Source organism: Erithacus rubecula (assembly GCF_903797595.1).
Source record: "Erithacus rubecula genome assembly, chromosome: 24".
In the NCBI taxonomy this organism is placed as follows: Eukaryota; Metazoa; Chordata; class Aves; order Passeriformes; family Muscicapidae; genus Erithacus; species Erithacus rubecula.
Window position 1 is genome coordinate 14837 of NC_136676.1, and position 285360 is coordinate 300196.

The following is a 285360-nucleotide window of genomic DNA, read 5'->3' on the forward strand; positions in this document are numbered from 1 at the left end:
GATCACACTCTCATAATTTCTGAGCTTGTTGCTGACAGAACCCACTGTCTCTGGGTTGTTATCAGCATTAATTGTCACAATAAAGGTGTATTTGGGTGGCCCCAGGTTTGCCAGATTCCACAATATCTGCCCTGTGCACCTGACCTTGTCAGAGTCATTGTCCTGCTGTCCACCCCTCCCAAAGAGTCCCTCCAGTACTGCCACTTCTCTCAGCTGCTGGATTCCTTTCTCAAAGCTCTTCCAGCACATTCTATGGTGGTGCTCCTGCATTCTCTCTCTGTGGACGAACCTCTCTCTCACACTCATTAAAAGCTGCTCCCAGAGGGAAAGGAGGCCCTGCTCCCTTACACCATGATGCACACCTCAGTCCTGGCCTCAGAACCACCCAGTTGCACACCTGTACCCATAAGCTCCCAAACCTGAAGGAACCAGGTTGTATAAGCCTCACACCCCCATGGTACAATGTCTTTTTGCAGATTTCAGCCTTTTATAAGATGAGGTCTCGGTGATGATCTCAACCTCTGGCTCCCCTATGGGTTGTGAGGCCCCTCCTTTCTTATCTTTATTGACTGGTGCTCTGATTTCATCTTAGATTTTTGTATTTACAGGTGAATTATCAAAATATGAGTATTGGTCTAATACTGATACTCAACTGTGACGGACAAAAGACTCTCTAAAAATTTAATGTTAGAAAGTGTATGTTTATTTAGTGCTGGGCAGCAGTGTGACGTAATCCTGTAATACACACTGCAAAATTACAGGTGATCACAAAGTCTATTTATTAGCAAAGGAATCAAACAAATATATATTCATAATAACAGCCTCTCCCATCCCCTGCTTCCTATGAAAATTAGCTTGAATAGCTATTAAGCATGCGAGATTGACTTCTTAAGTATGGGGACATTTTCATGGGGAGGGGTATTAAAAGGAGGAAGTAAGGCGAGTCTTCCTCACCCTAAACTCATGACCTTTTTTATCACTGACAATACAAATGATTTCTGGGGATAGTCCAATTTTCCAAAGAATGGGTTTCTAGTTTATTGTCTGTGTTCCTGTGCTTCTGCTCTCTAGTTTCGTCTTTTCCCATTGTAAGCGCAGCTGAGCAAACATGAAATGACAGACAATTAATTATTTCAGTTTCAGATAACTACTCCCTTCTAATTTTTTAATTGTTTTCAGCAAGGTCACTAAAATCCTAATTTTCTAAGATTAGTGTTTCACTCAGAGTGGTTCAGAAGAGAGGCATCTGTAATTTTTCCCCCACAGACCAGGGCACTTCATTTAAAAAAAGTAATGAAAACAAGCCTTTTAAAATTGTATAAAAGAAAGGTAAATATGGATGTAGAAATAATACACATAATGAAATTAATATGTGAAAGACATTATATATAACACTAAAAAAACCCATTGAAAATATGAAAATCAAGACCCTATATGGGTGTCATGATCTGCTCAACCCCAGTGGGAGTCAGGATGGTTCACTAGACCGCAGAGTGCAAAAGACAAACAGCAAGGGACTCAAGTTTTATTCAGCAGCAAAGCCAATGCACTTTATTGTGTGCCAATAGCTCAGTTTTGAGATAGAGGGGAGAGAAAGATAAAGGAAACAAAGTAAAAGGGGAGAGAGAGAGAAGGATGGGGAATAGCTACCAACAGATGGGACGATGTCCTGGTGGTCTTCAGCCAATAGATGCCTTCCATCCATGGAGAGAAAGAGATCTCAAAAGTCTCTTCAGGAAAGTCACTTTTTTATAGTTGTTTTCCAAAGTGAGTGGCCTCTGGCCAAAGGGTGGGGAGATTTATAGATTATTGTGTGTGGAGACTGTTGCTCCAACAAAGAGGTGCAGGAACAGGACACTACAGCCAGTACCCTGCTCGAGAGCAGCGTACCATGGAAGCAGCAAGCACTAGCAAACACACCTACAATTAGTCCCTTGGTAAGCACCCACCTTGGCCAGCCAGAAACTCCTGTCTGGAGTGAGCAGTGTGGTCCCGGGGTCTCAACCTCTGATCTTTGATGTCATGAGGCAGATCAGGGAAACCTTGGACCAACCCTTACACCACCCCATGGCTCATGATCATCATCAAGAGCACTCCTTTGTAGTGTTGTTGCAAAGTCTTCAGGACTCATCTGAGTTCATAGCATATCCTGGAAAACAGAGACAGAAAGTTGGACAGAATAGAAAAGTAGGACAGAGATAAGGGAAAGGAAAAGGGAAAAAGAAAACAAAACAAATAATCATAGCCATTTCAATTCAAAATACGGCACAATTAAAAGAAGCAATTTTATTCAATATTTAAAAATGCAACACAACTGGAGTAAACAATTTTAATCAATATTCAAAATGTAACACAACTAAAATAAGACATTTTAATCAATATCACGTTTTATCTTATTTCAAATAAAATAGCTTGCCTTGTGTCAATAACCTTAGGAATGTCAACAGTGACTGATTTGTGTATATCTAATACAGATGTCAGTAGTGTTAACCATTTCATCATTCTTCATTCTCCAATTCATGATGTAAAAGATTGCTGATAAAACAAAACCAATCAAAACCAAAAATCAAGAGAACAATGATGGGATGATACAATTTGTTCAGGACAACTGTAGCAGTAGGTGACCAACCAAAAAGAGTATCCTACCACCTGTGTTCGGCATCTCTCTTTACTCTTTCCAGAGCACAGTGTATTTCTTTTATATTTTGATGAACCATAATTAAGGTTTTTTTGTCCGTTTTCTTAATAATTTCCAAAATTTCAATTAAATCTTGGTGAAGCAACAATTGCTTTATCAGAGTGAGGTTCATCCCAATGGGAGTAGGCAATAGATGGTGGATCAGTGTGTAATTGGACTGTAGAAGGTGATGAGAGGGGCTACAAAAGAAAAATCACATCCTGCAATTTTAGCAAAGTTACAGACAAAAATTTGAATGATTTTTAGTACTCATTACCAAATCTTCTATGAAAGCACTATCACAAGCAGTTCTTAAGCAGGCACACCCATTGCCCATATACACCAGTACTGTTTCAGGAATCTCGTTTAGATGAATTTCAAAGTTACAAACATTTTGTTCTGTGTCTAAGCAAATAGCTTGAGCTCTGATTGCATCACTTTCACAGATAAACCCTTATTATTCCTGCACAATACAAGTTTCCAGATAACAGTTTGCCACTTCTCACCAATTTGACGGGCCCATTCTGTATTCTCGAAAGGACAGAGAATAGCTGCATCATGATTCAGCCCTGATGCAATGATAGGGAATGTTGAATGCACTGAAGCATTACATATCCTCAGTACAAAGGCTGTGGCTGTCTTTGTGCTGTGGTCATAGGTAAAATTTATCAAGTTCCACTAAGATTGGAATTATCTTTCAAAATCAGTGGCACTATCCCAAGATTATTCTTCGAACTTCAGTAGGAAAAGTGTCTACTTCGCCTCTCTTATAATTGAGGCAGCAACTGACAGCATCCACAATTGAGCCTGGATACCGCTGAGGGCTAAAGAGATGTTATTTTGTGTAGTACCGAGTGCATCAATTGTCAATTTGTGGTCATTCACATTTACTTTTCCCAATTTGGTAATATGTTTGATAACAACCACTGTGGGGTTGCTAAGGCTGTTAAGGATGACTGCAGTGGTTGTTGTAATTTGGTTAGATCTCCAGTTGTGGTAGCCAATTTATTCATTAGTACTTCTGAATCAATACTATTCAAAGTTCCCAATCTTATTCCCACAATACCGGTTATGTCTCTTGTCGTACATTTCTTAGAAGGATCCTGCTTCTGCAACCAGGTTGTCCAGCCCTCAAAAGAGGTTTGCAGAAAAAGCCAACAAGCCGGCTGAACTTCTGAGACATTGCTTTGCATCAACAATTTAATTTGTTTAAGACACCATGCCAGGTTAAACAATGTTTGTTGTTGGCCAGTTTTCCTAATTACGTATGGTCCAATTTAAAAAATTTTCGGGCTCAGCATAACTGGTGGCTGGGTGGTAGGTGTTACAACATTAACACTGAGTTCTCCCCAGTATTTTGTATTGTTTATACCACACATGATTTTATGGGAAAATTGTACAGAAGTTTAACCAACAATTCTGATTTTGGATTTTGCAAAATAGAGCATGGCTGTGAGGTTCTGTGCCATGACTGTATACAGGTTCCATGAGGGATCCAGCAATTAATCTATACGTTATTGTGACATCATCACCTCGTGTTACTGTGAAGGAAGGGAAAACATGTTTCTCATTCAACACTAGGAGGGGCTTACACCATGGTATATAGTAACCGCAGTCAGTGTGGGTTTTGCCACAGCAAAATGGGTAAGTTAGACCTTTCAGGCCTGACTTATCTGCTGGATCATTTTGCCAATTACATGTTACATAAATTGATTTGGTTAAAGTAAAGTTATACCAGCAGTCAGTAGGTTCGTCTCTGCAAAGCTTTGTAATCTCAACATTGTTGGTACTGAGGTCCAAGGTATAATTACCAATATTTTTCTGGCGACAACACAATATAAGGGGGGTTTGTTTGCTACACTGTGGTAGGGCAGAGTTTTGCCATGATGTTGGAGTGCAAATTGCTTGTCACATCTGTTTCTAGCAAATTTACAGTGATCGCAATGATGGAAGCTTTCTCATAAAGACTATCCTGCATCCTACCTTAATTTATTTGCCAATTGTTCTAGTTAATACTCTAGCCCAGTCACTCTTGTCCTAACCAACCAGTCACTTGCACGGTACACCTCTGAGACATGTAGTACCACGGTCACTAAGTCACTAGGTCGCTATGATCTCTGGGGTAGGGTCCTAGAGCACTGGTATACCTGACAGTTGCTTCAGACCACAGCCACTCAGCTGAGATTTGGCCATGGTGTTGTGGTAGGATGCAGAGAAGTACCAGTAGTGTTATCATGGCTTATCTGGTTGTCATGTCCCTCAGCATTCTTTCTATGAAAGTAAACACAACAGAGTCTGCTACCAATAGGCAGAAGATTAAAATTATCCAATTATCCACTATCCAACATGTGCTTATCTGAAATTCCTTTCCCAGAGCACTGGTGGCTACCCATGCATATTTATTCAAGGGTGTTTTCAGCACTAGTGGTACTTCCCTTACAGCAGGGAGGTCCACTAGAACAGGTTGCCCAGGGTAGTGTGCTGGATTCTTGGGACCATTTGGTCTCCACAGTGCAGGAATTATGCATGGGGCTTTTGGACAAAAGGCAGTTATTTTGGGATACCCGTTTACTCCCCATGTTTCATTTATACCTTTTATAGCTTTCCATAACTGCAGATCCCAGCCAGCCTCCTGTGATTTAAGGAGTCGTTTAAGGAGACCATTGGTCCTTTCTACAATTCCATTGGCTTGGGGATAGTAAGGGGTATGAAAAGTCCATTTTATTCCTTCATCCTTTGCCCAATCCTATACTACCTTAGCAGTGAAGTGGGACCCATTATCAAATTGAATTTCCTGTGGTTTTGGGAAAGTCCCAAACCACTCATGCAATGCTTTAACAGTATTATCTCCTGTAGCTCTTTTAAAAGCTTCATCTTGGACTAACCCAGATATAATCTACACTCCCAGCAGCACAAAATGTTTCCCACCTGGCTTTCTAAAGGGACCGATATAATCTATCTGCCACGAATCCCATAAGCCTTTACCCTTTCTTAAATGCAGAGGATCATCTTCCAAAGGATGCCTTTCTAGCCGTTTGCAACACTGGTCACAGGCTGATATGCATGTTTTACACATTTCCCTAGTGACAAGCCAACCACAAGCGAGGGCTTCTTTGTACAAATCTTTTATACCTGTGTGGTGTCTTTTTACATGCAGCCATTCTAATAGGTGCTCCCAGTCCTCTGTAACTTATTCCTTCTTAAGGGGACTTAGTCTAGCTAATTCATCAACTGCATTATTCCACTCTGCAGCAGGATTGCCATCTGTCTGGTGAGAAGCTACCCACCCCACAGTAACATTACCTCAACTTGCAATATTAGTATTTTCTGCCAGTTTTCCTTTTGTCATACTGAAATTCTGTTAACCTCCCAATAATTTTGTTGCCAAAAAGGAAGCCACTGTGTACATCCCTTAAACACAACATAGGAGTCAGTGTAAATGCAAACAAGAGAGGTATTCTGCATCTCACGTTGGAAAACAGTCCAAACAGCTATTAGCTCACCAACTTGAGCACTGCCTTTTCCCTCAGAAATAATTTGTTCACTGGAGGAAGTGTGGAGGACTACTGCCCTGTATTTCCACAACTTACCCTCTCTCCTGGCAGAAGCATCAGTGAACCAAGAATTTGTTGATTGTTTGGGGGAGAAAGGAGGAGCAACTTTAATTACTGAGGCTGATTTGTCTTGGTTGCTAGCCAAGTTCTCAGTTTCTTTTATTGCCAAATATTTTACAGCTGCTTCTGTTATTGAGAAGATGTTACAGTAATGTTCAATCTGGGCATACCACTTCCTAACTGTGGCTCACTGAGCCACCCCATCAGGAGGGGGTGTTCCAGTAGTGACAATCTTAATAATTTTGAAAGGGCCTCTCAACACAATAGGTTGTTTTTGTGCAATTTTTTCAACTTCTATGAGAGCTAAGTTAACCACAAACAGCCCCTTTTCTCAGGTAGTGTATCTTTTTTCATCATCTTTAAAGCCACAGGAATAAAAACCAACAGGCCTTGTAGGGCCTTCTAGGCCCCATAGCCATATGTGTACTGACAACCCTGAGATGGCAAACTCCCATTCTACCTGGAAAGGATCTGTGGGGTGAATAGGGCCCTGAGCCTGATGAGCTCTAGCTTCAACAGGCAATTCAATCAGCAATTGCAGTGCTTCCTCCTGTGAAGAAGTCCAATCCCATTTTACCCCTTTTCTCAGCAAATCATAAAGAGGTCTAGCAATTATTTAAAAAATCTGGAATGTGTTTTCTCCCGAACACTAATAATTCAAGAACTTGTTGGAGATCTTTCCTGGATTCAGGCATTTTAATCTGATCTAAAGAAGCTAGTGTATCAGGTGGAACACACGTCATACCTCCTTTCTACCAAATTCCCAAAAACTTCACTTCCTGAGAGGGTTTCTGAATTTTCTCTGAGGGGATTTATAAATCAAGGCTTTGTAAATAGGAGATTATTTTCTGTTGGGTGTGTCCCACTACTTCAATTTAATTTCCTCCCACAAGAATATTATCAATGTACTGATAAACAGCTACGTTGTCAGGTGTGGGTATCTTTCCTAGTTCTTGAGCTAAAGCATGATGGGCCAAAGTGGGGGTGTGTTCATAACCTTGGGGAAGCCTAGTGAAAGTGTATTGCTGACCTTCCCAAATGAAAGCAAAACGGTCCCTATCTTCTACCTGTATTGTTATCTTGAAAAACATATCTTTAACATCAATAGTTGCCATAATTGAGTGAGCCTTTTATTGAATTGATGTTATTAATTCAGCTAAATTTGGGACTGCTGCTGTAAAAGGGTCTGTGTTGGCATTAAGCCTGCAAAAATCTACAGTTAGCCTCCATTTCCCACTGGGTTTCTGTGGTTTCAGGCCATACTGGAGAGTTGAAAGGAGAGTAAGTGTTAATTACTACTCCTTGGGCTCGCAAGTTCTGTATAACTGGTTCAATCCCTTCTTTGGCACCAGAGGGAAGATGGTATTGTTTTACATTAGTGACTCTGCAGTCCTTGGCTGTGACAGCTTCCCCCAGCTCATGTGTGCATCTGAGTGATGGTAAAGTTTAATGGTAACTGGTGCTGTCTCTTTCTTAATCACTGCAGGCAATCTTTGGCAGTGATGGTTGGGTGCATTGCTGAGCTTCTCCTTTTGTGATTCTTTGCTCCTTCAAACTACAGTAAATGACACTGATTCCTGGACTTCGAGTCTTGTCTCTGCTGCTGACCCTACCCACTGGTAAAACAAAGTTGGTGTAGTCTGGCCAGATAACCACAAAATGTTGCTTTTTAAATGTAAATGTAAGGAATCAGTCCTGCGTGAAATTCCCAGATATAGTGAAGACCTTCCCTAGAATTTTCTGGCTCTGGAGTGGGCTGACGTTGAAGTACCATAGGAGCAATGGGGAAGTCAGCTGACAGAAGCAGTATTAAGATGCATCCAAAAATTGCACATGGAAAAGGAAAAGAACTTGTGGGTGTGAGAAGAGTAGTATGAATTTTGTAAATAGCATCCCAGACACAGCACCAAGAGAAGGATCATTTGTTGTTTGGAACTCTCCCATATGGAGGAACAGAAAAGGTTTTTAATCTTGAGCTTGGATTTGTTTGTGCAAGAGAAATAATAATAATATAATAAATAATTATACACATATATATAAAATAATAAATTATATATATATATATTTATATGTATATAATAACATTGTAGAATAATGGTCCAAATACTAATTAGTCAGCTTTGGCTGCTCAGGGATGTAACACTAAAGACCATATAGAAAGTGACTGGCCAGGACCTGAACATCACTGACAAACTCTGTGAGATTGTATACAATGAATGAAAGAGGAGAGGATGAAATTGGCTGTTTTTATGACACAAGGATGTGAAATGCTTTGTCTGCTCTTGTGAAAAAGAAAGTGAGTAAGACTTCTGATTTTTTCATATACTAGACTACCCACAAGCATCAGCATTGATTGAACAGATGAAGAGGTTGTTAGAAGAGCAGTTGAAAAAGTGAGGAGATGGGAACCTGTCAGAATGAAAAACCCATCCCACAGAAGTGCTCCATACCCCTAACAACTGCCCCACTGGAGGAATGGAAACCTCCTGGATGTGCATGGTTGCACCCAATTTGCAAATACAACCATGGAGAGTGACATTTGGACTTCCTGCAAAATTATTCTGGGGGTGATTGCCCCAGATAGGGCCACCCCAGAGGCTGAAGGGCTGGACCTTTACGCATTAGAATTAATTGTGATAAATCAGAAGCAAATGAGAGTTATCAATACCGGAATAGGAATTCAGATTCTCCAGGACACTTTGGTTTGATGACTGCTTATTAAAGCTTGGCCTTGAAAAGTGTCCATGTAATAGGAGGAGTAATTGGTGCAGATTATCAAAGAGCAATTAAAGTAATTTTGTTAAACAGTAGTGAACAACTGGATTAGTCAATCCCATATTCAATTGTGGAAGGGTAGCACAATTAAAGATATTGAGGTTTTTAAAACAACTGTGAAAAATGGACATCCATCTCAAATCATTGCTGTTCGTGGAGATAAAGGGTTTGGGTCCACCAGACCTATAATAACAGAGCCAGAGTGTGGGTCCAGTGGCCAAATGGCCCTCCTGAGCCAGCTGAAGGAACAGCTCTGGGGAAAGACAACACTGTTTGAGTCCTGAAACCTGGGCAGGAATGATGGGAATATGTCCCTGCAGCCAAGTGTTCTGTGCCCGAACAAGTGGATGTTACAGGATATTGTTTTACAGATTCTGCCTGACCAAATCTCCCTGTTTGCCCCAGCAGCCCCTTTGGAAAATGCTCTGAATCCATGGAATGCTCCATGTGAAAGATGATGTGACACTGAGGGATTTCCACACAAATTCCAACCAGGAACCTGGGTGCCCTCAAGGACTGAGAGCTGGCACCTCTCCAGCTGGAGGGGAAAGGACCCCAAGGAAGGGACCAAGCCTTGTCACCCACAGACAGTGCGGTAAAGCTGAACAGCAAAGGACCTTGGAGGCATTATTCTGGAATTAAAAAGGTGCCAGATCCATGGACAACAGAATTATTGCTCCTAACCAAATGAGATTGAGGATAAAGAATGAATTATCTTCTAGCTAAAGTACTGCTTATGTCTGTAAATTGTATCTTGAGAGTCAGCCAGAATCTTTGTTTGCCAGAAATACCTCTAGAGTTTCACCAGGGATTAGTCATGAAATGCATATGGAAATTTAAAGGTCAAAGCAACCAAAACACTCAATGTAACTAATGTATATGTTCTCAACCGATGTTGGGAGGAATGGGGTTTCGTTGGAGAGCCCACCCTGTGGGGTGGTCAGAACTCTGTCAATGGGCTCTCGCTCGTAACGGCTTTGCTGCTGGAGCTGCCCCAGCCCAAACTGTTCCTGTAGCCCTGGGCTCCCTCCCTGCCAGAACTTCCAGAGCCCAGCCCAGCCCCTGGGCCAGCTCTGCCCTGCAGCTGCTCAGGGTTGCAGGGATTAAAGAGCAGCTGCCCCAGGCCTGGGCACCATGGAAAGGTGATGCTGGATGGATCTGGAAGCTGCGGAGGTGGAGACATTTGCTGAGCGTCCCAGGAAAACTCAGTGGGGTGGTTTAAGAGCCTCAGCCCCTGCTCTACCCTCCACAGCTGAGTTTCCTTTGCCACCAAGCTGAGCCAGGGAAAAGTGGGAGCACAAATTCAGGAAACAGAGATCCAAGCAGAAAACCACTGCCCTGAATGAGCTCATGAAAAGTCCCCTCGGAAATGACCTGGGCATGAGCTGAGCAGCCTTGGCCCGCACAGCACCCTCTGCACAGCAGCAGGACCTGTCCTGGCAGAAATCACTCCTTGCACTCATAGCTCCCCTCCATTGTCCATAGGAAGCTCTCAGGTAGGGTGAGAGCTGCCCCTGGCAGGTGGCACATCCCCTGGGCTGGCCAAGAGCCCTTAGGGCTGCAGGAGCTGCTCTTCAGGACAGCCCTGGCCAGCCCCGACTGCAGCCCCAGCTTCACCCCCTGCAGCCGTCCCTGACAGCAGGAGCTGTCCTGCCCTGTCATGTCAGTCCTGTCATGCGTCAGTTTTAGAAGATCCCTGCAGCCAAAGACTTACAGTGTCAGAAGCTGTGAATATTTCTCCATGAATGAGTTCAGAGTTGTCCTTCCAGCTGCTTTAACAACCTCTCTGCTTCACTCCTCCCAAGTACCTGCAGGAAGTGCGCTCAGCCCTACTGGGCTGTGCAGAGGATCTCCTCCTGGGCAGAGCTGCCTCTTTGAAGCTGTTGTTTGTTGCCAAGAGCTTGAGAGTTCCCTCTGTGTCAAGAGCCCAGCCCAGCTCAGCAGCACAGCCACAGCCACAGCCACAGCCACAGCCACAGCCACAGCCACAGCCATAGCTACAAGGACTTTAATGACCCTCTCGGGGCTTTGGTGCAGCTTGCATCAGACTCAGTCACTCAGAGCATGCTCAAAAAACTTCTCAAGAACTCAAAGCCAGATTCAAAGCCCAAAGTTTCTTTAACTTTTAAAGGGTCCCACTGAGGGACACAACTCATGTGAAAGTGTCCCAAGGTTCCAGTTACAGCAGAACACTGGTAACAGTGTGTGTTGGATTGATGTGGCCAGAAATGTGTGTTCTACCATCATCTGTTGAAGCTGGTGGGGTAGTGATTCCTTATCTCCGTGGCACATATTATCTGCTAATGGACCATCTTTAAGACTAGGTGGGGCAATCATCTTTATCTTTTCCACAGCCCATCCTCCCTCCAGGAAGAGATCATCTGCTGCTGGCCCATTCAGTCCCACTGTATGACTGATAAAATTACATCATCCCACTGGGAGATGCTCCAGCCAGGGGGAGGAGCCAAGCCTTTCCTACCTAGATAAAAACTGAGATTTTCGACAGCAAGATACCATCTTTCCACTGGATTCTAGAGGAAAACTGGACCTTTTCCACATCATCTCTGGACCTTCAGAAGAAAACTGCACCCTTCTACAGGAGCACTGCTTCAGCTGAACAACATATGCCACTGCAGGAGTACTGCAGGTACCAATTAATGGGACTGCTACCAACATCCTGACTGACTGATGGGGTATCAGGTTGTATTCTGACTCTGTCAGGGTTGGGATTGTTCTTTGTAATACTGCATTTCTATTTTAATTTTCCTAGTAAAAAACTGTTATTCCTAATTCCCATATCTTTGCCTGAGAGCCCCTTAATTTTAAAATGATAATAATAATTTGGAGGAAGGGGGTTTACATTCTCTGTTTCAAAGAGAAGCTTCTGCCTTTATTGGCAGACACCTATCCCTCAAACCAGGGCACAGTGATGATAGGAGGGGACAAACAAGAGAAAGGTGTCTCTGATGTTGAGCAAACCTGAATGTTTCAGGAATGCAAAGGGCCAAGGCCTGAGCCCAAACCCCTGGCAAGGCAGATCCTGTCCCTCCCTCATTGCTCAGGGCTCTTCCCGGGGCACTGGGCTCTGGGGATGTTCAATGCCAAGGGCAGGACCATGGGGCAACCCCTGCCAGGCTGCTGAGCAGGGACAAGGAGGCAATGAGGCCCCAGCAAAGCAAGGCTCACTTTTCCCCTGCTGGCCTCATTCCCAGGGCCAGCAGCCATGGCCCAAGTGCTGCAGCAGTTGGCTCTGGCAGGGCCTTTCAGCTGCTGCCCATCCCTGTGCCCTCTGCAGCCCAGGCTGTTCTATGGTGTCTATGCCCTGTGCCTCTGTCCCTGCAGGCTGTCATCATCCCCCGGCTGCCCCACCTTGCTGGCCCTTCCTTTCCTGACAGCTCTGCCTCCTGCCTGCCTCTGCCTGGCCACACAAAGCCTTGAGCTGCTCCAGACTCCTTCTGGGGGACAGGTTGCACCACAGCACTGTCCTGGGTGGAAATTTCTTTATCTTTCTTCCTAGTCTGGATGTCCCCAGTTGCCCTTGGCATGAATCCTTTCTTTCTCGGGCTGTTTTCTACTATGTCAAAAGGATCCACCATCTCTGAAACCAGCCTTCAATCCCTCCCAGGGTTCTCCTCTGCTGTGTTCAGTCTCCACTCCACTGAGCACAGAGCTCCTTTGTCCCTAGATAGTGGTCAAGTGCTTGAGGCCAAGAGCCCTTGGACAAGAGGGATGATTCTTTTCCATAGGAAGGAAACTACAGAACCCCAAGGTTTTGAAGGGAGATGAGAAGCAGTCAGCAGAGGCCAAGGCAAGCCAGACCTGTCTGTCCTTGAAGCTTTTGTCTGAAAGCAACATTTGGATATATGGGGAGCTTTGGAGGTGGAATTCCATTTCAGCCATAGATTCATGGACTGGAAAGACAGTTGTCCATAGTGTGGAAGGAGGCGAAACCTTGACAGGGTCTTCCTGGAAAATCATCCCTTAGATAAAAAATTGCTTCCTTAGAATGACTAATACTAGAAATATTTCACTCCCTTTGCAGACCCCCCACTTTATATATTTGTGATTTTATTGGTCCATTTCTGATTCCTTAGGTGATAGGTCACTTTTTACCTAAAATCCGTAATAGTTAGTCAGTTTCACAATCCCTTAGACTATTGGTCCATTTCTAAGGCACCATGACCCTACAAAAGCCCCCTTAGTACCTTATATGTTTGGACTGCTGCCTGGACCCCTTTGTGGAAGAAATAAAGTGTCTGCAGAACCTTCATGCAGCTTTCTCAATCTCTTTTTCTCTGCTGGACAAGAAGGTACTTTGCAAGCTGAGCAAAAATCACAATAAGAGGTAGTGGCCTAAAATTTAGGCTTATTTGCATTCAAGTACCTTGTGGCTGAAATCTGCCTGAGACACCAGGAGAAGCTGTTCCTTATGGGCCATCTTATCCAGGCTTGTTGTGGTATCTCGGGGCAAACCCCAAGGTCTAGCAGTTACAGGTAGGAAGGAAAGGGTAGAGTCACAGTGTTTCAAAGCCTGATTAGAGGCAGCCCTAAGGAGGTCAAGGCCAGCCAGATCTACTGTAAGGGAGGAATCCTTGGACAGACAGAATTTGGAAGGCCAAGTCCCACTTTTGTCCATGGGCATCTGGATGAGAAGGACAGTTCTCTTCAATAGGAAAGAACGTTGGGAGCCCCAGTGTTTCAAAGGCAAATGAGAGCAGGCTCTTAGGAAGCCAAGGGAACCTAGACAGTCCTGGCAACTTTTGCCTGAGAGCTATCCTTGGATGTAAGGAATTTTGGAGGCAGATTCCCAATTTTGGCCATGGATGTCTGGACTTGAAACACGTTTTTTCCACAGGAAGAAAAGCACAGGAGGCCCCCAGTGTTTTGAAGGCAGATGAGAGGTGGTCCCCAAGAGGCCAAAGCTAGCCAGAACTGTCTGTCCTGGCAGGTTTCATATGGGAATAATCCTTCGATATAATCAAATTTGGAGGAGGAATCCCAATTTTTGCCATGAACCCCTGGAGAAGGACAGTTCTTTCCCACAGGAAAAAACACTGAACTCCAGTGTTTCAGGGGCTGATGAGAAATAGCCCCCAACATGGCAAGTCAGCTGGACCAGTCAGGCAGTCCCTAGGAGGCCCAGCCAACCAGGCCTGTTCCACGTTCTTGTATCCTTGGGGTCCTGCAGCATCACAGTTACCCCTTGGTGTCTCATTCTGCCGCAGCAAGGGGCGCTACAACTCCCCTGGGGCCTGGAGTCTCAGACTTCAGGCAACCACTAATGACCAACAGGAAAAGACGACAACAGGGCGGGTCTTGGTTTAGCAAAACCTGGGATCCTTTACTGAGCCAGGAACCAAGACAAGAATGAGTGTAGAGTCATGGGTTTTATATGCCAGGATAGGGGTGGACTTTAGGGTCAGGGTTCAATAGTGAGAGGAGCAGAGGATTGCAAAGGGGTGGGTTGAGGAGGACAACTAATGGGAAGAATTAAGGCAGGAACACTGCAGTAGAATTTAAACCAATGAGGGTACAGGAAAAGAAGATCATTCCGGGGCCATTCCTTATCTGACAAAATGAGTGGAGTGTCTTTTCCCAGGCTTGCAGGAGCGTGGCCCACAGGGTGGAGGGGTGGAATTTTCTTTTTAAATCATGGCCCGCACCGATGCTGTCTGTCTAGGTAGAATCCCCACCTCCTGGGACGGGGGCACATCTTGGTTCCATGTGGCCCTGTAGTATCAGAAGAGATCTTTGTTTCCATGAGGCCCAGCAATATAACAATAGTCTCCTTAGCTCCACAGTAGCACAATGGCCCCTGATTCCATGAGGCCTTGCCGTGTCAAAATGGTTTCCTTCTTTCCATGGGACTGCACAATGCCACAATGGTCCCTTGATTCCGTGAGGTCGCACAGTCTCAAAATGAGCCCTTGGTTCTATTGGGTTCCCTAGGATGACAATGGCCCTTTGCTTCCACCAAGCCTGGATGTGTTACACTGGCCCCTTGCTTCCACGAGGCCTTGCAGTGTCACAATGGTTGCCTTGGTTCTATGATGAAGCCCTGAAGTACAGAATGGCCCCTTGATTGCATTGGGCCCCTCTATGTTAACCTGAGTTCTCAGTTCCACAGAGCCCTGTAGTTCCACAGTGGTCTCCTTGGTTCCATGGTGCCACACAGTGTCACAATGGCCCCTCAGTTCTACAAGGCCCCATGGTGTCACCATGGCCACTTGCTCCCATGAGGCCCTGTGATGTCACAATGGTCTCATTGGTTGCACAAGGCCCTACAGTTCCATAATGGCTCTTGAAGTGTCATAATAGTCTCAGCGAGTTCCCCCACTGTTTCAAAATGGCCTCCTTGGTTCTATGATGGCCTGTAGTGTAACAATGGTATCCTTGGTTCCACAAAATCAGAATGACCCCGTGGTCCCATGGAGCCCCACAGCACCTTATAGAGCCCTACGGCCCCTTATGGAGCCCCACAATGTCACTATGATCCCCTTGATTCCATGAGGCCCTGCCGTGCAACAACAACCACTTGGTTACACAAGGCCCTGCAATGTCACAATGTTCCCATAGTTCCAGTGGATCCTGAAGTGTCATAGTGGTCTCCACGGTTCCATGAGGCCCCACAATGTCACAATGATGTTTGGTTCCACAAGCTTTCATTCTGTCAACAGCAATCTCCTTGGTCCCGCAGTGTCACAATTGAGCCTTTGTTCCATGAGGTTCAGTAGCATAACATTGATGCCTTGATTTGATGAGGTTGGGTAGCACCACAATGATCTCCATGGTTCTTCAGCCCTGCTGTGGCTACCATGAAAAAATGGACCTATGGTACCATGAGGTTCCATAGTGTCACCAGGGTCTCTTTGGCTCCGCAAAGCCTTGCTGTGCCACAATTGCCTCTCATGGTTCCGTGAGTTTCCATACTGTTGATAATGATCTCCATGGTTCTACAGTATCACAATGGACCCCTGGTTCCATGAGCTGCCTGGCCTCCCAAAGCCTCTCACAGACCCTAATGGGCCCTCATTGCCCCTCACAGGTCCCCATGGCCCCCCATTGCCCCTCATGGCACCTCACAGCCCCAGGCATGGTGCTCCGTCAAAAGTAGGAGTCAGGCCCTCTTTGTTCCCCTTTTATTTCAGACCCTTCACAGCAAGGAGTAAAGAAAGGCTGAAATAGAGTCTTTCTCCAGCGTCTCCCTTGGGGTTAATTGCGATCTGAAGCTCTGTGTTGGCACTGCCCCAGCGTGAACATCCCTGCAGCCCCAAGGCCTTTGCTGTCCCCCGTGTCCATTCCCTGTCCCCAGTCCTGCCCAAGGCCGTTGCTGTCCCCCATGTCCATTCCCTGTCCCTAGTCAGAAAGAAAACTGTCAGGAAATGTGCACAAGGTATAAAGTTAGGTTAGCACGGAAAAATGAGAAAAGAGAAAGGAGAGAGAGGAGCAGATAGGGGAGACAATGGAGTCATGTGATAGAGTGCCGGTGGGGGAGGAACACGTTTGGACACTGCAGTAGGACAGGGACCAGCTCTGGGACATGGGTTGTGATAAGGAGAGTGAGCACAGGGAGGAAAAAACATCTGGAAAAGCAGATTGTATGTTAAAAAAATGGGATTTTCTTTTAAAGATTTTGTTTGGTTCAGTGGAAAAATGAATGGCTGTGAGCTGTGGGAAAATGAATACCCTCAGGCAGTTGTGAGGGGAACTAGAAGTACAGAGGATAATGCAGACGGATTGTTAGGGGCGTCAGGGGCTCCTATTATACCAGTGAGTCAGCACACTGGAGCCCTTGTTAAATTTTAAGATGGATCCAGATTGAGAACAGATGTGTTTCCTGATAGATACAGGTGCCTCTCAATCCACGCTGAATTTAATCCCTAATGGGGGGAAATCATGAAAAATATCATTGATTACTCAAAGGGTGAGTGGAAAGCATGAGTAAGTGCATTTTATTCAATCACTGTTAGTAGATGTGGGGGTTAGGGTCCTGGCCAAGAGCTGTATGATGGTCTGAGGGGTCCAGGAGTGGCTGTGGGGCTGTCAGGGGATTTTCAGTGGTCATGACTCCCATAGATCCAAAAAGCTGCCAACAGACTCCCGCCTCAAAGATGCTGCTGGGGTTTGGGGGCTCCATGTTGGGGTTCATCCTCCTGGAGCTGCAGGAGAAGGTGGGGGGTCCCCAGGGTCTATGTGTTTCTCCCCCCACAGCGTGTGTGACCCTCCCCCCCCAATCCTGGTGTCACCCTCTTTTCCCTCCCCAAAGGGCTCCTGGGAGGGTGCAGAGGGGTTGCACAGAGGGGATGACTGCACCCCAGCCCCTTTGTTCAGCACCAAGCTGGGCTTGGGGCTGCAGGAGGAAGAGGCCAAGGGGAAGCAGACCCTGCAGGTGGGACAGTGCTTGGGCTAAGGGCAAGCACACCTGGACAGGGCAAGCAGGTGTGACTCTGCCCCAGGAAGGGAGCAGGACATTCCCATCCCCATGGATCAGGGCTGGGAGCAGCACTTGGAGCAGGGATATGGAAATACTGGGAGTGACTGGGACCACATTGAGGGCTACTGAGAGCATCTGGGAGCAACTGGGAATGATGGGTGCACGCTGAAGGTAACTGGGATATATTGGGAATGAGTGAGATCATCCTGAGGGCAACCAGAACCATAGTGAGAATTCTGGGGTGACTGGAAGCAGGCTGAGGGCAGTTTGGACCATGTTGGGGCAATTGGGATATACTGGGAGCAACTGGAACCGCACTGAGACTGACTGGAATCATAGCTGACTGGGCAACTGGAATCATGCTGGAAGCAATTGGGAGGAAGTGGGAGTGACTGGGAGCATGCTGGGGGCAATCCGGATATACTGAGAGAGACTGGGAGGCACTGGGATCATACTGAGTGTGACTGGAACCATGGCAATGGACTGGGCTGGGTTATGTGGGGCCTCAGGATGCACAGGGAGCACTGTGACCCTATGGGGCCTGATGGAAACAAGGGAACATTGTGACACTCTGGCCCCTGCCCTGTCTATGGGGTGTTTCAGGAAGCCCTGAGGTGCCTGGTACAGCAGAGCAGATCCCCTGGCTCAGAATGCAGCAGCTCCCCAGGACACCCTGGGCAGGCAGGCAGCAGGGAGAAGAGGAAGCCCAAGGCCCAGCACCCCAAGGGTGGTACCAGCTGATAGACAGGGCAGGAGGGAGACCCTACTGCTGGGATGGCACCGGGGCTCCCCAGCACTGTGCCAAAGATGTGTGACATCATAAGCAACAGTGTTACAACACAGAAGGCTGTGTGACATCACAGAGAGGCTATGTGATGTAACAGGGAGGCTGTGTGACCTCAAAGGGGCTGTGTGAGGTCACTGGGGAGGTCACTGCACCCCAGACCCCCCTCACAATTCCCCCCAGAGAAGTCCAACACTACTCGTGCACAGCAGGGTCCCCTGTCCCCACGGGTCCCTCCGCCCCTGTGCCACAGCCTACCCCAGAGGATGTTCCAAAGGGGGACAGGAATCCCCTGGCAGTATCCCCATGTCCCCCAGGGCCAGAGTCTGGGCCAGGGTTCCTTCACCCTGTAACGAACAAGGGATTGAGAGTGCTTAAAAAATACCTGTCAAGGGATCAGCAGAAACCAGATTTAATATTAAGAGACAGCATGACAAAGTTCCTTGGCAGGACTCACTCTACTCCTGATTGGACACTTCAGGCACACCAAGGAAATAAAGCAACAACAAAAACAAACAAAAAATCAAACCAGAAATGAACCGAGAGCTGTCTCTCTGTGTGCTTGTCTGGGTGTGTGTGACAAAAGGACAGTGAGGGCAAGGATAAAAGGAATATGGCCTAAAAGCTTAAGAGAGCTCAAAATTAACAGGACTTAACTTATACCTTAACTAATACCTTCAACTTCACAGTTTTGCAAAAGAACAGCACTTAGCAGTATTTAACTTAATTTATAACCTATGGTGTAGCTATTTAATAGAGGAATAACACTTAACAGTATTTAACTAAGCTTGCAACTTATATTAAACTTCACAACTTAGCAAAATAACAACTCCTTGCAGCATTTAACTTAGCTTACACCTTGTGACTTAACCTTACTTGCAGACCTCACTGACTCAGATATCCAAGGCCCTCAAATACCTCAGAGAGCAGCATTTCAGCCACATTTGTCAGAGCACAGGTGTGCACACACAGATAGAGTCAGTGCAAGAGACCTGTGAGAAATTCCTCTGGAGGGCAAGAAAATGCTCACTCTGAATGCTTGGGCATCTCCCCAGCAGGTGAAGGGTTGAGCCTCAAGGAGTGGGAGATCGGCCCAGGCTCAGTTGTTGTTCGGGGATGTCCCCAGTGCAGCACACGGGAGAGTTCCTGGCTCAGAGAGGCACCACTCGGAGGGAGGTGCTGGCCCAGGAGAGCTCCAAGGGGCTCCTTGTGGAGCACTGTTTGTAGGGCCCCAAGAGAGGGGATTCAGTCACAGCACCACTGAAGGCCCAGGCAAGGTTTGCTAGGCCTTTTTCAGGCTCTGAGCTCTTTTTCTCTTTTCTCAGGCTGGGAAACTTTTTCCCAGGCTGAGACAGTTTCTAAGCTCTGGCCTGAGCCTTTCCCAGGATGATAACTTTCTGGTAAACAGAAAGGAATTAATAAACAGAGGTTAGTACCTGGTGTTGACTGAGAAACAGTTCTCGTGCTACGTGACAAGAGATGCTTTCTCCTATTGTCCAATGGACTGCTGTCCTGTTCCAAACTTGCAAATCACAGTATAAATATGGTTTGGTTTTCCAATAAAATGCTTCTTTAGCCTCATACGCTCAAGAAGTCCTTGTCATTATTATACGCGACTCTCAGCGTACAGCAACACAGCAATGTCTCATCCTGGCCGCACTTGACATCCACAGCTTTCTTTGGAAGGGGGAAAACAGGGATGTTGTGCCACTGAGGGAACAAAAACAGTCCCAGGACTGCTCTTAAAGGAACCAGGAGCTCATTGGGCAGTAGCAGTGTCTGGGAGCAGACAGTGTTTGTGCTGAGCTCCAGAGGAGCTGAGCCCAGGGGCTGTGGGCCAAGGGTGAGGCCCAGTGAGCATTTCTCAGCTCAGAGGGTGGCCTGAGAAGGGAAGGAGGGAATGCACCAGCACAGGGCCCATGGAACCAAGGGAACATTTTGACACTGTGGGGCCTCATGGTGTCATGGAAACCACTGTGACATTGCTGAGCCTCATGTAACCAAGGGGAATGTACTGACACTCTGTGGCTCCGTGGAATGTACGAGTCATTGCTACACTGTGGGGCCCTATCAAACCAAGGGTCCATTGTAACACTGAAGGCCTCATGGGAGCCCTGCAGACCATTTTGAGACTTTGGGGTGTCATGGAACCAAGGGCCCATTGTGACACTGTGAGATTCCATGGAGCCAAAGGTCAATTGTGACATTGCAAGGCCTCATGGAACCACGAAGAGACCATTCAGACACTTCACAGCCTCCTGGAACCAAGGAGACCATTGTGACACTGAAGGGACTAATAGAATCATGGAGACCATTGTGACACTATGAGGCCACATGAAATAAGCAAAGCACTGTGACACTGTGAGGCCTTATGGAACCAGTGAGACTATTGTGACCCTGTGAGTCCCCATAGAACTAAGAGAATCATTTTGAGGCTGTGGGGCCTTTGTGAAATTGAGGCCTTTGTGACACTGCAGGGCTGCATGGAACCAAAGGTCTGTTGTGACATTGCAGGGCCTCATGTCATCAATGGTCCGTTGGGACACTGTGGAGCCAGAGATCATTGTGACACCGCAAAGCCCCATCTCCAAAGGTCCATGGTAACATTGCGAGCCTCATGGAACAGAGTTACTTGACATTCTGGGGCCTGTGGAACCACGAAGACCATTGTGACACTGCAAGGCCTCATGGAATCATTGGGACCGTAGTGACACTACAGGTCCCAGTGAAACCGAAGTAACACAGAATAGGTCTGGCTGGGTTGGCGTCCCAGGGACCACCTGACTGGTCCAGTTGGCCTTGGCACGTTCAGGGGCTCTTCTCATCTGCTCCTGAAACACTATGGTGTAGCTGCCGGGTGGTTCCAGCCTCAGGCTGCTACGGGAGACCGGATCGCTCTGAGAGCTCCTGAGGCAGAGTGCCAGCCACAAGAATAGCAAGAGACAGAGACTCCGGGACTTGCCGTAGAGATTCTGAAAGCAGCTTTATTTCTTTGAAGGGTTCTACCAGCAAAATCAGGTTATATAGCACAGCAAGGGGTCTTTATAGGTTTCAAAGGGATTGAAATTCTAACCAGTAAAATTATGAGTTGAAAAACTATCCGATTACATTAAGATTCTAGGTGAGAAAAAAAAATTCATCTAGTAAAGTTAAAAAACAATAGAAATCCTAAATGATAACAGGGGTTTTGGCAGGGAGGGGGGGCATCTCTCATGAAAGGTTTCATTATCTCAGGGCACAAAATCCCAAGGGCCTTTTTCAGGCACCTTTGTATCATCCACACTATGGCTCTGTGCTTTCCTTCCTATGGAAAAGAACTGTCCTCCACCTCCAGGCACCCATGGCTAGAACTGAGATTTCACTGCCAAATATCCTTATATTCAGGGATTGTTCCCATAGGAATATTGCTGGGACAAATCTGGCTGGCAATGATTTCAGGAGGGTCACCTCTCATCTGTCCCAAAACACTGGGGAAGGCGCCATGCTTTCTTTCCTATGGAAGGAACTGTCCTGTTTCTCCAGGCACCCATGGCCTAGATGGGGATTCCACCTCCAAAATTCCCTATATGCAAAGACTGATCCTAGACAAAATCTGCCATTACTGACATGTCTGGCTGGCCTTGCTCTAGAGAGCTCTCATCTGCCTTCCAAACACTGGGGCTCTGTGCTTTCCTTCTGTGTTTGTTTTACATGCTTGTGGGGAGGGTTGGCTTCCTCTCAGGGAAAGCTTCACATGGACCGGGAATGGAGGGGCTGTCCCGTCTGTCTCCCGGGGCTTCTCCTGTGAGCTGCTGGCACCAATCAGAGAGCTGATTTGGTGATGGACAGCTCAGGAAACTAATGAAAAAGTTATTTTGCTTTTACAAATTACAATGGATGAAGTTCTGGTTGTGTCTTTCGGCTTCCAGTCTCCGGAGGAGCAGAGGTCCCTGGCTGGGGGCCTGGCCCTGGCTCTGCAGGGGACTCAGCTCGGCCCCCCCGCCCGGCACCAGTTCTGCAGGGAGCCCTTAGTCCGGCCCTGGCTTGGCTTGGCGGGGCCACATGGACCTCCTGGCACCAGCCGCATGGACCCCTCGGCACTGGCTGCATGCTTTCTTCTTAACAATCTAGATACTATTTTAACTTCTTAATGCCTAAATAAAATTCTAAATCTCCTGAACCCCCTTAATAAGAAGGAATAAAGCATGAAGTCCACAAAAGTCGGCAGAATAAAAATGAAATTCCTGATGGAAAGAAATTCAAAAAATGCAACTAATAAGTAGCTAAAAACCTTTTTTTTTTTTTTTTGTGGGGCTATGAGGGGATTGTGACTTCACTAAAATTCCTTTAAACTGTAAAATATACTTGGAAAGGATGGGTGCTTGAGTTAAAAACTTTCCTTGCCTCGGAAAATTGAGCTTTCTGTTTTGGAACTGGAATATGAACAGAGACATTTGATAGAAAAGATGATGAAGAGAATTTTGTTTTTCAGCAGCCTGCCTTTAAAAGTAGTACCCCATGAATGCATTGTAACCCATAACACAGCTCTGAAAAGACTGTGTAAATGGGAGGGGTTTTTTTTTCAGCCAGGTGCCCATGGCCAGAACTGGGATTCCACCTCCAATATTGCCCGTTGTGAGAGACTGGAGGAGATTGTTGGCTCAAAGCATTTTGTGTGTGGGGGAGGAAGGGTCTAGCCTTGCCCTGCCCTGTAAACCCAATCATCGCAGAACTTGTATCCCAGCCCAGCAGTGTCTGCCACACACCCTGGTGCCTCTGGAACCCCAGTCCAGCTCCTGAGCGACCAAATGACTCTAAGTCCCACCTGGGGGAAGGGCCCAAGAAGACCAAGGGGTATTTAAGGCTGAACAGGAGGCAAGCACACATCTTGACCCTACCTCCTCTTGGAATTTCTGTCTGAACACTGCTGGAGTCCAGGCGTTGGTAGCTGTGTGTGTGTGCTTCTCTATATTTTTTTGTCTTTCTTCTATTTCTGTCCTCTTGCAAATTTTGAGTAACTTAGAACTGAACGGACTTAAAGTTTGTGAAGTAGAATGGGCCAAGTTAATGCTTTGAGAAGTGTTTGGTTTTTATTTAATTTAATGTCATATTAAACATTTTTCCAAAGTTTCTCTGATTTTCTAAAGTTGCTAGTAAAGTCTGTTTTGTAGTTTTGAGCTCCTGAGAATCTCTTGTTGGAATTTCTCCAGTGCTTCAAATTCAGAGTACAAAAATAATTGCAATTCCTTTTAAATGTCTCCTTGAAAGACTTGTTTGGGGGATGGAAATCAGGGCTTGTCTGTCCTGCTTGGCACACCCCAGGCAGGGCTTGCACAGCCACATTCCACAGTCCATTTCCCACCTGGACCTTCTGATGTCTCTGAGTTCTGCTTCCCTACCCCCAGGGGCGCTCTCCTTGTCTGCCCATTCTCCCATGGACTCTGGGCAGGGATGGCCTCAGTGGGGCGTGCTGACATCCTGCAACTGCTCCAAGGGTGGTTTCAGAGAATCACGGAATCAGCAAGGTTGGAAAAGACCTTGGAGATCATCAAGTCCAACCTGTGCCCTGACACCACCTTGTCTCCCCTGAGCCTCCTCTTCTCTAGGATAAACATCCCCAGCTCCCTTCAGTTACTCCTCACAGGACTTGTGTTCCAGACCCCTCACCAGCCTTGTTGCCCTACTTTGACATGCTCCAGTTCCTCCACGTCCTTCATAAATGGAGGGGCCCAGAATTGGAGACGGCACACAAAATGCTGCCCAACCAGCACTACACACAGGGGAAGAATCACTGCCCTGGTCCTGCTGGCCACACTATTCCTGATTCAGGCCAGGTGTCATTGAAATTCTTGGCCGCCTGGGCACACTGCTGTTTCATTTCCAGCCTGCTGTCCATCAGTCCCTGCAGGTCCCTTTCTGCCTGACTGCAGTCCAGCTACTCTGTCCCCAGCATGCAGCACTGCAGGGATTGTTGTGGCCAAAGTGGGGCCTCCTCTTCAGAAGGTCCAGGTCCCTCAGCTTCTCTGCATTGCCCCCAAAGCCCATCCTGTCAGTCCTGCAGAGCTCTCCAGCCCCTCCTCACTGCCCAGAACAGGGAGCCCCACACCCAGACACAGCAGCCCAGATGTGCCCCCCTGGCCTGTGGTGCCTCTGGCAAGGGAGCAGCATGAGACACTGCAGCACCCTGCAGACAATTCCTGCAGCACTTGTAGGATCCTGCACCCCAAGGGAGGTTCCAATGGTGCCAGCTCATGAACTGAAATGGGGAGTTGGGCCAGAGAGGAAAGGGCAAACAGAGGTGGGCTGTTTGTAGTGGAGGGAACAGGGGTGGACAACAGAAAGAAATGTGAACCAGGAAGGGGAAAGCAAGCAAAGTTAAAGCAAAGGAAATGCTATGGGCAGTTTGGGACTGGCTGCCAGTCAGCCCTGATTCTTGAGCAACAACACCTGCAGTGGGACACGAAACTCACAGCTTATGGGAACAAACTTTCTGGCTAACTGCAGAGGCCACTACAAACCTGAGTGGTTTCCCTCCTGTTCCCCAACTCTTCCTGGTGGCATTTGTGCTCACTCAGCTCCATCTCCCCACAGCAGCACCATGGGGGTGCTGACGCCTGCTCTGTGCAATGCAAACAGGGGTTCCTGAGCCAGTCCTGCCATGTCTGTGCCTGCAAGGATGTGGCACCTGTGTGAGCTGGGGGAGAGGCCAGAGCTGCAGAGGGGGGATGTTGCTAGCAGGTGCATGAGGACGCTCTGGGACGCTGCCCTGGGCTGTCCAGCGCAGTGGAGATGGATCGGCCCCTGCTCTGCTGCTCCTTGCCAGGGTCTCCCCCTTGCAAGGACCTTGCAGAGCACCAGCCATGCTGTTTGCCCTCAGCCTGCCCACAGCCAGCCTGGGGCTGCTCACAGGGATCTTCTCTGCTCAGCATGAGCCTGGCCAAGTGTTCTGGAGAGAGCCTGGGCAAGGAGCCTGGAGCCCCCAGGCCCTGCCCTGAGGCATCAGCGCTGCCCCAGCAGTGCCCATGGCCTGTCCCTGCTGCAGCCCCGGCACTGCCACACCCAGGGCTATGCCCGGCCCAAGAGCACTCAGGCCTTAAGCAACACGAGGTTCTGTACTGTCGACAACAATCTCCTTGGTTCCACAGTATCACAATGGACCCCTGGTTCTATGAGCTGCCTGGCCTCCCAAAGCCTCTCACAGACCCTAATGGGCCCTCATTGCCCCTCACAGGTCCCCATGGCCCCCCATTGCCCCTCATGGCACCTCACAGCCCCAGGCATGGTGCTCCGTCAAAAGTAGAAGTCAGGCCCTCTTTGTTCCCCTTTTATTTCAGACCCTTCATAGCAAGGAGTAAAGAAAGGCTGAAATAGAGCCTTTCCCCAGCATTTCCCTTGGGGTTAATTGCGATCTGAAGCTCTGTGCTGGCACTGCCCCAGCGTGAACATCCCTGCAGCCCCAAGGCCTTTGCTGTCCCCTGTGTCCATTCCCTGTCCCCCGTGTCCATTTCCTGCCCCCAGTCCCACCCTTGCTAAGAAAGCCAAAAGCCAAGGGAATGGATTAGTAATTATTAGAAAAAATTACCCTTCTTCCAGGCAAGGTTAACCAAGTCATCCTCTGCATTTCTCCTTTTCAGATTCTTTTAGTTGGCTACTCTGAGAGGTCCAGCTTGTTCTGGTGCTTTTCATGAATGGATTGTACTCTTGATTTATGCACCAATGCACCACAAGTGGAATCATCTACACTGAACTCAGATACAAACTTTCTCTGTCAGACTGTTTTCACATTCCAGATCATTTTCAAGATGTCCGCTGAGAGGCTGGAATGATTATCACACAACTCTCCACTTCTGGATGCAGGCCCTGGAGATTCTTTCTTTCAATTCAGCCATGTTTGTATTCCCTAACTAGTCCTGCCTGGTACCACCTCCTGTTTTCTTAGGTTGGAACAGCAGCAAGGAGAACCTTACGCACAGCACAACTCCCCAGCCCACCAGCAAAAGGAAGAACAAGCTGTCAAGTTCTCAAAACTTTTGTCCTGCTTTGCTGCAATGCACAGTGTGGAAAGCCAAGAGAAGCTGCAGTTGGTGGCATGTCTTGTGACAGGAGCCCGTTGTCCAGTAACGTTATTGAAAAGAACAAACATCACTGTGGAGAAAATTCTTGGAAAAGCAGAACAGCTTTCCAGAAGTGAAATGAAAATGGAAAGAAACAACCCAAGATGCTCACATATATTATTAATTCCTTTCCTTATACATTCCCTTTTTCTGTGTTGCACTGGTTCTACATCACAGTCATTCCTAACTGACCTTATCTCAAAGACCTAAGACTCGGCAAGCTTTACGCACTCTACGGTATCGTTAGCTACCCACAGTTTGCCTTCTTGCTGTTTTGCTTTGAAAGCAATGCTGGAGACACCAGAAACCTGCAAATGCAAGATTTTGGAGCACAACACTTTGGTTGGCTATGGATTCTAGAGACAGGGCATGTGGTGCAGTTTTCTTCTGAAGGTCCAGAGATGATGTGGAAAGGTCCGATTTTCCTCTGGAATCCAGTGGAGAGAAAGTAACTTGATGTCCAAAGTCTCAAGTTCTTATCTAGGTAGGAAAGGCTTGGCTCCTTCCCCTGGCTGGAGCATATCCCAGTGGGATGATGTAATTTTATCAGTCATACGGTGGGACTCAGTAGGCCAGCAGCAGATGATATCTTCCTGGAGAGAGGATGGGTTGTGAAAAAGATAAAGATGCTTGCTCCACTTACTCTTAAAGATGGCCCATTAGCATATAATATGTGCCACAGAGGTAAGGAATCACTACCCCAGCCGGCTTCAACAGATGGTGATAGAATACACATTTCTGGCCACATCCTATATTGCAACCCAAGATAATTACCCAAACTGTATTTGTTATACCATCCTTGGAGTTTCTGTTTCTGCAGTTGTCACTGCCGAGTAGTGTCGAACTAGACAAAACAGCTTTCTTCCCAGAAGACTCACCCTTGTTTTTCCAGGACTGGTCTGTAATGGTTTAAGCACAGTCATCTGCTTTCAGGTACAATGTAAATAAAGCATACCATGAAGCCATAAATAAAATCTCTCACATTTTAATGGGGAAACAGAGAATTATGCAGTTGTAATTTTAAAGAAGAAGGTGCAAAAAGTAATCTGTGTCTGAAATGGCTGAATTGTGTTCTCTGTCACACTCATTAACTTAATCTGTAAGTTTGCCTCCAGTTTGGGGCTATTTTTCTAGTGAATCAGGGTGAGTTTGTTTTTATTACCATACTGATGAGTGGGGTGAGAGAAAATGAACTGCAAAGCAATGTTTCCTCTTTTCCCCCCCACCCTTCCCCTTTGTGTGAAAGTGGCCTGATTCTTTTCCCACCTGTATAGCCAGCAAAGTTGATGTATTTGGGCTACAGTTGGGAAGGTTTTATCACAACTGCTTTGGGCACATCCTTCATGCAGGACTGTGTGGTAAAGAGCTGGAGTCTGCTCTGAAACAAGACACATTCCTAGGCAAGCAGAGGCAGCTTTTGCTGATTTGTGACACAAGTCAGTATATCTGCATAAGATATTTTTAACACATTAGCTCATGTCTGTGCCAGCTTGGGTGCGTGTGTACTACAGTCTGGAGATACCCTGTTCTACTTTGAAGGGACTTTTCTTGTATTAGGAAGAAACATTCTCTTTCTTTTTTTTTCTTCAGGCAACAAGAGCTTCTCTGACTCAACATCGTCTGGGGGAGTGACTGGGCAAGGAAAATGTTATTGCCCTGATTATTGATGGCCACACGCTTAAGTATGCCCTTTCATTTGAAGTCAGGCAGAGCTTTCTGGACTTGGCACTCTCCTGTAAAGCAGTCATTTGTTGCAGGTAAGGAATTCTGTGACTTTTTTTGGTAACAAAATGGGTATGAAGCCTGTGAAATTCCTAGTATGCACACTGCCACACTTAAGTATGCTGAAGAACATCCTGCTTAGTAGTGGTTTTCTTCCTCCTATGGAGGAGGAAGCATGTCTTTTATTAAAATTGTTTCATCAAATAGTACAATTCCCTCTGCCAGTGTCAGTCCCAGGTGAGCCCAATCTCTTGTATAAAGTGATGAAAGATCGTGAGAAAACATTGTGCCTGATTGTCCAATTTGGTGGGGTAGAGAAATGATAATCTGTCCCTGATCCTCACCTTTTCCCCAACTGAGTGCCCTGTCCAGCCCTTCCTTGGACACCTCTTAGGGATGGGAACTCCACCACATCCCTGGACAGCCCCTTCCAACGCTTTTCATGAAGAAATTCCTCCTGATATCCAACCTGAACCTTCCCTGGCACAGATCGAGCCTCTTACCAGGACATTTTGCCTTTGAGCACCTGAGCTGCTGTGCTGGAGCTGCAACAGCCCCAGTCGGCCCCCACTGCTCACTGAACCATGGGGTTAATTTGTGCATTCTATCCAAAATGAAGAAGTATTCAATAATTTATTGTTCCAACAGAACTCTGAATGTTTTGCAAAGAAAATCATAGCAGTATTTCTGCTGCAAGTCAGGCTGGAAGAAATGCTCCTGAGGAGAAGTCACTGGGAACAATGTGTCTTCATGTGGTATAAATTGCTTCCCGTAAAAAAGAAGAAATTAATTAGGCTTGATGGATTGTTTGTTCTCCTTACTTGTTACAATTGTCTGGTGCTGAAGCTGAGCCATATGGAGCAGAGCTGTTGGTGTCAGAGTTTAGATGCCAGCTGCCTAAATTCTTCTAGCAACAACATCTGGATTTTCAGTGTTCTGGATTCAGAATTAAAAGCAAAAATGCTAATTTCCAAACAGAAAACACTTCCCTCCCCCAACCCCCCCCCACCCAAAAAAAAAAAAAAAAGAAAAATAATAAAACATGCTGCAGTGGAGGCAAAAGGATTGCATACAGTTGGCTGAGCTGCCTGCTGAGCTGCCCTCCATACAGGAAACATTTGTAATTCTGTCTCTTGGCCAGGCCATACAGCCAAATACTCTCTTGTTGGACCCATAGTTCAGTTCCCCCACCTCACCTGTGATGTCACAGCAGACAGGTAATGTGGGCCCAGACGCGGTTCTCTCACCAACACTTCTCAGTTCCAGGGGCTCATTGATGCTGCCAGCTAGGCTGGTTTTTCTCCTCTCAAGGGAGTATCAATTATCAACGATTGAGAGAGGGACTGATTCATTATCAGAATTCAGATTTTACTGTGAGTTACATATGCTTATATACCATATACAGGAAGGCAGATAATTTTATACAGCAACCATTTAGTTAAACATTACACAGACAAACTTTACATTTCTATTTAGTAAAATCTTCTTTCCCATCAGCCAATCTTCTTGTAATCTTCAGAGTTTTTGCTCTGTTTGCTCTTGCCAAGGCATCTTGGTTATCAAACTACATACGCTAATTTAATCTACAGCACTATCAGTCTGACTTACAATAGTAATAAATCCATCAGCCAGACAGTTTATTAGTTTTCTAAAGGTCTGCAACCTTCAAAGAAACAGGATGTTTTTCCTGTACTGAGATGGTGTGTAATCTAAGTTTTTCCATGCTTCCCAAGAATTTTCCGCAGTGCCAAGCTTTATGATTTGCTCACACCCCACATGGTTTCACCCTCACTTTGGTTCCAGTCACTCTCAGCCTCTCTCAGTCCCAGCCAGCATATTCCCAGTCACACCCAGTTCCTTCCAGTATGATCTTATTTGCTCACAACCATTCCCAGTGAGCCTCAGTGTAGTCCATGCACTGCTAGTATGATTCCAGTCACCTCTAGCATGATCTCACTTCATCCCAGTATAAGCACAGTGGCTTCTAATCACTCCCAGCATTCACCCAATCAATCCTAGTTTTTCCCAGTTGCTCCTACCATGATTCCAGTTGTTAACAGCTGATCCTGGACACCCTTAGAATGACCCCAATCACTCCCAGTATATCCCACTTGCACCCAAGAAGGTTTCAATTGCCCCTCCAGGCTCCTGCTCACTCCCAGTATGATCCCAGTATGATCCCCGACTCCTTCAGTGTGACTGCAGCCTCCCCCACCATAGGCCCAGCTGCTCCCAGTTTAACGTCAGTACAATCCCAGTAGAATCCCCAGTCACTGCCAGTATGATCTCAGTACAATCCCAGTCCAGCCCAGTCACTCCCAGTGATGCCACTCCCTGTCTCTGCCTTCCCCCTCCCGGATCTCCAGGCTCCGGCCAAGGGCTGGAAGTGCCCACGCAGGGTGCCCAGCAAGCCCCAGTTTGGATGTGCAGCCCCCAGTTGTCCCAGTTTCCCTCTCCTTTTCCTGGGGCCGGGTTCACAGCGGGTGGCAGCAGCCTAGAGCTCCGCGCTGCCCATCCCAACCTGTCCCGGCTTCATACCCGCTCCTGCCGAAGGCTGCGAGGGCTCGGGAACGGGCAGGAGGAGGAAGGAGTGAGAACGGGGCCGTGGGATCCGGAAGGGCGTCAGGAGCAGGAAGAGGAGTAAGGAAGAGGCGGAGCGGCAGCAGAAGCCGGAGGAGAGAAGCAGCAGCGCGGCTCCAGCGCTCCCTGAACTCCCAGCCCCGCGGGACCATCGCCCCCCACCCAGCAGGTGCAGGGGAGGGGGAGCTCGCCCCAAATATCCCGGGAGTTTAGGGCTTTTGGAGCGGGGAGATGTTTGCGGCTTGCATGGCCCCAGAGCCGAGCCGCAGATGGCCCTTGGGGGGACATCGGGGAGGTATTTTTGGGGGTCCCGGTGGGTGCAGCAGAGCCCCGCGGGGGGCGGGGGGATGCGGGTCTCCCCGCGGTGGTTGTTGGGCTTCCCGGGCCGGGCCCTGCGAGCTCTGCCGGGGCCCCGTGGGGACCGCGCGGGGCCGGCGGCATCGGCGGGGGGACACCGGTTTGGGGGAGCCCCGGGAGAGCCACGGCTTCCCTGAGCAGGACCCCAGAGGGAGGAGAGCCCCAGAACCCCAAGGCGAGGACCCCGGGAGGGGGGGGAGGGACCCCTGGGATTGCCGGGACCCCGGCGGGGGTGCTGGGGCTGGAGGGGCGGCACGGCCGGGAAAGGGGTTCGGGGCTCCCGGTGCCACCAGTGGCTGCTCCTAGTACGAGCCCAGTCTATCCCAGTATGATCCTTGTCACTTCTCCTCACCCCCTGGCTGATCCCTGTAGCTCCCAGTATGAGCCCAGTCGCTCCCAGTCATTCCCTATTACGATGCAATTTGCCCCCAGCAGAGTTCCAGTTGCTCCCAGTCGCTCTCACTTTCATCCAGTATGGTCTCAGTTTTCTCGGTTGTCCCTAATATAATCCCAGTAACTCCCACTATGATGCCAGCCTCCGTCAGCAGGGACCCAGTCACTCACACTTGTCCCCAGTGTGGTCTCAGTTGCCCCCAGGAGATTCCCAGTGTGGTCCCAGTCCCCACCCGCATGGTCTCAGACACTCCCAGTATATCCCAGTTGCCCTGAACATTCTCATAGTCTTTCTCAGGCACTTCCAGTTACCTCAGTGTCGTTCAGGTGCCCCCAGTTTTATCCTAGTCACTCCCAGTACATTCCAGTTGTCCCTGGCATGCATCCTGTCATTCCCAGTTGCTCCCCATTCCTCCCAGTGAGTGTGCAGTTGTCTCCTGGCATGGGCCTTGGAGCTCCCAGTAACACCCAGTCAGGGTCCAGTCACACTCACTGGAATCTCAGTATGATTTTAGCCAGTCCCAATATTATCCCAGTCACTTGACATTCTTATTCCAGTAACTCCCAGTCACTCCCAGTATATCCCAGTCACCCCCAGCATGCTCCCAGTCACTCCCACTTCTTCCCAGTTGCTTTCAGCATGATTCCAGTTGCTCACAGTCCATCCCAGTATGATTCCAGTCACCCTCAGTGTGATCCCTGTCTCACCCAGCATGGACCCAGCTGCTCCCACTGTGATCCCAATATGATCCCAGTTTCAGCCAGAATAGTTCCAGTTGTTCCCAGTTCCTTCCAGTATGATCCCACTTGTCCCTAGAATAGTCCCAGTCCCTCTCAACATGGTCCCAGTCACTCCCAGTTGATCCCAGCTGTTCCCAATGTAGTTCCAGTCACCCCAGTATAGTCCCAGTTGGTCCCAGTGTGATCTGAGTTGCTCCAGTTGTTGTCTCAGTCCCCTCAGCATGGTTCCAGTACTTTCCAGTTGCTCCCAGTTGCTCCCAATAAATCCCTATTTTCCTCCCAACATGGGCCCAGTAGCTCCTAGTAATCCCCAGTCAGGATCCATTCACACCCACTACAATCTCAGTAGCTCTCAGGACGATCCCAATAGGACTCATAGTCACTCCCAGTATGGTTCCACTCACATCCAGGATAATCCCAGTCATCCCAGATGTGATTCCAGGTGCTCACAGACACACTGTCAGTGAAGTCCCAGTTGCTGCCAGTGTGATACAGTATGATGCCAGTCTCCAGTATGGGCCCAGTTCATCCCAATATAAACCCTATTGCTTTCCATCACCCCCAGCATGCAAGGAGACCCTCCCTGTTCCTCCCAGTTGCTTGTAGCATGATCCCAGTTGCTCACAACTGCTTGTGGTCACCCTCAGCATGACCCCAGTCACTCTCAGTATATCCCATTTGCCCACAACATGGTCTCAATTGCCCCCACAAGTTCCTACTCATTCCCAGTATGATCCCAGTCTCTCTCAGTGTGATTGTAGTGTCCTGAAGCATGGTCCAAGCTGTTCCCAGTATGATCCCAGTATAATTCAATCACTCCAAGTGATGCCACTGATGGGATCCCCCCGTGGATCTCCAGGCTCCTGAGAGGAGCCCCAAGGACTGGAAGTCCCCACGCAGGGTGCCCAACAAGCCTCAGTTTGGATGTGCAGCCCCCCAGTTTTCCCAGTTTGCCTCTTCTTTTCCCTGGGCCGGGTACCCCCCAGCCCCAGCAGGTGAGAGCAGCCCAGAGCCCCACACTGCACATTCCAACCTGTCCCAGCTCCATCCCTGCTCCAGCCACAGGCTGTGAGGGCTTGAGCAATGGGGCACTGAGGGTGTCACTGCTCCTGGGGAGGAGGAGGAGAAGGGGTGGAAGAGGAGGGATGAAGGAGGAGAGTGAGAAGGGATGGAAGTAGGAGAAAGAGGTGGGATTAGGATGGAGGAGGGATGGAGAAGGAGAGCCAGAAAGGATGAAAGTAGGAGGAGGTGGGGTTAGGGAGGAGGGATGGAAGAGGAGGAGGAGGAAGGGGAGGGACAAAGGAAGATCAATAAATGGAGAAGTAAGGAAGAGGTCGAGCTGAGTTCACAGCCCCTTACCTGAGGGAGCATCACCCATCCCCCCATCCCAAAAGGGACTGGGGAGGGGGAGCTCGGCCCAGGTATCCTGGCAGGTCCCTGGGTTGGGTTTTTTTGGGTGGGAAGTTTTCACCTTGAAGAACTCCAAAACTGAGCAGAAGATGCCTCTTGGTGGGACATTGGGGTGTCCCAGTGGTGGCTGCTAGCAGAGGCAGCGTGGAGGAGCAGAGCCCTGTGTCCCCCAGGACCCCAAAGTGGGGAGCCCAGAGAGGGGGAGCACTGCCATTCACGGGATCCTCAACAGCGTGGAGAGGGGCAGGGGGGAATTCCTTGGACCACCTGCACCCCAAAGCAGAGAATAAAGGGAGAAAGGACTGTGGGGCCCCCATAGCCCCTGGTGTCCCTAAGTGGGGAGACTGAAGAGGGGGGAGCTTTTCAGATTCCTGGGACTCTGTCTTGGTTTAATTTAGGTTTGCCAATTTCACTATACTCAATTTTCTCTTTGAGATAGGATTTAGGAGCAAAAATAAGGCAGGCCTAAAACTTTAAAGGGTATAGAGAATAAAGTTATTAATAACACAGAGAAAATAAGAAATTCAGAATAAGATTTCAAGATCACTTCCCCCCCTTCCATATTTCTTAACAACATACAGACACACTTCAGTGAGTCTTTCACTTAAATAATCATTTCAGTTCACTCTAGAGAGAGAAGTTCCTTCTTGTTTTGGCCATAGGGTTCTGTTCCAAGAGAAGAATAAAGTTCTCTTGTGTCCACACTCTCACAATTTGCATCCACCTGGGAAAATCTGCAAATCACGAAACTTCTCCCATCTTTACAGTCTTTCCAGAGCTGTGTTACGGGTTTTGTCAAAGACTTGGGGTATTAATTTTTAGGACAAGCTGTTCAAAAATAAAAGTTCTCTTTCATCTCTTTTTTTCATCAAATGTCTCTGTTCATCTTTCCAGTCTCCAGAACAGAGACTCGGGGCAAAGGATCCTTTTCTCAAACATTTCAACTCCCCCCCAATGTATTTTCTCCACAATTTATAGGAATTCTCAGTGTAGTCCAGTTCACCCCATAGCTTACAAAAAGGTTCTTTTCAGCCAATCTTTTCACGGCATCTCCTCAATCTCTTCCCATCTGGAAACTTGGCTCTGACTTCACTGACTTTAGTATACACTCTGCTTTATTCCTCTCATTCAAGTGAGGTCAGGACGTCTGCAGTCTTATCTGAGCATTGAAAGGGTTAAATTGCACACAGAAGGTGAAGGGAGCCGGGCAAGTCCATCTTGGAGCCCCATGGGACTGCAGGAAGCGAGTGCGTGGTAGGGCTCAGCTGGAACAGAGCCCGGCTGCATTTCCCCCAAGCTGGGTGGGCAGCTGGGGGCTTCACCTCCCCACGGCTGCTTCCAAGATGGCAGCAGGGCCCTGGCTGAGCTGTGGCCACATTGGGGGAAGAAACTAGGATCTTACCAAAGGTTTCTCTTTCCCCTGGCCATCAGGGCCTCTAACTGAAAATGGGGGGGTCTTGGTGGCTCCTCCACCCCTGCCCTGCCAGGCAGCATGGGGAGGGGGGCCGAGCCAGGCTGGCTGGCCTTACCTCTTTGGAAGCTGGAAGACAAAAGAAAGTTTCACTTTTACCAATGTGATTCATGGAGGCGAAGTAAACTTTTATTTGGTTTCCCAGGCTGTCAGTTATTAAATCAGCTTTCCAATTGGTCCCAGAAACTCACAAAGGAAGTTCTCATAGAGAAAAAAAAAACCCTCTGTGTGTGTCTGTGCTCCTCCTCCCTCCTCTTAGGTGACTTCCGTGCAAAACCAGCACAGACTCCCAGCATTCTGGACAGGGAGAAATCCCAGAACCCCAGAATGGATACACTAGAGATGGGAAACTCCTGGGAGGGATTTTCAGAGTAGATTTTTATGGACACACAATGCTGACTCCTAGACATTGACATAGGCAGGGGAGCCTTCAAACCCAAGGTTCTCATATCTGGTTTCCTCCCCAAACCAGAATTTCCCATTCCCAACCCTTGGCCAGATGGAGGAGGAGGCTGCAAGAAAGAAGAGACCCCAGAACATCCAGGCAGGTGAGGAGGAAGTCCCTGCCCCTTTCCTGCTCTGTCCTGCTCCATCTCCCAGCCCAGCATGGCCCGGCTGCAGGACACCCCGCTGCCAACACTGTCCTGCCGGGGATGGACTGGGGGGATCTCCTTCCCTTCCCTCTGGCACGGAGGCAAATCCCATCCTCTCCTTGTCCTTCCTCCCCCAGACAAGGAGCTGAGGATGGGGACCAGAGAGGTCAAATCCCCACAGCAGAACCTTGTGGAAGAGGCTGTTTGGAGTGGCTCCACAGCGCAGGAATCCAGTGCAGAGGAAAAGCTGCGGCGATCCCATACGAGGAGAGGCTCCAAGTCCAGCCCAGGATGCTCTGAAGAGAAAAAAGCCAGCCTGGGCCAGGAAGATGGACAGAGCTTCAGCCAGAGCTCGGAGGTGGTGGTCCATGAGCAGCTTATCGATGACAAGAAGCCCCACAAGTGCTTGGAGTGTGGGAAGAGCTTCAGCTGGAGGTCCCGCCTGATCCGCCACCAGATGATCCACACTGGAGAGAAGCCCTATGAGTGTCCTGAGTGTGGGAAGGGCTTCAGAGACAGCCCTGGACTGATCATCCACCATCGCATCCACACTGGGGAACGACCCTTCGAGTGTGGGGAATGTGGCCTGAGCTTCAGCCGGAGCTCTCACCTCACCTCCCACCTGAAGATCCACACTGGGGAGCGGCCCTATGAGTGTCCCAAATGTGGGAAGGGTTTTCAGACCAGCTCCCTTCTCCTCATACATGAGCGGATTCACACAGATGAGAGGCCCTTCCGCTGCCCCGACTGCAAGAAGGGCTTCAGGTACAGCTCCCACCTCATCAGGCACCAACGCATCCACACTGGGGAGAAGCCCTACCAGTGTCCTGAGTGTGGGAAGTGCTTCAGGACCAGCTCAGTTTTGAATCAACACCAGTGGAGACACCGGTAATGAAGCTCTGCAAGTGCCCCATCCAGGAAGAATTTCATCCTCTGCTCAAACTCCATCCCCTATCAGAGGACCCATGCTGGAGAGACATCTGGTGTCCCACATTCCCAGTGATCCATGTTGGGAAGACATCTGGCTGTGACGCCTAGAGGAGCTGGAACAGAGTCCAGACAAAGTTAAGACGAATAATGTGGGTACTTATAAAGGGGCCTTCAAAGGCAGCACCCTGGCAGTACCAGTGCCACAGTTGTGGCCCTGCCCAGATGACCAAGATGGAAGCAAAAGAGGGCTTGGTCACCAGATCTCCCATTTTTATAAGTTTAGTGCATTTGCATACAGAATTCAGCTGTCCAATTAATAGCGTCAAAATATGAAGTTGCATCCTCCTTGCTTACTTTCTTGCTCGCCGTCTTCTTTCCATATTCTTTATGCTTAGGGCCTGAAGTTTGAAGGGATTGTCCTTGAGTCTCTAGCTGGAATAGGACTGTTTTGTCTTCACCACCCTGTGAAAAGACCCTGGTAACCATTAATACAAAACTAAAAGCTACCAAAGTAGAACAGAAAAACTTAAGACTTAAGGCATCAATTTCCTCCCTTTGGAGGTTCGACAAGGCCTCTACCTTGTCGAATCTCTATTCTAAATATTGACTGGCAGTAAGTATTTAATGATAGATAAGTGTGTAACGATAACTAATCTCTAACACTAGAAAAATATATAATAGTAAATGCATACTTAATAATAAATGTCCTGGTTTGAAGAACGAGTGTCTGCCAATAAAGGCAAAAGCTCCTCTCTGAAACAGAGAATGTAAGCCCCCTTCCTCCCAAGCATTATAATTATTGAATCAGGAACTCTCAGGCAGAGATAAGGGGGTAGGAATAACAGCTCTTTATTAATATATCTAACCGGACAAACAGAAAACAGCAGCTATGAAAATTAACGACCAAACAATACACATAACTCAGTTCCAGTCCTTTATCCAGCCGCACTGCCTGCACTCAGTCCCAGTGGTGAAGGTGGGGTAGGGCCTGCACAGCTGTGGAGGTGGCAGATGGGAGCAGGGAGGCAAGGGAGGCGGTAGCAGCCGCACTGTGTCTCAGGTGGGAGCAGGGTGGAGGAACAGCTCCCCACTCACTGTTTGAGTCCTGGTGGTCAGTTGTGGTCTTACAGGTAGGAGGCTGGAACGGAGCAGATGCAGATCAGTGTTCCACAGCAGAGTACCTGGTTTCCCGGCGTTCTGACCCCGTGGGCTGGAGACGGCAGTACTCCTGCTCAGAGCTCGCTGGTGAGAGAGCAGCCCCCTGGAAGCCAGCCCCCACCTACCCCTTTCTCTAGAGTTCTGAAAAGAGCCTGGGTGTAACCCGGCAGGCTCCCTTAGCATAATAATGGGAAAAATTCTTTAAGCTGGGACAGTAAGAGAACAAACCTCAACCCTCAGCATTATCCACCCCAAATTTTTCCCATGCCAACGTACTACATCAAATTAAAGCTTTAAAATCATATACATACATGCAGTTACAGAAACCGGCACAGTATCATAGTTCACCCTAGAACAAGGTCTCCTTGGGGTATGCATCGGGTCTCTCCATCATTTTGCATCACTCACCAAGTGCAGACTGAGTCTTGAGCGAAAACCATCCCATTAACAGGATTGTCTTTGCTGGAGGCAGAGTTCACCGAAACAGTTTTTCCTAACATGCCTCTCAGGTGTACCACTGGAACCTTATCTCCATCTGGTGTTCCCAGGGGATCAGATTGGGCAGGGCCTGCTCGGTTAGTGGAACCTTGTCTATTGACTAACCATGTGGCCTTTGGTAGATTGATCTCCCAGTTGAAAGTCCCCTCACCAAGTGCCTTTAAGGTGGTTTTAAGCAGACCATTGCACCGTTCGGCTTTCCCAGCCACTCGTGCATGGTAGGGAATGGTACACCCACTCAATGCCATGTTCTCTAGCCAGGTGCTTATAAGGCTATTTTTTAAATTTATTTTTTGAGTCCTGTTGTCTGACTCAATCCTCTCAGGGGTACCATGCCTCCAGAGCACTTGCTTTTCCAGGCCCAGGATGGTGTTCCGAGCAGTGGCGTGGGGCACAGCGTAGGTCTCCAAACATCCAGTGGTGGCTTCTACCATGGTCAGCACGTAGCGCTTGCCTTGGCGGGTCTGAGGCAGTGTGATGTAGTCAATCTGCCAGGCCTCTCCATACTTATATTTGGACCATCGCCCCCCATACTAGAGGGGCTTCACCTGCTTGGTTTGCTTGATGGCAGCACACATCTCACAATCATGGATAACCTGAGAGATGCTGTCCATGGTTAGATCCACCCCTTGGTCTCATGCCCACTTGTGGATGGCGTCTCTGCCCTGAAGACCTGAGGCATCGTGGGCCCATCGAGCCAGGAACAGTTCTCCCTGGTGTTGCCAATCTAAGTCTGTCTTTGAGACCTCTATCTGAGCAGCCTGATCTACCTGCTCGTTGTGCCTATGTTTTTCATTAGCCCGACTCTTGGGAACATGGGCATCCACATGACGGACTTTCACGGGGAGCTTCTCTACCCGAGTGGCAATGTTTTTCCACTCATCAGCAGCCCAGATTGGTTTTCCTCTATGTTGCCAGTCAGCCTTTTTCCACCTTTCCAGCCACCCCCACAGAGCATTGGCTACCATCCACGAATCAGTGTAAAGGTAGAGCTTTGGCCATTTCTCTCTCTCAGCAATGTCCAAGGCCAGCTGAACAGCTTTGAGTTCAGCAAGTTGACTCGATCCACCTTCTTCGGTAGCTTGTGCAGCCTGTCGTGTGGGGCTCCATACGGCAGCTTTCCACTTGCGGTTCATCCCCACAATCCTGCAGGAACCATCGATGAAAAGGGCATAGCATGTTTCGTCTGCTGGCAGCTGGTTGTACAGTGGAGCTTCTTCAGCCCGGGTCACTTCTTTCTGCTCCTTTTCATCAGCAAGACCAAAATCTTCACCTTCTGGCCAGTTAGTAATTATCTCCAAAATCCCAGGGCGATTTGGGTTGCCAATACGGGCGCGCTGCGTGATGAGGGCAATCCACTTGCTCCATGTGGCATCGGTGGCATGGTGGGTAGAGGGAACCTTTCCTTTGAACATCCACCCCAGCACTGGCAGTCGGGGTGCCAGGAGAAGCTGTGTTTCTGTGCCAATCACCTCTGAGGCAGCTTGAACTCCCTCACAGGCAGCCAGGATTTCCTTCTGTGTGGGAGTGTAATTGGCTTCAGACCCTTTGTAGCTTCTGCTCCAGAATCCCAGGGGTTGGCCTCGGGTCTCACCAGACACCTTCTGCCAAAGGCTCCAGGACAGACCATGGTTCCCGGCTGCAGAGTAGAGCACATTCTTTACCTCTGGTCCTGTCCTGACTGGGCCAAGGACTACTGCATGAGCGATTTCCTGTTTGATCTGGGCAAAGGCTTGCTGTTGTTCAGGGCCCCAGTGGAAATCATTCTTCTTACAGGTGACCAGGGAGAGGGCTCACAATCTGACTGTACTCGGGGATGTACATTCTCCAAAAGCCTATGGCACCTCGTAAAGCTTGTGCTTCCTTCTTGCTTGTTGGTGCAGATATTGCAGTGATTTTATTGATAACCTCAGAGGGGACCTGGTGCCATCCATCCTGCCACTTTACACCCACGAACTGGATCTCTCGGGCAGGTCCTCTGACTTTGCTCTTTTTAATGGCAAAACCGGCTCCAAGCAAAATCTAGATGATTTTCTCTCCTTTCTCAAATACCTCCATTGCTGTGTTCCCCCACACAATGATGTCATCGATGTACTGCAAATGTTCTGGAGCCTCACCCTTCTCCAGTGGAGCCTGGATCAGTCCATGGCAGATAGTGGGGCTGTACTTCCACCCCTGGGGCAGTCGTTTCCAGGTGTACTGCACGCCTCTCCAGGTGAAAGCAAACTGAGTCCTGCACTCTGCTGCCACAGGAATGGAGAAGAATGCATTTGCAATGTCATTGGTGGCATACCACCTTGCTGCCTTGGACTCCAGCTCCTACTGGAGTTCCAGCATATTCAGCACGGCAGCGCTCAGAGGTGGAGTCACTTCATTCAAGGCACGATAGTCCACAGTCAGTCTCCATTCTCCATCAGATTTCTGCACAGGCCAGATGGGACTGCTGAAGGATGAGTGGCTCTTGCTGACCACCCCTTGGCTCTCCAGCTCATGGATCATCTTGTGGATGGGGATCACAGCATCTCGATTTGTCCGGTACTGCCGGCAGTGCACTGTCAAGGTGACAATTGGCACCTGTTGCTCTGTAATTTTCAGGAGTCCTACTGCAGAGGGGTTTGCTGATAGTCCAGGCAAGGTGTTCAACTGTTTAATGCTCTCTGTTGCTACAGTAGCTATTCCAAAAGCCCACCTGAACCCCTTTGGGTCTTTGTAGTAGCCGTTCCTGAGGAAGTCTATGCCTAGAATGCACGGTGCCCCTGGGCCAGTTACAATTGGATGTTTCTGCCACCATTTCCCTTTCATGCTCACCTCATCTCCCAGCAAAGTCAATTCTTGTGATCTCCCTGTCACCACAAACAATGGAAACAGGTTCTTTCCCCACATGTTCCGGTGGTATTAGGGTGTATTGTGAACCAGTATCAACTAGCACTTTATGTTTCTGTAGCTTTGATGTGCCAGGCCATCGCACCCACACTATCCAATAGATCCTGTCATCCCATGCCTCTCCCTGGCTAGAGGCAGGGCCCCTCTAGCCCTGGTTATTGTTCCTTTCCTGGGCAGACATAGTGAAGGTTCCCTCCTGGGGATCTCACAAATCAGATTTCTGAAAAGAGCCTGAGTGAAACCCAGCAGGTTCCCTTAGCATAATAATGGGAAAAACTCTTTAAACTGAGACAGTAAGAGAACAAGCCCCAACCCTCAACAATAAACATAATAACAATAAACATCTTAAAAGAATAGTATCTTACACAACCAAGTATCATATAAAGACTAATAATTAGACACAGAAGGGAAACAGTTAAAATAGATTATCATTTGCATCAGTCTTTGTTGTGTGGTTATTTCAGGAGCAGAAGTATTGATGCTTGGTTAGCAAGCAACGGACATAGCTCAGCTGAGGGCCTTATTAGCAGGCCGTGAAAATGGCTTGTCTGAGGATTCAGGGCAAGAATCTAGCTGCTAAACTGCATGTATTAGCAAGGTCAGGCTATAGCAGCCTATTCATAAAATTGATACTACTGCAGCTAGAGGATATGAGAGAAGGAAGAGATGGCTAGTTTGTTGCTATATAGAGGGTAGGTGCAGTAGGCTTGCTGCTAAAAAGCACATATACAGACTTAGCTAAAAAAAGTAGAAGGGGTGGTCTCACGCTTGCAAGAGCCAATAGTAGGAGAGGTGTATGTACCTAAAACTAATGAAATAATGGCAAATATGCTTAAGTCATTATATTTTGGATTATAAATGTAGATGGTGCCTTCAATAAATAGAACTATGCTTTATCAATCATACTGATTGGTTGCATATTTCCCTCACCGAAATTCCTCTGCAAGTGGCGGCCAGAACAGGGACCCTGCAGCTCTGCACCTCTGCACCGACCCACCACCAGAGGTAAGCGAGCGAGCAAGCACCAAGTAGCAGCTCTTGGAGGGCAAGGATCTCTGTATGCTGGCATACTAACAGATCCCGTGCCTGAGCCACTCCCGATAAAGGAAGCTCGCCGTCCCGGTTACGCCGCCGATCAAAGGCTGCCATGCACGCACGTTAACAGGCAATCGGCTTAAATTGCTGGATTGCCCCTTTCGTACTTTCGAAAAAAAGGGAGGGATATGGATAAGCAAGCAGCATATGATTTATTTAAATGCTTTTTAGAAAAGCAAAAGGTAGAGCTTGATCTTAAATAGGATTTACCTAAGCTGTTAGACTATGGTAAAGAAAAGTGCTTTTTTACCAACCGAGATGATTTTTCAAAATTGAGGAGTAGCAAAATCTAGGGGATTGTTTGTATAGAGCAGTTATAGATAAGGATAAGGTAGGGAAAAAGTTGTCTCAGCCCTGGCGGGTCATAATCAATTGCTTAGAGGCATATAAGGCAGAGAAAAATATTGCTGCTGTTGCCTCTATGCATTTGGATGGCAAACCGCCCACTATGCTATCCACCACAGGACAAGATAAACCCCCTGCTACACAGCCAGGGATGCATGTTTTTGGAGGAGAAAATCTTACTCAAGCACCAACTACACAGCGAGATTTATTAGCTCCTTAATCTGTCTCTGAAGCAGTGCCCTCTTCCCCCCTGCTGTTAACACAGCAGGAAGAGCTGCCTTCAAAGAAGACAGCTGAGTTAGAAAAAGCAGTGGCACATTCCAGTGATACTAAGGTGCCAAAAAGCAGAGGGAAAATCAAGGGTAGAGTGGAATGGGAAGAGATTATGAAGGAAGCAATAGCGATGGGAGAAAAGGATTATGTGGCAAAATTACAGGAGCCGAGTGCAAGACAGCAAGCATTTCCAGTTACATTTACCCCAGCTGGGGAAAATAGAATGGAAGCAACAATAACTCCTTTAGATTGGAAATTGTTAATGCAGCTTCATAGTACAGTTAATGAAGCTGGCATGCATGGGGAACCAACAAAGCAAGTGCTTAATTATATTTGGGGATCAGGGTTATTGACGCAAGAGGATGTAAAAAATGTTTTCAAACTAATTATGACAAGCTCACAATTTATGCTATGGCAGGCTCACTTCCAGGGTCTTTGTCAGGATGCTGCACTTATTCAGAGAGCACAGAATGATCCACTTCATGGGATCACATTAGAACAGTTTATGGTGATTGGTAGATTTGCCACACCCGAGAATCAAGCTTTATTGGGGCCAGATGTCATAAAAGAGGCAATGTGATTAGCTCGGGTTGCATATTATAAGGTTAGACCAGAACGAGGGGAATTACCATCTTATATGAACATTAGACAAGACACACAGGAGCCTTTTTCTAGTTTTGTTGACAAACTTACTGCAGCATTAGAAAGATCAGGGTTACCGCTGTTTATGCAGGGGGCTCAGCTTAAAGAGTGTATTACTCAGAATAGCAATCCCCAGGTAAAATCAGTGATAGCTACTTTACCAGGCAATTGGGAAGTAGTAGAGCTTTTAGAACGTATGAGTAAAATCCCTCAGGGAACTCAGGCTGTGTTAGTTGAGGCAGTAAATAATTTGACATCAACCTTAAAAGAGGGGCAGTCTCAGAGTCAAGCCTTTGCTGCTGTGCTGGAGTCTCAGAACCAAGCTGCTGCACTGGCACCACTAAAACCTCCTGACTCCCAGAGTGCTGGCAAGCCTCGTTCAACTCGTAACTGCTTCCGATGTGGTCAGTCCGGCCACCTACACCGGTAGTGTCAGATTACAAATGTGTGGTGTCGTATCTGTCAGCTCGACTCTCATTCAAATGAAGCCTACAGATGGAAGACAAAAAACTCCCAGGCAAGCGCAAAGGAACCCTGCGCCAAGACACAAGTTGCAGCCCACACCTCCCAGGCATTCCAGGAGGCCCCTCCCTACTCCCAGCCAGCGAGCTCTGGCCAGCCACAAGAGGCAGCCTCGGCTTGGACTTGGCAGCTGCAATAGACATTGTTTTAAAGGATACAAAGCCGGTAAAAATCCCTACTGGAGTGTGTGGACCTTTAATGTTAAATGGACAATCTTATGGGGCTTTGTTGTTGGGTAGGCCCTCAACCACCTTACAGGGTTTGACTGTGGAACCTGGAGTTATCGATGCGAACTATACAGGGGAAATTATGGTCATGGCTCATCCATGTTTTCCTCCTATCAGTATTCCTCCAGGAAGCCGTATAGCTCAGCTGGTCCAATAGCAGCAACTGATAAAGGAGGCACAAGGACCTGTGCGAGGAGCTGGTGGATTTGGATCTACAGGGGGCTTGGTACTACTGACCCTCACAATGGAACAACATTCGGTAGTTGAAGTTATCTTATGGCATGGCTCTCAAGAAAAATGGCTTCAAGCCTTATTGGACACTGGTGCGGACATTACAATTATTGCCCGGTGTCACTGGCCATCTACTTGGCCTCTGCAAAACTGCTTGGAGGCAGTTGAGGGGGGTCGGTGGAGCAGGACGGGTCCAGAAAAGTTGTGAACCAGTATCCATTACTATTGAACAAAATACAGTATCAACTGTAGTGACAGTAATGGACCTCCCTACTGGAGTGCAAGCATTAATCAGGCGAGATGTGCTTGCTCAAATGGGACTGGTGCTACGCATGGACAATGGCCCTTTTTGATGGCGGCCACTACTTGGACTTCCCAATAGGGCAGTGGCCGCTAAAAAGGAAAAGTCTTGAGCAAGCCCACCTTTTAGTACAAAACCAACTACAGCAAGTGACTGATGACAACACCACGAAAACCCCGGCTGAAGATAGCTCCACTCCCAACACATCAAGAGAGAGAACGCCTGAGGGACTATCTAGCAGTACAGCCGCTGGTGCTCCAACTCCAGAGCCTTCTAAGGAAGAGGACTGAGTGGAAAACCTTTCTTGATTTAGAGACACTTGCTCATCAGGAACCCTTAAGGAGGTTTGTGACCGTATTGGACTTGGGAGAAGGTGGTGTTTAAGCTGTGTTAAGGGGTGTGGGAGTGGTGCTTGGGTGTTAATCTGTTGTGGGGGGTGTAAACAAAAACTTTGAGTACATCAATCACGGTTGTGGCAACCTGTATGCAGGCCATGTTTGTGGGTCCTCAATAGTAGTAGCTGGCAGCGAGACGCTCAAAACGAAACTGAGAATCGTTCACGAGGAGCTGTTTTTGATAATCGTGAAAACAGATATCAATTGTTAGTATGTTGGTGTCTTCTGCACACTATCAAACAGATCAAGTGCTACCTTGCTACCGTAGCACTCAGGGTCATCTGTTCTAGAGATATAGGCATTTCATGACACCATATTATAAGAGAGGAGGAGTGGGATGCTGTTGTTAGGAGGCACCGATGACCTAATCTTGTGAGTAATAATTCTTAGCATCCTCCCAATACAGGCATGGGTACTAGTACAGGCCCCAACACAACCTAAAACTAATATCTGGGTTACTTTGGCAAACAAAACTGGACAAGATGCCATCTGCCTATCCTTAGCATCACCAGGAAATCCTTTTTCCACCTGTTTAGTTGGTACCTCTTGACACTTGGCCATGCCCCAGGAACATTCCAACCTGCAACACTACGGGTCCAAAAAATAATGTTGATTCTTGGGATCAATGGATGCCTTACTTGGGGCATGCAGCATTAGAACCCCAAGAGTTGGAATTACTTGGATCAGTTTGAGCCAATGCCTGTGTGATCTTTAATTACTCTGGTAGGTCCTTAACGACGACCAGGATTTAATTACACGGTGTTGGTAAATACAACCCTTCCAGTATATCAAAATGCCTCACAATGGTGTAATTACACATCTGCCAACATTTCAGTGTCTGCAAATACACCTATTGTCTTACCTCCAGGAATATTTTTGATTTGTGGAGATAGAGCTTGGCCAGTGTCCTGGTTTGAAAGGACAGGTGTCTGCCAGTAGGGGCAGAAGTTTCCCTTTTTGGAATAGAGACTTTGGTTCCACTCCCCTCCCCCAAGTATTACAATTGTTTGAATCAAGGACTCTGAGGCAGAGATAAGGGGGGGTGGGAATAACAGCTCTTTTACTAATATATCTAACTATACAAACAGAAAACAATAACAGTTAAAATTGCTAGCAGAACGAAATAGATAACTCGGTGTCAGTCCCTTTAGATGCAAGCATGCTGTCTCTGTGCTTAGTCCAGAGCCCGGATTTGCCAGAGGGCAGACGGGAACGAAGGCAGGAGGGAGGGGGGAGGGGCAGCAGCGGCCACACCGGTCTCGGGCAGGAACGGGCTCACCCTCACCGAGGGCGGCGGCTCCTCGCTCACCGTGTGTGTCCGGGGGATCAGCTGTGTCCGCAGAGGCAGGAGGCTGGAAACGGGGCAGATGCAGGGCAGGTGATCGCAGAGGGTCTGGCTCTCCTGTGCTCGGTCACGTGGCTGAACAATCCCGCGCGTCCTCCTCCCAGCTCGCCGGAAATGCGAGTGCCCTCCTGGAAGCCTCAGAGGCCCCTCCGGGGGCCGTCCCCACCCACCCCCTTTTGTCTGGACCCATCAGGGACCCTGGGTGTAACCCGGCCAGCTCCATTGGCATGATAATGGGAAAAATTCTTAAAATTGACACAGTAACAGAAAAACACTCAACCCTGAACATTATCCACCCCAAATTTTTCCATGCCATCATGCTACATCATATTGAAACCTTTAAATTATATACATACATGTAGTTACGGGCACAGTATCATATATAGTTCACCCTAGAACAAAGTCCCCTTGGGGTATGCATCGGGTCTCTCCATCCTTTTGCATCACCCACCAAGTGCAACCTGGTCCTTGAGCGAAAACCACCCCATGAACAGGATTGTCTTTGCTGGAAGCAGAGTTCACCCAGACAGTTTTCCCTAACATGCCTCTCAAGTGTACCACTGGAACCTTATCTCCATCTGCTGCTCCCAAGGGCTCTGACTGGTCAGGGCCTGCTCGGTTAGTGGAACCTCAGGTATTCACTAACCATGTGGCCTTTGGTAGATTGATCTCCCAGTTCTTGAAAGTCCCCCCACCCAGTGCCTTTAAGGTGGTTTTAAGCAGACCATTGCACCGTTCGACTTTCCCAGCTGCTGGTGCATGGTAGGGAATATGGTACACCCACTCGATGCCATGTTCTTTAGCCCAGGTGTTTATAAGGCTATTTTTGAAATGAGTCCCATTGTCTGAATCAATTCTTTCAGGGGTACCATGCCTCCAGAGGACTTGTTTTTCCAGGCCCAGGATGGTGTTCCGAGCAGTGGCGTGGGGCACAGTGTAGGTCTCCAACCATCCGGTGGTGGCTTCTACCATGGTCAGCACGTAGCGCTTGCCCTGGCGGGTCTGAGGCAGTGTGATATAGTCAATCTGCCAGGCCTCTCCGTACTTATATTTGGACCATCGCCCCCCATACCAGAGGGGCTTCACCCGCTTGGCCTGTTTGATGGCAGCGCACGTGTCACAGTCATGAATAACCTGAGAGATGCTGTCCATGGTTAGATCCACCCCTCGGTCTCGTGCCCACTTATAGGTGGCGTCTCTGCCCTGAAGACCTGAGGCATCGTGGGCCCATCGAGCCAGGAACAGTTCTCCCTTGTGTTCCCAATCTAAGTCTATCTTTGAGACCTCTATCTGTGCAGCCTGATCTACCTGCTTGTTGTGCCTATGTTCTTCATTAGCCCGACTCTTGGGAACATGGGCATCCACATGACGGACTTTCACGGGGAGCTTCTCTACCCGAGTGGCAATGTTTTTCCACTCATCAGCAGCCCAGATTGGTTTTCCTCTACGTTGCCAGTCAGCCTTTTTCCACCTTTCCAGCCACCCCCACAGAGCATTGGCTACCATCCACGAATCAGTGTAAAGGTAGAGCTTTGGCCATTTCTCTCTCTCAGCAATGTCCAAGGCCAGCTGAACAGCTTTGAGTTCAGCAAGTTGACTCGATCCACCTTCTCCTTCGGTAGCTTGTGCAACCTGTCGTGTGGGGCTCCATACGGCAGCTTTCCACTTGCGGTTCATCCCCACAATGCGGCAGGAACCGTCGGTGAAAAGGGCGTAGCGTGTTTCATCTGCTGGCAGCTGGTTGTACGGTGGAGCTTCTTCAGCCCGGGTCACTTGCTTCTGCTCCTCTTCATCAGCGAGACCAAAATCTTCACCTTCTGGCCAGTTCGTAATTATCTCCAAAATCCCAGGGCGATTTGGGTTACCAATACGGGCACGCTGCGTGATGAGGGTAATCCACTTGCTCCATGTGGCGTCGGTGGCGTGGTGAGTAGAGGGAACCTTTCCTTTGAACATCCACCCCAGCACTGGCAGTTGGGGTGCCAGGAGAAGTTGTGCTTCTGTGCCAATCACCTCTGAGGCAGCTTGAACTCCCTCATAGGCAGCCAAGATTTCCTTCTGTGTGGGAGTGTAGTTGGCTTCAGATCCTTTGTAGCTTCTGCTCCAGAATCCCAGGGGTTGGCCTCGGGTCTCACCAGGCACCTTCTGCCAAAGGCTCCAGGACAGACCATGGTTCCCAGCTGCAGAGTAGAGCATATTCTTTACCTCTGGTCCTGTCCTGACTGGGCCAAGGGCCACTGCATGAGCGATTTCCTGTTTGATCTGGGCAAAAGCTTGCTGTTGTTCAGGGCCCCAATGGAAATTGTTCTTCTTGCGAGTGACCTGGTAGAGAGGGCTCACAATCTGGCTGTACTCAGGGACGTGCATTCTCCAAAAGCCGATAGCACCTAGAAAAGCTTGTGTCTCCTTCTTGCTTGTTGGAGGGGACATTGCAGTGATCTTATTGATGACTTCAGTGGGGATCTGGCGCCGTCCATCCTGCCACTTCACTCCCAGGAACTGGATCTCTCGGGCAGGTCCTTTGACTTTGCTCTTTTTAATGGCGAAACCGGCTCCCAGCAAAATCTGGATGATCTTCTCTCCTTTCTCAAATACCTCCATTGCTGTGTTCCCCCACACAATGATGTCATCGATGTACTGCAAATGTTCTGGAGCCTCACCCTTCTCCAGTGCAGCCTGGATCAGTCCATGGCAGATGGTGGGGCTGTGCTTCCACCCCTGGGGCAGTCGGTTCCAGGTGTACTGCACGCCCCTCCAGGTGAAAGCAAACTGAGGCCTGCACTCTGCTGCCAAAGGAATGGAGAAGAATGCATTTGCAATGTCAATGGTGGCATACCACCTTGCTGCCTTGGACTCCAGCTCCTACTGGAGTTCCAGCATGTCCGGCACGGCAGCGGTCAGCGGTGGAGTCACTTCATTCAATGCCCGATAGTCCACAGTCAGTCTCCATTCTCCATCAGATTTCTGCACAGGCCAGATAGGACTGTTGAAGGGTGAGTGGCTCTTGCTGACCACCCCTTGGCTCTCTAGATCACGGATCATTTTGTGGATGGGGATCACAGCATCTCGATTTGTCCGGTACTGCCGGCGGTGCACAGTCATGGTGGCAATTGGCACCTGTTGTTCAGTCACTTTCAGGAGTCCTACTGCAGAGGGGTTTTCTGACAGTCCAGGCAAGGTGTTCAACTGCTTAATGCTCTCTGTCTCTCCAGCAGCTATTCCAAAAGCCCACTTGAACCCCTTTGGGTCTTTGTAGTAGCCGTTCCTGAGGAAGTCTATGCCTAGAATGCACGGTGCCCCTGGGCCAGTTACAATTGGATGTTTCTGCCACCCCTTCCCTGTCAGGCTAATCTCAGCTTCCAGCAAAGTGAATTCCTGTGATCCCCCCGTCACCCCAACAATGGAAACAGGTACCTTCCCCACATGTTCTGATGGTATCAGGGTGCATTGTGAACCAGTATCAACTAGCACTTTATGTTTCTGTAGCTTTGATGTGCCAGGCCATCGCACCCACACTATCCAATAGATCCTGTCATCCCATGCCTCTCCCTGGCTAGAGGCAGGGCCCCTCTAGCCCTGGTTATTATTTCTTTCCTGGGCATACATAGTGGAGGTTCCTTCCAGGTGATCTGACAGAACATCCTCCTTGCTGTAATACCCTGCACCTTGCTTGTGGGAGGTTGAGGCTACCTTCATTTTAGTGCGGCTCCCTCGGTTAGCATTTCCCTCCCTGAGCTGACGCACCCGTGCTGCCAGGACAGAAGTGGGTTTCCCATCCCATTTTCCCATGTCTTCCCCATGGTCTCACAGGAAAAACCACAGGTCAGCTCGTGAGGTGTACCCTCTCTCCCTAGCTGGGGGACGTGAAGCTCTGACTTGGGGGCCTGTGACTCGTACTGGTGCTACGCTGATCTTCCTCACCTCCTCAATTCTCTCTATCATCTCCTCCCTCATATCCCTCATCCTATCTTCGACTTGTTGGAGGTCCCTGGCCACAGCAGAGACATTAGCCTGCATTGGGCCATTCATCATGCTCTCGAAATTTCTGAGTTTGTTGGCAACAGAACACACTGTCTCTGGACTGTTACTGGCATTAATCATTGCTATGTAGGTGGTATATTGAGATGGACCCAAGGTTGCCAGATTCCATAACATCTGCCCTGTGCACTTGACCTTGTCAGGGTCATTGTCATGCTGTCCATCCCTCCCAAAGAGTACCTCTAATACTGCTGTCTCTCTCAGCTGCTGGATCCCTTCCTCAAGGGTTTTCCAGTGCATCCTACGGTGGTGCTCCTGCATTCTCTCTCTGTGTAAAAACTTCTCTCTCACACTCATTAAAAGCCGGTCCCAGAGGGAAAGGAGGCCTTGCTCCCTTACGAATATCTGGTCCACACCTGAATCCTGGGCCAAGGATCCCAAATTCCTGGCCTCAGTTCCATCCAGTTGAACACCTGTTCCCGTAAGGTCCCAGACTCGGAGTAACCAAGTTGTAAAAGGCTCACGGCCCCGCCGAGCAATGTCTTTACGCAGGTTATGGAGACTATCGTATGAGAGGGACTCGGTGACAATCTCAACCTCTGGCTCCCTTGCTGGTTGTGAGGACCCTCCTTGCTGATCCTCATTATCTAAGTGCCTCGTTTTAATCTTAGATTTCCTAGTTTCCACAGGAGCAACTGCTGCTGGCTGTGGCTGCTCCTGTGATCCAGCTGGAACCTGGACAGATACGACATCTATGGGTTCCACTGCAGCACCATCTGACTCTCCCTCTTTAGGGCAGAGGGAGGGTTTCTCACCAGCTGGAGAAAAATACTCCTTCATCATCTGGCTATGCTCTTTCAGCATTTGGCCTATATCCTTCACTAGAGCCCCCACCCACTCTGGATGGCTCATTTCTGCAGTGGGCTGTGGGGCATCATCCCTAGTCCCTGGGGCAGGTATCAGAGTTGTTGTCCAAGCCAATATTCCCTTGTTTCTGAATGCTAAGTAAAACAGGCCAATCAGCAACACCAGCCACTGTATAATAACACTGGCAATTAAAACAGATCTGAAATCCTTGAGAACCAGTGGGGTAGCCTCAAAAAACTGGGTGATGGGTTGGGAAAAAATTTCCCTTGCACTCGTTATCTCACAGTAAGTACCATTACTGAAATAGCCCCAGAAACACGCAGTTAGAGTACGATAGCTCCGGATCCATGCAACCGCTTCCCAGAAAAAATTAAAAACCTATGAATTCCTGACATAATCAATCCACCAAACCAATCGGACAATAGCCACAGCAACCTTGGTGAGGGGGCCCAAATTCAAAAAAGGGCTTACAAATGGGAGGGAGATGGCTGTGGCCACATGGAACACAAACCAGATTAAACCAGACAACATATTGCCAGTTAAGAGAGCTGTTATTCCTGTGTTAACTCTCAAATCAGTGTCCTCTGCCCCACGTCTGGGCGCCAAAATCTGTCCTGGTTTGAAAGGACATGTGTCTGCCAGTAGGGGCAGAAGTTTCCCTTTTTGGAATAGAGACTTTGGTTCCACTCCCCTCCCCCAAGTATTACAATTGTTTGAATCAAGGACTCTGAGGCAGAGATAAGGGGGGTGGGAATAACAGCTCTTTTACTAATATATCTAACTATACAAACAGAAAACAATAACAGTTAAAATTGCTAGCAGAACGAAATAGATAACTCGGTGTCAGTCCCTTTAGATGCAAGCACGCTGTCTCTGTGCTTAGTCCAGAGCCCGGATTTGCCAGAGGGCAGACGGGAATGAAGGCAGGAGGGAGGGGGGAGGGGCAGCAGCGGCCACGCCGGTCTCGGGCGGGAACGGGCTCACCCTCACCGAGGGCGGCGGCTCCTCGCTCACCGTGTGTGTCCGGGGGATCAGCTGTGTCCGCAGAGGCAGGAGGCTGGAAACGGGGCAGATGCAGGGCAGGTGATCGCAGAGGGTCTGGCTCTCCTGTGCTCGGCCGCGTGGCTGAACAATCCCGCGCGTCCTCCTCCCAGCTCGCCAGAAACGCGAGTGCCCTCCCAGAAGCCTCAGAGGCCCCTCCGGGGGCCGTCCCCACCCACCCCCTTTGTCTGGACCCATCAGGGACCCTGGGTGTAACCCGGCCAGCTCCATTGGCATGATAATGGGAAAAATTCTTAAAATTGACACAGTAACAGAAAAACACTCAACCCCGAACAGCCAGGTATACCATCCATATTGAGACGGGGTCCATGTACATTAGGAAGGCTTACTTTGCTTACACCCAATACATCAATGATCTTATAGGCCCATCGGAAACACCTTTGCACTAAAATATTAGATCATACATTTAAGCCTGATACACCCAATACATCAATGATCTTACAGGCCCATCGGAAACACCTTTGCACTAAAAGATTAGCTCATGCATTTAAGCCTGATTGTCAGGATAATGTACAATTCTGGTCCACAGGACAAATTGTTACAGCATCTCTTTTTACTCCAGGCATAGCTAGTGCAGGAGCTTTAGGCCAGCTTAATAAGCTTGGCTGCTGGCTGGCAAAAGAGACTAATGCAACCTCTATAGCTGTTTCACAGCTATTAACTGATGTTGATTCTGTTAGACATGCTGCCTTACTGTTCTGGGTTGATGTTGTGACTAGCTCCTCTCCCTGCCTCCGCCATGGAGCTGCCGGCCGCCATAGCAGCCCTTCCCCCAGGCTGCTTTAGCTAGGCTGCTTTTGCTTGTCCCCAGCTGCTTCTTGCTGCCCCCGGTTTGCTACCCTGCTAGCTACCCTGGCTGCCCCTCTCCCTCTCTCCCTTCTTCTCATCCTGAAGATTTGCACCGGCTCCAGAGGAGACAGATCTGAACCTCAGAGACTGCCTCTGGCAGTCTACCAAAGAAGCTCTGCTGCCCTTCCCAGTGAAGAACAACCAAGTTTGTCCCTCTCTCTCTCGGTGAAATATTTTGGTCATCTGGGTCTGTGCTGGGAAGTGTTTCTCTTGTGTTTTTGTTAATAAATAAGTTTTTTCCACTTTCCCCTGAAGAAAATTCTTTCCGAGCCTGGTGAAGGAAGGAATTGTAGGGGTGGGGGTGGCTCCTTTGGAGGTCTTTCCCCAAATTTGTCCTAAACTTGGACACTTACAAAACCGAGCAGCAATAGATTTCTTACTTTTAGCACAGGGCCATGGATGTGAGGACTTTGAAGGGATGAACCTTTCTGACCATTCTATCTCTATTCATGCACAGCTGAGCAGGCTGCAAGAGCTTACCAATCATTTGCAGAAAAACACTGGGTTAGGATTGACTGATTGGTTGAAGTCTTTACATTTGGGGCCATGGTTAACTTCATTGCTTCAGCCACTTATTATAGTGGCAGTAATTTTGGTGGTAGCCCTTTTGTTTATTCCTTGCATTTTACAATGTTTGCGGCGTAGTATGGAATGCATAGCAGAATCAGTGATGAACCGAGCTTTTATCACACAAAATGAAAAAGCTGGAATTGTTGATGATTGGTTAGCAAGCAACGGACATAGCTCAGCTGAGGGCCTTATTAGCAGGCCGTGAAAATGGCTTTTCTGAGGATTCAGGGCAAGAATCTAGCTGCTAAACTGCATGTATTAGCAAGGTCAGGCTATAGCAGCCTATTCATAAAATTGATACTACTGCAGCTAGAGGATATGAGAGAAGGAAGAGATGGTTAGTTTGTTGCTATATAGAGGATAGATGCAGTAGGTTTGCTGCTAAAAAGCGCGTATGTGGGAGCCCAGGGTGTACCCCTGGCCTCCTTGGGGGTCTCAAAACCCCCCTGGCAAGGGTCTCAAGGGCTTCTGAGTGAGACCCTGGTGTCACAGGTGCTGAAGTCTAACCCCTGGGGGAAGTTGTCAGCACAAGGAGAATGGAAACAAGCTGCCAAAATTAGTGAAGTGTAAATTAGATTGTTAGAATGTAGATAAATAGGTTTATTTGAATGTTTATGTTAAGGGACACGTGGCCAAGATGGAGAATTTGGGGGGTGGACACCTTTTCCTCCTTCTTCTCCATGTCATCCATGTTGGGTGACACGTTGGCACTCTTGGATTGGATGGGGCCAGGGCTGGACCATTTAATAAAATTGTATTGTATTGGTAAAATTTTGTAAACATGTAATACGTAGTACTAACTATATAAGATAAGCCCTGCCTTGACCAGGCAGATTCCACCATGGATGCCAGGCTGAGCAGACCGCTGCTGGCCAGGCAAAAGATCCCAGAGATAAGAAATAATAAACAGTCCTTGGAAAAAGAGAAAACCGTCTCCGGCAGTCTCTCTTCGGCGGCTTCAGGAGAAAACCAGGGTTTGAACCACCTTCGTGTCCCTCTGGGGTGATCTCGGGGCAGAGGAGGAACCCCAGACTGGGACACACGTATACAGACTTAGCTAAAAAAGTAGAAGGGGTGGTCTTCTCATGCTTGCAAGAGCCAATAGTAGGAGAGGCGTATGTACCTAAAACCAATGAAATTATGGCAAATATGCTTAAATCATTATATTTTGGATTATAAATGTAGATGGTGCCTTCAATAAATAAAACTATGCTTTATCAATCACACTGATTGGTTGCATATTTCCCTCGCCAAAGTTCCTGTACACAGAAGCTTTCTTAATTCTGGAGTAGTGAATCCAGGGTCCTCTGCCAGCAATTTTGACTGCAGTGAGAGTAGTCAGCAGGACTTTAAATGGTTCTTTCCATTTGGCTTGCAGAGGATCACTGTCCAACCACTTAACACAGACCCAGTCTCCAGGCTGGAAGGGATGTGCAGGTGTGTCCAGTCCTATGGGTCTGGATAGCACGATGTAACTCTGGAGCTACTGCAAAGTGGAACTTAAAGCCATTAAATAACTCTGCAAATCACATTTCCCCTTCATGTGAATTTCACCTGGCATATGTGGGATTTTATATGGTCTGCCATACACTGTTTCATAGGGACTGATACTATCCCTCTGTCTGGGTTGTATGCAGATTCTCAGTAAAGCTTTAGGCAAGGCCTGAACCCATGTCATGATGCTTCCTGACAAATTTTACTAACTTGTGTTTTAAGAGTCCCATTCATACATGATTGAATTTTTTCATGAAGCTGCTCCATCTGTAAAAAGCTCTCAATCTGGATTCTCCATGGGCACATATTTCAGATATGGTCAGCTGGAACAGACCTCTTCAATTGTCTGCATGCAGTCATGCTCTGGCTCATTATCAGTTAAGATGGAGGACAGAAACATGGCAGGGTTAACAACAGGAGTTATTTTCAAGGTAACATCATCCCGCTCCAATAACAGTGATTGGTATTTCAGCATCCGGTTGCCGGACAGCCAATGTCCCTGATTTTGTTAGAATACAGCTGCCGTGGCATGGGGTGCATACACTACAATGTGTCACCCAGGGGTGAGATTTTGGGCCTCCTGGATCAAGATAACAGTGGCTGCCATGGCCTTTAGGCACCCTGGCCAACCTCGGGCAACACTGTCTAGCTGTTTGGAAAAGGAGGCCACAGCTCTCCCCTGGTTCCTGAGATGCTGTGCTAGCATCCCCAAAGCCATATTCAATCTCATATGTACAAAGTTCACAAGGTTTAGTTAGGTCTGGTAGTCCCAGTGCTGGAGTTGACATCAGTGAGTGTTTCAGCTGTTTAAAAGGTGCTCTAGCGTGTTCAGTCCATGTGATAATCCCTCTCTCAGCTGCTTGTAATGCCCCATATAGGGGTTTTACTGGAAGTTCATAATTCACTATCCACAAATGACACCAACCTGCCATTCCCAGGAAAGCTTGCATCTCTCGCAGTATGGGGCTGCTCTGGGAGTCAACAGAAGGCTTCTTTTCGTTCTTTGCTGATCTGTGTCCAAGGAAGATTTCAAGCCCCAAATAGACTACTGCTTCTTTAGTGATCTGTGCTTTGTCCTTAGAAACACTGTACCCACTAAGTCCCAAGAAGTTTAATAAACATACAGTGAATTGTATGCAGTCATCTGTGGTCCTGGCAGCAATCAAGATGTCATCTACATGTTGAAGAACAACTCCTTCTTGCTCCTGTCTTTTCCAGTCTTCCAATTCCTTTGCTAGCTGGTTTCCAAATATGGTAGGGCTGTTTTTGAAACCTTGGGGTAAAACTCTCCAGGTAAGTTGACATTTCCACCCTGTCTTGGGATCTTCCCACTCAATAGGAAAAAGCTCTTGGCTGTTTTTGTGTATAGGAATGCAGAAAAAGGCATCCTTCAGATCTACACCAGTAAATCACCCTAATTAATCCATTAATTTGGTCAAAATAATGTAGGGATTGGATACTATTGGATGTATATCCTCTGTAATTTTGTTGATAGCTCTTAAATCTTGTACTAATCAGTAACTCTTCCTATCTACATCCTTAACAGCTAAAATGGTGGTGTTGAATTTGGACTCACATTGCACTGACAGAACATGTTGTAGGAATTGTTCAATTATAGATACCACTCCCTTACCATTCTCTGATTTTAAAGACAGAGGAGTCATGTTTTTGCCTTTATTGGGTTTTTTTTTATCCTTTCCTCTCTGCGGAATTTTTTCCCATTAACATGCTGAGAAGTATTGACGGCGAGGCCTAGCACTGATGGCTAGTGACAGGGGGAGAGGGAAACTCAGTTTCTTTTTTTTTTTTTTTTGGAGTTTCTCTTGTGGTGGCAGGGGGAGGGAAAGGGGGGTAACACCATGAGATTAGAAGCAGGTAAAGAAGGGGGGAGGCACTGGCTCACGGGCTCACTCTTGGAATAGGAGGAGGACTGCTGCTGCTGCTACCCCCACCCTCACCATCCCAGTGCTGGGGAGCTGTCCCTTCTGTTGTTGGACACCTCACCCCTGCCCTGCTAGGATGCTCTCCTTTTTCAGCCTGCCGTCTCCAAGCATCCTGTTGGAGCAGCAGGACTGACACTCCAAGGATCCATGGGCAGAGTCTCTCCTCCACCTTTCTTGTGTGGGACACAGCTGCTCTCACCCCCAGCACCCCTGCAGCCATGCAGGATTGCTACATCTGCCCCTGTCCACTGGGAGCTGGCTGGCATTCGCTGCCAACTGGGACAGTAACTGCACCACAGGGGAAAGGTGTCCAGAACCAAAAGAACTGTTTCTGGGTTCCTGTTCTGTTTGTTGTTAATTTCACAGTTGTTGTTTTGTTTGCATTGTTATATATACACTAGTAAAAAACTATTATTACTATCCCCATATCTTTGCCTGAGAGCCCCTTAATTCCAAAATTATACTAATTCAGAGGGAGGGATTTATTTTCTTCATTTAGAGGGAAGGCCTTGCTCTTCCCTAGAACATATCTGTCTTTTCAAACCAGGACAGCCTTATCAGTGTGGCTCCTGGTTTGAGTGCAATACTCACTGCTTCTGCCCATTTAGATCTTCTTGGGATATCACTGGCCCATGCTATTGGCTTTATCACATTTTCCACTTCAGCGGGGATTTCACTGCATTTTTTTCTGTATAAAAAGAGCAGCAACTTAGACAAATTTAGATTCAGGAACACCCTTGTACACCTTTTCCCTTTTTGAATTTATTCTCTGCTTCCAAGTCCCTCCCCAGCAAGTGTTTAGGGGAGTTAAGCATGTAGAGGAATTGATGGGTTACCAATACTTCCCCAGTTTAAATTTTAAAGGTTGGAAGAAAGGCCATGTTTTGCTTACCCCAGTCGCCCAAATAACATGTACAGTGTTGTGACTCAATTTCCCTTCTAAGGTATTTAACACACAATATGCTGCTCCAAAAACTCAATGTCATCTTTCCCCAGCTTAGTTATAACCAAGGGCTCTGCTGGGGAAATAACCCTCAATTGCCATCAATCAGAGCCTGAACCACTTGAGGTTTGTACTACTGGGAGTTGGGGAACTAAGGATTTTTCTTTTAATGCTGGACAGTCCTTTTTCCAATGTCCCCACTTTTTACGTATGCACACTGGTCCTTCTCTGTAGGGGAAGCTTTGTTGAGTGACTTTTCCTGAGTTGCCTTCTTACTAGGTTGGGATTTAACTCTTTCAGTTGGGCCCCTATCTCGAAGAACCTTCCAGGCAATCTCTAGCAGTTTTTCTGTATCTCTGACTGCCTCTGTCTTTTGCAGCTTCCTTCTTGTATCATGTGAAGCCTGACCCATAAACAACAAAACCAGATGTGCTTTACCACCCGCTGATTCAGGGTCTAAATCTGTATATTTGATAGCAGTTTCTCTTAACCTGTTTAAAAATCAGTGGGTGTTTCATCATAATTTTGTCTCACTTCGTAAAGATTTGACCAATTTATAGCTTTAGGTACACCATGTTTTAACCCATATTCCATGAGACTTTGATACCATTTTAGCCTCACCATATGTTCTGGTATATTTGGGTCCTACCTAGGATTCTCAAGGGCGAATATCTGAGTGACAGTGCCTTGAAGCAGTCCACTGGCTATGCTCGCCTCTACTCGCCTCTACATTGTGATGGCTTTATTGATCATTTGTCTCTCAATGGGATCAAGTTATGTATCTAAAATAGAGTTCAAATCCATCCAGTCAGGGGTCTGTGAGTTAATAGCCTGTTCTCCTAATTTTGCCACTTTATCTGGGTTCACTTTATATTTCCCCACAGTAGTTTTCCACTGCCCTAACTCTATAAGCGACAATGTAACTTTCACATATATTGGCCCCTGCTTAGCAACTGCTTGTCTAAGGGGGCTTGCAAAATTGGTTCTCTTCCTCTCTCCCTTTTTGATCTAGTATGGTGGGCAATTGGGCTACATTTTCTGAGGGCTTATCTTGCTGTCTTTTCCGTCCTCTGCCTGTTTAGGGCAGCAATAATCTCATCAATTTCCTCATCCGTTTCTTCCTACTCAGAGCATTTTGAGCAAGAGCTGTGTGACTCTCTTAGCAAACAGTCTACCTCAGTTAGTGCCCATCCTAGAAAGCACCATGCAAGACCTATTACGACATCGCTCCCAGGCTCTGGGTTTGCCATCTTTGATGATGCTTCTGAGGCAGCTTGTTGGGACCAGATAGTCATGGTTTGAAGGACAGGTATCTGCCAATAAAGGCAGAAACTTCTCTTTGAAATGGAGAATGTAAACCCCCTCCCTTGAAATTATTATAATTTTGAAATTAAGGGGTTCTCAGGCAAAGATATGGGAATTAGGAATAACAGTTCTTTACTGGGAAAATTAAAATAGAAATACAGTATTACAAAGAACAATCCCAACCCTAACAGAGTCAGAATACAACCTGACACCCTGTCAGTCAGGGTGTTGGTAGCAGTCCAATTAAATGGTGGCTGCATCCTCCTGCAGTGGCAGATGTGGTTCAGCTGAAGCAGTGCTCCTGTAGAAGGTACAGTTTTCCTCTGAAGGTCCAGAGATGATGTGGAAAGGTCTGGTTTTCCTCTGGAATCCAGTGGAAAGATGGTATCTCGCTGTCAAAAAACTCAGTTTTTATCTAGGTAGGAAAGGCTTGGCTCCTCCCCCTGGCTGGAGCATTTCCCAGTGGGATGATGTACTTTTATCAGTCATACAGAGGGACTTAATGGGCCAGCAGCAGATTATATCTTCCTGGAGGGAGGATAGGTTGTGGAAAAGATAAGTGTTAAAGACTTTAGTCTTAAAGATGGCCTATTAGCATATAATATGTGCCACAGAGATAAGGAATTACTACACCAGCTGCCTGCAACAGATGGTGATAGAATACACATTTCTGGACACATCAACCCAGCACAAGGGTTTTGACAGCAAGGTCTCACAGATATGTATATTTAGCAAAAAAATCTTTGAATGTAGAATCTGAAGAAGGAATAGAAATGAAAGCAAATTTTGATATAGAAGCAAAGAATTGCTGAGCCAGTCTTACTGGATAACTAAGAAGGCAAAGGGTATGTTAGTTGGAAGGGGTTTTTATGGCTCAAAGGATAAACCCACGTCAAACAGAAGATATTTTTACCAAGCAAAATGATTCTACAGGCAAAAAAGACTGCCAATGTTGTAAGTAGAAAAAAGGTCTCCGAATTTTCCACTGCCAGAAAACGGAAAACTTCTGGCTTAAACTGTAAAATACTAACTTTTTGTGATTGAAAAATAGTAACGAATATGGTAATGTTAGTAATTATGATAGGCTATAGGTAATAGTAAAAGTATTGATTAGTTGTCATGTATTATGATGTTCATCAAAGTAAAATGCATTGTAACCAGAACTAGAGTTGGCTTCAGACAAGCATGCAGCTGTGGCTGACAGCTTTAGATTACGCTCTTGTCACTCACGACCTGTGAATTGCTGCATCATCTGGATACAATAAACAGCATCTTAATGAGCTACCTGGAGTCCCCATCCCTCGTTTCAGCTCTTGCAGCAGCTCCCCAGCCTTCGGGGTTGCTATGGTATCTTCCATGCCTGAGAACAGAGGAGGTGCCACTCCTCCTATGGGAGGTTCCCTCTCTGCCTTCTTGGTAAAAGGTGCTGTCCCCAGGCCCCTCCTCTTGGTGGACGGCCCTACCCCGCATACCTCCCTCTCGGGCGGTGCCGTGGGCTGCACACACTGGCTGTCTCCTCCTCGCTTCCCCACCCATCGGGGTGGTGTCAGAGACAGCAGTGAGGGCACTATCCATTGCTGCCAAGGCCTGCCTTTCTCCTCCTTCACTGACCAAGGCCCCGCTTGAGCCGTGCCCCCCTTGCCCCCCTTTGCGGGGCTGCGGGAGGAGGGGCCGCGCCCTCATCCAAGCCCATGCCCTGCCCTGAACCCATGCCCTGCCCTGAGCCCTTGCCCTGCCCTGAGCCCATGCTCTGGCCCAAGCCCATGCCCTGCCTTGAGCCCATGCCCTGACCCAAGCCCATGTCCTGAGCCCATGCCCTGCCCTGAGCCCATGCCCTGGCCCAAGCCCATGCCCTAGCCCAAGCCCAAGCCCTGACCCAAGGCCATGCCCTGGCCCAAGCCCAAGCCCTGGCCCAAGCCCATTCCTAGTGCAGCCAGGACTGATCCAATTCTCATGACAGATGCAATCAGGTCCATGTCTGCCTCCTCTGGATTTTTATATGTGCTACTGAAAGTTGGCTCTTTCTTTTTACCTTTTAAGACTAATATACGTTCTTTCTTCTTATCTCAGTCCTGCTCACATGCTAATACCATAAAAAGCCGGGCATACTCTAAATTTCAAAAAAACTGTCTTTGCATATTTGGGATATTAAACTTGATATTAGTTTTCAGTCTAAACTTCCAAATTTAGGCCATGTTTCTCCATTATCTAGTTCATACACTGGACACATTTTCTCTGAGAGTCTAACAAGTTTAAATTTTAAAAGCATGGACTCCCCAATTAAATTTGCCCAGTTTTTCAATATTAACCCCAAAGGGCTATCTCTTGGAATACGGTCATTATCACATTCAGAAGAGGATACACACCCCATTCTGATACACAAAAAGCATGAACAAAGAGTTGGGATTAGACCTCACAATCCTCAGAGCTGCAGCACAAAAACTAATCAACTGCACCACCCTTTGGCTTCAGGCAAACAGCTCTACAATTTAAACATACTCTTTAAGAAGGTGTCCCTTCTTACCCACAGATACAGAGCAAAACAATTCTGCTTAGAACCCTAAGGTTCCCCAAAGCAAATTTACAATTTACAAAATTGCAATTTATAAACCCTCTTAGCACCTTACCCAGATGCTAAACAAACAGAATACCATTTTATTTGGTCACTCACGTGCCCCCATTCCCAGGGTTCTTGTCTCTGATACATCTGAACCTCTGCTGGGCCTTTCCAGGGCTGCCAGCAGGGCTTCAGTCCAGGGGTTTTCCAGATGCCTCACCTGCCCCACCAGAGGTGCCAGTTCGGATGCCTAGAGGAGCTGGAACAGAGGCTACACAGAGTTATGGGGATTAAAATGAGTATTTATTGAGAGGCCTTCAAAGACTACCCTGGCAGTACCAGTTCCACAGTCGTGACCCTGGCCTGGATGGCTCCTAGGCAAAAGCAAAAGAGGGCTTGGTCACATGATCTCACATCTTTTTAGATTTTACTCCATTTGCATACAGGCGTCAACCGTCCAATTAATAGTCTCAATTTGTAAAGTTTCAGCCTCCTTGCTTGCTTGCTGGCCCACCCTCCTCTTTTCATGATTTTTATGCTTGTTGCTCTGTTACTTTCAGGAGCCCTACTGCAGAGTAGTTTTCTGACAGTCCAGGCAAGGTGTTCAACTGCTTAATGCTCTCTGCTGCTACAGCAGCTATTCCAAAAGCCCACCTGAGTCTCCTTGGGTCTTTGTAAGTGCGGTTTTGGAGGAAGTCTGTGCCTAGAGTGCGAGGTGCCCCTGGGCCAGTTATAATTGGATGTTTTCTGCCACCCCTTGCCTTTCATGCTCACCTCAGCTTCCAGTAAAGTCAATTCTTGTGATTCCCCTGTCACTCCAACAATGGAAACAGGTTCTTCCCCCACATGTTCTGATGATATTATGGTACACTGTGAACCAGTATCAACTAATGCTCTATGTTTCTGTGGATCTGATGTGCCAGGCCATCAGATCCACAATGTCCAATAGATCCTGTCATCACCAGCCTCTCCCTGGATTGAGGCAGGACCCCCCTAGCCTTGATTATTATTTCCTTAATGGGCATATAGAGCAGAGGTTTCTTCAAGTGGGTCTGACAGATTATCTTCCCTTCTGTACTACCCTGCACCTTGGTTACAGGAGGTCGAGGCTACCTTCACATTGGTAGAACTCCCTTGGTTAGTGCTCCCCTCCTTGAGTTGACACACCCCTGCTGGCAGGACAGAAGTGGGTTTTCCATTCCATTTTCCCATGTCGTCCCCATGGTCTCGCAGGAAGAACCACAGGTCAGCTCATGGGTTGTACCCTCTCTCCCTAGCTGGGGGGTGTTGGGCTCTAAATTTGGGGCCTGTGACTTGCACTGGTGCCGCACTGATCTTCCTCATCTCCTCCCTCACCTCCCTCATCTCTTCTTGGAGGCTCTTGACCACCACAGTTGGGACTGGAATATCCTCCCCCGCAGTCCCTGAGGCCCCCTTTAATCCCAGCCATGCACTGAGCAATAAATGCAGGCCCCTAAACCCTCTCTGGCCATGCCACAGTGAATGTATTTCCCCTCCCATTTGCACTGCTGGCAAGAAATTACTGGCCATGGGATAAGTAAAGGCAGCTTAGCAGGCAGCTCAGCCAGCTATGCGAAATCCTTTTGCCTCCACGGTAGCATCTTGACTCTTTGTTTTTGTTTTTGTTATTTTTTGTTTGGTTTTTTTGGGGGGGAGAAGTGTTGGGTTTTTTTCTTTTAATTCTGAATCCAGAGCACTGAGAAATGCAGGTGCTGTTGCTAGAAGAATTTAGGCAGCTGGCATCTAAGCTCTGACACCAATAGCTCTGCTCCATATGGCTCAGCTTCAGCACCAGACAATTGTAACAAGTAAGGAGAACAAACAATCCATCAAGCCTAATTAATTTCTTCTTTTTTACGGGAAGCAATTTATACCACATGAAGACACATTGTTCCCAGTGACTTCTCCTCAGGAGCATTTCTTCCAGCCTGACTTGCAGCAGAAATACTGCTATGATTTTCTTTGCAAAACATTCAGAGTTCTGTTGGAACAATAAATTATTGAATACTTCTTCATTTTGGATAGAATGCACAAATTAACCCCATGGTTCAGTGAGCAGTGGGGGCCGACTGGGGCTGTTGCAGCTCCAGCACAGCAGCTCAGGTGCTCAAAGGCAAAATGTCCTGGTAAGAGGCTCGATCTGTGCCAGGGAAGGTTCAGGTTGGATATCAGGAGGAATTTCTTCATGAAAAGCGTTGGAAGGGGCTGTCCAGGGATGTGGTGGAGTTCCCATCCCTAGAGGTATCCAAGGAAGGGCTGGACGGGGCACTCAGTGCTCTGGGATGGGGACAAGGTGAGGATCAGGGACAGATTATCATTTCTCTACCCCACCAAAATAAAAAATCTCAGTGTGAAGTGGAACACTTGATAAAGCTGTTAAGAGTCTGGAATTTGCCACAGGTAAAACACGACAAGTTATTTTTCTTCCCTGCCCCAACATATGGACATTAAAAACAAACAAAACCATAAAATAACCAACCAACAACCACAAAAAAGCATCAATAAAATCAAAAAATCTCACAACTAATCTTGTGAAAATCCTTGGCTTTTTGAACCTTCATTAAGCCAAAAGCTCTAATTCTTTACAAAGTTGAGATTAATTATTAAATCTTAAAGTCCTGTCATGATTCATATGTGGGAGCTATCATTGCTTGACTGATCTCTCTTCTAACTGGATTTTGAAAGACAAGGGTGTTGTTCTGGGAATTTCCTTTATCTTTCTAAAACTCTGCTTGAACATTATCTTAACTACTAAGACTCTACAATGCAAATTTGTGCTAAATCGACAGATGGAAAACAGGGTTTGAAGTTCCCAAATTAATCAGCATCCCTTCAACAGCAATACAACAAAGAAAGTGCTATTGTATGAGAGAATCTATGTTCTGCAATTTACAATAACTAAGTAATGATGTGGTAAGGATGCAATTAGACCTCATTTGCTTATGTAAGTGATCTGAATAAAAAAGTTCAATACAGTCTACATTTAGTGTGAAAAGCAATTAGTTTAATTGACAAAAAACATTCAGCTTCAGCTAATTACATAAAAATGACCTAATACTCATGCAAATTAAGATTAATTACATAAATCCTTTTACCTGTGGTGTGTTATTTTCTCTGTAAAATTAAGGATTTTAATTTTAGGAGAATTACACTTATTCTTGTTTTCAAAAATTTCTACATTGCTTCTAAATTAGAAATTAAGCCATTTCTCTCACACTGAAGTGCTATGGAAACAATAGAGCATCACAATTTGCTGCTCTGACCATCCAGCTAATAATTAATCCAGAAACAAAGAGGGCAAACAAAGCTGATGTCCTGAGATGCTTGATGTGGATGACATGGATAATTTCCTGTTATTGCCAGAACCACAGTGATGGGAAGGGCGACAGGGCTCCTTCATAGAAAATTCAGAGCACAAAAATTAGATTTCTCTTCTGTATTATCTCTGAAGGAAACTCTTCAGTCAATGAGAGGAGACACCTTAATTTGTGGTTTTTATCTATAATGAGACTGTTCTGGCCTCTTCATAGCATGATAGCGTGTCAGGATGGGGCTTTAAGTTATTTTATAATTTAAAGATAACTGCCACACATTGCCTGGCCACGCTTGGAGTCGAGGACACGGATGTACATCCTTGCACCTCCTTGTGACAGGAGGATAAGAATGGAGCTTTAGCCTGCCAGAGCAGTAGGGAACACACTCCTGGCCCAGCCAGGTGTTGTATGGAATACAGAAATGCATCTCTCATCCAGAGCTGCTTCTATGGAACATGCTGAGCTGCTGGAGCAGCCACTGCTGGCCAAGGCCTCCTCTATCTGCTGATGGCCACTTTTCTAGTGCAAGGAAGGACTCCTCATGGAGTTTTTTTGGTTGGGAGGGACCTTCAGGATCATCCATTTCCATTCAGTGCTGTGGGGGTTATTTTGTTGGTTGGATGGTCACTGGACAGACTCAGGAGCTCTCTATTTTCTGTTCTTCAGGTTTGTAGTTTATTGTAAGGGCATGCGTGTAAGAGAGAGTGCAGAGTAAGAGCAAGGGGGTGAGAAAGCAAGGGGTAAGAGCAAAGAGGGTAAGAGCAAGAGCAAGAGAGCGATTTCCCGTTCACAGTGCAATAAGTATTCTTCTATTATGAATATTCTAATTTCCATTAACCAATATAATACAATATACTAATTTCCTAGTATTTGCATACAACCTATAGGAACTACTAAATTACCATGTTTTATGGCTTTCTTGTCAGTAATCCTTATCTTCAGACCTTTCCTGCCCGGCTTGGGACAGGATGTATATCCGTTTTTTGGAATTTGTGGCATTTGGCATCATCTAAACAAAGGAAGAGGCCTTAAACCTTCACATAGGTGTTTTCAGCCTCTCTATCAAAATATGCTAAAATATTTCTTCTATCATCTCAGAACTACTTGCTAGGCACTCGTAAGATTTTTCTATTTCCTTCCCAACACTGTGCCACCTTCCCCTATCCCAGGCTGCTCCAAGCCCCAGTGTCCAGCCTGTCCTTAGACACTTCCAGGGATCCAGGGGCAGCCACAGCTGCTCTGGGCACCCTATGCCAGTTCTTCCAGCTTCTGGCCATGAGGAATAGATATTTGGGCCCCATCACCATCTGAGAAATGAATTAATTGATGATGGCACTCATGCAGTACTATGAGTGAAGGTCTGGGCAAATCTGAGGCAGTGTAGGACTGTTCCATCCCTGTTCCATTCTCACTTCTGAGCATAAGGGGTAAGGAGAGAGCACCAGGCTCAAGTCAGAGGGAATTAGAGGTGGTTGGACTTTGGGGAATGTCCCTTTGCCTTAGGGGAACAGCTGTTGCTGCTCCCTGAGTGCTCAGTGCTCAGGGCACAGCTTGGAATGGGAAATGTTGTGGCTCTGAGAGGCAGCAAAAGTGAAGATTTAACTTTTTATAGGTTAAATTCATCAGTCCAGTGAGAATTAGAAAAAGGAGTTGCTGCTCTAAACCCTTCCCAATCCCTGCTAAATGTCACTGGTGTGAGCAGTGGATGCAGAGTTTGGGAGGGGATTGATTAAATCTCTGTGCAGGATCAGGGCTCTGGATGACCCTTGGAGCTGAGACCTTGCTTGGGATATAAAAGGGTTTGGAGTAAGTCCCAGTCTCTAATTCCCACCTTATCATCCTCTTTCATGGGCATAAAATATACATTTCAGGAAGTGATGGTAGTATGGAACAGTGCAATATTTCTGATCATTGTACAGATCTACACACATTTCCAGGGGTGCTCAGACATTTGCACCAAGAAATACAGAAAACCAGGAATATATCTGAGGTTTTATTACACTTTTCCATCCCCTTCACAGCCCAGTTCCTGAGTACAGGTCACCTATCCCTGGAATAGGGGACTTCATAAAACCCCTTTAACCTTCCAAATCCACCCTCATTCGTTGATTCATACTCTGCAAGTCCACACAGAGTTCAGCTCTCCCAGTCCTGCAATCCACCGGTGTATTTTTTTAATCATCTATATACAGGTCTGAATGCAGTTAATAGATTTTTTTACCCCACAGAGAACAAAATCCTCTGCAGAACAGGTGGTAATTTTCTGGCTTTCAGCACTGTCTGGTAAAGTAAATATCAGAACATCATAAGGTGATATTTATGAAATCGTATTTTCCTGCTTTAAGGAAATAAAGGTTTCTTAAAAGTAAATGAAATTTGTCTTTTCTATTGCAAGCTTTCTCAGCCAGTGACTCTATTTTTGTGTATTTGCAGACATTATTTAGTGTTGTCTGAATGCAAATGGTATTTATTGGAATAATAAAAGCAATTTCCTAGTTATCCTCTCATAAAAGCTTCACTACAGTCTTCACTGCCTACAGCATTCCAGCTTCCCAGAAGGACGAAAGAAGCAGCTTTGGATGCAATGTGCTTCTCACAAAATCATCATAGAATCACAGAGTGGTTTGGGCTGGAAGAACCTTAAATCCCACCGAGTACCACACTCCCCGCCATGGCAGGGACACTTTTCACTATCCTAGGGTGCTCCAAGCCCTGTCCTAGGCCTCACCACCCTCACAGGGAAGGATTTCTTCTTCATATCTATGTGCCTAATAACTCAGCATTAAACATATATATATATTTAATAGCTCAATATGCCAGATCAGTTAACTCACTCTTCTGAGCCAGGTAGTTAAGTTCTCCTGTCTTGCAGTGGATTGAGTGTAGTTTACAGCATCTTCATCTTTTATTTAAGGCCAGCAGCATTAAAGCTTAATATCTCCACCAAAAGAAAGACAAAAATGGTAAATTTCTTCCAATATTTGTTTGTCATATTAGATTAGGCCAAGAAATACAGGTAAAAAGGTTAGGTGGAATGTAAAAGGTAAGGAAAAGGTATGTCCAGTCTTTAAGCCCTATTTCTTGTCTTGTATATGCTGGGAATATTGCCCACCATTGTCATTATCATATAAATGAGAAAATCTTGAAATCAGAGCCATTCCTGCAGAGTTTCATGGGGTCTATATTGGTGAAGAAACTGCTGCTACCATTCACCAACATTTTTATGATCACAGACAGGTGAAAGGATCTTTCCTCATATTTCAGGTCCTCATTTTTCCTCTTGATCATCCAAAAATATTTTGCTCAATGCCATCCATCTCTTCTGAATGTAGCACATCCTTGCTACGCAGGGCAGATCAGGAGAATGTTCCCACAAATTACAGGAAGGCAGCAAGCATGAATCCTCACAATGCCCAAATGCCTTCCTAGCAGCTCCAGAGCCAACATGAGCTGTGTCAGGTTCTTGTTCTGGAGGGCTGTCCCTGGGAGAGGGGTGAGGAATGGATGGGCTGTCAAAAAGCCTGGATGTGTTCCTAGCCAGAAATGTCCTACTTGGAAAAATTGAGTGAGGAGTTTGCTGCAAATGGCCTGACCTTGGACTGGGATAAAGGGGTGCCAGGGAGGAGTAACTTGATGGTTAAACCCTTGAGCTCTGTAGTGATGTCTTTTGGGTCTATCTAAAAACAGAGGCCAGACAGAATTAAGAGAGTAAAAAGTAGTTATATTTTTTGAAGGCCCTTCAGGTACATTTAGGGCAGATGAAGCCCCCTAGAGGCTACACCCAGAAATGGGCCCCAGGTCATAGGTTTTCACACTAAGTTTGGTCCATTTGCACATTGGGGGTTAATCTTCCAATTACAATTCCAGGTAATGAAGTCATTTACCCCAAGTTTGCTCCCCACAACTCACTTATATTTCCATCTCTGGGGGCCTGAGGCAGTGAGGTGTCCTTGATTCCCAGGCCTGGAGAGGAATTGTTGTGTCTGACCAAAATGGGAGAGCAGAAGCTCACACTGAATATGGAGTCTGGAGTTATACACTAAAGAACTGCAGGATTACAAATATATGAAAAATATAAAAGCTGAAATCCTAAGGCATCAGTAGCACCTAAAGGAGATGAGCAAAGCAATGCCACAGAGGAGAGGTGTCTCACCAGTATTAAACAATTTCTCTCCAGCTCACCAAGCAGCAGTACCATTCAGGGCAGGCTGTTTAATTCCTCCTCCAGTTTATGGTAAATATTTTTCCCATACCTGCCAGCCTCACAGACGTTTGCATACTTTAAAGTACATTGGAGTCATCCCTTTGTCAGTCACATGGAGCTGTGACCAGATGCACTCCCACGCAGGGCTGTCTTGGGAGGGGGTTGCATTTGTCTGATGAATCCAAGCACTCCTTCAGCTGCTCTGCAGGCTCCAGGCTCTGAAAATTACCAGCTTCTCTTCTCACTGGGATTATAAAATTCTTTCCTTTCTCTTGATGTGGAGCCATGCAGGGGTTTGGGGTTAAAGTGGCACACAGAGTTAAACCCCTGCCAAATTAATAGGGCAGACACCATGTTCTGCCTTTCCCAACATGTGGAACATTGATAATACCAGTGATACCTTCTCTGTCACCATCACTAATTGTGTTTGCTTTGATTTTTCAATGTCTCCATCTCTAAAACACTTTTAACTGCCCAACCATGGGTTCTTTGTGTCGCTGGTGGAAAAAAAGTCACAAGTATGTGACTATTGACAGGAGGCTGGAGTGAGGGGCAGTCAGTGTCTTCTCCCAAGTAACAGGGAGAAAACTGAGTCAAGTTGTGCCAAGGAAGGTTCAGATTGGATACTAGGAAAAAAACTCTTCATGGAAAGTGTTGTCAAGCTCTGAAACGGGCTGCCCAGGTAAGTGGTGGAGTGCCCACCCCTGGAAGTGCTCAAACAATGTCTGATTATGCCACTTGAGGACAAGGTTTAGTGGTGAACATCCTGGTGGTGCTGGGTTGACAGTTGGACGCTATAATCTTCGAGGTCTTTTCCAGCCTTGAGGATTTTTGGTCATCCTGTTTCACGTTTTCCTCCCTCATGCCCCCATGTAGGGTTCTGCTGCGTCAGAGATGGGCAGCAGGGGATTGTGGCTGTTCCTTGGAGCTGTGCCTTGAAGCAGAGCAGTCATTGATCACTGCTGATCATTAGAAATCCCATAAAGATCTTCACAAGCAATGACTCATCCAAATTCTGAGCCAGGTATATCCTGATTATCTCCCAAGCGTGAAAATAAATCCCCTGTTGAAAAAGACAAAGTATTCACGTATTTCATACTGAGAGGGAGTTTCTGGCACTTGGCATTTGGATTCAAGGCTGGAGATGAACCTGTGCAAATGCTCTGGCAGTGAAATCTGCTTTGCTCTTCTGTGAGCATTTTCAACTTGCACCAAGCTGTAATATAACTGGAGAAGCCATTAATGTGTGGTTTGAACCCTCTCAATTAATTATGTACACAAAAAAGCTCCCACTTGAAAATGCAAACCAGCAAACCAGATGGAATTAAAATATATAAACAACATCTTTACTTATTGACGTGAAAATATCAATTCAAATATATAAACAATATCTTTACTTATTGAGGTGAAAATATCAGCAAGAAGGTTTTAGCCAAGGTATTTCTCCATGCTGAGTTGAAAGTTTTTTAAACAATGAGAAGGGGAGAGTTTGTTTGAATGGGGAGGGAGTGGCCTCTAAAACACTTCTAGAACCTGGAAAGAGTAAATCAGAATTTATGACTCTGCTTGTTGATGAGGAGCTGCATCTTTTTATGTCTGTAAATAAGAACAGATGTGTTGTTGCTTGGAACAGTTTTGATGAGGATTTCCCAAACAAAATCTATGTTTATGGGTATGTTGGTCTTGAGAAAACAGTATTTTCTCTCAAATCAAGAATAGTCAGATTTGTGTGCTGCCTTGGTCATCATTAGCATGTAAACCCAGATTTCATGTGCATTTAAAAAAAAAACTAAATTACTAATAAAATGCATTAGTCATTAAAAAAAAAAAAAAAGAGCAAGTCAGAGTAACACTTAATTGATTTTATTCATTAAAAAGATGTTTAGTCAATGGAAATGTTTGAATGAACTATCTCCTTATCTTCCAGAGCTACTATTCTTTCTTTATGTTTAATTCATCACGGCTCTATTCTGACAAATAACTGTTCTCTGTAGAGAAATACCCAAAACACAGACTTGCTTACTGAAAACTTTAAAATTGTGGCCAAATTCCCAGCCAGCATGAAGTATGAGCTGCTGTGCACCTGATTTTTCTGACTTAACCTCTGAAGTCACATTTGGACCTTTGGGATTTGTGGAAACTTTGGAGAATAGCTGCTTGGTAATCATATATTAATATATTGAGAATTAGTGAGATTAGTAATAATGGATATTAATAAAAAACACCTCCAAACTTCCTTTTTCATGCTGAAAGTTTGACCTGGAAAAGGGAAATTTTAAGACAGAAGTGGGAACTGCAGGATGCTGTTCCCATGTTCCTGAGTCCATCCTAATGGTCTTTGCAGCTCATGTGTGCCGCTTCTCCCTCCCTTGCTCCTTAAAGGTTCTTGAAATGCTCTTCCCTCTCTTCCCACGAAGGTTTGGGCTGAATTTCAGAGCTGCAGCCTGCAGTTAGCTCTCCCTATGTGGATCAGCATGCAGATCACATCAGCCTTTCCACATGGAGGTGCAGGAAGGCAGCCCTTAATGAGAATTATCATAATAAGGAAAGAGAATGTTGTTGTGAGCAAATTCCAGGGCGAGCTGATTAGGAAGATCTCTGCTACCTCTGATGTTCATGCAGGCTCAGAAGTGCTCAATACAAGCTTGGGAACTCCCTGCACAGATTATTGGTTTATAGTCAGCCTTTTTTTTCTGGCAATAAATTGGACAAACTGTGGATTTGGATTGTTCTACCTCCCCAAGCTGGGTGTTGGGAAGATGTGTGGATGTGGATTTGGGGATGTGGTTTAATGGGGGGCTTGGCAGTGGTTCGATTAGATGATCTTAAAGGTCTTTTCCACCCTAAATGGTTCTATGATTCCATGAGCATATTCAGGCTGGGAATTGACACATCTTGGAGGGGATGGTGAGGGATTTTTACCTGGACTGATCCCTCTTTGAGACCATTTCCCATTCCCACTGCTCCTGGGAAGGCACCTGAGCTCGAGCTGTGTCACAGAAAAAAATTGGGAGTGTTGCAGTAAGATGAAAACTCAGGTTTGTTGGATCACAAGGAGGTCAGTGCAAACCTCTCCATAAAAACCCCTTAGGTTTTTATGGCCTGTGTACTGTGTTTGTCTCTGGTCTGGTGGAAACTGGAAAAGTGCACAGGCTGAAATCCAATAAATCCAATCTATGGAGATGTTGTCACAATCCGCTCAACCCGAGCGGGAGTCGTGACTGGTTCTTTTTTGGATCTCAGAGTGCAAAAGACACAGCAGGGGACAAAACCAGTTTACTTTTACAGAAATGCACTTTATTTAGTGCCAACCAAAATGCGATAGTGGGACAGAGACAGAGAGAGACAGACAGAGAGAGAGAGAGAAAGGGGGATCAGGATTATAGCTACCAACACGGGCAGACGAATCCTCGTGAAGCCAGCCAATAGATGTCTGTTGCCATCTGGAGAGATCTCAGGGGTCTCCTCTAAGAAAGTCACTTTTATAGTCCTTTCCCAAAGCGAGTGGCTTCTGGCCAAAAGGTGGGAAGATTTATGGACTCTTGTATGTGGAGATTGTTACCCTGAGGAACAGGTGGAAACAGGATGTTTCAAGGCACACCAAATCTTCTTTGTTGTTATGAACACATGCAGGGCATCCCATACTGACCAGTCCATTGTTCTTCCATCTGTGGGAGCTTTGTTGAGTCAGTGCCCCATGACTAGTTGTCATGAGAAACCAGTCCTGGTAGGCATCACCTGCGGAACAGTCATTTGGTGTTCCTCCCATCCCTGGCCAGCGCAGGCCTCAGACGAGGGTCATTGGGCAGAAACAGACAAGAGGATCAGACGGACTCTAACAGATGTGCATTCCTTAATGATGGTTAGATTTAGATGGGATGTTAGAAAGAAATTCTTTCCTGTGAGGGTGGTGAGGGCCTGGAAGTCTTTCCATTCCCTTTCATAATAATCACCCTGTAAATACCAAGGAAACATTTCCTAATCCTTTTAAAAGACAAACAAAAACAGAAACAAAAACAAAAACAAAAACAAATAAACAAAAACAAAGCACTAAAAAAAAAAAAAAACAAACAAAAAAAGGTTTATTTTAGGAATATCTCTTTAGTAGAAATAACAAAAAAATTCGTAAGATTCACATTTTGGATTTTCATCAGAATCTTTCTATTCTGTGTTTTTTGTTAAAGATTATGATGATAATCCTTTACCAAAACCCCCCAGATGTTTTCTTTTCAATTTGTTTTATATGCAAATTGGTCAAGCTCGGTGGAAATGGTTGTTGTAGGACAAAAAGCTTTTGGCAGCAGTCACAAATAAAAGGCTTAAATTTATTTAAAATGGATACCTTTCAATGAAAACAGATCTGTTCTTTTTAAATCTCCTGGATGATGTGGCATGTGAACGTACAATAACAATTTCCCTTTATCCAGAGGGAATTCTGCTCATCCATTACAGTGTATTTCCACAAGATTTATGGGGATTTCTTAATTTTTATTAGTGAATTGATCTGCATGAGAACAGGGCCTTTGTTCTGTGGGGATTCATTGGATCTGTATGTTTGTTATGATTTCACTTGTGACATTGCACTGGGTTGTGGCAAAGCAGTGCTGACTACAAAGTGTGATGATTTTGAAAAGCAAAACCAGTGAGAGACTCCAAGTCAGAAAGACAATTTAATAGGGAAAAAAAAAAAAAAAAGAAAGAAAAATAAAATAAATGCAATAGTACAAAAGAAAAATCACTGACAGAGTCATAATACAACCTGATACCCCACTAGTTATCATGGTGGTAGCAGTCCAGATGAAGTGGTCTTCTTGAAGCATTGACCCTGTAGAGATCCTGGCAGTGATCCTGGTAGCTCTGGAAACCAAGTGTAAGGCAGCTTTGGTGTTCCAAATCTCAGTTTTTGTCTAGTTAGGAAATGTTTGGCTCCTCCCCCTCTGTGGAGCATCTCACAATGGGATCATGTCATTTTATCAGTCATGCAGCGGGACTCAATGGCCCATTAACAGAAGATATCTTCCTGGAGGAAGGTGAGTGTTGGGAAAGATTGCCCTATCTGAAAGAATATTGTCCTATCTGATTTTTAACAGTTGGCCCATTAGCAGAGGATATCGCACACAGAGATAAGAATCACTGCCCCACCTGGTTTCACCCGATGGTGATAGAATACATACTTTTGGGCATATCTTTACATTGTGACCTAAGACAGAAAGTTACGACACCAAGCTAAAACAGGAATTTGCTGAATTGAAGTGACTGTTAAAGATGTAGGTAACAATTAAAAGCCTTCTGCATTATTTCTATGCAATTCTATTGTTAAAAAGTCTAGTGGCTGTGCTTCTGGTCCTAAATGACCTTTGGAAATGGCATGATGAACAAAATCTGTTATCATTAGTGACTGGGGAGTTAACAACTCCATTTAAGCGTTTGCTGGTACTGAGATGGGATGGTCTCCAATGAGATGATATAGTTGTTGGCCTGATGGTCTCCAATGCTCTGTATAGTGGGTGACAGGGATTCTTGTGCCATCATGTGCTCTTCCTGATCTCTCCTGACTGGCAGCAGCAATGAGCCTGTATTTCATGGTATTAGTTAGCATTTTGTCTATTTTTACCACACTCACATTGTTTTTTGGAAATTTCCCTTTTTTGGCTTATTACATTTCCTTGCCCAATGCCCCTTTTGTCTACAATTATAACAATGCCCAATTTTTTGTGTTCTGCTCTTTTTGAGAGTTTTTCTGAAAGTTATTTAAAGCATTGGGCAATATTTGTGCCTGGACGACAGCAATATGTTGTCGGGGGGCCAGTTTATTGCATGCTTCCACTATTTGAGGGATGGTGGGTTCTGGCTCTGAATGGCAAGACATGCAAGATTTTTTTACATTCCGGCTTAGCATTAATCACAGCCAATTGTTTCAATAACCTTTCTCGCACCTGGTCCTCAGTGACTTGTTTATTAATGGTCAATTTAAGTTGGTCCAAAAAAGTCATGTAAGGCTCAGTGGGGCCTTGTCTGATGTCCACAAAATCTAGTTGCCTCTCGTTTGCTTCTGGAATTTGCATTAGGGCTTTCCTGGCTGCATCCTCTCCCATTTTAAAGGATTGGCCATGATCCAATTTATTTGCCATTTCCCAACCACCCTCCTTTATTGCTGTTCTTTTTATTTTTTTCCAGGTGTTTCTTCTACATTCCTGCCGGATATCTTCCTCTGATGAGAAGGAAGAGGACAGTGAATCCGACATGGAAGAATAACCCTTAGCTAGGAACACTCTTATATTTCTGATTCCTCTCCATACCAGATTCCAAGGTAGGCTGTGGTGACCCAAGTGCCACCATTTTGGAGGCCAACCTTTCTGGAACTACAGCAGACAGTTCCTGCCTCCTCCAAGGAGGTGTGGTATTTGGAGTTAGTTATGGCACGAACTGGAAATGGAGGCTCTTCTAGGCAGTGGGCATGCTGTGAGAAGGTGTAGGCAGGGTCATGGGCAGGGCTGAAGGTGGAGACTCCTGACAGACCAGGGCAGCAACTGGAGGTGTTAGTGTGCTATTCAAAATGGCTGACATTATTAAAATGATGGTCGGTACTGTAATGGCCATTGAAGATTGTTCTGAAGTTGGACTGCTTGGTGTTAGTTAGTTGGAGGGATGAGGAGAATGTGAGGGAACTGGAGGGATGGAGCGGTCCAAAATGGCCTGCACACTGCCATTGTGGATCTCAGGTGGAAGGTCTGGTGATGACGGACACAGGGCAGCTAAACCACATTTCTTCCTGGGCCAGCCACAAGCATAGGCATTTGCCATCTTGGCCCTGTGTCTGTCCTCTGGGATGATCAGTGGATAGACTTTGAAAAAAAAGGCGGGGTTCACATTCCTGAACTTGTCCAAATAATTTGATTTTTTCTCCTCTCCAAATAATTTTGATTTCATGCTTTTCTCCAAATTTTATCACATCATAAACCTTTTGAAATACTGGAATTAATTTCTCTGTGGAGCAGTTCTGATTGGCAGCTGAATGACTGTTTTTTCCCTACCAAATCCCAACAGTCAACTGAAGAAAAGTTTGGCTCAGTGATAGTTGGGGTGTCCTTAAAGACCCACTGGATCAAATCTTGGAGCTTCTTTTCCTCAAATTTCTTTTCCCGATTTGCCAGTTTTACTTTAAAGGTCTTATAGGTGTGTCTCTCAACTACAGACATCCGTGCTCCCATTTTAAAGCAAATTTTCGAATGCCAACTGAAAGGAAAATAATAAATGAGGTGGATGTCACCCTTCTCCTACCTTCTCCTGAAGGTTGTTGCTAGGGTAGCCTCCTTCTGACTCCTTAACAGTCAAAGAATCCTCCTTTCTTCGACCCACTGCTGCCACTCCAATGAGAAGGGCTGTGCCTATCCTCAGCTCTTGAAGGACAGAGTTGAGTCCCATCAGGTGCCCTTGATACCAGGGGTCCCTGTTCAGGTGCCAGATGAGACCCCTCCGTCTGAGACTGGACAGTCTGACCAGTGGTTTCCCTGGGAAATTGCTCTGCTGGCTTTGTGGAAAGGGAAAGCTTTGATCTGATTCTTCAGAAAAAGAACTTTAATAAGGTGAAAATAACAAACAGGAAGGTGTGCACTGTACTAGGAATGAACTGGGAAAAAACAGGGTCCAGGATACAGAAAGGATATTTACGCACTCTGGTGCAGGGAGGGGTTAAGGTGGGGTTTTAAGGAGAGATTCAATGGGAAAGAGTGACTAAGAATATTATAATTTCTGCAGCAAAAAGCCACAGGTGACAGAAGGAATTGAGAGCTTTCCAGTAACAATCTACATAACTGAACAGGGGGATCTTGGGAGTGAGCCTTTTGCTCTCCATGACTACAAAGGGTTTTCCTGTGGCCTTAGGCCGAGGTTTTCTACTCCTGCTGAGCCAACCTTGACACTTGGATACCCCCCAAAATGAGTTGCATACACCTGGGTACCCCTAAAATATTCTGGATCACCCCAAAAGTCACCTGGATACACCTGGGTACCACTTGGACACCTGGATCTGCCAAAACTCCTGTGGGCACCAAAACTGTTGTCCCTAAATTCTAATTGCTTTGATGAGGCAGACCTGGTGTACCTAAATTCTATTTGACTTCAACAGGGTAGGCCAGGTGTCTTATTTATCCCCAATTATTGTCACTAATCCCTCCCCATGGTCCCAGTTATGCCCCAGAGCTCCCAGGAATCCTAGTGGCACCCGTTAGATGCTCCCAGTTTGACTGGGAGCTTTGCCCACCCTGTTCTCCCAGTGCTCCCAGTTTGCCCAGTTTCCCCCTTTGCCTCCCCCAGTGTTCCCCCTTAGCCCTTCCCACTGCTCCCAGTTTAACCAGTAACCCTTCCTGATCTAGCCCTATTATTTGGTAGACCTGGTATCCCTGAATCCCCAATTGACTTCAATGGGGTAGACCTAAAGTCCCAAATTTCTATTCCTAAAAATGACTTTTTTGCATTCAGAATTTCACATTCTGGGCTGAAAATGGAGATTTTTGGGCTTGCTTAGAGGCACAGCTCCAACATGGGCCACAGGTGTGGAACCAGGGACTCAGGATTAGCTTCCAGGTATTTATTCAGGACTTCCAGAACATCAGCATTGCATTCATGAAGCAGAAATTCCCAGTATTCAGCCCAAAAATTCCCCAAATTTCCTTAATTTATGCCCAAATTTCCACAAAATCCCCATTGACTTTAATGGGGTAGGCTTGGTGTGACTAAATCTCCATTGATTTCAATAGAGCAAATGTGATGTCTTTAAATCTCTATTGACTTTAATGGGTAGACCTGGTTTCCTTGAAACACCTGTGATATCAATAGGCAAACTTAATGTCCAAAAAATCCCTATCAGATGATTCATGTTCCAAGAGAGGACAACTGAAAGACATTGTAAAACATGCATTTATTGCTTTATTACATCAATCTCGTAGAAGGGTGAGACATTAAAGGTGTTGCATCCAACGCCATCATATCAGAAGCCACCTTAGTTGGAACAAGAAGGCAGACACGTGAGCCATGACAGTGGGGAGTGCCAACCTTCCGGACACTTTTGCACAGGTGAAACTCTCCCACTCCTTTTACCACCAAAATGTACCTGCCATCATGAGGATGTTCAAGTTTTCAAAGGATCAGGCAAGGGTGATCGTGGCCACCTGCCCAAATTTCCAGCCTATCAACTTCCATCAATAGGCTCTTAAGTCCCAGACCCTTCGTAGCTGATCGCAAAAACAGCTTGTGACCTGACCAGACCACACAAACCACAGGGCAGACATACATCTAGCCACTGCTGCTGCAAACAACAAGTTATTCTCCAGTTACTCCCAAATTCCCCCTCAAACCCCACCCACCTGCATATTTACCTGTCTCATTTCCTTCTTCCTCTTTACAGTCTCCATCCTTGTCTCTTTGCCCCCCTTTTTCTTTTAGGACCATCTCTTTCAGGGCTACCTGTTTTGCCTCCTGATCTGCAGCATTGTTTCCCCTGCTTTTTAAATCTATTTCTTGTTGGCGTCCCTTTAAATGAACTACTGCTAACTTCTTCGGCTCTCTCAGTGCTTTCAATATTTCAGCTATTAGTTTCTGGTGTATCAAATCCTTCCCCTGTGAGTTAATAAGACCCCTTTCTTCCCATAACTTTCCAAATGTATGGACTACCCCAAACCCCTATGTAGAATCAGTATATATTGTCCCCTCTTCCCCTTCAAGAAGTTTCAAGGCTCTTAATATTGCGTATAATTCACATGCCTGGGCAGACCATGATCTGTCTAATGTGCCCGATTCTACCACCTGTAAGTTCGGACCCTGCACTATTGCATACCCTGATCTTTTCTTTCCTTCTATTACCCTGGACAATGCATCCACAAAAAGTTTTTCGCCACTTTCCAACTCTTCTTCTTTTAAATCCAGTCTAATCTTAGTCTGTTCCTCTATTGTAGCTATACAGTCATGGGCTAAAGATTCATGCTCCGGTTTCCCGTATAAGCGGCCGGGTTCTGTAGTGTAGTAGTTTCTAATGTCAAATTGGGTGCCTCTATCAGAATTCCCTCATACTTTAAAAGCCTAGCATCTGATATCCATTTTTGTGCTTTTTGCTGTAATACGCTCCGGATATTATGAGGGGACATTACTTTAAGATTGCCATTAAAAGTAATTTTTCTAGCTTCTTCCACCAGTAAGGCACATCAGGTCACTATTTGTAAACAAGTTGGCCAGCCCCTACTCACAGGATCTAAGATTTTTGACAAGTAAGTAACGGGCTTCTTTTTCCCTGCCCAATCCTGGGTAAGTATCCCAAATGCAATACCCTCTTCTACATTCACAAACAAGAAAAAAGGTCTTCTTAAATCTGGGAGGCTTAAAACTGGGGCATGGACTAGACTTTTTTTTAATTCTTGAAGTTTCTCCATGTCCTCCTGCCTCCATTTTATTATTCCTTCCTGTGTTAATTTTTGGTAAAGAAATCTAGCTTTACTGCTATAATTCTCAATCCACTGTCTACAGTACCCAGTAAGTCCTAAAATTTGACGAACTTGTCTCTTGTTCTTTGGAATAGGTAGTGACATAATTGCTTGGATCCTTTTAGGGTTTATTTTCTTCTCCCCCTTCTTCAAATAGTGTCCCAAGTATTTTACCTCCTCTTCTACAAACTGAAGTTTAGTCTTAGAAACTTTCAACTCCTTAAGTCCCAAAAAATTCAATAACTTTATACTTTCTTTTCTTACATCCTCCTCATGTTCCCCTGCCAGCAGCAAGTCATCTACATATTGAATCAGATTTGCTCCCGGTCCTGTTTGGTAATCCTGTAAAATTTGTTCCAATGCTTGTCCAAACAAATTTGGAGATTCTGTGAATCCCTGGGGTAACACTGTCCACCTCAACTGTTGCCTCCTCTCTGTATTGGGATCTTCCCATTTAAATGCGAAGTAATCCCGGCTTTCCTCGTTGAGAGGACAGGCTCAAAAGGCATCCTTTAAATCTATGACACTATACCATAAATTGTTAGGCCCCAATTTACTTAAGAGTGTATATGGATTTGCCACCACGGGGAATCGAGCCACTGTGCATTTATTAATTTCTCTTAAATCATGTACTAACCGATAAATGCCATCTGATTTGCACACAGGGAGTATTGGTGTGTTAAAGGGTGACATACATGGTTCTAGCAGCCCTTTGCTTAATAATCTATCTACCTCAGGTTTCAAGTCCCATCGACCCTCAGGGGATATGTGATATTGCTTTATTTTTACCAGGACCTCCGGATTTCTAATAATTACAAAAAATGGGGTTATTTTTAGCTGTCCCACATTTCCTGGGTTATACCATACTTCGGGGTTTATCTTCTCTTCATCTTCCACTCTAAGAGAGCAGAGTTTAATTTATAGTTCCTTCTCTATTACTCCTATCCTAATTCCTAGTTCTATAATCATATCCCTTCCCAATAAATTATATTTAGATTCTGATACTAACAAAAAGTCTCCTAATCTAATTCTTGATTCTGATTCAACTGTCACCCTTTTAATAACCCCCATCTCAAAGGGTCTCCCTTTGCTCCTACCACCATGGCAGTCTCTTTAGATAAACTACGTCCTTTTGGCAAAAACTGTATAGTCGGTCTCTCAGCCCCTGTGTCAACCAGAAAAACTATTTCCTGGCCATGGGGACCCACCTTTAGTTTTATTAAGGGCTCCTTATGATGTTTCCAGGTCCCCAAGAGATAGAGCCCCTGACCCCTCTAGTCTGTCTCAAACTCCTTCTCATCCCGAATCCTGACCCTACACTCTCTCTTGAAATGTCCCTTTTTCCCGCAATAAAAACACACTTTGATGTCCCGTCTCTTTTTCGGATCCCTAGGCTCTTTAGGCTCTCTTACTGGCTGCTTCTGTGTCTCCCTCTGATCTTGTTTCCTACTTTCTCGTACCACAGCAACTATCATTTTAACCTGTCGTTTGTGGCTCTCCTCTTCCCTCCGAACATACACTTTTTGGGCCTCTCTCAACAGCTCATCTAAGCCTCTATCCTGCCAATCTTCTAGCTTTTGTATCTTCTTCCTTATATCTTCCCAGGATTTAGACACAAAATGTACCTTTAACACAGCCTGTCACATTTGGCCGTCTGGATCCATTCCTGAGTAAAGCTGGAAATTCTTTCTCAACCTTTCTAACCACTCTGTGGGGATTTTGTCTTTTTTCTGTCTCTCATTAAACACTTTATTGATGTTCTGGCCTCTCCGGACTGCTTCCATAATTCCCTGAGCTATGATTGTCCTTAAGTTCTGCATGTGTGCTCAATGTGCAGGATTCTGATGATCCCACTGAGTATTTTGAAGGGGTCATTTGATATTGGCTGCAGGACCCTGAGCATGTTGGGCATCCCAGATATGCATCCCCTCCCTCCTAATCATATTTTTCTCTTCAGCGGTGAACAAGATGTTCAGAATGGACTGTAATTTCTCCCAGGTGTACATATTGGGACCCAAAAATTGGTCCACTCTTTCAGCAACTCCCAGTGGGTTCTCTAATAAATGTCCCATTTCCTTCTTAAATTCCCTAACATCCCCTGAACTAAGGGGCACAGATATGAATTCTATTCCAGCCTGAAGTCCCCCCATGGGCATTTCTCTCAGTGGGAACAGGTTTTCCTGATTTTCCTGTTCTCTCCTTGTTCTACTTCTTGTGACTGGCCCCTGATAACTAGGCGAGTCTGAGTACAAGTCCTCTGCTTGGGGTGCTGCACTCGGAACCGGTGGTGGGAGCACATACGGTGGTGGGACAATCAAGCTTTCCTCCTTTTTATTTCCCTTTTTCCTTTCCCTTCTGTCCTCTGGTTTTTCAGTTAGTTTATAAATAAAAACTTCAGGATGGGTCACCCAAATTCTTGCATATTCACTCTCCTCTGTATGAAGGGGCTTTTTTGTGTTGACCCAAAAATTTAATTTTTGTTTTACCCAATCTTCTGTTGATCCAAAAATCGGCCAGAACACATTTTTGGAAATTTCCTTCCCACCCCAAACCTCTACACAGTAATGTATCATCCTGGCCTTATCTTTACTCTCTGTCCCAGGGAAATGATCCCAATTTTCTAATATAAACCCCAGGGGACTGTCTCTGGGTATGGGTGGGAGCTTAACTTCTGCAGGGGGTTTGCTCTTCCCCTGTCCCATTCCTCCGGAGTACCTTCACTCACACCACAAATCACTTTTGCCTCCCCTGTTTTGTGGCCCACGCCCTCGCGGGTCAGTGGGAACCGCACTACTAAGGGTCTGCACTCGCTTGGGGAGTCTGGCTGCCAGCCCCCCTCTCATACACACACCACTCGTTGTACTCCAGGATCCCGACCACGCCTGAATGGATCCCTTTATACTCACGCGTCCTGCGTCTTCGTCCGGACTTTGTGCACAAAATTTAAGGGGTCAACCGTGCCCTCTTACCTTTGCTTTTGCTTTCTTGATTTTGGGTTCATCGGTCGAGGTTGAGATAGGGCCCCCGTCCCTGGGGCCACTGAAATGGTGGGGCGCGCCTTCCCGCAAGCGGAGAACCCCTCCAAAATCCCGATCCGAGTCACGGCACCAAATTGTTATAAATGAGCGCAATGGTCCATAACAGATCGAATCAAAAATTAAGAATTTATTGGTTACAGAAGGCAAAAGCAAAGGTCCGCAGTGCTGGGCGACAGGGGAGTCTTTGCTCTGACAAAACTGCCACCCCCCCGCTTCTTTGTTTGTCCCTTTTAAGTTGTTCAGTTTCTGGGGTTCCATGCCCCTCCTCTAGTAGTTCTACGCATGCTCCTCGGGTTACATGCTCCTCCTCTAGTAGTTCTGCGCACGCTCCTCCAGTTGCTAGGGGGTCTTCTGCCTTCTGGTGGTCAAGGGATGAAGGTGAGTAGTCTTCCTCACCCTTGTCTTACTGACCCTTACTAGAACTTAAAGCGATATGTGATTAACGCAAGCAAAGTGAAAATAACTAACAGCATCTTGGCAAGCAAAGCAAAATAATTAAAGACATCTTGGCTCACTCTCAAGGTCTTCCAGACAAGCAAAGCAAAATAATTAACAGCATCCTTGCAAGTAAAGCAAAACAGCAAAACGATATCCCAGCCTCCAAGTCCTTGCAATATCCTCTCAAGGTCTATCAGGCGAACAAAAGGTTCCTTATTCATTACAGGTGGGTGGTGATGATGATGATGGGTGGGACAGGTGATGAATTTCGGGGTGACAAGGATGGCTGGGGGGTGATGGGGATGGTTTGGGGTCATGGTTTGGGGAAGTGATGACTTTTAGGGTGATGATGATGATGGTTGGGAGGTGATGAATTTTGAGGCATGGGGTGGGAGGTGCTGGCCTGGCACAGCCACTTGGAGTGCCTTGTCCCCCCCTCGTCACTCCCATGTCTCCACATGTCCCCGTGCCAGGGGACAGTGGCACTGGGCCAGGTCCTGTGTCTCCGGCACCAGGACCCGGCCAAACTGACTTGGCACTTGTGGGGCCACCCATGGGGTGGGCATGGAGCCACCCTAGCCTAGCCCCACACCTGGCCTGTCACTATCACACTGCCACACCTGCCAGCATTTGCAACCCATGGACACATGTCCCCTGGCCCTGCCATGCTCGTGGTGGCACCTCCATGAGCATCACGACACCTGTGGTACCACCTCCATGGCCACCTTGGTGTCATCATACCCATGGTGGCTGCTCCATAGCCACATGTGCCCTTGTGTCATCACAGTCATGGTAGCACCTCTTTGGCCATGTGTCCTCTCGTGGTTGGACCTCCATGGATGCCTGTCCCTTGGTGTCACCACATCCTTTGTGGCACCTCCATGGCCACCTGTCCCCCATCCTAGCACCCCTGGTGGCACGGCCAGGCTACATGTCCTCTGTCACTGCCACACCCCTCGTGGGTGGCAGGCACACAGGAGGCACCCACACCCTGTTCTGCCCCCTCCCATTGCCAGGGCACACCATGGCCCCTGCCAAGCAGCCCTGTAAATGGCCTCTGTTACAAGCAGCCAGTAAGGAAGGGCAGGGAATTGTTACCGTGACACTTAAATGCAGTTTATTTCTTTTGTTCATCCAAAGAAGTTGAGGGATATTGTAGGTGCTGTACTTAGGAGGAGTGGAATGACTGAGTTCACCAGGCTGGAACAGCTTTATTCTTGAGTGAAAGCTGAGTGCTGGATGTTGAAGTAATTTCAGAGAAGCTCAGAATCTGCTGAGTTGGAAGGACTCCATCAGGGTCATTGAGTCCAACTCCTGTTCCTGCACAGAACACCACGATTCCACCGTGAGCCTGAGAGCACTGTCCAAATGCTTCTTGTCCCAAGACAGACTTGGAGCTGGGACTGACCGCTTCCCTGGGGACCCTGTTCAATTGCTCAAGCTCCCTCTAGGTGAAAAACTTTTCCCTGATATCCAACCTAAGCCTCCCTGACTCAGCTCCAGCCATTTCCTTGAGTCCTGTCCCTGCTCATGAGAGTGAAGAGATTGGTGCTGGTCCCTGCACTGCCCCTTGGGAAGATGTTGAAGAGCTCAGTGAGGTCTGACCTGAGTCTCCTCCTCTCTAGCTGAACAAACCAAGTGTCCTCAGCTGTTCCTCACAGAGCCCCTGCAGACCCTTCCCTATCCTTGTGACCTCCTCTGGACACTGTGCAATGGCTTTATGTCTTTTCTATGTTGTGTTGTCACTCAAGGTGAGGCCACCCCAGTGAAGAGTATAGTGTGACAATCCCCTCCCTGGCCCAGCTGCTGATGCTGGGCCTGCTGCCCCAGGACACAGTGGCACTTTGAACTGCCAGGGCACTGCTGACTCATGTTCAACTTGCCCTTGGCCAGAACCCCCAGGTGCCTTCCTGCAGCTGCTCTCCAGCCTCTCCTTCCCAATCTATACACCAAGGCAGGGGTGCCCCATCCTGGGGGCAGAATCTGATACTGTCCTTGTTGAACTCCACACAGTTGGTGATTGCCCATCTCTAGTTGTGAGGTCTCTCTGCACAGCTTCTCTGCCCTCCAGGCAGGTGACAGCTCCTCCCAATTTAGTGCCATCAGTTAATTTACTGACTATCCCTTCAAGTCCCATGTTCAGGTCCTTAATGAAGATGTCAAAGAACTGGGTCTGACAATGGAGTCCTGCAGAACCCACTGGTGACCACTGCCAGTGTGGTGCTACCCTCAGCGCCTGACCCCTGAGCCAGTTGCTCACGCCATAAACACAGTGTTTATCCTGCTGTGTGCTGGACACTTTGTCCAGAAGCATTCTGGGAGACACAGGAACAAAACCTCTGCTGAAATCCAGAAAGATGCCATCTGCTGGTTTTCCTGCACCAACCGAGTGGGTTTTACCCTGTCGTAGAAAGAAATCAGACTTCAGAAGCAGAACCTTCCCCTCATGAAGCCATGCTGACTCTGACTGATGCCTGTATTGTCCTCCAAGTGTTTTTCAATACTACCCAGAAGAAACTTTTCCATGATTTTATCAGGTATCGAAGTGAGACTGACTGGCCTGGAGTATCTGTTGTCCTTCTTGTCCTCCTTGACAATCAGGAGAGCATTTGCCAGCTTTCAAGCAACTGGGACCCCTCAAATCCCATATGTGAGCTCTGTGTTTGCTCTGATTTCTCCAGGGAAAGCAGACTGCTCACACTCGCATGTCTGAGCTTCTCTCCTCCTCAGGCAAACCCACTCTGAGGACAGCAATAGTTAAAAGAATAATTAAAAATACTTCCTGATTACAGGCACAAAGTCATTGCAGTTAAAGCAATCTCTTCAAAAGCTCTTTAAGGTGGGATTCACAGGGCACAAGTGAACTGCCATGAAAGTCAGGTTCGGAAAAAAAAGTCTTAATCATGTCTGCATTTAGTACAAAATACCAGCTTCAGGGGAAGTTGAGGAATGTGTTATTCTAGAAAGAATTGTCTTAAGTGGACACACTGTACTTGTTGCTCTTTGCAAAGCAAAGATAAGGAGTCTGTCACATTCTGCTGTTTAAATTAAATTATCTGGTTACATTTCAGGGATTTTTGGTGGCTTGGAAACAGTTTCGTGACATTTTGTGAGCATTTTCTTCCTTGTGCATTTCAGCTCTATGTTTGAGGAGCCGTCTCCTGTGATTTCCTATAGAAAGCAGGAGTTCTTTACTTGGCTGGATGTGTGGGGCATAACTTCACCAAGCTCACACACTGATAATAGAAAATGCATCTGTTTCTATACTCCATTTTATATACATATTCACTGATTTTCCTGGAATAAACATACATATGATAATTATTTCTCCCAAAATCATTAGTGTATTTTGTCTTCCCTTTCTGCATGCGTTCTTCTGTCCTGGGGGTCTCTGGTGGTCCCTGGTGGTTGGCAACCCCTAAGTCACACCTGAGCTGGTAAAAGTTGCACAACTGGGCTGGTTGCTTTCCATTTCTTCCTATGGAAAGGGCATCATGCGGTTCCATAGGCCAGTGAGTTTTTAAAAATAAGCATTGTATTAACCTAATGTCTTTTCTGACACTACCTAAATACAGAGGCCAGACAAAATTAAGGGAACAAAAAGCAGTTGTTATTTATTGAAGAGCCTTCAGGTACATCTTGGGCAGACAAGCTGTAGATTTGATGGCAGATAAAGTTAGCACCTAGAGATAAAAGAAACAGTGGGAGGGATTATATTGATTGACGAATGGGAAAAGACATTTGCCTTTACAAGCAAACTGGAGGTTTGCTGGTAAATGAAATTGGATATCGGAAGATGAAAGAAGCAACGGGGAAAAACTATTAATTGTATAAGAAAAATTAAAAGGAAGGGTTACACATTAGAGGGGAATGTCAGGTATCAGGCATTCCGGGAAGTCTGTTCCTCTCAACTACCTCAGCCAATGGGGAAAGAGAGAGGGAAAAGCGGCCGGGAAATTGGGATAAAAGGAGGCTGCGTCCTCCAAAAATTGGACAGATCCCAGGGGAATGCCCCATGGCCTCTCCCTTTACTCGAATAAAGCAAAAAGGACTCCTCTGTCTCCTTTTTTGGACATAAACCTCCGGTGTTTGTGGATTAATTTTCCTTACAAACTTACAGGAACTCCTCCCGGTTATTATAATTTTTTAATCAGGGACTCTCAGGCAGAGATATGGGAGTAGGAATAAGAGCTCTTTATTAATATATCTAGCCAGACAAACAGAAACAACAGCAGCTATGAAAATTAACAACAAAACAGAACAAATAACTCAGTTCCAGTCCTTTTTCAGCCGCAGACACACTCTGCCTGTGTTTGATCCCGGTGGTGGAAAGTGGGGCAGGGCACACACGGAGCTGCGGAGGTTGCAGGTGGGACCGGGGGGGGCAAAGCTCCAGCTCCGTGTCCCAGGTGGGAGAAGAGTGGAGGAAGGTCCCCTCCCTTCTCACTGTGCGGGTCCTGGTCCTCAGCTGTGTGCTCAGAGACAGAAGGCTGGAGCAGAGAGATGGCAGTGCAGGGTCCGACAGCAGAGAACCTGGCTCCTGATGTTCGGATGGTAAGGGCTGGAAGGGTGCAGTTCCCAGACTCCCCTCAGACCCCGCCGGTGAGTGAAAAGCAGGGAGACAGCCCTCGCCCATCCCTTTGTCTTGAGCCATGAAGAGCTTGGGTGCAGCCTGGCAGGGTTTCTTAGCATAATAATGGCAAAAATTCTCCAAAAAGGAGGAAAAGTAAGGGAACAAACTCTAACCCCACACAGAGCCCCACCCTGGCTGAGGGATATATAAGGGGTGCAGAGCTCTGGGGTGCCCAGTCTTGTGAGATCCACTCTTGCAGAAGGAAGCAGCTCCCCGGATCTGTCTGTGCTACAGGACCTCAGAGATGGAGGATAACAAGGCAAACCCCAAATCCCCCCGGACACCCAGCCCCCTGCATGGCTAGGGGCAAGATCAGGCCCTCAGTGGGCCCTTGGTGGGGATAGTGAGTGCCTTAGTGTGACCATAGTCAGACACTGAGGAGAAGGAGGGGCCCTTTATCATCATAGGAGAAGAGAAGAAACCTGACACAGATGTCTAGCCTTCCCAGTAGGGAGAAGTTCAGGCCCAAGAGCTTCACCTGTGGGAAGAGGCAACAAGGCTGTGAATTCTACCAGTTGGGACAAGTAACACCAGTGAAGGAAGCGTCCCCGTGTGGAGTGGGGGGTTTGTACCAGCAGATGGTGGCTGTGAGGGTACAGGGGGGAGATGTAGTACAGCAACAGCTCTTCCAGTAGCAACAAAGGGTAACAGTCCAGGAGCTGCCTTGAAGGGAAAAGGATGTGAATGGCCCAAAGCTGCCCCAACAAGGGGAAGCAAGTTTGAACAGCCAGGAGAACCAGGCACATCCTCCTGCCCCGAGTGAGGAGGTGCCATCAGTAGGGGTATAGAGCCCGGTCCCTGCCCTACACAGCTCCAGCAGCCTCCCCAGCCCCTCAGCCAGCCCACTGGGAAACCAGATCCCCAGTGAGCAGCAGGAGGAGGCAGATGGGGGATCACTCCTGGCAGAGAAAGGGAGTGAGGAGGGGAACCCAGCTGGGAATGATCAAGACTGGGAATACCACATCCAGAGAGAGATTTCCCAAGAGTGCCAAGGTGAGGCAGAACCAGAGCTATCCCAAGGAGAGGCCAGCAGCTGCCAAGACCTCTCTGACTGGGAAGACTGCTTTAATCCAGAGCTGTGCCATGAAGTAGTTGTGAACAGGGACTCCATCAGCCAAGTTCCCATGGAGGAAGACAACAGCAGCAAACACCTTTCACATGTCACCTCTGAGTCACAGCTAAGCCTCTTCAGCTTCAGGACCACTGCCTTGCCACAGGAGGAGGATGACTGACAAACTCAGCATCCTTGAGCTGTATGAAGAAGGCAGCAGGGCCCAAAGAGCAGCCCTGGCAGGCTGACCATGCCTGTCCCTCGGGAGGCCTGGGGTTGAGGGCCAGGCACCAGAGACACTCCATGCCTCGCTTCCCTCTCTGCACGCCCAGGGCTCCGTGGCCCAGCTGGGGCCCAGGGCAGGGCCGTGGAGCCCCCCTGGCCCCTCAGCTGGGCAGGGCCCCCTGGCAGCAGCCAGCTGCCCCCAGTGCATGGCCTGGCTGCCTCAGACAGGCACTGTGGGCACTGCGGGCACTCTGCTGCTGGCCCTGCCTGAGGCCACAGCCGCAGGAGTAGTGTCTGTGCCAGCACCAAGCTGGCTGCAGACAGATGGTGGCTGGCCCAGGGACTGCACGGTGCCCCAGGGAGACACACAGGTGCCCTTGGCCTGGACATGGCCCTGCAGCCTCAGCTGCCGAGGAGCATCTCCCCATCACCCAAAGTCACCACTGTGCCCAGCCTCAAACAGCATCCATGGGGCACACTGGGTGCCAGGGGGCTCAGAAGTGAATCCCGTGGAGTCATCAAGGTGGGAAGAGACCCTGATGGTCACCCAGTCCCACTGGCACCCTGGCAGCACCACCATCACCACAAAGCCACATCCCCAAGGGCCACATCTGTAGAACTCTTCAACACTTGAGAGACAGTCACTCCACCACTTCCCTGGGGAACTTCTACCAATGCCTCATGCCTCTGTCAGAGAAAATTTGCTTCTGATATTGAATCGGAATGGGCACTTCCGTTCAGGAAGTGTCAGACAGGAGGTGTCACTCCATGGATGTGACCGCAGGACTTTGACTCATATCATTCTTCCAAAAACAAATGAAAGTTGAGTTTAAGAAATAGTAGTAGTTACAAAAAAAAAAAAAAAAAAAAAAAAAAAAGAGAATGGGAATAGGAATAAGAAGATGATGGTGAAGAAGAAATAGTAGTAGTGGTAAATGAGAAAATAGTTATTAATATAAGAATACAAAAAGGGATAAGAATGACAGCAAGCATAACAAGTGAATAAGATTAATCAGAAGAATAGAAGAATTAGAAGTATAAGAATAATATGATTTATGGTGGTGGTAATGAAGAGACAGGGTTTTCTTTATATGCTTGCATTAAGCCATGCATCCATGAAGCAGTTTATTGATACACAAAGCAAAATTTATATGCTTTTTCAGCTATTGCTAAAAATAACGCACCAATAATATTAATGTTACTAAGCTATATTGCTAACTTGTAACTAAATAACATTGTTCAATCAATGCCTCATTTAAGCAAACCAGGTGCATGTAGTATTTCACATAAATCCCCATGAAACTGCATGGTAAGCACCCCGTACCAAGCACTTTCTTATCTTTTACATTCCTCCTTTAAAATCCCGCTTACTCTTGCCAAGGCTTGCAGCCTACTATGGTTAACACATCCATGTTGGTTGTGACAAGCTGAGCAGTACTTGCAGTTCTGCTCTCTAGTTCTATTCCCACATATGATAATGAAGAATAAATAGGAGTAATAAATAAGAATAAAAAATAAAATAGGAATAATAAGAATAAGATGAAGAAGAAAGAGTAGTAGTAGCAATTAAGAAGAAGGAAAAGAAGAAGAAAAAGAAGAAGGGAAAGAAGAAGACTTAGATGATAAAGAAGAAATAGTAAATATTTCTATGTCTCTAGCTCCCATTTTTCATTCATTAAAATCCACGTCCAATAAAATCTGTTTGCTGTCCTCCTATGGTCTCATTTGCACCTTCAGTGGGGCAGAAGCGCCTCTCCCTTACGGCATCCTAACCCATGGGCAGGCTTCCAGCCACAAGCATTCCAGAATTCTGTCAGGGACTCCCTTCTCTACTTCCCTCTGCTTCCAGCTGGAGGATACGCAGCAAACCTTTGCCGTGTGCTCTAGAAGCCCACCCAGCTGCTGGACCTTGACTCTGGTCCTGCACAGCTCCCTTGAGAGGAGCAGCACCCTGGCAGCCTTGGTAATTGTCCTCTGAGACCCATGGCACATACTCCAATGGACTGGAATTCCAGCTTCCAGCAAGGAAAATATGTTCCTGCCCTTCAAAGCAAAGCTCTGAAGGGGCCAAGACCCAGGTGGCGAAAGGTCTGATTGTGACATTTCACTGCCATCCTCCATAACTTCATCCAGGGCTGTGTTTTAGCTCCTGGATTGGGAAAAATATTCAGAGTAGGGTCTTTGGCTGAGAGCTGCCCTGAGTTAAGAGAGACACTGGGAAGGAGAAAGAGCAGACAAAGAAAGGCAGAAGCAAAAGCAGGACACAAATGGCAACCAGCTGAGGTGACATACTAAAATCAAAGCAGGACCTATGGAAAATGAATGGGACAGATACTAAGAATTCTGAAACTTTATTTACTATGCTTTTCTGGCCAACTGTCCCAGGACCTCACCACCCCACATGGAAGAAGTATTTTCTATATCAAACCTGATTTACTCTTTCAGTCTAAGCCCAGTGAAATTCAATTAATTCATTTGTGATAATTCTCATAATCTGCTGAGCTCTGTTCCAGTACATCCAGCAAGCAACAGGCAGGATACTTCCACCATCATGGGAACCCAGCTCACAGCTGAGGGACTTAGAAACTCTAAACACCAGCAGAACACCAACAGGGCACATTTATCATTTTTATTACAATAGACAGCACTGAAAATGATAGGTAACTACAGCCTCTTAATCACCCCAACCCCTTCTCAATGTTGACCTTTCTCTGAAGGAACCAAAATAGCTCTTAAAATTCCTTTATCTTTGTCAATCAGATATTTTGAGAGCAGACTCAAGGAAGAGAGCACAACATTAGCATGGTGTTATTCAGACTTGACTTGTTGACTGTCTCTCCCTACTAAATTACAGCAGTAATATTGGAAATAACCAGGTATCCTGAGGAATTTTTCTTGCAGCATGGTCTGTATGTGATTTTATTACTTATTAAAAGGCCAATATAAATACAGTACAGCACCTTGCAGTTACTCTCCCTTATATTTATAAACCTCAAAGTTTTTCAGGTCTTAACAACAGGAAAAAATCCCTGTGTCACCCTTTCAGGAGATTAACATATTTAGGGTTTAGACACATCCTCTGCAGGACAAAGCAGGAAAACAGCTGAAGCTCCAGCATATCCTTAATAAATATTTACCTTTGGGTATCAGGAATAAAACTTTGTTATTTCAGTGTCTTGATTTTTTATTAATCTAGTTATTATCTATTAATTTGTTTTCTCTTTTTGAATTTTCAAAAGCTGGTGTTGCACAAAAAAGTGTGCTGTAGAAACTTGAAACAAGCTGGGCAGTTAGGGCTGAACTGGTCTCTCTGCTTCACAAGAATTTTTATTCAGGAAAGCAGACTAAACAACTTGGATTCATTTCAGCATGTGAGGACTGGGATGTGCAGCTCTAGGCCAGGCCAGCAGGACTGAACAGGAATTCCCAAACAGAATTGGAGTCATGATCCCCTCAGCATCCCCTGTTCCACCCGGCTCCAGCCTGCCAGGAATCAGGCTCAGCAGTAAAAGCATGAATCCTGAATATCTCAGGATTGCTGTACAAGACCGAATGATCAAGCTCTGTGATTCCAGAGTCCCACCTCAGGTTCCCGTCCGGGCTAAAGGCTGTATTTTGGGTTAGGAACAGGCTGGCTGGGCCAGCCCCAGCTGTCATTGATAGTTATCAGCACCTGGCTGCTCTTGGGGTCCACAGGAGTGCAGAGCCACATATAAACCCTGCACAATCTGTTTGTCTAGAGGCAAAACTTATTTTCTTCTGCACACTGATGCTCTTTTCATGCCACCTGGTCTAGATAAGCTGCTCAAGCTTTGCCTGGCTGGATTTGAACAGCTGATCCCTGAAGATGAAGGGACAAGGCTAGGAATAGTTAATAACTTTCTTAACTAGAAACACTGTTGAATCATGCATTTCCCTCCCCACAGATTGTGTAAAGCCTCCTCAATGTATGAGTCTAACTAACCTCTTAACCGGAAATAGCAACCTTCAGTGGGATATTCCTATCCTGGCACCAGTTTCTCTCAGAAGTGTCCACCTGGCTTCTAGTCAGAACATCTCTAAATGGCATTTTGACACAGAGGAAGGTGTGAGTGGAAAATTCAAGAAAATGACTGAACTCTGAGTAGGTTTATACCTACAAAGCATCAGGGTCATCTCTGTTCCCCAATTCACATTATTTCCTATCCTGCCTTTGATTGCAACACTCATTCTCTATACCAAAAAACCTGTTCTCTGTTGGCTTTTATAGCTGCAACTGTTCTGGTGTTTTTGCAGCTCTCCAAAGCCTTCAGTCTCAGACAGGACACTTGATTTCTGAAATTCCACCCCATGTACTCATATACACTCCTGTCTCAGCACCCCAGCCCTTCTCCACAAAGCTGATTCCCAAAGGTTGCCCCAGCCTCTGCTGGTGCTGGGGTTGTTCCTCCCCAGGTGCAGGATCTGCATTTGCCTTTGTGGGATTTCCAAAGGTTCCTCTCTGCCCATCTCTCCCACCAGTCCAGGACCCTCTGAAGGTCTGCACAGCCCTCAGGGAATCAGCCACTCCTCCAAACCTTTTATCACCAGCAAAGTCCCTGAGAAGCCATCAATCTCACAGGCTCTGCCTGTCTTGCTCCAGCTCCCAGCTCACATAGTCTCTCCTACGTTTATCACCATTCCAGTTGCCCAATCTTTCCTTACAGAGCAAGAAAATAAGAAAAATTCCAGGTGGATTAATGCCAAATTATGCAGGCATTTTAGAGAGAGCATAAAAGACAACAAAACTGATGATTTTCTAAAGCAAAAGCACTATTACATTCACAAACACACCTATCAAGGAAAAATCTCTTCCCTAAAGTAAGGAATAAATTTTAATATGAAGCCACATCAGCTCAAGGTTGTACCAATTCATCAAAACAATTCACTTGCAGATTCTTCATAGTCACTGTTTTTTAAATGGTAATTCTTTTCTTACTTACTATTCCAGTGTTGGCACAAAGAAGGTTTAAGCTGATTTTCATCCAAATTTTAAAAACAAATCTAAACTGTAGTTTAAAATAGTTGGGGTTGTTTACTCCTCTCAGTTCTACATGGCAATTCAAATACCAAAAAAAGATTAAAAACTACTACTACTGCCAAAATGAACACTTGAGAAATGCCAAAGTCATAACGCACATTACAGAACAATACTAAAATCTCTTATTTTTAATACAGTATGAGCAGTGTAAAATTAGCAAACTCCGAGATTGCTCTGGATTCACATGCCCACATATACCCCAAGGTGTCCTGCTCACTGGCTCTTCCTGTGCGCCTTGAAGAGAACAAGGCATTTCTGGCAGCTGGGCATTAGCAGCCCTTCAAACAGGAGCGTGTTGTGGAGCAAGCTCAGCTGAGACACCCTGCGAGGAGCCAGCCCAGTGCTCCTTGCTCCTCTCTGCTGTCACCAGATCATTTGTCTGGTTTTGGGATGAGCCCAGCTCTGTCAGGAGGTGCTATATGGACACGAGACAGCTGGTCCTGTCCCACTGGGTCCCAGCAGTCCCTCGCAGCAGTCCTGCATGCACATGAGGATGCTGGCCAAGAGAGGTCCTGGAAGCTGAGGCAGCTGATTTTAAGCATTTCCACCTGCTTGCAGGTCAAGGCAAACAGTGTTCCCTCAGGATACAGCAATCCTGAGGGTTTGCCCCAGAGCTGCCTGATGCCACCCACTCCTTGTGGCACAAGTTGCTCTCCTATGGAATGTCCTACCTCTCCCAAGAGTAAAGAGGGAGCTGGAGAAAGAGCTTGCCAGGCTGCTCCCAATCCAATGTGCGAATGAGAGCTGAGCACAGGAAGGGTTGGTGGAAAGGATGATCCAGGAACCATTGTGTTGAGAATTGGTTAGAAAGCCATGGACACAACTGTGGATATGGCTCGGCTGAGGCCTTGTTGCAGGAGAGCAGCTCCTGCTAAGTAATAGCTAGGCCTTGCTCTTAAGCAGATTTTGCTGAGCAGCAGTGTTTGCTTTTAAGAGACTTTTGCAAAAGCAATAGAGCTAGCATAATTTGCAGAGTTAGTCGATAAGTAATACATATGCCCATTGTTCAGTCAAGGCCTTAACTTCCAGGGTAGCACGTAGCAAGCGAGGTATAACCCTGGGACGGACACTATATAGCAATAAGTATAAGGGAAGTAGGAGCAACAGAATAGCACGTATGCTTTTTGGCTAGAAATTCAGTAGGCGTGATTATCTCACACTTGCAATAACCAATAATAAGAGAAGGCGTACCTAGTAAAAACCAATAATATTGTACTAATATGAATAATGCTGATTTATGCTATGTTGGGCTATAAAACTGTCTGATGCTCTCAATAAAGTTGGATTATGCTTTATCAATCACATTGATTGTCTGGCTGATCCCCTCGCTATTCCTCCACGAGCAGCTCCACACCCCCGCAGTGGCACCCGAACAAGTGGCTTCCAACCCTAAGGCCTTCTAACCATAGGGTGCGTTCCACCGCACCATTGGAGGTAAGCGAGTGGGCAAGCTCCAAGTTGCAGCGCTTGGAGGGCAAAGATTCCTGTATGCTGGCATACTGCTGGTTTCCGTGCCTGGGTACTCCACATTCCGGAGGCTTGCGTCCCGATTACACTGCCGTACAGCGTTTCACACAACTGTGGTAAAGGCTGCAATGTAATGTGCGCACGCAAATTAAGTTTTGATTCCTGAGCTTCCCCCTTCGTTAGTTTAAAAAACTAAAAAAAAAACAGGGAAATTATGGCTAAGCAGACAGGACAAGCGGCTTTTAATTTCTTTAAATGCTTTTTAGAAAAGCGAAAGGTGGAAATAGATTATAAGAAGGACTTACTAAAGTTATTAGACTATGCTAGGGAGAAAGGATTTTTTATTGCTCCTAGGAGCTTTTTACAGTTGAGGAGTGAAAAAAACTAGGAGATTGTTTAGCTTGGGAGGTCATTCGGAAAGATAAGACGGCTAAAAGGCTAGTTCAGCCTTGGCAGGCTATCTTTAACTCTTTTGAAGCATATCAGGCAGAGAGAAAAATTGCTGCTGTTGCATCCGTACATTTAGATGATAAACCTCTTGCTACAGAGTGAGCTGTACAAGCTGGTATGTATGTTTTTGGAGGAAATAATCTTCCAGATCCACCAACTCTGTCACAATTTACAATGCCACAAAAATCTGTTTCTAACACAGCTGTTCAGTCTCCTTCTGTAGCAGAGCCCTCTGCCTCTCCCACGGACATAACAAAACAGCAAACTGAGCAAGTTTCAGATAAGGAAGTTGAGGAAAAAGCAAAGATAAAAGTAGAAATTGAGGCTAGAGATTGGAATAAAATCATGGGGGAAGCAATAGCAGCTGGGGACCAAAATTTTGTTGCAAAATTACAGAAAGACTCAATACTTAAACAGCAGGCATTTTCGGTTACATATTCTCCTACTGCAGAAGGCATGCAGGTAACAATAGCTCCTTTGGATTGGAAGTTGTTAATGCAATTACGTAGTACAGTAAATGATGCAGGAATACATGGGGAGCCTACAAAACAAGTGCTTAATTATATTTGGGGTTCAGAACTATTGTTACAAAAGGACATGAAATTTTTTTTTAAACTAATTATGACACAATCACAGTTTATGCTATGGCAGGCTCATTTTCAAGCTTTATGTGAAGAAGTTGCACATATTCAAAGGGCACCTAATGATCCACTTAGGGGGGTCACAATGGACAGATTTATGGGAATAGGTCAATTTGCCAGGATAGACGCCCAAGCATTATTGGGCCCAGATATTGTAAAGGAGGCAATGCGATTAGCTAGGGCTGCATATGATTCAGTTAGAACTGAGAGAGGAGAATTACCATCCTATATGCATATTAGACAAGGTCCACAGGAGTCATTTTCTAGTTTTGTGGACAAGCTTACTGCTTGTTGGGGGTTGAGTGCTTTCCTGTTACTGTGTCAATTGAAAGAATTTTTCCCATTATCATGCCAATGGAGCTGGCCGGGTTACACCCAGGGTCCCTGATGGGTCCAGACAAAAGGGGGTGGGTGGGGACGGCCCCCGGAGGGGCCTCTGAGGCTTCCGGGAGGGCACTCGCGTGTCCGGCGAGCCGGGAGGAGGACGCCTGGGATCGTTCAGCCACGCGGCGGAGCACAGCAGAGCCAGACCCTCTGCGATCACCTGCCCTGCATCTGCCCCGTTTCCAGCCTCCTGCCTCTGCGGACACAGCTGATCCCCTGGACACACACGGTGAGCGAGGAGCCGCTGCCCTCGGTGAGGGTGAGCCCGTTCCCGCCCGAGACCGGCGTGGCCGCTGCTGCCCCTCCCCCCTCCCTCCTGCCTTCGTTCCCGTCTGCCCTCTGGCAAATCCAGGCTCTGGACTAAGTACAGAGACAGCGTGCTTGCATCTAAAGGGACTGACACCGAGTTATCTATTTCGTTCTGTTAGCAATTTTAACTGTTATTGTTTTCTGTTTGTATAGTTAGATATATTAGTAAAAGAGCTGTTATTCCCACCCCCCCTTATCTCTGCCTCAGAGTCTTTGATTCAAACAATCGTAATACTTGGGGGAGGGGAGTGGAACCAAAGTCTCTATTCCAAAAAGGGAAACTTCTGCCCCTACTGGCAGACACCTGTCCTTTCAAACCAGGACACTGCTGCAATAGAGAGAGCAGGAGTACCTCAATATATGCAGGGGCCACAGCTTAAGGAATGTGTTATACAAAATAGCAATGCACAAGTAAGATTGATAATAGCTACATTATCAGGTGATTGGACTGTAGTGGATTTGTTAGATCGTATGAGTAAAATTCCACAAGGAACTCAAGCTATGTTAGTTGAGGCTGTTAAGAATTTAACATTAACTCTGAAAGGCAGGCAGTCTCAGGATCAAGCTTTTGCAGTTGCTGCACTTGAGCCATTAAAGCCACATAAATTTCAGACTGCTGACAAGTCTCACTCCAATGTGAGGGGTTTTCGATGTGGGCGGAATGGCCACATACAATGAGACTGTCAAATTACAAATGTTTGGTGCTGTAACTGTCAGCGTAACTCACATTCCACAGACGTTTGCAGATATAAGTCAGAAAACGGCAAGCCGAGCGTGAGGGGGCGCTGCGCGAAGATACCAACTCCGTACCAAGTCACCCAAGTACCTCCGGTAGCCCCTCCTTGTTCACTGCCTGCAAACATCAGCCAGCCACCGCAACAGGTTCCTTGCTCCCTGCCAGTGAACTTCAGCCAGCCACAAAGAGGGAGCCTCGGCCTGGACTTGGCAATCGCAATGGACCTTGTACTTAAAGACTCTAAACCTTTAAAGGTTCCTACTGGGGTTTGTGGACCTTTAATTTTAAATGGACAATCTTATGGAGCTTTATTATTGGGACAATCTTCAACTATTTTACAGGGACTAACTGTTGAACCTGGAGTCATTGATGTGGATTATACAGGTGAAATTATGATTATGGTTCATACACGTTTTCCTCCTATCAGTATTCCTGCAGGAAGCTGCATAGCTCAGCTGATTCCACAACAGCAGCTGATTAAGGAGGCCCAAGGACCACTGCGAGGAACTGGTGGATTTGGATCTACAGGAGGTTTGGTATTACTTACTCTTACAATGGATCAGTGCCCTGTTGTGGAGGCTATATTACGTTTTGCTCAACAGGAAAGGTGACTTCGAGCCTTATTGGATACTGGTGCTGACATTACCATTGTTGCTAAGCGTCATTGGCCATCTGATTGGCCACTGCAAAATTGTCTGGAGGCAGTTGAAGGGGTTGGACATGGATTTTACAAAAACTGGCTACAATTATCTCTGAAAGAGCTGTTTCTCGGAGAGTGGAGGATGTACCCACTGACATTACTATTTTACAGGGTAAAGATCACCTCATGGGTGCTCTCACTCAGCTCACAGCGGATCATCAGACACTTGTTTTGGAATGGCTTTTTACATCTGTGCAACCTAGGACACAACAACCTGCTGAGGTACAATGTATGGGTAGAGGTTACGTGTGTGTTATTACTCCCACAGGACCCATTTGGGTACCCAGCAAATGGATTCGTCCAGTGATTGGTGATGGAGGCTGCACCTCCTCTACCTCAGACCCAAGAAGAAGAGGAACAAGAGGAGAGAGAGCGACTGAGGGATCATCTGGCAGTACAACCCTTAGTCCAACAACTCGAGAGTCTTCTGAAGAGGAACATTAAGTGGCCAACTCTTTCTGATTTGGAAGAGTTTACTATTTACCAACCTTCATTATTTGCTGATCAAATTGGACTGGGAAAGAGACAATGTTTAAGATGCAATAAAAAATGTAAGAGAGGTGCATGGGTATTGATAAAATGTGGTAGATGTAAGGAAAAATGTTGGTTACATCAAACACACTTATGGCAATCTGTGTGTCTTATTTGTACTGGAAAGCTGGAACATACTAATTGGCAGCGAGAAGCTTTGGCATTAATTGACACTCATTTTTCCTCAGGAGGTGAACAACATGATCGCCGGCAACCTTCTCTTGTAACTGTGGAGTATGTTGTTAAAAATTGTAAGAACAGGTATCGATTTTTAGCACGTTGGCGTTTCTTGTTTGCTATCCAACAGATAGAGTGGTTTGCTGCTACAGTAGTACTAAAATCTGTCTGTTCTCGGGATATCCCAGATGTTACACGTCACTGTTGTATACCACAACATCAATGGGATGATGTTATTAAGGGGCATCTTTGGCCTGAATATAGGCATGGTAATCTTAGAGGTGCTAATCACTTCTTTCTTCCTGACTGAAGCATGGACACCAACACAACCCAAAACTAATGTGTGGGTTACCCTGGCAAATAAGACTGGGCAAGATGCTATATGCCTGTCTTTATCAATACCAGGTAATCCTTTTTCTACATGCTTAGTTGGTATCCCACTTGATTCCTGGCCATGTCCTGATGCACTTTCAGTCTGTAACATTTCAAATCCGAAGAACAATGTGTTGGGGGTTGAGTGTTTTTCCATTACTGTGTCAATTGAAAGAATTTTTCCCATTATCATGCCAATGGAGCTGGCCGGGTTACACCCAGGGTCCCTGATAGGTCCAGACAAAAGGGGGTGGGTGGGGACGGCCCCTGGAGGGGCCTCTGAGGTTTCCGGGAGGGCACTCGCGTTTCCGGTGAGCTGGGAACAGGACGCGCAGGATCGTTCAGCCACGCGGCGGAGCACAGGAGAGCCAGACCCTCTGCGACCACCTGCCCTGCATCTGCCCTGTTCCAGCCTCCTGCCTCTGCAGACACAGCTGGTCCCCCGGACACACACGGTGAGCGAGGAGCCGCCACTCCAGCCCGTTCCCGCCCGGGACCGGCGTGGCCATTGCCGCCCCTCCCCCCTCCCTCCTGCCTTCGTTCCCGTCTGCCATTGGCACATCCGGGCTGTGGACTAAGCACAGAAACAGCGTGCTTGCATCTAAAGGGACTGACACCGAGTTATCTATTTAGTTCTGTTTGCAATTTTAACTGTTATTGTTTTCTGTTTGTACAGTTAGATATATTAGTAAAAGAGCTGTTATTCCCACCCCCCTTATCTCTGCCTCAGAGTCTTTGATTCAAACAATTATAATACTTGGGGGGGGGGGGGGGGGGGGAGTGGAACCAAAGTCTATTCCAAAAAGGAAAACTTCTGCCCTTATTGGCAGACACCTGTCCTTTCAAACCAGGACAGATTTTGGTGCCCAACGTGAGGCTCGAGGACACTGAGTTGAGAGTTAAGACAGGAATAACAGCTCTCTTAACTGGCAATACGTTGTCTGGTTTAATCTGGTTTGTGTTCCATGTGGTCACAGCCATCTCCCTCCCATTTGTAAGCCCTTTTTTGAATTTGGGCCCCCTCACCAAGGTTGCTGTGGCTATTGTCCGATTGGTTTGGTGGATTGATTATGTCAGGAATTCATGGGTTTTTAATTTTTTCTGGGAAGCGGTTGCATGGATCCGGAGCTATCGTACTCTAACTGCGTGTTTCTGGGGCTATTTCAGTAATGGTACTTACTGTGAGATAACGAGTGCAAGGGAAATTTTCTCCCAACCCATCACCCAGTTTTTTGAGGCTACCCCACTGGTTCTCAAGGATTTCAGATCTGTTTTAATCGCCAGTGCTATTATACAGTGGCTGGTGTTGCTGGTAGGCTTGTTCTACTTAGCATTCAGAAACAAGGGAATATTGGCTTGGACGACAACTCTGATACCTGCCCCAGGGACTAGGGATGCTGCCCCAGAACCTGCCTCTGCCCCAGAGATTAGGGATGTTGCCCCAGAACCTGCCCCAGGGACAAGGGATGCTGCCCCAGAGCCTGCCCCTGAGACTAGGGATGCTGCCCCAGAGCCTGCCCCTGAGACTAGGGATGTTGCCCCAGAACCTGCCTCTGCCCCAGGGACTAGGGATGCTGCCCCAGAGCCTGATGCTGCCCCACAGCCCACCGCAGAAATGAGCCACCCAGAGTGGGTGGGGGCTCTAGTGAAGGATATAGGTCAAATGTTGAAGGAGCAAAGCCAGATGTTGAAGGAACATAGTCAGATGTTTAAGAAGCACAGCCAGATGATGAAGGAGCATTTTTCTCCAGCTGGTGAGAAACCCTGCCCTAAAGAGGGAGAGTCAGATGGTGCTGCAATGGAACCCGTAGATGTTGTATCTGTCCAGGTTCCAGCTGGATCACAGGAGCAGCCACAGCCAGCAGCAGTTGCTCCTGTGGAAACTAGGAAATCTAAGAGTAAAATGAGGCACTTAGATAATGGGGATCAGCAAGGAGGGTCCTCACAACCAGCAAGGGAGCCAGAGGTTGAGATTGTCACCGAGTCCCTCTCATACGATAGTCTCCGTAACCTGCGTAAAGACATTGCTCGGCGGGGCCGTGAGCCTTTTACAACTTGGTTACTCCGGGTCTGGGACCTTACGGGAACAGGTGTACAACTGGATGGAACTGAGGCCAGGAATTTGGGATCCTTGGCCCAGGATTCAGGTGTGGACCAGATATTCGTAAGGGAGCAAGGCCTCCTTTCCCTCTGGGACCGGCTTTTAATGAGTGTGAGAGAGAAGTTTTTACACAGAGAGAGAATGCAGGAGCACCACCGTAGGATGCGCTGGAAGACCCTTGAGGAAGGGATCCAGCAGCTGAGAGAGACAGCAGTATTAGAGGTACTCTTTGGGAGGGATGGACAGCATGACAATGACCCTGACAAGGTCAAGTGCACAGGGCAGATGTTATGGAATCTGGCAACCTTGGGTCCATCTCAATATACCACCTACATAGCAATGATTAACGCTGATAACAGTCCAGAGACAGTGTGTTCTGTTGCCAACAAACTCAGAAATTTCGAGAGCATGATGAATGGCCCAATGCAGGCTAATGTCTCTGCAGTGGCCAGGGACCTCCAACAGGTCGAAGATAGGATGAGGGATATGAGGGAGGAGATGATAGAGAGAATTGAGGAGGTGAGGAAGATCAGCGTAGCACCAGTACGAGTCACAGGCCCCCAAGTCAGAGCTTCACGTCCCCCAGCTAGGGAGAGAGGGTACACCTCACGAGCTGACCTGTGGTTTTTCCTGCGAGACCATGGGGAAGACATGGGAAAACGGGATGGGAAACCCACTTCTGTCCTGACAGCACGGGTGCGTCAGCTCAGGGAGGGAAATGCTAACCGAGGGAGCCGCACTAAAATGAAGGTAGCCTCAACCTCCCACAAGCAAGGTGCAGGGTATTACAGCAAGGAGGATGTTCTGTCAGATCGCCTGGAAGGAACCTCCACTATGTATGCCCAGGAAAGAAATAATAACCAGGGCTAGAGGGGCCCTGCCTCTAGCCAGGGAGAGGCATGGGATGACAGGATCTATTGGATAGTGTGGGTGCGATGGCCTGGCACGTCAAAGCCACAGAAACATAAAGTGTTAGTTGATACTGGTTCACAATGCACCCTGATACCATCAGAACATGTGGGGAAGGTACCTGTTTCCATTGTTGGGGTGACGGGGGGATCACAGGAATTCACTTTGCTGGAAGCTGAGATTAGCCTGACAGGGAAGGGGTGGCAGAAACATCCAATTGTAACTGGCCCAGGGGCACCGTGCATTCTAGGCATAGACTTCCTCAGGAACGGCTACTACAAAGACCCAAAGGGGTTCAGGTGGGCTTTTGGAATACCTACTGTAGAGACAGAGAGCATTAAGCAGTTGAACACCTTGCCTGGACTGTCAGAAAACCCCTCTGCAGTAGGACTCCTGAAAGTGACTGAGCAACAGGTGCTAATTGCCACCATGACAGTGCACCGCCAGCAGTACCGGACAAATCGAGATGCTGTGATCCCCATCCACAAAATGATCCGTGATCTAGAGAGCCAAGGGGTGGTCAGCAAGAGCCACTCACCCTTCAACAGTCCTATCTGGTCTGTGCAGAAATCTGATGGAGAATGGAGACTGACTGTGGACTGTCGGGCATTGAATGAAGTGACTCCACCGCTGAGCGCTGCCGTGCCGGACGTGCTGGAACTCCAGTAGGAGCTGGAGTCCAAGGCAGCAAGGTGGTATGCCACCATTGACATTGCAAATGCATTCTTCTCCATTCCTTTGGCAGCAGAGTGCAGGCCTCAATTTACATTCACCTGGAGGGGCATGCAGTACACCTGGAACCGACTGCCCCAGGGGTGGAAGCACAGCCCCACCATCTGCCACGGACTGATCCAGGCTGCACTGGAGAAGGGTGAGGCTCCAGAACATTTGCAGTACATCGATGACATCATTGTGTGGGGGAACACAGCAATGGAGGTGTTTGAGAAAGGAGAGAAGATCATCCAGATTTTGCTGGGAGCCGGTTTCGCCATTAAAAAGAGCAAAGTCAAAGGACCTGCCCGAGAGATCCAGTTCCTGGGAGTGAAGTGGCAGGATGGACGGCGCCAGATCCCCACTGAGGTCATCAATAAGATCACTGCAATGTCCCCACCAACAAGCAAGAAGGAGACATAAGCTTTTCTAGGTGCTATCGGCTTTTAGAGAATGCACGTCCCTGAGTACAGTCAGACTGTGAGCCCTCTCTACCAGGTCACTCGCAAGAAGAACGATTTCCATTGGGGCCCTGAACAACAGCAAGCTTTTGCCCAGATCAAACAAGAAATCGCTCATGCAGTGGCCCTTGGCCCAGTCAGGACAGGACCAGAGGTAAAGAATGTGCTCTACTCTGCAGCTGGGAACCATGGTCTGTCCTGGAGCCTTTGGCAGAAGGTGCCTGGTGAGACCCGAGGCCAACCCCTGGGATTCTGGAGCAGAAGCTACAAAGGATCTGAAGCCAACTACACTCCCACACAGAAGGAAATCTTGGCTGCCTATGAGGGAGTTCAAGCTGCCTCAGAGGTGATTGGCACAGAAGAACAACTTCTCCTGGCACCCCGACTGCCAGTGCTGGGGTGGATGTTCAAAGGAAAGGTTCCCTCTACTCACCACGCCACCGACGCCACATGGAGCAAGTGGATTGCCCTCATCATGCAGCGCGCCCGTATTGGTAACCCAAATCGCCCTGGGATTTTGGAGATAATTACAAACTGGCCAGAAGGTGAAGATTTTGGTCTCGCTGATGAAGAGGAGCAGAAGCAAGTGACCCGGGCTGAAGAAGCTCCACCGTACAACCAGCTGCCAGCAGATGAAACACGCTACGCCCTTTTCACCGACGGTTCCTGCCGCATTGTGGGGATGAACCGCAAGTGGAAAGCTGCCGTATGGAGCCCCACACGACAGGTTGCACAAGCTACCGAAGGAGAAGGTGGATCGAGTCAACTTGCTGAACTCAAAGCTGTTCAGCTGGCCTTGGACATTGCTGAGAGAGAGAAATGGCCAAAGCTCTACCTTTACACTGATTCATGGATGGTAGCCAATGCTCTGTGGGGGTGGCTGGAAAGGTGGAAAAAGGCTGACTGGCAACGTAGAGGAAAACCAATCTGGGCTGCTGATGAGTGGAAAAACATTGCCACTCGGGTAGAGAAGCTCCCCGTGAAAGTCCGTCATGTGGATGCCCATGTTCCCAAGAGTCGGGCTAATGAAAAACATAGGCACAACAAGCAGGTAGATCAGGCTGCACAGACAGAGGTCTCAAAGATAGACTTAGATTGGGAACACAAGGGGGAACTGTTCCTGGCTCGATGGGCCCACGATGCCTCAGGCCATCAGGGCAGAGACGCCACCTATAAGTGGGCACTAAACCGAGGGGTGGATCTAACCATGGACAGCATCTCTCAGGTTATTCATGACTGTGACACGTGCGCTGCCATCAAACAGGCCAAGCGGGTGAAGCCCCTCTGGTATGGGGGTCCAAATATAAGTACGGAGAGGCCTGGCAGATTGACTATATCACACTGCCTCAAACCCGCCAGGGCAAGCGCTATGTGCTGACCATGGTAGAAGCCACCACCGGATGGTTGGAGACCTACGCTGTGCCCCACGCCACTGCTCGGAACACCATCCTGGGCCTGGAAAAACAAGTCCTCTGGAGACATGGTACCCCTGAAAGAATTGATTCAGACAATGGGACTCATTTCAAAAATAGCCTTATAAACACCTGGGCTAAAGAACACGGCATCGAGTGGGTGTACCATATTCCCTACCATGCACCAGCGGCTGGGAAAGTCGAACAGTGCAATGGTCTGCTTAAAACCACCTTAAAGGCACTGGGTGGGGGGACTTTCAAGAACTGGGAGATCAATCTACCAAAGGCCACATGGTTAGTGAATACCCGAGGTTCCACTAACCGAGCAGGCCCTGACCAGTCAGAGTCCTTGGGAGCAGCAGATGGAGATAAGGTTCCAGTGGTACACTTGAGAGGCATGTTAGGGAAAACTGTCTGGGTGAACTCTGCTTCCAGCAAAGACAATCCTGTTTGTGGGGTGGTTTTCGCTCAAGGACCAGGTTGCACTTGGTGGGTGATGCAAAAGGATGGAGAGACCCGATGCATACCCCAAGGGGACCTTGTTCTAGGGTGAACTATATATGATACTGTGCCTCTAACTACATGTATGTATATAATTTAAAGGTTTCAATATGATGTAGCATGATGGCATGGAAAAATTGGGGGTGGATAATGTTGGGGGTTGAGTGTTTTTCTGTTACTGTGTCAATTGAAAGAATTTTTCCCATTATCATGCCAATGGAGCTGGCCGGGTTACACCCAGGGTCCCTGATGGGTCCAGACAAAAGGGGGTGGGTGGGGACGGCCCCTGGAGGGGCCTCTGAGGTTTCCGGGAGGGCACTCGCGTTTCCGGCAAGCTGGGAGGAGGACGAGCAGGATCGTTCAGCCACGCGGCGGAGCACAGGAGAGCCAGACCCTCTGCGACCACCTGCCCTGCATCTGCCCTGTTCCAGCCTCCTGCCTCTGCAGACACAGCTGATCCCCCGGACACACACGGTGAGCGAGGAGCTGCCGCTTCAGCCCGTTCCCGCCCGGGACCGGCGTGGCCATTGCCGCCCCTCCCCCCTCCCTCCTGCCTTCGTTCCCGTCTGCCATTGGCACATCCGGGCTGTGGACTAAGCACAGAAACAGCGTGCTTGCATCTAAAGGGACTGACACCGAGTTATCTATTTCGTTCTGTTAGCAATTTTAACTGTTATTGTTTTCAGTTTGTACAGTTAGATATATTAGTAAAAGAGCTGTTATTCCCACCCCCCTTATCTCTGCCTCAGAGTCTTTGATTCAAACAATTATAATACTTGGGGGGGGGGGGGGGGGGGGGGAGTGGAACCAAAGTCTATTCCAAAAAGGGAAACTTCTGCCCTTATTGGCAGACACCTGTCCTTTCAAACCAGGACACAATGTTAATTTTTGGGATTTATGGGTTCCATATTTAAGGCATGCATTTTTAGAACCCAAGAATTGGAATTGATGGGGTCAGTTCGAGCTGATGCATGTGTGATGTTCAATTACTCTAGAAAATCTTCACATCAGCCAGACACAGTTTTGGTAAATGCATCTCTTTCAGTGTATCGAAATGCTTCACTGTGGTGCAATTATACTTCTGCTACTATCTCAGAGTCCACAAACACTCCTTTTGCTTTGCCCCCAGGTGTATTTTTGATTTGTGGGGACAGAGCTTGGCCAGACATACCATCTAGATTGAGGGGAGGACCATGTACCTTAGGAAGACTTACCTTGTTTACTCCTAATGTGTCAATGATTTTACAGACACGTTGAAGACATCTTCGCATTAGAAGATTGGCTCATGCTTACAAATCTGACTGTCAGGATAATGTCAAATTTTGGTCAACTGCACAAATTATAGCAGCATCTATTCTTACTCCAGGTGCTGCTAGTGCAAGAGCTTTATCTCAACTTGATAAACTTGGCTGTTGGTTAGCAAAACAGACTAATATAGCTCTATCACAACTTTTGACTGACGTTGATTCTGTTCGTCATGCTACTTTGCAAAACCGAGCAGCTATAGATTTTTTGCTTTTAGCACAAGGCCATGGATGTGAAGACTTTGAAGGAATGTGTTGTATGAACCTTTCTGATCATTCTGTGTCCATTCATAAACAAATAAGTGATTTGAAACAGCTTACTACTCACTTGCAAGAATACACTGGATTAGGTTTAACTGATTGGCTAAAGTCATTACATTTGGGGCCATGGCTGACATCTCTAGATGCTAGAGTGGGGATTTGCCCCCAGGCCTTGTCTGTTCACCCAGTGACACATGGTGAACACACACAGCAAATATGGCTCTGCTGTCTTGCTGCTCTCTGAGTGTCATGGTTGGGTCCCTCTGAAGGCATGCAGGGGGTTTGGGTCACCACTCTGCTGAGAAGGGGGTTGGGGACACCCTTAAGTTGTGCAGTGAATTTGGGGTAATTCCAAAGGTGTGCAGGGGCTGAGGGACACCTGTAAGTTAAGCAGGGGTATGGGGTCTCTTGTGAGGCACACAGGGGGATTTTGGGGTGGCTGAGGACACCTATAAGAGGTGCAGTAGGTTTGGGTCTCCCCTAAAGCATGCAGCTATCCTGATGGCCAGTGTTGCATGATTTTTATACATTATGGCATTGAGTCCTTCATCAAAGAAAAGGTGAGAAAAGGAACCTTTGATTACCTCCAGAATCTGAGTGTTCTGGGTGTTAATTCCAACCCTGCAGGCTCACAATGACCACTTGTTTCCATGGGGCCCTGCAGTGTCACACTGGCCCTTGGTTCCATGAGCATTTGGAGTGTCACACAGGTTGATGCCATTTATCCTTGCTGCCCCTCCCATCCCAGTGCCCCAGGAACAGCCCCGAGCCACCCATAAGGGACAGGCCCTGCTGGGCCAGGCTTGGGCTCAGACCTTGGCCTTTCTGCTGCCTCCAACCCACCCAGGCCTTGCTCAGCATTGCAGTTCCTGCTCACAGCCTTTGGCTCCTGCAATCCTGCCCTCAAGGATCTGCTCTCACCAGTGCCTGGGTAGCCTTTGACAGTCCCTACCCTCAGTGGGGACAGTGATGCTCCAAGGGACTTGGAGTTTTGATTTTGACTCCTTAAGCAGCTTCTTCAACCTTCTCTCAGTGTCTGAGGGTCCTGGACTCAGCCCCAAATCCACCATAGGGCTCATTAAAATACAGAAAGCCTTCAGGAGCTCTTTGTCTTCCTTCAGTTGTCTTCAAGTCTGCAGAGCTTGTGCTGCTGCTTGGAGTCTGTTTGGAGTTGTACTAAGGAGGAAGATTTCAAAGTGCAACTCATGATTTTTGGTGTTAATCAAGAGAGTATTGTTTGATTTTTTAAATAGGATTTTTTAAATAGCTGATAGAAGCATTCCCCAGGTGATGTTGATGCTGAATGTCTCCTTCAGAGGTCTGGGCACACAGAAGAATGAGCCCCTTGCAGGCTGTTATGGGTTATGTTTTGACTAGCTCCTCTCCCTACCCCCCACCATGGAGCTGCCGGCCCCTCCCCTGGGCTGTTTTATCTAGGCGGGTGTTTTTCTGCTTTTGGGGGCTTTTCGCTGTTTCTGCTGCTTTAACTGATGCTCGCTGCTTTAGCTTCTGCTTCTGCTGCTTTAGCTGCCCCCCCCCTCCCTCCGCTGCTTCAGCTGCTTTCCCCCTGGCTGCCTAAGCTGCCCCTCTCCCTCTCTCCCTCCTCCTCATCCCTAAGATTTGCACCGACTCCAGAGGTCACGGATCTGAACTTTGGAGACCACCTCTGGAAGTCTGCCAAAGAAGCTTTGCCGCCCTTCCTGGCAAAGATATGCCGAGTTCATCTCATCTGGGTCTGTGCTGGGAAGTGTTTCTTTTGTATTTTTGTTAATAAAAAGTTTTTTCCACTTTCCCCTGAAGAAAATTCTTTCCGAGCTTGGTGAAGGAAGGAATTGTAAGGGGGAAGAGGGGGCCCTTTGGAGGTTTTTTTCCCCAAATTTGTCCTAAACTTGGACACAGGCTGACCCTGTTTGCACAACCTTCTCCTTCTCCCAACATCACCCTTCTTGGAATGACATCCTAAAACAAACAAACAAACAAACAAGCAAACAAAAAACCCAAGAACCACCAGGAGGGCACTTGGAGGTCAGGGAGGGCAATCTGGGCCCTTCTGGGTCTGGGTGAGCACTGGGGGCTCTAACAGTGCTCTCTGGGGTGCAGGGGATGATGGGAGTAGTAGGCGAGAGTATAATACGGTTCAATAGAGCCACAGAGCATCATGGGAGTTCTGGGCCCATGTCTCTCGGTGGGGCGCGGAGCATGATGGGAAATGCAGTCACAGCTGGAGTAGCACTACACTGAACCGTAGAGCATGATGGGAGCTGTAGTCCCGGAAGTGGCTCAATCTGAGCCCCTTTGGAGTCCGGGAATGCACTTGGGGGACACTTTTGAGTCGGAGCTGCGAGTGCAGGTCCTTGGGGAGAACGTATATGGTTCAGGAGAACTTGGGGGGAGCTTTGGGAGCTCTAACCGGGCTCTTTAGGGCACGGCAGGAGTTTTAGGCACTGAACTGTGTTATAAGGAGCTCTGGGTCCACTGGGGATGAGAGGAGATGAATTCCCAGAAGTGTCTCTAACAGGCATCTCTGGGGTTGGGAGCATTCAGGGGTTCCGCAGACACTTTTAGGGTGTCCTGAATGGGTGCTGAGGGGGCACTTAGGGATCTTGGAGCATCTGGGGGACGCTTATGGGACATGTGGTGGGCAGACACTGGGGCTCTGTGGGGATCGGGCATGATAGACTTGAATCCCAACTCCAGCAAGGCTTTATCGTGCCATGGGCAGGATGGGAGTTACAGGAAAAGAGAAAAGGTGGCACCGACACCAGGCACCGCCCTGGAATCCAATCCCTGGTGCTTATTGGCTGCGGGAGCAATGGGCAGCTCATTCAACCCCTCCTGTGCCTTCCAGTACAGCCCAGTTCATAACCAGTACAGCCCAGTACATGCCCGGTGCCCCTTCATGCCCTCCCTGTACAGCCCAGTGCCTCCCAATACACCTGAGTTCATGCCTATTCCTTTCCAGTCCCACCCAGTGTCTTCCATACTATGCTCCAGTGTCCCTCAGTTTTCCCCACAGTGTTCCAAGTATCCCCAGTTCTCCCAGTATCCCCAGTTTCACACAGTGTCCCCAGTTTGCCCCAGTATGGCCCAGTATCACTCCCAGTATGTCCCAGTATGTTGCAGTGTGTCTCTGTGTAGCCCCACAGTCCATCCCAGCCCACCCAGATTCCCCCTCAGCATTCCCAGTGTTTCCCAGTATGTCCCAGTCATCCCCAGTGTTTCCAAAGAAACTTTAACTTCTCATGGTTGCTGTGGCACGCAAACCCAGCAGTGCAGTGTCCATGACCACAGCCCTGGCAACAGCCCAGTGCAGGTTGGGATGATGATCCACCCTCACAGCTGGCCCAGGGCAGCTCTGCAGTGGTTTTGGTGGCACCTTGGGCTGGCACAGACCTGAGGAGTGTGTCTGTTTGCAGGGGGGAAAATTAGAAGTTTTAGATTGCTTCAAAAAGAAAAGAAAATAAAAGGTGAAACATCTCTTTTCCTGGGTGTAGCCAGTTCTCCAATCAAAGCAGGTCCCAGGTGAGTGGGGACAGACAGGATGGGGCTAGAGAATATGGGGCAAGGTTGTCCTGGTTGTCTGGCACACTGGGACAGATCCCAAGGCACAGTTCTCTGAGCAGGCCAGGCCACCTCAGGAGAGACCCTGGATCAACATCCATCACAGAATGCTGCAATCATCTCTGCACTAAAGAGAACAGTAATAAAATGCATCTCTAAAATAGGAATGAGTATTTCCTAGAAGCTCTTTGAATTATTTCTCCATAACTGAATTTGAAAACCGTCATAATGAACTACACTGGACCAGAGGGAAATCAAAGCAGAGCCATGGTTTGTCAGGATGTGCTTGATCCCAATGAGCCCCATGGTGCATTTGGTGCTACCAGGGAGCTCCAAATAATATTTTGGAAATATCGGCTGTGTCTCTGCAGTGCTGCCACTGTAAGTAGCTGCCTCTGTGCCAGGAGCCTGGCCCAGCTCAGCAGCACAGACACAGCACAAGGACTTTAATGACCCTCTCAGAGGTTGGGGCTGAGCCCCTGAACATCAGTCCCTGACAGGGAGTTGAAGAAACTGCTCAAGAATTCAAAGCCATGTGCAAACTCCAAAGTTTCTCTTACTTTTAGTGAGTCCCACTGATAAACACGAAGAAGAAGGTTTCCCAAGGGTTGAATTAGAGCACAAAATTGATGACAATGATGTCAGGTAAGAAAAAATAGGAAAGGAAACCTCTCAAGAATTCAAAGTGAGATTCAAAGTCCAAAGTTTTCTCAAGTTCTCATGGGTCCCACTGATCAACAAGACTGAAAAAGTGTCCCCAGGTGAAGGTTTATTGTTTTTATACTAAGTTTTTTAAGTGTGGGTATATTATTTTTATGATATATTTTTAAAGAGTGGGATTATTATTTTTAGGTTACGTTTTTGGTCGGGATTTTTTCTTTTTCCGAATGAAGCAGAGATACAAGAGTTCTGAGTTGCTTTAGAAAGTTTGGTTTTTTTTTTTTTTAATTTTCTATCCAGGCAGAAAGAGTAAGTTTGTTTTACAAATGTTCACAGCATGGCTTAGAAGTCACAAGACTTATGGTTACAAGGCAGTTTAAGAATTTATTAATCAACAAAGCACTGTCAACAGAGATATTTATGTTTCTAATTCAATGCTAATATATTTCATTGTATTGACTCATAATACAGTGTGAACTTTCTTAGCCGATTATATCACAGCACACAAACTTACATTGCTGCACTCTAAAACTTCTTTTTACATTTCTAACTCCCTTTATTTTTACTATAACTTGAATTCTAGAGCTAAGCCTATCTCAATTGTGTTTAATTCTAAGTTTTGGCTTACACACCCAATGTTCTGAGAATTTCTTGCATTTTGAATTTGAACACTCAGATTCCAAGAGCAGAACACTGGAGGCAAGTATGACAAATTGGGACAAACAAGGGAAAGGTCTCTCTGATGCTCAGCACACCTGGATGTCTTTCAGGAATGCAAAGGGCCAAGGCTGAGCCCCAGCTCCTGGCAAGGCAGATCCTGTTCTTCCCTCATTGCTCAGGGCTCTTCCCAGGGCACTGGGCTCTGGGATGTGCAATGCCAAGGGCAGGACCATGGGGTGGACCCTGCCAGGCTGCTGAGCAGGGACAAGGAGGCAATGAGGCCCCAGCACAGCAAGACTCACTTGTCCCCTGCTGGCCTCAGGCCCAGGGCCAGCAGCCATAGCCCAAGTGCTGCAGGAGTTGGCTCTGGCAGGGCCTTTCAGCTGCTGCCTATTGTCCATTGTGACCAAGGGGCCATTGTGACACTGTGGATCCAAGACCATTGTGACACCCAGCAACCTCATTAAACCAAGAGCCCATTTTTACACTGTGGGGACTCATGGAAACAAAGGTCCATTGTGACATTGCAGGGCCTCATGGAACAATGGAACAATGAGACTTATTATGAAACATAATCACAGAATGAATTAGGTTGGAAAAGGCCTTTGAGATCATAAAGTCCAACCTATGACTTAACATTACCTCATCAACTTAATCATGGCTCTGAGTGCCATGTCCAGTCTTTTTTTAAATGTCTCCCAGGGAAGTGACTCTACCACCTCCCTGGTCAGAAGATTGCAATGCCCAATCACTCTTTCAGTGAAGAATTTTTTCCTGATGTCAAACCTGGCTCATCTTAAGACTGCGTCCTCTCATTTTGCCAGTGGTTGCCTGGAAGAAGAGACTGACTCCCACCTGACTACAAGCTCTGTTCAGGCAGTTGTAGAGAGACTCACTGCAGACCATTGTAGCCATTGGGGCCATTGCAGCACGGCAGGGCCTCATGGAATCAAGGGGACCACAGTGACAGTGTGGGGCTCCATGGGACAAAGGGGCCATTCTGACACTGTGGAACCAAGGAGAGCTTTGTTACACTACAGGGCACCATGGAACCAAGGAGGCCATTGTGACACTGCAGGGCCTCATGAAGCCATGGAGACTGTGATGATACTTTCAGGCTACCTGGAACCAAAGGAGGCCATTGTGACACTGCAGGGCCTCATGAAGCCATGGAGACTGTGATGATACTTTCAGGCTACCTGGAACCAAACCAAACCTGGAACCAAAACCGTTGTGGCACTGATGGGCCTCATGGAACCAAGGGCACAAAGTGTCACTGTGATCTCCAAGGGACCAAGGGGCCATTCTCACACTGCAGAACCAAGGGACCATTGTGACACTAAGGGGCATCATGGAGCCGAGGGTCCATTGTGACACAGCAGGGCCTTATGAAACCATAGTGGCAGTGTGGGGCTCAAGGGAACCAATGGGCCATCGTAACACTGTAGGGTCTCATGGAATCATGGAGACTGCTGTGACACTTTGCAGCCCCATGGAACCAAGGAATCCATTGTGAGCCTGCAATGGACTGCAATGGAAGCAAGGAACCATTGTGACACTGTGGGGTCTTGTTGGGCCAAGGGATGATTGTGTCACTGTGTGGCATCTTTGAACCAAGGAGTCCATTGTGATACTACAGGGCCCATGGACCTAAGGATTAATGTACCAGTGTGGAACCCATGGAACCAAAGGTCCATTGTGACACTCTGGGGCCTCGTGGAATCCTGGAGGCCATGATGACACTTTGAGTTTGCATTAAATCTGCAAGGCCTCATGTAACTAAGCAGACTCTGACATTGTGATTCCCCATGGAACCAAGGGTCCATTGTCACACTGTGGAACCATAGAGAACCCTGTGACACTGGGCTGCCCCATGGAAACAAGGGGCCATTCTGACACAGCAGAGCCCCATAGAAGCATGGAGGGCATTGTGACACATGGCATCTCACAAAACCCAATGTCCTTGGTGAGACTGCAGATCCCCTTGGGACCAGGGAGACCACTGTTATACAATGGGACCTCATGGAATCAAGGGGCCACTGTGGCACTGTGGGATCCCATGGCACCAAGTAACCATTTTAACATTGCAGAACCAATGAAACCGTTGCTACACTGAGCGGCCTCATGGAGCCATGAAATCCATTGTACCACTAAGGGGCCTCATGGAACTGAGTGTCCTTTGTGATGCTGCAGAGCCAAGGGGCCACTGTGACACTCTGGGACCCCACAGAACTCAGTGGCCACCATGACACTTCAGGGCCTCATGGAACAAGCAGAGCATTGTGGCACTGCAAGGGCTCATGGAATCAAGGAACCCTTGTGTCACAGGGGAGGCCAATGGAACCAAGTGCTCATTGTGACAATGGAGGGCCTCAAGGAACCAAGGAGCCATTGTGACACTTCAGGGCCTCCTGAAACAAGAGGATCATTGTGGTGCTGTGGGGTCAGTGTGGCACTGCAGGGCCTCATTGAAACAAGGGCCATTTTAAAGCTGCAGTGCCACCACTAGGACATTGTGGGGCATGATTAAACTGATGAGAATATTGTGACAATATGAAATCTTATGGAAACAAAGATCTATTGTGACACTTTGGGGTCTCATGTTACCAGCAGTCCAATTGTGACACTGCAGAGACAAGGAGATCATTATGACACTAAAAGGTCTCATGGAACCAAGGGGCCATTGTGTCACTTTGGGGTCCTCCTGGAATGAAGTTGACCATTGTGACCCAATGGGGCATGATGGAACCAAGGGGCCATTATGACACTGCTATTCAAAATCAGAAACAAATACAGGAAACTGCTTAATACCAGGGGAGCAGTAAGAAGCAGAATTCTTCATTCAGCCAGAGGCAAAAGGGGGAATAGCTCCTCCCAAAGGTGTGCATGCTGAGTATGGGAAAGTTCCTGCTTACAGATTGTATTTTACATATTCAGTGATTGTCACAGAACAAATACATGTATGATAATAATTTTCCTGAAATCATCAACTTACTTTCCCTCCCCTTCACAGATGTGATCTGTCCTTGGGGTCTCTTTAGTGGTCACTGGTGTTTGGTGATGCCAGAGACAAAGCTAACTGTTCTGTGAATTGTAAAACTCAGCACAACTGGAGCTGGCTGTTTTCAAATTCTCCTCCTCACACAATGGGCATTGTGCAGCTCCATGGGCCAGTGGGTTTTGAAGAACAAGCATTGCGTGTCCTCCCCAGGTGCAGATGGTTTTTCATCTGGTAACATCACCTGCTTTGAGGCTTGAGAAGCTTCTCTTCAAGCCTTCCAAAGCCTCACATCAGTGTCTCCTGGAATGAAATCCCCTCTCCATCCCACAGCAGCCCGGCATTTCCCTCCTCCAGCCTTGGTCTCCAGCACAGCCATGGAGGTTCTTTGGGCTCTTGACTTTTCCTGCAGCCCCCAAGGCCAGCTGAGCTCTGCCCTTGCCACAGCCAGCCCTGCCCAGCACAGGCAATGCACAGAAATTCCTTGTGTGTGCCTGGCCTTGCTGTCAGCCCCGGCAGCGGCTCCGTGGCCCCTTTGTGCCCCTGCCCCAGCCATGGTGGCACAGCCCCTGTGCAGCCCAGCCCAGGACAGGAGCATTGCGGGTGGGAACGGCCCGTGTCGTGGTGCCCGCAGCAGCCCTGGGGCTCTGTGCCCCATGGCCTCCCTGCTGGACAGCGTCTGCCAGCTCCTGCACAGCCCGTGGCACCTGCCACATGACACCTGACAGCCCTGCCCCGGGCTCTGCCAGGCTCTGGACCAGCAGAGAGGTCGGGCAGGGCTGGCCATGGCCAGGAACAGGCCCTGAGCCCTGCAGGAGGATGGAGCTGGGCCACGGCCAAACTCAGCCCAGGGCAAACCTGGGCTCAGCAGCCAGGGCTGTCAGCGACTGGGGACAGAGGCTGACAGTGACAAATGTCCTGGGCCCCTCCCTGCTCTGTGCATGTCACCAAGGGCACAGAGCAGCCTCCTCTCTGGGCCACTTGCCTGTTTCCAATGCCATCCACAGGTGCTGGCCCTGCACCACAAGGCCTGGGCTGAGTCCTGCCCCTGCACACTCAGCCAGGCTGAGTTGGACACTGTTGCTTTCTCTGGCAGGCTCTCTCAGGCCGGCTTATCTCCCTGTAAGCTGTGCCAGCTGCCCTGAGCTCTGTGCAGCACCGAGGGTCTCCCCCCAGCACAGTCCAGCTGGCTCTGGCCCCACAGCTCTGCTCAGGGCAGGGGGCTCTGGGCAATGGCCCCATGGCCTCAGCCCCTGGCAAGGGCACAGCAGCAGCTGCAGCTCAGACAGGACTCAGCCCCAGCCATGGGCAAGGTGCTTGGCCAAGGCAAAAGGAGGCTCCCTGTGTGCTCTGCTCCCCTCTCCCTGAGCTCCTGAGAGCTCTGCAGCCTCTGCTGCCATCCCATCTGCCCAGGCCAGCACAACAGCCTCAACCTTGGGGCCCTGCAGAGCTGCTCCTGCTCCAGGCCCAGGGCCCATCCCAGAGCTGGGGCAGCCACAAAGCTGTGCCCATTTCTGTTCATTCCTGCTCTGATGAGGTTGGATCCCCAGGCACTTGGAGGCTGCTGATGAATTTTACTGCTCCACAGGCCTCTTCTTTCTTGAGCTCTTCAGTTCAGGAATCTAGTGACAAAGACTCCTAAACAGTTTTTCAAAACACCCAAACAAAAAGACCTCTGGCAATAATTTGAATTTTCAACTCTTCTATGGTTAATTAGACAGATTTCAGAAGTATATTCCAAGTGAATATACTTTATTGGAAACAATGCCTAGAGAACTCTTGTCTTGTTCTTTTTTGTCCTGTTTATAGAAGGATATAAGCAATGTCCAAATTATATTGACTCCCTGCATCTTTTAATGCACTCTGAATTGATATGAAAATCAAGACCCTTTATGGACAACAATCAATCACACATTGTCTCCACCCCCTCCCCACCATTTCCCTCATCCAACCCCTCGGACTACTGTGGTTCAGGAACAGTGTGGCCAGCAGGAGCAGGGCAGTGATTCTTCCCCTGTGATCAGCACTGGTAAGGCTGCATTTCAAGTGCTGTGTCCAGTTCTGGGTCCCCCAATCTAAAAAGGACGTGGAGGGGCTGGAGCACGACCAGAGAAGGGCAACAAGGCTGGTGAGGGGTCTGGAAAACAAGTCCTGTGAGGAGTGCTGAGGGAGCTGGGGTTGTTCATCCTGAGGAAAAGGAGGATCAGGGGAGATTTCATCACTCTCTACAGCTCCCTGACAGGAGGGTGCAGACTGTACACAGAGACAGGACAAGAGAACACAGCTACTGAGCTACCAGGAATTGTTTAGGCTGGACATTAGGAAATATTCTTCACAAAATGGGTCACTGAGCATTGGAATGGGGTGCCCAGGGAGGTGGGTGCGTCACTGTCCCTGGAAGTCTTTCAGGATAGACTGGATGTGGCACTGAGTGCTTTGGTCTCGGTGACAAGGTGCTGTTGGGTCACAGGTTGGACTTGATGTTCTCAAAGATCTTTTCCAGCCTGGGTGATTCTGTGATGACTGTGACACTGCAGAGTCCTGGGGAAGCAAAGGGCCATTGTGACACTGCAGGGCCTCATGGAACTGAGAGGACCATGGTGACACTGTGTATGACATGGCACCACAGAGCCAAGGGGCCACGGTCACACTGTGGGGCTACATGGAAGCAAGGAGTCCACTATGGTAGTCTGGGTCCTCATGGAACCACAGAGGCCACTGTGACACTGCAGGGCCCGTGGAACCAAGGAGCCAGTGCTGCTCCTCAGGGACTCCTGGAATGAAGGAAACATGTCTGATACCATGATGCCCCTTGGGACCAAGAGGGCATTGTGCCACTGCAGGACCAAGGAGAGCAATGCTGTACTGTGGAACCTCATGGAACCAAGGATCCACTGTGACACTGCAAGGCCTTGGGGGATCAAGGTGCCATTGTGACACTGTGGGGCCCAAAGATCCAAGGGACTTTGCAACACCAAGGGGTCCCATGGAACCGTGCAGACATTGTGACACTGGGAGGCCTCATGGAACCATGGAAATCATTGTGACATTCTAGGGCCTCATGGAACCGTGGAGACACCAGGTTGGCTGCAATTGTTGTCCTGCAGGGTGGTAGGAGGGCTCTTGACAGAGACCTGGACAGGCTGAAACCAGGGATTAAATCCATCAATGTGAGGTTGAACAAGTGCTGGGTCCTGCACTTCAGCCAGAACAACTCCTGCAGTGCTTCAGGCTGGGCACAGAGTGGCTGGAAAGTGGCCAGGCAGAGGGAGGCCTGGCAGCACTGATGGACAGCAGGCTGGACATGAGCCAGCAGTGTGCCCAGGTGGCCAAGAAGGCCAATGGCACCTGGCCTGGATCAGGAGCAATGTGGCCAGCAGGAGCAGGGCAGTGATTCTTCCCCTTTACTTGGCACGGGTGAGACAGCACCTCAAATGCTGTGTCCAGAACTGGGCCCCCCAATTTAGGATGGACATGGAGGGGCTGGAGTGTGTCCAGAGAAGGGCAACAAGGCTGGTGAGGGGTCTGGAAAACAGGTCCTGTGAGGAGTGGCTGAGGGAGCTGGGGTTGTTTATTTTGGAGAGGAGGAGGCTCAGGAAGACAAGGCAGTGTCAGGGCACGGATTGAACTTGATGATCTCCAAGGTCTTTTCAAGCTTGGCTGATTCTGATTCTCTGAAACCACCCTTGGAGCAGTTGCAGGATGAGCCCTGGGCCTCCTCTTCAGAAGCTCCAGCAGCCCAGGTCCCTCAGCTTCTCCACACAGGCCCCAAAGCTCATCCTGTCAGTCCTGCAGAGCGTCTCCAGCCCCTCCTCACTGCCCAGAACAGGCAGCCCCACACCCAGACACAGCAGCCCAGATGTGCCCCCTGGCCTGTGGTGCCTCTGGCAAGGGAGCAGCAGGAGGCACTGCAGGAGAATGCAGACAATTCCTGAAACACTTGTAGGATGATCCTGCTCTCCAAGGGACATTCCCATGGTGTTAGCTCAGGAACTGAAACAGGGAGTGGGGCCAGAGAGGAAAGGGCAGAGAGGAATGGGCTTTTTGTCCATGAGGGAATAGGTGTGGGCAGTAAGAAGAAATCTGGAACTGGGGTAGTAAAGAGAGCAATTGTGAAGTAAAGGAAATTCTCAGGGCAATTTGGGGGTGGCTGCCAGTCAGCCCTGGCTCTGAGCAAAAACATCTGCAGTGGGACAGGAAACTCACAGCTCCTGGAAACAAACTTTGTGGCTGACTGCAGAGGCCACAACAAACCTGAGTGGTTTCCCTTGTGCCCCCAGCCCTTGCTGGCCCCAGGGGCTGATGGCATTTGTGCTCACTCAGCTTCACCTCCCCACAGCAGCACCATGGGCGTGATGACGCCTGCTCTGTGCAGTGCAAATGGGCTCCTGAGCCAGTGCTGCCATGTCTGTGCCTGCAAGGATGCGGCACCTGTGTGAGCTGGGGGAGAGGCCAGGGCTGCAGAGGGGGATGTTGCTGGCAGGTGCATGAGGACACTCTGGGACGCTGCCCTGGGCTGTCCAGCACAGTGGGGATGGATCCGCCTCTGCTCTGCTGCTCCTTGCCAGGGTCTCCTCCTTGCAGGGACCTTGCAGAGCACCAGCCATGCTGTTTGCCCCCAGCCTGCCCACAGCCAGCCTGACGCTGCTCACGGGGGTTTTCTCTGCTCAGCACTGGCCTGGCCAAGTGCTCTGGAGAGAGCCTGGGCAAGGAGCCTTGAGCCCCCAGGCCCTGCCCTGAGGTGTCAGCATTGCCCCAGCAGGCCCATGGCCTGTCCCTGCTGCATCCCCAGCACTGCCACCCCCAGGGCTGTGCCCGGCCCCGAGAGCACTCAGGCCCTGCAGCAACACTAGGGGCAGGAGGGCAGCGGGGCAGTGGCACAGGAGCAGCACTGGCAACACCAAAAGCTGCTGCTGCTGGGCACAGCTGCTGTGCCAACACTGATCTGCCCCAGCTCTTCACACAGACAGTGCTGCTGCAGCTCCAGAGAAGGAAACAAAAGGGGCATCTCTGGAGAAAACTTTACTGGGAAAGGGATCCTTTATTTTCTAGAAAGCCAACAGGAGCACAGCTCCTGATTGACACAGTCTGTGACCACAGTTAAGATGGAGAGAAACAAAATGAGAAATGGCACTAACAAAGACATTTCTTTGTGGATATGTTAAAAATGTAAAGCAAAGCAGAAGAATCTCCAAAATGAAACTAACAACAACTATCATAGATGACTTTTATTACAATCATTTTGCAGAAATTGGCTAGCAGTTTAATGTTTCTGAAACCATCTAGTCATCAGTTTCCACACTGCTGCTTTGAGTTCCTTGTTCCTCAGGCTGTAGATGAGGGGGTTCAGGGCTGGAGGCGCCACTGAGTACAGAATTGAGAAACCCAGATCCAGGAATGAAGAGGAGATGGAGGGGGGCTTCAGATAGGAAAAAGTGCCAATGCTGATGAACAGGGTGACCACAACCAAGTGAGGGAGGCAAGTGGAAAGGGCTTTGTGCCATCCCTGCTCAGAGGGGATCCTCAGCACAGCCCTGAAGATCTGCACATAAGAGAAAACAATGAACACAAAACAGCCAGAGGCTAAACAGACACTAAGAGCAAGAAGCCAAATTTCTTTGAGTTTTGAGTATGAGCAGGAGAGCTTGAGGATTTGGGGCACTTCACAAAAGAACTGGCCCAGGGCATTGCCATGGAACAGGGGCAGGGAAAATGTATCAGCTGTGTGCAGCAGAGCATTGAGAAAGCCACTGGCCCAGGCAGCTGCTGCCATGTGGGCACAAGCTCTGCTGCCCAGGAGGGTCCCATAGTGCAGGGGTTTGCAGAAAGACACGTAGCGGTCATAGCACATGATGGTCAGAAGGGACTACTCTGTTCCAATGAAGAATATATATAGAAATAGCTGTGCAGCACATCCTGAGTAGGAGATGTTCCTGGTGTCCCAGTGGGAATTGTGCATGGCTTTGGGGACAGTGGTGCAGATGGAGCCCAGGTTGCTGAGGGCTAGGTTGAACAGGAAGAAGAACATGGGGGTGTGCAGGTGGTGGCCGCAGGCTACGGCGCTGATGATGAGGCTGTTGGCCAGGAGGGCAGCCAGGGAGATGCCCAGGAAGAGGCAGAAGTGCAGGAGTTGCAGCTGCTGCGTGTCTGCCAATGGCAGCAGGAGGAAGCGGCTGATGGAGCTGCTGTTGGACATTTCATCACTCAGGGCACCGTGGACTGTTGAAAGAATACACTCAGAAGCTGGGACAGATGTCCTCCAGTCCATTCTTTGCCATTAAATTAGGAATCCTCTCAAAAGTACTTCTTTTTCTTTGGCTGAACTTCACTAAAAAAAATATTTTTGAGTTTGGTTTTGTGCTCCTGCGTTACTGCCTCATTTTTCAGCACTGCTTTCAGCCTGAACACCAGGAAAGCCCAGAGAGCAAACAGAGCTTCCTGTGTCCCAGTGCAATGAAACATGCTGGTCCCATACACCTGCCCTTTGCTCATTACACCTCCCTCTAATTCAGGATAATCACAATTAAAATGTGTTGGAAAAATAAAGTGAATTTTTGGAGGTTTCAATTGAAAGTCATCCTCTTATAACCCTTCTCTCCTTCCCTGTGCAGATTGACAGGGAGGGATACTGGGGATACTATGTCCAAGGGTTGGTCTGGCTCTCTGCTGCCTCGAGTTGTGGCTACTGGCAGCTTGTCCCAGTCCGAGGTTTCTCCTTTGCCCCGAGATCACCCCAGAGGGACACGAAGGTGGTTCAAACCCTGGATTTCCCTGAAGCCGCCGAAGAGAGACTGCCGGAGACGGTTTTCTCTTTTTCCAAGGACTGTTTATTATTTCTTATCTCTGGGATCTTTTGCCTGGCCAGCAGCGGTCTGCTCAGCCTGGCATCCATGGTGGAATCTGCCTGGTCAAGGCAGGGCTTATCTTATATAGTTAGTACTACGTATTACATGTTTACAAAATTTTCCCAATACAATACAATTTTATTAAATGGTCCAGCCCTGACCCCATCCAATCCAAGAGTGCCAACGTGTCACCCAACATGGATGACATGGAGAAGAAGGAGGAAAAGGTGTCCACCCCCCAAATTCTCCATCTTGGCCACATGTCCCTTATCATAAACATTTAAGAAAACCTATTTATCTACGTTCTAACATTCTAATTTACACTCTACTCATCATTATTTTCTGTGTCTCTTCTCTCAATGTGGGCAGATTCTCCCAAGGAGCCAAATCCAGCCCCTGCAGCTCCTGGGCAGCACTCGGAGGTCTCTGAGGGGTCTGCCAGGGGGGTTTTTGTACCCCCAAAGGAGCCAGGGAAAAACCCTGGATTCCCACAGCAGCTCTTTCTCTCTATCCAAGGCTTGTCTCTGCCAATGCGCCCGGAGCCCAGCCCAGCCCTGGGGGCTCAGCTCTGCCCTGCAGACCCCTCCCAGAACAGAGCACAGCCTTGGGGCATCTCCCGGCAGCAGGGCCTTAAGGGCAACTCAGACAAATTGAGATGCTGCAAGCCAAGGGGCTGCTGCTTCTGTCTGTAGGCACAGGAGGGTGAGGAGGCACTTTGTGAAGGGTCTGCTGATCTGTTGATGCCCAGTGGGACAGTGCAGGAGTTTCAGTGACACAGACACACCTGACAGCCCCTTTCCCTTCCTTTGAGGAGAAAGCTGAGAGCAGACCTGGCCATGCAGCACCATCTTCACAGCAGGAGGAATCTGCCCTGATGGGGTCGCTCCTGCCACATCCAACTTCTTCTCATAGCCCATGGGGAGCTGCCAGACAGGTTGAGAGCTGCCCCTGGCAGGTGGCACATGCCCTGGGCTTGCCAAGAGGCCTGAAGGCTGCAGGAGCTGCTCTGGGCAGCCCTAGCCAGCCCTGGCTGCAGCCCCAGCTTCAGCCTCTGCAGGCATCCCTGGCAGCAGGAGCCATCCTGCCCTGTCCCTCTGATGGTGCCCAGGGCAGCCCCACTCTGCAAGACATCCTCCTCCTCCTCTTCCTCAGAATAACTGGGAGAGTCCCCTTGACACATCCCCCAGTCTGTGGGGTGTGCTGGCTCCAGGAGATCCTCCAGGAGCACAGGGGACATTGCCCTGCACCCACAGACTCACCATGTCGAGGGCTGTAAAGATGTTTCCCCAAGAGAAGTCTCAGCTCAATGTCTTCCCAGTCCTGATTGCCTTTAACCTGTCTGTGCCTGGCTCCTGTCCCCTCAGTGCCTGTAGGCAGTGCCCTCAGCCCTGCTGGGCTGGGAGAGGATCTGCCCTCAGCAGAAAAGTCTTTTAGAAGCTCTTCTTGGTTACCAAGGGTTCCCTCTGCTCCAGGAGCCTGGCACAGTTTAGCAGCACAGACACAGCACAAGGACTTTAACGACCCTCTCAGGGCTTTGGTGCTGTTTACATAAGACTCAGTCCCAGAGAGAGTGTTTTTCAAATAAACTTCTCAAAATTTAAAGTCAGATTCAACCTCAAAAGTTTCTTTAACTTTTAATGGATTCCACTGAGACACACAACTGTGAAAGTGTCTCCAGGTTCCAGTTAGAGCAGAACACTGGTGGCAAGGATGACAAATTTGGACAAACAAGGGAAAGGTGTCTCTGATGCTGAGCAAACCTGCATGTTTTTCAGGAATGCAAAGGGCCAAGGGCTAAGCCCCAGCCCCTGGCAAGGCATATCCTGTCCCTCCCTCATTGCTCAGGGCTCTTCCCGGGGCACTGGGCTCTGGGGATGTGCAATGCCAAGGGCAGGAGCATGGGCCGGCCCCTGCCAGGCTGCTGAGCAGGGAGGGACAAGGAGGCAATGAGGCCCCAGCACAGCAAGGCTTACTTGTCCCCTGCTGGCCTCAGGCCCAGGGGACCAGACATGGTCCAAGTGCTGCAGGAGTTGGCTCTGGCAGGGCTTTTCAGCTGCTGCCCACCCCTGTGCCCTCTGCAGCCCAGGCTGTCCTACAGTGTTGTCACAATCTGCTCAACCCGAACGGGAGTCATGATGGTTCGTTCAACCCCACAGTGCAAAAGAGAAAAGGCAAGAGACTCAGGTTTGTTTAGCAGAAAGCAGTAATGCAGTTTATTACATGCTAACTATCAAGTTTTGTAATACAGAGAGAGAGAGAGATAAAAGGGGAGAGAGAGGGAAGGATCGGATATAGCTACCAACAGAAGAGACGCATCCTCGTAGTCATCCGACAAGACGCATCTTCTATCCATTGGAGAGAAAGACATCTCCAAGTCTTCTTTAAGAAAGTCACTTTCTATAGTCCTTTTCCAAAGTGGGTGGCCTCTGGCCTAAAGGTGGGAAGATTTATGGACTATTGTGTGTGGAGAGCGTAGCCCCGTGACGCAGGAGCGGGGACAGGGTGCAATAACCGGCACCCTGCAGCACCATGACAAGCACCAGGCACAGCTACAAACAGTCCTTGGCCTGCAAGCATCCACCTCGGCCAGGCCGGAGCTCCTGGTCAGGGCAAGTGGTGCAGTCTCAGGGCCCAGTCTCTGATGATGGTCGTGAGGCAGATCAGAGAAAACTTCGGACCCATTCTTACACCAGCCTGTGGCTCACGATCATCAGCAGGAGCACTTCCTTCATGGTGTTGTGGTGAAGTCTTCAGGACTCATCCAAGTGTGTAGCATGTCCTGGAAAACAGAGACAGAGAGTAGGACAGAAGAGAAAAGTAAGGAAAAAGATAAGGGAAAGGCAAAAGGAGAAAGAAAACAGAACAGATAATCAATTTAACAATAAATTTCAATTTCTGATTACAAAAGACAAATAAACAATTTAAATCAATGTTAATAAGTTTTCAATTTCAATTTTTGATTTAACAGCAATAATTTCTTGGTTAAAATATAATAATCAGTTAACAATCAATATTCAGTTTCAACTCCTGATTGCAAAGAAATAAATAAGCAATTTAAATTGATATTTATAAATTTGATCAATTTAACAATAAATTTCAATTTCTGATTACAAAAGACAAATAAACAATTTAAATCAATGTTTCAATTTCAATTTTTTGATTTAATAATAATAATTTCTTGGTTAAAATATAATAATCAGTTTGAATCAATACTTAAAGAAAATGCATCATAATTAAATAATAACTAAAAATCAATCTTAACCAATATTCATGATGCAATACAACAAGATAAACAATTTTAAAACATGCAATTTTCAAATTACAAATTAAATAATTAGTTTCATTTTAAAAAGGAGCACAACTAAAATAAGCAAATTTAAAACAAGCAATTTTAGTAAAGATACAGACACAAAGATTGAAATGATTTTTCATACTCATTGCCAAAATCTACGAAAATACTATCACAAGCAGTTCTAAAGCATGCACACCCATTGCCCATATACTCCAGTAGTGTTTCAGGAATATCCTTTGGATAACTTTCAAAGTTACAGTAATTCTGTTCTTTGTCTAAGCAAATATTGTGAACTCCGATTACATTACTTTCACAGATAAATCCTTGTTGTTCCCAGACAATGTAAGTTTCCAAATTAATAGTTTGTTACTTTTCACCAATTTGGCAGGCCCATTCTCTGTGCTTGAAAGGATAGAGAATAGCTCTGTCGTGATTCAGCCCTAATGCAGTGATAGGGAATATTGAATGTACTGCAGCATTACATATGGTCAGTGCAAAGGCTGTGGCTGTGATTTTGGTGGGGTAGTAGTTTCACCAGGATTGGAATTATTTTTCAAAATCATGGACATTATCCCAAATTATTCTCTGAATTTCAGTAGGAAAAGTGCCTTCCTCAGCTTCTCATACAATTGAGGCAGCAACTGACTGCATCCACAATTGAGCCTGGATACAGCAGAGAGCTAAAGAAATGTTAGCCAAATTATTCATTAATACTTCTAAATCAATACTATTCAAAATTCCCAATCTTGTTCCCACAACACCGGTTATGTCTCGTTTGTTTCTTGAAAGGATCTGTTTTTGCAACCAGGTTGTGCACCCTTAGAAAAGATGAACAAGCTGGCTGAATTACTGAGACATTGTTTTGCATTGACAATTTGACTTGCTTTGAAAGACCATGCTGAATTAAACAATATTTGTTGTTGGGCAGTTTTCTTAATTAAATAGGGTCCAATTTAAAAAATTTTTCAGGCTCAGCATAACTGGTGGTTGGGTTGTAGGTGTTACAACATTAACATTGAGTTTTTTCAGTATTTTGCATTGGTTTTACCACACATAATTTTAAGAGAAAATTGCACAACAGTTCAATTTTGATTCTGAATCTTCACAAAATAAAACACAGCTGTAAGGTCCTGTGCCATAATTGTATACAGGTTCAATGAGGGATTCATCAATTAATCTTCATGTTCCATGGCTTTATTCTGTGAAAAATAAACACAACAGAATCTGCCACAAAGAGGCAGGAGGTTAAAATGACGGAACTATTCAGCATGTAACACAGACTGGAATTCTGTTAACTTCCCAATCATTTTGCTGCCAGAAAGGAAGCCATTCTGTGTCTCCTTTAAACACTTCACAAGAGTCAGTGTAGTTGCAAACAAAGGAGGCACTCCACACTTCAAGCTGGAAAACACTCCAAACAACCATCAGCACTCCAACCCAAGAGCCACCCCCTCCCCCAGCAATAATTTGTTCAGGAGAAGCATTAGTGAAAGAAGAATTAGTGAACAAAGATTGTGTGGGGGAGAAAGCAGAGGCTAATTTAATTACCGAGGCAGGTTTGTCATAGCTGCTGACCAAGGTCTCAGTTTCTGTTTTTGTCAGATTTTTTACAGTTCCTTCTGTTACTGAGGATTTATGGGCCACCCCGTCAGGGGGCGCAGTCGAAGTAGTGACTGTCTTCAAAAACTTCACTTGCTGAGAAGGTTATAAATTTTCTCTGAGGCAATTTGTAAGTTAAGGCTTTCCAAATGGGGGAGTCATTTTTGTTGGGTGTTCCCCACAACTTCTATTTCATCTCCTCCCACAAGGCCATCATCAGTATATTGATAAACAGCCCCATTGTCAGATTTGGGTTTTTGGATTGGCCATACAGGGGAGTTTTGCAAGTCCTGTATAACTGGTTTGAGCTTTTCTTTGGCACCAGAGGGAAGAGGGTATCGTTAACATTTACAGGTAATTGCATAGGTGATTTATAGCCAGCAGTGAATTTTATTTCATGTATAATTTGCAAGCACGCAGCTTTGTGAATGTTTTCTAGGAGTTGGTTGGGTGCACCAACTAAAGCTACAAGGTCTCCCCTTTCCAAGGGGTTAAGCCCCCATGCCCAATAAACTGCGCACTGAGTTGGGGACCATAAGTTACATTTGACTTCTGTTGCTAAGAAGGCTCCATGGCCCCAGAGCCTACTAGCTGCTTGTTCTGATAATTCAGTAGCAGTGTGCAGGATTTTTGTAGTTATTTGTGGGTCAAAATTCTCATCATTGATAAAATAGTATTCTCTTTTAACCACAGGTTTCAAGCTAGGGCAGCAATGTTCCCCACTATTTTTCATCAGAGTTAGTTCTTTTTGAGGATATAATAGATTAACTTTTTGAAAGGACAGGTGTCTGCCAGTAAAGGCAGAAGTTTCCCTTTGAAATAGACTTTAGTTCCACTGCCCCAAGTATTATAGTTGTTTGAATCAAGGACTCTGAGGCAGAGATAAGGGGGTGGGAATAACAGCTCTTTTACTAATCTATCTAACTGTACAAGCAGAAAACAACAACAGTTGTTAAAATTGCTAACAGAACAGAATAGATAACTCAGTTTCAGTCCCTTTAGATACAAACACGCTGTCTCTGTGCTAAGTCCCAGTCCTGCAGCTGGAACAAAGCCCGGAGCTGCAGAGGGCAGGCGGGAGTGGAGGCGGGAAGTGGGGGGCGGCAGCCATGCCGGTCTCAGGTGGGAACGGGCAGCTCTTCGCTCACTGTTTGTGTCCGGGTGATCAGCTCTGTCCGCAGAGCAGGAGGCTGGAACGGGGCAGATGCAGGGCAGGTGATCACAGACTGTCTGGCTCTCCTGTGTTCCACACCGTGGGGCTGCAGACGGGCCATCCTCCTCTGAGCTGGAGGATTTGAAATTCCCAACATCTGAAATGTGGTTATTCCATGGGAATTTAGGAGGGGAACTGGAGGATGCTAAATTCCCAATGCCCAGAATGCTGCAATTCCATAGTTCTAGTGGGAATCTAGGAGGGAAGAAGGATGATTCAAACTCTCAATGCATGGAATTCTGTTAATGCATGGGAATTACTAAGGGGAACTGGAGGGTTCAAAATTCCCAACACCAAGATTGCCATTATTCCATGGGAATTTGGGAGGGTAACTGGGGTATTCTAAATTCCTGACACCAGCAATGCTGCTATTGCATGGGAAGAAACTGGGCTTCTGAACAGCAAACTAAAGTGATTTTACAGAAGCCAATTTATTGTTTAAAATTGACCCCAATTATACATTTCTAGAACCATCACCCACGTGGGAACACACTTTATAATTAGTAATTTTAGGATATTAATCCACCCCTTCAACCCTCCAAAAGTCTGTAATTGGTGCTCTTCACAATCTTCGCCGCCCCCTGCTATCTTGAATTTTCTTATCTTGGTATTTGATGTTTTAAACATCTTTGCTATTTTACTGCATTTTATAATTACCTCTTATTTTATTCTTATTTTAATTTTATCTTATCTTGATTTTATCTTAATCTTATCTTAATCATTATACTATCTTTACACTATTTTATCTTTTTATATTATCTTACTGTTATTCTATCTTTTATATTTTTCTTTTTAAAATTTATTATATTCCATTTTATTTTTATTTTATCACTTTTTTTCTATTTTATTCTATTTTATTCTATTACATCTTATTCTATTTTATTTTATTTTATTTTGTTTTGTTTTATCTTACCTTTATTTAATGAATCATTAACTTTATTTATGGAAGAAACAATGTGCTAACAACTAACAAAAATATTTAAACTCCTTTAATTCTACTTTTTAACAATCCCTGTATTCTCCATTTTTAAACTATTCATCTAAACTTTAATTGTCTACGGATAGCTTCTTCATATTATTTTGCAATTGTTTAATTTTGTTGTGAATGGATGCAGAATGTTAGAAAGATTCATACAACACATCTCATTAAAATTTTCCCACCTGTGTTCATGTGCTGATAACAAAAATCTACAGAAGCTTTATTTTGCAACGTTGCATGTTTAATACTATCTACATCAGTGAACACTTGTTTCAAAACAGTGGAAGTAATATTTAATTGTTCAGTCACTTAATATTTCAGCTTGTTGAGCATAGTCAATGCTTTAGCAGCAGCAACTTGGGGAGAAAATTGATGTTATTATTTGAACTGGAGCTTCTCAGAATTCTACACTATTGTAGCAATCAGGCTTTAAACTCCTAACTTCGTTTTTTAACTCTTTTGCTGTACCTTGTTTTCTAAGGGGTCTGATTCAACATTTCATGCACACTAGGGGCAAACATAGTCAGCTTTTTTAAGTAACTACTAAAAGGACTACTTGGAATTGCAGGCTATGCCTTATTTTCACAAATTAGAAAAACATTTGGGGGAAGCAATCTTGCAATTACATTTTCTTTAGCACTCTCAGCGTAAATCTAATTGTGAGAATACTGAGTTATATTCTTGTACTAGGGAGAATTAGGTTTTAAAACAACACTATTGGTTTTGGGACATGGGACTAAAGCATCACTCAAGTTAACTAATTTCAAATTCAAAGAATAATTGAAAAAAAAGTAAGAATTTCTAGAAACTGACTTTAACAATTATTTCTTTGGGCTCTAATTTATTCTTCTTCAGTGACCGTGTTATCATACTTGCTTAAAAACATTCTCTATTTGGATCAATTCTTAATCTTTTTGCATACATCCACTTTTGTAGTACTTTTAATTATGTTGCCCTAAGGATTTTCTGTTTCCACTCCTTCCGCTGTGATGTACGGCTTTTTTCTAGGTTTTACCCATTTTACAAAATCAGCAAAGTTAGTCATTGGAACACTAATTAAACATGTACGAAAAGGATCTCTTGACTTGGCTAAAGATAAACAAAGAGAATTTACTTCAGCTGCGTCAGCCTAAGTGAGCTGCATTTTTCGAGGATGCTATTTTGGTGGGCTGGTTTATTCTGCACTCTTGATGTTACTGGCTGTTACAATGGACAGGAGAAAAATCACAGAAGCTTACATCTCTAATTTAACACTGTTCTTCATCCTTATTTGCTTCTTTGTGCCTTTTTTACTTTCTTGAGCTTTTTTGTTTTGCTGAGTTTCTTCAATTCTTACAGCCACCTTGTTCGCCTCCAATTTTTAGGTCTAACTTTTCAATTTTCAGGGAACTAGAGATTTTTCTCACATTTAATACCTTTGAGGTTTTTTGTCTTTCTTTCGCCTGAGGTTTTTGGATTAGCCTACAATACTACAAAACAGCTTGTGCAAATTGCTCTTAATTTTCAAACAGACTTAAAACTTCTCTACCTGTCTTATTTGAATTAACTGTTATACCTGTTACTTGTATCAAAACTGCCTTAGCGTTGAAATCTTGAAAGTGCTGCTGTCTACAAACTGAGCACTTTGGGAATGCTTCTCCTTTAAACTGAATTCACTTTAAGAACTTGAAACAAAAAATATCTAAAGAAAATTATTTAGAATACAATACCATGATAATGACATGAGGCTTTTTCTTAACAAGTTACTTTCTAAGTTTCCAGACAGGGTTGTGTTTCAGCAGTCCTGTTCCTGTTTGGGTCATGAAAGCTACACGGTAGTTAGGAAATACGTCTTCTGACTGGGCCTCATTTTCTTGGAGACAGTTGATGCCTGCTCAATTGAATAGGTGATTACTTTGAACTTGCTAATGATAGAAACACATGCACATCTTCTCTTTAAGTTAGTAAATCAATTAGGCTTTGTTATTATACATTCAGTTGAAGAATTTCATGCGTAGTGAGATCAAAATCTTACAGCAATCAGGAATAATTCAGATATAGCAATTAAAAACATTTTTACTATCAGACATAATTAATTACACATGTGAAGTTAGATGATTACTAAGCACTAAAACACTGTATTATCATCCCAGTGTCTGTAACAGCTGATAAGCTTTAAATCAGTGAAGAACTGGATAATCACTTCTGGAAAATTATTTCTAAGCTCACTCTAAAAAAATAGGTCTAGATGTCATATTGCTAGGGTTAAATTGCCAAGTCAAAGCAACTCGAGTGTGGTTTTGATGCAGAAAACACCTGGGTCTGTTGGCAGTTTCTTATCCAGGCAGAGCCAGGGAGTGGCCAGAGCCCAGGCTTTAATTGGAAGAGAATTCCTTGACATATCTTTAAAAAAAACTAAGACTTTTAACAACAGAACCTTCAACTAAACACTTTAGGGAGAGACAGCAATTAAACCCTTTCAGCATTCATCTCTCTCTCAAGTTTTTATGTAGGCTTGTTTTCTTTCACAAGAACTACAAGATCATCAGTTTACAGGAAACTTCCAACGAGGCTCAGATATCATTACTTGGAACTCTGAAAATACTTAAAATCATGAGACAACAGAGAGCAGCCTGGATAAAAGAGATACATATGCAACTAAAAAAGAAACAGAAAATATCTTGAAAATGATACGTTCATAGATAATTGCACCAAGAGATGTTAAAACGCATAATAAATGCTGACTGTGCATACAACAAATACAATATCAACATCTTATGAGTTTGCCTATTACAAAATTGGTAAATTCACACTATCCAATCAATAGTGTTAATTATCACTTTAGTAAAACAAAAGCACGCTTAAAAAAACTCAGTTAATCAGTATTAATACTAAACATACCTGGAACACAACATTGTCTAAACTTAGTGACACTGAAACTTAATAGAAATTAAATCTAACAGAATTTGCTTAATATAACTTAGCCTTAGTTAATTTTAACAGAACATATTTGGACTCTAAAAAACCATTCGTGAAGGAAGAGCTCCCTGAACTGAAAGTACACAAACATTTTCTGCCTGTAAATATTGTTGGGTATATAAATTTCTAATTGTTATACTAAAAACTAATACCATTATAACTATGCTACAGTGCACTCAGATAGTTTTGAACTCTTCTAGTAAAACCGTAAAAACCACTTTAACCACTAACCACTTTTAACTGTCTCCCTCTTTTTCTTTTTTCTTTTTTGTTTTTCTTCGTCTTTTTCTTTTTTTTTTTTTGTTTTTGTTTTTGTTTTTGGTTGGTTTTTTGGGGTTTTTTTTTTTTTTTTTTGTTTGTTGGGTTTTTGGGGGTTTTGGGTTCATTTTTTTTTTTTTTTTTGGCGGGGGCGGGGGAAGAGCGCCCCTCAGGGGAACACCGCAGCCTGCGCCAGCGCCGCCGAGCACCGGGCCGGAAAAACACCTTTTTCCCAGCACCATCTCTGGGGCAATGACCCCCAAGCCCAAGGCTCTTTTCACCTGGCCCGGGCCCCTTCTCCCTTCTTTTGCTGCATACGCTCCAAACTAAGAGACTGAAACGGAGGATCCAGCATTCTTCGCATTCCTCGGCACAGGCCGAAACTAACAAACTTTCCTCGGGACCACTCACTCCCGAGAGCCGAACCCGTTGATCTGTGCCGGCACCAGCCCGTGAGACCGGCACCGGGACACGCAGCTTTTGCGGGGAAATTGCTGTCTTTTCTCTTCGCCCCCGCGATCAGAAGCCATTGGGCTTTTTTTCTCTCTCTGATTTGTCGATTGACTGAAGTTCTTTAGTTGTGCAAATTTTCTCTTTCGAGGGGCAATCACTCTGCACATGCGAATATTCATGATCTACATTTGAATGCCCGCTCTGACTGAGCTCTGGTAACTGTCTTCTTAGGGCTGCTGTTAACTCTTCTGGGGACACCCCAGGACAGCCCATAAGTTCTTCTGGTTCCGATGTTGGCAAGGAAGCATCTATTTCTATGTTTTCTGATTCCAATACAGACTGCGAGGCCGCGCTGCCACTGCCTGAGACTTTCCACAGAGCCTGCAACTTCTGTCTCAGGGACGGCTGACGGTAAGAACCGAGTGACTGTCTCTCCCCTCAATAAGCACTCTCGTTCAAACGCTGCAAAGGCAGCTGCAGGGTCACCCGAAATAAATCCTTTCTTGACCCTATCTAAATAGCCTTTTTAAACCCTCTGGGTCGTACTTGACTGCTGTCACAGAGAGGACATGCTGGAGGATATTCAACTTTGTCCGCATTTCTTGCTTTTCTTTCAATAATAATTTCTCCATCCCTCCAGCCCCAGCCGTTCACCTTTTCCGTAGTTCTTCACTGCGCTGCACACGGCTTTTCTCTCGGAGCTTTTCTCGGGAACTTCTTGGTCCCGTGCTCCTGCCGGCTTTCCTCCGATCCGCTCTTCATCATCTTCTCTCTCTCCCACGTTCTTTGGGTTCTCTCTGGAGTCGCGCTCCGACCCCGCTGCCGTGGTCCGGCTACAGCAGCCCAGGCTGCGCTTCTGCTTCTTCACTCCGTGGACCCCTTTCAGACACTAAGGTTAAAAAGTTTTGGCTCACTTCATGCGCCATGTGTACGGTTTACCACATCGCCAGGGTCACCAAATGCAGGAAAAAACTGGACTTGTGAACAGCAAACTAATGTGATTTTTGCAGAAGCTGATTTATTGTTTACATTTGACCTCGATTATACATTTCTAGAACCATCACCCACGTGGGAACACACTTTACAATTAGTAATTTTAGAATATTAAACCACCCCTTCAACCCCCCAGAAGTCTGTAATTGGTGCTCTTCACAATCTTCGCCGCCCCCTGCTATCTTGAATCTTCTAATCTCGGTATTCGATGTTTTCAACATCTTCTCTCCCTATTTAGCACAGTTGATGTCCTAGCGTCCTTGGGGGGTTTCAAACAAGTTATTGAAAACCTCCCAAAATTTTCTCATGCTGTGCACCTGTTGTAAACACTGATCTAAACTGAGAAATACACAAAGACAGCGAGCGTGTGAAAGGGACATGAGAACTAAGAGCAAAATGTGCAGCAATAACTGAACAGCAAAACAAAGCAACTAAATATAGTTTATTGTCTGGTGCACACACACAAGGCCCAGATTTGTACAGACATGTCCAGCGGGGCTCAAACGCCATTCACCACTGCAACAGCCAGGGGGTCTGAGGGTCTCTAGAGGAGAATTTTGGGGTTCTTAAAGGCAATTTCTGGGAAATTTGGGCTCTTTCCAGGGAATTCTTGGAGTCCCTCTAGGGAATTTTGTGGTTCCTATGGAAAATTTTTGGAAATGGTCCTTAAGGGAATTTTGGGGTCTCATGGTAATTTTGTGGTTCTCATAAGAAAATTATGGGGTGATTAAAGGGAATTTCACTGTGTTTGTAGGGAATTTCAGGGCCTATATTGAGAATTTTGAGAATTATGGGGTCTACACCAGGAAGTTTATTTTATTAACTTTGTGTCCGAACATGGGAATTTTTAAGTTTCTATTGTAATTTTTGCAATGCTGTAGTCCTCAACTGGAATTTTGGAGGATGCCATAGAGTATTTTTGGGATTTTTGGGGTCTCTATAAAAGGACTTGGGTCCAAACATGGGAGGTTTAGTTTCTCCAGAGGAAATTTCTAGAATGTCATAAGGGAATATTTGGCAATTCAGAGTTCAAATGTGAGAATTTGGGGGGAGGGTGAGGGATTTTGGGTGCTGAAATTAGGAACAGCTTACATGAAGCCTATGAAACCCAGGGCTCTGATTTTAGGGTGATTTTGTCTCCCTTGGGGGGTTTCAGACCAGTTTGGGTGTTTAGGTCCATTTGGGTGCTTTTAGGAAAAAACAGGCACTTTCAGGGTTGACTTTCCAGCCATCAGGGAAATTGAAGGGTGATTTTGGGCCAGTTGCATGGGTTTTTAATCACTTTGGGAAATTTTAGACCCCTTGATTAGATTTTAAGCCCATTTGGCTGATTTCAGGCCAAACCATGTGAGGATACAGAGTGGATTTATGGGCCTTTGTCTGTTTCTAAGCTAAACCTGATCAATTCTCAGATGAATTTTAGGCCCCTTTGGATAATGTTAGGGCCATTTGGATGATTTAAGACGCCTTTGTGTAAATGTGTGCATTTGAGGGCCTTTATTGGTGATTTTAGGCCAAACCGGATCCATATAAAACCGCGCGGCGTTTTGGCCCCGCCCCCTTCCCCATACAGTTCCTGCCCTTCCCTTGACCCCGCCTCTTTTCCCTCACAGTTCCCGCCCTTCCCTTGACCCTGCCCTTCCCTGTTCTGGGTTCTGGAACGGGGGAGGAGGAGGAGGGAGGGAGGAAGAAGTGGAGCAGCGGCAGAAGCAGGAGGAGACAAGGAACAATTCGAGCACTAGCCCGGAGCTGAACTCGCAGTCCCCCCGGGACCATTGCCTCCCATCCCGCAGGTGCCCGGGGACGGGGAGCTCGTCCCAAATATCCCGGGAGGGTCCCTGGATTTGGGGATTTTTGAGGGGGATGTTTGGATCTTGCTGGGCTCCAGAGGCGCAGATCGCCCTCGGGGGGCATGTACAGGGGTCCCCAGGAGGTGTTTTTGGGGGTCCCGGTGGGTGCGGGCAGAGTCCCGGTGGGGGGCGGGGGGATGCGGGTCCCCCCGTGGTGGGGGTTGGGCTTCCCGGGCCGGGCCCTGCGAGCTCTGCCAGGGCCACGTGGGGAGCGTGCAGAAGCGGCGGGGGACGGCGATTTGGGGGAGCCCCAGGAGAGGCGCAGCTTCCCTGAGCGGGAGCGCAGAGACAGGAGAGCCCCAGAAGGGCAAAGCGGGGAGCCTGGGATTGCCGTGACCCCGGCGGGGAGTGCGGGGGCTGGAGGGGCGACACGGCCGGGAAAGGGGTTCGGGACTCCCGGTGCCGCCAGTGGCTGCTCCCAGGATGAGCCCAGTTGCTCCCTGGAATTCCCTATTATGGTGTAATTTGCCACAGCACGATCCCAGTTGCACCCAGCTGCTCCCACTTTGTTCCAGTGTGTTCCCAATTCTCCCAGTTTTCCCTAGCACAGTCCCAGTCACTCGCAGTATCAGTCCAGTATGATCCAGTCTCTGCCAGAATAGTTCCAGTTGTTTCCAGTTCCTTCCAGGATGATCCCTAGAATAGCCCCAATCTCTCTCAGCATTGTCTCGCTCTCTCCCAGTTTCCCCCAGTGTGGTTCCTGTCCCCCCAGTGTGGTTAGAGACACTCATCACATCCCAGTTTCCCCAGTTAGGTTCCAGTTACCTCAGAATGATGCCAGTCTTTCTCAGTTATTCTCAGTTGTCTCCTGCCTCATCCCAGTTTCTGTCAGTGTCCCATACTTCCTGTTGCTCCCAGTATGATCCATGTTATGGTCTCAGTCCTCTCAGCAAGGTTCCAGTACCTTCCAGTTGACCCCAGTTTCTCCCAATGTGTCCACATTTTCCTCCCAACCTGGGCCAAGTAGCTCCTAGTAACCCTCAGTCAGGTTCCACTCACATTCACTGTAATCCCAGTTACTCTCAGGATAGCCCCAATAGGACCCATAGTCAGTCCCAGTATGGTTCCAGTCATCTCCAGTATGACCCCAGTCACTCCCACTGTGCACCCAGTTGTTCCCAGTGCATCCCAGTATGGTTCGGGTTGTGGCCAGCACTTTTCCTGTCACTCCCAGTCTGATTGTAGTGTGATCCGAGTCATTCTGGGACATTCCCAGTACTATTCCAGTCACTCCCAGTACAATCCCAGGTAGTTCCAGTGGGATCCCAGTGTGACTCTGACATGGGTACAGTTGCTCCCATTATCATCCAGTGTGGTTCCTGTTGCTCCCATTTCCTCTCACTGTGGTTTCAGTCTCTTCCGGTGCATCCCAGTTGCCACCAGCATGTTCCCAGTCACTCCCAGTTGTCCTCAGCTGCTTCCAGACTGATCCCAGTTGCTCATAGGCTCTTCCAGTCGCCCTCAGTGGAGTCCCAGTTGCTGCCAGTATGATGCAGTAGGATCCCAGTCCTTCTGAGCATGGTTCCAGTTGCTCCCAGTTCCTCCCAGTGTGATCCCAGCTGCTCCTAGCACAGTCCCAGTCACTCCATAGATGATCCCAGTCCCTTCCTGCAGGGTCCCACTTGTTCCCAGTTTCCCCCAGTATAGAGTAGTATCTCCCAGTGACTCCCCAGTGTCCCCCAGTGTGGTCCAAGTTCTCCCCCGCATGGTCACTATTCCCACTGTGCTTCCAGTACCCCCAGTATGATTACTCTCATTATATCAGTTCTCCCAGGTGCCCCTAGCACAGTCCCAGTCACTCCCAGTACTATCCCAGTATGGGTGCGTATGATGCCAGTCTCTGATGGCAGGCCCCCAGTCACTCAGACTTGCCCCCAATTGCCCCAGCATGGTCCCAGTTTTCCCCCCAGCCCATTCCCAGTCACTCCCAGTTACATTTCAGTCACCACCCCTATGGTCTCGTACACTCCCAGTATATGCCAGTTGCCCTGAACAATCTCATAGTCATTTCCAGGCACTCCCAGTTACCTTAGCGTGGTTCACTTGCCCCCAGTTTTATTCCAGTTGTCCCTAGAATAGTACCAGTGCCTCTCAGCATGGTTTGTTTATATTTTTTAGGGAGGGGGAATGTTTGGAGAATGCAGAACTCCAGAGCAGCGTAGAAAATGCCCCTTGGGCACACACTGGTGGATTCTGGTGGCAGAGGCAGCCTAGAGGAGCAGAGCCCTGTGTCCCCCAGGACCCCAAAGTGGGGAGCCCAGAGAGGGGAGAGCACCGCCATTGGTGGGACCCTCAACAGCCTGGAGAGGGGCAGGGGGGAACTCCTTGGACCCCCATCAACCCAAAGCAGAGAATAAGGGGAGAAGGGACCCCAGGACCTCAAAATCCCCCAGCATCCCTAAATGGGGAGAGGGAAGAGGGGGGAACTTTTCAGATTCCTCGGAATCCCAGCAGCCTGGGGAGGGCGGGCACCGAGTAGATGGGGGGACCCCTAATACAAGCATGACCCCCAGCAGCTGGGAGAGGGGGAACCCCCAAACACCAAAGGGGAGGGACCATTCCCAGGAACTCCTGGGAGACATTTTCAGGGCTGAGTGTTGGTGTTTGGGAGGTTTTCATGGACCCCAGATGCCCAGGGACTTCTAGAGATGGACTTGGGCAGGAGGAACCTCCAACACAACGCGCTCATCCCTTGTTTTTCTCCAAACCAGGATTTCCCAACCCTTGGCCCGATGGAGGAAGAGGAGGCTGCAAGGAAGAGGAAGATGGCCCAAGAGCCCCAGGCAGGTGAGGAGAAAGTAAGTGCCCCTTTTTCCCTCTGTCCTGCTCCATCTCCCAGCCCAGCACGGGCTGCAGGACACCCCATTGCCAATGCTGTCCTGCTGGGGACATGCTGGGGGGATCTCCTTCCCCTTCACTATGGCACAGAGGCAAATCACATCCTCTGCTTGTCCTTCCCTGCCCAGACAAAGAGCTGAGCACGGAGACCAGGGAGGACAAATCCCCACGGCAGAACCTCGCGGAAGAGGCCGTTTGCAGTGGCTCCACAGTGCAAGAATCCAACTGGGAGGAAAAGCCGTGGAGATCCTGCACAAGGAGGGGCTGAAAACGCAGATCACAGGGATCTGAGGAGAAAAGACCCAGCCTGGGCCTGGCAGGGGGCCGGAAATGGAGCCAGAGCTTGGAGCTGGTGGTCCATGAGCAGCTTGGTGATGGGGAGAAGCCCCACAAGTGCTCGGAGTGTGGGATGAGCTTCAGATGGAGGTACCTCGTGACCTACCACCAGAGGATCCACACTGGGGAGAGGCCCTACAAGTGTGGGAAGTGTGGGAAGAGGTTTCAGACCAGAGGCACTCTCCTCAGGCACCAGTGCACGCACACAGACAAGAAGCCCTTCCGCTGCTTTGGCTGTGGGAACAGATTCAGGCAGAACTCCAAATTCACTAGACACCAGCACATCCACACTGAGGAAAAGCCCCACGAGTGTGAGGAGTGTAGGAGGAGCTTCAGCCAGAGCTCCAACCTGATCACCCATCAGAGGATCCACATGGGGGAGAGACCCTACAAGTGTAAGGAGTGTGGGAAGGGTTTCAGGCAGTGCCCACTATTGTCTGCCACCAGAGGATCTATACTGGGGAAAGGCCATACAAGTGTAGGGACTGTGAGAAGGGCTTCAGGCAGCGTTCCAACCTAATCACTCACCAAAGGATCCACACTGGGGAGAGGCCCGATGAGTGTTCTGAGTGTGAGAAGAGGTTTCCCACCAGCTCTGAACTCCTCCAGCACTACCAGACACACACAGAGGAGAGGCCCTATGAATGTCCTGACTGCGGGAAGGGCTTCAGGCAAAAGTGCCACCTCATATCCCACCAGCGCATCCACACCGGGGAAAAGCCCCACAAGTGTGGGGAATGTGGGATAAGCTTCAGCCAGTAATCTGATCTGCCACCAGAGGATCCACACTGGGGAGAGGCCCTACGAGTATGAGGAGTGTGGGAAGAGCTTCTCCCACAGCTCAAACTTGACCAGACACCAACAGAGGCACTGGTAAGGGAAACTCTGGAAGTGCCCCGAGTGCAGGAAGAGTTTTGTGCACTGCTCCAACTCCATCCCCCACTGCAAGACTCAACATTGGGCAGAGCCCTGGTGACCTACATTCCCTGGGATCCATGTTGGGAAGACACCTGCCTGGTTATCCTTTTGTTTTGGCCTTTGTTTCTCTCTCTTCTCCATCTCTTTGTGCTCCTAAAGCCAAGAGGGATTGATCTGTCACCTCAAAACCTCCCAAATCCAAGTAAAAACACCTCAATTTTGACTCAAAAGGGATCAGTCCTGTTCAAAGTGCCTTGTTCCTTCCACAAAACATCTCCATTCCACACGAACCTTACTGGATTCCGCTGCCACCAGGGTGAGAAGGGGTTGGAAGGAAATTGAGAGAAGTGGGATCCAAATTTGGAGTGGTGGGATTGGGATTGTGTGGGGCTGGTTGGGAGTAAGTAGTAAATAAAACTTTGACAATTCCCGATTTCTGTCCTATTCACTTTCAGTCAGTTCCAGTTCTGTTTTCAGTGGCACCTTCTCAGCTGATTGTGTTTGTGTCCTCCTTTCTCTCCTGCCTCTCTCTGCCTGCTCTGTTTTTCTCTCAGGGTCTCCTTTGACCCAGGGCAGCTCCCACCAAAGACCCTGCCCTGATTCAATTCCCAGTGCAGAAGCTCCAATAGCCATGAGTGAAGTTCTGAAGACTGGCAGTGAAATGTCCCTGTAAGATCTTAGTGCACTTGGCTTTTGGCCCCTTCTGAAGAGCTTTGCCTTCAAGGGCAGGAACATCTTTTCCTGGCTGGGACTTGGAATTGCAGAGCCTGGCAGTGTGAGCCCTGCAGGACCATGCAGACTGGGATCATGGGAGCTGGGATGACATGGACTGAGATCCTCCAGACTGGGACTGCACAGACTGGGACCGCACAGACTGGGACCAGATAGATCAAGGCCATGCAGACTGGGATTGTACAAAGTGGCATCACGTGGACTGAGATTGTACAAACTGGGACCACATGGACTGGGATTGTACAATCTGGGACCATATGGATTGGGATGGCTGCTCCAGAACGATGCAAACTGAGGGGGTCCTGCCCCACCCAGGGATCCCTCCCAGTCCCACACGGGAGCACAGCCAGAAGTCCTCAGACTTAATGTGGAGGCCTCAGAGTGCTCAATGTGATCCTGGTACTGATCCCAGTCTGCGTGCCAGTCTCAGTCTCACTCTCACTCTCAGTCTCGGAGCACTCCTGGTGTCAGCCGCAGTTTCAGTTCGGATCCCAGTGTCGACCTCAGTCTTGGAACAGTCCCGGAGTGCTCCCTGTGCACATTCTGGTCCTGGTGTCAGTCTCCGTCCCAGAGCAGTGCTGGTCTCAGTCCCAATGGGTCTTACAGTCGTGCCAGTCTCGGTGTTGGTTTTGGTGCCGCTCTCAGTCTCAGTCCTGGAGTTCTCCCATTGCCAGCTCTAGTGTCCGTCTTGGTCTCAGTCTTGGTCCCAGTGCCAGTTCTGGGGCCGGTTTGGGCTCGGTGTCAGTCCCAGTCCCAGTGGCAGTCTTGTAGATGTGCCAGTTTCAGTTCTGGTGTCAGTTCTGTTCTCACTTTTGGTCTTGGTTCCAGTCCTGGGTCATTTTATCAACAATAGACAGAGAGACAGAGACTACGGGCTCTTGATCAGAATCCAAATTTATTGTGAGCTACATTTGCTTATACACCATTTTTAGGAAGGCAGTCATTTTTTACTAAATTCGTTCGGTTAAACATCACCCAGACAAACTTTACATTTCTCCTTATTTAGTTCAATCTTTTTTCCTGTCACCAGTCTCGATCCAATCTTCTTGTAATAATCAAAGCTCTGTTTGTTCTTGCCAAGGCGTCCTGGTTATCAAACTGCAAATGCCAATTAAATCTACAGAACTCTCTGACTCAGCTTCCACAGTGCTGGTCTCAGTCTGGGTCCGACAGCGGTGCCAGTCTCGGTGCCGGTTCTGTTTTCAATCTTGGACTCAATGTCGGTCTTGGTCTCGGTGTTAGAGCAGTCCCAGTTCCAGTGCTGGTACCAGTGCTGGTGTTGGTCCCAGAGTGCTCCAAGTGCCAATCTCAGTCTCTGTTCTGGTGCTGGAGCAGTGCCAATCTCAGTTGTGGAGCCAGTGACAGTCTTGGTCCTGGTTCCGGTGTCGCTCTGTCTCAGTCCCAGTGTTCTCCCGGTGCTGGTCCCAGTCCCAGAGCAGCCCTGGATCTCTACTAGTGCCCATCCCAGTGTCAGTGCTGGTCTCAGTCTTGGTCCCAGTGCCAATTCTGGGGCTGGTTTTGGTCTCTGTCTCTGTCCCAGTCTCAGTTTCAGTTCCAGTTCTGGAGTGGTGCTGGTCTCAGTTCTGGCGTGGGTTCTGTTCCCAGTCTTGGTCTCTGTAATGAATGGGCCAAGAGACCAGCTCTTTTTTCAAGATTCTATTGAAAATTAGCTCAGGGTGGGGCCCAAGGGGTCACACACAGCACCATTGCTCCCAATGGATGATGCAGAGGAGGAGGAGGAGGAGTTCAGCTTTGCTGTGCAGCAGAGCCAGAGAGTCCCTGGGAAGATGTATGGTGGCTCTTGGTCTAGGGGTGTCATGACGGATGAGTGCTGTTCATGTCATGGCGACAAGGGGAAAAAACTCTGGTGGGTGATTTAATCTTCTTCACTGTTTTCTCAACCTGGGAGTACCATTTTTTAGTCTCAGATGTTTTACTGGCTCGTTATTTTAGCAGTTTTTAGTACTGAATGCTAGCCCATGAGCACTTGCTGTCACGCCATTTTGGAGGGGGCAGTGGAGGTGGGTGTGGATCCAAGAGTAGATCCTGGGGTGGGGGAAGGGACAAAGAGCCGGGAGCATTAACAGTTTACAAAGGCATAAAACATTAACAATAAAGAGTCAACACAAACATCAATTAGAGTCAACTGGGTAGGCACACATCAACAGCAACAACTGCTGGGAAGACACCTTGTAGGGAAAAACTTGCATTTGGGGATTTATTCCCCACAGTCTCTGTCTCCATTTTCATTTCGGTCTCATTCTTGGAGCTGTTACTGGTTCTGGTGCTGGTCTCAGTCTTGGTCCTAAAGATGTTAGGCCCGTTTCATACATAACTGGGCAGTTTTAGGCTGGATTTTAAGTCCCTTTTGGACTATGTTAGGCAAATCTGGATGACTTTAGACTCCCTTTGTGTGGATTTGAGATCCCTTTGGCTGATTTTATGCCAAACTTGGTGGATTTAGGCTGCATTTTAGGAGCTTTAGGGTGATTTTAGTCCTAACCATGCCCTTCTAGGACCACGCAGCACTTTGGACTCGATCCTTCCTGACAGAGGTCCCGCCCTTCCCTTGACCCATCCCCAGTTCCCCCAAACCCCCAGTTCGGGGTTTGGAACGGGGGAGGAGGATGAGGACAAGGAGGAGGAGGGAGGGAGGAAGAGGCAGAGCAGCAGCAAAAGCAGGAGGAGCAAAGGAGCAAGTGAAGCCCGGAGCTCCCTGAACTTGCAGCCCTCCCAGGATGAGCCCAGTCACTCCCACTCATTTCCTATTGTGATGGAGTTTTGCCCCCAGGAGGGTCCCAGTTGCACCCAGTTCCTCCCAGTTTGGTCCAGTTTGTTTCCAGTTCTCCCAGTTGCCCCTAGCACAGTCCCAGTCACTCCCAGTACTATCCCAGTATGAGTCCAGTATGATGCCAGTCTCAGCCAGCAGGGCCCCAGTCACTCACACTTGCCCACATTTGCCCCAGCATGGTCCCAGTTTTCCCTCCGCCCAGTTAGGTCCCAGTCACCACCCCTATGGTCTCAAATAAACTCCAAGTATATCCCAGTTGCTTTGAACAATATTATAGTAATTTCCAGGCACTCCCAGTTACCTCACTGTGGTTCACTTGCCCCCTGTTTCATCCAAGTTGCCCCTAGAATAGTCCCAGTGCCTCTCAGCATGGTTTGTTTATATTTTTTAGGGAGAGGGAATGTTTGGAGAATGCAGAACTCCAAAGGTGATCCCAGTCACTCCCAGTCATTCCCTATTATGATGCAGCTTGCCATCAGCAAGGTCCCAGTAGGTCCAAGTTCCTTCCATTTTCATCCACTGTGTCCCAGTTCTCCCCCTTGCCCCAGTATAGTCCCAGTTACTCCCTGCCAGCATGACCCCAGTAGCCTCCAGTATAATCCCCGTGACTACCTGTCTCTCCCAGTATATCCCAGTCATCCCCAGCATGATGCCAGTCACTCTCACTTCTTCCCAGGTGCTTTCAGCCTGATTCCAGTTGTTTACAGCCACTCCCAGTCCATCCCAGTATGATTCCAGTCGCCCTCAGTGTGATCCCAGTCTCACCCAGCATGGACCCAGCTGCTTTCACTGTGATCCCAGTATGATCCCAGTTGCTGCCAGAATAGTTCCAGTTGTTCCCAGTTCCTCCCAGGATGATCCCTAGAATAGCCCCAGTCTCTCTCAGCATTGTCTCACTATCTCCCCTCTGCCCCCAGTGTGGTTCCTGTCCCCCAGTATGGTTACACACTCCCATTATATATCAATTTCCCCTGTAAGGTTCCAGTTACCTCAGAATGACATCAGTCTTGCCCAGTTTCTCCCAATTGTCTCCAGCCTCATCCCAGTTTCTGTCAGTGTCCCATACTCCTAGTTGTTCCCAGTATGATCCCTGTTCTGGCCTCAGTCCCCTCAGCATGGTTCCAGTACGTCCCAGTTGATTCTAGTTGCTCCCAATGTGTCCACATTTTCCTCCCAACATGGGCCAAGTAGCTCCCAGTGACCCCCAGTCAGGTTCTACTCACACTCACTGTATTCACAGTGGTACCCAGGATGATCCCAGTAGGACCCGTAGTCACTCCCAGTATGGTTCCAGCCCCTCCCAGTATGATCCGTTGTACCCAGTCATTCCCACTATGGTTCCAGTCCTCTCCAGAATGACCCCAGTCACTCCCAGATCCTTCCAGAATTATTCCACTCATGCCCAGAGTGACTCCCTGCCACTCCCAGTGTGGGCCCAGTTGCTCTGAGTCACTCCCAGTGTCATTCCAGTTGTGGCCAGCACTTTTCCAGTCACTCCTATTTTGAGTGCAGTGTGATCCCAGTCATTCTCAGATATTCCCAGTAGCATTCCATTTACTCCCAGTACAATCCCTGGTAGTTCCAGTAGGATCCCAGTATGATTCTGACATGGGAACAGCTGCTCCCATTATCATCCCGTTTGGTTCCAGTTGCTCCCATTTCCCCTCACTGTGGTTTCAGTCTCTCCCAGTGTATCCCAGTTGCCGCCAGCATGTTCCCAGCATGACTCTGATATGGGAACAGCTGCTCCCATTATCATTCCGTCTGGTTCCAGTTGCTCCCACTTCCCCTCACTGTGGTTTCAGTCTCTCCCAGTGTATCCCAATTGCCACCAGCATGTTCCCAGTCACTCCCAGCTGCTCAGACAGGCGTAGCCCCGGGAGGAACCCGGGGCTGCAAATGCATTTGAAGTGTCGATGATCAATGTGTCCTGCAACTCACATTAATTCTCGCAGATAGCTGCATTCTTCATCGACGCGCAAACCGAGTGATCCACCGCTAAGAGTTGTCTGGCTTTCAGCACTGACCCCGCACACGTGGAGGAGCCACGACCGCTCGCAAGAAGCAGCCCCTTTGTTTCGGCAGGGACACGCAGGCGCGCGTCCCGCTTGGACCGTATGAGCACACACGTTTAACAGAGGAGGGAAAAAAGTAAATCCCACATTACACTCCAAAAGCCAGCAAAAAGGTGCGCACCTCCGCACCCCCGACCACCTCCCTCAGCAAGGGGAGACACCACCTCGAATGCCATTTTTCAGAGGTGGCTCAGGCACCAGGGCTCGGCCTGACCTCTGCACCAAGAACTCGCATGGCAATGCGATAGACTGCGAAGGGACAGCGGCCCACCTGGTCTCTCTCACAAGACGACACGCATTCATGGCCGGGGGCGTGACCGTTGGCCTCTGCTCACACTCACGCCCTTGACCGATCCACGGGCTCGCGGAATGCCACCACGCCAACCACGCGGCCGGACTCTCTCCAGTGGCCTTACAACGTCCGAGATGTCACGTGGTGACTACCGCTCCACCGGTGCACCTCTGCACAAGAGCGCTCCCGCTGGAAGGTGAGAGTCCAGTGGCCGCACTCTGACACCGGCACCAGAGGCGGACGCCACCAAGACTCGAGCCAGCGTTGCGAGTGCCCTAGGCCTGCCGGTCGGCAAGACCCACTGCCACCAGGGCCGCACTCCCAGGACCACCGCCGCTGCTTCACTCTGTCAGGATCTCTTCCGTGGGTCCGCACCCAGGGGCAGGTGTACGGCACCGAGCCAGGGGGCAACGCCCGCTCCCCTTGTTTCCACTCAGGGACCGGGCGTGGAAGCGCCTCCACGGCTGCCCTGCACGCCTACCTTCGGCCCACACGCAGCCAGGAAGGGCAACAGGGAAGCGACGGGCAACGCCCAGGCTGGGACAGCCACAGGTGACGGCAGGCACCTTCCAGCCAACATCCCCCATAGGGTATACTTGCCGAGCGGCAACCGCTTGGCAAGGGGTTGCCCACAGTCACTGGGCCTCCAGCAACAGAGGGACGGCTGAGCGCTCACCCAGGCGGGAGAGCAGTCCAGACAGGGATGGCCGGTGGCCGGCACCCACCAGCACATTTGAGGAGAAGGCTGTCGAGGGAAGAGGCACAGTCGCAGCCTGACGCGGCGCCGCATGCAAGACCGTAGTGGCGGCCAAGAGGAGAGAGTGCGGCAGGCCCCGGTGGCCGCAACCCCACAGCTGAGGTAGTGGCAGAGGGGGTGCACCCTCTGCCGGCATTGCCCGTGTCGAGACAATTGCGTGTGCCGCTGCCTCTCAGCTGAGACTGGGCAGCAGAGGGGGGGGCAGGGCACCCCTCTCCGGAACAGCACGAGTGCCCCTGCACACGGGTGCGTGGCGGATCCCCAACAAACAGCAAGAGCATGGCCGGTCGCAACGGACACTACCACAGGGGATTGGAAGGAGTAGCTCCCCACCCCTTGATGGCGCTGCACCACCACCCGGCACCCACTGCTGCCGCCACCACCACCACCACTGCAGCGGGGCATACCGAGCCGCCCAAGTCTTTAAACCTCCACCTGGCCCGGCGGGCCCTTTCACCCCAAACAGACATATGACGATGCCAAGGGAACTCGGTGGGGGGACCGCCAAGGCACTGAGCACTAGGTACCTGACCCTAGGATGAGGGAAACGACCTGCATGGCCCTGCTGCCACATTTGCGGGAGCGTCCACAGACATGGGCGCGCCCGACATCCACTGCCATCACCGTGGTAATCCTTCTTGGGGCCTGGGGCTTTCCTCAGTAGCCCGGCGCTGCGCCTGAGAGGACCACCGCGGCTCAGGCCGTCTGCCAGTGCAGAGGACACGGCCTGGCCACCAAAACCTCACACACACCCAGCCGAGAGGCCACGGCGACAACGGAGCGAGGATTGCAGCCATCACCACAGTGCCACCCAGCAGCAGCTCACACATGCATGCTCACCCTGAGGTGTGACCTGGAATGCCCCGGAGGCCCGGCCCTTTGAGCTCCGCTGCTGTGCAAGGGGACCATCGGCCGGAAGCAGGATTTTGCCAGGCGGCAAAACCCCCTTTCCCGGTGCGGGAAGGGCAGAGAAGCCGCCTTCTCTGAGCCCCTAAGGCCTTCCCATGCTCCCTTTTGGCTTGGTTACATTGTCTTTTGCCATTGGCCGTCGCCTGGTGGGTGAAGAGGCAATGCCAGGCGGCGAGTGTGCCTCTGGGGGGGGGCCGTGCCAAGGACCCCTCCTTCCCGCACACGGACAGCTCTCGAGTGCCAAAGGAGAGCCGGGCTCGGGAGAACTCGGGCTGCGCCCACGCAGACGCCCACGTGGGAGTGAGCACCGACGACCGGCATTCGGCAGTGCTGGCAGCAGTGGCAAGGCTCGAGGCCAGCCATGCCCCCCACCCTCTGGCAGCGACTAACCAACAGCAGACCGACGCAGAGGGGGGAATGCAGCCTTCACAGCAGCGAGTAACACCATGCTTCGATGCCTGGTCGCAACATGCAGTATAGCATGGGGATAGCCCCGCCCGCATGCACAATGGTGGTCCTTCGCCGCAACGAGCGTCTTTCCACCCGGGACCATGCCGCACGCCTTCCACACTCTCTCTGGGGCTGTGAGCATGGTGTGCGGCGGCAGTGCAACAGCCGCCTCGCCATCGGGAAGGGCATGTGGCCCCCGGTACTGCCAGCCGGAGCGGGCAGCAAAGGGGCCGAGTGTGCAAACAGAGTGGGCATGCGATACGCCACACACGTGGCTGGCCGGATGGCCCAGCACAGCGTGGCAGGCGCCAGCCCCACCAGTGATGATCCTTCCACAGGTTCACCTACGGAAACCTTGTTATTACTTTTACTTCCTCTAGATAGTCAAGTTCGACCGTCTTCTCAACACTCCGGCAGGGCCGTGGCCGACCCCGCTGGGACCGATCCGAGGACCTCACTAAGCCGTCCAATGGGTAGTAGCGACGGGCGGTGTGTACAAAGGGCAGGGACTTAATCAACGCGAGTTTATGGCCCACACTTACTGGGAATTCCTCGTTCATGGGGAAGAATTGCAATCCCTGATCCCCATCATGAATGGGGTTGAACGGGTTACCCCCGCCTGCCGGTGGAGGGTAGGCACAAGCTGAGCCAGTCAGTGTAGCGCGCATGTGGCCCCAGATATCTAAGGGCATCACAGACCTGTTATTGCTCAATCTCGGGTGGCTCTAAGAAGTTGGACACCGACCACTCGGGGGTCACGTAACTAGTTAGCATGCCAGAGTCTCGTTCGTTATCGGAATTAACCAGACAAATCTCTCTACCAACAAAGAATGGCCATGCACCACCACCACCCACGGAATTGAGAAAGAGCTCTCAATCTGTCAATCCTGTCCGTGTCTGGGCCGGATGACGTTTCCCATGTTGAGTCAAATTAAGCCGCAGGCTCCACTCCTGGTGGTGCCCTTCCGTCACTTCCTTTAAGTTTCAGCTTTGCAACCATACTCCCCCTGGAACACAAAGACTTGGGTTTCCCAGGAGCTGCCCAATGGGTCATGGGAATAACGCTGACGGATCGCCAATTGGCATCATTTATGGTCGGAACTATGACAGTATCTGATTGTCTTCGAACCTCCGACTTTCGTTCTTGATTAATGAAAGCATTCTTGGCAAATGCTTTTGCTCTAGGCCATCTTGCACCGATCTAAGAATTTCACCTCTAGCAGCACAATACGAATGCCCCTAGCCGTCCCTCTTAATCATGGCCCTGTTTCTGAAAACCAAAAAAACAAAAAAATAGAACTGGTGCCCTATTCCATTATTCCTAGCTGCAGTATGCCGGTGGCCAGCCTGCTTTGAACACTAATTTTCTAAAGTAAACGCTTCGGGCCCCATGGACACTCAGCTAAGAGCATTTAGGGGGCGCTGAGAGGCAGGGGCTGGGACAGGCGGTGGCTTGCCTCCCGTCGGACCACCAGCTCGATCCCAAGATCCAACTACAAGCTTTTTAACTGCAGCAACTTTAAGATATGCTATTGGAGGTGGAATTACCGTGGCTGCTGGCACCAGACTTGCCCTCCAATGGATCCTTGCTCAAGGATTTAAAGTGCACTCATTCCAATTACAGGGCCTCGAAAGAGTCCTGTATTGTTATTTTTCGTTACTACCTCCCCGGGTCGGGAGTGGTTAATTTGCACGCCTGCTGCCTTCCTTGGATGTGGTAGCCATTTCTCAGGCTCCCTCTCTGGAATTGAACCCTGATTCCCCATCACCAGTGGTCACCATGGTAGGCACAGACAGTACTGCACCATCGAAAGTTGATAGGGCAGGCATTCAAATGGGTCGTCGCTGCCACAGGGGTGTGTGATCGGCTTGAGGTTATCTAGAGTCACCAAACCTGCTGGGCAGGCCCGGGTTGGTTTTGGTCTGATAAATGCACGCGTTCCCAGAGGTCGGCACTTGTCGGCATGTATTAGCTCTAGAATTACCACAGTTATCCAAGGAGCGGGAGAGGAGCAACCAAAGGAACCATAACTGATTTAATGAGCCATTTGCAGCTTCACTGTACCGCCCGTGTGTACTTAGACATGCATGGCTTAAGCTTTGAGACAAGCATATGCTACTGGCAGGATCAACCAGGTAGTCACCACCCACAGCGGTGCCGCGGTGTGCACGAGCCTGGATGCTTGGCCCGCCAGCGAACGCCCTGCCAACCCTGACCACCCTGGCTCTTTCACCGGTCCGACCTGCGGGAGCGGCATCACAGACGCGACGGTGGCGGCATGGCAGCGATGGGGACCGACAGCAGCAGCCAGCAACATTGCGGCCCAGCAGTGCCTGGAGGGGGGAATGGCGCCACATGCAGAGCAAACCCCCACCCGACCCCAGCAGCCGGCCCTTCCTGTTGCGCCACGTGCAAGGAGCCGGGACCACTATGCAGCTTTTTGCCTTGGACAACACGAGCCTTTCTCTTCCCCTTCATTTTTTTCTCCCTTTCTCTCTCTCTTGGCCTCTCGCTTTTCTCTCTCTCAGGGCCTGCGCCCTTTGAGACTAGGCCTCGCATTCACAGTCACACACACACTGGGTGTGTGGGATGGGGCTTGGATGGCACTGACCCGCCCCCCCAGGCCGGCCCAAAAGCACTGGATGTGCTAGAGGAGACAGCAACCCAACAAGGCGGGTGCAGCCCAGACACCGAAGCCCCTTGGCCAGGGCGGCTTGCTCTGCAGCAGGTGGTGGCATGACAAAGGCACGCCGGTATGGTGCACGCACAGACAGGCTCTTTTCCCCTGTCCATGCCCCATCGGTTTCTCATCTTTCTCTCTGGGGCCTGCTTCTCTTGGCTCAAGCTCAGGCCACACCACCACCCAAGCACTGCTCACAGCCGGCACCCACAGGTGCTACTCGGGACCAGCACCGGCACCTCGCATGGTTTGAAGGACACCTGAGGACTCATGGGGCCATGCGGCCATCACACAGCCCAGGACGGTAAAGATGTTCCTCCCCAAGCAGGGGAAGGAGTGACACCTCACCTGCGAGGGGAAGCAAATTGGAAAAGAGACCGCCCTGCTCGAGAACCGGACACCGCTGCCGGCCAGTCGGGGGCCCTTTCCGACGCAACCCGAAAAGCCTCATCGATCGGTCAGCAACAAAGACAAGCAGCCGCCAAAGCGGTGACAAGGGCCCAGCCACCACGTTTTCCTCAGACAAGAAAAAACAAGGACCGAAAAAATGAAAAAGAAAAAGCATACGACACGTCGCACGACCCGTGCTAGCCACGGGGGTCACAGGCCAGGGGTGGGGGTGAGGCCCGCACCTCTCATTCCCCCGTAAACCCCCCCATCCACCGACATATCTCTTCTCTCTAGCCAGCTTCTCTCCCCTTCATGTTTCGTGGCCCGCGACCCTTTGTCGTCAGCGCACTTCTCGGTGCCGCAGCTTAAGGCTGAGAAAATAAAAAGAACAAAAAAAGGCCGGGCCGGCAGCCCCCACACTTCACCACGCACATCGGCACACTCGCCTGAAAAAGCAGAGCCACTCACAAACTCAAGCCCACCGGCAGTCACGGTGGCTGGGACAGGCCACATACCACAGGCTGCCCAGGCGCGGTGTGGCTCAGTCGCACCAGCCAGGACCAAGATAGGGCCAGGCGCCGCTGCCTCCCCCATGACATTGCCGGGGGCTTTCTCTCGGGTTCCAGCCCGCGCTACGAGCGCAACTGGCAACCGCAGCCAGCCGCCGCCCCTGAAAAATTCTGTCCGCTACGCGGGTCCCCAGCTTAGGGCCAAGCAAGGGGGATGCTTTCAACACCACACAGCGAGGACGGGGTGCCGCCAACCCTGGCCTGCAAAACTCCATGGGGGCGACTCCCGTCACTGAGCCCCTCAAGGCAAGCAGGCGAAGCCGAGGCGAGGCCACACGCCCCACTGCATGTCCCCAGCAAGCCCTTCCGACACTGGCAAAACAGGTCGGGAGAGGGGAACAAGGCACAGCCACCTAGGCGGCCAAGCGAGCCATGCTCGAGGAGCTCTCGGGGCAGGGGCCAGGGAAAGTCTTGCAGGCCCAACACAACCCTGGCCGCGTCCAACCCTGGTTGCCGGCCACCGCACACCAGACCAGCAGCCCAAAAAAATGCCGCACCTGCCGAGTGGGCCAGCCCCAGCGTAAGGCCAGGCAGAAAAAGAACGAGGTGCCCACCACCATCGCTGGAGGAGCGAGTGGGCGCCTGGCTCCCTCCCCTTCACAAAACCGGCAACAGATGGGCCAGAGCAGGACACGCTCACGGCTTTTTCTCTTGCCCCTGCCTCACCTGGCCTGGGCCGGGGAGCAGCTCACATCGCATCTCCGCGCAACCTGTCCCAGTAAACTGGGTAGTACGGGAACCCTCACAAAGCCACGTGATTTTACCTAACATTGGTGGTACTTTTCTTGCCCTGGCGACCACACGCACGGTTGTGATTCTCCACTCTGTACACAGGCACGGGATCAGCCTGCGGGAATGTGGCCCGTAGCTCACTCCCCTAGAACAGACAGACGAGCCCAAGGCTGCAGACGGCCCCAAGAGAACGAATTGTACGTGACCGAGGGGGCGCAGTGGCATGCACCGCCTCTTACGATGACACAGCTGGAGGCAGTCAGAAACAGCGACGACTTGGTGAACTTCTGGGCCCGGTAAGGACAACAGGTCTACCCAGCCACTGCTGAAATACGACTAAGTCCCGCCCAAGCGGAGTAGACCTGTCCACCCAGCGACCGCCCGCCTTCTCCGGTGGCAGCTGGCGGACACTGCCAGCTGGCCAGCCAGCTTCGGAGCCGGGTAGACCTGGCCTCCGCCGGCCCCCCCAGAGACAGGTAGACCTGTTCACTCCGTGACTGCCCGCGTTCGCAGCACCATCTCCGGTGGCGGATGGCAGACACCACCGGCTGGCCAGCCGGCTCCGGAGCTGGATAGATGAGGCATCCTCGTACTATCCCGGAGTCGGGGGAACCCCACAGCCCCAAAACGCCTCGGACCCGGATGGCTTTCTAACAGCCATGCCTCTATTGGCAAACCCAATTTCAAGACAGATAAGTAGTTTCGACAACATTTTATTTTATTTTATTTTATTTTATTTTATTTTATTTTATTTTATTTTATTTATTTTATTTTATTTTATTTTATTTTATTTTATTTTATTTTATTTTATTTTATTTTATTTTATTTTATTTTATTTTATTTTATTTTATTTTATTTTAATTTTCTTTTCTTTGCTTTATCTTTTCTTTTTCTTTTCTTTCCTCCTTTTTTTGAATGAATGTTTCTTCTACTTGCTTGGAACCAAAATCTTTTATGGAAAATAACAGTCTGTGCCCTGTGCTCGGCCTGCTGCCACACTGACCCACCCAAACGGCATCCCCATAAACCCCTCCCCCATACCCCAGAGACATTACCTATGAAGCCCCCCCCCCCACCCCCCCAACAAAACAGAACCTCACGGGCCACAGCACGGGGAGGGGAAGCATGTACATGTGGTGGAACTCAGCACAGAGGCCCCGGTCCCAGGCACAACTCACCCCTGTGGCGGGGTGGTCAGCACCGCTTCCAGCAAGCGCATGGTCGCTTTTGGGCCAGTTCTTCCACGGAAGTTCCAGAGAAGTCTTTGGCCTTCAGTGCGGGTCTGGGGGACCGCGGGGGCTCGGTGCCGAGGCACCCAGGGCTGGCACAAAGCCGCCAGCCCTCCACTCGCATTCACACAGAGAGACAAACACAGAGACAGAGACACACACACACACACACACAGGCACACCCCCCACCCTCTCTCATGCCTTCTCCCCATCCCTGCCCCCCCCTCCTGTCTTTCATGGCCAGCCATTGATGCTGGGGGGTGACCCTGCCCCCCACCATCAGCATTGTTGGCACTGCTTTCAGGCTTTCCCCTTCCCCGTCCATTATTGGTTGGGGGCACTCCGCCTTCCACCATCAGCCACCCCGGTGCCAATTTCAAACTTTTCCCGCCCAGTTTCCCAACGGCCAGTTCACAAAGCGGCAGTGGCAACAGGGAGAGGAGGGGGCTCCTGCTGAGGCAAGCAGGCTGAGAACCTGGTGCAGAAGCAGGGTTGGCAGTGGGCTGCGAGTGGTGCAGGAGGATTGACATGGTCTCTTCCTTTTCAATGAAACTTTCTGTTCATCTCTCTCTGAGCTTTTTCGTCTGGTGGTGTTTCTTCCCTCTCGGCCTCAGTCAAGGCTGCGGCAGGGCAGCAGCGGGGCAGGCGGCTGAGGGAGTGAGCAATGCAGAAGTGAGTCCGGCGGCCAGGCTGCTCTCTATTCGGGCACAGGGAGGGAGCGCGAGAACACTGCCGGCTCCTCTGGGTGTAGCTGTGGAAGTGAGGTGTGGGCAGGATGTCAGCAGAGCGGGCTGGGGTTGGGGCTGGGGCAGGGGCCGGCAGAGCTCGGCAGTGGGCATGGAGTCGGCAGGGACAGCAGCGCAAGTCAGGCACATTGAGGGAGCGGCTTTTGGGGAGGGGGAGGAGCAGGTGTGAGCAGGAGTGTGAGCGCGGTGCATGTGCATGGGGCCTGTGGGATCTGCAGGGCACATGGCAAAGGTGTGCCCGGCGGGTGGGCCAGCGCAAGGGGGCAGCTTGTCCGATGGACAAGACGCGGCGCCGCTGCTCAGCAGTAAGGGGGGGCGACAGCAGCAGGTCTACCCCGTTGTTAGCCGCCAGAGACTAAGACCAGCAGAGGGTAACAGGTCTAGTTGGCAATTGGCTGGCAAAACCTAAGATCGGCTGATGGCAACAGGTCTACCCCGCAACAGGCCAGTAAGGACTATTGGGGGGGTCAGGCAACAGGTCTACCCCATGGGACTGCGACTGGAGGAAGGCAACAGGTCTATCCCACTTCAGGCCTGCAAAGACCAAGGTAGGTAGGGGGCAACAGGTCTACCACACACCAGGCCGCCAAACACTAAGACCCGCCGATGGCAACAGGTCTACCTGATTGCCCCTTGCCAGGCGGCCAAGTCCAGTCGACCCAGCACCCGCCTGCATGGCACGGGACACCGGACAGGACACCATGCTCTCCCAAGTGCCAGCCGCCACACTTGCCCATGGCACCGCCCAGCGCTCACAGGCACCAGGTCTACCTCCTCACCCAGAGACAGCAACCAACAGGTCCCCTCTACACCGCACACCCGCCACTGCCACCGCCCGTGGCCACGCAGCCAAGCCACCACCCTGAGTATTGGGCCTGGCGGCACGCGGCCCCTTAGCTCACTGCTTGGCCCCCAGACTCCGTGTATCGAGCCTGGGGACCCCTGCAGATGAGGGTGCGAAGGTGGGGCCCGCGCAAGCGTGGGCGCCCCAAGCACCCTCTCTACTGGGACCCCCTGTCAGTCCCATCCTGCCAAGAGAGGCCTCGGAGGAGAAAGGAAGGAAGGAGGAGGGTGTGCTGCCGCACCCACACACTGGAGTGCCGGGCCAGCTGGCCGGTCAACCCATTCAGTTCAGTTTGATGGAGTGAGTGAGCATGTGACAAAAGCTTGTGTCGAGGGCTGATTCTCAATAGATCGCAGCAAAGGAGCTGCTCTGCTACGTACGAAACCCTAACCCAGATTCAGGTCGTGTACAAATGATTTAGTGCCGGGTGCCCCACAGTTATGCGGTACGCGACAGGGGAGAGGCAGCGCCACATCTGTCCACCCCTCCGGTCCCGACCACAAGCGGCGCTTCGCACTGGGCCCCCCCACGGATGGGTGGGCAGCCGGCTATCGCGAGCCCACCGAGGCGCCAGCAATGCTGCGGTATCGCTGCATCTAGGCGGGATTCTGACTTAGAGGCATTCAGTCATAAGCCCGCAGATGGTAGCCTCATGCCAGTGGCTCCTCAGCCAAGCATACACACCAGGGGTCTGAACCTGTGGTTCCTCTCATACTGAGCAGGATTACTATTGCAACAACACATCATCCGTAGGGTAAAACTAACCTGTCTCACGATGGTCTAAACCCAGCTCACGTTCCCTATTAGTCGGTGTACAATCCAATGGTTGGTGAATTCTGCTTCACAATGATAGGAAGAGCCGACATCAAAGTATCAAAAAGTGACGTCGCTATGAATGCTTGGCTGCCACAAGCCAGTTATCCCTGTGATAACTTTTCTGACACCTCCAGATTAAAACCCAAAAAGGCAGAAGTATCGTGAGGCCCCGCTTTCACAGTCTGTATTCGTACTGAAAATCAAGATCAAGCGAGCCTTTGCCCTTCTGCTCCACGGGAGGTTTCCATCCTCCCTGAGCTCGCCTTAGGACACCTGCGTTATGCTTTGACAGATGTACCACCCCAGTCAAACTCCCCACCTGCACTGTCCCCAGAGTGGGTCGCAGCCAGCACGCGCCAGCCACTTGGTGCCAGAAGCAAGAGCCCCCCTCGGGGCTTGCCTCCCCGCCTCACCAGGTAAGTGAAAAATGATCAGAGTAGTGGTATCTCACTGATGACCGGGACGCCGACGGGCGAGTCACCCCGCACTGCCGAGCATGCGCCCGGCCTCCCACTTATTCTACACCTCTCATGTCTCTTCACAGCGCCAGACTAGAGTCAAACTCAACAGGGTCTTTTTTCCCTGCTGATTCTGCCAAGCCCATTCCCTTGGCTGTGGTTTCGCTGGATAGTAGGTAGGGACAGTGGGAATCTCGTTCATCCATTCATGCGCATCACTAATTAGATGACGAGGCATTTGGCTAGTAATCAAGCAGAGACTCTCGTTTCTACACTTTTTCTGGGTTAAGTCACGGTGGCCCGTCCACCGGGGTCAAATTCGGTAATTTTGCCCTAAGTTGGATCGTAAGTCGGATGACATGCTCACACCGTGCCGCCACGCTTTGTGCAGAAACGAGAATCCCACCGAGAATCCGTGCCTCTGTCGTGGCCACTGTACAGCATGAATGCATGTGCCCCTTCAAGACAACCCACACTGTAGCCGAGTGCACAGATGGGGCCCAGAGAATGTGCCTTGACACTCCACCACTCGACGCCACAGGGTTACAGCCTGCGCAGAGCCCCCTGGTGGCAGTTCGCAGCATCAATTAATCGGAGCACCCACATGGTTGGAACAAACGGATCTGCAGCCACAGGTGCAATCACAGGTTACACAGCCCTGTAGCACAGCTGCTTGCGCAGACGTATATGCCCCTCAACAGATGCTTACGCAGGCTGGCCCTGACAGGTGTCAGTGCGCCCTGATGATTTGGAGGGTTCCTGGTGGCTCATGACAGCACTACCCTCCAAGCGCTGTCATGCTTTACCCAGCGTTGCCATCCCGCAGGCAGGGGGCCTGGCAGACTTGTGCTGCATGCTCCCTGGCTTAAGAAGCATGCATCGACACAAGCTTTTGTCACCAGGTACTGCCGAGTGGTTGGTGAGGCCACTCGGAAGGTGCCAATTCCAGTCTGGCAGTGTCCTAGAATTTCCCTGCTGTTTTCCAACTTTTGGGCCCGTGGACAAGTCCTTTGGGAAGAGGACACCCCCACGGAGATGGGAGAGCCTCAACCGTCTAGTTGGTTCCTGCATTTCATGAAACTGCTGAGTGGGTTGCTACTCCACCGCAGGGGAGGTAGGCCGAAAGCCCCCTCCACTCACACTGGGGTGAAAAGTCAACTTAGCTGCCCTTTACGGGTGCCCAGCGGGACCAGCGAGGAGGTGTGACTTTCGCAGCCATGCCCAGCCAGTAAGTCGCCACACTTCAGCTGCTTAATAAACATACAAAGATTATATGTTCCTTTTCCAGGTTAAGTAAAGGTGGCCCGTCCACCTGGTCCAGATTAGAAATTTGGACCCAAATCTGGGTGATGGTACAAGACACGATAGAAGGATGAACCCCTCCCACCCAAAACCTATTCCACTGTCCAGGTGACCGACAGCTGGGCAGGGGCCGACAAGTTTATTTATTTGATACAACAGTTCGTGCCTTGCTGGCAAATATGTGTACAATATCAACGGAAGAAAGGAGCACTCTGGATGCTAGGGCCCGGGCAGTCTTCCCTAGCCTCGCTTCAGAGAGACCTAGGGCCAATAGCAGGTCAGAGTTCTTTTCATACCACTTCCCCCGCGCCCCAGTGGGAAAGCCTACGAACTCTATCTCGGCGGCATTAGTTAGGTCTTTAATTTGTTGTAACAGGCATTGATATTTCTTAGCCTTCTCTGCCGCAGCCTCCTTTAATGAGGAGCTGTTGTGCTCATATCTCACTGTTACATCCACCACAAGTGCCTTGTTTCCTTTTATAAAAATCAGGTCTGGCTTAAACAATTCCTGCTTCTCATCTCCTATGTGTGGTTCCTGGAATACTGACCAGCCCTCCCTCTTAGCCTCATTGCTAAGAGTATCACAGATGGAATTATGTCTTTTAATCCTGGCATCTTTTGTAATTGGGCAGCTCCCGATTATGTGAGCTGTTGTTTCATAATCAGCACCACAGTGTCTACAAGTTATCGCGTACTCGTCCTTTCTACCCCTGGCCAGGAATTCTCTTGTGGGGTAGACATTAGCTCTTAATTGTAATGCTGTTATTAATTTTCTGTGAGGAAGGCCTCTATACTGGATTAACCAGCCATTACTGATGTTATAATTCTCAAAATTCTCAATACCATGGCCCTGGGCTGCCAGGTATTTCCATCTATTAAATTCCACTTTCCGCCAATTACAAGGTCTCGGGTAGCGAGGTCTGGGAACGGGGGCCTCCCATTCCGACATATCTTCACCTCTGCTCCCAACACTCTCATCAACTGGAATAGACTCCCAAATTGTCGGGATGAACTCCTTCTCTCCAATAGCACGCAACCATAATTTCTCATATAAGAGCTCCAGATGTTCTCCCTTCAGAAATTGTACCAGAGTCTCATCCGAAGACTGAGCCAATCTATGCAGCCTTCGCGTGTGTATACTAGGCACAAGAGCCGATAATTTGATAATACCTAGACCACCATCTTTACATCTCGAATACAAGGTCACATCACATGTACTCAGAGGGAGGTGAAGCCAGCCCTTGACTTCATTTCAAACAATTAAGTCAAGGGATTTGCGGGGCCCACTTTTAAATTCGGTGTGGTCAGCCAGATATATTAGTCTAGGGATGGTATATATCCTAAGTATATTGACTTTTTGAAGGGGTTTCAGTAGTGCGTCCCCTATCCGATTAAGCCACTCTTCCAGCTTCTTTGATAAACCTGAATCGGCAAAGCCAGTCCAGGGGTCAATTTGTATACCAAGATATTTCTCTGAATTCCCTGGGTCAATCATATTTAGGGGGGTACCATTAATAGTCCAAGCGGGACAATCATTGATGGTATATACGTCCCTGGTCAGTCTGATGTAAAAATCGTGGCATTTTCCCCCTTTGTCTGGAGACCCGTAAGTTCACAAAATGTCTCCAATATCTTGATGTTACCACGCATTCCATCCCAGGAGTCACTTAACAACACCAAGTCATCAGCAAAGGCCATAGCTGTAATTGTTAAACTTCCTCTCTGGAAACCATAACCATTCCTCTCCAATTTACACAAAAGAGGATCAAGCACAAGATTAAATAAAATAGGTGACATAGGGTCTCCCTGTTTGACCCCTCTTAAGATCTTAATCGGGTCTGTCCTTCCAGATTTCATACCAATATACGTACTGATGTTCTTGTACAAATCAATAACCAGCTGCACCACATGGGGATCCACCCCCCTCTGTCTCAGACCTATAATGATATGTTCGTGACTGATGGTATCAAAAGCCTTGGCAATGTCCACAAACATGACCCCCAAGTCACAATGCTCCCTTTTAGCATGTCTCACCACGAGCTGCAACAGCTTCAGGTTCTCAGAACATCATGACGCCCGAATAAATCCCCTCTGCCTGGGGTTAATGGGACAAGAACAGGTCAGCCTCGCCGACACAATCCTGGAGAACAACCTAAGCACCGTCGAAGCAATGGTGATAGGCCTCCAGTTATTGATGTCACTCACCTTTTCCAAATCGGTGGATTTCGGAATCAAAACTGTCCGGCAATCCCGGAGCAAATCAGGTATTGTTCCAGCAACAAGCCAGAGGTTGAAGATCTCCGTCAACAAAGAAAACTTTGGGTCTTTTTTAAGAAGCTGACCCAAAGTAATCCCATTCGGCCCAGAAGTGGAGGTCTTAGCCATTTCATTCAAGTTCTTTTCCATCTCTTTTGGAGTTATCAGGGCTTGAAAAACGGTGTTATCAGCCCTCCCATGTGGTGGGAAGGATTCAAGACCCTTAAAACCAACCGATATTTCCCATCGAGCTTTAAAAGCAGCATGAACAATGTCAGATGGTAACTGGCACTGCAAGTCCTCAACATCATCCAATATGATCCGTGCAAGCCTCTTTCTGTGCAAGTGGAACAACCTCTGATATCGGAGATATTTTCCTTTTTTCTTTGCCCTTTTTCACATCCAATTAGTTATTGTCTTGGATGCTTTCTGGCCCTTCTGTGATTTCTGCCGCCTGGTAGATTTCACATCCTGACTAAGCCCAGACAGGCTACCAAAAAACTTCTCATAGACCTCATTCACCACCATTTGCGGATCTTGCCCATCTAAGATTTTCCAGTAGGCCTCCTGGCAGCTGGTGAATCTATATGCAGCCAACATCCTCTTGATGGCATCCGAGTATTGGAGCTTCAACTGTCCCTCCTGAGGCAGATCAGCACTCTGGGGAAGTTCTCCTCTCCCCACACCTTCCTCTTCAGATGGAACTCTCTTGGAGGGAACCTTCATCCAAAGGCGTCTTTTATCACTGATCTGCTTTGCAGTCCTAGATGGTAAATGCTCCATAATCAGTTGGTTGATGTTCCTTTTACCCGCATACACCACCACCAGCTGGCTCAGGAGAGTCTCCTCCTCCTCCATCCACACCTTCTTGTGGGCCCCTCGTAATGATGACACTTTTGGATGGGAGGCCTCAATCCGTTCCAAATTTCTCACAAGAGGCCAACCTCTTGTGTTGGCCCAGGCCAATCTTGGTAGTAAAACTCTTCTGGCACACCTCACAAGCCCAATCACCAGTCGGAACACACATACCTCCCCTTTGCACTGTGGGAAGTGACAAGCAATACTGTGGTATTTAAGATTCTGTTTACCACACTTCGAGCACTTGAACTAGATCTTTTTCTGCCCATGATTTTTCTTTAGATGGTAAATCAATCCCAGCATCCGTGTAAAGCGGGTGGCACAACGTGGACATGCTGGATTTTTGTCTGGGACGGACACCACAGGTGTTCCAGCTGGTGTCCCCTCACTGCTGGACCCAGGAAGAGCTTCAGGTCTTTTGAGCTCTTCAACCACCATTTGAACACACTCAGACTCATCTCCCTGAACCAGATGAAAAGGCAAGATCTCATAAGGTTCAGGTAAATTGGCCAAACCCTCCCAGATACTTTCCAGGTGATATCCAATCTCCTCACTATAGGAGGATTTCACAAACTCAAGATATACCAGCTCAAAACCTTCATCATATCTCGTGGGGGGTATAGATGGAACCGCGGCCATTGCAACCCTTAGATCTAAAGGGTCTGTCTGAGTGGCCGTTGATACATAACACAATGAAATCAGTTGTACCATAGTCAAATCAGGAAAGCAAATTAAGTCACGTCCAAGTGAGGATTGTCAAAGTCAACAGCAGGGCCCTCCCCCACGCTTCTAACTGCATCCAACTCAGGCCCGTGGACCAGGCTCTGGGCGACAGCTAATAGCTGTCTTTAATGCCTATTTAGAGGAGGCTTTTGGCACGCAAAGAACAACCAGACTTCTAAGTGGTGTCATTTTTAGTCCAGGTGAAATCCTGATCAGTAGGGAAATTAAGCAGGCAGAAGCCAAGACAAAGTCCTAGGGCCCTGGACACAATCTCAGGTTTATTTCTCAGTGAAATAAAGCTCAATTCACCACTTCTATAATTTTATTCTAGACGAGGCTTTTGGCACTCAAAGTAAAACAATGCTTCTAAATGGTGGTATTTCCTGTCTTGGAGAAATCCTGATTCTTAGGGAAATTTAGCAGGCAGAATGCAAGTGTAAGTCACAGGGCCCCGGACATAAACAGGGGCCCTTTTCCCTTTGAAAAGAAACACACCCTCCCAGATTCGTAGCACCTTTTGGAAGAAGTGATAGTGACTCCAAATGTCGCCAGGGTTCTAAGTGGTGTCATCATTAGTCTGGGAGAAATCCTGAACCACAGAGAAATTTCAGAGGCAGAAACCTAGACACAGGTGCAGGGCCCTGGTCACAAACAGAGGTTAATTTCTCAGTGAAATGAAGCTCACTTCACCACTTTTGTAATCTTCTTCTAGAGGAGTCTTTTGGAATTCAAAGAACAACGGGACTTCTAAAAGGTGGCATCTTTAGCCTTGGAGAAATCCTGACCCTTATGGAAATTTAGCAGGCAGAAAGCAAGTGTAAGGCACGGGGTCCTGGACAAAAAACAGGGGCTTGTTTCTCTGTAAAATAAAGCTCACTTCATTAGTTTTGTAATGTCTATCTAGAGGACGCTTTTGGCACTCAAAGAACAACCAGGCTTCCAAGTGCTGGCATTTAACTCTGGGAGAAAATCAGTTCAATTAGGATTTTCAGCAGGGAGAAACCCAGTGTTAGGTACAGGCCATGGACACATAGAGGCGCCCTTTTCCCTTAGAAAAGGAACACACCCTCCCAGTTTCCTAATAGTTTTTGGAGGAAGTGTTTGTGACTCCACTTGTAGCCAGGGTTCTAAGTGGTGGCATCCTTAGTCTGGGAGAAATCCTGATCCATATGGAAATTTAACAGGCAGAAGCTTAATTTCTGTCCCTGTGCTCTGGACCAAAAGCAGGTCTGGGCTTCTCTGTACAATAAAGCTCACTTCATCACTTTCATAATATCTATTTAGAGGAGGCTTTTGTCACTCAAAGAACAACCAGGCTTCTAAGTGGTGGCATTTATAGGGAGATATCCAGATCTGCAGGGAAATTAACAGGCAGAAGCCCAGTCCTAGTCCCAGAGCCCAGGACGCAAACTCAGGTTTATTACTCAGTAAAATAAAGCTCAATACACCAGTTTTATAATCTTATTCTAGAGGAGGCTTTTGGAACTCAAATACAACGGGGCTTCAAAATTATGGTATTTTAGTCTTGGAGTAATCCTGATCCATATGGAAATTTAACTGGCAATAGCCAAATTTCTGTCTCAGGGCCGTGGACAAATAAAAGGGTCTAGATTCTCTGTACAATAAAGCTCACTTCATCACTTTTGTAAAGTCTATTTAGAGGAGGCTTTTGGCACTCAAAGAACAACCAGGCTACTCAGTGGTGGCATCTTTAGTCTGCGAGAAATCCTGATCCGTACAGAAATTTAACAGGCAGAAACCCAGCCACATGTACAGGGCCCTGGACACAAAAAAGGTTTATTTCTTAGTGAAATGAAGCTCACTTCAGCACTTTTTAAATGTCTATTTAGAGGAGGTGTTGGGACTCCAAGAACAACCAAGCTTCTAAATGGTAGCATATTTAGTCTGGGAGAAATCCTGATCCATATGGGAACTTAACAGGCAGAAACTCAGTCTCCATCCCAGGGCTCTGGACACAAACTGGGGCCTATTTCTCTGAGAAATAAAGTTTGCATCAACACTTTTTTAATGTCTATATAGAGGAGGCTCTTGGCACTCAATGAACAGCAAGGGATCTAAGTGGTGACATCTTCTGTCTGCGAGAAATCCTGATTTGTTTGGAAATCTAGAAGGTAGAAACCCACTGCCAGGCACAGTGCCCTGGACACCAACAGGGGCCGTTTCCCTTTTGAAAAAAACACAACCTCCAGGTTTCCTAACACAATTTGTAGGTAGCAATTGTAACTCCAAATGTAGCCAGGGTTCTAAGTGGTGGCATCTTTAGTCTGGGAGAAATCCTGAACCATAGGGAAATGTAACAGGCAGAAACCCAGTCACAGGCACAGGACCCTGGACACAAACAGGGACATATTTGTCTGAGAAATAAAACTCACTTCATCACTTTTGTAATATCTATTTAGAGGAGGTGTTTGGCACTCAAAAAAGAGCCAGGATTCTAAACGGTGGCATTTTTAGTTTGGGAGAAATCCTGATTCATAGGGAAATTTAGCAGGCAGAAACCAGGTCCCAGGCATAGGTCTCTGGACACAAATTGTGGTTATTTCTCAGTGAAATGAAACTCAATACAACACTTTTGTAATGTCTATTTAGAGGAGGTGTTTGGCACTCAAAGAACAGCCATGGATCTAACTGGTGGCATCTTTAGTCTTGGAGAAATCCAGTTCAATAAGGAATTTTAGAAGGGAGAAGCCCAGTCTCAGGCTCAGGGCCCTGGGCCCTCACTCAGGTTTATTTCTCAGTGAAATAAAACTCAGTTCACCACTTCCGTAATATCTATCTAGAGGAGGCTTTTGGCACTCAAAGAACAACCAGGCTACTAAGAGGGGGCATCTTTAATCTGGGAGAAATCCTGATCCATATGGATATTTAACAGGCAGAAGCCCGGTCTCAGGCACAGGGCTTTGGACACAAACTGAGATTTACTTCTCAGTGAAATGAAGCTCACTTTGCCACTTTTGAAATAATTATTTAAAGAAGGCTTTTGGCACACAAAGAACAACCAGGCTTCTAAGATGTAGCTTTTTTAGTCTAGGAGAAACCCTTATCCTTAGGGAAATTTATCGGGCAGAAAGCTAGTGTAAGGCACTGGGCCCTGGACACAAACTGAGTTTTATTTCTCAGTGAAATTAAGTTCAATACACCAATTTTGGAACGTCTCTTTAGAGGAGGTTTTTGGCACTAATAAAAAAGGCAGGGATCTAAGAGGTGGCATCTTTTGTCATGGAGAAAACCAGTTCGAAAGGAATTTTAGCAGGGAGAAGCCCAGTCTAAGACTCAGGGCCCTGGACACAAACTCAGATTTATTTCTCAGTGAAATAAAACTCAGTTCACCACTTTTGTAATGTCTATTTAGAGGAGGCTTTTGGCACTAAAAGAACAACCAGACTACTAAGTGGTGGCATTTTTAGTCTGGAACAAATCCTGATCCATGAGGAAATTTAACAGGCAGAAACCCAGATTCAGGCACAGGGTCTTGGACACAAACTGAGGTTTATTTCTCAGTGAAATGAAGCTCGCTTCACCACTTTTATAATCTTATCATAGAGGAGGCTTTTGGCACTCAAAGAACAATGGGGGCTTCTAAGTGGTGGAATTTTTAATCTGGCAGAAATCCTGATTTCTTTGGAAATCTAGAAGTAAGAAACCCTGTGTAAGGCACAGGGCCTTGGACATTAAAAGGGGCCCTTTCCCTTTGAATGGAAACACAACCTGCCAGTTTCCTAATACCTTTTGGAGGAAGTGTTTGTGACTCCCATTGAATCCAGGGTTCTAAGTGGTGGCATATTCTGTCTGCCAGAAATCCTGGTCCCTAGGGAAATTTAACAGGCACAAGCCCAATTGCTGGCACAGGGCCCTGGACACAAACTAATATTTATTTCTCAGTGAATTGAAGCTCACTTCACTACTTTTTAATGGCTATCTAGAAGAGGCTTTTGGCACATAAAGCACAACCAGGCTACTAAGTGGTGGCATCTTTAGTCTATGAGAAATACTGATCGGTAGGGAAATTTAGCAGGCAGAAGCCCAGTTGCAGGCACAGGCCCTGGACACAAACAGTGGCCTATTTCTCTGAGAAATAAAGCTCACTTCAACACTTTTGTAATGTCTATTTAGAGGAGGGTTTTCGCACTCGATAAACAGCTAGGGATCTAAGTGGTGGCATCTTTAGTCTGGGAGAAATGCTAATTTTTTTTGAAATTTCCAAGGCAGAATCCCAATCGCAGGCACAGATCCGTGGACAAAATCAGGGGCCCTTTTACTTTGAAAATAAACTCACCCTACAAGTATCCTTATACCTTTTGAAGGAAGCATTTGTGACTTCAATTGTAGCCAGGGTTTTAAGTGGTGGCAACTTTAGTCTGGGAGAAATCCTTGTCCTTAGGGAATTTAGCAGGCAGAAGCCCAGTCTCAGGCACAGGGCACTGGACAGAAATGGAGTTTTATTTCTCAGTTAAATAAAGCTCATTTCACCACTTTTGTAATGTCCATTTAGGGCAGGTGTTTGGCTCTCAAAGAACAGCCAGGGATCTATTTGGTGGCATCTTTAGTCTGGGAGAAATCCAGTAAAATAGGGACATTTAGAAGGCAGAAGCCCAGTCTGAGGACCAGGGCCCTGGACAAAAATAATGGCCTGTGTCTCTGTCAAATGAAGCTCACTTCACTATTTTTGTAATGTCTGTTTAGAGGAGGTGTCTGGCACTAGATCAAGAGCCAGGCTTATAAGTGGTGGCATCATTACTTTGGGAGAAATCCTGATCCATTCGGAAATTGAGCAGGCAGAAGCTGAACCACAGGCACAGGGCCCTGGAGACACACAGAGGCCTATTTCTCTGTGAAATAAAGATAATTTCATTGCATCTGTAAAGTTTATATAGAGGAGGCTTTTTGCACTCAGTGAAGATCCAGGGATCAAAGTGGTGGCATGTTTAGCAGGCAGTAGCCCAGTCTCAGGCACAGGGCCCTGGACACAAACTGACTCCAATTCCTCTGTGAAATGAAGATCAATTCACCACTTTTGCAATGTGCATATAGAGAAGGCTTTTGGCACTGAAAATACACCCAGGGTTCTAAGTGGTGACATCTTTAATCTGGGAGAAATACTGATTGTTTGGAAATCTAGTAGGCAGAAACCCAGTGTTAGTCAAAGGGCCCTGGAGAAAAACAGAGGCTCTTTTCCCTTTGAGAAGAAACACTCCCTCCCAGTTTACTAATATCTTTTGCAGGAAGTGTGTGTGACTCCAAATGTGGCCAATGTTCTAAGCTGTAGCATCATTAGTCGAGGAGAAATCCTTATCCTCAGGTTTTTAGCAGGCAGAAGCCCAGTCTAAGGCACTTGGCCCTGGACACAAACTCAGGATTATTTCTCAGTGAACAAAAAGATCAATTCACCACTTTTGGAATATGTATTTAGAATAGGTGTTTAGCACTCAAAGAACAGCCAGGGGCCTAAGTTGTGGCATCTTTAGCCTGGGAGAAATCCAGTTACCTTTAGAAATTTGGAAGGCATAAGTAGAGTTGCAGGCACAGAGCACTGGAAAGAAAAAAAAGGACCCCTTTCCCTTTGAAAAGAAACACAACCTCCCAGTTTCCTAATACCTTTTGGAGGATGTGTCTGTGTCTCCAAATGTTGCCAGGGTTCCAAGTGGTTGCATCTTTAGTCTGATAGAAATCCCGCTCCTTTTGGAATTTTAGCAGGTAGAAGCGAAATGTCCGTCCCAGGGCCCTGGAGAAAAAACAGGTGCTTGCTTCTCTGTACAATAAACCTCATTTCATCACTTTTATTATGTCTATGTAGAGGAGGTGTTTGGCACTCAAAGAACAGCCAGGACTCTAAATGGTGGCAATTTTAGTCTGGGAGAAATCTTGAGACTTAGGGAATTCTATAATGCAGAAGCCCAGTCGCAAATACAGGGCCCTGGACACAAACAGGGGCCCTTTTCCCTTTGAAAAGAAACACACCCTGCCAGTTTGCTTATACCATTTGGAGGAAGTGTTTATGACTCCAATTGTAGCCAGGCTTCTAAGTGGTGTCATCTTCAGTCTGGGAGAAAACCAGTTCAATAAGGAATTTTAGAAAACAGAACCCAGTCTCAGGCACAGGGCCCTTGACACAAACAGAGGTTTATTTCTCAGTGAAATAAAGTTCAATTCACCACTTTTTAAATGTCTATTTAGAGGAGGCTTTTGGCACACAAAGAACGACCAGGCTTCTAAGTGGTGGCATTTTAAGTCTGGGAGAAATCCTAATCGGTAAGTATGGGAGCCCAGGGTATCTCCCTGGCTCCTCTGGGGATGCAAAGACTCCCTTGGCAGACCCCTCAGAGACCCCCGAATACTGTCCAGGATGCAGGGCTAGATTTGGCTCCTTGGGAAAATTTGCCAGTGCTGAGAGAAGAGACACAGAAAATAATGATGAGTAGAGTGTAAATTTGAATATTAGAATGTAGTATATGTAGGTTTTTAGATCGTTTATATTAAGAGCCATGTGGCCAAGATGGAGGATCCTGGGTGTGGTGGGCTTCTTCCTCCTTCTTCTTCATGTCATCCATGCTTGCACCCTGGGAACCACAGATTGGATGGGGAAAGAACTGGACATTGTAAAGAGGTTGCATGGCATTGGGGAAAATTTGTAAATATTGTATACTTAGTTTAGAGTATAAAGGCCTTGGCACAGCCCGCCCAGGGGTTCTTCTGCAATGGTCGACCTACAGAGTGGATCTGTGTTGGATTGGCAGAAACATTTTTAAATATAAGATAAATAAACAGCTCTGAAAAAACACAAGGTCGTCTCAAGCTGCTTTCTTGCTGGTGCCTCTGAGAGAACCAAACTTCTGACCACCTGCATGCCCTCTCTGGGGAGGTCTGATGCCTGAAGAGACCCTCAGAGATGGAACAGGTAAGGAAATTTAGCAGGCAGAAGCCCTGTCTCAGTCCCAGGGCCCTGGACACAAACTCAAGTTTATTTCTCAGTGAAATGAAGCTCACTTCAACACTTTTGTAATGTCTATCTAGAGAATGTGTTTGGCACTCAAAGAACAAACAGGCTTCTCTCTGGTGGCATCTTTAGTGTGGGAGAAAACCAGTTCAATATGGAATTTTAGCAGGGATAACCCCAGTGTAAGGCACAGGGCCATGGACACAAACAGGGGCCCTTTTTCCTTTGAAAAGAAACACACCCTGCCAGTTTCCTAATAGTTTTTGGAGGAAGTGTTTGTGACTCCAATTGTAGCAAGGCTTCTAAGTTGTGGCATCTTTAGTCTGGGAGAAATCCTGATTCATAGGGATATTTAACAGGCAGAAGCCATGTTGCCAGCACAGCGGCCTGGACACTAATCGAGTTTAAATTCTCAGTGAAATAATGCTCACTTCACCACTTTTGCAATGTCTATGTAGTGGAGGTGGTTGGCACTCAAAGAACAACCAGGGATCTAAGTGGTGGCTTCTTTAGTCTGGCTGGAAACCAGTTCAATAGGGAATTTTAGAAGGGAGAAGCCCAGTCTCAGGCACAGGGCACTGGACACAAACTCAGGTTTATTGCTCAGTGAAATGAAGCTCACTTTGCCACTTTTGTACTCTTATTGTAGAGGAGGCTTTTGGCATTCAAAGAACAACCGGGCTTCTAAATGGTGGCATTTATTCTTGGAGAAATCCTGCTCCTTAGGGAAATTTAGCAGGAAGAAACCCAGTGCAAAAGATAGGACCTGGGACACAAACTGAGTTTTATTTCTCAGTAAAATGAAGCTCAATGCACCTCTATTGTAATGTCTATTTAGAGGAGGTTTTGGCACTCAAAGAACAGCCAGGGATCTAAGTGGTGGCTTTTTTAGTCTGGGAAAACACCAGTTCAATAGGGAATTATAGAAGGGAGAAACCCTGTCTAAGGCACAGGGCCCTGGACAAAAACAGGGGCTATTTCCCTTTGAAAGGAAACACACCGTCCCAGTTTCCTAATACGTTTTGGAGGATGGGTTTGTGGCTCCAATTTTAGCTAGGGGTCTAAGAGGTGGCATATTTAGTCTGGGAGATATCTTGATCCTAAGGAAATTTTAGCAGGGAGAAGCCCAGTCTCAGGCCCAGGGCACTGGACACAAACTCAGGTTTATTGCTCAGTGAAATAAAGCACACTTCACCAATTTTGTACTCTTATTCTAGATGAGGCATTGGCACTGAAGGAACAACCGGGCTTCATAGTGGTGGTATTTTTTGTATGGGAGAAATCCTGGTCCTTAGGGAATTCTAGAATGAAGAAATCCCATTGCCGGTACAGGGCCATGGACAAAAACAGGGGCTCATTTCCCTTTGAAAGGAAACGCACCCTCCCAGTTTCCTAATACCTTTTGGAGGAAGTGTTTGTGACTCCAATTTTAGCTAGATGTAAAAGAGGTGCCACCTTTAGTCTGGGAGAAAACCAGGTCAATAGGGTATTTTAGCAAAGAGAAGCCAATTGAGGGAACAGGGCTCTGGACACAAACAGAGGTTTATTTCTCAGTGAAATAAAGCTCAATTCACCACTTCTGTAATGTCTATTTAGAAGAGGTGTTTGGCACTCAAAGAACAGCCAGGGATCTAAGTGGTAGCATCTTTAGTCTGTCTGGAAACCAGTTCAATAGGGAATTTTAGCAGGGAGAAGCCCATCTCAGGCACAGGGTTCTGAACACAAACTCAGGTTTATTTCTCAGTGAAATAAAGCTCACTTCACCACTTTTGTACTCTTATTGTAGAGGATTCTTTTGGCACTCAAAAAACAACTTCTAAATGGTGGCATTTATTCTTGGAGAAATCCTGCTCCTTAGGGAAATTTAGCAGGCAGAAACCCATTGTAAGGCAGAGGGCCATGGACACAAACTGAGTTTTATTTTTTAGTAAAATGAAGCTCAAGGCACCAGTTTTGTAATGTCTATTTAGAGGAGGCTTTTGGCACTCGAACAACAGCCAGGGATCTAGGTGGTGGCATCTTTAGTCTGGGAGAAATCCTGATCCTTAGGGAAATTTAGCAGGCAGAAGCCCAGTGTCAGGAAGAGGGCCCTAAACACAAACAGAGGCCCTTTTCCCCTGGAAAAGAAGCACACGCTCCCAGTTTCCTAATACCTTTTGGAGGAAGTGTCTGTGACTCCAAATGAAACCAGAGTACTAGGTGGTGGCATCCTTAGTCAGGAGGAAATCCTGATCCTTATGCATTTTTAGCAGGTAGAAGCCCAGTTACTGGCCAAGGGCCCTGGACACAAACAGAGAATTATTTCTTTATGAAATAACGCTCAGTACACCACTTCTATTGTGTCTATTTAGAGGAAGCTTTTGGAGCTATAGGAAAAGCCAGGGATCTAAGTGGTGGCATCATTAGTCTGCGTGACATCCAGATTCTTAGGGAAATTTAGTAGACAGAAGCCAAGTCTCAGGCACAGGGACCTGGACACACAATTAGGTTTATTTCCCAGTGAAATAACGCTCAATTCAAAACTTTTTAATATCTAATTAGACAAGGTTTTGGCACACAAAGGACCGCCAGGCTTCCAAGTGGTGGCATTTTTGTCTGAGAGAAATCGTGATGCGTTCGGAATCATAGAAGGAAGACGACCAGTCTCCGGCCCAGGGCACGGGACACAAAGTGTGGCATATTTCTCTGGAGAAGGAAAGACCATTTCACCACTTTTGTAATGATAGTTTAGAAGAGGGTTTTGGCACTCAAAGAACAGCCAGGCTTCTAAACATTTGGGAAAATCATTGAAGAAAATAGATAGATACAGCCTTAACAACCCAGGAAAATGCCTAAAAATTTGCAGTAAGAAACACAAACATCCCCCAGAATTCACACCAAAAATGGCCAGGAAAAATTCCTGAAATTTCCCCCAAAATCCAGTGAGAGTCCAGGGTTTCCTAAGGAAAAACCAGAAAAATGGGTGGGCAAACTACAGGAGGAAATGCAATTTAAAATGGTCTAAACACCCCAAAAATGGTGCAAAAAATGGCACAAATCTTCTAAAACCTGTAATAAAACACTTAACCATACCAAAACCCAAGGATTGCTGGGAAAAGCAGCAGGAAAAATCCAGGGAAAATTCAGAAAAACTAATTTGCACTAAGCAATGCAAAAAACCCTAAATATCAATATGAAAATGGCCAGAAATCCACACTGAAACACCCCAAACCGGGCAAAATTACAAGTGTTATTGGGAAAAACACTGGGGAAAATCCAGGATAAATACAGCCTTAGCAACCCAGGAAAATGCCTAACAATTCGCACTAAGAAACACAAACATCACCCAGAAATCACACCAAAAATGGCCAGAAAAACTCCTAACATCTGCATTAAAAAATCAACCATGGTCCCAAAATCCAGTGAGATTCCAGGAATTTCTGAGGAAAAAACTGGAAAAATGGGTGGGCAAACTACAGGAGGAGATGCGACTTAAAATGGCCCAAAGCCCCCTAAAATGGCAAAAAAAAATGGCCCAAAAACTTCTAAAATCTATACAAAAGCACATGAACTCTGCCAAAATCCCAAAGATTACTGGGAGAAGCAGCAGGGAAAATACAGGCAAAATTCAGACAAACTGAGAAGAGAGGCACTAAGAGACATTAAAAAGCCCCTAAATATCAATATGAAAATGGCCAGAAACAGTCCTAAAATCCACACTGAAACACCCCAAACCAGGCAAAATTACAGGCGTTATTGGGAAAAACACTGGGGAAAATCCAGGATAAATACAGCCTTAGCAATCCAGCAAAAGGCCTAAAAATTTGCACTGAGAAATACAAACTTTCCCCAAATTTGAACCAAAAATGGCCAGAAAAACTCCTAACATTTGCCCCAAAACCCAGTGAGAGTCCAGGGATTCCTAAGGAAAAACCTGGAAAAATGGGTGGGTAAACTACAGGAGGAGATACGACATAAAATGGCCCAAACCCCCTTAAATGGCACAAAAAAATGCCCAAAACTTCTGAAACCTGTACTAAAACACTTAAACTCTGACAAAATCCCAAGGATTGCTGGGAGAAACAGCAGGGAAAAATCCAGGCAAAATTCAGCCTATCGAATTTGCATTAAGGAAGAAAAAAATTCCCCAGAAAATGCACAAAAAGTGCCCAGAAAAACTCCTAACATTTGCACTAAAAAACCAAACATGAACCCAAAATCCAGTGACATTCCAGAAATTTCTGAGGAAAAAAACTGGGGAAATGAGTGGGCAAAATATCCAGAAGGAAATAGGACTTAAAGCAGCCCAAAAAGCCGGAAAATCATAGGAGCAATGGCCCAAAATCTCCTGAAATCCATATTAAAACACCTAAACACTGCCAAAATTCCAAGGACAGCTGAGAAATGCATCAGGAAAAATCCAGGGAAAATTGAGCCTAACAAACCAGAGAAGTCCCTGAAAATTTGCACTAATAAAGGCAAAATGCCCTAAGAATCAAATTGAAAATGACCCGAAAATTCCCAATAGTTGCACTGGAACTCCCCAAAGCTGTCCAATTCCAAGCGTTATTGAGAAAAACATCTGGAAAATCCCAGCAAAAACTCTGCCTAAAAAACTGGAAAAATCCTTTAAAATTCACTCTGAGAAACACAAAAATCCTCATGCAATAGCACCACAAATCCCAGTGATTGTCCAGGGATTTCTAAGGAAAAAAAACTGGAAAAGCGAATAGGCAATTTTCTGGAGGAAATGCAACTTAAAATGGCCCAAATCCCCCTAAAATGGTGCCAAAAATAGTCCAAAACCTCCGGGAATCAGTACACAGCCAGCTAAAATCTTTAAAAATAGCAAGGATTGCTGGGAAAAGCAGCAGAAAAAATTTAGGGAAAATCCAGGAAAAATTTGCACTATAGGGTGCAAAAAGCCCCGAAAAATGGACATGCAAATGGCCAGAAATAGTCCTAAAACTCACACTGAAACATCCCAAACTAGGCAAAATTACATGCGTTATTGGGGAAAACGTTGCGGAAAATCCAGCATAAATACAGCCTTTGCAACCCAGGAAAACACCTAGAAATTCGCACTAGGAAACACAAGCATCCCCCAGAATTTGCACCTAAAATGGCCAGGAAAAACTCCTACCATTTCCCCAAAACCCAGTGAGAGTCCAAGGATGCCTAAGGAAAACACTGGAAAAACGGGTGGGCAAACTACCCGAAGAAATGCAACTTCAAATGGCCCAAACTTCCGTAAAATGGTGTAAACAATGGCCCAAAAATTTCTGAAATCTATACTAAAACACCTAAACTCTACCAAAATCCCAAGGATTGCTGGGAGAAACAGCAGGAAAAATCCAGGGAAAAATCAGACAAACTGATTCGCATTAAGAGACGTAAAAAAGTCACTAAATATCAATATGAAAATGGCCAGAAACAGTTCTAAAGCGCATACTGAAATACCCCAAACCGGGCAAAATTACAGGCGTTATTGGGAAAAACACTGGGGAAAATTCAGAATAAATACAGTCTTAGAAACCTAGGAAAATGCCTAAAATTCACACTAAGAAACACAAACATCACCCAGAAATCGCACCAAAAATGGCCAGAAAAACTCCTAACATCTGCAATAAAAAACCAACCATGGTCCCAAAACCCAGTGAGAGTCCAGGAATTTCTGAGGAAGAAACTGGAAAAAATGGGTGGGTAAACTACAGGAGGAGATGCAACGTAAAATGACCCAAACCTCCCGAAAATGGTGCAAACAATGACACAAAAACTTCTGAAACCTGTACTAAAACACCTAAACTCTGACAAAATCCCAAGGATTGCTGGGAGAAACAGCAGGGAAAAATCCAGGCAAAATTCAGCCTATCGAATTTGCATTAAGGAAGAAAAAAATTCCCCAGAAAATGCACAAAAAGTGCCCAGAAAAGCTCCTAACATTTGCACTAAAAAACCAAACATGAACCCAAAATCCAGTGACATTCCAGGAATTTCTGAGGAAAAAAACTGGGGAAATGAGTGGGCAAAATATCCAGAAGGAAATGGGACTTAAAGCAGCCCAAAAAGCCGGAAAATCATAGGAGCAATGGCCCAAAATCTCCTGAAATCCATATTAAAACACCTAAACACTGCCAAAATTCCAAGGACAGCTGAGAAATGCATCAGGAAAAATCCAGGGAAAATTGAGCCTAACAAACCAGAGAAGTCCCTGAAAATTCGCACTAATAAAGGCAAAATGCCCTAAGAATCAAATTGAAAATGACCCGAAAATTCCCAATAGTTGCACTGGAACTCCCCAAAGCTGTCCAATTCCAAGCGTTATTGAGAAAAACATCTGGAAAATCCCAGCAAAAACTCTGCCTAAAAAACTGGAAAAATCCTTTAAAATTCACTCTGAGAAACACAAAAATCCTCATGCAATAGCACCACAAATCCCAGTGATTGTCCAGGGATTTCTAAGGAAAAAAAACTGGAAAAGCGAATAGGCAACTTTCTGGAGGAAATGCAACTTAAAATAGGCAAACCATACCTGAAATGGTGCAAAAAATAGCCCAAAAACTACTGGAATTCATAAAATCTATAAAAATCCCAAAGATTGCAGAGATAAGCAGTAGGAAAAATCCAGGGAAAATTCAACAAATTTGCACTAAGAGATACAAGAAAACCCTAAAAATGGACATGAAAATGGCCAGAAACAGTCCTAAAATCCACACTGAAACACCCCAGTCAAAATTACAGGTGTTATAGGGAAAAACACTGGGGAAAATCCAGGTTAAATAAATAGAGCCTTAGCAACGCAGCAAAATGCCTAAAACTTTGCACTAAGAAACACAAACATCACCCAGAAATCGCACCAAAAATGGCCAGAAAAACTCCTAACATCTGCAATAAAAAACCAACCATGGTCCCAAAATCCAGTGAAATTCAAAGAATTTCTGAGGAAAAAGCTGCAGAAGTGAGTGGGCAAAATATCCAGAAAGGAAATGCGATTTATATCGGCCCAAAAAGCTGGAAAATCACACAAACCATGGCCCAAAAACTACTGAAATGCATACTAAAACACCTAAACTCTGCCAGAATTCCAATGACTGCTGAGAAATGCATCAGGAAAAATCCAGGAAAAATTGAGCCTAACAAACCTGAAAAGTCCCTGAAAACTCAAACTAAGAAAGGAAAAATGCCCTAAGAATCAAACTGAAGATGACCCGAAAATTCCCAATAGTTGCACTGGAACACCCCAAATCTGTCCAAATTCCAGGCATTCCCAGAAAAAAAAGTGGGAAAACCCAGGAAAAACTCTGCCTTAAAAACAGGAAAAATCTGTGATAACTGATAAAAGATTTGTTTTAATCATGAAAGGATTGGGGTTTGTATAAACCAGAATACTTCAGTATGAAATGAAGCATGACTCTAAAGAAAGAAAAATATATTATTAAATCATTTTATTTTAAATATTATGTTATCTAAACAAGTTGTATCTACTGACAGCTTGCAAAACAAGGCTTTCACACAGCCCAACACATTCTGCAGAATCACATTTCCTGCCTTTGTGTGATCAATCGCACACTATCTGCTAAAGAAAGGTTTCCTTATTCTTCCAGTTTTTTATCTACCAAGACCAGATGGTTACATGACCAATTGTGTGAAGACCTGTTCCACGAAGTTTGGAAGTTTCTTTGACCACCACTGCTTACCCTGCAGAAGTACTACAACAAAACAAGAATAATTATTGATTACTACAAGGAAAAGCATACTATAAAAAGGGAGCTGCAATCCAAGTTCAGTGGAAATGTGGAGTGGGCTGTAACCCCTCACACTTTCCCCAGCGTGCTGCTTTCGCTGTCTATGTGAAATAAACCAATCAAAATTTTGCTAAATACAGAGACTTTGTTTCTCATTTATAACAAATCCTTTACAATTTGCATTGAGAAACACAAAAATCCACATGAAATTGCACCAGAAATGGCCAGAAAAACTCCTAAGATCTGCCCCAAAACCCAGTGAGTATCCAGGGATTTCTAAGGAAAAAGCTGGAGAAATGAGCAGGGAAATTTTCGGAGGAGATGCGACTTTAAATGGCTCAAAACCCCCTAAAATTGCGCAAAAAAACGGCCCAAAAACTCCTGGAATCCCTGCAAAACCACCTAAAATCTATGAAAATCCCAAGGATTGCAGGGAAAAGCACCAGGAAAAATCCAGGGAAAATTCAGATAAACTAATTCGCACTAAAAAAACGCAAAAAGCCCCTAAAAATCGATATGAAAATGGCCAGAAATAATCCTATAATCCACAGTGAAAAACCCCAAACCAGTCAAAATTACAGGTATTATTGGGAAAAACATTGGGGAAAATCCAGGATAAATTCAGCCTTAGCAACCCAGGAAAATGCCTAACAATTCACACTAAGAAACACAAACATCCCCCAGAAATCGCACCAAAAATGGCCAGGAAAACTCCTAACATCTGCACTAAAAAACCAACCATGGTCCCAAAATCCAGTGAGATTCCAGGATTTACTGAGGAAATACTCGGGAACACGAGTGCCACGGTGGGTGCTATGGTTAAGGCAGGGGTCGAGAGGTGCTAGATTTCGGGGTGTGTTTTAGGGGTGGGTACTAGGGTTGGAGGAGGGGTCTAGGTGTGGGTTCTTGGTTTAGGTGAGTGTGCTAGGGGTGGCTGCTTGGGTTAAGGGAGTGTGTTAGGAGTGGGTACTAGGACTGGGGTCAGACTCGAGTCATGCATGCAACAGTTAGAGGAGTGTAATAGGGGTGGGTGCTGCAGTGAGGAAAGTGTGCTAGGACTGAGTGCTAGGGTTAGGGGAGGGGTCGAGGGGTGGGTTTTAGGGTTTGGGAATGGGTCGAGGGATTGGTGCTAGGCTTAGGGGAGTGTCCTGGGGTGGGTACTAGGGTTAGGGCCAATTGGTGGATTCTTGGGTTAGGTCAGTATGATAGGGGTGGGTGCTATGATAACAGGAGAGGTTGAGGGGTGAGTTCTAGGGTTAGGGGAGGCGTGGAGGGGTGGGTGCAAGGGCTAGAGAGGTGTGCTAGAGGTGGATGGTATTGTTAGGGGAGTGTGCTAGTGGTGGGTGCTATGGTTAGGGGAGGAGTTGAAAGGTGGGTGTCAGGTTTAGGGGAGGAGTTGAAAGGTGGGTGCTAAGTTTAGGGCAGTGTGCTAGGGGTGGGTGCTATGGTTAGGAGAGGAGTAGAGGGGTGGATGCTACGGTTAGGGAAGTGTGCTAGGGGTGGATGCTAGAGTTAGGGGAGGGCTCAAGTCATGCGAGATACAGTTAGGGTAGTGTGATAGGGGTGGGTGGTAGGGTAAGGGGAGTGTGACAGAGGTTGTTGGTTAGGGTTAGGGTAGGGGTCAAGAGGTGGGAGCTTGGGTTAGAGGAGTGAGCTAGAGGTGGGTGCTAGGGTTAAGAGGGTGGTCTTGCAGTGGGTGCTAGGGTTAGTGGAGTGTGCTAGGAGTAGGTGCTAGTTTTAGTGGAGGGGTTGTGGGGTGGGGGCCAGGGTTAGGGGAGTGTGCGATGTGTATTTCTAGGATTAGGGGAGTGTGCTAGGGGTTAGTGATAGGCTTGGAGGGGTCGGGGGTGGGTGCTATGGGGAGGGGTTGATAGGTGGGTACATAGGTAAGTGGAGTGGGCTATGGGTGGGTGCTAGGGTTAAGTGATAGTCAAGGACGAGTGGTGGATGCTATGGTTTCGAGAGTGTGCTAAGTGTGGGTTCTAGGGGTAGGGGAGGGGTTAAGGTGTAGGTGTTAGGGTAAGGGGAGTGTGCTGAGGTGGGTGTTTGGGGAGTGAGCTAGGGGTGGGTACAAGGGTTAAAGGAAAGGTCGAATGGTGGGTGATATGATTAGGGGAGTGTGTTAGGTGTGGGTGGTAGGGTTAGGGGAGGGGTCATGGGGTGGGTTCTAGAGTTCGGAAATGGGACAAAAGATGGATGATAGGTTCAGGGGAGTGTGATAGTCAGTGCAATGCTTAGGGCAGTATGCCAGGGGTGGGTGCTAGGGTTAGAGGAGTGTGGTAGAGGTGGATGGTAGGGTCAGGGGTGTGCTTGGGGTGGATGCTAGTGTTAGCTGAGGGGACTAAGGGTGGATGCTAGGGTTAGGGGGGTGTGCGAGGGGTGGGTCTCAGATTAGGGGAGAGGACAAGGTGCTGGAGTTGGGGAAGTGTTCTAGGGCTGGGTGCTAGTGTTAGGGGTGTGTGCTGAGTATGGGTTCTAGGGTTAGGGGAGTGTTCTAGAGCTGTGTGCTAGGGTTAGGGGAGGGGTCAAGGGATGGGTACTGGGGTTAGGGGAGTGTTCTAGGGATGTGTGCTAGGGTTAGGGGAGGGGGCGAGGGGTGGGTACTAGGGTTAGGGGAGTGTGCTAAGGGTGGGTGCTATGCTTAGGAGAGGAGTAGAGGGGTGTGTGCTAGGGTTAGGGAAGTGTGATAGAGGTGGGTGCTAGGATAGAGGGTTAGGGGAGGGTTGGAGAGGTGAGTGCTAGGGTTCAGGGAGTGTGCTAGGAGTACATGCTAGTTTTAGTGGAGGGGGCGAGTGTTGGGTGCTTGGGTAAGGTGAGTGTACTAAGGGTGGGTGTTACAGTTTGGGAAGGAGTCGGGGGTTGGGTGCTAGAGGTAGGGGATTGTGCTAGGGGTGGGTGCTATGGTTTGGGGAATGTGCTAGGTGTGGGTTCTAGTGTGTCCTGGTTTGGAGGACATTTATCTGCCAATAAAGGCAGAAGCTTCTCTTTGAAATGGAGAATGTAAACCCCCTCCCTCCAAATTATTATAAATTTTAATTTAAGGGGCTCTCAGGCCAAGATATGGGAATTAGGAATAACAGTTCTTTACTGGGAAAATTAAAATAGAAATACAGTATTACAAAAAAAACATCCCAACCCTGACAGTCAGAATCAAAGCTGACACCCGTCAGTCAGTCAGGTTGTTGACAGCAGTCCCATAAATGTTGGCTGCATCCTCCTGCAGTGGCAGGTGTGATTCAGCTGAAGCAGTGCTCCTGTAGAAAGGGGCAGCCTTCCTCCAAAAGCCCAGAGATGATGTAGAAAGGTCTGGCTTCTCCTCTGGAATCCAGTGGAAAGAAGGTAACTTGCTGTCCAACTGTTCAGCTTTTATCTAGCTCGGGTTCAGGGGAGTGTGCAAGGTGTGGTTATAGGGTTAAGAGAATGTGCTAGAAGTTAGTGCTAGGGTTAGGGTAGGAGCCAAGTGGAGGGTGCTCGGATTAGTGGGGCAGGTTAGGGGTGGGTCCTGTGGTAAGGGGAGTGTGCTAGGGGTGGGTGATTGAACTAGGGGAGTTTGCAAATGTTGGTGTCTAGGGTTTGGGGAGCGCGCTAAGTGTGAGGGCAAGCGTTTGGGAAGGGGTCAAGGGGTGGGTGCTAGGGTTAGGGGAGTTTTCTACTGGTGGGTGCTGGGGCTAGAGGAGAGGTTGAGGGGTGGGTGCCAGGGTTATGGGAGTGTGCAAGAGGTGGGTGCTAGGGTTAGGGGAGTTTGTGAGGGGTAGGTTTTAGGGTTAGGGGAGGGGTCAAAGGTTCGTGCTATTGTAAGGGGAGTGTGCTAGAGGTGAGTGCTAGGGTTATGAGAGGGGTCGACAGATGCATGAAAGGGTTTGGGGTTTGTGCTAGGGGTGGGTGCTATGGTTAGGGGAGAGGTCGAGGGATGGCCGGAAGGGTAAGGGGAGTGGGATACTTATGGGTCCTATGGTGAGGGGAGTGTGGTTGGTATCGGTGCTAGGGTTTGGGATGGGGTCGAGGTGTGGGTGCTTGGATTAGCGGAGTGATCTCGGGGTGTTTGCTATGGTCATGGGAGGGTTAGGAGGGTTGGTTTTAAGGGATAGGGGAGTATGCTAGTGGTGGGTGCTAGGGGTAATGGCGGAGTTGAGGGGTGGGTGCTAGGGGTAGGGGAGAGGTCGAGGTGTTGGTGCTAAAGTTAGGGGAGCCTATTGGGGGTGGGTGCTAGGGTTAAGGGAGGACTTGAGAGGCAGGTGCTAGGGTTAGGGAAGAATTTGAGGGGTGGCTGCTAGGGTTAGGGCAGGGGTTGAGCGGTGGGTGCTAGGGTTAGGGGAGTGTGTGAGGGGTGGTGCTAGGGTTAGGGGTGTGTGCAAGATGTGGTTTCAAGGTTTATGGGTGTGTGCGAGGCATGAGAGCTAAGGTCAGGGGGTGGTCGAGGGTTGCATGCCAGGGTTAAGGAAGTCTGCTTGGGATCGGTGCTACGGTTAGGAGTGTGTTCTATATGTGGGTGCTAGGGTTATAGTATTGGGCGAGGAGTGGCTGCTAGGCTTAGTGGAGTGTGATGGGGTAGGTGCTAGGATTAAGGTAGTGGTTGAGGAGTGGGTGCTAGGGTTAGGGGAGGAGTCGAGTGGCAGATGCTAGAGTTAGGGGAGTGTAGGGGGGGTTAGTGTTAATGTAGTGTTCGAGGCGTGAATATTAGGGCTAGGGGAGAGGTCGAGGTGTTGGTGCTAGGGTTAAGGGAGTGTACTAGGCGTGGGTACTAGGGTTAGGGTACGCGTTGAGGAGTGCATGCTCAGGTTAGGTCAAGGGGTGAGTGAAAGTGTTAGGGGAGGTGTCGAGGGGTGGGTGCTAGGTTTATGAGTGTGCTTGGGCTGAGTGCTAGGGTTAGGAAAGTGTGCTAGTGTCAGGAAAAGGCTCTTCCCCCAGAGGGTGCTGGGCACTGCCAGGCTCCCCAGGGAACAGGCACGGCCCCAAGGCTGCCCGAGCTCCAGGAGCGTTTGGACAGCGCTCTCAGGGATGCATGGGGTGGAGTTGTTGGGGTGTCTGTGCAGGGACAGGGGTTGGACTGGATGGTCTTTGCGGGTCACTTCCATCCCGGGTTATAGCAGGGTTCTATTCCATGACTGCTGTTGGGAGGAAGCGGATCGTGGTGGGTGCGGTGGATGCCGCCGGCTCCAGGCAGCGGGCGGTGAGCGCGGCGGTACCGCGGGGCCGGGCCGGGCCCAGGTGGCTCGGATGGGCCCGGGCGCCAGGCCAGGTGGGGCGGGCGCTGCCAGGCGTGTCCCGCTGCGCTGTGCAGGGATGTGGCGGCCATCACGCGCGGAGGGGTCAGAGCGGGCGGTGCCGTGTCCGCTGCGGAGCTCAGGGAGCTGCCGGGAAGGCAGCGCGGAAAGCCCCGCTCCGGTGCTCCATTGCAGCCATCCTCCTTCGCTGCGTGCTCCCGAGCTCAGCACGGAAAGTTTGGCTGCTCTCACACTTGTTTATGGTTTGCTGCAGTGGGAGGGTTTTGGGGGGTTTTTTAAAGATCGCACTCGTGTGTGGCTGGCGGGCAGCGTCACCGGTACGACACTGCGATGTTCCAGCCACCGCATGGCAGGGTCTAAATCCAAATCAAACCCTGCTTTCGTTTAAAAAGGGGGTGGGGGAGCTAAAAATAGATTGACATTCTTGTATGATCCTTTAAAACGTCTTAACGGCTTCAGTGTTTAAGATATACTGCCCTTTTGTACAAGGTTAGAATCAGTAAAGTAGATCTAAAAATTGAAGGCTGCCCCTCTGCATTTGACACTAGTTTACCATTGAGGTGGTTGCTGCTCTTCCATATTGCTGGTAGCTGGAAAACCTTATTTTCTTATTTTCTTTCCTAAGAAGAAATCCTACTAACTAAGTATTGAGAAAGAAATTGCCTTAAATAAAAAGAGAGTAGGATTAGATTTAGATCTGTTTCCTGAAAAGGTGGGCAGGACCTGGCACAGGTGCCCAGAGCTGCTGCAGCTGCCCCATCCCTAGAAGTGTCCAAAGCCAAGTTGGATGGAGCATAGAGCAACCTGGGATAGTGGAAGGTGTCCCTGCCTGTTGCAGGGGCTGGAACTGGATGAACTTTAAGGTTCCTTCCAATGACAACCAGTCTGGGCTTCTGTAAAATACTAGTTGTGTCCAAGTAGCTTTTTAAAAAATAAGTATTTTGAACGGTGTTTCTCTGTATAGTTCTGGTTTTGAAACATCGTTATGTCACCTTTAGATAATCCTTGTATTTAGATAAGCTAGGTCTCATGAGGTAGAAAGAGGGAGCAGGGTTTTGTTTTGTTTTGTTTTGTCTGTTTCTGTTGAACATGTAAAATCCCTAGGAAAGGACTTGAGTCAAATCCACTTTGCAGGAGGTGTCTGGAAGCACAGGAAGTTTCATTAACATCATCTTATGTTGGACAGGGATGCCTGTGTTTGAGGCAAAGTGTCTTTCAGTAAAGGATACTCTGTCCCAAGCTGGAGCCACTTCCCTTCAGCGTGATCTTGGAAACCAGGAACAGAGAAGAATGTCTCATATTTGAGTTCTGAGCTGTGACTGTATGTTGATCTGTTGTGATAACTACAGTTAGAAAGGTGGCAGGCTTGCCATTGTGTGAGCCACTTACTGTGGAATGTAAAGAAGCAACTGATCTGTTTGCCTGTTTGCTACTGAAGAGGCTTCTGCTTTAAATGAGAAAAGAGAAAGAGACATTTTCTTATCTTCATCTGTTGAGAGAGAATTTTACACATTTAATAACATTTCATTATACGTGCATATTTTCATGAAGCCGAAGCTTAAGCCTAGCCCTAACCCCAGCCTGAACCCTAACCCTAACCCAACTCCTGGCCAAAGGACCTGGCTGCAAACGCTGGCTCTTTTCCATGGGAAACAAAACTCAGCTCCCCAGTGTCTTGTCAGTTCAGAGGTGGCATCTGGCACTCCGACAGGCAGAGTCCTAGTTATTCTCATCCAGGCCAAATCCTGGCCCTGCACAGCCATCCCACCAATCCCACCCTGTGCCTCAAAGCATTGTGCAAACACTCCTGGAGCTCTGGCAGTCGTGGGGCCGTGGCCATTTCCTGGGGAGACTGTTTAGTGCCTGACTGCACTCTGCAGGAAGAATCTTTTTGTGATATCCAGCCTAAACCTCCCTGGCACAGCTCCAGCTATTTCCTGGGTCCTGCCACTGGTCATAGAGCAGAGGTTGGTGTGCATCCCTCCACACTCTGCTTTATAACCTCCCTGTACAAATATCTTCCTTCACTTTCCTCTGCCTCAGGTGCTTCTGTCATCAGCCCAAGGATTTTCTCTCTCCCACGGCTTATATTCTAGCTGGAGGCTTTTTTGATCCTTCCCTGGCTTGTCCTGGAGAGACACCTGTGACCCAGGGATAGGACATCCCCTTCCAGATGGTGTCCATGGAGTACATGGGGTGCTGACTGCTGTGACCCACCTAGGGACAGAGGGCACAGCTTCTGGAGGCACATTTTGGAGCACTCAGAAATGATGTCACAGTCCTGTGCAGAGCTTTATCAGGTAATAAACATTAACATTACTCAGTCCTGACAGCAAGCTTGTTGCTGGAATGGATTTTTTGAAAGAGGAGATGAAAGACTGGTGGGAGAAAAGGACCTGGATACCGTCTGACTGAACATCCACATCCTCCCATAAAACTTCACCTCAAACAAGAGTGTTTTATACCCAGCCCTTTGTCAGCTTTGAGTGATCCAGCCTCAGGAACCAGGATCTGCAATTGCCCCTATTTCACACAGAACAAACATTATTCCTGCCATAAACTCTTCGAGGCAGGGCTCATGTTTTTTTATGTTCATTTGTCCAGCCTCTTTTCCAAGCCCACTGTCTCCTGACATCACATACTCACAAACCTCAAAAGTGCCTCTAAGATATGATAGTCTCTTGACTAATTTAACTGAGGGCTCTTTTTTGATGCTGCTTCTCGTGGGCAGGTGCAGAATCTGGGATCCCAACAGAGGCAAGACTGCCACAGGCCCACCAGGCTCAGCAGCACTGAGTGTGTATCTCCAGTAGCTGCACATCAATGCAGTAACTGCTCCTGGATCTTCCCCCATTGACCTCTTCAGACTCCAAGATCTCTCCAGCAGTTATCCAGGGCCCTCTGAGCCTCTGGGAGTCAAATCCTCTGGTTTTCACCCCCTCACACACTTGGAGACTCCTGCCTCCCAAGGCTCTTACCCAGCTTGTCAGCTCCTCTAGCTGGACACTCCTGGGATCACACAGTTCATTCACACACACAGAGATCACAGTTCCAGCCCCTGGCACACGAGCCGTTCACCCATAGTCCCACTCTGTGGAGGCTCTCAGACCTCCCTACAGAGAGAATAAACAGTCCCTGACCCAGGAAAGGATTAAGGAATGGAGGTTAATGAGAAGCCACATCACAGTGTGCTGATCAGAATCACACTACCCAGTAAACTCTTCACACAGCACTGACCACTCTTGTCCCCTGAGCCTTATTTTTGTCCTATGTTTGTTCTCTCCAAATTTTGCCAACCCCTCCATTTCCCCACCTTTGATTCTTCCCCTAGGCTTCCTACAGTAAATCTCATAGGGTCCTGTACTTCCTCCACATTGATAATATTTCCTATATACCTGTGCAGGGAGAAAGGGAGAAGAGTGAGATTGGGTGGAATGACCTTAAACCTCATCCAGTCCCACTCTCTGCCATGGGTGGGAACACCTTCCACTATCCCAGGCTGCTCCAAGGCCCACCCAACCTGGCCTTGGATCCTTCCAGGGATGGGGCAGCCACAGCTGCTCTGGGCACCCTGTACCAGGGCCTCACCATCCTCACAAGAGGAATTCCTTCCCAATATTCCGTCTAACCCTACCCTCCAGCAGTGGAAAGCCATTCCTCCTTGTCCTGGCACCCTTCACCCTTTTCCACTCCTCCTTTCCAGTTTGAAGAAGTTCATCTTCCCCTACCTGATGTGCCATAGATCTCTCACCACCCTGGTCACCCTGCATTGGATTTTTCAGGTTTTTTTCACAGGTATGTCCCAGGAGAGAGGCTGGACATCTACCAGGAGATATCAAAAAGTCAAAGATGCCTGGGGGGACATCAGATGTCTGACATCTAATAGATGTTAGATTAATGCTGACATGGATATTGGGATTCACTGTCACCTCATCCACTGGAACAGCAAAGCAGAACATTTACTGATCTGGTCAAAAAGTGTCTCACCATGACAGGAATGAAAACAAATGAAAACAGCAATAAAATACAATTCTGATTCCAGTGTCTGATTGTGCAAATATCCCAGGCATAGCAGAACATGGGATTTGTCTTTCATATTCCTAAGAGGGAGAAAAAAAATGCTAAGCTAAGCTTCTGGAAAGATCGAGGAGTGTTTCTATTTCAGTCCTGATATTTTTTATCAGAACATGCAAAATATTTAATGCAAATTCTCCTTGGGTGTGCCATTGCTTTTATGGACTTTTTATTGCCTATAAACCAAATCACGTCATTGCTGGTACTTTCTCTGACCCTTTAGTTAAAATGTTACCTCAAGGACAATCCCATCTTTGTGTGCTCAGTGTTTGCTGAGCACTCCAGGATCCTTGGATTTGCATGGGGTGGGAGCAGAGCCCTACCCAGGGATAACACCAATCCCATCAGCATTACCTCTAATCCTTCTGCTTTTTTTCTATGAAGAACACTGAAATATCCTCAAAAAAAGCTTCATTTGAAATTAGCAAAAGCTTCTCCTGTTTCCTAGGTGGAGGCAAGTCAGAAATTCACTGATATCAAACAAAAAAATCAAAAGGGTGACTGAGCACTGGAGTGGGCTGCTCAGAGAAGCTGTGGAGTCTCCATCCTTGGAGACATCCCAAAGTCATCTAGAAACGGTCCTGGGCACTCAGGTCCCAGGAAGGTGGGACTGGATCACCCCCAGTATCCCTTCCAACCTCAACACTCCAGGATTCTGTGAAGAAAAGGGTTTCAGCCTTTATATTTTTGTACATTTGAAAGGAAGAAAGTTTTTTGCTGTTAAAACAACTCATTTTACTGTTGACCTCAAGTGCTGTCTGGATTTATCCCTCTATGGAAAATTAATTAATTAATTAATTAAGGGTGTGGAAGGGAGTAAAGGAAAAAAGCAAGGGTTAACAGACATTCTGAAATACAGGAAGAATATGGGGAAACCAGGAGGTGATAATTGCCAGATTAATGGGAAGCCAGTGGCTAATGGAATAGAAGCAGATAAACACAGCATTTCTGGATAGAAGGGATACAGGATGGGAATTGGAAAAAAATGATAGGATTAGTATTTTAGATAGGACCTAAAGCTGGTTGTTTGAGAACACTAGTGGCTAGACCTTGAGAAGAGAGTAAAAATATGAAAAATATGTAGAAAATATATTTTTTAACTAAGAAAAAATAATCAGAAAATTTTGAGCTTCAGCAGAATAGAGGGAGAAATGGGCAGGGAAATCCTGTAAGGAACAAGAGAGTCATGGGGCAAGAATGGAAGGGGAGGAATAATAAAAGCTGGATAAAGAGCCACACTGCAGAATTAAGGAGAAAAAAACCAGCCTGAACTCCAACAATTAGAGATAAAGACTGGGGATGGTGCCAGTAGGAAGGGCCAGAAATGGCAGCCACTAAGTAGAATAAATGGATTTATCAGGCAAGGCCTGGTTAATGTGGAAATGTGGAAGAGCCAAGCAAAGTGAGGAGAAAGGTAAGAGAAATTTGGGGGGAAATGCGAGGCAAATTTAAGGGAGAACAGGTATAGAAGTCTGTGCATCCGATAATGGTGAGAAAGGGGAAAATCCCACCCTCCTGATGACTGTGGACATTTTAACATAGAATTACAGTGGCAAAGGGACGAGGGGAATCAGGGACTGGGGGTGACAAGTGCTGGACACAGAGAAGAACTGCCAGTCTCTGGATTAACCAGTGATACAAGGAACTCCTGGAATTACAGAACTGATGGAATTTGTCATCTTGGTGCTCAACAGCTGCAAAAAAGCTCCGCTGTTGGGAGCTGGCAATAAAGGAGTGTTAGGGTGAGTAAAATCTCATATGAGGGGAGGAGAAAGATATCAGCATCGGACTGACGTCTGTCCTCTCATTAGTGATTAAACATTAATAGCAAATCATAGACTCAATCATATCCAAGAATCCCAGAATGGGACTTTGAAGCCCATCCCATCTCACCCCTGCTATGGTCAGGGACACTTTTCACTTACAACAGGTTGCTCCAAGCCCCATCCAACCTGGTCTTGGCTCCCCATCTCTGCAAAGTAGTGGGATTCAGGAGTCACTTATAGAACACAAGTGGAGAAAAGGAATGAACTTTTTAATAAGTGGAATGGAGAAAATAATGCATTTAGAAATAAGAAGGGTGTGTGAGGTAACACAAGCCTGATGGTTTGGTGAAAAGGGAATCAACATGGTCTTTTCTCATAATACAAATTACCCAACTGAATCACCAGTGTGACAATTCATTGTAGCTCATTTTTCAGGGACTGAAGTGTTGAAGAATCATAGAATCACAGAATAGTTTGGGTTGGGAGGGACCCCAAAGATCATTTAGTTCCAGCCCCTGGCAGGGACATCTACTGGACCCCTCAGAAAGGCTTTATGCTGTTACTTGATGGTCAGAATTCAGATCTGCCAAAAGCAGTTCTTTCTGATTCTGATGTGGCATTTCACTCAGGTCAGCATTTGGGTTATAAACACACAGATCACGAGGTGCTGTCAAACCAGTGAGATCTGTCTGCTCCCTGTGGGATGAGGGTTGGGAGCTGAGAGCAGTCCTGTTACACAGCACATGGGTGAGCCGAGCAGGACAGACAAAAACTGTCATAAGGTTCAGCCAAGAGTTCAGATTTTAAGGATTCATTGGATGAGGCAGATCTGAAGTTAGTTTGGGAAGTCAGTGTGCAAGCCAGGGACCGATCGGGTCCAGGGACAGTGAAGAGAATCAGACAGAGCCCTGTGATCGCAGGGCAGGTCCATCATGAAGAGACAGGTCCCAGTTCAAGCCAGAGGGGTGGTCTGTGGTTTGGGGTCCTGATCATCAGGCCTATTGCCCGGCCCACACAGGAGGTGGGGACCAGCACCCCTGTGGTACCTGGCTGTGGTGGAGAGCAGCACCCTCCAACACAGCCCAGAGCTGACTGAAAATGTTGGCCAGGGGCAGGTAGAGAACTCAGATGACCTCAGATCCTCAGAGCTCCCTCAATACCGTCAGGGCTTGCAACCAAGATCACCAAAAGACCCAGACCTTAAAAATGCAGTGCAGGGTGTGCTCTGTGGGAAGCACCATCAGAGGCTGCTCTTTGGGGCCAGGAGCAGCCAGTCCCAGCCTCATAGTGCTGCTGGTTTGGTGGTATGATTCTGTGACTGTTAATCACAACTACTCCTGCAGAGCTAAGCCTGGCATGTGCTGACTTTCTGCAGATAACAGCTCTATGTGGAACAATTTTTCTCTGACTGATGTCCAAACACTCAATATCCTGACAGGGAATGCCAGCAGACCTTTCCAACCCCTAACCATTCTGTAGGGAAGGGAGGCCAGGGATGAGGGGGTAATTCTCGGCTGTTCTGAGTTACTTATTTCAGAGCAAGCATAGAGATATTTTGTACTTTTCAGTGGAGTGAAATATATTTTGGGTTTGGGAGGTGCCCACAGGAAGGTTTCCAGTCCAGCCCTCCTGCCCCATCTGAGCACTGGCAGTGTTTCAACAGGATCTCAGTTCTAATCCTGTTTCCAACAATTCTCCCTTTCAAAATCCATAACTTCCTTCTCAGGAGCTGGTTCAAGCTGCTGTGCTGGGACCTGAGGATTTGTCACATTAGTTTTAAGGGAAAATATTAAGTCCCTTCTCTATTCGGAGAAATAACTTCAGTTTTAAAAGAAGTCCCTGCAGTGTTTGAGTCAGGGAATCGCATTTCCAGAGATGCCAACTTCAAGGCAGCAGGAAGAGCCTTAGTGAGGGACTCTATCTTTAGAATTTGCTCTAGATCCATTTTGTCCTGGGATAGTCAAAATATTGAATGTAACACTGGATATACTCTTCTACACCCTCGCAGTTCTCCTATCAAATGAAGTAGGAATTTATGCACCTCATGATCATTTTCTAACATCACTTCTAGATTTAGGCTCTAAATTCCAGGGCTGAGGATACAGATTTGGAGCCCTGAGAGTCTTGGTAGAACTTGGTTGCTGAGTTGAGGCCTCCATGTATAAAAATGGAATAATAGTTCAACAGTTCAACAGTTACAAATAGGAGGGAAAAATTTTAAATCTCTGCTGTGGATTTGCATTACCATGACAGACCTAGGGGTACTCAGCTTGGAGAAAAGGAGGCTCAGGGGGGAGCTTCTGACTCTGCACAACTCCCTGACAGAAGGGCGTAGCTGGCGGGGTCAGGCTCTGCTCCCAGGGAACAGGGACAGGATGAGAGGGAAGGGCCTCAGCTTGGGCCAGGAGAGGGTTAGGTTGGAAATTTCTTGATGGAAAGGGTGGTCAGAAATAGGAAGGGGCTGCCCAGGGCAGTGGTGGAGTCCCCATTCCTGGAGGTGTCCAAGGAAGGACTAGCATGACCCTGCTCTGGCGTGGGAGACAAGATGGGGATCAGGGACAGGTTGGACTCAGTGATCCTGGAGGGCTTTTCCAAACCAAATAGTTCTGCAGTTCTGTGACTACAAGTAGATTTAAGTTCAGGACATTGTTAAAAGATATCTTTTATTTAGGGAAGCCGCAGACATTAAATGCTTTGTATGGGGAAAAAGCAAGGAGGCAAGAAGAGTATTCTAAAACAAAATCCACCCCAAACCCCAGCAATAACAATAAACTAACAAATGAACAAACAACAAAGCAAAAAAATCCTAATTATTATTAGTTTTTATTGCCTGTACAGAATATAAACATGGGCAGATAATTTCTTTACAATCTTACCACCAATAAATAAACAATGCTTTCATTTTGATGTGATTCTAGCACTGCACTTTGGAATTCCTTTCTCCCAAAGAGAGTTTAAAGAACCTTGATATCCAGGGAAAAAATGTTCCTGTGCTACTCTACACCCATTCCCTAAATCAACAGGAATCAGTAAAAGAAACAGTCTGATTTCTGGCTGTCAGAGTGTTCCCAAACACCAGGAATTCAGCTCAAGTTACTTGTTCCAGTTGTGCTACAAACTCAACGGTGTGTCCTGCAGACAGGTGGAAGGGAAAGGGATCCAACACACAAGGAAGGAGGGACTGGGAAAGGGAATAACCCAGTGGTGTTGTGTGTGGTGGAGGCCAAATCACAGACAGATATTAATGATTAGATACTACTTATTGGACATTAAATATTAGATATTGAAAAGGCTACAAGGGGAGCTGAGTTTCATCCAGCTTGTTCAAATCCAGGCAAAATAGTGGGAAATGGAATACCGGGCATTTTCATTCCAGTATCACACAACTTCTGCAGTACCTGCAACTCTCAGAGGAGTAATAGCTTCTTTGCTGGCAGAACTGCTCTGATAGTGGCTCCTGATCCAGGTGCTGCAAGACTGCAGGGATGTCCCCATGAGCTGCCAGCTCCAGTTTGGCTGGAGTGGGAGATGAAGTCCAGGAGTATTGATTGGTGAAAGTACATGATCTTGCCACAGGAATGCACTAACTTCCCAGCTGGACATGTCTTGCATGAGTTTTTCCACCTTCTCAGAAGCAGCCGGCGCAGGCAGCATTGGCACAAATCTCACACAGGTCATCCTCGGCAGCCAGGCCTGTCCGGGAGAAAGAAATAATTCAGTCAGATGTCAGGAAGGCACAGCCACCTGACAAAGCATTTGGAGACTCCTCTGCATTCCTATTTTATCATTTAGAAGATCTTTGTAGATAATACTGCTCGAAGATTTTTATTTGGATGAAGGAATGAAATCAAACCTGAATTGCTTGGGAAGCAATGAAAACATGTGGAAGCAAAAGGACAAGAGGACATGGCAACATGTCCTAAAGTGTCCCTTGTACTGGACAGTAGACAAATGCAATATAAAAACCTTAAAAAGCACACACTTTTGCAGCAGCAGCCCATGGCAGAGGGACTTTGGACAAGGAGGAATGGCTTAAGCTAGAGAAGGGTAGATTTAGATGAGATATTGGGAAGAAATTCCTCTCTGTGAAGGTGGTGAGGCCCTGGCACAGTTTGCCCAAAGCAGCTGTGGCTGCCCCTGGATCCCTGGAAGTGTCCAAGGCCAGGTTGGACAGGGCTTGGAGCAACCTGGGATAGTGGACGGTGTCCCTGCCCACGGCAGGGGTTGGAATGGGATGAGCTTTAAGGTTTCCCCAACCAAACAATTCAGTGATTCCATTATTGTACTTGGATGAACTTTTCCATGGTCACAGCAGAGGAATGTGCCCAGTGAACAGCTCAGCTCAGCACTGCAGGAGTTTTCCTTAGGGGGTTTGTGGAGCCCAACCTTTGCAGGAGAAAGGGCAGCACAAAGGAAGCCCAAACCCTCCCAGCTGCCCTAGAAGTGATACAGAAGTAATTCTGTGGCTTTGTCTCCTGTTATTGGAATGTGTAAGGTTGAAAATTGTGATAAAAATTAAAACTACAAAATATGGACATACTCAGCCTCCTAAAAATCATTGGTGCATCTTCCCTCTTGCACACAAGCCGGAATTCCTCAGGGAGGTGTTTTTCTTGGCATGGGGAATAGCTGGCCATGGGAACCATCATGCGAGGATTGATGTGTCTGTTCCCATCCATGAGCTCTTTCAGCTTCTTCACGGATTCCAGGGGGAATTTCAAGTCTCCATCCTGTGCAGAACCAGGAAAAAGAGGTGTCAGGAAGTCAGACCTTTGGCAAATCCATTCCAGCTCAACCAAGAGCTTTCCCAAAAAATATAACAGAGGGAAAAGATGGTGTTGAAAGAAAGCCCAGACAAAACTTGTGCTGAATGAAGGCAGTGGACAGAGGGAGAATTCGGGCCTGGCTCATTCACATGAGACAGACTCATAAAATCTGGGATAGGAAGATCCAGGCTGGGAATCTTCAGCCTAGAAAAGAGATGACTGGGCAATATCACAGAATTCTGGAATGGGTTAAAGCTCTTCGCATTCCACCCCCTGCCACAGTCAGGAAGGGACACCTTCCACTAGATCAGGTTGCTCCAAGCTCCATCCAGCACTTCCAGGGATATGTGGCAGAGATCTACAAAATCATTTCTTGAATGAGGATAAACAGGAATTTATTTGGTTCACCTTTTCTCCTAACACAGCAGTGGAAGTGTCAGGTGTTGGCTATGACCTGGCAGGGTGTGACCAGCTCTTCTTTCACACCACACCACACATTGCTCAGGGCTTAAACCTTTGACCCCAAGACATTGTGGAAAGTTTCCATTAATTTAGAATCATAGAATCTCTCGAGTTGGAAGGGACCCACAGGGATCATTGACTTCAGCTCCTGGCCCTGCACAGATGGCCAACAATCCCACCCTGTGCCAATTTATAAATTGCCCACACAATTTGTAAAAAACGAGTTTTTGGAAGCATAAGTATGGCAATTCTGACTCCAGAAACTTAAGGCAGCTGGGACAGGACTCTGAGAAATATTACTCTATGTTTTTGTTTCTTCTCCTTGTGCATCAGTTAAGGGTCATTCCCTCAAGAGACTTCCCCCTTTCCAGGTAATAAATTTAAGTTGCGGGTGTTGCAGCTGTTTAACCGGGGGCACAAAGTCTGTATCCATCTGCAGATAATCAGAGTTTGGCCTAAAAGACAAATAAGCATTTTCAAACTGATTTTTATCTACTGTTTTAACATAGTTTCATGGCCATCATATAGTCAGTAAGGTGATGTGGGAGGTTCCAACCTAATGGAAGGGTTTGGAACAAGACGAACTTTGATGTCCCTTCCAACTAAAACCATCCTGGGATTCTGAATTCAAGCAACAGCTCCTCATCCAAAGAAATAAAATTCAGTGACTAATACAGCACATGACCAAATTAGCATTTCTTTCACACCCCATGAGTCCAATGGGGAATGGTGTAAGGTAAGTGGGGAGGGGATTTGATTCTGACTGGGGTTTTGGAGGGTTTTTACAGAATCACATTGTTTTGGTGTTAAAGGTTTAAAAAACCTGATCAGATAGACTTTGGATAAGCATTTATTAAGTCAAATTCTTTTCTCTTGCAATCAGTTTATGATCTTACTCAAGTTAATTTACCAGTTGAACTCAATGATCTTACAGATCTTTTCTGACCTTAATGATCTATAAAGGTTAATCAGGCAGTGGCAACAGCTGCCCATGGGAGCGGTGGAGACATTATTCCTGGAAGTGTTCCAAAAACATGTGGATGAGGCACCTGGGGACATGGTGGATCTCTCTGTGGTGGAGGAACACTTGGATTTAATGATCTTAAAGGGCTTTTCCAACCTAAACAGCTTTCTTATTCTGTGATCAGCCTGGCTGCCTGTGAAACATTTTCCTGTAAAGGCAGGTCTAGATTCAGCTGTTGGTCACACAACTGAGAAGCAAAACCAATAGAACTAAAAAGAGAGTGGATTTCCACAGGCACAATTTCAGAGAAACCAGGAAGTGGGAACAAACCCTGAGATCTGCAGGTCCTGGGGACAAAAAAGAACAGAGGAACAACAAAACAGAGACAAAACCTTGCCACCTCAAATAAGAAAGATGTATTAGAGAGAACTAAATATGACATAATATGGGACAAAGAAGGGAAGTCTTGGGAACGATTTCAGGGAAGAAGAGTGGAAGCCAACTTTGTGGAGTGAAGAATCAAAGAATCAGACCTCAAAGACCTCAGGTGAAAGGAATGCAATGCACCCAGAGTTCACTGCAAGTACAGTGGGAAAAACACAGATTTAATGAGAGGAGAATTCCAGCTTAAACTTCAGACGTGCACTTCCTACTCTTTTACACAACCTAGAAGCAGCCATTCTCATTTGTTAATTTATTTTATGGCTACAAGTAGAAAACTGAGATGTTTTGCACTGGGTAGGAAGCTGTTTGCTTCTCTGGAGACTGTAAGTGCTGAAGAATGGCTTGAGAGAAAGAAATAGCTTTAGCCTGCTACCTCAGGATATCTCTGTCATCCAAAGGACAAAAAAAGAGAATAGTCTAGGACACAAAAATACCTTATTCCTGGAAACTGCTGCACAAACATAGAGAGTATCAATAATTGTTTAACAAGTATTAGTTTTCCTGGCCACCAGAGGAAGTTGTTTACATTGCAATCAGATTGAAATCTCCCATATTGTCTCTCAGGATGAGTGCAGAGAGATCTGAAGCTTTCCCAATGACAGACCAAGGCCCTGCAGTACCTTCTTATACCCCTTCCACGTTGCATGGAATATCAGCCATAGGTGCTATGTACTTGGAAAATTTCACAGAGGCTCCTCTAATCACTTCTCTACCTATTAATATTTAATTGGATCCAGCTAAACTCTTTTATGTCCTTTCTTGACAGGCTCCATCCCATAAACAGACAGATAATTTCCACAAAGAACTTCCTGCCTTCAATCAGGTAACACAAGACAATTTCTCCTTTGTTACACCTTGTTTGCATCACTCTCCAAAGTCAGCACTTTCACTGCACATGGCTTTAAGTCTAGTAGAAAACTCTAGACATGAAACACCTCAGTCCCTAAGGGATTTCAGGGCAGAGATATGGCTGGAGAAGGTAAATAAACAGCAGCAGCATTTAGTGATACCTGAAGTGTTTTACAGAAGGAAGACCCAGAGCACAGAGACATGCAGGTGGAAATCAAGGCAGAGCAAAGCAAAAATTCAGGTCTGTTAATTTAGTTGAAGATTCCTGTTGCAGCCAGAAGTTTAAAAATTATCAGCACTTTGTTGAATTTGTAATAACAACAAATAAAAGAAAAAAAGCTCACCTGAACATAGACTGCCTGGGAGATGTGCACCAGGACAAGGACTGCCAGGACTGTCCAGGAAAGAAAGATTCTCATACTGCTGGCAAAGCCAAGACTTTCCTGACCTGGACAGATTTATTTCCTCTGCCTGTGGCCTTTCTCTGCCTTTTTTTGTGTCTTTCAGACTGCACCTCTTCTCCTAAGATCTCAGACTGCCCAGCAGTCAGAGCTTTATAAAGACTTCACACAGCATTAGGTTGGTAATCCATTAATCCAAACATTTTATTGACATATCATAAACCCTGAGGGGACTCTCAGATATCTGCTCAGTAGCACAGTTGGCCAGTCACACCCAGGCAGTTCCAAGGTTTTATGAGTGTCCTGGTTTAGGGCAAATTTGGGAGGAAACCTCTGAATGAGATCCCTCCCCCAGCTGGTTCGGGAAAAAATATTTCCTCAGAGAGAAGTGGAAAAAACCTGTTTATTTAACAGACAAAGCACTCCACAGCATGAAAATGAACAATATTAAATAGCAAAACCTCTCTCCGCCCTGAAGACATGTCAAATTCAGAAGAGTCCCCACTGTGGGTCACAGTCCACTCAGACTGTAAAGAGACCCCTCTATGGGTCACCACCCTTCTGGCTCAGACTGTTCTCAGTCCCTTCCATGGGCCACAGTCCAGCTCACTCAGGCTGTTCTCAGTCTCTCTGTGGGTCACAGCCCAGCTCAGTAAGACTGTTCTCAGTCTCTCTGTGGATCACAGCCCAGGTCACTCAGGTTATTCTCAGTCTCTCTATGAGTCACAGCCCAGCTCTCTCTGGCTGTTCTCAGTCCCCTCTCAGGGTCACAAGCCTGGTCACTCTGGCTGTTCCATGGGTCACAGATCACTCAGGTTGTTCTCAGTCCCTCCAGCTCTGGGAAATGCCGCGGCCCAGGCCAGGCCTGGTGGGCCACATGTGTGTGCTCCTGGTGCTCTTCTGGGTTTTCAGTCCAGAACAGGTTCGAACAATTCCAATAAAAATGGAAAAAAAAAACAGTCCAGGGGACTCCTTTGCCTCAGCTAGCCAGAAAAACTAACAAAAAAGCAAGAGAGACCTCTCTCTTCTGTACAGACTGTGTGAAGAATGTGGGGGAACAAGTGCAATCTGTCATAACAAACTCTGCATTTTTTTCTCTCCCACTTCGCTCTTGGAACCAGTCTTAAAGCTGCAGAACTCAATATTCAACACCAACAGAACAGACAATTTGGGGATACAATCTTCATAAAATCACCCCAAGACAGTGAGTTGCTCCACTTTGAGACACTGCATGACATGGGTGGACAAAACATTCCAAACTGCAATAAATAAATGGTGAAGATTGAGCTCAGGCAACACCTGAAAGTCCCCATAATTCTGGCCACTTTCTGCAGAGCTGGGAGTAAAAAAAAGAAGATTGGTAGAAGATAGAAAACAACGGATCCAGTCAGTTGCCTGTTCTAGGGGTTACAGGATTGAACTCCCTCATGGAATCATGGAAATGTTAAAGTTGGAGAAGCCCTCTAAGATCATTGAGTACAGCCATCAACCCGAGATCTGGTGGTAGGTTGTTCACCATTAACCTGCTCTCCAGATGTCACATCCACACTTTTTTTGATCATTTCCAGGAATGGCGACTTCACCTCTGGCCTGGGAGGCCAGTGATTTTCCCATCATCCAGCCTAAAGCTCCCCAGCACAATTTTCCCTGGTCGTCCTGTCCCTTGTGACCCCACTCCTGTCAGGGCTTTGGAGAGAGCTAAGGACCAAGGCTGAGAACCCCGGGCTGTGCCTGCACATGCCCAGCTACAAAATGTCATCTCTGTTCTTTGCAGCCCCTACTTAAAATGCATGTGCTAAAGGGTGCTGTGGGGGGGTGTCATTAAGGGCAAAGGTTGCCAGGAATCAAATCCATTTCTCCACGACTTCCATGCTTATATGGAAACATGAGAAAGTCACACGGATGGAGAAGGACCAAAGCGCCTCAAGTCAGTTCTGACAACGAGCTTAGGTCCTCAAATCTGTAAAAGATTTCTGGAATTTTGTGGGTTTGGGTTAACATAGACACAAGGAGAACAATGTTGCTGATTCCAGCAGAACAGGAGAGGGCAGCAGTCACCCACTGAGCACCTTCCTCAAATCTCAGCAGTGTTTTATGCCCAAAAGTCTCCCATTGTTGCTATAAGCCACATTATTGTTCAAGTTACAGTGAAAATCATCTTACTGCTTGGAGTAAACTTCCAGAATCCAAAGCAGCCAAGTCCCCTGTCAAGGGGCTTTGAGGGATGGAATGGGACTTTTTTGGTTCAGTATAACCCAAAAATTACTGTACAGTTGAAGCTGAGCTGACAATGCACAATGCGAGCTGGCAGACTTGGTTGCTCTTCTCTCCATCAGCCACATCCACATACTTTGAACCCCTGGAAGGATCTTTATTCCAACAAAACAAGCCTGCTTCCTCTCCTGTAATGATTTCTCTGCTTTCTGCTGCCCTGGACAGCAGCCAACAACATTTGCAACCCCACAGCAGCTCAGGCCTCTGTCCTTAACTACTTTAATGTGGGTCAAGGGTGGAACAGCAAAGGCAGAGTAAAAATCTCTGAGAACATTTCCCTTGGGAATTTTTACAACCATTTTCTTTCCCAAAACCTGGTTTATCCTCTGCCTAACCCTGAGTACAGCTTGGTAGAAACATAACAGATTAAAGAGGCATAGAGGGAACCAGAGAATTGTTAAGATTGCAAATAAACAAGAAAATCAAGTCCAGTCCTGGGGAGAACCCAAAGAGATGGACAGGCAATTTTGGAGAGGTGCCCAAGAACACTGAACCAACAGATGCAGACAGAGTTGTAGTCAATGGTTCTATGTCCAGTGAGGCGTGGTGTACCTCCGGGCTCTGCCTTGGACCAATGCTCTTTGGTGCCTTATCAAGGACACAGTGCCTTGGGCCTGTGCCTGTTGGCAGGTGGAAGGAAGCTGAGCAGGAGCAGCGATGCACCCAAAGGACGGGGCCAACCTGGAGGTCCTAGCCAAGCTTGAGAATTGGGTCTGTAGGAATCTCATGAGGTCCTGCACATAAGCTGAGAAAATGCCCAGTCTCAATTCAGGCTGAGAATGAAGGGCTTGATAGCAAGACCTGGAGCAGAAGAAGGACAAGAGAGGGACAAGCTCATTTCTGGACTGATACTGAAGTTGCCACAGCCCATGTTCAGGACCTTGTATTTGTCTGCCTTGATCCTCCTGACATTCCCATGGGCCTATTTCTCAGACTTGTCCAGGTACCCTTGAATTGTATCCTGTCTCCTAGATGTGTCACCTACACTGCTCAGCTCAGGGTCATCTGCCAACATGCTGAGGGTGCCCTTGATCCCAACTGTCAGTGTCGTTGCTGGAGACATTAAAAAGCACTGGTCCCAGTACGGATCCTGAGGGACACCGCTTTGTCTCTGAGCTCCATCTGACCCCTTCACCTCCACCTTGCATGAGGCGCATCCAACCAGCTCCTAATCCCCTGAACGATCCATCCATGAAATTTTAATTATTCCAATTTAGAGAGAAGGGTGTTGTGGCTTTGCTGTGCCCCTTTGCCCCTCAATGTCACAGTGAAGGTCCGTGTGGGGCCACTGCCCCACACCACATCCACGTCTCAGTTCCACTTCTCTCTGGGGTCATGGAGCTCCAACTGCTTCACCAAGCTCAGGGGGGACCAGGAACTGTTCAGCTGGAGATATAGGGAGGAGGGCAGAGAACTTCTGCTCACCAGGTCTGCTCCTGGAGGTTCTGTGATCTCTGAGACACCCCTGCCCTGCAGACCCAGCCCTGCCAGCTCAAGACTTGGGAGAGGCCAGGGCCAGCACCAGAGGAATTCACTTGTGTCCCCACCTGCCCCATCCTGCCTGTGGCCATCCTGGGGCTGGAAGATGGATCCGGTTGTCCCAGGCTCATTCCATGGTGTGCGGAACCAGTTCCCACCCTGAGGTGAGACACCTCTTATACCTTCATTTCAGTTTGTGCACAGCAGGACCTGGGTGGTTCCCACAGACATTGACTCCCCGTTCAGTGAAATTTTACGTTATTTTTACATTTTAGCAAACAAAGGCCTTGATATTTATTGGCTGCATGCTACAGAATTCTCTAATTAATATTCTATCTTCTGTTAGTTAAATGATTGTCTCCCATCTCACACTAATTATTCCACAGGATCAGTCTTGTACATCTTTGGAGTTAGTGGGATTCTGGAATCAGTGGCTATGAGTCAGTTGTCATGATGTCCTCCTGCCAAAATCACCTTCCATAAAGTGAACACCTCAGACTGATGAGCTGGCCCTGTTTGTCCCTTCTTAGATCCAACCTGAACAGCCCTGAGGGCTGTGCAGCCCTCAGAGAGACCTAAATAGGCTGAGGAGATGGGCAGGGAAGAACCTTCTAAAGTTCAACAAGGGAAATGCAGATACTGCATTAATACAACCCCAAGCACCAGCACAGGCTGCGAGTGACCTGCTAGAGCAGCTCTGCAGAGGATGACCTGGGGGTCCAGGAGACAATGAGCTGTCCCTGAGCCTGGGGGCCAAGGAAATTAATGGGATCCAGGGAGAATCAGGAAGAGCATTGTCAGCAGGTCAGGGAGTGCTCCTGCCACTCTGGTCAGCCCTAGGAGGCACATCTGGAGTGCTGTGTCCAGTTCTGGACTCCTCAGGATAGGAGTGACATGGAGCTCCTGGAGTGGGGCTAGTGGAGGCTGAAGGGATGATGAAGGCCCTGGAGCAACTCCCTGCCGAGGAAAGGCTGAGGGAGCTGGGGCTGGTCAGCCTTGAGAGGAGACACAGCAGAGAGGGACCCTCATCCCTGTCTGTCCCTGTCTGCAGGGAGGGCTCAGAGCAGGGCCCAGGATCTGCTCCAGGAGCCCCAGCAATGGGAGAACGGGAACAGATGGGAACTGATGCCCAGGAAGTTCCAGCTGAATATGAGGTAGAGCTTCTTGCAGTGGAGTGATTGAGCCGGGAACAGGTGGTCTGGAGATGGGGTGGAGTCTCCCTCACCACTCCCTGGGGATATTTTTGACCCATCCAGATACAATCCTGTGCTCTGGGATGGCCCTGCTAGAGCAGGAAGGTAGGACCAGATGAGCCACCGAGGTCCATTCCAAACTCACCCGTCCAGGGATTCTGTGACTGGAGTTGTCCATGTCCACCAGTCCCATCTGGATTACCAAACACTGTTGTCCCAACCAAGGGCTCAATCCCTGGTATGGAGCAGCAATTAACACACCAAGGTGATGGATTTCTAGGTCTTTATTCCTTTTTCATGGTGCCATGTCGCTGTCCTTATGTTCCAGTTCTGCTGTTGTCTCTTCACGGATCTCCAGTGGCTTCACCAAGCTCAAGGTAGATCCAGGAGCTGTTCAGGATTCAGGAGGTATAGGGAGGAGGGCAGAGAATTTCTGCTCACCAAGTCTACTCCTGGAGGTTCTGTAGTCTCCCAGTCACCCCAGCCCTGCTGACCCAGCCCCACCATCCCAAGACCCGGGGGAGGCCAGGCCAGACAGCAGAGGAACTCCTCACCCATGTTCTTTCCTGCCTCGTCCCAGCTGAGGACCTGTCACCTGCAGCTGGAAGGCATGTCTGCTTAAGGGACCACACCCACTCAGCAGCACAGACAGTGCTTCCCAGGGGCTGCTGCCAGGCAGGGGAGGAATGTGCTGCCACAGGCAAATGCATCCAGTGCTTGGAAATACTTACTGAGGGGATTGTCGTCAGACCATTTCCGTAACCTGTTGATCTGCAAGGCCTTCATGCACTGCTCCCGAGCAACTTTGTATGGCTGCAGATTTAGCAGGACCTGTTTTGCTCGTGGGGTCCTGCGAGGCAGGGACAGATTCTGCTCTTACTTCCTGGCTGGAATCCTGCCTGACCCAGCTCCTGCTGCTCTTGTCTCCACATTCTCTTTGGCCCCACCACCAAAAGGGGCACATGGGACATCAGGATCAGGGGCTACCCCACGGCATGCCCATGTCAGGGGATGGTATATGGTATATGGGACCATATCCAGCCCACAGCTCAGGGTGCCACTTCCTTAATCACATAGGGGTCTCTCCCATCTGCTCAACCCCCCCTAGCCCTGACAGGTGCTACCACACTCTTACCTTGGCTGTGGTCTTCCTCTACAAGGGGACAGTGTCTTCTCCTTTCTCTCTGGGGACAAAGCAGCAGCCACTCCTGCCACAGCAGCCACTCTCTCCTTCCTTAGATTTTCAAATCCTCCAGGACAGAAGACGGCAGCCTTCCCCAGACTCCTCTGCCCTTCCAGTGGTGGAAGCTGTTAAATGAAGCAAAGGGAACACACCTCAGATGTTTTGGCAATAAGGGTCCCACCCTGCAACCCATGACTCAAGGGACAGTTTGGATCCATCCTCTCTCCCCCAGAGATCTTGGCAGTGACCCTCTGCTTCATGAGGAAGTCTGAATACCATAGAGGTTTAGTCCAGAGAAAGATTCCTAGCAATACAGCACACAGAAGGATGAAGTCGTTCCCAGGACTGAATGGAGGACCCAAAAGACATCCCAGAATGGACACATTCAAAGGTACCCTTTCAACAGCCTCCCTGCAAGGATGCAGGACATGATCCTACATCCATGTCACATACCTGGACATGTTTTCCCTGCCTGCTGGGAGCTGCCAGCCCAGCTTGGGGTGCTTCCATGCCCTTGGTGGCTGTGCCCTTCTTCACAGAGTTCTCAATTGGAGGCAGCAAGCTGCAAAGACACCACACAAGCGTTTTGTCTAAGAGCAGTGACAGCATGTTCTCCAATGTGTTTTCCAAGTGTCTCTAAAACACTGCTGCCCACTTCCCATGCTGTGGGAAGGGCCAAGACCTTGGCCATATGCCCATATCTGCTCTCCATAAGTACAGGCAGCATGGCCAAATGTGACAGCTCCTCACACCTGTCCAGGAGCATGGAATTACCTAAAGGCTGCTCTCCCAGACTCTCACCTCCCTCTCTGCACTCCACCATCAGCCTTTTTCTTTTCTTTTCCCATCACTTTCACATCACATATCCGACTTGGAGGAAGACGTGGATGAAGAAGGAGGCGTTGCCTGGGAATGTTCCCTAAAGAAGAAAAAGAGGAAGCTCCTCTCAACTGCATCTCCAGAACACTTTGAGCATGAGGGATCTTCTAGCCTTCCTGTCCCAGCCCTGTGCCACTCCACGGTCCTGTCCCACTGCTTCCTTGGGTCCCCATTCAGAAAAAGAGAGACCCGCTGAGACACTTTTTGGGCAGGAAACAGAATTCCCTTTGGCATGGGGGACATCAGTTTCTAGGAGGGACCTTACCCGGAGTTTTTTGGCGCTTGGTGTTGGTCTTGCTTCTGGTTCCACTGCCTTGTAGGGAAGCACTTATAGGATGTGGCTGGGACTTCCCATCTGCTTTCACAAAGCTGCAAAGGAGGTGGTGACATCAGTTTGAATAAGGGCAGCAGAGTCTATGGCAGCCTCTGGGAAGAAGCTCTTCCCAGGCATCCAGTTTTCCAAAGGCAACATAACACTGGAGCATGGGCAGTAGAGTCTCCCTCCATAGGGATTCTCTTAGCCAGGTCTGAAATCCCTCTGGTCAGAGATGCTTTCCAGGGAAAATAAACCCTCAGTAACTGAGAACATCCCATGCTCTGGGGCCTGTTGGTTCTCAGTCTTTCTCAAATGAAAAGGAAGGAGCTGGTGAAGCTGTCTGCTCCATGGCCCCCAGCTGTGCCTCTGGGGTCATTGCCACCGAGATGGGAAGGTAAAGCAGGCCCTCTTCCCAGGGAATCCACCTAAAGACACTCCCCAAAGAAACCAGAATGGCCATGAACCATGCATAATTTCAAATCGACCTCCAAAATTAAATACATCCAAGGATTCCTCCCACACAGAAGAAGCCAGGACCAAAAACTCTTCCTGGTTATCACCCCGCCATGTACAGAAACAATTGCACTTACTGTGGCAGCACTAAGACACCTCCTGGTGGAATCTGGGAAATGTCCTTTTCAGTGTAGGCTATGAATAATGGCTTCAGATTTGGTGACTGCAACAGGGACAGAGACATGGCAGGATCCACATGGAATTTACCTGCTGCTCACAAGGCACAAAACCCCTCTTCCACTCCCAGCCCCAGCCACCTCTCCTCAACCCCAAGCCCCAACTCTCTCTCCAGCCCCATATGTCCCTACATCATCCCAAAACCATGAGCATCTCCACGACCTTTGGCATTTTGGGACAACAAGGCCATACCTGCAGCCTGGACACACAGGAGCCAAAGCTCAAGGCTAATTGCCTGGGAGCAGGAGGGCAAGCTCAGCTACCAGGACCATGGAAAGCTGCCCAAGGCCACGGCTGTGTCCCCAGGAGTTTGAGGGCACGTAAAATACATTCCAGACTCACCTGGAGTAAACCCTCTGCCAGGTACTGTGACTGAGCCACCTTTCGGACCAAGTCTTCAAAGAACCTCATGACCACGTGGTTTCCTCGGCAGACCAAGACGCCAATGTCCTTGAACACAAAGTCGAAGTTCTGGCCACTGGACAAGGCCCACTCACAGATCTTTAGTGTGGCCTTGATGCACATCATGATGGTAGCCTTGGGCTTGTGCAGGCGCAAGGCCACCTCAGCACAGACCAGCTCATCTGCTTTGGAGAGCCCTGTGGAGAAACCACCCAACACAAAGTCACTCACTCAGTCCTTCTGTGGCCTCTCAAGAGCCCACCAACCTCCTCCTACCACAGTGACTCTTCACCCAGCAGCAAATGCCCTGTTTTTGTGCCATGAGCACTGTCAGCTCAACCACCATGCTTCAACTCCACAGAACCGCCAAGGGGGATGCAGGAGCCAGCTGGAATGCTGGTTCCTGCCTTCCCAAGGTGGTGGGGATCATCAGCCTCTTCAGAACCAGGAAACACCTCCAGAAGCTCTACAACAGCAGGCAGCATATCGTAGGCACCCAGGGAGCCCTGGAGGGACTGCTGGAGGGACTCATCCCTGTCTGGCAGGAGCACAGGGCTGAAGGGCTCATCTTACCAGGCACAGGGTTTTGCCCACGGACACGCTTCTTTCCCACCATAAATGGCTTGTTCAGATCAAACTCCAGACTGTCTGCCATGAAACCTTCCCCTTCTCCATGCCAGATGGGTCTTTTCATGGTGTGGATGGTACCCAGGCCCATCAGCCCGACTCTCTGGAAGCAAAAGCAGGCAATCAGAGGGCAAACAGGAGAGAAGGTTAAGGGTCATCTGTGGCATTTTCACCCCTGCAGTTCCAAGGTCTGACATGGAGCCCCCAGGAAAACTTTAGAGAAGAGCCTTTCACTCTAGATGGTTTCTCACTCCCTCCTTTCCAGGATCTGCAGGGTGCAGGACATGTAGGAGAAACTCCTGGAGCCTGGGAAAGCCCAGGGAGTGCAGGAGCACTCCCTGGGTGTCCCTCCTTTCCAGCCATCCTGCAGAAGACTCCAAAGAGGAAATCCAACTTTCTTCCACTCAAGCACCACTTGACTTCTTGCCTGCACTCACAGTGGGTCTCTGGCTAAAATGCAGGGTTCTGCCTGGGACACCTCTTCTGTCCTCTAGGCTGGGTGAGAGCCAGGCAGGATGGGGAAGGATCAGGAGACCCCCATGGTCTGAGGGAGGACCATGAGGAAACCAGCCCCACCTTCTTCAGCAGCAGGTCTTGGTGACAGCACTCAGACACACAGTCCCAAATTTTAGTGATTTCTGTCAGAAGAAGAGGAAGGGCCATGCTAAAGTTATGAAATTCATCATCCCCCCTTCACCTTCCTAAAGTCAGATCCCCTTCTCCAAAGGCATCCTCTCCCTGAGCAAAGCCATGAACACATTCCCATCCTCAGGGGCAGGAGGATGCCAGGACCTCCGGGGATCTCAAACTTTACCATCTTTGTGGAAATACACAAGATCTGGAGACAGTGCAAGGAGGAAGCCAGGGAAAAGCTCTGTCATGGCTGCAGCTCCTTCTGTCAGACTACCTCCTCTCCTCCTGTCCATCCCACCATGGCCTTAGGATGGCAGGTCTGGTGGCAAAATAGGGCACCACAGCTGGGGTGGTCTCTGACTCTCAGGGAAGTGGGTGTTACAGTTCCATAGAGGCAGAACCTCTCATTGTGACCTCACATGTGTCACCAAGGGGCTGCAGGGCCCCACACAGACACAGCCCTGCCCCCAGACTTCACCCTACGGGGGAACTCATCATTTTGAGGGGCTGCTCCCACTGAACCATTGCCCTTTCCAACAAGTCTCCCATTGCCACTGCTGAAGCACACAGGAAAAAAGAATGGAAATCAATTTAGAATGATTTACATGGATACTGGGAACTGCTGTGTTATGAGTTAGAAATTTGGCAGAAAACAAACCAAGTGTCCCAGCTGGTCCTGAGGGATCAGGGCTGAATTCCTGATAGGAGCCAGTTCCACCTGGCAGGTCTGGTCACATCCAGTGGAAACTTTCACAGACACTAATTCACCAATGGTGCAGTTTATTGGAGCAGCTGGTTACAGACTCTTGTTATATTGAGAGTGATAAATGCACTGGACCGACAAAAGCTGCACAAGACTAATGTTCCCAGGAATTCTCTGAATGCATCTGGAGGCACAAATCTTTGCTAAGAGGTGTCCATGCTTTGGGGAGGAGGGAGGAGCATCCAATTTACCTGGAAATGAGGAATATCAAAAGTCATTATGAGAGAGATTACAAAGGCTCTGGGTCTTGGCAAGGGCAGAACAGAATGTGACAACTGAGTAGCATTCCCTTTTCTACTCGGCAGCTTCCAAGGACAGGGATTATCCGGCCTCTGCCTGATAACCCATCACCCCCTCACTAGGTGATCACACCCAGGTACTCCCATCACCAGATATCCCATGGAAATCCCTTACCTCAGATTGTGGGCCTCATTCCTACATAGGCACAGAGCTGCAGCACAGGAGACCTCTAAGGCACTGGTGTTTGCAAGGTCAGGAGATGGCTGAGTCATCAGGAAATTTCCATTGTGGCCAGAATCCAAGTTATCCAAAACATTTGGAAATTGTTCTCAAAACCGCAGCAACAATGGTGCCGTTTCACTCAGGCTCTGACTCAGGCAGGGACTGTTCCAAGGCTGTCAGGGAATGAATGATAATTCTTTGTTCCTCACCTTGGACAGGCAGCTGCTGTTCCTGTTATACTCAGGAGTTCCTGGTACCGTCAGGGGACACTTCACTTTATCAGGAGCTTATCAGGAGCTCTCATAGAGCAGGGGGAGGAGGATGCACCACAACAGGTTATTGCAAAAGCAGCCATGGGGCTGATACAGGATCATGAATAGTCCATGAAGTGTAGTTCTGGTTTAGCTCTGCTCACCCAGAGCAGGGTCCACCGAGTGTGACATACAGGGTAACGGATCCCAGTTAACTGGATCCACGATTACCAATTACAGGGATCCCAGTTACCTCGTGCCAGATCCATTCCTATGCTGGCCATAAGGAAAACAAACCTGTAGTATAGCCCCAGAGAGTTCCAACAATGTCATTACAATCACAGGTTCATTTCCTGTGTCAAAACACTCGATATGGGATTTACCCTTCTGGGCAGGATGAAGGTGACAACACCACCAATCTGCCCCTCCAAATTCCAGGTTGAGCTCTCATCCTCTAAGTAGGTATAAAGTTGGGGTACATTTCTTACCACAAGGTAATTGGGGTACATTATTAACCACAACTGTGCTTAGGCTGTGGGTGGGGTTGTGGTCAAATCTCCTGCTCTCTGTGGTCCCAGAGTGTGGAAGCTGCCCCAGCTCTGCCCTGGAGGGATAGCCCTTGAATGGGCAGTGGAAGCCCATAAACTTACCTCAACCCCCGCGCCCCCCCTGCCCAGAGAGACATCCCTTAGATGGGCACTTCCTCTGGCCATGGTGAGCTATCCCAAAGGCTTCAGCTATCCCACCATGTTTGGTGCCATGTCGATTCTTTGTAGCCCACTGGTCCTTCCCCCTTCTGTACCACCCTTGCTCTCCCCATAAAAACCCCAGCTTTTCCCCAGTTCAGCAAGGCAGGTGTCATTGCTGGCCCCCTTCACAGAGCTGCTGGACAACAAAGGAACCTCGGTGGAACAACCATACAACCATTCTGTCTCTCTGTCCCTCAGCTAGCCTGGGGTGTCTTAGCAAGGCAGAGCTGGAATCACAGAGCTGAAATTCACTGCTAAGAGCTGATTGCTCACAGGCACAGGTTGCCCCCTTGCTGAGATTCCCCAGCGCCAGAGCTGCCGGAGCCCCTGGAAGGCTGTTCCTTGTGAGACCTCTCTCTGGGAAGCTTACAGAGCCCTGGCTGCGACACCAGTGTACAGAATATTCCTTGGAAGGAGTTGTTGGCCATCAAGCAGAAGAACGAGGCCATTCCCTGCTCCATGTTTTCTCAATGCCACAACACCACAAAACACAGATTTCCCTCTGGTTCTGTATTTGCACTGTGGCCCTGTCACATTTGGAGCTTTGCATTTTCTTCCCTGTTTCGTGCTTCCAGCACTGGGGAGGTCCCAGCTCAAGTACTGTGGTTGTTTCGGGCCCCTTGGTGCAAGACAGGGCCCAAGACTTGGCATTGGAGGGTTGTGGAAAACTGCTCATCCTGTTGTGTGGGCACAGAGCTGCTGTGAGGTGAGGAAGAACTGATGGAGCTGTTCCAAGCCATTTCTGAGGTGGGATAACCCAGGATCTTGGGTTAATAGATCTCTTGGAATGGATAAAAGGACACTGAATGATTGGTGTTTACACACATACATATATACATATATGTTTATATATATGTCACATTTATTTTAACACTGGTTGCAATGGAAATCACCTATTTTAGCCATTTTGGTTGTTTTCTTTAGAAATATACCAGTATAAACTATAGAAATAACACTTTAGAAACTACATAAGGAAAAAGAAAAAAAAGAAAGGATCAGAGTAGAGAGTGGAGAGGAAAGGTCTCACCACCTAGGGGCACAATGACAAGACTTGGTTGTTGCAATTTCAGTGTCCATGGTCAAAGTGATGGTCACAGTCTGGATCCATCTGGTGTGGGAAGCTCCAAAAACACATAGTGCAGTGGGTTAATAGAGGCTGAGGCCCAGTGGGAACACCCAGGTACCTTCCCTGGGGTCAGGAGTTTTACACTGTCCGATGTAACACTGTGGTCATGCCCAGCCGTCCAGCGGAAAGCCCAGAAATGAGTCTGTGGGCCCTTCAGGGTCTCTGATGGTTTGTGCCCCTTCTAAGACCTGACTCTGTCTCTCCCTGAGTGTGGCTGAGCCAGTTCTGCCCCATCAGAAGGGATGAAACCCCTCAGCCCTCCATGGGAGTGTTTCTGATACCTTCCCTGGGGTCTCTGGTAGCCAAAGGCTCAGTGGGGACTCTGGGGTAGCCCAGGGCACAGCCAGAGGGCTAAGGATGCACTAAACTCCCCCAAGCAATGCTCACACACACTGGGGTGTGCCGAGGAGGCCAAAGGCCTCTGTGACACAGAAAATACCATGGAAAGGTTCTGTGCATCCCGGAAGGCTCATTGAGGGCTGTGGGGAGCCCAAAGAGGCACAGCCAGGGTTCAGGGGCACCCACAGGCCATGCCTGGACCTGGGCATGGCACAAAACAAATCAAGGGCTGGGGATAGCCCTGAAAATGGACACCAGGGCTTGGGGTCCCTCTAAGGGACAGCCAGGATGTAGAGGGGTCACACCAATGAGCCCAGAGCTCCCCAAAACACACAGGGAGAGCCCAGGAAGCACAGAAAGGCCCACGGAGATGTGCAGCCATGCTGTTCCCACCTAATCTGCAGTTCTGATCCTGCTGCTTCCCTCTTGGCATCCTCAGATTCCCTCCACTCCCCATTTTGCATGGTCTGATCCCTCCACTGCCACCTAAGCATCCTCAGAGACCATCTATTCCAGATTTATCTCCTTTCCTTTCCTGGATGCCCATATCCTTCCTCTCTTCTGCCCGTATTCCATTTCCCTTTGCCATTCCATCTACCTTTATCTCATTTCTGACCCTTCTGCCCATAGCATCCTGCCCCCAAAGCTTCTCTTTCTTCCCATCTTCCTTCCCCACACACTCCCATCCTCTCCCCAGTGCTCAGATATCCCATTCACATCTGCACAAAGCAAAGGGAATTCTGAGAGCGTGGAAAAAGGGGAATGACAGTGTGTGGGCATGGATTGTGGGCACAGGATAAGAGGGAATTTCGCCAAATTTTATTTTAAAAATTTATAGATTTGGACTGGACAGGGAATTAGACTGGAGGGAAGATACCCTTCACCCCACCCCTCTACCACTTTACTGAGTTCATCTACAAATTCCAGCCCCAGTGGATCACACACACATTTAGAGGTGGGCAAGTACAAAAAAGCTGTAAAATCATTTAGTTGGAATCTATTCCACAAATCATGGTGTCAGTCCATTTGGCAATTTTCTTTGCAGGCTCTGTCATCCCATGGCCCCAGGAGCCCAAATCCTGCAGTTGAGGTAAGGCTGCACCAACATTCCCAGCTCAGAAGTTCTTGGAGCCAAGGCTCCAGCTCTCGTCCTGCAGCGGTGAGGCCATGGGGGCTGTGGGATCCCCAGGAGAGGCCACATTCAGGTACCCAATCTCTGAAGGCTGCAAGGGGGACAGGCAGAAGGAAGAATCCTGGCTCTCAGCCTCTCTCTCAGGCTTTGTGTCCTGCGGGGCCTTCAGGGCGCCGAGGGGCTCCAGGACATCTCGGGATGGGAAGCTGGAAATAAATTTCCATTTTCTGTCATTCTGTGGAATCTGGGTGACCCTTACCCAACACCTCTAAGCAGCACAGGACAATGTTGATGCTTTTCTCTTGGATCAAGGCTCCTCCACCAACCAAGGAAGGGAAACACCCTCAGCCAGCCCAGGGGGTTGCTGGTCCAGTTCCAACTTGCTGGGACCATTCTTCACCCCAACAGCACCTGGGGCTGTGACCAAACCCCCTGAGCTGCATCTCCAGAGCTGCAGGGTCCCTCTGCCTTCCCCTCATCTGGTTTGGCATGGATTGGAATGAAGGAGCACATCCCAGAGTGATGTGGGACACAGCTCTGGCTGTACTAGGACTGCAAGTCTTACCACTTCTTGTATAAAGACTCCTCCAAAGCCCCTGAGCACCAAGATTCCTAAATCCCACAGTGCTCCCCAAAATATTCTGAAAATCTGACTTCTCCATACCATCAGCTGACTGGTTTTAATATCATTTTAATGCCATTTTAATACCATTTTCCCTAAAATTTGACCCAAAATTAACAAAAATGGCCTCTGAGAGGTGAAAGCAGAGAGTCGAGCAGCCAAAATGCTCAAGTGGCTCCTCCCTGGCTCTTCCTCCCCCTCACAGTACCTGGCACAAGGAGGTGGCAACACCTTACTCTGTGGATGGTGTTCAGAGCCAGGAACCATCTTCGAGTCCTGGAAGAAGGAACAGAGACTTTGAAAGGAGGAGGTACAGGTCAGACACTGAATTCCAACAATTTCTGGTCTTCCAAGCTGTCCCTCTGCTTCACTGAGAGTCCTCTCCACCAACTGCAGCCCCACAGAAGTGCTAATCAGGGATTTGGCTGTCCTTTGGGTGTAAATTTATACTAAAAAATCCAAACCAAGCCCCATCAAGGCCAACTGAGCCCCAAACAGCTCTTTCCCCCTCAACAGCTCATTTCCAACCTACCTGGGTTCTCTCTAAAAGTCCCAATAAACTCCTAAATTCACCTGGCTGATTTGAGAACTCTTTGATTTCCTGGATTTTCTCAATTTCCCAATTTTCTCCAGCCATAGTTCTTCATTAACATGGCCAATACTTTCACTCAGCTCAGGAATTATTGCTCAGCTTGGCCTGAGGGAGGAACATTCCTCCTGGCAGGAAGAACATTCCCAATCTCGTACATAGAGTTGGTTCTCCTTTCCTAGAGCCAACTTTACAACTAACGCCTTTGAACAGCTCTAAATGTGCCAACAGAGATTCCTGTCCCTGTAGAAGGGGAACCTATGGGCAGCAGCTCAGGAGTGAGCAGGGGCTGAGTGTATGGAGCCTTCAGCTCCTCACAAAACCTCTTCTCACCACAGCTGTCATCACCTACCATATGGGAACCCTTTCCATCTCAAGGGATGGATCCAGCTCTTTCTCAGCCCCTCAGACATCAGGTTCTGTGATTCATGCTGCTCCTAGCCCTTCCAGAGTCTCACCTCTGAGCTGGGAGCGGGGCTGCTCCTGGCAAGGCGCTGGGAGGTGGCCACATGGCTGGAGAGTTGGAGCTTGTCCTGCGGCAAGGTGTGCTCCTCCTCCAGGATCTTCCCTCTGGGCATGGCACAAAGCACAAGTTATTTTCCTTCCAGCCATGTTTTCAAACAGGAATTTTCTTTTCCAACCTCAGAGCTGTTGCTCTCCACAGCCTCCAGCTCAATGGCAAGGTCTTGGATGGGGAAATGGGGTAATTATATCTCTAATTGCAGTCATGAAAGCCACTGCACCAATAGCTGGGGTGCAATCCAGACTTTCCTCTGGAATTCTTAAGAGAAAGAGGCACAAAACCAGGGGCCAGGAAAAGGGGGAATCACAGGGGATGGACATCAGCAGGGGCCTACCTGCTCTGCAGGGAGGGAACCCCAGACCGAAGGCTCCAAGAGGACTCCTCCTGGTCTGTTATTTTTTGGAGGAGCCGTCGCCTCTCCTGGAGTAATTTCTCATTCTCAGCAGTGATCTGGGCAATCAGCACCTTCCCCTTAGGGTAGTGGAGAAGGAAAGAACAACCACCAGTTACTTTTGATTCTTCTCTGTCCTCTGCAAACCTCAGGGCTTTCCCAAGGGACCACCATTAAGGATGCCAGCTCCTAAAAGCTTGGAGTCACCACCCCTGCAAGTGCTCAAGAATCACATGGATGTTGTACTTGGGGACTTGGTGGCTTAGTGGTGGGTGGATAGTTACACTCCACGAAGATCCTCATCTTTCAGGTCTTCTCCAACCTCAACGATTCTGCAATTTCACACCCTGTCCAATGTAAAATACCCCAAAAAGAGACTCTGGAGTCACTTCCCAGCACTTCCCTGGGTTGGAAGAGACCTCCAAGATCATCGAGTCCAACCCAGCCCTAACACCTCCACTAACCCATGGCACATCCAATCTTTTTTTAAACACATCCAGGGATGGTGACTCCATCCCTGGGCAGACAATTCCAGTATTTTATCACTCTTTCAGTAAAAAACCTTCTCCTAATATCCAACCTAAATTTCCCTTGGTGCAGCTTGAGACTCTGTCCTCTCATTCTGCCAGTGCTACCTGGAGAAGGAGACCAACCCCCACCTGAGCACAACCACCTTTCAGAGAGCTGTAGAGAGGGGTAAGGTCACCTCTGAGTCTCCTTTTCTCCAGGATAAACACCCCCAGCTCCCTCAGTTGTTCCTCACAGGGTTTGTGTTCCAAACCTCTCACCAGCCTTGCTGCCTCCACTGGACGTGCTCAAGCGTCTCAATGTCCTTCCTAAGCTGAGAGGACAGCACTGGGCACAGCACTTGAGGTGTGGCCTCAGCAGTGCCAAGTAAAGAGGAAGAATGACATCCCTGCTCCTGCTGGCCACACTATTCCTGATCCAGGTCAGGATGCCATTGGTATTTTTAGCTACCAGGGCATACTTTTGGAAGCAGCGATGGCCCTGCAGCCTCCCCTTGCAGGAGAAGCCTGGATGTGTCCTCTCACCTTTTCCACTTGGAACTTCGACTCACTGAGCTCATTTTCCAGCTGTTTGATCCTACTGTCCCTCTGTTTCACCTCGTGGATGAAGGTCTCCTTGGCCCTGCGGATCTTGTCCTTGTGCCGGAGCTGCATCTCATTGTATTTCCTGGGAAAGCAGGGACAATCATCAGGCTGTGAAAGGCACTTCTGCTCGGGGTCACCATCCAGGCAAGAACGTCCCAGGTTTATTCAGGATCCTCCAAGTTCAAACTCAGAGCCTCAGCCATCTCCCAGCTCCTCCATCCAGCCCAGAATGAGCACATGAACTATCTATATGCTTTCACTGATCAGTTTGAGGATGTTTTTGTTGGAAATTTTAATTTCCAATTTAAATGCAAATTGATAAAGGAAAAGGACCCAAGGCATTTCCAAAAGTGACTCCCAGCTTTACAAATCCTTGTGCTCATACTCCCCAGCTCTTTATGACAAACGGTATTATAACAGCACCAAAACTTCAAGTTCCAAGGCAAGGATAAGTGGGTTTTGTTGATGGAGATGTGGATGGTTAAGGGAATGACTTTTAAATGGGAAGAAAATTTAGGAAAAACCTCTAAGATCATCAAGTCCAACCATTCCTCCAGCACTGCCAGGGCCACCCACTAACCATGTCCCCAAGTGCCACACTGACACATTGGCTGGAAAATTAAGAATTCTAAACAGCAATGGACAGGCCAAGAGGAGCAAGAAGAGCCACTTCAGTGGAAACTTCTTTGAGTTAGGACGCTGGAGATAAATATTTTTTCCTCTTGACACTTCTGATTTTTGCTCTTCCTCTCTTGTTAGTTTGGGCAAAGTTCTTGTTTAGTTTTATCCATTTGGGATAGAAGGGAAAATAATACCAAAAAAGAAGACAAATTTCTACCATATAAGGGGTATTTGCCCACATTTGCTCAGAATTCATTATAAAAAAGCTACTCAGCTTCAAATTAATCAAGAAGGCTCTCAGGAGAAAGGAGCAGCTCCAGGGAGAGTCTTTCCTGACACCAGACCCCAAGCAATACCCAGACCATCCTCCTGCACTGCCTTCACCTGCCAAGGAGAGCAGAAAGGCTGAGAGAGCTGGGGGTTTTCACCTGGAGAAGAGAAAGCTCTATTGGGACCTCAGAGCCCCTTCCAGTGCTGAAAGGGGCTCCAGGAGAGCTTGAGAGGGACTTGGGACAAAGGCCTTGAGGGACAGGACACAGGGAGTGGCCTCCCAGTGCCAGGGGGCAGGATCAGATGGGATACTGGGAGGTGAGGTGGGGAGGCCATGGCACAGGGTGCCCAGAACAGCTGTGGCTGCCTCACTCCTGGAAGTGTTGAAGGCCAGGCTGTATAGGTTGATTGGAGCAACCTGGGATAAAGTAAGGTGACCGTACCCATGGCAGGGGGTGGCACTGGATGGGCTTTAAGGTCCCTTCCCACTCAAACCTATCTGGAATTCCCCAACAGCAAAGGAGGATGAGCTCACTATACACAGGGCTAGTGGATTTAGTGCTAAAAGCCTGAACATTGGACAGGAAAGTTCACACCACAGGAAAATCCAATAGCAGGCCCAGGCATGTTTTTGGGCATTACCTGACACAGAGGTCCTTTTGGTTCAGGAGTCGAACACCTTCCTCATACAGAGCTTTGTTCTCCTCCTTCAGCAGCACCAGCTGCTCTGAGAGCTTCTGGTTCTCCTTCTGGCACTGCACATGCTGGAAAAGGGCTATTTTTAACCTGTGTATGTGTAACCCCAGCTGGAGGGGCCCCTCTGCCTCCTATCTGCCTGGTCTCCAAAGCTTCTTTCTCATCAATCCCAGTGATTCCCACTACAGCTAATATCCACCCAGACAGCCAGCCAGCTCCCCAGACCATTCCCTCCTCCCCCTAACAAGCAGCGGGATTTTGTTACAGAGAGAGGCAATGAATCCTCCCAGACAATGGACTTTGCCAAAATTTCCAAGCAAAAACTCCAAGCTCTGCAAGATAAAGGGAAGGAAGAAACCACCAAACCTTCCTGGGCCCTCAGAAGTGTGTCCCAGGGTTAGGGGTTGGTTTTTCCTTTCCCCTTTGCCTATGGATTTTTTTTCCATTGACATGCTAAGAAGCACTCATGGCTAGGTCCTTGAGATGGGGGAGGGAGGGGGGAACCTCCCTGGTTTATGGGAGCTTTCTCTCAGAGGGGGTGGGGGGAACACTTTGAGATTAGAAGCAGGTAAAGGAGGATGGGGGGGCAGTTGCTGTGGCTCACTTGCTTTTGGCTCGAGGAGGAGGAAGGTCACTGCAACCCTCCTCCCACCGCCATCCTAACGCCGGGAGCTGCCTCTTCTGATGTTGGACCTCGCACCCCTGCCCTGCTAGGAGGCCCTGTGGATTCAGTTTGCTGTTTCCATGCATCCTGCTGGAGCACCGGGACCAACACTGCCCCATGGATCCATGAGCAAAGTCTCTCCTCCACCCTTTCCATCTGGGACACAGCTGCCATCATCCCCAGTGCCCCTGCAGCTGCACAGGGATCATCGCACCTGCCCTGTCCTCCGGCAGCCTGCCAGAGCTCACTGCCAGCTGGGACGGTGACTGCACCGCAGGGAAAAGTGCCCATGGCAAGGGAACCCTTACTGGGCTCCTCTTCTGTTTGGCATTCCACAGTTGTTGTTCTGTTTGCCTTGTTATATATACTAGTAAAGACTGTTATTCCTATCCTCATATCTTTGTCTGAGAGCCCCTTAATTTCAAAATTAGACTAACTGAGAGGGAGAAGGAAGGGAAGACCCTGCTTTCCCTAGCAGACACCTGTCTTTCAAACCAGTACACCTAGGAAACCACCTGGCAATAGAATGCTGCTTTTCCTCTAGCTCGTGTTGAAATCAGTGAGATCTGCAAGAGCTCAGCTTCTAATTAGATGTTCCCGATTCCAGCAGCTCCCAGGAGCAGATTCCAGCTCATGATGTACGATGAGGAACCCCCTCGCTGTCACTCACCTCACCAGCATCCAGCTTCTTCTCATCCTCCAGGACGTGCAGGGTCTTTGCCTGGAGCTCCACATGCATCTTGGCCAGTGATGCCTCTGTCTCCTGGGAATGCCGGAGCTGCTGCCGCAGCTCCTCCACCTGCTGCTCCAGGAGCCTCCTGGAAACATGATGGGGTGACAGTGAGAGCCTGGAGGGGGATGTGTCACCTGTCCCTAAGGTGTCTGTCATCCAAAACACACAGTTCTTCTCTTGCCCTGGCTGGCATGGAGGGGACAAAGGAATCAGCACATCCCAGTTGTCCCCATGTCCCAGTGACACAGAAAGGGGGGATGATACTGGGAATCATTCCCAGCTGCACAAGGAAGAAGACTGTTGGCATCATTGCACTGATAGGAGAGGCCACAGCCCTTCCAAGGCAGATGAAGCCTCCAGTAACCTTTTAAATCTCAGTAATGGGGAATTCATGGAGAACTCCAGGGATAAGGCAAGTCCAAAGGGAAGACGGGAAGTCGAAGTAGTGGCTTGGGTCTCCCTGAACCCTCCACGGGCAGCCAGGAGCTGCCAGATGGCTGGCACAGCCCCTGCACAGCACAGAGACCTTTTCAGCTGCTCCTCATTATGTTCCTGCTGCACTCGAGCTTCATTTTCCCGAGCTTCCTTCAGCTCCTTCTCCAGAAGCTTCTTATCAGAAACATGGGCCTCTGCCAACAGCAGCTGGTGCTGGGAATCCTTCAGTTTTTGCTGGAGTTTTGAGACCTTGGATTAAAATGGACACAGATTAAACTTTCTGAATACACAGGTCAGTGTCTGAATCAGATCCCTCTGATTCCCCAGTGTCTGAGGCATGGGAAGGAAAGATTTTGGAATGGCTACCAGATTTTGGACCAAACACAATGTTATGAATTCCCAACAATCTTTTTTCAACCCAATTTGATCCTGCAAACTTCAAAGGAGAATCCAACAATCTCTGCAGGAGCATGGCAGAATCAGTGCCATGGAAAACACAAGGTTTTGGAATTTTCCAGACAGTAAACAGTAGGAAATCTCAGCAAGAACAAGATCATGGTTCCCTGTACCTGCCAGCCCCACTATCAGTATTTCAGAGATACTGGGTTATCAGACATGACTTCTATTGCCTTGATTACGCTCCTGCTAATTACAGGCTTTTTTCCTACAATATTGAGCCAAGGGATCACAAAAAATAATTTGGGGAAGCAAACCTGCTTGTTTTCTGCACTAGAGCTGCACAGAACTGTCAAACAAACCCCCAGCTTACACACACCTTCTTTTGTGCTTCTCCTGCTCTGGATTTCTCCTGGGCCAGCCTCTCCTGGAGGCTGCTCTGGAGCTTATCAGCCTGGGAGCGCTTGGAGAGCTCCAGTTCCAGCTCCTTGACCTTCTGCTGGCTCCTCTCCCACTGTGCTGAGAGGGAGGAGCATGTTTCTGTGGTGTCTGAGAGTTTAGCCCGGGCCTGCTTCAGCTCAGCTTTGACCTGAGATCCCAGAGAAGAAATCAGATTTATACTTCAGCATAAATCAGCTGGAACAGCTTTGTTAGGGAAGGGGAACAGGATTCCAGAATGAGCAAAAGAGAAATCCCAGAGGAAGTAAAGCATGTTTTACTTGGATGCAGTAAATTTTTTAACAGAATCTCAGAGTGCTTTGGGTAGGAAGGAGCCTTAAGGAACACCTGGTTCCAACCCCCCGTCATGGGCAAGGATACCTTCCACTATCTCACATTTCTCCAAACCCCATCCAACCTGGCCTGGAACATTTCTGAGGATGAGGCAGCCACAGCTGCTCTGGGCAACTGGTGCCAGGGCCTCCCCACTACCACGGGGAAGGATTTCCTCTCAGTATCCCGTCTGATCCTGCCCTCAGGCAGCGGGAAGCCATTCCCCTTTGTCCTGTCCCTCCATTCCTTGTCCCCAGTCCCTCTCCAGCTCTCCTGGAGCCCATTTGGCCCTGGAAGGGGCTCTGAGGTCTCCCTAGAGCCTTTACTTCTCCGGGTGAACACTCCAATCTCTCCCAGCCTGGCTCCAGATGGGCTCCAGCCCTCGTGCCTGTAATTCCCATGGAGCTAAGAGGGAACATTGGGGAGCCTGGCTCTGTCCCTACCTTGGTGCATTCCTGCTGGAGCAGCAGATTTTGCCTCTGGAGGTTGGCATTCTTCTCCCTCTCATACCTGAGCTCCCTCTCGGCGGAGCTGCACAAGTTCTGCACCCGCCGCAGGTCTTGGCGCAGCTGCTGCAGCTTCTCCTCCTGCTGCTGGAACCTCTCCTCAGACAGACCCTGCAGGAACAACAGAAGTGACACAGAAATTAACTTTAGGGCAGGATAAAGGTGATTAAGGAAGGCAAAAGCTAGTAGGATTTAAGGATATTTGGGCAGGAAGATGAATGAAGCCTGGCATTTCTATGTTCCTACACTATGTCCTGTTCCCTTGCCTGTCCCTGCTTTAAGAACCACATGGATGTGGCACTTGGGGACACGGTTTATGGTGGACATGCAGTGCTGGGTTAATATTTGGATTTGACGATCTCAGAGGACTCAACGATTCAATGACTCACTCCATCAACTCAGAGAAGCCAATACAACTGAGGCTGAGGGGGAAGAAGTGATAACCTGGATGAGGGAACAAAGCCCTGATTAAAAAAAACCTGTCCAATCCAAGTGAAGCCACTAGGTCACTTTGGATTCTTGTACCAGAGTCTCACTCAGGAGCGACACAGCCAGGCCAGCTCCCAGAGGGATCAGGAACAGGAGAAAGGTGACTCCTGGCAGCTGGACAGCAGCACAACAGGACAGAGCCTGGACACTGGGAAGTGTCACTGATGATCTGCGATGGCTCTTGGGAGATAATCTATCTCCTTGGCTCACTCACCTTCCTGGCACACACACCAAAACCTGGGTTGTACCAAAGCCTTTCTTTCCAGAATGACTTTCAGACATCTCTGGATCTGCATTGCCATCTTCACCCTTTGCTCTTGGGACCAGATGGAATTCACTGAAGACCAAATCTGCATTCTCAGATAACCTCCTAAGCTGGCAAAAGACTTGACTAAGCACTGTGGGATGCGGCAGTGTCAGTTGTTCTGGAGGCCCATTGATTCCATTGGTTTTGTGGGGTTTTCCTCACTTGTTTCTATCAGGATCCCTTCCCACATCCACTGCACTCCTTGTGTCTTGCTTTGCTCCATCCAGGTGATTTACTGCTTCTTGGATATAACTGGATAAGAGGATATAACATCCTCTACTTCTCACTCACACCCTGGCCATACAGACCACCCTGTCCTCTCTTCTCTCCCAAATCTTTGCACAGAAGCTGAGCTCCTCCTCAGTCTCTCCATCCTGAGTTCTTCCATCATTCCCTCCCTGAATGGCAGGGATACCTGCACCTCCCTTTCTCTTTCAGCTAACAAGCTGAGAAAGGTGAACAAATTCCATTTAAATCACTTATTTCTGCCATGTGTAATCAGTTCAGTTTATCCAAATCCCCAGCACATCCAAAAGAACAATACAAGGAAATGAACACATCCCTAATTTCCAAACATTGCTCACACCACAGGACTGGCTTTCAGCCCACTTTAATTATGTTTTGCCACTCAATTAATGACAAAAAGCAGGGTGCAGATGGCAAAGCTGCCCATACCTGTTTAAGGCTCCCCTCTAAACTGCCTGCCAAGCTCTGCCATGGGAGAAACCTGTTCTCCCTCTGCTCCAAGCCTGGGGTCATCCTCCTCATGCCTCCGCTGGGGCCCTGCTCCCCAGAACTCCGGACGTCACGTTTGAGCTGAGCAATTTCTTCAAGCAGCATCTGTTTCTCTTCATTGCTGTCTTTGAGCTGCTTTTCCAGCTCCTCCTTCTTCTTGTTGCTCTCTAGTAATTCAGAGCTTGAAGGAGAAATAGTAAAGGAGAGATATAACTACAGAAATCCAGGGAAAACACTCTTAAGGGGGAAAAACTTGAGAGATGAGAGTCCAGTGAAACACTCAAGCGCTTCAGGAGGCTCCAAAGGGGATTCAATCCTGCTGCAGCCGTTCTGGGCAAGGGTCAGTCTCCCTGGGACACTTCCCACAAAACCACGTGTGTCCAAAGGCTCGGCTCTCCCTGAAAGGAAGTTACAGCCTGACTAAGGAATTCTCACAAAGGCACAGGAGCTGATCTGGACAGAGTCACAGGGAAGCAGTGGAACAGGGGCTCAGGTATCCCAGTTCAGCTGTCTGACTTATCTTCACCTGAACTCCATCTCCATTTTCTCCATCCAAAATCAAAGCTGTGGCTGCCCCATCCCTGCAAATGTCCAAGGCCAGGCTGGACAGGACTTGGAGCAACCTGGGATAGTGGAAGGTGTCCCTGCCCATGGCAGGGGGTGGAATGGGATGAGCTTTAAGATCCTTTCCTCCCCAGAACAGTATGGAATTCTGTGATTCTATGTCCTGGATGTCCAGGCAGTGGCACAGGTTGTCCAGGTTGAAATCACCATCCCTGGAAGTGTTGAAAAAACCTGTGGATGTGGCACTTGGGGACATGGGTTAAGGGTGAACATGGCAGTGTTAGGAAAAAGCTGGATTTAATGATCTTGGAGGGCTTTTCTAGCCTGAATGATTCCATGATTCCTTAGCAGCTTCCTATTACCTTCTCCTGGTTGTACTTTATCCCAGTACCAGTAACCCAGGTTACTGTAACTATACTGGATTTAATCCAAGCTTTGATTCATTAAGCCTGAGCCCAGAAGCTCCAGCTCCAAATTTGTCCTGATCTACTCAAAAAGGGGAGTTGGACCAATACCTGCTGATACCTCCCCTTCAAAGACACTCAAATTCCAAGGAATACCCAAATCTCAAGTGGGACTACGACCGCCAGCTGCTGCCAGCAGTGAGCCCTGAGGAACCCAAACCCACAAGAGAAGATTTCTGAAACCCTCTTAGTCCAACTTCAAGGGAAGAATTCTCCTCCATAAGGACAGCTCCCATTTAGGCTGCTTGGAATCTGGAAGAGCTGCAGAAAAAAATCTTTAATCCTGGCTGATCCTGATGGCACTAAGTAAAGTCTCCAAAATCAGAGATGCTAACCCAAGGACAACACGAAGATACCAGGCCCATTTTTGCCAGGAGCAGCCCTATGGGCAGTTGGAAAAGACTCAAAACTTAAGTTAGCAAAGACAAGGAGCAGTAAATACCACAGGCTTTGTTAAGGTTTACCAGAGCAGTTCTTGTTCTTTCCTCAGGTTTTTGATCTGTTCCTCCAAAAATACTACTTTAGCCATCTGTTCCTCATAGGTCTTTGCATCTGCACAGGGATCTTCCTGTTTCTGCTTAACTTTGGGACCCTCTTCTCTGTCTTGCAGGATTTCAGAGGCCTGTAAGGTCAGAAAACACCACGACTTGGATCTCCTTTGCTCTGATGGAAATCTTTGGAGGCGTACAGGACAATCTGGGGACTCCAGCAAAACATGGCTTGTGATTCTGTGGTTAAATTATTGCAGTTCTTCCCCCTCAAAGACACGTGTGAGTCCTTTTTCCTGCATGGAAAGTACCTGTGTCTAAACTACCACCAAGCCATGGTTCTTCATTTGATTTTATCCTACTGTGGCACATCTGCAGCTCCAAGGGATTTACAGCATGTACAAAGCTCTTTACAAAAGCAGCCGCTCTTGACAAACCAGGAGGAGCACAGGGTGTGGGTTCAGGTAGCTCTCAAAGAGGTGCTTCAACTCTACCCCAAACACCTCCTTAGGGATGTCTTCTCTCCTAATGTCACCTAACCCTGTAGCACCCGGTAACAGCACACCCTGAACCTGAGACTTGAGGAGAAGATGCCAAGAAAATAAAAGGGGAAGGAAAGGAGGAATGCATCAGGACAGAGGAACTCCCAGCTGAATCACAATTGGAGTCTGTCCAGTGTTAGATCTACTGCTGAGCTATGTTGGACTCCAATCCTTCAGACACAAACAACATTATCCCAAACATGAACTTTGATTGTCGAAGCTTTTTAAACAACAGCTCTTCCTGAGCTTTCCAGGTATTTCCTGGTATTTCAATTCCAAGGCATCTTATCTACACCAGGACAAATTTGCACATATTTGAGCAATACATCCCAGCAGCTCCTGCCTGCATCAGGTACCACAAGAACTAGGAATTCCTTCTACATCTCACCTCTTGATCTAGCAAAGCACTGTCTTTGTGTAGTTTCTCATGGGATGCATCCACAAGATCCCTGCTGGTTGATGCTCTCTGGAGACTTGGGAAGGTGCTTATGTGGCTTGTGAGCTCTGAGTGGGAGTCAGGCAAACCCTGGAGAGGAAACAACAGAGTCAGTGGATGAAACACACCCCAAAGGACAAGCTCAGGAAAAGATTTCTCCTCACAAATGTCCAAAAACTCTTACAAACAGTAAGAGATTTACAGGTGACAGAACCAAATGATTTCATGCAAAGCTTATTTCCAGCACTGTTGGGAAATGATTCATTGCAGTATAGCTGCTCCATGCAAAGGGAATGAGCCCATGTGAATCCACCAAATACATGCAAAGGTCTCGATGCTAAAGGCTGTTCCTATCTAACACAGGACTCTGGACTCCATCTCCTCCTGATCCTTTGATGGGAAAACAGTCCCTCCTTCAGGGAGACCACAGGCCAGTGGGTGGCTGAATTCCAACCAGACTTTCAGGGATGGATGATTTGGATTCAAAGCTCTATGGATCACATAGGCTGAACTACTTGGAGGCAAGAGTTAAAAAAGGATTCTTCCCATTTTCCTCACCACCCCCCAGATCAGACAGTTTCTTTCCACATGTGTATTGATAGACTGACCTAGCCTCTTCCTCCCAGACAGGCTCTTTTCCTCCCAAGCTTTTATCCCAAGTTTCAGTGTGGATTTGTTGCAGCATGACTAAGCCCTGGCCTCTAGATGCCACTGCTCTTCCAGCAACACCTGAGTCTGTGGAGTTGTGTCAACAGCTCAGGACTTCCATGGATTTTTACTTGGATTCAATGAAGTGACGGGACTCATGAACTGATCTAAGGCTTCTCAGAGTGATAAAAAATGAGATTTGTCATGGCTGTGCACACCCCCCCCCCTCCCACCATTGTCAGTCTCCAATTGCCAGGTCCCTTTATCCAGGCCATAGATATGCCAATCCCCCAAACTTTTACCCTAATTTTCAGGACTTGTCCTGACAGCCCTTGGACAATTTTGTTGGCACCTCTCACTGTTTTTCCTCTGTGGCCCAGCTGGAATACAAGAGTTCCAGCAACATTCCCAACAGGGAAACCCTTAGAAGTTGATTTAGCACCCAAGGTGGTTTGAGCCAAGTGTGCCAAGGCAGTGCTGGGATCCCAGCAGGATGTTCATTTGTCTCTGGGGTGTTCAATTCCTGCAATTAATACCTGAGTCTGAAAACTCCCATTCTGCCCTCTGGAGAATCAGGGTTTGGCTACAAAGTTGGAATCACTGAGCTGCTATTAGATTCACTGAAAGTAAAGTAAATTCTGTAGTTAGAGATGATGCCATGAGAATAGCTAGATTGAAAGCCCTCCACCAAAGGTTTGAAAGTGGCTGGGCTGGAGAAATGCATCAAGAGATGCCAGGCATTGAGTTTGGGGGGCACCTGGGGATGTTTCAAGGAGCATCCAAAGGCAGCTGGCTCCTGCAGGGAGTTCTACCACAGGGGCTGGACATACCTGGCTGCTCAGCACCACCTTCTCAGCCTTCAGATCTTCCCACAGCAACTCCAGCTCAGATGCCAGTTGCTTTCCCCGTTCTCTCCTCTCTCCCAGCTGACTCCCCAACCTGTCTATCGTTTCCTGACAGCTTTCCAACATCTGGAACAAGAAATGTTCAGAGTCACTTCCACAACATCGCTTTTTCTATGCAGAGAGAAGTAGATTGCAGGAAATGTGTCTTCTAGGAAATAAAGAGAGGAGAAAAATGGTTCTCAAATGTTTCCAGTGGTATTCCTACACCTCTCATCCAGGGCTCACAGAACCTCCACTGACCCAGAACACCATGGGAAGCTCCTCTCCCACCTCTGTCTGGCTGACACACCAGACAGATCCAATTGTTGGGCTGGCAAGGAACAAACTGATGGGAAAGTTAACCCAGAACCTCATAGGAATCAGCTTTAAATGTACCTACACATCCCTTGGTTTCACTAAACCCTAAACAAGAACTGACCACCTTCACACAGGTAAAAACTTCACACTCATGAGGAGACAATAAGCTCCTCATCTGGCACAGCTGAAGGCAAGACAGCTTCCTAAGGGGAGAGTTTTTATAGAGATCACATTGGCTGCTTTCCTCCAAAAATCCATTCATCTGCATGAGCTGAGGGGCTAGAAATCCTCAGGAGAGGGTACAAAGAGCATCTCCAGGAGGGAGTCACTTCAGATTCTCATTTAAGATGCTCATTTAAAATATTTTTAAACAGAACAGTTCATTTCCCAAGGAAAAGCTCTCACCTCCTCCATCTCCTGAGCTCCAGATGTCACCTGCTCATTCCCATTCACCTCACTTTTGTTCTTCTGCACCTCAAAGAACTCTGTTTCCAAACTGGTGATCTGAACATGGACAAATCCCAAGTTAAAACCAAACCAGGACTCACAACTAAATACACAACTACTCCTAGAGTGCTCCCTATGCTGGTGTTATGGGATAAGGCCCATGTTGGAAGCAAGGAACAGGAGGGATGTGAATGGCCAGCTCCAGCTCATCCCTCATCATGCTCCTTCCAAGGAAGAAGGACCCATCTGGACTCAAGCCAAAAAAAGATGGAGTTCCCCTCTACAAAAGGAGTGCAACAACCCAGGCACATGGTGAAAACTCAAAGCTTCCACACATTGTGGTGCTCCCCCAACATGGAGGACCCCACGACACCCCAGTTTAGGTGCTGGATCATCCTTATTCCCTGTACTCAGAGTACTGATCTCATCCAAGCAGATATTGAGCCTGGTCCATCGGGACTCATCCTGGTCCCTTCCCTGCTCATAGGAAGCTTTCAGTCCCTCCAGAAGGGCTCCAAGGACTCAGGGTTTGAGACGGCAAAGCACTGACCTCTGTAACCACTGACTTCTGTTCCTCCTGGCACCTCCTGGCAGGTGGGAGTTCAGACAAGGTCTCACTCTGCATTCGGATCACCCCACAAGGGCATCTGCCCTTCAGGGAGAAGTTATTGGTTCTGAAGTTATAAAGGGCTCAAAGAAGCTCAGAGTAGCCCAGAGAAGGATCATCCCAGAGGAGCAGCTCAGCTTCTTTTCCCCATAAGGGATCTCACAGACCCTTTTCCAAAATCCAAGTCTTGGCATGGGGAGCCCCCCTGCTCCACTGCTGGCACGAGCCTGAACAGCTCCCCCTTCATTCCTTAAGCTTGAAATCCAGTTTGAGCTTATTTCTAAAACCCCAGGCTGGAATGTCTAACTGCCTGAGCTTGGCTCTCCTGAAATGAGCTGGAACACTGGAGAGAGATTAAGTACAGCTCCACAGAACCCCAGACTGGTTTGGATTGGAAGGGATCTTAAAGCCCATCCAGTTCCACCCCTATCATGGGCAGGAAGGGACACCTTGCTCTATCCCAGGTTGCTCCAAGCCCCGTTCAACCTGGCCCTGGATACTTCCTCAGATCCAAGGGCAGCCACAGCTTCTCTGGACAACCTGTCCAGGGCCTCCCCACCCTCACAGACAAGAAAATCTTCTTCCTATGTAATCCCAAAGCCAAAGAAGTGCCAAGTCCTGCCAATCCCATTCCATTTCCAAAGCAGCACCTCGAAGTCCTTGAGCTTTGCTCTCCCTGATGAGTTCCTGGCACCAACTGGGTCTCCTGGAGCTTCCAGTAGGGAACAGTCTCCAACACACAGGAAAGCCGCTGCAACGCTGCTTTTTAAATTAAAGATATGAGCTCACCAATGTGTTATAAGGTATTAAAAGTGGGGTGAAAAACCCAGACATCTCACAGAAGAGTTAAAGGACAACAAACCCCTCTCCTTTTGCATGACTTGATGAGAATTTTGGGTTCAGCAAGACTTTGGAACTTCAAAAGGAATCTCAAATGCAAAACACACATCCCCTCCTCACCCCCAGCCAGCCTTTGGTCAGAAGTTGATACCCAGCAATGCATTTCTTTATTCTCCCTCCAAGCCATTAACTTTTAAGCACTTAATTTGTGCTCCCAAATCCCATGCCAGCAGCAGAACAATCCTCACTCTGTATCCCGCTGCCCTGGTCCTGAGTCACAGCCTGACCAGCCAAGGCTTCTGCAGCTGTGCCAGGAACTAAAACCCTCCCAAGTCCTTCCCAGCTGGGGCAGGACTAGCAAACGCCCAGCAGCACTGCCTTGCCCAGGCTCCAGCCCCTTCCCTCCTCATCTCCAGGGCTCTTAAAGCCCCCTCCGAATGTAAGACACAGCTCAGCAACCTCCAATTAAGCAGATGGATCTATCCAAGGGTTAAAACCCACCTCCTCATCCATCCCGCCTCTGGTCCACAGCCCTGCATCCCTCAAAATGGTTCTTTTCCAGCGGCAGCAGCTGCCAAGCCTCTGCAGGCAAAATGCCTCCCATCTCCTTGGTTCCCGAGCATGGCATTCCCAGGGATCTGTGTGACAACCCACAGAGCAAAGCAGGCATTTGTTCAAACTGGAAACTCATCATGTTCGATTGCGGAGAGCTGTGTTTACTCTGGTCCAAGGGAGAAGAGTGTGAGCTGAATAAGCCCCAAGTTAAACCAAAGCACTGCCACAGTGGACAGACCCTTTTCCATCCCATCCCAGAGCTGGCCTGTGGCTCCTCCAAGGCAGGAGACAAACACAGTGCCACTGGCACCCACATTAAGGTATTTGAACTGCCTGCAGCCTGTTTTTAGAGCCAGAGGCTACTGGGAATTCCTCACCTCTTCCTCTGAACAATCCAGCTTAGAGTTGTGTATCTACGTGGGATATGCCAGCATGCCAACACCATCTCTGACACCATGTTTTAACCTAACACCAGGTGTTAGGACATGTTATTCCTCACTGAAAACTGGGGGGGTTGGCAAAGAGGGGGCTAAAAGCTCACCTCAGAAATCCCTTAGGGACACTCTGGACTGGTGAGCTGCCAGTCAGGAAAGATAGATCGATCCAGGCCCACTGCAGAGAACTTCCAGCACAGACAGGGCAGAGAGCAAGAGCCCCAGCAAGGAAGAGCTCCTGGCTCCTCAGCAGAGCCTCAGCCCATAGGAAGGACCTCCTCAGCCAGCCTTTGTGGGGAGAATCCCACCTACCTACCTGGCCAGACCAAAGTCTGTCCTCTGTTCTCTCTGGCTGTAAATACCCCAGCTGCTCCCTCCGTAAGGGATCAGGTGCTTTGGCAGTGATGGTCCACACAGAATTTTCCTTGGGGAAGCAGTGTCAACCCAGCCTGTAGTGCCAGTGCTCCTCATAGAGCTACTCCAGAGGGATGGAGAGTCCCTCCAGAAAACTGAGGCTAAAAACCACCCTGACAAAGGCAGCATCAGCCTGAGAGGCTTCAGCCACAACTTACTCCTTGCTCAGAGTATGGAGGTGGCCCTGCAGGTGCTCAAGGAGGCCCCCAACGTTGCCATGGTTCTGGAAAACCGATGTTCAATAAGTGCTTCACATCTGTGATTTCCCTAAGGTTCCCATTTGTCACAGGCAAATAATAAAGAATTTCTATCCAAATCCTGAAGTCAAATCATAATTTGAGTGGACTTGTCCTATTAACAGGAATAGATCCAGGTTACCCTGGGATGAGGGTACCCAAAGTCAAGTAGGACCCAGGTTAGGAAGATGTTGCTGAGATCACATCTTGATCAAGATTGAGCAGAGCTTCTCAAGATGGATCTCAGAGCTCTTCCAAGAGAGGTGACCAGCCCCACTCACAGCAGCTGCTGCACCACAAGATAGGAAAAATTCCCTCTCCCTCAATTTGTGTGCCCAGAGGGATGTTCCCAGATCCTGAGCCTTCACACTCAGCACTGTTTGATGCACGTCCAAGATCCTGTCCCTAAGGAAAAGCCAAAGTGCAATCTTCTGCCACCAGGACACTTAGCTGGTGATATTTCATGGGATGAAGGAGCATCAATGTTCCAGACAGTAGGGTCAGATGTGATATTGGGAAGGAATTCTTCCCTGTGAGAGTGGGCAGGCCCTGGCACAGGCTGCTCAGAGCAGCTGTGGCTGCCCCTGGATCCCTGGAAGTGTCCAAGATGAGGTTGGACGGGGCTTGGAGCAACCTGGGATAGAGCAAGGTGTCCCTGCCCATAGCAGAGGCGGGACTTGGTGAGCTTTAAGGTCCCTACCCAAAAAAACCAATCTGGGATTCTGTGAGGGGGAACAAGAGATGGAAAAGACAGTGCTTCCATAACACTGGGGAATCTGCACTTCCAACCAAGAGTCATTTACTCCCTGCTGGAATTTTTTCCTTCCCCCTCTCTTCCAAACTGGCAGGTTTTTCTGGCTGTTTTTCTTATCAAACTAACACAGCAGAATGCAGGGCCAGGTCAAACATCATTCTATTTTTCCAATCAGAGAGAAAAGCAGATGAAATGAAAGAAATCCAAACCTTGTCTCTCCTATTCCTTACTCACTTTCTGGTGCAGTCCCTCCACCTTGTTCTCCAGCTGTTGCTTCTCTTGCTTGGTTTGGATCTGTGTCTCTCCCAGAATTGATTCACTGCGCTCAACCAAACCCTCAGGTTCCTGCTCCAGTTTTTGTAGCTTGTGAAAGAACTGGGAATTCCTGTCCTCAATGTTCTCCATGGCTTCACGGCACCTGCACACCAAAACCCAGCATCACCAAGCCTGGAACTGCATCCCAACTGCATACCAGTGAGGAAAAGCCAAGGTTTTCCTCACACTCTCCTGCTGATTTCCAGTCCCACACCCAGCATGTCCTGTGTCTGTCCTCGTTTAGATGGGAATTGGGGGTGATGGGATCTACACAAGGAATGATGAAGTTCTGGGCAGGAAACAGGTAAGACACAAGGCTGCCAACAGCAGAGAGACAACAGCAAATTCAGCTGCTTGAGGTGGAGAACAGGCTTGGGAATCTGAAGGGAAAAGAGCCAGATGGATGGGATCAATTACACTTTCCTCCCTAAGCCTGCCAGAAGAGGTGCAGCTGCTCCCAAGCAGGTATTGGGAGAACAAAGCTTTGAATTCCCTTGGAAATCCCTGTTTACTTATTTATGGTTGAAAGCCAGGTGTTTCACTGCACTCCTAGAGAGCAAACAAAATCAAAAATACTCCTCAGCACCAAAACAGGTTTAGAAACAATATTTTTAACTGCGGAGAGCCCCAAAAGCCCAACTCTCTCCTTTCAGAAAAGCAACAAACTGGAGGAAGTGTCAGCATTTAACTGGAAAAAGCAAATCCTCATGACTGCATCTCCTCCAAATTTTTCCATTTGGAAGCAAAAGAACAAAGTCCAAAAGAGTATTTAATCAAAATCAATTGGTGCAAGAGACAGCACCAGAGGCACAACACCAGGAACCAGTGGAAGTACGGAGAGTGAAAGACTGCTACACCTCTCACCTTTTGTGGAGAGTTTCAACACCCTGATCTCCATGTTCTTCACATGGGGCAGTTCTGCTGGCACCGGTGTCTCCATCAGCTCCAGCTGCTTCCTGTGTGTCCTGTGCCTGAGAGAAAATCAACATTAGCACAGAACTAGGATTGAGATACCAGAATCCCAGGATGGATTGGGCTGGAGGAACCTTAAAGCTCATTCTGTTCCATGGGCAGGGAGGGATATCTTCCTCTATCCCAGGTTGCTCCAAGCCCCATCCAACCTGGCCTTGGACACTTCCAGGGATCCACAGACAGCCACAGCTTCTCTGAGCAACCTGTGCCAGGGCCTGCCCACCCCCAAAGCCAGGAATTCCTTCTCTGTATCCCATGTGACCCTGCCCTCTAGCAGTGGGAAGCCATTGCCCCTTGTCCTGGCATTCCAGACTCTTGTCCAAAGTCCCTCTCCAGTTCTCTTGGAGCCCCTTTAAGCCCTGGAAGGGACTCTGAGATCTCCTTGGAGCCTTCTCTTCTCCAGGTGAACACCCCCAATTCTCCCAGCTTGGCTCCAGAGCAGAGGGGCTCCAGCTCCTGGAGCATCTCCCTGGTCTCCTCACTCAACTCCAACAGCTTCACATCTTTCCTATGCAAATACAGAGTGATTCCAAGGCTACCTGCGTCTCTCAGAAATAAAACACGTGAACCACATCAGCTTCATCTCTCGGCCCTAGAAGCAAAATCCTCCAACCCCAGAACTTCCAGGTTCTCATGGACAGCTGGTTCTGGGATGCAGAGAGGACCCTGTTTTTCTGGAATGCCAAAGAGCCCTTGGAAACACCTGCAGTGAGGCCATTCCGACTCCTTCGGCCAGTGGAGGCTCTGGCCTCTCACTCCGCTGGTAATCACAGATCTCCTCCTTGAGCTGCTCCACCTGCAACACAAAACACCTGCTTTGTAGGAAGTTCCTAGAGCTGCATTCTCCCTATTTCCTGAATTTTACTGCTCCATAAAGCATGACACAGCCAAACTGCAGCTCTGGAAAGACTGGGCACAGAACAGGGAGGGAAAGAGGAAGGCAGGGCAGGCTTGGGAGCAGGGATGACAGCCACCCAGCATTGTTGGCTTGCCATGGTGGATCCTTACCAGCTCCAGGAACGCTTTCCTCTCCAAGTCGAGCGTCTGGACCCGTGCCCGCAGCGCCAGGATCTCCTTGTCCAGTCGGCTGTTGTGCTCCATGGCCCTCTGAAACTCAGTCCTGCCTGGAGACAGCAGCACCAGGAAAGTGTTCACTGGCTTGGCCCTAACTAGCCCACACTCCAAGCACGGATTCCAGGATGATCCCACACATAGGAAGGGTGGGAGGAAGCATGGACATGTCCCACATCCACTGAGAATACATCCCACACTCACCTGCCAAAAAATCCTGCATCCACTGGGAATGCATCCCACATCCACTGGTAACATATCTTCATAAAATATATCCACATGGGACACATCCATGTAGGAACACATCCCCACCTATACCCTCTCCCTCCCACAGCAAAGGTTGATATCCCTGGAGACACAGGTTCAACAGCAGTCTCTCTATCATTATTCCAGGGATTCAGTTTACCTCTGAATCACGGAGGTAAACTTCATTTAAATCGCTCACCTCATCTACTACAAGGTTTCACCTTCTCTTTGGAAAACCCCAACTGCCATATTTTGAGTTTTCACTATAAAATCCATCACTGTCACAAGCAGGAACACAATCACAGCCAATGTATCCATGTTGTCCACATGTTAAAATTTAACAGAATGGCTACAACTGGAAGAACTGCACACCAATTTTTCAATGGACCAATGGATAAATTAAAAAATTAATCCAAACACCAATAAATGCTGATTCTCAATATTTCCAGGGCAGAAATAGGAAAAGGTGTTTTTCTTAGGAGCACACGTTAAGGACACACTGGTATCATCCTGTCTCAAGAGACAATTTTCCTTAGAGAAAAGAGAAGAAATATTTTTAATTTTTCAGTTTAACATGGGGCACAGGAAATTTTAGTTTATATTTTACCTCTATTCAGGCAAATATATATATATATATATATATATATATATATATACACTTTCTGGTTCCAATTTGGAAAACAGCAAATTCCTTTTTCAAACAAGGATTCAGATATTGGATTTTCAGTTGTGTCATTTAAAATAAAAAGCAAAGAGCATCTTCATAGAATGACAGAACGGGTTGGGTTGGAAGAGGATCCTGAAGATCATTGCTTTCCAACCCCCATCTTCCACCAGAATGGAAATTTTACTCAAAAGCCTGTTAACCACTACACAAACTGATTATAAAATTATACAATTATATAATACAATGATGATTAAAAGGTTGACAAAAGGATAATAAAATTCCAGCTCTTTTCCTCTTGCAAAAATCCTGACCGCCCCATATTTTGCCATTATTTCTCCTGTTTTTCCCCCTCAGCTGCCTTTAGGATGGACCACAGGGGTGATTCCACAACAACAGTGTTTGGATGTGGCTGCCCAGTTCTGCTTTGGAAAAACCCCAAAACATTCCTTAAGCACTTTGTTAAATACCTTTAAAGCCTTCCGTCACCAAAATCCCACTGTCTGGGCTCAAACTGGTCAGGAATTCTTCCCTCCAATGCACACAAGTTATCACTGAACCAAAATATGTTGTTTAACGGGGTTTTACTAAGGATGAGTGACCCCAGTTTAGGTTTTTAGCAGCAAATCAATTGATTCCCAGAGCAGCTGGCTCGAAGCTTGCCAGGAGGAGAAGCCTTGCAGAGATACAGAACAGGGAAGCCACTGGGATGTCATCACCCTCATTTTGCACACACAGCACAACAAACCACAGAGACAAAACAAGCATTAAACTCTTACTCACATTCTGTAAAGCCTTGTATTCATCTAACCTCTCAGAAAAAACAGATTTCCCTGCGCAGGCTACAATCCAGGCTGGAGCCCATCCGTGGTGCAGTCAGCACTGGAGCTGCCACATCACTCACCCTATCCCTGGGGACTGTGGATCGATCCCCACCCAGTACAGGGATGAAAAGGCTGCGAATGATGTGACTGGAGGCTAGACAAGAGCTGCTGGGGCTGGAAAGAAACTCTCAGGTCCTGGTGTGTGACCTCCAAGGGAAGCCTCAGGACCTGTAATTCTGCCCTAAACCTGCCTCAGGTAGTGGCAGTCTCCTGCAGGAAGTTGGTCCCTGCAAAGGCACATGGGGCTGTTCTCCAATGAAATTCTGCATCACAGATTTAGGGACAATGCAAGGAATCCCCCAAAAGAACATCCAGACACCTGTGTGTCACTAAGGACATTTTCCATGGACATTGTACTCCAAGAGCAGCTTTACCACATCTCTCTCCAGAAAACTGTTTATTTCTACAGTCAGAATTCATTTAAAAAATCATACTAATAAATAGCACTTCAGGGCTGGTCAGTTATTTCAAGTTATATCAAGAAGGAGGTGAAGGGAATATTCTCAGCAAGGATAATGTACCAAATCATTTCCCCACTGCTGCACTAAGGATCTTATGGAGGCAACATCCTAAACTGTACCTGGAAAACCCTGGGATAAGAGGTCCAGCTCTGCTAACTAACCCTGTACCCATGGTAATTCAGCTACTCTGCTTCCAGACCAAGTCATTCTTCCCTCTCCATCGGCTTCCAGGCAGAAAGCTCTCCCTAGAGAGGAGATAGGAGATTCCCAGGGATAAGAAGAAAATTCATCCAGACTGTGCAGCTGTATCACAGATCAGAGAAGCCTAGTCTCAGAATTAATGGACTTGTGACTGTTAACAACTGCCTTTCTAGCTCCTAGGGAGCAGGCTGACTCCCGGCACTGATTTTCCCACATTCCAGGCAGAGGACAGAGGTCAGAGGACAGACTGCTTCCCCCCTCCCCAGGGTTAAGAGCAGGCCAGTAGTGGCTACCAGAGCAACACCTACCTGCTCCACTCTGCTCTTTGCTTGGTGTATCCAGCCCCTCTGCCACCCTCTGGATATCTTCCTGGGGCACCACCAGCCTCTGTGGGGCCTCTTCCAGATCTCCCACATCTCCTGCAGGCAATGCTGACTTCCCTTCTAGCTCTTCCCTGTGGAACTGAAACAATGGAAATGAGGAACCCTGTGGTGATGTGACCAAGGCAGAGCTGTTTGTCACTCCCTCTACACTGGCCCCATTGGGAAAATATGTATTTCCTCATCTCCAATGCCAGTTCTGGGACAAACCAAAGGCAGAAGATGCCCACCAGGCAGCCCTGCCCCTAAATGCAAGGTGCTCCCTGGCTCTCAATAGAAGGGATTATTTCCTGCCCAGGCTGGGCACAGACTGAGGATGAGGCTGCGATGCTGTTTGAGCTCTGGGTTTTTTACTCCAAAGCCAGTAAAAACCCTTCCGACCTACTTAAGGACAAATCTGAAATGAGGGAGGCCAGAAGTGTGATGAGGAACAGCTAAGGGAGCTGGGGGAGGCTCTGCCTGGAGTAAAGGAGGCTCAGGGAGGACATTCTGGCTTTCCACAACTCCCTGACAGGAGGGTGCAGCCACATGGGAGTCAGGCTTTGCTCCCAGGAAACCAGGACAGGATATGAGGGAACAGTGTCAAGCTGTGCCAGGGAAGGTTTAGATTGGATATTAGAGAAAATTTCTTCATGGGAAAGGCGGTCAGACATTGGAATGGGCTACCCTTAGAAGTGTTCAAAAACCCTGTGGATGTGACACCTGGGGACATGGGTTAGTGGTGGCCCTAGCAGCGCTTTGGGAATGGCTGAACTCAATGACCTTGGAAGGCATTTCCAACCTTGGTGATTCCATGAAATCTCAACTATGAACCAGCAGGAAAACAAGCATTTCCTTTTTTCTGTCTCCCCAGGAAGCTGTATATATTCCTACTGCTGTGGGAATTCAGCTCTCAATGCCTGACAGGTGTGAGCGGAGCCAGCCTTGCACAGAGATGTTCCTGAAAACAGCACCAACAGCACGTGCATCCCTCAGTAATGCCATGTGTACCTTGGCACTGCCATGTGTCCCTCAGGATCATGAGGGGGATTTTCAGTTCCAACATATCTTGACTAGAAAGGGTTTTGTTACCATGCCTTATACATGACAGGAATGTTTCAACCAGAATTACCCCAAACCCTTGTGAAAATCCCTCCGTTTTCCCAGCTCCTCCTGGGAGCTATATGGGTTCACTATTTTTTTAAGACCTCTGATTTCCTGGGCCTGCCCTCAAGAGCTGGAGAGCTCAGTTTCGCCCAAAGTTTTGGCACTGAGTGTGATTGGCTCACTTTGTCAGAGTAACACTGGGAGACTTGGAATCATGGGATCATAGAAAGGCTTGGAATGGAAGAGACTTTAAAGTCCATCACATTCCACCCCTGCCATGGGGAGGGACACCTTCCACTGTCCCAGGTTGCTCCAAGCCTGACCTAGCCTGGCCTTGGACACTTCCAGGGATGGGGCAGCCACAGCTGCTCTGGGCAGCCTGTGCCAGGGCCTCCCACCCACACAGCCAAGAATTTCTTCCCCATTCTCCTGTGTCCAGGTACTCCTGACTCTTGTCCAAAGTCCCTCTCCAGCTCTCCTGGAGCCCTTTCAGGCACTGGAAGGGTCTAAGGTCTCTCTAGAGCCTTCTCTAGGTGGACACCTCCACCTCTCCCAGTCTGGCTCCCAAGGGGCTCCAGTCCTCAGAGCATCTCTGTGGCTTCGCTCCAACAGGTCCTTCCTGTGCTGGGGATCCTGGAACTGGAGCAGCACTGCTGGGGGGGCCTCTTCAGAAAGGAGCAGAGTCATGATGCTGTTTGGGCATTGGGCTTTGAGGTTCAAACACACTCCTGCTCACAAGATCCACAAGAACTCCCAAATCCATCCCGCAGGGCTGTTCTCCATTAATTCCTCCCCCAGCCTGTGCTCATTCCCAGATTGCCCCAACCCAGGCACATGAACTTGAACTCCAGAAGCTTCCCTGGACCACTGTTCCACATCCCTCTTTTTTATGGAGTTACACATTCCCATTCCACTGCATCTGCACTGAGGGGGTCTTAAGGCTCAGCCCATTGGTTGCCATTGATATTTGGCACTTGAGAGGGTGTGTGAGCTAGAACACGCCATGAATCCAGAAGGCATTTTCCTATGGCTTTCTTGGAGCTGACCACACGGAGGCAAGTTTTTATCCTGCTTTTCTGCTTTCCTGGGGATGCAATAAAACAATCAATTCTGCTTGAGCTGTTTCAGCTAAAAGCTGAATTCATCCCTGTATCAGACAGGAACGTGTCCAGCCCTTCATTCCAAGAGTGGAACAGGTCAGCTGGGAACAAGCAAGGCCATGCATTCCAGTAAACAGAGTAAGATGAGCAATTAACACCTTAACCTTTAACACTAATGGTTCTACAAAACAAGTGGGATGCTTCCGGGAACAATGGAGTGTTTAATCAACAGTTTCTGCTCCACAGGTACAGACAGCAACAACATCACTGGGGAGAGTAATCAGTCCAGTCAGGGAGATTGTTTTCTGGGAAAACACATCTCCAATGAGTCCTTCAGCTGATTAAAAATACAGAAAGTGTGCCCGGTGTAAGAAATGTGGAGAAGCCGTGGTTGATTGGAAACAAAGAACATTAGATTCCTAACAATTCCACGGAAGCAGTGAATGCCAGGTTGGAGCAATTTGGTCTAGTAGAAGGTGTCCCATGTCACTTCCAATCCAAACTGCTGTGTGATTCCATTCCTGTCAGCAGGAAGTAACAGAAAGGAACAAGAGAAAGACCCTGACCCCTATTTGAGGTCTTGCTCCCTCCTCACTGCCTGAGACCTCAGAGACAAATAGCAGCTCCCGGAATCCCATAGCATTCCTGAATTCCAGTTCCACGGAGACATGAACATAAGTCAGGAGTAGGTGGAAACTGGTGGCCTTGGAACCATAGGACCAGTATCGTAAGCTGAAAGGGACCCACAAGGATCATCCAGTCCCAACTCCTGGCCCTACACAGACACCCCAGCAATCCCACCCTGTGCCTCGGAGTATTGCCCAAATATTCCTGGAGCTCAGGCAGCCTTAGGGCCACGACCATTCCCTGGGAAGCCTGGGCAGTGCCCCACCACCTTCTAGGGGAAGAACCTTTTCCTGATATCCAACCTAACCCTCCTTGGCACAGCTCCAGCTGCTCCCTCAGATCCTGGCCCTGCTCACAAAGAGCAGAGATCGGAGCTGCCTCTCAGAAGCAGCTTTAATCCCCAGTGAGCTCCACCCTCAGCCTCCTCTGCTCCAGCTGAACCCAGAGACAGTAATTCTTACCCAGTGAAGATCCTTACACCAACCACATCACAAATTCCTCAACACATGATAACAATCCATTTCACTGTCCCTGTGCAGATGTGGGAGTAAATCAAGTGCTAAGTGTGAGAACTAAGAAAAGAACTGACTTAGAATCCTGGAATCCCAGACTGGTCTGGTGTTGGAAACAATCTTAAAAGTCATTCCATTCCACACTCAACCATAGGCAGGGACACCTTCCACTGTCCCAGGTTGCTCCAAAGCCCAACCTGGCCTTGGACACTTCCAAGGATGGGGCTGTCACAGCTTCTCTGGGCAACCTGAGTCAGAGCCTCAGTACCCTCACAGACAGGAATTCCTTCCTAACGTCCAATCTAGACATATTCTGTCAGTTTGAAACCATTCCCCCTTGTCCTGGTATTCCAGACTCTTGTAAATACTCTTACTCCATCTTTCTTGTAGCTCCTTCAAGTATTTCGGCCCCCAAGACTCCATAGTGGCCTCAGAGACAGGAGAAAAAAATTTCATTACAGAAATCCCAAAGATATTCCTTTCCCACAACTCTCAGGAAGCCAGAGCCATGGAGTGGGAAGTACCTGGAGCCCATCAACTATGCTGTGGGATTCCAGCTGCTGGGCTGCCACTTGCAGCTTTCCTAGCAGCGCCGCCCGCTCCACCAAGAAATATGCGACCTGTTCACTGGCAGCACTGCAGGAGATCTGGGATAAACCTTCCTGCTCCAGCATCTCTTCCACCTCCTTCAGCTGGGTTTCTGCAAGGCAAGGTAAGGCTTGGTGTAAGCAGAGAAGAAACAAAGGGCAGGGTTTCCTGGACATCTGTCACAGCTCCTTTAAACATTCCTCACTGCAACAACCCCATTTCTCCTACAGCCCAACAGCTCCTCAAGTCCCTCCTGCTTCCCACCTCCTTCACTGCCTCCCATCCCCTGCTATCCATTATCTCAGCCCTATTCCCTCTCTCCCAAGGTTTCTCTTCACATACCCTTCCCTGACTGCCAAGCATGTGATAGGAGCTGCTCCCCCTAGGCAGAGCTCACCCAACCTGGTTTATCCTCAGCCCCTTCAACCCCAAGTATAGCTTGGTAGAAACTAAACACCAGATTAAACAGACACTGAGAGAACCAGAGAATCATAAAGGCTGAAAAGACCTCCAAGATCATGACTTCTGACCCTCAGATCCTTAAGTCCAACCTTGGAGAAAAAGCAAACAGATGGACACACAGTCACAGAGGTTTTCTTCGGCAGGAGACACACAAAATACCAGATCACTCCTAGAGAGCATCACTATTTTCCCAAGGAATGTCTAGGAAGGAGGCAAATCTGAGCATCTTTAAGAATTAAACTGCCAGTGCTTATGTTTATCCAAAAAAATTATAGCCAGGAAGACTCTGTACTGGGAAAAACTTCTAGACTCAAGGCTCTCTAAGGCAGAAATGTGACAACAAGACTTGCAGAAGTCAGTCTATGGCTGGGCACTGTTGTGGTTGTGCAACCAACAGTTGTTAAAAAGACTCCCCTGGTTGGTGTGGTTGGAATTTACCTGCCAGGAGAAAATGAGGAATCTTTGGTGTCTGGCATGATGAGGACAGCAACTCCTGCATTGTACCCAGCAGCTTGTGGAGCCAGGGGAGGGCTTTTCAAACTCCCCCTGTATAATTCGTATTAAAACCAAAACAAACAGACCAAATTTCTAGACCAAAACACATTATAAGGGCTTCCAAGTGTTCCAAGATGGGAAGTACAGGGAGTTATATAGAGGTAGGAGGGATATTCACATTCTTTCCGTGCTCAGGGATCTAAAGTTGGACAGCAGAGGTTCAGCAGAGCAAATATTCCTCAGACACAGGACAGAGTCCTGGACAAGCCTGTGCCTCACTCTCATGCACTGATTTAACACAGGACTCAGCACAATGACATCCTGAGGCTCCAATTGATCCCATGTTTCCACTTCACGCTTCTCAGCCAGCTCCATCCAGTCCTGTGGATGGAAAACACCCTGCGGTTTCCCAGGCATCTTCCCCAGGGAGACAGAGCACAGCCCGGTCAATACAGGGTCAAACAGGGTTCCCCGGAAGCTTCCTGCTGCACCAGAGAAAACAAGGTAGTTTGCAGGATCAAAACTGATCCATGTGCCTCAGGAAGAGCTGATGGATCACACTAAACTGAATCCCAATCTGCCTGGCAGCTTCCTCCCACAGTTTTGCCAAATCCCAGCTAAAATGAACAGAAATTGCTCTGGTTTATGCCCAGGATGGGACACCCCAGCCCTGAACCACCTTCACCTCCAGTGTTCCCCTTGTCCCCAGCCTGCAAAGCAGGATGAAGTGGTATCATTTAAGATCCCAGACATATTCCAGAGGCTGGAGAGGAAAAAGGATGAGGGGGAGTCTGCTCACGCAGCATAGGTTACCTATGGGTAGACCCTCCTGATTCCTTACAAACCCCTTCCCTTCCCCATCCAGTGTCTGGGAAGGGCCAACCCCTGCCTCAGGCACAGTCACACAACAGTTCCACTGGCATCTCCCACCTCTGTCCACATTTGTTTGGAAGCAAATTTTATATTAATATCTGCATTTTCCTACCCCACGAATACTCTGAGAAACAGCAGCCACCTCACCCCACCACAGCCCTACACCCTCCAGCCCTGCTGGGTGCGTTTAACCAGCCCAGCTGTTACAACAAACAAGCTCAGACCATGACTGTTTTTTCTTTTTATTCCACTTTTGAAACAAACCCAGGCAGCTCCCCGAGCACTGTTTCACTGCCGTTCCAGCTGTTTTTCAGGAAGGCTTTCGGGAGCGCCATCGATCTGCCCTCCAACAACACCCAGCGCATTCAGCAAGAGCATCAGAAACGGATCAGGAACTGCCTGGAGGAAAGGAAAAATGTCACTCTGGGCAGAGGTATCAGATGAGCTGACGCTCAGCTCAATGGCTCAGCATCAACCAGCCTTGGCTGCTCCCTGTAGGAACGTGCGAGCCCAGGATGGCAGGAAGCAAATGTGAGAGAAGAGATTAACTTTTTGTCTTCAGAAGCTGTCAGTGGCAGTTACCAGCACTAATTATCCTCAGCGTGTAAAGGAGGGCTGTAGAGAGACTTTGGTCAAGGGCCTGGAGTAACAGGACAAGGGGGAATGGCTTCCTACTAACACAGGGCGGAGTTAGATGGGATACTGGGAAGAATTTCTTGGCTGTGAGGGTGGGGAGGCCCTGGCTCAGGTTGCCGAGAGCAGCTGTGGCTGCCTGATCCCTGGAAGGGTCCACGGCCCAACTGGATGGGGCTTGGAGCAACCTGGGATAGTGGAATAGTGGATAGTGTCCCTGCCCATGACAGGGGGTGGAATGGGATGAGTTTTAAGATCCCTTCCAACTCAACCCATTTCACAATTGCATGATTTCATGGAACAGCTTTTAGCAGATCAAGTCTCTCCTGCTTCCCAGTGATCCCACTTCCTAAGCGATCCCAGACCAAGCAGAGTTTCTGATCCATTTGCCTGCAGTTGTAAGAGGGAGTGTACTCAGACCTGAGAGCCCACACAGGGGTCTCCAGGCTCCCTTCCCCAGCTCTCAGATCAGATGTATCAGCACAGAACGTGTCCTTCACCCTGTATAATTCACAGCTCAGACCCCTCCTTTGTATCACTGGCTTGAATCAGCCACTGTCCCCAGCTGCCCCTTCCCATTCTCCTTTCAGTGCTTCCAAAAGCTACTAACCATCATCCTGTCCTCTTGCCTTGACCACATTTTTAACAATCCCAGCAGACCATGGTCTGTCTTTCCACAAGCCCCTTCTCCAGACCAACGCACTGGATCATCCTATGCCTGCTAAGTCACCCAGGTGTCCTGCAAAAATAAAAGGGGGAGAAAGACATGGTGCACAAATCCAGTGGGGAGCAGCTGAGGGGGCTCAGCCTGGAGAAAAGGAGGTTCAGGAGGAACCTTCTGGCTCTGCACAACTCCCTGACAGAAGGGGGTAACCAAGTGATTTGGCTCTGCTCCCAGGGAACAGGGAAAGGATGAGAGGAAATGGCCTCAAGATGTACCAGGGGAAATTCAGGTTGGATATTCATTGAAAGGTCAGTCAGGCACAGTTGCCCAGAGAAGCAGTACAGTTACCATTCCTGGCTTGTTCAAAAAACATGTGAATGTGGTGCATGGGGTGGACCTGACAGTGCTGGGAGAATGGCTGGATTTGATGATCATAGAGGGCTTTTCCAACCTAAACACTCCCATGATTCCAAGAACTCTCATGAAAAGCAGAGGCCTGGGGAACAGACACAGGGATGCAGCATAGAACCCTGCAGCAGGGACACATTAGACACCTGGACCAGCCCAACAGATGCCTTTGGGATTGTGTGGCATCTCCAGCACAAGTACATTCAGCCACTCCATACTGGAGATGGCCAGGGGGATTATTTTATGGAGAGGCTGACCTAGAATCGTGGAACCACAGAATATCCTGAGCTGAAAGGGACCCAAGGATCATCCAGTCCAGCCACTGACTCTGCCCAGGACGCGTGAACAATCCCACCCTGGACATCCCCGGGAGCAGTGTCCAAACACTCCTGGAGCTCAGGCAGTCTTAGGGCCAGGACCAGTTCCTGGGAAGCCTGGGCAGTGCCCCACCACCCTCTGGGGGAATAATCTTTTCCTGAAATCCAATCTGACTCTCTCTGGCACAGCTCCAGCTGTTCCCTCATGTCCCTTCCCTCATTCCAGAGAGCAGAGATAAAATCCTCCTCCAGAAGAGCTGCAGCCTGGGATGAGCTCTCAGCTTCCACTGCTCTAGCTGAACAAACGTGGATAAAAGGATCAGTCACTCAGTAAAGTGCTCTACAAGCACCCAAATCATCTCGGTGCTGGCATCTCTCCCTGCAGGTGATAGCCCAGAGGGAGCAGAGCTTCCAGATTCTTAAATTACCCACGCACATCCCAGGATAACAGCCAATGCCAGCAGTGAGTCAACAAGAAGTCCTAAACCTCGAAATCTGAGTGATATCCCAAAAAATATCCCTCCAGAAACTCTACAGCACCCAAGCCACACAACCCCCTCAGGGACAACACACTGCGAACAACTGGATGGCAACCAGCAATTCTCCCGGACACACTAAGATCCATGGACAAGGATCTCAGCTCCCATTCCAGGGGTACTCATTGCCCAACAGCTTCAGGAATCCCTAAGAAATGGAGAAAGTCCAGAGGGGCAGAGCCACCAGGAAGAAATTACTGCATTCCAGCTTTTGGGACATTCTGTCTTTCTCCTGCCACCTTGTGGAAAGGAAGAGAACCAGGAACAGAGTTTTCTGCCACAGCGAGACTCCCAAGAGCTCATTATTGATTTTAAGCTTTGTAAGCAGCCTTTTAACCACAAACCATGGCTTTAAGTGCTCAGAGACATCAAATTTTTAGGTAAATGGAAAGGTTTGAAAAGTCACACCAGCAGATGTGCTTCCTGAAAACCCAAATGATACTCAAACTTTCCCCAAACTCCTGTATTTGCTGTCCCAAAGCCTGAATTACAAAGAAACTCTTTGTGCCATCACCCCCAATTTTACCTTAGGACCAGGGAAATACAGCTCACAAAGGAGTTAATGGTGACATGGGCTATAAGCACCACCGAAAGTGCAACAGAAGACTGAAGAAAATCAAGAATTAAACCTAGCAAAAGTGACCCTAGAGTTTGAAAATACATTATTACAAGTTAAATAAGTGAAATAATTTGTTTAAACAAAATTATTGAAGCTCTGAGGGGCCCTGAGCAACTTGGTCTCCTGGCAGGTGACCCTGCCCATGGCTGGGGGTGGAATTGGATGAGCTTTAAGGTTTCTTCCAACCAAAACCACCCTGGAATTCCATGACAAGGAGCACACCCAAGTTTTGAATCCCAGAACAAACAATGCCACATTGTTTTAAAAAATGTGGAGTTTGTGTAAACCAAAGCCAAGAGCAAATTCACTGACTTGGTGGGAGCAACAGATAATTTAGAGTTGGAAACCGAAGAGCACCATCAATTCTGGTCTTCAAACAGCCTCTGGAAGATACTTTGAGCAACAAAGCTAGATGGAGAACCTACCAAATTCCCTGAATAAAGACAGTAGAAGCAGGCAAGGACCACTAAATTAATTACAAATCTGTTTGAATAACTTACTAACACTTTTAGCAACTTCTCGAACAACAAACAACTGAGAACTCCCTGAGAACTCCCCAGAAATGATGCTCAGTTCTCCAAGAAGCTTTCCAGACCCAAACACCTGTCAATGTATTCCCACGGCCCACACTCTGGAGGGAAGGGCTTACCCTGCTGCAGCTGCAGCTGTGTCAGCTCCAACCTGAGCTGCTCATTTTCCTTCTCATATTCAGAGGCAATGGCATCCCGCTCTTCTGTCAGGGTACGGACATGGCCCACGTAGCTTTCCATCTGGAAAAAAGAAAATCTGGCTATTCCCATGTCTGCCAGTGCCTCCAGTGAGCCAGCAGCACAAAAAGTTCTCAACCCCATCATGTATACAGGATGACTTGAAATGTTTGCAGGACAATATGTCTTATGCCTTTGGAACATCTGGGAATGGTAAAACCTTGACTAGGAGGTCAGGAGGACACACAGCTATGGGGGTGCTGGGATGTGGGGAGCTGCTGGGCTCACCAGGTGCTTTTTGATGACCAGTATGAGGAATGGGGACTTAAACCCCAGGTTCCTGAGGGCAGCAGTGTGGCAATGAGACACCTGAACCTGCTGCTTCACAGAGGGGGAATCAGGGGATAAAGGCCTGGGAGGGTTAACCCTGGGGGTATCCCAAAACCACTGACGTTGGAAAAGGCTCCCAAGTTTCCAGCCTGTGACAAAACTCTATCGTGTCACCGACCAGAGCACTGAGTGCCATGTCCAGTTGTTCTTTGAAAACCTCCAGGGATGGAGACCCCATCACTGCCCTGGGCAGCCCCTACCAATGCCTGACCACTTTTTCAGTGAAGAAATGTTTTCTCATGTCCAACACGAGCCTGCCTGGCCCAGGCTGAGGCCATTCTCTCTCCTCCTGTCCCTGTTCCCTGGAGCAGAGCCCGACCCTCCCGGGTGTCCTCTCCTGTCAGGGAGTTGTGCAGAGCCACAAGGTTCCCCCTAGCCTCCTTTTCTCCAGGCTGAGCCCCTTTCCAGCTCCCTCAGCCGCTCCTTCATTCCCCAGCCCCGTTCCCTTCCCAGGAGAAGCCCCAGCCAGGCCCGCTCTCCGGCCTTACGTCTCTCATGTCCTCAGCCCGCCGCCGCTCCAGCTCGCCCAGCCGGGTCTCCGCTCGCCACAGAAGCCGCCAGGCCAGACCCAGCTGCTCCTCGGCCGGGGCGGCGGGGTCGGCGCCCTCCGCCCGCAGCCAGCGCCGGATGGTATCCGCCGTCACCGGGGACTCCGCCTGCGGGGCAGCGAGAGGAGCGGTGAGAGCCGGGGGGCCCGCGGGTACCCTGACCCCCTCGGGCCGATCCTGGGGGTACAACCGACCCCCTGAATTTCCTCCGGGCCGGCCGGTGCCGGGGGTACAACCAACACCCCGAACCCTGCCGGGCTGGTCCCGGGGACACAACCGGCCCCGACGCTCCCGGGGGGTCCCGGATACCCACCGGGGCGGCAGCGACAGCGTCCATGCGGCGGACGGACTCTGGCGCCATGGCAACAGGCCACGCCCCGACAGCCGTGCCGCGAATGGGCCCGCGAAGCCACGCCCCAGTCACATCACGTGCGCTGGGGAGGCCGCGCCTCCGCCACGCCCCCTCCTCGCTCCCTGACGCCCCCTGGCGGCCGACAGCAGCTGTGACCTATTCCTATTCCTATTCCTATTCCTATTCCTATTCCTATTCCTATTCCTATTCCTATTCCTATTCCTATTCCTATTCCTATTCCTATTCCTATTCCTATTCCTATTCCTATTCCTATTCCTATTCCTATTCCTATTCCTATTCCTATTCCTATTCCTATTCCTATTCCCATTCACCTAAAGGGGCCAAAAGTTTTCCTGATTTTCTTCTAAACCCCAAGAGAATCTGCTGGAGCTAAAGGGGAAGAGGGCAAGCACACGGAGCCAAGCCTAGAGAAGGGAAGGTTTTAGGGAGACCTTAGAGACCATGCCAGTTCCTACAAGGGTCTCCAAGATAGCTGGAGATGGACATTAGGCAAGGACATGGAGTGACAGGACATGTGGGAATGGTTTCCCACTGCTAGAGGGCAGGGTTAGATGAGATATTGAGGAAAAATTCTTCCCTGTGAGAGGGGAGGCTCTGGCATGAGTAGCCCAGAGAAGCTGTGGCTACACCATCCCTGGAAGTGTTCCAGGACAGATTGGACAGGGCTTGGAGGAACTTCGGCTAGTGGAAGGTGGAATGAGATGAGCTTTAAAGCTCCTTGAAACCCGAAGATGACTCCATGAGATTGAGGAACTGAAAAGCTAAGTACGTCCATACCACAGAACCAATTCACTGGCTAAAGACACTGCACAAGACGATGGTAGAAAAAAGGGAAGACCAGGACATGGAGAAGAGGGATATGGGAGAGTCCAGAGAAGATCTTCCACTGAGCCCTCTGGCATCTTCAGAAAGCAATGGATAGATCCTGCACTTGCAGGAGCCACTTCCAACTTAAGTACCACAACCGGCATTCCCTGAGTGCTGGTGCCCAAACACTGCCACAGTGGGAGCACTCATGGGCTTGGGTAACCTCCTACATGGAACAAGTGCATGCCTGACACAGGATCGGGATGGCTGTGACCCACTTTGAGCTTAGGGAATCTCCCCAGCCAACTATTCACAAATAGGGGCAGATACAATATTGGAAGCCCACAGTGTGATCCCAAGTCCAATGAAACCCCAAGATTCCCTGAGCCCACTGCCCCAGCCTGCTCCTCAAAAAGATCAGAGTATTCCTCTCCTTCCCAACCACCTCTGAGAAATTCCAAGACACTCTGAAAACAGTGTTGGTGGCATTTCTCCTACCCCTTGTCCCAACTCTCCTGCAAGGGCATATTCAACTAACACAGGTTTTTTCTATTGTCATCCCTGCTGACCCATCCACACCGTCTACAGAGACTCCAAACTAACACAAGGGAAATCCCAGACATAACATTCCCATCAGTTACATACTGGGAGATGAAGACAGGCAATTCTTTGAGCTTATTCACCTTATTTATCAGTCCTGGCCACAGAGAAGTTGTGTGTTCCGTCTCCTGACTCAGTTACCAGCTGGATCTCTCCCCTCCTGACTAACCTGGACTTCTCCCATCACTGATGGGATCCACCAATCCCATCCTCATCCTCTTTTCTTGCTCTTCTGGCTTTATTTTCCTTGTTTGCTGAGCATCCCTCACTTTCAGAGGATTGGTGTTATTACAGAATCAGTGCTGCCTCCTGAACACTCAGTGGTTTTACCCAGAGTAGAGTCTTGCCTCTGGAAATGTTTCCAGTATTCCCATGTGCCGTTGTCCTTTTTTCCAGGATCCCAGTGAATTTATTTTGAGGACAGCCCATGAGCTGTGGACACAGTGGACAGCAGGAGAGCTGCTATTATGTTTCTTGCAGACATGAGGAACACACACTTTGAAATCTGTAACTGTTGGAAGAGGGTTTATATAAAACCAGGAACATTCCAGTTCTAAATCCACACAGGCAAGAGGAAGCTTACCATTCCAGGGTCAATCACTGCTACCCCTTCTGCTGTCAGATAATCATGGGATCACAAAGCCTGGAAATGCCCTCCGATATCATTGACTCCAACCATTCCCCCAGCACTGCCATGTTTACCCTAAACCCTGCCCCAAGTACCACATCCACACCTTTTTTTGAACACTTCAAGGGATGGTGACTCCACCACTGCCCTGGGCAGTCAATACCAATACCCGAAACCAAGACAGTTTTCCCAATATCCAATCTTCAACCTCCCCTAGCACAGCATGAGGCTGTTTCCTCATCCTGTTCCTTGTTCCCTGAAAGCAGAGCCCAACCCCTCCTGGCTGCCGCCTCCTGTCAGGGAGTTGTGCAGAGCCAGAAGGTGCCACTGAGCCTCCTTTTCTCCAAGCGGAGCCCCTTTCCCAGCTCCCTCAACCCCTCCTGGTGCCTCAGACCCTTCCCCAGCTCCATTCACTTCCCAGGACACCATCCCCCAAGCTTGGATGCATCTTCTGAGTGCCAAATGTACCCTTGCCTCTGTTTACAGAGCTCTGCCATGACACCTGATTATTGTTTGTTGAGAGCCAACCAAACACTGCCTTGGAAAACTTACTGGTGTAAATAGAATATGAAGCAAGTAACCTTCAAATACCTGGGATGGAAGGAAAACCTTTGAAACAGATGCTTTAGGGATGCTGCTGCAGCACCTGAAATGTAGGAACATAGAATCTCTCCTGGCACAAGAGCTACTCCCCCAAAGTCATTGTCACCTCATTCTCCTTTTTGCTACCCTGGTTTCACCATCCACTCTCAACACCAGATGATGCCCCACTCCAGTTATAAAACCAGCACATCTCTCCTGCAAAGCCCCATTCCTTCCTCCAGCCATTCTAAACGAAACTTCAAAGAGGGAGATTCAAGAAATTCTTTATATACAGAGACCTTGATCATTTCTCGTTCTCCCAGCCCACAGGACAGAAACAAGCTCCTTTCCTCCTTTAGACACCAGGACAAATATCCTTTGGAATGGTTTCACTTCTATGTATTTCTCTTTTACAAGGTGCAATAGCCGTGGCAAAACTGTATAAAAGTGATAGAGTGTAGAACAGCCCTCCTTAGTGTTCCATGGGGACTGGTTTATTTCCCTGGACAGGCAATCACTCTGGTCCGACTTCCTCTGCAGCATAATTCTCTTATTTCCTCCGAGCTGCTCCTCAGCCTTTTCTCTCTATAAAGGCTGAGTGCTGGCCCTGGAGGTAACTCACAATCTTCTCCTCTATTTCCATGCCTTGTGCTACTTCCTCATCAGATAGGGATAAGGGAGTCTGTGAGTCTCTGGTGACAATGATGACAGAGGTTCTCCGGGATTCCAGGACGTTGGCCACCACCACCTGGTGCTGGTATTTCTCCAGAGCCTGCCGAGATTTATCCAGGAGGATCTGGGGATCTGTCTCCAGTTTGAAAGAAATCACAAAGGCCTCGGGGGCCCAGTCTCTGACCAGGGGTGACAGCATCTTTGGCACCATCTTCATTGTGATCTGCAGTGGGAAAAGATAAAAAGAAAAAAACAGTAAAAACATTACAGGGAGTTTTAATAAGATATAGGACAGGAAAGGGAAAATTCCAGCTTTGTTTTATATTCCATTTATACCAGGAAGTTTTTCAAGGCAGTGTTTGGGCAGCTCTCACCAGATTCAAATGACACTAAATTTAAATTAAATTATCCATGTGGTGCTCACAGTCAGGATGTTCTGAGGCCGAGCCACAGGAATCCTGCATTCCCAGAACTAACCACACTGGTGGAATATAAACACTAGGAGAAAATATTTAAGAAAGCATTACAACTGCCTAAATCTGACTTTTCAGCTCTGCAGAATCCAGGTAGTTCATCCTATCTTCACCTTTCCTTCTATCAACTCCTTAATGTGCATGAGACATAAAAGTGCTAAAGCATGGAGAAAAACAGTAAGACACTGTTCTCCAGCTTCCCAGCTTCTGAATCTATCACTGGGAATCAGAGCAGGTCTCATCTTTCCAATGTTAACAATAAAGAATGAAGCCCAGCAACTTCTTAGAAAGTGATTGATAAAAAATTTGGTATTTTTTATATAAAGAATTCCAGAGCCACCGGTTCCATTACTGAGAGGGATCTTGGTGCTGCAGTGCTAGTTATTCATACAAGCAAGATGGAATCCAGAGTCATGGAATGATGTGGGGTTGGGAGGGACCTTAAATTCCATGTCATTCCAGCCCCTGCCATAGGCTAGGGTCACCTTCACTGTCCCAGGTTGCTTCCAAGCCCACTCAGCCTGGCCTTGGACACTCACAGGGATGAGGCAGCCACAGCTTCTCTGGGCAACCTGAGCCAGGGCCTCAGCATCCTCACAGGGAAGAATTTCTTCCCAATATCCAATCTAAATCTATTCTGCCAGTTTGCAATCATTCCCCCTCTTCCTACCACTCCAGGCCCTTCTCCAAAGCCTCTCTCCAGACAAAAGGCAGCAACTCAAGTACTCCAGGAGCTATTCTTGGAGCACTTGAGCTCTCTGAGACCCACCCTCTCCTCATCCCCATGGAAGCACAGATAGCTTTAAACGACAAAGTCGGAAGAGCAGGAGGTACCTCAGGGGCCCCTCTTCATGTGCCACACCTCAACTGCAGACATGTTGAAGCTGCTCCATATCAGACAGACCAGCACTGACCTCCCTGCAGATGACACCCTTCATCCCACCCCTAAAAATAAACCTAGATCAAAGGAGAGCAGGGCTGATCCTGCCCTAACCTGTTATCTAGGCCCCTCAGTGCAAGATAAGAATAAAACATGCAACTTCAGGATTTCCACAGGGTTCTGTCCCTGTGGGATCTCACCCTCCTGTTCCATCTGACAACACACAAGACCTGCTATTTTGTAGCTTTCCCAGCAAGTTCTTAGGAGAAGGACCCTGGAAGCAAGCAGGGAATGGCAGAGGGGGCCATGCCAGATGCCCAGGGAGGCCTCACCTGCAGGGGCCCCTCGAGGACTGGATCTTATGCTCTGGCATCTCAGAGACTGGGATGTAGAAATCCGACACGGCGGCTGACAGGTAGAACATGACACTGGAGCCTGTGGGAAACACAACTGCTGTCCCCCACTGCCATGGCTTGTCCCTGTCACCCCAGAGCCAGATGAGTGCCACCCACACACAGACACACCACACAGGGGTGACCAGGGCCCCCCTTAGGTATCCCCCAGCACAATCCCCAGCAGGGCAGCACTGACCCCATCCTGGGTCCCCTCAGATTACACTGTTTCTCCACTGGTGTCTGTCTTGACCCCTCCTCCCAAGCCCAAACAGCCTCCAAGGACAGCCCAGACCCTCACACAGGGGTATAAGAGCCCTCCAAGCAAGGGGAGCCTGGGATCACCTCATATCTGGGCCCTGGGGCCATTGCGAGGGAGTTCTACAATCAACCCCATGCCGGGGACCCCTCGACCTTTCCCCCACAACCATTACATCCCCTCGTTCTAGGGTCCGCCTGTTCCCCCCACACGGGAGACCCTCATGAGAGCCTCAACCTTCCTCATCCTGAAGCTTCGCACACGACCACCCTGTTCCCTCATTCCTCGGCTCCCTCACATTAGAGATCCCCCCGGGCGCTTCATCCTCTTGCCTTGCGCCCTACGAACCGGCGGCCACCCCGTCCCTCACTACTGGGTCCCCACGGTTCCCGCCGTCCCCTCACGCCCGGGCTCCCCTCGTACCGAGGGGCGACAGGGCTCGGGCGGCGGCGCGCAGGAGCGCCAGGTACTCAACGAGGCCGGTTGAACTCGATGGCGAGCAGCGCGCCCGCCTCGGTGGCGCGTTGGTACTCGCGGAGCGCGGGGCAGCAGCGCGGGCAGCGCGGCGGGGGCGGCGGCCACGCCGGGCGGCGGCCCCAGGGGTGAGGCGGAGCGCGTCGAGCAGCGCGGGCCCGTGCGGCGGTAGGGCGCGGGCCCAGGGGAACACGGAACGGGCGCGGTGCAGGAAGCACACGCCGTACCCCCGCTCGCACGAGCCGCTCGGCCGAGGCGGCCCCGCGCCGACCGCTACTGAAGTTCTCCAGGAAGCGCACGGCGCGAGCCTCCAGCGGCACCTGCGTCCCGCCCGACGTCACCAGCGCCACGCGCCGCCCGCGTGCGGCCTGCGCCGCCGCCCAAGCCCGCACCCGGCCCTCGGTCGCCGCCACATCCACGTCGTTGTCGTTGTCCTTGCCTACGTCCTTCTCCTCCTTGGCAGTCGCCGCCGCCGCCATGACAAACCCGCACAACCCCGCCGGAAATCACGTGTGTCACCTCCCCGTTCCGGAAGTGTTGTCTCAGCAACGGAACGCCAGCGCCGTCGTGTGTGATTGTCGGAAGTAACGGCTCTCGTCTCGCCGGAAGTGTCACCCCGGCAACCGGAGACGCGTGGAAGGTTCAGGGCCGGCCATGGCGGGGCTGCCGCGTTGCGAACTGTGTGGGGCCCGAACGGCCCCACTGCGTTGCCCCGGCTGCCGTCTCACCTACTACTGGTGAGAGACCCCGGGGGGCCGGGTGAGGCCTGGGCCACACCAGGAGGCAGGAGGCAGGGATTAGCTCCAGGGTGAGGCACAGGCAGGAAGCTTGGGATAAGGCTTAGTATTCAGGTTGAGGCCCAGGAAGGAGGAGGCAGGAACACACTTGGGACAGGACGAGCGGCAGGGCTTATCCAACAAAAGGCTCAGGACACGAGGCCTAGGATGAGGCGCAGGGCATGGGAAGAAGGCCCAGAGTGAGATCTAGGAAGCAGGAACCAAACACAGAATGAGGTTTAGGACACATGGAGAAGGCCCAGGATGAAACCTAGGAGGCTGGAACAAACCCAGAACAGGACAGAGAGACAGGGACAAAGCCTGGGGACACAGGCAAGAGGCAGGGATTATCCCTGGAGTGAGGCTCAGTACCCAGGGGTGGGATCTGAAACAAAGCTCAGCAGGCAGGGGTAGCCTCAGGAGGCAGGGACCAGACCCAGGATGGAGCCTGGGAGCCTGGAGAGGGCCCAGGCTGCAGCTCAGCCAGCACGGCAGCAGAACTGGAGCAGGCACACTCACCTGGAATGCCCCTGCCACCTTCCAGCAGCTACATCAGGCAGGGGGCAGAGCTGGGAGCTCTGGAGTGTAAACACATAATCCCTCACATACCTCAGAGCAGTCACTGAGTTCCAGAACATTCCCTGTTCCCACAGTGACCTGGGGTGGGTTGGGTTGTGGTTTTTGTTTTTCCAGTGTTGGAATTCAGGGATTTGTTCAAACATAGCGTATCAGGAGTTCAGGAGTGGTTTAAATAAAAATTTTAACACAGAACTGTGAGGATGTGGCAGGATAGTGCTGTGAAATGGAAACATTTGGAAATATCATGTACTAGGCACCCTGTAGGCAGCCCAGGTGCTCTAGGAATTGTGGGGAAAGTCCTGAAAGACAGCAGAGAATAATCTTCTCATACATAATATCCCAGAAAATACCTGTATCTTTTTTCCCTCCTTTTGCAGTGATGTCTCCCACCAGAAAACTGACTGGATCAGCATCCACGGCCATATCTGCCACCTGCTCATCCCAGTTCTTGGGCCCCAGCCCTGTTTCCACTCTGAAAAAGATAGAAAACATGGCAAGGAGCAGCTGCTGAGGAGGCAGGTGGGTGCAGGAGGAAAAAGCACAACTTCAAAGCACTTCCAGGGAAGGAATTCCATCTCCTCTCCATACCCTGGCTGTACATGGTGGGACACACCAGGGGCAGACTGGGCTCACCTGGCATTTTGAGCCACACAAGAGTCTCCAACGTGGTCTGGGCTGTCACTGCCCAATTCCTATAAAACTGAAGGGAATTTCTTGCCCAAAACCAAGCAGGGCTTTTGCCTTCACAGGACCCACCCTTTTAGAAATCCTCCCTCTGGATGGTGTCAAGGAAGAAGATGGCACCTCCTTGGTTGATTTGGGCATTTGGTTGTAAAGGTTTGCGAGTTGTTTTTCTTCAGCAAAATTTCAAAAATAAGGGGAGTGGGAATATCCTCTCTGTTACTTTTGAGCGTCCAGCCTTTTCCATACTATTTACTTGGTGTTCTGAGCTTCCTCAGGCAGCAGCAGTCCTGGATTTCCCACCTAGCCAGGTAGGTCCATTGCCCTAGTTAGTCCAGGATCCAGCTGAGATTTGCTTCTTCCAGGCCATCTGATGTGAGGGTATCCCCTTTCCCAGAGCAAAGGGGCAAAGAAACCAAGTCCTCTCCCTTTGTTTTCCTGGCCAACTTGGAACACCCTTTCACACTAAGTGTAGCCTTTTATCTACATCAGGCCATCAAGGATATGCAGATGTGCAGCTCCTTTCCAGCCCCATGGTCTGAAACTTTTCTGTTTATGGAGTGGCAGGAGCTGCTGTTCTACATTGCTGCTATAGCAGGTACATCTGGTCCTGAAAATCCTCCCTATGGAAATAAATTTTCCCTCTGTAATAACTCCCAGACACAGAATAATGGGGTAGCACACAGTGGGCTTGGAACAATCCAATGGTGTCACTGAGAAGAACATCCCTAAATCTTTGAATTTTTACATGAATTATTATTTCTAAGGTATTTTTGGCCCAGCTGTAGGGCTTTGGGGACCAGCTCATTGCTGTCACCTTTCTTGGGAGTTTTCAGAAAGATGAAGTCCAAAGGCAAAAGTCCTCCTTGGTGAGAGCTCGTGACAGGCTTTAGGCAGCAGATTCCTTTTGGTTTTACAGGACTTGGGCAATGACATCACATGCTAGTTTGGAAACTCCTGTCTGGCTGAAAATCCCAGGTGAGACTGTTGAGCAAAGTCCACAGAAGGTGTGTCATGCCTGTGTGTCCCAAAGGGAAAATGCAAAACTTCCTTAGTTCCAGGTTCTGTTTAAATTGTTCTTTATAAAACCTGTGAGGAAAGTTAAAATGGGTGTCATGGGGGTGTGGCAGGATTTTGTATCCAGAAGTGCTTGAAGCTGTTCCAAGAAACTCCCCTTCTATTGAACACTGATGTGTGACACTGATTACATCACTGACTTTATTGCAACTAAAATTATCCCCATACATTCCAACAGGCCACGTGGCTGCCAGCTGAGGGAAGTGCTCCTTCATTAGCTGGAAGTAATCTGCTGGTTTAATTAGGTGAAGGGAAAGACAGCAGGAAATGGGACTGGTGGAGAGAAAGTCACTCTTGATTGGAGTTCACACTGGGTTAGCAAATATCAGCCTGGAGCTGGAACCTGGACTGGGATGGTTCCATAGGCAAGGCAGGGAGAAAAGACTGGGTTTTTTTTGAAATGGAGATTTTTATAAGCTCCTTAACAACCCTTAACATCGTCTGTTCTTGACCTTTGTCTCCAGTTTATTTAAATAAAATAGATTTTGAGAACGGTCAGTGCTAGGACGCTTGCTTTCCTTCTCTCGAAAGAAAGGAGTGAGACCATGGAAATCCATCAGTTACCTGCTGGCTTTCCCAGCAAGAGGGAAGGTTCCTTTGTGTCCAGCAGGATTGGAGCTGCCACGTTGGGCCCTGGGCTGGCTCAGAGGTGTTGGGAGAAGGGGAGATTATTAGTGCCTTGTCTCACTGGGCTGCATCACATTCCTATTCCAGATCCAACAAAAGTGCCTTAAAAAGTTCTTCCCTATGAGGGTGGGGAGGCCTGGGCACAGGTTGTCCAGAGAAGCTGTGGTTGACTGATCCTTGAAAGTGTCCCAAGGCCAGGTTGGACAGGGCTTGGAGCAAACCTGGGATAGTGTAAGTGTTCCTACCTATGGCAGAGCCTTAGGCTTCCTTTAACACAGAACCAGTCTGGGATTCTATGCAAAAAGACCTTTGGAGTTGAGGGAAAAGCTCTGCAGTCTCATGGTAACCCGAGAAAAACCTCTGCCCAAAGCCTGCCTGGGTTTGCTGCTTTTTGAAACATTTCTGCTGCACTTCACCCACTCCTGCCCTGGTGTTTGTTTAGAAAAACACAGAGCTCCAGCCTCAGTCAGGACACGGGGAAACCTGGGCACATCCAAATGCCCTGTGGGCTCAAGGAGCAGAGAGCTGGGAGCCAGGAGGTTTTATGAGTTTCATTCCTTGTCTGTGCTCCAAAGCTTTGTTGATAGAAATCTGCTTTTGTCAACATAGCCAGGGGGGTGCCTGCAGACAGCACCTCCAAACTGACAGAACTCCAAGTTTCTGTTGGAGAAGAGCCTCACCTGCCTGCGTGATGTCAGCTCCCCACAGCTCCTGAGCATGGGAAAAGATTCGGCCCAGCCAACCCTGCCACTGCTCTGGCTGCAGGTTCAGGTCCAGCTCACTGGGAGCTTTTCCATCTTCCTGAAATCCTCATTTCTTCAGACACAGACCATCGATTTTGCTGCCTGGAGTGAATAATGGATGTGGCACTGGCCCTGAGTGTGTTCCCATCCCCCTGCTCCCACCTGAAGCAGAGTGGGGGTCCTCAGCCCCCTCAAAACCCCAAAAACTGTGTGGGGGCATCTTCAGAGAAACCTCAAATTGCAACACACATGAAAGAGCCCAAAGTGACAGGGCCAGGGGCGAGGGGATACCAGGGCGGGGCCAAAGGGAACAATTCCCCCAGTGTTTTTCAGGACCAAGGGAGCCATCCTCTGAGGCTTGGAACTGTGGTTGGAAATATTCACTGCTCCATGGCTCCTCTTGCCTCCTGCCTCTCCTTCTGGAAGCTGTGCCAGAGTCCAACCCCTGCTTTGCCATTGCTGCAGATGTTTCAGGCCATAGGAAGCAGTGATTGTACTATTGACAAGGAGTAAAAAAAGAATGATCCCGATCTTCAGCATCTCCCAGATGCCAGTCTGGGAGATGCCCACACTCCAGGCCTGCAATGGTTACACCAGAGTGGCACAGACAGAAAAAGCAGCCTGAGAGACACTAGCTTTTCCTGCTGCTGCCCCAAGCATGTGCTGTTTTCTCCTGGGTGCCACCTACTTCCTGTACACAGTTTATGTTTCACAGAAGCCCAAACTGGTTGGGGTGGAAAAGATCTTGAAGTCCATCACATCCCACCCCTTGCCAGGGGCAGGGACACCTTCCACTATCTCAGGTTGCTCCAAGCCCCATCCATTCTGGCGTGGGACACTTCAGGGATGCTACAGCTTTCTGGAAAAACCTACCTTTCCTCTCTCTCATCTTCTGGTAGCCAGAAATGGTGCTGTTTTCTGGCTCTTGCTCTCCTCACTGTTGCTTTGGGCTGTGTTCTTTGATGATCTCATTTATCCAAAAAGATTCTCTCTTTTACCTCAGCCAGGATCTCCGGAAACACTCGCAGGCTGTCCTGGAGCTCTCTGTCCTGGGGTTCCTCCTTCACCCATGCACAACTCTGCCTCACTCCAAGCAGTTCAAGCTCAGCAAATGCCAAAGCCTGACCTCCAGGATCTCTAAGAGTGGTGTCTCTGCCCAGCTCAGCCCCAGCTGGAGACAGAGGATGAATGAAGGGGTGAACTGGTGTTTTCTCAGTGTTCCACTGAGAAAACAAGGGTAGCACTGCTGTGCTCTCCAGCAGCACCACTGATTCCCAGACACCTTTCCTGCTGCACAACTGCTAGGAAAAGCTGATGGAGTAGTGTTAGTAGCTGACTGGATGGGGCTCTGAGCAACCTAGTCTAGTGGTTGTGTCCTTTCCCATAACAGGGGATGGAAAAGATGAGCTTTAAAGCCCCTTCCAACCCAAACCTTTCTAGGTTGGGATTTCTGGGATTCTGTCATTCTACAAGGATCCTGGTGCTTTTTCCTTGGCATCTGTGTAAGGGCACAGTATGTACAGCTCCTGGCAGAGAGCAGGCATTGGGCATCTGTTTGTGGAGCTGGGGATTACATCAGCTGCTGCTAACAGTGGAGAGGCCAAATGGTATGGACTAGTAGGAACAGAAAAAGGCAGGGAGCAGCAATACATGGATAAGTACAGGATAAGTTATGGATTCTGACAAACCCAAACACTGCAGAAACTGCTGCACCATCAACCCCGGCTGGGGATGGATTTGTTGAGTATAACACATTCTGATTTTGATCAGTCTTCAGACTCTGCACACAAAATCCCAGCCCAGGACCAGCCAGGAGAGGGTGGGATGAAGCTGCAGTTCCCTGTGAGGAGCTGTCTCCTCACTCCCTGGCCATGTCTCCAGCAGTTGGAGCTGTGCCGTGCTGGCACCACAGGGCTTGGCTGGCTCAGAGTCAAGCCGGAGCCCCTGTCTCTAATCTCTTTTCTGGTCTTGTGATGATTATTTTCTGTGCTTCACAGCTTTTATTGCTGCAGCCTTATGAGACCTTGTCAGGAGGCGTAAAGGATTCTTCGTCCGGGAAGGCACCACATGACCTGCAAGGATGTCCAAAGTTGTTTTTTGCTCAAAGCAGGAATGGAGCCAGACTCTAATACGCTCTAATATGACAGCTTTAATGTCTGCCTATTAATTACAGCCACAAACTACATTACTATTGCTGCTTTATAATTTGAAAACCCAATTTTAAAAAGATCCTGTGCGTCTGTAACCACCTGGTCTAGTGAAAGGTGTCCCATGGCAGGGGATGTGATGAGATGGGCTTTAAGGTCCCTCCAACCCAACCATTGTGGGGTTCTGTGATTTCCTTTTCCCTGTCCTTTCTCACTCTGCCCCTGCTCTGTTTCCCTGCAGGAATCCCTCATTGCTGTGGCATTGAGCACAGCCCAGGGGTTTGTGTGGGCAGGCAAGCCCCTGGAAGCAATTCCTGCAGCACTGCAGGCGCTGCGCTTCAGCTCCCAAGTGTTCGGCTCTGACTCCTTGCAACTCGTGCCCATTTTTCTGCTACTGGCTGAGGCCTCTGCTGGTGAGCATTGTCAATATGGGAATGCTGGCAAGGGCAACACCTCCCAGGTCAGGTTTCTGGTTTCCTTTTGCCATTTATCTGGAAAGGAACAGCTCTGTCCCCTGCTCTGCCTCAAGGGCATTGCAGAGTTTTGAGCCATCCCACACACACACCCCCCTCACACACCCCTTCTCTGTGGCTTTGGGGCAAAGAATCTCTCAACACTCAGGAGATCAATGAAATCAAATGAAATGTTTTCTCCCTCTCCACCAATTTCCACAGGAGAAGCTCTGTGAAAGTCTATTCTTTACCTCTGTGGCCTTGGATGACTCTCCAAAGCATTGAATTCCAGAGGGTGGTTGGTTGTGCTCAGGGAGCCAGCAAACATTTCAGAGGCCATTGCACCCAAAGAACTCCTCGGTTCATTCACAAATCTTGCTCTGCCTGAGCAGAGCTTTTCCTCATTGTGTGCTTTGGAAAACATAGCAAATGAGGGCATGGGAGCTGCTCTCCCTGCAAGAGAGATCCCTGTAAATCACTGCCATTCCAGGAGCTCACATAGTGTTCTGCTGGCACAATGGAGCTGGCTCAGGGGACTGTCGTAAATGGTGAGGGTGAGAGCAGGGTGAAAAAATGCTGTGAGTAATTCCAGTGTGATAAGGTGAGAGTCATCAGCGCCTGCCTGAGAAAACCTGTGTAGGCCACGTGTTCCAGAGAGATTGTGTGCAGCTATCTTCTGCCATGGAGCCACGCTGGGAGGGCTGAGGTTGTTCACCTGGAGAGGAGAAGGCTCTGGGGAGAGCTCAGAGCCCTGCCAGGGCCTGAAGGAGCTCCAAGAGAGCTGTAAAGGGACTGAAGACAAGGGATGGAGGGACAGGACCAGAGAATGGCTTCTCACTGCCGGAGGGCAGTTAGATGGAATATTGGTGAGAAATTCCTCCCTGTGAGGGTAGGGAGGCCCTGGCACAGGGTATCCAGAGCAGCTGTGGCTGCCCTGGATCCCTGGCAGTGTCCAAGGGCAGAATGGATGGGGCTTGGAGCAACCTGGGATAGTGGAAGGTGTCCCTGTCCTGGCAGGGGGTAGAATGAGATGAACTTGAAGGTCCTCCTCCAATTCAAATCAGTCTGTAATTCTGTGGGTTTCTGGCTCCTTTTGGAGCTGTCTACACATTCACTTGTCCTGTGAATGAGACTTTAGACACCTGGGCAACTCAGAAGCACCTGGGAAAGAAGTGGGGAATCCCAAACTGCATCTCCATATCAGCTACCCCAAAGGGACAGCTAGCAGTATTCTCTGACTTTCCAGATTAAAAAAATGCTCTTTATCCTGCTTTTTTTCCCTGATTATTCCTACATGTCATCCAGGCACTGGCTGTCTCCGGCAGGCAGCCAAGTATCTGTCCCAAGCCCAGTGGATCGTCCTCCAAACCCCAGACTGCAGTGCTGCTCTTCAGTCTAAGTTGTACCGTGGGCTCGGGCTTTTCTCTATTGCTGAAGGAAACCTGGACCAGGCTTTGTATCAGCCTGGCAAATGATGTAAGTCCCTCGGAGCACAGCAACAGGGAACACTTCTGTTTTAATTCCTTCTCTTCTCCCAGAATCGATATGCAAGTGCCAAACAGGCAGATTTAGGATCTTGAGAGTGTTTACATCACAGACACCCGAACTGAATAGATCTGAGACATGTGGATCCATGTGTGGAGCTAAAGATGTGTTTTAACCAGTATCCCTATTCCCATGAAGTTACAGAGAATCATGGAATCACTATGTTGGCAAAGCCCTCCATGATCATCAAGTCCAACCATTCCCCCAACACTGTCAGGTCCATACCTAACCTATGTTTCCAAGTGCCACATCTATGTGTTTTTTGATCACCTCCAGGGATGGTGATTCCACCACTTGCCCTCCACAGCCTGGTCCAATACTTGAACACCCTTCCCATGAAGAATTTTTCCCAATATCCTACCTTGAACCCTCCCCTGGCACAACTTGAGGCTATTTCTTCTTGTCCTGTCCCTTGTTCCCTGGGAGCAGACCCTGACCCCACCTGGCTGTACCGTAACTTTCAGGGAGTTGTGCAGAGCCAGAAGGTCCTCCCTGAGCTTTCTTCTCTTGAGTCTGAGCCTCCCTCAGACACCCTCATATATTCCTCACATTCCTTGTCTTATGCTTTTCTCCATAAATTTCTCTCTCAGCTTCATTGCGGTGCTGAGATACCCAGACATTCCTGCCTCAAACTGACGGAGTTGCCTCTTGTTCCACAGATAATTTACGTTTTGGCTGTTATATTTCCCTCAATACTTACCCAGCTCTGTCACCCATTCTTTAATTAATGTCTTATTTCCCTATTTCAGTATCTGGTTCAATGATGTTTATCCAATTCCACCTCTTTAGCCATGAAAAATAGTTTGTTACATTAGAAGTGGTCATTGCCAGCTGTGTTCCTGAGGATGCTTTGCCTGTCATTTGATCCTCCAAAGCCAGATGAACTTCTCCACATCCTATTTCTGTCTCACATATACTAAATTTATCCAGTGCCGAGTGATGTATACCCACTCCTGTGGAATTAGATAGTGCTTTGTGTGGGTGTGAATGATGACAGAAAGGGAGAAGAATTAGACCCTTTCTATTATAACACACAACCCTGTCTCTGCTTAGTCCAGAAACCCTTTGGGCATTTGAGAGTCCCACAAAGGAATCTCCCAAAATCTTTTTTTTTTTTTTTTTTTTTTTTTTTTGTAGGTTTTTTTTGTGTTTTGGTTGGCTTTTGGTTTTGGTTTTGGTTTTTGGGGGTTTTTTTTGTTTTTTGGGTTTTTCTTAAGATTCCCTAAATGTGGTGCCTGAAAGGGCACCAGGTAAGAAGTTTTTAACTCTTAGCAAGTTCAGTACCTGCCTGGACCTTGGCTGCGTGTCTGGGATCTGCTGAGAGTCACACGCCAGTTCAGAATAGCTGGAATGCTCCATTGCCTTCCCACTGTTCCTCTGGGGCTGTGGGGAAAGAACAGGCTTGTCTGGTGGCTGGGAAGCAGCAGTATGGGCTTTAGGAGAGGTGGGATGGGTGGGGTGGCACAGGGAGAGGGGGGAGAGGTGGGAAACCTGCCCTGGACTTTAGAGAATGAACTGAGCAGGTGCCTCTGCCCCAGCCAGGAGATTTAGGGTGTTGCATTCCCATGGATCAACCTGAATATACAGCTTTTTAGTATGTTCCTATGGATAAACTCTGTGAACTAGATATATTCCAATGGATCCTATAGAAAAACACCAAAATACAATTCTTTAGTGCCTCATTCCCATAGATAACTCCAAAATATAGAGGTTTTTATACCTTATTCCTTTACATAACCCCCAAAATAGAGCATGTTAATGCCTCATTCCTATATGGATAACCCCCAAATGTAGTTTTTAGTATGTCATTCCTTTACATTATTCCCAAAAACAGCTTTTAAGTACCACATTTTCCAATCACTGCCAGGCATAATTTACACATAAAATATCCCCAGCATTTGCAGTATTATTATTCCACAATTAAAAACTTCCCAGGTCTGACATGAACATGAACCTTCTGGGATTAATTTTTGTTCAATATTGATTTCAGGTTTACCTGGCTACTGCTGAGTTTGGACTAAATTCTGTTGAGGTCTCTGGAGGTTACTTCCACATGGCCAAGATTTTCTTCCACCAGAATAAAATGGATACAGCAAACTCACTCTATACTGAGGTTGGTAGAACCAAAATCATCCTCTGAATTTTTCTCAGCTCCTTTTGGTGCTCTTTCCAAAGGTTTTTCCATTTCTTTTCAATGGGAGTATGACCATATACAGTGTCAGTGTCGCCCTTCAGGATCAATCCCAGAAGCCCTTTATGTACATAAATAAATCTCTGAGTTAAAACCATGAGATCCTGTAATCAGTTCATAATTCTTAAGAAACTGTCTTCAGTTTGGGCAACCAAACCTAGTTAAAAACCAGCTTTGCTACCAAATTTCCTATGCCAGAGGTTAGAGTCCCACCAGTGCAGAGTCTGAGAAGTTCCTAAATCCAAGGAAGAGTGGGATACGAACAAGTCCCCTAAAATTTACACTGGGAATCAGTGAAAAGTCACACTGATAAAAGATTTTCAGAATTGATTGATCAAGCAAGGAAAGTAATAATTATCTAATTGATTTAATAACTGAAAGAAATGAACTTTTATTTGTTTAAATCAATTTGTGTGGAAATGAGGTACTGGGAGCTGCAAAATCCACCACCATTCCTGTCCCAAATTTCAACTCAACTAGCTTTTGGTGAATATTTTGGTTAGATTTGTTCAAGTTAGGTAAAAATCCCTAATCAGCTGGAGCAGTGAGCGATTCCAGCTGGGGCTGTGTGGGAGAGGAGCAGTGCAATCCCCCTGGGAACATCCAGCCTGGCTCAGTGACCCGTAGGCACGCAGAGGGGATGGGCCACGCAGGGACATTGTTTGGAGAACAACTGAATACCAGGGATTCACAGGAGTGAAATAATTCCCATGCTTCCTGCCAGGTGAGCAGCCTCTGGCATGGCTGGCTGCTGAGCTGCCTTCAGGAGCAGCAGCGAGTGCTCCGGGCCCAGGCAGAAGCATCGCCGTTCTCCGAGGATGAGGAAGGCATCAAGGATGAGATGAGTAAGAGCTGCTATTGCTCCAAAGCCTTTGGGAAGTGGGGGTAAAACACCTCCACCCTACAGATGATGTTGGCAGTGTTTGGGTTGGCATAGTTTTTCTAGAGGCTGAATTTAATGGCAATGCCAAGTATTCTTGATGTCAGTGCTCAGCAGATTGCCACAGGTCGCTACAGGAATGAGGGTGTTCTGTGGCAACCCAGCTTTGTCCTTGCTGTTTGCATTCTCCATTTCACAGTTCCCTTGCCACTGACTGGAGCAAAGCAAGATTTGATTCATGAACTCATGGAGTCATTTGGGTTAGAAAAGACTTTTAAAATCACCAAATCCAGCCATTCCTCCATCACTGTCCTGTTCACCACTAACCCACATCCCAAATACCACATCCACATGTTTTCTGAACTCTTCCAGGCATGGTGACTCCACCATCTCCCTAGGCAGCCTGTTCCAGTGCTTTACTGCCTTTCTATGAAAAAAATTGTTCTAGTATCCTCCCCTGGTGCAAGTTGATACTTGAGCATTCTCATTTCTCTGCAGCTCCTTTGTCTCCCTTTAATAATGGATGTGACATTTCAGCTCACTTAGGTGAAGGTACAGCTCCCTCCTGGAGCAGCAGGACATGATAGAATAGCTTGCACAGATAATTGGAAGTATTAATCAGGAGAGTACTCTTGGAAGAAAGACTGGGGAGTCTCTCACTGGCACATAAAGGTGCAGAAGGCATCAGTGTGCCACTGATACTACCTCAGGCTCCTGTGAAACCAGACCAGACTCTGGTTCTTGGATCCTTTCAACCATCTTTGCTAGTAAGGACATTGTCAAGAAAGGGAATAAAAACTTCCCTCCCTGGAATGTTCAGGGTTAGGTTGGACAGGGCTTGGAGCAACCTGGTCTAATGGAAGGTGTCCCTGCCCATGACCGAGGATTGGAGTTAGATGGTCTTTAAGATCTCTTCCAACCCAAAGCAGTCTGGGATTCTGTTATTATAAGAGAAACATTTCTGTAAATCCCATTTCCTGTCACTACCTCCATCAGGAGTTCCCAGAGTAGGAAGAACACTAAGGCAAGGATACAGGAGACCATCTTTGGTGTGGTAGGAGTAGAAAAATAGTTATTTTCCTGCAGCTATTGTGACTCCACATCCTCTCTGAAGACTGGTCAACACAAACACTGACTGGATGAAAGGAGTCCTGTTCATGGGCATGGATATTGCATGAAGGTACCCAGAGGTACCCAGACTGGTTTGGGTGGGAAGGACCTTGAAGTTCACCTAACTCTACCCCTCCATAGGTAGGGACACTTTCCACTATCCCAGGTTGCTCCAAGTCCCATCCAACCTGGCCTTGGACACTGCCAGGAATGGGGCAGCCACAGCTGCTCTGGGCAAACTATGCCAGGGCCTCCCCACCCAGACCATGTTGATGTTTGTAGTAGCAATGGTTTGCTGTCTAGAAGAGCCAGTTGGGCTGTTGGCAGTTTTGAATCTAGTCTCTTGCACAAATCCATCCATCAGGATTTTTTCTTTCTCTAGCTGAAGCCCAGCGCAAGGAAGGAACGCAGGTGCTTTGGGCGGTGCTGAAGGTCCGAGAACAGGGACCACTGCAGCATCCTGGGGAAACAGCCAGAGTCCTGCATGCCCTGGCCATGATCCACTACCTGGGCCTAGATTTAGCCAAGGTAGGTTGTGTCTGAAGGGATTCAAGAGAATTGACCAACAGCTCTGAGGATCCTATCTCCTGGTCCTCTTGTTCCCCAGCACTTCTCCTGAGCCCACAGCACTGGTGACCAAGGACCAAGTGCCTCATAGCTTTCAAACCAAGAGTTTAAGTGGGATATTAGGAGGAAAACCTTCCCTGTGAGGGTGAGGAGGCCCTGGCAAAGGGTTTCCAGAGCAGCTGTGGCTGCCCCATCCCTGGCAGTGTCCAAGGCCAGGTTGAACAGGGCTTGGAGCAACCTGGGCAGGTAGAAGATGTCTCTGTCATGGGATATGAGATCAGCTTTAAAGTCCTTTGCAAGTTAAGCTATTCCATGGTTCTGTGACCTGCACTCTGTCAAGGCTGAGAATCCTGCTGGATGTGATTTGGTCTCTGTCAGGCCAGTGGATTCTGCAGTTATCCACATTTTCTGGCTTCATCCTTTATCTGGGCTATCCTGGCAGTGTAGCTGCCTTTAGACCTGAGTTCAGGGGTTACACAGAGAAAGACCTGGGGCCCACAGACCTATCCTTGAGCCAGACTCCCCTGAGTTCAAGGTTCAGTCTATTGGAATCTGTAATTCCAGTTGGGCATCTGCATTCCTGTATCTTTATAGCTTAAAAATTCACAGGTGACTGGTAACTTCTGTGCTTTGCAAAGAATTGATTTTGAGGAAGTGCTGAGCACAAACCATCTGGAAATCAGCCCCTTCTGTTTGGAATCAGAGCTCAAAACCCTGAGTTTCTTCAGCCTGGGTTTTGAGGAGTGAAAATACAGGTGGTGAAAAATACTGTGTTGAAATATTAATGGTCTCTTCATTGTATTATAGAAAGCCACAACTTGGGATTGTTTGGGAGACACAAACAAATTTAAATTTGTTTGAAAAAGAAAAAAACAAAGCTTTATAATTGTGATAGTGTCTATTCCCTGGAAGAGCTACCAAGGGAAATTATTTAGTTCCTTATCAAGAAAAATGAAGGATTTAATTCAGAGTGAGTACAGCTGTTTTTCTTCCCTGATATAGCTTTGGGATTGTTCAAATGAGCTGTTTTAGACAGGAGGTGATGTCTGGCATGGGGCACTGGGGTCAGTAATCTTCTGTCTGCACCACTGGATCCTAAATATGGGATCTGCTGGCAGCTTTAGGCTCTCCTGTAAAGCAGCTTGTACAGGTCACCTCGGAAAGGGAGTCTGAATCTGCTCCAGGCTGCTCCTGCACTGAACCTCAGCAGGTATTTAATTAACCTATGAGAAAAGCCAGATTCCTGACAATTCCTGGGTGCTTCTTCTGTCCTATTCCAGGCCTGGGAGGTGGGGATGAAAGCCTTCGACCTGGCCAAGCAGCTGCCCCAGCAAGACTCTCTAGAAACCATCAGTCACCTGCTGGAGCTGATTAATGCCCAGTTTTCCCACACCACATAAAAACTGGCCCTGCCAGACCCAGGTATTTGGCCAGGTTCTCTCTTATCCAGGTTCCTGAACACCATGAGCATCACAAGCCCTTGGTCCTCCTTGTTGATGCCTCTTTCCAGCTGCATCCCTGGCTGTCCCAAACAGTTTGGAAAATAACATTTTGCTCTGAATTAGTCTTCATGTGCTGCTCCACCTCTCTAACCTCTTAAAAAGTAACAGCAGCAGGGTGAGAAACAAACCCACCATGATCACACTGAATGAATCATTTATTGGCCAGGTTGGGAATAAGCAAACAATCTCTCAGCCTCATGGTGGTTGTCCGGGAGCCAAGATGAGCTCAGGTGTTTCTTACTGGTTTTCTGGCTTTGCTCACCAGTTTGGTGAGAGAGATTCCATGGAGGGAGAGAAGAGGACACAGGGAAGGGCTGGGATGGTGGACGTCTGCTCCTGGTGATCTGGTTGGGCTTGAGAAGGCATTAAAGCTCTCTGCAGAGCCCCTCTATCTCCAAACCAATTTCCAGAGAATCCCTTCTGGTTTGGAAAACCAGCCTGATTTAAAGCTCATTGCACTTCACCCCGTCCTGGGCAGGAACACTTTCCACTATGCCAGGTGCTCGGAATTTTTTCTTTCTACAGAGCTTCTCATAGCTCTGGGCACTGAGAGACTCCTTTATTCCACTTTCATGGGTAGAAATTTCACAGGAAGGACTTCCATCCAGGAGGGACCATGGGAGGCATGAGGGACTCTAAACAGTCTTGAGGTAAAGAATGAAAAGGCTCCAAACAGGGATGCTAACCTAAAGGAGATGTAGTTTCCTCCCAGCAGAGCTGACATCCCCTTGGATCTGTTCACCAACATCAGGAGGAGGTGCCACCACAAGGCCCATTCCCATTCCCTGCCCCATGGAACAGCAAGACACATTGGGACAGAGGTGACCCTGCTGGGAAGGGACAGGGACACCAGAGCAGAGCCAGACGCTAGAAGGCTCCAGAGGCCATGGAGAGTGTGGGAAGCATGCTGCAGCTACTGCATTTCGTGATCCCTCACAGCTGGGAAAGGGCAGAATGGAATCTCGGCCTGTGCTGGGCTGAGCCCTGAGCTCTGATTAAGGCTCATTTACTTCAGGAGGATTTATGAGGGTGTTTAATTGCCTGAGTTGGGCTGGAGTCAAGTGCACTTTGTAAATGCTTCGTCAAGCTGGGGCCTGAGCAATTAGCAGGGATTGCTGCTGCTGGGGAAGGGAAAACCACAGGTTCAGCCATGTTCCATTCCAGGGGGTGGGATAAGGCTATTTGGGATGCACAGCACAGCCTGGAGAAGGGCTAGACCTCCCAGCACTCCTTTGGGAGATGCTGGTGGTCTCTCTGCCTTATCAAGTGTGGAATAACCATCTCCATGGGCTGGGAGATGCTGGAGTGATTGCCTCCATGGGGTGAGGAATGCTGGGGGACTGTGCCTGCTGGCACAGTGCCCCAGGGCACAAGGATTTGGGTCACCAGGGATTTGGAGCTCAGTCGTGGCCATAATCCTTCCAGTGCTCCCAGGCTGAGCCTGCAGGGCCATGTGGCTGCTCTGGGTGTTCAGCAAAACAAACTGAGCCTGGAAAGAAGGTTGTGCAGGGCTGAGCATCTTCCTGAACCAGGAACGAAGTAGCAGAGTGAGGAGAGCCCTGGGCACAGAAAGAACACTCTGGGTAAGCTCTTTAAAGATGCTACAAGCAATTTCCTACAACAGCTATGCCCAGTGTGTGCCCTGCAGGGCAAAGAGCTGCTTCAATAAATAGAAAAAAACCTGAAGTGACCAAGATCAGCATTTCTTTGCCTGAAAGTGTTCAGGCTTGCAGTTCTTGGCACCTTCTCAGCCAAAGGAGAAAAAAAACCAAATCCATGGAGCAGCAGCAACCTCCTCCCTTCAATTCTCTTCCTCAGGTGCTCATGCTCAAGGATCTGTCCCCGGCAAGGGGAGAAAGCTTGGGATCCACAGGGCAGGACAGCTCCAGCCAGGTCCCCCTGTGATCCCAGCCCAGGCTGCTCCAAGCAATAAAAATCTGGTTGTACACCCAGAGCAGGTATTTTGCAACCAGGTGAGTTGCTCCCTGGTGGAAAAGCTTTGCAGGGACACACATTCCCAGACACCCCCACCACCCCTGGCAGGGCAGTGAAAGTCCAGCTCCAAGAAATAAAGGCACAGGACACTGGGCTGGGTGGCTGCTCACATTCTCCTTTATTGTTCACACACACAACTTCCCCTTGGCACTTCACTGCAGGGATTTGCTTAAAAAACCACACATGCACCCCCCCACAGCTTGGCACAGCTGTGCCACAACCAGCTGAGAACGGGCATTTTCAAAGAGATTATTTTACTCCCCCCCCCCCACTTTATTTTCTTTCATAGGTGGTCAAGCATTATCACTTCCAAACCAAACAAATTTTTAAAAAGATACTATTTAAAAAAACAAAACAAAAACATCAAAACAAAACAAAAAAAACCCAACACAAACAAAAAAAAACCCTCCCCATAGCTTTGGGAATGTGCCAGGAGCTCCCACACCGGCTGCACTCCGGAAATATTTTTTTTGTGTGTGTTTTCAGTTTTGTTTGAAAAGGACAGTATTTCTCGTGTATTTTTTTTAATATACTACAGCCTGAAATTCAGTGCAATAGATACAACTACAGTGCAGAACTATACAAAAGTCATCCTAACCATGTACAAGCTTGCTTTTCTTAGTTTATAGAAACTATAACATTTTTCTGTACCTTTTGTATGCATTATACAGTGTGAATATACTCCAAGAATATTTACAGTACTTGGCTTGTCAAATCAGAAACGCTATAACTTAAAGGTCTACTATTAACAACCATTGAACAAAAATATATAAATATAAATATCTTCCAGTCTATACACAGAGCAGGAAACAGCTGTATCCATGCGGTGCTGGATTTTGGTGAGTCCCGGGATGGGGGTGGTGATGAAGGGGGATGTTGTCGTGTGCGGCTGCCACTGGCGCTTCACTGTCGGGCAAATATTGCCGAGATTAATCCCAAAATTCAACAAGAAGACATCCCCCCTCTCCCATTTTCCCCTCCCAGGTGGAATTCAGGCGAAAGGAGAGGAGCCTACGACAACGGATTGACCTTTTCAACCGATCCATCCAGACGGCTCCATCCTCCACGCTGCCCCAGGCGGGAGGTCCCCGTCCACAAACCCACCGCGAGGTTGAAATCAAGGAAACCTTAAAAAATTACTCTTCTTGGTAGTTTTTTTTAAAAAATATTAGATTTTGTCAATTTATGTGATTTTTCCCTCTATGATTAGAACGTTAAAAATAAGTTTCCAGCTTTTTAAAAACTTCCTCTACATGATTTTCCATTAAATAGCTATCGCGTCGTTAATAAAAAACAGGGAATTGCCCTCCTGCTGGTGTGGGCTGCGTGGCTGGGTTTTAAAACACCTATTGGCTTTGAAATCTTGGACGCGAAACCAGCTAAAAAATAAAATAAAATTCGTTCCTAGCAGAAAAAAAAAATAAAATAGGCCAGTCTGTCCCCAGTAAACCACTGGGGGAAGCTGGAGAAGGGGTGTCAGTGCCTGACCCCCCCCACTCCCTCCTGTCTGGGGTCTGTACAAAGTGTTTTTAAAAGTCCCCTGGATTTGGGGGGCGGTGGTGCCTGGGGTCCAGGTTACACCTGCGAGTCTGCGCCCAGGCTGTGGAACTCATCTGGGGTCTTGTCGCTCTGGCCGCCCCCACTCTGCCGGAAGCCCGAGGCAATCTCGTCAAAGGTCCGGCCTTTGGTCTCCGGTACTTTGAAGTAGGTGAAGATGAAGAAGAGCACAAGCAGAACCGTGAAGATAATGAAGACATAGGAGCCGCAGAGTTGCTGGGATTGAAGGGAAAGGGGGAGGTGAGCACATGGATGGAGGTCACAGAATCACGGAGCTGTTGAGGTTGGAAAAGCCCACCAAGATCAAGTCCGACCACCAACCCAGCACTGCCAAGTCCACCCCTAACCCATGCCCCCAAATGTCTCATCCACATGTTTTTGAGCACTTCCAGGGATGGTGACTCCACACCTCCCTGACCACCCTTTTCATGAAGATATTTTCTCAATATCCAATCTAAACCTCAGCTTGGGGCTGTGTCCTCTCCTCCTGGCGTTGTTACCTGGGAGCAGAGCTCAATCCCCCAGCTGTCCCCTCCTGAGGGAGTTGTGCAGAACAAGGTCCCCTCTGAGCCTCCTTTTCTCCAGGCTGAGCCCCTTTCCCAGCTTCCTCAGCTGCTCCTGGTGCTCCAGCCCCTTCCCAGCTCCATTCCCATCTCTGGACAGAGTGATGGGCCATGGCCAAAGGACCAGCTGGTACCACCCTGCCCATACCTTGCCATGGCCATTCAAGGCCCAGGTCCTACTATCAAGGAACATCGCAAGTTTCATAAGGAACACTAAGTTGAGTTCCCGCTCTGGCCCCAAGTCCTTCTTCCCAAGGGATCTTAACCCAACCAAACCATCTCAGCCCACGTTTTAGGGCTTAAGGATGTGGCCCTGGAATTCAACACTGGGATCCAGCAGCGGGATTTGGCACCAAGATCTGACACCGGGACTCCACACCAAAATCCAACAATAAGATCCAGCATGAGGTACCAGGAACCCACAACCCGACCCAGGATTTGGATTTGGTAGCAGGATCCAGCAATGGGATCCAGCACTGGAGTCTGGCACAAGGACCCAGCATCAGGGTCTAGCTGGACAGTTTCCATCCCTGATCCAGAACTGGGATCTGGATCCACCCTGAACCAACACAGTTTGAGAGACTGGCACTGAGACTCCCCTGGATTGCTGGGATCCCCTGGGACTCTCAGATTCCCATCTCCCCAGCCACATTCCCCACTCCTCCAATATTCCAGCTGTGATTACCGCAATGTACTGGAAGCCCATTCCCACGATGAAGTTGGAGGTCCAGTTGGAGAGCCCAGCCACAGCAAAAGCAGCAGGACGGGGGCCTTGGCTGAACAGCTCCGCAACAATAAACCATGGGATGGGGCCTGGGCCAATCTCAAAGAAGGCCACAAACCCAAAGATGGCCACAATGCTGAGGTAGGACATCCAGGGCATTTGCTCCTAGGCCGAGGGAAAGGGAGAAGGTCAGTGCCATGAAGGGGACACAGGACCTGGACACCTAAGCTGGTGCTAGCAGAGAAGACATGAGCTGGAAACTGGAATTCTGGAAAATTGGGAGAGATGTGACAATGGGGACTGAGTGCTCAGCCTCACCTTAAGGAAATATACCTTCCTCCTCTTCAACCATCCCTCCCCTCACCTCCTCCTCCCAGCCTCCCCAGTACTTACTAGCAGTGTGAGGGCAATGGTCATGAGAATAGCACATCCAGCCATCCCCGCCAGCCCAATGAGGTGCAGGGTCCTGCGCCCGGCTCGCTCCACCACGAACAGCTGTGGGATGAACATGATCTGTCAGCACCTCCCCAGCCTGCAGGAAAGGTCCCTTCTCCCACTCCCCTGGAGAGACCCCGGGGGAGGCCAAAACTCACCGAGACCACCGTGAAGGCTGTGTTCACCACACACCAGAGCCAATGGTGGCGTAGACAGGCTGCTCCACCCCAGACTTCTCGAAGATGCTGGTGGAGTAGTAGAAGACCTACAAAAGGCAGGGAGGTGCCACAAGTCAGGTCCTAGAGCTCTGGGAGAACCAAGCTGACCTCTGGCATTGATACCCCACCCAACTCACGGCGTTGATCCCTGAGAGCTGCTGGGAGAGCTGCAGGACAATGGCGATAAGGATGGGCTGGCGATACATGGGTGAGCGAAACAGCTCCATGATGGTGACTTTTCTCTCCCTCATCATCTGCCGACTCTCCTCCTTCATCTCCTGCAGATCGCTGCTCACATCCGTTGTGCCTCGCAGCTTCTTGAGGACTGAGAAGGAGAGGTGGGGTCAGGAGATGTCAAGGACCCTGCAGAGTGCCCAGATGGGCCCTGCAGAGGAGTCACTCACCACTCTTGGCTTTATTTTCCTCATTGCGGTTGATGAGCAGGAACCGGGGGCTTTCAGGGGCAAACGGCAGGATGATGCACTGCAGCAGGGCAGGAACGAAGATGAAGCCCAGGAGCAGCGGCCAGAGAGAGTCATTTCCCATGATCAAGTCCAAACCAAACACCTGAGGAGAGAGGGATTGAGCCACCCATCCCAGCTGGAAAAGTCCTGGTTGGACACAACTGTGCAACTCATGGTGTGCTCCAAGCTGGAACAGCCATTGGAGGGACTCCTGTGCTGCTTCCAGGTGGCCAACAGATGTTAACATCCTGATGCTGCCCATCCCAAACCTTCAGATTCCACAGCATTCCTGATCCTGCTGAGCTCCTGCTTCACCCTTCCCACCCCAGCTCCACCTGAAAGGTTGTGCAGATCCATAGCACCTCATCACTGCAGGCCCTGATGAGTGTCAGGATAAAAAAAAAATGGAGACACTCCCCCAAAACATTCTCCAGTGCTGCTCAACCTGTGCAATGAGGATGCCCAGGGACGATGCCAGCTGGTGGAAGGTCCCCAAGGCCCCCCGCAGGGCAGTAGGGGACACCTCGCCCACATACATGGGCACAAACCTGTGGTGAGGCCAGAGTAGAGGCCAATGATGAAGCGGCCGAGGATGAGCATCTCAAAGGAGAAAGCCATCTTGGAGAAGCCCATGAGGACAGCTGACACGAAGGCAAGGATGTTGGACATCAGCATGGAATTGCGTCTGGAGAGGGATGGAGGAGAGAGGTGAAGACAAGAGGAGAATCCCAAGATCAGCCCTTGGCAGTCATGGATGCCAGGGTGAGGTGAGGCAGCACAACCACCCCACTGAGGGATCCACCAGGCTCAGAGCTCACCTTCCAAAGCGATTTACAAGAGCCCCACAGAGAAGGAGCCAATCATGCCCCCAACAGAGAAGATGGCAACAGAGAGGGACCAGAGCGTGGTAAGGGTGGCAGGGCTGATGGGCTCCTCATATCGGTACAGCCACGTGCGGTTGTAGAAATCCTCAATCACCTGGAAAACAAGGAGAGAAACCAAACCACGCATCAAACCCGCCTCTGCTTCAGCCATGCACTGGAGGGACGAGTCCCTGCGGCCACCGCAGCTCACAAGACAATGCGTCACCGTCACCAGAGCCGCCGGCCGAGGCTCGGCTCCAGCCCAAGGGAGTGGAACCTGCTGGGATACGTGGGGGAAATGCAGCCGGACGGGTTCTGGGCTTCACCCTGCCCAGAGAGGGAGAGACGGCGCTGCCAAAACTCGCCAGGCAGGCATGGGGAGGTCACACTGCTCCCCAGGGCAGGGCAGGAGCCAGAGATGCACCAGCCCCATGGAGGAAGGGCAGGAACACAGGGCAGTTCCCCTCCTCTTGGATACTCCTGGAGCTGGATGCCCAGGTTTTTTCCCCCAGGAATTCCATAACACACAATCTCTGCCGGTTCTGCAATACCATGATGCCTCTATGCAACACAGGCCTTGATTTGAAACACCAAGAATAGCTTGGCATGTGAATTTTAATGTTTTTATATACATTTTGTAACTTTTTATACATAAAATGCATACACTTATATACAAAATATATACCTTTATATACATTTTGTATACTTTTGATGCATTTTTAAAACCAGCCCGTGACTGGTAGCTTCACCAAGTCCCTGTCACTGCCCATAGGCTGGGACATGGCCTAAATGACCTTCTAAAGGTTCCTTCCAACCCAAACCCTTTATAATAGCGTGATTTAAGGGTCATCCATCCCTAAACCACCACAGCAAACACTGCACTAAGCCAAGCTGGAAGGAGCAGAAATTCCAGAGATTCCCTGTTTTGCTGGGCTTCAGGTGGCTCCAAGATTTTGCTGCTCTGAAGGGCTTCACTCTACAATTTGCTATTTACACCACTGTGCTTCACTTTCCACTTTCTCATTAATCCAAGCCCAAACAGGAGCTCTGGCACAGACAGCACAAGAAATACGCACTGGGCTGGGTACAAGTCCCAATAGTATCATTATTTTTCCAAGTTGCTCCTCTTCCAAAGGACATAAACAATTAGAATTTCCATATTTAAGTGATTTTGTTACCTCCAGTTTCACTGAGGTTTGGATGCTTTTCCCCATTCCCAAAATAAATAATTCATGGATTATTGGAGATGTCTGGGCTGGCTCAGGCTCTGAGTAGGCCCAGGGGTACCTGAAAATAACACCCCTTCCTGCCCCTTCCTCCTGAAAAAAAGGGATGCTTTGAAGAACCCAATGTTTTTTTTGGGGGGGGAAGGAGGTGAAATATGGGTTTGAAGGGAGAAGGGGAAAAAAAAAAAAAAAAAAAAAACAACCTGTTTTTCCCAAAAGTGGGGGTTTCCCCCCACCTTTTCACATGAGTCTTGTGATGCATTCCCATCCAGCTCCATGAATCCCAATATCAGTGCATCCCAAACCTGTGCCTTGATGCATCTCAATGCACCCCCATCCCAACTCTGTATGTCTGTGCATCCTCATCCTAACCCTTCACTCCAGTTTATCCCAGTGCATCCCCATCCTGCACCTCAACGCATCCTGAGGTATTCCTGTCCCAGTCCTGCACCTCCATGCATCCCAACTCTGTGACCCAGTTTATCCCAAAGCACTCCCATTCCAAGTCCCACACATTCCAATCCTGCACAGTAACATATCCCTAGCCCAATACCACACTTTACGTGTCCCCATCCTTAAAACTGGGATGACCCCCTGTGTCCAGCACATCTTGCTGCCCAGGATAACTATCATCTCACTTCCCTTTGTGCTCCCACACAGAGCATCCCAAATCCTTCCCCTCAACACTGGTGACTTGGTCTGCACCATGTGACTCGTCCTGGCCTGAGCCCAAGGGATTCATCCCCAAAATCATGAAGAAAACTGTGGCAACACCCATCATGAGGATCTGGATTTGCTGAGGTCTGCAGGCGCTGGAGCTCAGTCCCACAGGAAGCTCACAGCTGGTCCCTGACCATGTCACCCAGAGCAGCCAGCTGGGAGAGGATGGAGATAAATCCTTCAGCTCAGGAAAACAAAGCTCCTCCTGGATGTGGCTCTGACCAGGGTGGTGATCATAGCATTCCTTCTTCCAACAGTGCCAGAGCTCAGGAAAATGAGGGCAAATGCCAGGGTTCCTGAGTGCAATCCCAGGGATTTCGCAGCTCACACGGCTCAAACACTGCTCCATTGCTCATCTCCCAGGCAGGGTGCACAGGGCCATCCAAGAATGGACATCCCCAACGTTGGACCAGTGCACGTGAAGGCAAGGAGGCATGGGGATATTTCAGGAGGCCTTCAGCAGCACCCTGCAGGTTCTGGGTGGGAGCCACAGCCTCCAGCCACAGGATTCAATACTACATAATGCAACACCCTTGAACAAATTCCTGGCTTTTTTCCTCTTCTCATACTGATGGAGCCTGGGAGTTTTTCCACAGGGTCTTCTATCCCACAGGCAACATTCCAGAGGCACTCACTGGGATGGGATTAAACTCTGGCAGCTGGATCCTGCCCCAGTGGGTTGCATTCTTTGGGGCTGTGACACCTGGGGACAGCTTCGCTCCTGCCAAAGCCCAATCACCCTCCCTCCACACCTTATCCCAGCACAAGAGCTGCACCCAGGGAACATCGCAAGCACTACATGGGAATTCTGAGATAATTTTCCAAGTGTTTAACACCTCAAACACCACCAAATCTGGGAAAAGTCATGTTTTCCATGGACCACGGGTATCGACCAGCACCTGGAGGGTCCCGGCAATACACGGGAGGAGGAGCCAACACCTCCTGCAGTCCATCCCCCTTACAGCACTTCCCAGCCAGCCCTCTCTCCTACCGGGACATTATGCTGGGATGCAAAACTCAGAAATAGAGCTCTTGGTCAGAGCAGCCACTCGAAATGACTCAAACCTTAATTAAGTCCCAGACCTTCACTAAGAGCCGAGGTTAAAAGTTCCACCGGCCACACCCAGAGAACATCCTGCAGGCACTGCTGGGATTTTTCCCAACAAAAACGCCAAGCAAGGAGGAAACAAATTCTCCTGGGAAGGCTGCAGCTAAACAGCCCCTTCTCAAATCCCATTACAGCCCTAAGCTGCCTAGCGGGATGTACTATTTTAGCCAGGCTGGCAGCAGAGGCTGGTTTGTTTTCGGACACGGAGGGGGGGAGTGGTGAGCGGTGGAATTTTGCGACTGGGGGCTGGAATTTCCCTACAGAGGGTACTGGGAGCACTCACCTTCTGCGGGGCGTTGATGACGCCGGTGTTGTATCCAAACTGGAGGGAGCCCAGCACCGCTCCTCCCACAGCCAGCATCAGGCGAGCCGTCATCTGCCGCAAAACAGGGAAAAGGGCTTAAATCTGGTATCTCCGCAGCCCTGCCTTCCCCACCCGAACAATAGCAGGGTGCTGCACGGGGTGCTGGGAAGGCAGAAGTACAGATATTCAGAATAAAAGAGAAAACTCACTATTTTGGCACTAAGGGGAAAAAAATGATCACTAATCACATCATTTTGGGGGTTAAAACCTCCCTTGGTTTGGGGGATTGCAGGAAATTGGGCCCTGGAGTGGGCCAGAGGCATTGTCGGGGCTCCAAGGGTCCCCTCGGAGGCTCCCTGTGACCGTCAGGCTCCGGGCCAGCGCCGGCCGCTCCCAGGGCACGGCGGAGCCTCCGCGCACTGCCGGCCAAGGATGCTCCGGGAAGCCGCCGCTAACAACGCTTTGCCATCGGAGTCTAATTAAGAGTCGCTGAGCAAAATCCTGGTTAGTTGGCAAAGCCTTCCTGGGCCTCCTCTTCCTCCCGCCTGAGCCAGAGCAACAATCAGAGCCTTGTTCGGGAGCAGGGTCAGGGCAGGGCAGCGCTTGGGCCACCTTCGTTAGCGGCCCAATTATCCCAGGCAGGAGATTTTCCCGGCAGTAGAACCAGGATCCGACATTCCCACTTAATCAGCTTTGGGATGAGCCACGTGAAATTTATAAACCCCTTAATTTGAGGTGGGGGGGATGGGGGGGTTCCTCCCTAAGTACCAACATGTCATCCCAAGGATCCTGCCAGGGTGTCTTGGATTAATATTCCCAAGGAATTGATGCTTCAGATCCCATCTAAATGAGGGGTGATTCCAACTTCCCCCCCACCAAAAAAAAGATATTTTTTAAATATAATAACCATTCTCCTCTTTCTTTTAATAAATAATGGAATTAATGCTGCTCCCTGACCTCTGCTACTCTGACTACTGCCTCACTCCATGTGAAAGTTCCCAGAGAAAAAGCAGAGGGAATGAAGCCAGGCCCGTTAATGAAGCTCATTAATTAGGCTTGGCCCCAACACAACTAATCAGGGAGGTTTTGGCACTTGGATTTGGTCAGTGCTTCAGAGTAAATCCACCCCAAGGAAAAAACCTGCTCCATGTTTGGGAGGGCATGAACGAGCTGGGAAGTTGGTTGTGTCCCAAAAAAAAAAAAAAAAAACCCCAGAAAAACCCCACAATTCTAAATGCAACCTTATCCATCCCCCAATAACCTAGGATGGGAATGCTGAAAGCATCTGTAGCGTGGGGAAATCATATTAAAAAATGAGGGATTTGGGGTGGTTGGGTGGGTTTGGGGGAAATTGGGAGGTTTGAGGGATGGGGTGATTTTCCTTTGCTTTTAGGAGATCACTCTAATTTGTTTGGGTCCCGATTTTGCCTTTTCCTGGCTAAAGGGCAGCCTGGGAGCTGCCAGGCGTTCCCCTAGGTAGGGCAAGCACAGGTGAGTCATGGCTCCAGGGATGGGGATGCGGCAGCTGGATGAACTTTGCTCCAGGAAGGTGAGAGGTAACAACACCTTGATGCACCCACACCAGCCACTACCCACCGCCCCCCCCCAAAAAAAAAAGATAAAAAATAAAAAAATTATTTTTTTCATTTTAACATTTGGAAAAAGGAAACTTTTTATGGCAACAGAAAAAAAAATCCAGCAAAAAAATCCTCGTATTTTGATTAAATTCCAGCAGTTTGAAGATATGAAAGGGTAAAACTGGCAGGAAATCTGCTTTTTGGAGGCTCGTCCCAAGTAGGGTCAGGGTGAGTCAGCTCCTCCCGCTCCCTTCCGAGTTCCAAACACACTGCCCGGCTCTGATCCGGGAGCCTTTCGGCTCGAACTTCGCCATTAAAGGCAACTTGGGGGGGAAGAAAATAATTAAATAAAGGGAAAAGTCGATTTTTAAGGGCAGCTTTGCCCAGGCAGCTCCTGCCAAACCCCACGTGGGTTTTAACCTCCTTGCAGGAAAAAGCATCTTTATCAGGAAATTAGGGACAAGTCCCCTCTTATTTCCAAAACATAAACTTATTTAAGCTCAACTAACCCAAACTCCTGTTTTTATCCCTATTAATTCCTCTATGTTATAGGAAAGAGAGATTTTAAATAAATTTATAGTATTTGTTTTCTTTTTAGCTGCTTCCTGCTTCCTCCCCAGCTCCACACGGAAGCCAGGACGCTTCGAGGAGGATCCAGGGGGGCGACAGGGGCCCCCAAACCCGCTGCCTTCGGCTTCACAACTCTATTTTTTAACTCTTTTTTTTTATCCTCCAGCCTGGAAGGACTTCAAATACAGCCCATCTCATGGATCAAGGGAAAGAATAATCAATTCAAAAGCAAATAATAATATTAAAATATTAATATAAAGATATTGAAAGAGTGGGCCAGCAGGGAATTCTAACATTTTTCACTCCAGCATGGAGGATTTTGGGGACGCTGTTGCCTCATAGCAAAAAACTGAAAATTATAATTCCTTCTAATAATATTAATAAGTATATTCCAGAAGGGAATTTCAAGTTTTTATATTCCAGCATGGAGAATTTGGGATGTTGTCAGTCCCATGGAGCACAAAAAATCAATAATTCCTTAAAAATCCAAATAATAGTTTTAAAAGGGGATCCCAAGAGGGAATTTTGGGAAAATTCACATGACAAAGACAACATTAAAATGATCCATGAGGATTTAAGAAGCAGCCCAGGGGCCGCTCACGAGTGGTCCCATCCAGGGATGGTGGAGGGGATGTGGGCAGTTGGTGCAGCCCCTTGCACACTCATCTGCACATTCCCAGGAATGAGGGCACACGGACAACACTGCTGCAGCTACCTCCCAACCCCGGAAAAGCTCACATCCCCACCAAAAACCAGGAAAAATCCACTCCAAACCCACAGGAGGGGACTTAAAGCCAGAGAACTTGGGGGTCACGCCAGCACTGTGGGGACCGGTGGGATTTGGACTGAGGCAGAGAATCGTGGGGGATGGGGAGAAGCATCGGAGTGGTGGAATTTGATTTTGTATTTATTTTCTTCCCTACTTAAAGGTCATCCAGGGACGGCAACACAATCCTAGTGAGTTTTGCAACTGCGACCAGCATGGGAGACGTTTGTGCATGGAATGAGCTGGAAAAAAACACACGGAATGTGCAACCCTCCCCCCCACCCTGGGTTAATAATATAATTATTAAGTATTAAGGGAAGTATTAAGTATTGGGAAGGGGAGTTTGTCCCCCACCTCCCAACCGCCAACTGCTTCCATGAAAAACTCCCCTTTTTTCCCATGCAAAACACACTCGGGATGGAAGTGTCACCCATCAGTGCTTGGCAAACCATCCCTGCGATTAATTACCTTTACAAAAATTAATCATTTCTAACCCAAATTCATCCAAGGCAGGTGGTTACGGAGCTGGAAAAGCAGCGGGAACGCGATTCCAGCTCCATTCGGGAAGCCGGGAGTTAAGTGCGTCGGATTTCTTGGGTATGAGACCAAATTTGCGTTTAATTCCTGCCCCCATCACCGCGCTGCCGGCCGGCACGTTCCCGGCTCCCACCCCCAATCCCACCACCCATCCTGGAAAACAGGCGCCGCGGCCGAGACTGTCGGAATGAAATCATTTAAAAGTAGGAGATCTATACACAGGTAGATATAGATTCTTAAATTTAAGAAAATTATGTATTTCACATGCTCCAAAGTGGGAGGAGGGCGCGGGGGAAAGGAGGAGGAGGGGAGAGAAGAGACAGTTGTTTTCCAGGGGATAAATACCAGGAGGGACCATTCCTGTCACATCTTTAATTACGATAAAACTACGATTTGGGGAATTAATTACACTTCGTACCTCCACGCAGCCAATTTCCTAACACATCCTCTCCGACATCCTCTCCCCGGTCCCCCCCAAAAAACCAAAAAAAAACAAAACAAAAAAAAAAAAAAAAAACAACGCAGTTGGATTTATCTCAGCCTTTCACAGATGGGAATATTTGGGAGGTGGGGAATATTTTGGTGGTTGAGATGAAGCAAATAGGGTTGATGTCAGTGACCTGCTGGAAATAACCACCCGGATCGTTCTGGGCTCTTACCCCACAAATTAATTATTAATTAATTAACTTGGGATGGGGAAGGTGTTGGGGTATCCCAGCCGCTGCCGAGCGGCCGGGAGAGCTCAGAGCATTTAATAATTCACAGTTTGGGAAAAATTAATGGGAATTGGGTCAGGACTCCAGACGAGATATGGCCGGCCGAATCCCAACACTGCGGGGATCAGAGGGGTGCCGGCATGGTCACCCCAACCTCGCACCTCCAAAAGCCACCTCGGCCTTTGCTGGGATCTGGAGCCACCTCCTCCGACACTCCTGAAACGCGGTCAAAAGGGTCAGCACTGGGGCGGCCCAACGCGGTTCCGCATTTCGGGGGGAGCGGAGAGCCAAAAAGCGGCTGCCAGGCGTGCTGCGACGCGCTGAGCCGGCATCGGCCGCCCTACCGGGAGGGTTACACTCGCGCTAAGGGTACAAAACCAAGTAAAAAGGTGCTTGAAGCTGGCGGCGGCAGCCGCGCGTGTGCCAGGGCGGGCCGGGGTTGTGCAAAGCAGGGCCGGAGGCGAGGGCTCACCTTGCTGCCGGTGTCCATGGCGGTGCCGGGGCCGAGCGGGGCCGGGGCCGGGGCCGAGGCCGGGGCTCAGCGCGGGGCGCGGGGCGCGGGGCGCGGAGCGGAGCGGGGCGGAGGCGCGGCCGCCGCCCGGGCATTGGCGCTGCTTAAGAGCGCGGGCGGGGGCGGCGCGAGGCGGCGGCCTCCATTGGGCGGTGTGGGGTGGGGGCGGGGCCAGGGCGGGGCGGGGCGCGGGAACCGGGAATGGGGGGCGTGGGAGGGGGCGCGCGGGGGGGCGGCGGCGCGTGCGGGGCTGCACGTGGGCGGCGGGGGAGGGGAGGGGTCCGTGTGTGAGAGAGTGAGAGGGTGAGAGTTTGTGTGTGTGTGTGTCTGTCTGTGTGTGTCTGTGTCTGTGTGTGTGCGTGTCTCTGTGTGTGTCTGTGTCTGTGTCTGTGTGTGTGCCGGGGTGTGTGCGTGTCTGTGTGTCTGTGTGTCTGTGTCTTTGTCCGTGTGTGTCTATGTATGTGTCTGTATATCTGTGTGTGTCTGTGTCTGTGTGTATCTGTGTGTCGGTGTGTCTGTGTGTATCTATGTGTGTGCCTGTGTCTGTGTGCCTGTGTGTCTGTGTCTGTGTCCGTGTGTGTGTATCTATGTGTGTGTCTGTGTATCTGTCTGTGTGTGTTTGTGTGTATCTATATGTGTGTCTGTGTGTGTATCTATGTGTGTGTCTGTGCGTGTATCTGTGGGTATGTCTGTGTGTCTGTTATGTGTGTGTCTGTGTGTGTATGTATGTGTATGTTTTTGTGTCTGAGTCTCTGTGTGTCTGTGTCACTGTGTATGTCTGTGTGTCTGTGTATCTGTGTCTGTGTGTGTGCGTGTCTCTGTGTGCCTGTGTGTCTGTCTGTATGTGTGTCTGTGTATGTGTGTCTGTGTGTCACTGTGTATGTCTTTGTGTGTCTGTGCGTGTCTGTGTTTGTGTCTGTGTGTCTTTGTATATCTGTATGACTGTGTGTGTGTCTGTATCTGTTTTTTGTGTTCGTGTGTCTGTTTGTATGTCTGTCTGTGGGTCTGTGTATGTCTTTGTGTGCGTCTGACTGTGTCTGCGTGTCTGTGTCTCCGTGTGTGTGTCTGTGTGTCCGTGTGTGTCTGTGTGTGTCTTTGTGTGTCTTTGTGTGTGTCTGTGTGTGTGTGTGTGTCTGTGTGTTTGTGTGTGTGTGTGTGACTGTGTGAATGTCTGTTTGACTATGTGTGTCTCTGTGTCTGTCTGTGTGTGTCTGTGTGCATGTGTCTGTCTCATGTATGTGTGTCTCATGTGTCTGTGTGTCTGTGTGTGTGTCTGGTCTGTGTGTTTGTGTGTCTGTGTATGTATGTGTGTCTGGTGTGTGTGTTTGTGTGTCTGTATGTCAGTCTGTTTGGATCTGTATCTGAGTTTGTGTATGTGTGTGTCTGTGTGTGCCTGTGCACATGTGTGTATTTGTCTGTGTATAAATGTGTATTTATGCATGTGTCTGCCTAAGAGTGTGCAGGTGTGCATGTCACTGTGCACTCACGTGTCAATGTGTGCATGTGTGTACAGGTGGGCGTGTCACTGTGAACACGTGTGTGTATGAGTGTGCAGGTGTGTGTGCAGGTGTGTGTGTCACTGTGCACACGCGTGTGAATGTGTGTATGAGTGTGCAGGTCACTGTGCAGGTGTGCGTGTCACTGTGCACACGAGTGTGAATGTGTGTATGAGTGTGCAGGTGTGTGTGCCACTGGGCACACGTGTGTGTATGAGTGTGCAGGTGTGTGTGTGTCAATGTGCACACGCATATCTATGTGTGCATGTGTGTGCAGGTGTGTGTGTCACTGTGCACACGCATGTGAATGTGTGCATGTGTGTGCAGGTGTGTGTGTCCCTGTGCACACACGTGTCAATGTGTGCATGTGTGTGCAGGTGTGTGTGTCACTGTGCGCACGCAGGTGAATGTGTGTATGTGTGTGCAGGTGTGCGTGTCACTGTGCACACGTGTGTGCATGTGTGTGCAGGTGTGTGTGTCACTGTGCACACGCAGGTGAATGTGTGTATGTGTGTGCAGGTGTGTGTGTCACTGTACACACGCAGGTGAATGTGTGTGCAGGTGTGTGTGTCACTGTGCAGGTGTGCATGTCACTGTGCACACGCGTGTGAATGAGTGTGCAGGTGTGTGTGTCACTGTGCACACGTGTGTCAATGTGTGTATGTGTGTGCAGGTGTGTTCTGGTGTGCAGGTCACTGTGCAGGTGTGCGTGTCACTGTGCACACGCGTGTGAATGTGTGTGCAGGTGTGTGTGTCACTGTGCAGGTGTGTGTGTCACTGTGCACACGCGTGTGCATGTGTGCATGGGTGTGCAGGTGTTTGTCACTATTTGCATACCTACATATATGTGTGTGTGTACTGGATGTGTCTGTGCATATGAGTGTGCAAGATTGCACGGCTGCACATCTGTGCACGAGTGACTGCACACCTACGTGTGCCTGGCTCTGCCACCCCCACCCCAGGAAGTCCCCCTTTCCACTCAAATTCATATTTATAAATCCTTAAAAATCACAAAAATCTGAAATATCATATAGAAACTGCAATTCCCTTTTTTGTTCCTGCTGAAAAAACTATTGCAGAAATGTTCAGAAAAGTGACTAAAAAACAGAAAAATGCACAAAAGGTGCACAAATATTGAGAAAAGCACAAGAAATTATTGTGAAATAACTGCATCACAAGACGTAAAAAGAGGGGAAATGGCAAAAAATGAAAGAAAATTAGCATAAAATTTGAAGAAAAAGGGGAAAAACTTTAAAAAAAAAAAGGATTAAGAAAAAAGGACAGGAAAAATAAAACACAGAAACATACAAAAAATTTTAAAAGCCTTGGGAGAGAAAAGAAACAATGCAAATATTGCACCAATAAAATCTTTCAAAAAAGAACCACGCACACACACAAAAAAAAAAAAAAAAAAAAAAAAAAAAAAAAAAAAAAAGTAAAAGGAACAAAGATTGTGCACCAAAATGCCCAAAATTTAAAGCGTAAGGTGGGGGGCGGGGGGGGGGGGGGGGGGGGGGGGGGGGGGGTTATGCAAAGAAAAGACACCAGAAGAGCAAATCCCAAAAGCACCAAAAAGGCAAAAGTGGAAATCGCACTAAAAATCAGAAAAACTATCATAAATATTAATTTTCATTCCTAAAACTACCGGATTTTGCCCCAAATTTAGCCATTCCAGGCAATTCTTCACCTGTAAATTCCACTAAATTTCCATTGGATCCATCCCAGCCCCTTCTCCCCCCTTTTTTGCCCATCCAAAGGGAGGGGGGGGTGGTTTGCCGACTCTGCGTTCCCGGCGGGACCCCTCCCCGGCGCCACGGGAATGCTGATGGAGGGGAAACGGCCGGAGCGGGATAATCCCGGCGGGGCCGAGGGGCTGGAGGGGATTTAGGGGGATTTGCTCCCGGGAAAAAGGGTTAAAATAACACCGGGGGGAGGGCGGGGGGGAGGCCGGAGGCCACCGGGATGGGCTCAGCCATTCCAAGGATTCAGTTTTGCTGGGGATCGAGGCCACAGGGCGGGCTCCGGGAGTCCACCTGTGTCCAGGACAAGTCACGAGGGTGGGATGAGCCTGGAGTTCTGGTGAGACCGAGGCCATAGGAATGGTCTCATGGCGTCCAGTCGTGCTGGACGAAGGGAGGGGATCAGCCTTTCCGGGGGATCGGGGCTCTGTTGAGGACAAGGGATCTTAGGGATGGGGTCAGCTTCTCCATGGATCCGGGTTGTGTGGAGAACAGGGACAAAGCAACGGGCTCAGCTTTCCATCTTCGCCCCTGTCCCATCACAGATTTCAGTTTTGATGCCCCCCCCAAGCACAGCCCCCCAAGCCCACCCCAGGAACGTCTCCCGTAAATTCGCATTCCCATCAGACGAGGAAATCCGGGCTCCCGATCCCTCCGATCCCTTCCCTGCGCCGCATCACTCATGACGAGCTCGTTATCTCGCGGCCTCTCCCGTCCCGACCCAGTGCCACCCTCAGGAGCATCAGGCACACGCAAATCCTGGTGACACACAGAGATTTGGGGAGGAGAATTGGACACGGCTCCCATTTTTTTCAGGTGAAGTCCAGGCTGAAATCACCTTTCCAGGAATGATTTTTGGGGAAATAAAACTGTCCTCACAGGATGATCATGGAAGATAAATTTGCTTTGCTGGGACTTGATGCTGTAAAACCAAAAATCCTGGATTATCCCTTAAAATACAGGGAAACCAAAGAATTTGTCCCCCAACACTGAACATCCTTGGCATGGAGTTAATCCACTCCAGGGCAGAATTTATTTCAATATCCCTAATGTCCTCCAATACGTTTGGGCCTCATGAAGCTTAAAATATTTTCCTGAGCCAAAAAGTCGGGGTGTATCCTTTTAAAGTCCAGCCAAAAAATCCCCAGAAATAGGGATTTCCAGACCTCTACCATCCTAATTCCTCCTCCAAATCCCAAAAAAAAAAAGGACAGAAAAAATATGCAGGAGTGCTAATTCCAGTACAACAACCTCAGTCCCCAACAGCTGGACTAGCTGCCAACATCTGCCCGGAACTACACCCTGGTGATCCTGCCAACATTCCATGAATTGGGTGTTTTTCCTGGTGTGAGGCTTTTTTGGAGGGGTGGGTTGAGCTGGGGTCAGGTCACCTGGAAAGTCTCAGCCCAAGTGATGAAACAGGGGATAAAGTCCATCCGGAAACAGGATTTGTCATAAAATTGGGTTGGGCAACATTGACACAACTTCCACAGGGATTTCTTTAAATGCCCTGGTTTGGCTTTTCCATTGGGATTTAGAGCTGCTCCCACAAAGATTTTTGGCTCCTTATCTGATGGCTGCTCCTGGAGCCCTCCTGGTCCAGCTCTAGTGATACAACAGAGCTCCCAATATCTTTAATATTTGGATTTAACAGCTGGAGCTCCTTGGATTTCACTTTTATCCTTAAACCTGGATTAGTTAAACCCCAGGATTAGTAAAACTGGGATTAAAGCGCCCTAAACCCTCCAGTCCTTGGGTTAGAGTGGAATGGAGAAAAGTTCCATATCTGTAAAAGCAGGAACACTGATCCAAAGAAAATAAATTATTATAATTAATGTATTCCAATTAATAAATAAAAAGGTTTCCACCCCAGGCAGGGGACTTCTTTGTCCTAACTGACCTGGTTTTTTTTG

At 48.4% G+C, this 285360-nt stretch overlaps 7 protein-coding genes and 3 long non-coding RNA genes across 13 annotated transcripts; 4 read left to right on the forward strand and 6 right to left on the reverse strand.

Annotated features, from left to right (window-relative positions):
* Positions 1 to 28027: 28027 nt before the first annotated feature.
* Positions 28028 to 140583, forward strand: LOC306812126 (uncharacterized protein). 2 transcript variants are annotated; one of them, XM_079326407.1, is made up of 4 exons: positions 30757 to 30848; positions 35524 to 35599; positions 35782 to 36549; positions 140328 to 140583. In XM_079326407.1, the coding sequence occupies exons 2-3, from the start codon at positions 35551 to 35553 to the stop codon at positions 36534 to 36536; spliced, it is 804 nt and encodes a 267-aa protein (XP_079182533.1). In that variant the 5' UTR covers positions 30757 to 30848; positions 35524 to 35550; the 3' UTR covers positions 36537 to 36549; positions 140328 to 140583. The 2 variants fall into 2 exon arrangements, with proteins under 2 accessions (XP_079182532.1, XP_079182533.1); XM_079326406.1 differs by lacking the exons at positions 30757 to 30848; positions 140328 to 140583 and adding an exon at positions 28028 to 28134 and having other exon boundaries at positions 35782 to 38361.
* On the forward strand, positions 31624 to 139853 carry LOC306812130. Its single transcript, XR_013776800.1, has 3 exons — positions 31624 to 31695; positions 138245 to 139048; positions 139228 to 139853. It is a non-coding gene; the product is annotated as an uncharacterized lncRNA (long non-coding RNA).
* A 15294-nt stretch (positions 140584 to 155877) lies between the features above and the next one.
* On the forward strand, positions 155878 to 157053 carry LOC306812131. The gene is made up of 3 exons (XR_013776801.1): positions 155878 to 155956; positions 156118 to 156701; positions 156862 to 157053. It is a non-coding gene; the product is annotated as an uncharacterized lncRNA (long non-coding RNA).
* A 33468-nt stretch (positions 157054 to 190521) lies between these two features.
* On the reverse strand, positions 190522 to 195706 carry LOC306812086 (guanylin-like). Its single transcript, XM_079326357.1, has 3 exons — positions 195537 to 195706; positions 192248 to 192437; positions 190522 to 191400 (listed from the first exon to the last, which is right to left on the reverse strand). The coding sequence occupies exons 1-3, from the start codon at positions 195609 to 195611 to the stop codon at positions 191336 to 191338; spliced, it is 330 nt and encodes a 109-aa protein (XP_079182483.1). The 5' UTR covers positions 195612 to 195706; the 3' UTR covers positions 190522 to 191335.
* Positions 195707 to 200808: 5102 nt separating this feature from the next.
* Positions 200809 to 205650, reverse strand: LOC306812026 (uncharacterized protein). 2 transcript variants are annotated; one of them, XM_079326237.1, is made up of 11 exons: positions 205451 to 205648; positions 205213 to 205274; positions 204583 to 204739; positions 203950 to 204206; positions 203508 to 203593; positions 202867 to 202970; positions 202524 to 202641; positions 202176 to 202284; positions 201675 to 201847; positions 201271 to 201389; positions 200809 to 200929 (listed from the first exon to the last, which is right to left on the reverse strand). In XM_079326237.1, exons 1-11 carry the CDS (start codon positions 205560 to 205562, stop codon positions 200835 to 200837), a joined length of 1392 nt encoding a protein of 463 aa, XP_079182363.1. In that variant the 5' UTR covers positions 205563 to 205648; the 3' UTR covers positions 200809 to 200834. The 2 variants fall into 2 exon arrangements, with proteins under 2 accessions (XP_079182363.1, XP_079182362.1); XM_079326236.1 differs by lacking the exon at positions 200809 to 200929 and adding an exon at positions 200971 to 201140 and having other exon boundaries at positions 205451 to 205650.
* A 2654-nt stretch (positions 205651 to 208304) lies between these two features.
* CCDC30 (coiled-coil domain containing 30) lies at positions 208305 to 244706 on the reverse strand. 2 transcript variants are annotated; one of them, XM_079326464.1, is made up of 24 exons: positions 244655 to 244706; positions 244282 to 244449; positions 243346 to 243466; positions 237626 to 237801; positions 233705 to 233858; positions 230878 to 230993; positions 230573 to 230665; positions 229762 to 229868; positions 228817 to 229000; positions 224701 to 224799; positions 223924 to 224064; positions 222398 to 222535; positions 221444 to 221601; positions 219892 to 220132; positions 218358 to 218531; positions 217523 to 217732; positions 216839 to 216996; positions 216250 to 216397; positions 214862 to 214983; positions 213269 to 213410; positions 212160 to 212296; positions 211761 to 211872; positions 210922 to 210989; positions 208305 to 210297 (listed from the first exon to the last, which is right to left on the reverse strand). In XM_079326464.1, the coding sequence occupies exons 1-24, from the start codon at positions 244700 to 244702 to the stop codon at positions 210075 to 210077; spliced, it is 3438 nt and encodes a 1145-aa protein (XP_079182590.1). In that variant the 5' UTR covers positions 244703 to 244706; the 3' UTR covers positions 208305 to 210074. The 2 variants fall into 2 exon arrangements, with proteins under 2 accessions (XP_079182590.1, XP_079182591.1); XM_079326465.1 differs by lacking the exon at positions 223924 to 224064.
* Positions 239741 to 242180, reverse strand: LOC306812157. The gene is made up of 2 exons (XR_013776806.1): positions 241717 to 242180; positions 239741 to 239918 (listed from the first exon to the last, which is right to left on the reverse strand). It is a non-coding gene; the product is annotated as an uncharacterized lncRNA (long non-coding RNA).
* A 2893-nt stretch (positions 244707 to 247599) lies between the features above and the next one.
* Positions 247600 to 251075, reverse strand: PPCS (phosphopantothenoylcysteine synthetase). Its single transcript, XM_079326405.1, is given in 8 exon segments — positions 247600 to 248226; positions 249689 to 249705; positions 249708 to 249791; positions 250431 to 250491; positions 250493 to 250552; positions 250554 to 250610; positions 250612 to 250716; positions 250718 to 251075. Coding segments are annotated over 8 exon segments (951 nt in total). The 5' UTR covers positions 250961 to 251075; the 3' UTR covers positions 247600 to 247902.
* ZMYND12 (zinc finger MYND-type containing 12) lies at positions 250994 to 265418 on the forward strand. Its single transcript, XM_079326410.1, is given in 9 exon segments — positions 250994 to 251218; positions 252214 to 252355; positions 257353 to 257524; positions 258869 to 259026; positions 259028 to 259039; positions 261099 to 261221; positions 262024 to 262144; positions 263672 to 263817; positions 265137 to 265418. Coding segments are annotated over 9 exon segments (1077 nt in total). The 5' UTR covers positions 250994 to 251135; the 3' UTR covers positions 265257 to 265418.
* Positions 265419 to 267447: 2029 nt separating this feature from the next.
* On the reverse strand, positions 267448 to 280341 carry SLC2A1 (solute carrier family 2 member 1). Its single transcript, XM_079326401.1, is given in 13 exon segments — positions 267448 to 269126; positions 270159 to 270362; positions 270591 to 270692; positions 270791 to 270820; positions 270823 to 270897; positions 270988 to 271175; positions 271255 to 271417; positions 271760 to 271863; positions 271866 to 271999; positions 272133 to 272151; positions 272154 to 272292; positions 275515 to 275607; positions 280174 to 280341. Coding segments are annotated over 13 exon segments (1467 nt in total). The 5' UTR covers positions 280192 to 280341; the 3' UTR covers positions 267448 to 268928.
* Between the last annotated feature and the right edge of the window lie 5019 nt (positions 280342 to 285360).

What these genes read in the sequence shown, in the direction of transcription:
- LOC306812126 (XM_079326406.1), top strand. Translation starts at nt 35,551, where the DNA reads ATGGAGGAGGAGGCTGCAAGAAAGAAGAGACCCCAGAACATCCAGGCA. An exon ending in ACCCCAGAACATCCAGGCAG is followed by an intron (nt 35,600 to 35,781) that starts GTGAGGAGGAAG and finishes TTCCTCCCCCAG; the next exon opens with ACAAGGAGCTGAGGATGGGG.
- LOC306812086 (XM_079326357.1), bottom strand. Translation starts at nt 195,611, where the DNA reads ATGAGAATCTTTCTTTCCTGGACAGTCCTGGCAGTCCTTGTCCTGGTG. An exon ending in CCCAGGCAGTCTATGTTCAG is followed by an intron (nt 192,438 to 195,536) that starts GTGAGCTTTTTT and finishes GGTTCTGCACAG; the next exon opens with GATGGAGACTTGAAATTCCC. An exon ending in AATGATTTTTAGGAGGCTGA is followed by an intron (nt 191,401 to 192,247) that starts GTATGTCCATAT and finishes TCTCCCGGACAG; the next exon opens with GCCTGGCTGCCGAGGATGAC.
- LOC306812026 (XM_079326236.1), bottom strand. Translation starts at nt 205,562, where the DNA reads ATGGACAGGAGGAGAGGAGGTAGTCTGACAGAAGGAGCTGCAGCCATG. An exon ending in TGGCAGAGGGTTTACTCCAG is followed by an intron (nt 203,594 to 203,949) that starts GTGAGTCTGGAA and finishes TCCCTGTTGCAG; the next exon opens with TCACCAAATCTGAAGCCATT. An exon ending in GGTGTCTTAGTGCTGCCACA is followed by an intron (nt 202,971 to 203,507) that starts GTAAGTGCAATT and finishes CCTCCTTTGCAG; the next exon opens with CTTTGTGAAAGCAGATGGGA.
- CCDC30 (XM_079326464.1), bottom strand. Translation starts at nt 244,702, where the DNA reads ATGGCGCCAGAGTCCGTCCGCCGCATGGACGCTGTCGCTGCCGCCCCG. An exon ending in AGAAGCTGGATGCTGGTGAG is followed by an intron (nt 214,984 to 216,249) that starts GTGAGTGACAGC and finishes GCCCTTTTCCAG; the next exon opens with CATGTGCAGTGCCAGAAGGA. An exon ending in CGAAGTTCCAAGTGGAAAAG is followed by an intron (nt 212,297 to 213,268) that starts GTGAGAGGACAC and finishes CACTACCCTAAG; the next exon opens with GGGAAGGTGCTGATTGCCCA.